The sequence below is a fragment of the Callospermophilus lateralis genome, chromosome 6 (assembly GCF_048772815.1).
Source record: "Callospermophilus lateralis isolate mCalLat2 chromosome 6, mCalLat2.hap1, whole genome shotgun sequence".
NCBI classification, from domain to species: Eukaryota; Metazoa; Chordata; class Mammalia; order Rodentia; family Sciuridae; genus Callospermophilus; species Callospermophilus lateralis.
Genome location: NC_135310.1, coordinates 40,849,347 through 41,137,704, shown reverse-complemented (window position 1 = coordinate 41,137,704; position 288,358 = coordinate 40,849,347). Strand labels below are relative to the sequence as shown.

General features: G+C 35.4%; 1 protein-coding gene across 1 annotated transcript; it reads left to right on the top strand.

The window, feature by feature from the left end:
- Nucleotides 1-115,161: 115,161 nt before the first annotated feature.
- Nucleotides 115,162-275,896, top strand: Nkain2 (sodium/potassium transporting ATPase interacting 2). Its single transcript, XM_076859771.1, has 3 exons — nt 115,162-115,329; nt 253,377-253,437; nt 275,811-275,896. The coding sequence occupies exons 1-3, from the start codon at nt 115,162-115,164 to the stop codon at nt 275,894-275,896; spliced, it is 315 nt and encodes a 104-aa protein (XP_076715886.1).
- Nucleotides 275,897-288,358: the final 12,462 nt, after the last annotated feature.

Below are 288,358 nucleotides of genomic sequence, written 5' to 3'. Positions count from 1 at the left end.
GCTGGTTATAGCTGCATAACTGTAGTCTCTGCCATTATCATAGGACCTTCTCTCTGTGCATCTGTCTCTCCCCATAGCATTCTCTCTGCCCCCTCTTCTTCCATTAAGAATATGTCAGTCATTTTGGATTAAGGGACCATTCTCCTTCATTATGAACTTATCTTCCCTAATTACAACTTAAGTGGCATGACTTTTAAATAATGTTTAAAAGTCATGTCATCTTTATAAAGTTAAAATCATTCAGAAGTCTGGAGGTTAGAGCTTCAGTATTTTTTTTGTGAGACACAATCCAACCGTAACAATCAGAGGAATGGGTAAGTAACACAAACCAAATAGGATTTCCAATCCTTGTATCCTACCAGCTGATAAGAATCACTAGCCAATCAGTTTGAAGGCATTTGCATTAATGACAAGGGTTAAGAATCAGAAAAATTTGCAGTTATGAATAAGAACTGAAAATGTTGGAGGAAAGATAGAATTTATAAAAGTCTGTGAAAAATTATAACTCTAGACAGAAAAAAGACAATGCCCATTATGTAATTGAGTAGTACACCATACCCATAACTGCTGAATATTGTTGTTTTGTTCTTCTAACATAATTAACAGAGTGCCTTAGTATAGGTCATTGTTAAGCTATTGTTAATTTTTTTTTCCTGTAGTTTGCCTTGATGATTAAAAATATTATTTTGTTCTACCACAATACTGCATTCCTGACCAAAAAAAAATCTTTTCTGAGCCCATGACTTGTCTGACCATCTGCCATTTACTCAGGAAATTACTATATTTACTCATATAACCATTCAGTATTTATGAGCAAGAAGCCATGGTGCTTGATTAAAGTAACTAATTTTTCACATCATCCATAAAATGAGCAAGATGCAGAGCCAAGAGGTTTGACTATTGTCTTACAAGTCTACCTTCACTGGTTTTGTTTATTTACTTGTGTGGTTGAACATGATTCTAAAAAAACAGCATTACAAAGGCTATATCATAAGAGATTAGGCTTTAAGTAGATATAACCATATAAAAATAGATTCCAGTTTTATGTTCATTTTAAAATGAATACCCAAGTAAATGGAGACTTGGAATTTGACATTGTTCTTTTCAATCAGAATAAATATTACCTAACTTCTTAGACATGCACAAAGGGACATTATTCTAAATCTACTCAAACCAAGATCCTCTTTAACACATGAAGAATTCACTTAATTTTTTTATTTTCTTGCTGTTCCCTAAATAGGGACAATATCCTCCTAGGAATAATCTCCATGATTATTGAAATTAAAAAAAAATCCTTTGTGCTTTGGTAAAAGAATTGACAATATTTATGTTTACACAGAGTGCTCTATTTCATAGAAACTTGGTAATGACTGAATCTAACATGCTTACTTTTTAAAATTATGGTACCAAATTCCTTCATTTTATCTTCAAAGTGGATTTTTATTTGTTATCTAGGAGAATTTTAATAGAATCTTATTTTCCATACTTTAAAAAATTGCTATGAACAAGTCATTTGAGTCTTTTATTGAGCCAAGACCTTTAAAACCACGATAGAATCTGCTGTATGACATTTTGACTTCTATGTGATTGATCAAGAGGTGTCCAGTGTAGTGCTTAAATACATGATTCTTCAAAAATGCTAGTAAGTGACTTAATTTTCCCAAAATGTTAGAGTCTGCATGTCATCTTTATAAAGTTAAAAGATTCATGCTGTCCTTTATACATTTGATATTTACAGTTGAAAGGCCTGTGTCGTAAGCAATCTGGTTCACAGTTAGGTGTTTAACTTGACATTTTATAAAGCATGGACATTTGAATCCTCAGTCCTTTCAAATTGTTTTGAGCTAATTGTGAATTAAATGGCGTTGGGGGCAGGGGAGCTATGCATGATGTTTTAATTAATAGCTAATCATTTAATTATTTTTATCTGGCTACAGAAAAATACACTTTATTAAAGAACATTTCTATTTTTGCCCACATATATACAATATTTTGGGTAATGCCTTCTCACAAAATATTAAGGAAGAAGCCTAAATTTATTTTTTATTGCATTAACTATTAGTAAACTTACAGAAGTGGTTTTCAAAATACACATTTTTGTTTGATGATAAAACAATAGCTTCAACTCAGTATATACTTAATGTGTTCCTAGAAGACCTGAAAGCAAATTGCTGCATATATTCTGATAACTGTGCTGTCAAGGACAGAATTGACAGTAGTATCTTCAATTGAGTCACAACCGGCACTAATAAGACTTAGAAACAGAGACCATTTATATACCCTAAGTCCTCAGCAAGAAAAATGTAGGTGACTTATGGGTTATTTCCAGAGATTGGTTTTAATCTGTAAATTTAATTTATATCTATTACATATATTGTGTATCTTGGTTCAAAGATTAAAAGTGCTATTTTAGATCAAATAAAGAGAAAAACAAGCCAAAGCCATTTTTCTTTTTCTTTTACTCTAAGCCTGGTAAACACATGATGTATTCTACCCTCGAGTTGTTCTAAGAGTTGCTGTGCCCTGAGTTCAGGATCTATTTCTTCAAATAGGAAGGAAAATCACAGGTCATTTTCTACCTTCTTCCAGACACTGCCCACACATGAGAATGCAAGGCAATTAAAACTAGAAAAAAAAATATTCCTCCTGTCCAATTTGTGCTCAGTTTACTCAAGTTCCCCTTCTTACACATTTCTAACCCTTCCCCAGTCAAACTTATCTTCATATTTTCACCTAGTTAGAATTTTCTTAAAAGCTGCCCTAAGAAAATATCTGACAAAAGTAATTTAAATTAATAGTAGATGCTTAATACTCATCATTTTTCTAGGTGGTACTTTAATAAGAATCAACCCTCTAAAGTCTTTCAGGCTTTAGTAATCCAAAGGAAAAAATATTTGGGGTTATTAAGGGCTGATCCACACTTGTGCTTCCCACATCCACTGGTCAACAACAAGGAACTGGTTGCCAATCTTGCATTGCAAGTCCCCTTTTCAAGCTACTGACTCTCCTAACTCAGCAACAAAGTACAACTAAAGGAAAGGTAAAAACTTATTTTTTTTTTCATTTGACAAATATGTGCACCTTTACTGACCCTCAAAAGGGCTCAGCACTTTTGAAGTGGTTCTACGGATGTATTTCTAAAACTGCTCATAAATTTGGAAAAAGCTATAGAGTTCAAAAATGATTTCCTTTTGCTCCCCTCACTGATTTTACTCTTGAATTCCCTACAGAGATGATTCATGCCAACTTGTACTTTAAATATGTGTGACCTAAGTGATCACTTGGCCAACACAGCTACATAAAAGCATTTTGTGTACAAGTCTGTAAGGTCATCTTTTGGAGAATAATGGAAAAGATATATATTTGAAAAATATACAAGACAAGGTCCAGGTTGCAGCTACAGAAAAAAATCAGAATTGCACTCAAACAAACGATGAGGTACAGATCTTCCTATTTCATCTCTGCACGAGGCTCTACTTCTTTACACAATTTTTCAAATCCTTGTCTCTTGTGGGGATCAGGGAACTTAGTCAAGAGTGGCTGTCACTTAGGTTCTACTAAAACTTAATGTAGATGGATGAATTTATATCAAATGACTCCAGTTACTTAAATATCTGAATTTTTGAATGTAGAAAGAAGTCACAAAGAATACAAAACCAACAAAGCACAAATGCAGTCATAGAGAAGTTGCCATGAAGAAAATTAAAATAGCTCTGAATTTAAAAACGCTAGATTGTTCTCCTATCAATAGTTACCAGGCACCTAAGAAATTAGCTGAGTTTGTCTGTTGTTGTATCACTGTTACTAAAAGTAGAGACAGTTAGTTGCAAGTACAGTGAAAACATAGTTCCACACTTGTAAATATACAAGATTTTTTTAATTAAGTTTTTTTAATTATATGAGAGCCAAGATATATATATATATATATATATATATATATATATATATATATATATATATATGGCATTCTGAAATTGGTTCATCATTTAAGAATGTAGCAATGTTCTCCAGGAGATAAATTCATTGGGGAAAAGTCCAGGACTGTTTATGGGACTGTGTTCTCTGCAAGGCATTGAAGATGAAAATGGTAGGCTATGTTCCAAACAGCTCAAAATTTCATAAGATGGATAAATACTAACTATGCTATATTTGTGAAGTGTATGAAGAAGCATTCATGAATCAAATTATTGAAACAGGACTAAGTTTTCCTCTAAGCAATAAGAAACATACCACAGAAAGTTGAAGACGCAACCCACATGTGCATGTAACTGACATGGGAATAGCTCTATGGTTTATATATAAGGAACTGTGAACTCTTCCAGGCTATAGATCTTTCAAAGCGTTTTCCAACCCCATCCTTGGAGGTTTTTGTCTCTTTTGCATTTGTAAAAATCAGTAGCTAAGGTTTAGAGATGATCCAGAAAAAGAAGGAAGTAAGGCTGAGACCATTGGATTTCCTTCAGGGATAACCCAACAAATCTGAAGAGGTGTACCTCCAAATTCCTCTTCTCTAAAGCAGCCACTCAGATTTTAGTTTGCAAACAAATCACCTAAAAGTTTAATAAATAGAAAAATTTCAGGCTCCATCCCAGACCTAATGAATTAGAAAGTCCAAGAAGGGGGCAAGGAGTCTACTTGTAAAATTCACCTTGTGTTTCTAAAGTATGGCAAAGTTAGAGACACACTGCTGATGCTTACTCATGCAGCCTTAGTTTTGGGTAGATAGATCCATAGCAGGTAATAATAAGCTGCTATGTCTGAAAGATTTGGGGGTAAAAGGAAAGTTTCAAAGATTGACAAACCTTGCAGTAAATCAGTCAATGTGGAATTTTCAAATTTGTCAAATTTCAGTATATTGGAATCAAAATAGGTACTTTTTTAAAATACCCAAGCCTGTGTCTCACCCACAGACTTCTCATTTAACTAGTCACACACTTTTAGAATCTCCACAGATCACTTCAATCTGCAGTCAAGTTTGAGATTACTCCATCAGAAAGTGGTTCACCAGTCTTTTCTTGCTAACAGCCAATGGGAGGTTAAAAAAAGGAAACAATTTTTGACAGCAAAATAAACAAATGGAAATATATTTTTTAAATATGTCAATCTTTATTCCTGGGCTTACTGGCATTGTTGAGACTTTATGTCTAGAATGATTGTTCTTAAAGAATCTTACTCTTTAATAACTGAGTATCATAGATGTTTCAGAGAGAGAGAGAGAGTTTAAGCCAGGATACAGGATCATTATTCACAGCATATTCAATAGTATTAAAACCTCGAGGCATCTAATTAAACTGCTCTCCTTTTTGCAAGGCAATCTTCATTTTTTTTTTTTTAAATTTCCCCGTCCTTTCTTAGTTGCCATTTTCCATCCCAAGATCATCTCTTCCTCCATATATAGTACTTGATAAACTTCTTCTGTCCCAAAATCTTCATTTTAGTGTCCTTGGTATCCAATTATTGCATTGTTAAATATTCACCAAGAAACTCTTTTGGAAGTTGTGACAGTTTTCATAGTTATGTAATGATCTCTTCCAATTATTTAAAAGAATTTATTCAGCTCCTGCTTTTTTTCTAGCACTGTTCTAGGTACATTGGGGGAACAAAATACAGAAAAATCTTGCCTTTAAAGGAATAAGAAACAAACAATATACAATATAGTAATGAGTGCCGGAAAGTACAGACTATGATAAGTGCTGTAGACAGAGAAAATAGCCAAGAGGAAGGGGAATTATACACAGCTGAGGAATGAAAATTTTACACCAGGTTTTGAAAGGCTTCATGAAGAAGGAAAAACTGGATTCAGTATTTGAAGTACAGTTATGTGGGAAAACCACATTAGGCCATACATTTTTGTGAACAATTGGACAACCAGCTTTTTTTTTATGATTTTGTTTTAACAATAAAAGGAAAAAAAAAATGGTTCTTAATTCAGACTGAACAGTTCTACCCTCACCTTTCAATCTGTTTCATGTCAATAGAATTTTAGCTGATGTTGAATTCCTGCTTTAGGGCATTCAATGTTCATTTTCCATTGAGATTATGAAATAACAAAGTTCACCTGGTTATCCTTGTGTCATTAGAGTAGAATATCAGTAGCCATTTACATTTGCCTTTCACCAACATACTTATGTTGCTCAGCATTCCAAGGTTGCTCCTGCATGTGCTTGTGTGTATGTTTTAGTCCTGCAGCCCATGGTATATCTTAATGAGACCTGTTTTGCAACCAATTAGACACCTGCAGTAGAATCACCCTGTGCCCTCAGGGCTCACTTCCTCTGCTCATTAAAGAGGTCAAACCAAATCCCCATACCTCAAGTTAATGCAGTTTTTTACTAGAATCTCAAGATAGCATGGAGATGTTACTCCTTGGCTCAAACCGATTTTATAAATGATTTTTGTACATAAATACTTTCAGTCTTAAACTCAGGAATGTGGTTCAGTTGGTAAAGCACTTGTGCAACATGTGTGGTCTGGGTTTGATCCCCAGCACTAAAAAGATGAAAACGTCTTATATCTTGACATTTAATTACTTAAATTATCAATCCCATGAATGTGAAATAATAGGGGCACATCATTAGATTTTGCTGACATCCAGCATAGGGTTTGAGTGAGAGTCACTGTATGAGTACTCTAATGATCAGCTCATACCCTCAGTTTCAGATGTCTTGGGAGGCTTATTGTGATTAGATTTTCACATTAGATTGTCATGGTAATTATGTCTTAAAGCCCTTAAGTTCAAGTGAAATTCAAAGAAGTCACAGGTGAGGAAACTAAATTATGGTTCACAAGTGAATATATACTATTCAAAGTAAATCTTGTAATGTCTGCAGTAATTAGAAGTGGTCCTCCAGAGAGTCCTTCCAAAACAGAAGAGGGAGCAATAACACAAAGCCATCTTGAGAGCAGAAGAATAGTTGAATTCATGGGTCTTTGTTATTTGATACAGTAACTGATGAGCGTGAAATCCCACATACAAAAAAACTCCGATCTTCATTCCTCTCATCAACTAGATTTTTGCTCCCCAGATTTATACTACGAATGTGATTTCCATAGAAATGCCTTCCATCAACAGTGCCATTCAGGTTTTTTGTTTGTTTTCTGGGGGGGGGGGGGGGTACAGGGGACTGAATTGAGAGGGACTTGACAACTGAGCCACATCTCCAGCCCTATTTTTTATTTTGTTTAGAGACAGGGTCTCACTGAATTCCTTAGCACCTTGTCCTTGCTGAGGTTGGTTTAACTTGTGATCCTCCTGTCTCAGCCTCCTGAGCTGCTGGGATTACAGGCATGTGCCACCACACCTGGTGCCATTCAGTTTTGTTTCGAAGATTTTGGTGGAGAATGGTAACAAAGTATATAGGAATAACAGCCCTGCCACTCTGCTCCTTTCCTTTTCCTCCTACACAGCCCCTAACCTGTCCTGTAATATTCACAATAGGTCGTGTAACTGCAAATTACTATATTATGTTTTTTAACTGAAGAAAGATGATCATATTATATTTGAGTCTGGATTTCAAAAATACTAATAGATATTAATAGGACTAATTTAAAAAGCAAATGTGAATGTGTATTGACACAAAATAAATATTAAATTACTACTGCTTTATTATTTTCTATTGCATTTCAAGTAGGGAAATAATGCCAATATTTACTCTTTCATTCTAAAAACTTTTTTTTTTTTTTTTTTTTTTTTTTTTTTTACAAAAAGCTTTCTTGGAGTTCCAAATAATACTTGATTTTAAATAAGTTAAAATGTCATGTTAAATGGACCACAATTTTATGGTGTTAAATATTTTAATTGAGGGATATGGAGATAACTCTATGAGACAAAACTTATTTTAGGTTTTCAATGAATGTGATCTAAAACACATACTGAATTTTTATGTCTTTAAAGAATTTTCATTGCATCATGAAAGCTAAGTTTTTCTTAAAGAAGCAGTTTATTTTATTATGCTATTACATTTATTATACAATCTGTAAAAGCAGGGAAAATTTCTTTCTACGTGTTTTGTTAAGATGGTCATATTTGTATAATTGACAATATATCAGAGTCCATAAAGCCAAGGCCATTATAGCAGTAATCAGTACAGACTCTAGTTTTTTTTAAAAAAAGCATAGTAGTACCAGTTATAATTATTTTCCCCAGTAGTGTTATTCATATATGTTTCTTTCTGCCTTTGATCATCTTCATGATATCCATTTACTTGAAGGAGGAGACAAAGACTGAGAAGACTTTGAAAGATATCACTTGACTTAACTGATATAGTTACATGTACAGCTTTCTGATTATAGAGGCTTTAAAATACACTCTTTATAAACTATAGGAATTCCAAAAAGAAAGCGAATTCTTTGCCAGATGCAATGGCACACATCAAAATCCCAGCGGCTCAGGAGGCTAAGGCAGGAGGGGCTGGAGTTCAAGGCCAGCCTCAGCAATAGCAAGGGACTAAGTAACTCAGAACTGTCTCTAAATAAAAAGATAAAATAGGTCTAGGAATGTGGCTCAGTGGTCAAGTGCCCCTGAGTTCTATCCTTGGTATTAAAAACAAACAAACAAACAAACAAAAACAACAGTGCATTCTTTGACCAAGAAGGAATAGAAGAACTGAGGCTGAGGGTAAGAGATCATCAATACAAATGTGAACAGACAATTAAGTGAAAATCAAGTTGGGAAATACAAAGCAAAGACTGAGTGAAGGAAAATCAGTTTGTGAAATCAGACAAAATCAGGAAACTAATTCAATTTCTGTCCATAATGAGCTAGGGATAGGTCTAATATGCAAAAAAAGAACAGTGAACAGGACAAGAATATGAGAGAAACAGAGCCGGGGAAGAAAGTAGGTATGATGAAGAACCAGAGTCATTTCTAGAGACATCCTCAGCTGGAGGCTGCAACAGCATTCAGAGAGGTGTGGTTACCAACTGGCAGTCAGGGGGACCAACCAGGAATTGATACAAATTTATGGAATTTAATAATTGTAATCAGGACTCCAGAGCAATGAAAACAGTACACATGATTTACATTATTAGAATTTGTGAATTTTGTAAGGCTGAAAAATATAAATCAGAAACTCACATTTAAGATGTAGAAATTATAACCTTACTTTTAACAGCACAGAGATCAAAGTTACTGTAGTTATGCAATTCAAAACATCCAAGAAGCATAGTCATTCTTGCAGATTTTGAAAACTGAATGCTATGTAAGCATCAATTAAATTAAAAGTGTTTATATTGTTGAAAAAATAATAAATACTTATATGGAAGGTGAACCTCATACTCACAAATAAGAGTGTTTAAGAATTTTAATTTAGATGAAAGTCAGCAATTCTATTTATAAAGACATGTAAGAACAGACCTACATTTATATCTTAATGTTGCATATTTTACTATTTGTGTGTTGACCATTAAAAGAGGAGATGTAGCATATAAAATATTGTGAGATTTTACTTTGTGTCCAGTATTGTACCAGGCTCTTTATGGATATGGTCTCATATCCATAAAGATATTTTCTGGGTCAACAACTTCTACCTATTTTAGAAATAAGAAAACTAATGCTAGCTGGCACTGTAGTTCAGTGGTACAGCACTTGTCTAGCATGCTCAAAGTCCTAGGTTCTATCTCCAGCACATGCGTGCATGCGTGTGTACACACACACACACACACACACACACACACACACAGCAAAAAGAGAAGAAAACTAACGGGAAAATGTTTGAGCAAGGCTATGTGCTCTCATGTGTCAAGGCACAGACCAACCTGTTAGTCTGGCTCTGGAGTGGAAACCTTTAATTATCATAGGAACACAGAAATTCCCTCATGAAAATTTATCTGTCCAAGGTATTCTTAAAATGTGGAATTTAGTTTCTAGGAAGGAATAGAAAAAGACAGAAAGGGAAGTAGAGCTTATTCTTGTTTTTGTTTATCTTTTCCCAGTAATACTTTTGATCTTTTTAATATCAGACTTAAGATATTTTTTCTAATATCAGTGAAAGATAAAATCCTCCAATTGAGGCCTCCAAAAGCACTGCATAAAAAATTTTTATTAAGAACTATGAAGAGAATATTAATTTTTAGTAATTATTATATTGTTCAACACTTATAACACTGATGATATCATTTTAAAATTGCAATACTTTTACCAACAAAAATGTCCACTTTTATAGTTATTTTTGAAAGATAAGTGTGGAAAGAAAAACCTAAAATGTATTGTGATTTGATTTATGTATCAGTTTATTTGTCACTATTTAAAGGGCCACAGGAGAAACAACATCTCAAGACAAACACGCAAAAGAAAAATCTATTCTAGGCTCTAGCACCAGTTTTGTTGGTTTGCTATATCACATTATCTCTCTGAATTTTTATTCATTTTTTACAAAATGGAAATCCCTTCCTCCACAAGTTTGCGTGACTTGATAATCATATTTCAACAAAAGGAACTGGAAATTACGCAGCGCAAATAATGAATATATATGAACATATAGAGCCTGCAAATAGTTTTATTTGTTCTTTCCAATATGTGTTTTTATTTCTTTTTCTTGCCTTATTGCACTAGCTAGAACTACTAAGATAGTGTTCAAATGGAAGTTGTGAATATTCTTAATTGTTCCTCTTATCCTTGCCCTTTTCTTCTTATTAAAAGAAAGTCATTGAGCATTTTACCATTAAGTATGATGTGGGCTGGAGGCATTTTCTAGATTATTTATTATGTTAAAGAAGTTCTTTTTTTTATTCCTAGTTTGTAATAAATTATTTTATGAAGAGATGTGAATTTTTTAATATTTTTCTCCTGCATTTATTGAAATGATAGGACTTTCCTTTTTATTAATCATATTATATTTTAATTATTTATTTGCATTCACCTCTCTAAATGTTCCTATGTCATTCAACCTGATATTTATTATAATGCCTGGACTACAGTACATAATTAGTAAATACCTATTCAGTGACCAATACATGAATGCTTTTCACACTGTTAGGTGTGAAATTTCCTAGAGTACATTTTACTTTCTTTCTCTACTAAGTACAATTATTATTGGTGTTGCAAAAACACAAAATGAATTATGCTCAAGATTAAATGATTGTATGATTTTATCCTTATAACCATGAATCAAGAGGAGGTAAAATTTTTTGTATGGGCACAATTATTCCTTCAATATGTTCAATTATAAGAGCTGAATTATGATACAGTATATGAGCCATACTAAAAAAGTATATAAGAATAAACATGTATCTTGTTTTTTTTAAAAAACAAATGAGTTTTTAGGCATGTGTGCATGTCAGTGTATATTTATATATCTTTCTCTCCCCAAATTAATTTTTCATTCATTCAGTGAATCGTCTTAAGCTTAGTTTTCTAATTACTAAAAAGAAAATAAAGATATATCTCACTGCAATAACCTTTTTGAATACTAACCCCACCCATTGAGTTTTTGAACTGCCTCTTGATCTTCTACTGTCTATATTTTCTCCTCTTCCTTCAAATTCAGGTGGTTGTGGTAGATTTTATTTGAAATAATGAATCATTTTGTAGTATTACTATAAACTATTAAATGAAATTTTTCTGGTCCAGAGTTCAATGCATAAAATCACTAACACATTTTATAAAGTTGTATTTTATTTTGTGGCAAGAAAGATGGTATATTAATATAACATTTCTTTCATATAATATAGAATGTTACCACTGAATGATATGTGTTCTTTGTTAAACACAACATGATATTTAGTGTAATTATAAGGAATTTCTATAAAATAATATGGTGAAATATATCTTGTGGAATGGTGAGCATTATTTTCATGAGTAGCTGTATTAGTAATACAAGTTTGGATGAAGCTGTGCATGGAAAGAAATATAAAATGCTTCAGTGAATGGAGTATTGCCATTGAATTTATTCTCCAGCTGAGTACTATGATTTTCTTGTCAGCTTATAGTGTCACCTGCTTAAGTGACAGACAACCTGTGGTTTCCTCTTATTTGCTACTACAAATAGAAACCCAGAAACACACAAACTGCCTACAGATTTTATCTCAAATATGATTTCCTGGTTCTGTGGAGTTCTACAGTTGATCCACATGCTGAGCTTCCTTAGTCTATTAGTTTAAAATAAATGCTTCTATTTAAATCAAGATGGAGGATCTAGATTGATATAACTCTATTGCTATAAATATTTCAGGAAACAAAAGGCATAAGATTCATGAAGTTTTTTGTAAGTTTACAAAATATTATCTTTAAACATACATTGTTTTGTTCTTACATTATCATAATCATCATATTTATTAATAGCCAGTTCTAAAAGCACAAAAATTATATTTCTAAGTTTTACCAATGGAAATGAATGAAATGTGTCCCTCCATATTTTCTTGGACATGAGAGTAATTGTTGTACTCTTTTGCTCTTGTTTACTAAAGCATAAATTTTTGGCCATGCATTGTCTTTAGAATGACATGTTGATTGAGAGTTTACTTCTCAGGGATTTTTCTACCATAGATGCAATTTTCACACTTTCCCCCCATAGATTCAATATTAAGAAACAAATGTGAGTCATAAAGGAAAGTGCATAGAAATAAGTATCACAGACCCATTGGAGTATTACCATGGAGTATTGCCAATGGAGTATTACCATTGCCAGACACTTTTGTCCCCTCTACACAACATGGCCAACTACTAAAGACCCAAAAGACAGGAAGGGAAGAGGGGGAAAGAGTATTCCTTTATTATCTGTGTCTAAAACATCCTAATGTAGTATAACTGTAACATTTCAAGCCATAAGCAATAAACTGGTTATAAAAGTAGATTAATTTTTTACTCAGTAACAACTCAGTCCAGGGTAAGTGTAACAAACAGAAGTCTATTAATTGAATGTCTGGGAATGGCATGCTTTACTTGGAAATATTGTATAAATGACTACTTAGTTAAAAGAGCTTAGTAACATTTCCACTCAGCAGTTACTACTTTTTTATCTGCTGCATGTAGAAAAACTGAAAGTCTGCTTGACAATGTGGTATTGATCTAGTTGAAACAACATCAATAGTTATTATAGTTACTTGGTGACTAGGCTATTATTGGAATGATAGCACTAGCAAATAAACAAAATTTTATAAGCAGTGCTCTAATTTATATGTTATCATTCATTCACAAATACAAATAATCCTTTCCTTACATTGTGACCTTTATCAATATTAGCATCATATATTAGTCTTAAGAAATAAATCAAGAATCCACAGATATTTTTGCATAATTCATCTTCTATACCTTAATATTGCTTAACATATTAAAATTCACTCTGTCATTTTAACATAAATAATAAAAATAGAAGTGTATTCATACTTCTTTCACATGTAAGGCTCAATGTACATACATGTCTATCTCTAAAAATATGGTTTTCCAATATTTCAAATTCAGTGTTGTATTTATACTACCTCCCGTCGCAAAAAAAAAAAAAAAAACTTAAAAAACAAGTAGGACATATGTTGTTAGTCATTTGAGAATGCATTTGGATGATGACAAATCAAGATAATTTCTCACAGTGATAGAGTAGTTGGTGACAAAGGTAGACACCTGATTCAATTTATTGAATTTGCATGTATCTCTCAGATTTATTAGCTCTAACGTTTTCCTTCTACCCACGATAATTTTCTGTGCTTAATTGAGTAAGTATATTTCCCCCCATAATGGTGATTACTGTAGACAAGTTTTATATTGTAACAGGTGCTCTGTAGATGTAAGATATGAAGACAGTAAGTTTGAGGTCTCAACTCTGAGGAACTTTCAAAGATATTATCCCTATCCCCAACTCATGCCTTCAATACCTGATGTCAGATAAAATCTGTAGGGAAGCAAAATGGCACTAGCAAATACCAGTGCAGTCAGCAAATGTTCCTGAGTGACATGTAAAGCTTTCTAGGCTTAGAACATGGGGAACTTCAGTTAAATGACACAATTGGTCTGAAGAAAAAGACTGGGCTGCTTTTCAGCTCTGTGGGTATCTTTTGTAAGCCAGTGAACCACTGACAGAAACTGAGATGATAGCTTAGAGAGAGAAAGGAAGGAGAATTGGAAGGGAATATCTGAAAGGTCAACAGCAGGACCTTGTGCACTGTAGGTGTGTCTCTCTCTGGAGGGAGATTGATTTTTCTATTAATTATAACTCTCTATCTCTTATATTCAGTGCAAGTTTAAACTTTTTCTTATACCATGTAAAAATTAGTCCCAATGAGGTATTTTCTGATAAAATTCTTATCTATTATTAATGGTAGAAAAATTTTATGAATGTAATGCTTGCTTATTTCATAGGAGAGTAAGCAAAACAAGACTCAGGCTCTTACAGCTTCATCTGAGTTACAATAATACAATGAGAGAAAGAATCAAGGACTGAAAGAAACTTTTAAAGCTCAAGATATTCTTCTTTAGTTATATAGTTTTTAAAAACATGGACAAAAGTTTTGTTCTTCATCATAATGTATAACCAATGTTTAATTTTAACTTATCCTCCATAATGCAAAGGTATAAAAGAAATATAACTCAGAGGAGTTTTTGTTGTTTTTTAAATTCATTTTATACATTAAATAACATATGCAGAACAAAATGGCTAAAAGTAAGGATTTATAAAACACCATAATATTATAAGTGCTCTGAGGACTACAGATGCTAAGGACTTAGAAGCTAGGACCCTAAAACTATTAAAACAAAACAAACCCCCCAAAAAGGTACATTGGGAAGATAAATAAATAGGAAATGACTTAAGAAGACTTACCAATTTCCATATCAGCAAGTGTACATCAACATAGCACAAAATGAGTTCCTGGATTGTCAGAGCATGCAGAGATATGGCAGGAGGAAAATGATTTTTGATGAGATGAATCAGGCTTTTCCAGGTAAATTTCAATTCAAGTTTTGGGGAAGGTTATCTATTTGAAGTAGAATGTGTAGTGAGTATATTCTAGGTATAAGAATAAATAATATGTGTAAAGGTGCAAAGGCAGAACATGGTAAGTAATGTGAATGAGATCAACAGGAGAAGCTGGGATGGAAAAGTGGTTCTGAGAAAGATATTAGAAATATACAAGGCAAGTGAATTTATTAGCAAGACTGGAGGTGAAAAAAAATAATCTTAGAGTACACATGACTTAGATAAGCAGATTACAGTTAATATGATATTCAAGAAGAAGCCCTATAAAAACAATTAAGTTACTAATTAAACAAAACAATTGCACATGTTACATATATCTTACAGATAAAAAAAATACACTGGGTAAACTGAAGACCACATGAGATTATTATTTTTTTCTGCCAAATGGAAATAATGACCATTCAGCATAATCACTATTGGTATACAAAGAATCCACAAAAAACAGAAAGAAATATATCTCAGAGGTAGTCCCAGAAAGAAAGATACAGAACCTAATATTGGGTTATTTCTAGTAAAGTCAAAGAAAATAGAAAAGTTAAAAAATGAATTCATGATTGCTGTGACCAATACAATAACCAAAACAATTTACCTCTGGGACCAGCCTTCTGATCTAGATTGTTTCCTCTTCCTAACCTCAATTATTGTAGGATTAGGTTTTATATACTTTATTCCTTGAGTTAAGCACTGAGCTACTTAACTAACTTGTTACCTAGAAACCTGAAAACTAACACCATACCATACCTTCCTTTAGGAAACTAGAAATAAGTACCCAACCCAGAGCTATCTATTGTATAACCTAAACTTTAATGTAATTAGAACAAACAAGCAAATCAATACAAGTTCTTGTATTTACAGAATTACAGGGTACATAGTCAATATGGTTCCTTATGGAGTAAGTACAAGCTACAAGAGCATTTTACTTGAATTTATTTTACCTAACTTAAATTATTATCCTTTTGTGCTTAGTCTGACAAAAACACCACATAACATTTAAAAATGTCAGAAAAATATGATTATTCTCCCTGCTATTATGTTCATATTCTAAGCCATTTTCAAAACAACTGCTCTGCTGATGAAGTGTCATTATTTCTACTTTTAGGAATAGGGTATTCTTCTTCTGAACTTCTCTAAATGGTAAATGTTTCTGAAGATGTATCAATACTAGAATTGTTTTTGACTTTTGTCTTGAATTATGTACTCTCTTATCGTGGGATGAAAACTATAGATTCCCATTTTTGTTCTTTGAACCATTTGTTAATATCAAATTACTCATTTATCCATAAGTTTAGATAATGATTGTTAAACACCTAAAGTAACTCATGTAATATACATAATATATAGTCATGTGCTCAAATCATGGAGGAAACCAAGAAAAGAATATGACAGAGCATGATAAATTTATGATTGAGGTCAGTATAAGGGAACACTAAAGATGCAAATCATCTGTTTGGGGCATTTCACATTGAAATATAATTGAGATTGTGATGCTACTAAGAGGTGGGACTTTTAAGAGTTTTGTAGGTCACAAGGACACCTCTTTTGTAAATGGATTAAAGTGGTTATTGTGGAATTAGTTATAAAGGCATGTGCACTTTTACCATGTGGTACCTTCTGTCACGTGGGGTGCAGTATGAAGCCTCTCACCAGATGCTGCTCTCTATTCTTGGACTTCCCAGCCTCCATAATCATAAGCCAAATAAATGTATGCTGTTTATTGATCACGCCATCTCAGGTATTCTGCTATGGCAGCCAAAAATGGATTAAGACAGCAGGATAAGTGGGAAATTTCCATCAAAAGCCACACACACGGTATTAGCCAACTTTTCACTGCTCTGACCAAAATACCTGACAAGAACAACTTAGAGGAGGAAGAATTTATTTTGGCTCATGTTTTCAGAGCTTTCATGGTCAGTGGGTTCATTCTTCTCAGCCTGAGGTGAGGCAGAACATCACGGCAGACAGATTATCAAAGGAAAGCTCTCTGCTCATGACAGTGGACAAGCAGAGTGAAAGAGAAAGGAAGGGGCATTGGAGAAAATAAGCCCTTCCAGGTTGTGCCCCCAGTGACCTACTTCCTCCAACTAGATTCCACCAAACAGTAGTTGATTCAGCTATCAGTCCACTGATGAGGTCAGAATTCTCATGATCCAGTCATTACCCCCAAACTCTCTCTCTCTGATTAGAGACTTTGGGCAACATTACAGATTAAAATCCTAACACTCCTAAACTGAGTCATACAGGATGAGCTGAGATTGCACAAGTGAAGAACTGGAAGAACTTTGCAGGCAGAAAGAGAAACATGCGTGAAAACTCTCAGTCTAGTTGGATAACAGGATTATTACTTTGGTATAGTTGTAACCTAAAACATAAGGCAGAGAGAGTGGCAAATAATGAAGTGAAGTTGGAGAGCTCACAGCCAATAGATTATTAGTACCTTGCCTCTCATGCAAAGGAGTTTAAACTGTACCCGAAGGGTGCTTGGTGATACGATTAGCTTCATGCTGGGGAAGATCAGGGGCAATGTGAGATGCACTTGGAGGGAATAAAGGCTGCAGTACTGGGATCCATTAACAGGCTATTAAAACAACCCATACAGTGATACTGAAAGCCTGCACAAAGTATCAATGGGATGGAGACAGAAAGATAAAAGCTGTAAAGAAATGAGAATAAAAGAAATCTACTTGTTTCTGCCTTGGAAAACCTTTTTTTTTTTTTTCATTTTACTTCAGCACCCTATTTTACCCTATATTCACCAGATGTTCTCTTATTTATACTAATAGACATTTTCTGCTTTCATTAAACAATGGGTCAAATATTGTAGCACATTATTTGGTTTCTTTATGTCAACATTCACAGAAGATTGAACCATGCACAAATGTGTTAAGTATTTACTCACCCAAAGAAATTCTTTAAATATAATTGACTGTCATTGGATCATTTTAGTTTTTGTTCTAAAATATCAACTTTTCTGTAATAGTTTCAATAACTGAGATTACCACATATAGAGAAGTATTATCAGGTTCTTCATGTAGAAATCTTCCCCAAAATCAGTGCCTAGAGACATATGAGACTATATAATTTTTGGAGGATTAGTAACATTCTCTTCAAAGAAACTAAGTATGCAGAAGTCATTAAAAGGAAACAATATTTTAAAAAATCCTTTCAACTTCATGTACTACTTAGTCAAGTAAAACAATAAGCTGGACCTCACTATGCATAACCTAGCAATTAATTCCACAGAGCCAGTATCAATTATTTTTAAAGTGATTAAGAGATGTTATACAGAAGAAATTAAGATTACAGATTCATAGAATTTTACAGCTAGAAGGGACTCTAAACACAAGGTTTCAGATGGAAACATTTTATTAGGAATCAAGCATGAGTTTATTTGAATTTAAAGGTCCAGGCAACTTGGAAAATATATACCCTCTATGCTCAAACAGGTAACTTGGGGCATATTTTACTATAAGTTATATTCTTGTTTAATTCAATATAGTAATTGATTACTATGGCAGTGGTCAATTGCAAGGTCCTTTTGGGAAAAGAAATTATCTCTTCTATTGTGGTACTAATTTTAATGCCTAGCATCATTTTCTGCCTTAATGCTGAATATTATTGTAGATATAACAGAAACCTAGCACAAACTAAGATGAGCTATAAAAAAGAACCAGAGGAAGGGGAATGGGAGGATTACTAATGTCATTAAAAAGTATAGGTCTTAAACTGATCTAGACTCAGTATCATCAAAGCTTCACTTCTCTTTATATCTCTGTATCACTTCCAGTCTGAAGCAGATTTTCCCTTCTGTCACTCAGCTCAAGAACCCAGCAAATAAAAGCCAGACTTTCTTTCTCAGTAGTTGTAGAAAGTACTGGTAATGTAGTCTCATTGGGGTAATAGTTGGTGTCCATTTAGCTTTACCCAATCCACCCAGTAAATGATGCCATTTATGTCCTGAACTTACTTCTGTGTCCTGAAGAAGGAAAAGCTCTAATTGACCATGTCTGGATCCCACACACACTCCTTATCAGCAGCCCAGAAACATTTAGGAGAAAGTACTTCTTCAGAAAAAGCAGTGGTGGTCTTACCAGAAAAAGAACGAATGCATGATGGACAGACAGGAACAGCAGATATTCTCTATACTACACTATAATTTTGTGGTTAACTTACTTTTGCATTACCTTTAACACTCATAATTTTTCTACTCATATTACACTTACAGAAACAGAGTCCCTGTACCAGTTCTTATCAAACTGCAATGAATAAATATTTGCATCCCCCTAAAAATCATATTGAAATCCTAATCCCAGTGTGTTGACATTTGGAGGTGGACATTTTGGATGTACTTAGATCAAAGTATTTAGCTCATAATTTCTCATGAATGAGATTAGTGCTCTTGCAAGTCTATATAGATATATGATATATATACATATATGTTTACACCTATCTATCATCTATCTACCTACCTATCTATATCTATATATATATATCTCCCAATTTAGCTATCATTCATATATATATATGAGAGAGAGAAAGAAAGAAAATTCATTATAAGAGTTGGCTCACACAATTAAGACTGACAAAACTCCAGCAATCTACTCACTGGAAAAACAAAAAAGCCAGTGGTATAATTGAGTCCTAGTTTGAAGGCTTGAAAACCAGGGAGAAACAAGTCTAACTCCTAGTTCAAGACTAAAGAACTTAGGGAAAAAGAGGAGAAGTTGCTTGTGAAGTTTTAGAGCTCAAATTTCTAAGAACTGAGCTGTGAGGTCTGAGGACAGGAGGAGGTACATGTCCTAGCTCCAAAAGGTATAGTGAATTTGCCCTTCCTCTGCCATTTTGTTCTGTCCAAGCCCTCTATGAATTACATGATGCCTGCCCACAGCAGCGTATAGTTGAGGTTTAATTTTGCATACACTGAACCACTTCATGTTTTTTCATTGGAGAATTTTAATCAGTTTGCATTCAAAGTAATTATTGATAGGTAAAATGTTACTATTATCACTTTGTTAACTGTTTACTAAATGCCCATTTAAAATGAATAGATAAAGAAAATGTGGTATATATACACATGGAATACTAGACAGCCTTAAATAGAAGGAAATTGTGTCATTGTGATAACATGAATGGAACTGGAGGACATTATGACAAGTGAAATAAACCAGGCACAGAAAAACAAATACTGTATGATCTCATATGTGGGATCCATAAAAGTTAATCTCATAAGTAAAGAGTAAAATGATGCAAAACAGGAGCTGGAGATGGGGAAAAGAATTAGTGGGGAAATGTAAAATGTTAACCCAAATGGACAAAATTTCAGTTAGACCAAAGGAATAAATTCTATTGAACTGCATGGTGACCACAGTTTGTAATAATGTATATATAATTCAAAATGGCTAAAAGAAGAGATTTTTAACATTCTCAACACACACACAAAATAATTTGGTGAGGTAATAAGTTTTAATTAGCTTGATAAACTCTTTGTATCACATATACAAAATATCACATTGTACATCCTCAATATGCACTATTATTATTTGTTAATTAAAATAAATTACCTCTTCAATGACCTGTCTTTAAGTTTGTCAGTCTTTTATTCTGCTCCATTTTGCTAATGCTTTCTTCTGCCTGACCTAGTCTTTGGTTGAACCCCTGGGTTGGATTTTTTAGTCCAATTGTTGGTCCCACTGCTCATTGATATTTTCTGTCTCTTTACTGAAGTTCTCACTTTTCTCATGGGTTACTCCCCTTACCTCAGGGAACACCTTTATGCCTGTCTTTTTAAATCCTGGGTCAGATAAATTATCTTTTCCTTTTCATTAGGCTTGGTTTTTGGAGATTTATTATGTTTGCTTATTTTGAATGTATTTTTCTGTTTCTTTCTTTTTCATTTCCCTTGACTTTCTCTGTTTTTCCATGCATGGATGAAAGAACCCCCTCTTCCAGTTTGATTGATTTCCTGTATGAAATATTCCTCCCCAATCAGTCTGGCCATAGATGCTAGGGGCCATTGAATGCTATGCTTGTCTATTTGACCATCTTTGTTTATACTGCCCCCGGCAAAAGTAGACATTATCAAGTCATGCTATCACCAAGAAAGAAGAAAGATAGAAGTCAGTCCCTTTTGGGTATACTTGGGGAGAGCTTGGTGTACTAGGGGTGTGTTCTATCTTCTTTCCTTACAAAGAAACTGAAAGCCATAGTTTTTACCACATAGTCTCCTGTACAGGAAGGTAAAGGTCTGAAGAAGTTGCCTGCATTCTTGATCCAATCTGCTCACTTTGAATCTGGGCACAGAGGTACTGAATGTTTGCAAGTTTAAAAGTTACCTTTCTATTCTTTGTGGTCTTAGAGGTTTACAAAAGTAAATCTCCATCCACTCCCACAACTTGGAGATTCAGGAGCCAGTTCCACGTGTGAAAACCTGCAAAACCTGTGATGCTGGCTATGTGCAGAAACAACTTCAAAGGAGAGACAGGACATCTGTAGTTATTAATTGCTGGAGCAAGCCAGGAACAATGTTGAGGGGTGTATCCAGTTTTCTGCTGGGCAAGGGTCTAGCAGTTTTCTGCTAAAGAGACTGTGCTCTGGAGTTGTGGCTAAAGCAAGCCAGGGAGAAAAGCACAGGAGTGCCCACTTCCACTTCCAAGCATATTGCTTCCTTCCAATGAGAGACTGTAGGACTTCATGCCTAGGAAAGCTGTGGAAGAGGGTTCAGGGAATGTTGTCTCTTCTGACTTTTATGGCAGAGGCTTGAAACCTCTTTCCATGGACAGATTGCAGTGCTGGGACTATGGCTGTAGCAAGGAGGGAAGGAGCCACAGAAGTGCCCGCTCTCCTGTTCAAGCCAGGAGAAGTCTTGGACCCTCTTTGCTGGGGGAGCCTTCTGGTATGTAGTTCCACCTGCAACAAACCAGAGAAGGAGGTACAGGAGTGCCTGTTTTGCCCTTCAAGCACAGAGAGGGTGCTAGCCTCCCTCTAATGAGGAATTGCAGAAATTTATCTCTGAAAAAAGGTGGGGGAGAGATGTGAAGAGTCCCATTCCTCCCATTCTTGTTGACAAAGACTTCGAACCCCTTCTCTCAGAGAAAATATAGAGCTGGAATTGTGGCCCAAGCAAGCCAGAGATAAAAGAAAGCAGGTGGAATGCTTCCGATGAGCTTCAGGGAGTTTATCGTTATTTACTAAATAGGCTCCCAGATACTCATTTGTTGGAGGTCAGAAGTCAAGGAGCTACTGGGAAAGCTAGTGACCAAACTGTTTCCAGAGTGTTGGAAGGTAGGCTGGCCCCAGGCCTGCAACTGCTGCAGTTGGGATTTCCTTTCTGATAGTAAACTGCTGTGCTCAGGGTGGGATTAGTGCATGAGTTTATCTCACTTCCCTTGTTTTTTGTTTGTTTGCTTGTTTGATTTTTTTTTTTTTTTTTTTGTACTGGGGATTTAGTCCAGGAGCACTCAATGACTGAGTCACATCCCCACTCAACCCTTTTTCTTAAAATTTTATTTAGAGACAGGGTCTTGCTAAATTGCTTAGTGCCTTGCTAAATTGCTGAGGCTGGCTTTGAACTTGCTCCTGCCTAGCCTCCAGACCCGTTGAGATTACATTCTCCACCATGCCTGGATCCCTATCTGTTTTGGTATGGGTGTTTTCTCAGTTGTCGGATGAGTTGGTGTCTTTTTACTGAATTAAAGTTCTCTCTTGGAGAGAACTGATCCACGTGTTTACTCCAGGTGTCTGAGGGAGGAGGATGCTTGGGGGGCCTCCTATCTCACCATGTGACTCATGTCACCCAAAAAAATCAGCTTAAAAGCTCCTGCTAATTAATTGATATTCCTTCAGGGAGCTGAGAGGTGGCTAAGATTTATATCCTTTTCCATTTCTCAGTGTCTGTGTGATACCAATTGGCACCTCAGGATTTTTGTCTGTAAGTGAAACTAATAAGAGTGCCTAACTCAGGGTGTAAAGTACAGATAATGGATATGAAGTACTGAGCCCAGAATTCACATAGATGCCCAGTATTTATTTACAGATTGTCTTATCTGTTCAGGCTGCCCTAACAAACTGCAATAGACAGTTACTCTTGGTTCTGAAGGCTAAAAAGCCGGAGATCAGGGTACAGGCAGATTCAGTGCCAGGTGAAGGCCCTCTTCTGGTTCATAGTAAGCTATCTTCTGTGTCCTCACATGGGGGAAGGGATGAGGAAGCTCTCTGGGTTCTCTTTTAAATATTTTAATCCCCCAGTACCTAATTACCTCTCAAAGACTCCTCTTCCTAAGACTAGCACCTCAAGGGCTAGGATTTCAACACATGCATTGGGGAGATGCAAACATTTCAATCCTTTGCAGGAGTCATTATAATTACCCTTGCATAAATAACGGTCAGTGCTCCTGGGGTGTATGCATGGTTTTGATTTCTCTAGTACTTTGACCAGTTGAAATCAGTCCAATGCTTTGTGGGTATCCATATGGTTTACTAGGTGCCTGTGATGTCAAATGTTGATAGATGTGTTTGGGAATGACAGTTGGTTTAGATTTCAGGACACCTTAGTATTTTGTCCAAGGATCCAAACTTTGGAATACATAAGACACATTCTTGGAAATCATTGACATTGCCACTTCAGCAGAGTCTTCTGCTTTCTCCCTTTGTCTCATTCCTTCCAATTGCTTCTTTATGGTCACCTTCCTCGTGGAACTTTCTCTTTTTGCCAAGCCCGGATAGATAGCTTTCAGGAAATGTTACCGTGACATTTGGCTTATTTTTTCTCTAAGGCTTTACCTGTACTAATTATCTCTTTCCAAATAGAATTTAAGCTGTCTTAGGGCAAGGATCACATCCAAACCATTCTTTATCTAGGACAGCAGTTAGCATACTGCTGGGTTTATAAGAGGCTCTGACAAAAGACTGGGTGGGTTGGTTCTCTAATGAAATCACATTGAAATTCTACATTTGTAGTTCAATTTACTTGTTTACTTGTAGTTCAGTACCCAAGTCAGTAGTTTTCTTTTTCAACTATACCACTGGCCTTTAAAACATGACAGTTATGTTTCGGAATGTCAGTTGCAGCGTGGAGTCTCTGAAACATTCCTTTACTGGGATGAAAGAGTAAACAAAGCCAATGACTTCCTTTAATTAGAAATCTTTTGAAATTACAGTACATGAATCACCAGGTTGCCCTTAAGAAATACTGGATTTTTGCGGTTTAAATGCTCCAAAACCAATACTTCATTAGCCTGACTGTCACTTCCATGTGTCTGTTTACACTGAAGAGTACAATGATAACACCAGTGACCTGAAATAATTGCCATGTAAGTTTGCTTCTGATGAAAGTTCAATTTTTGCTGGGAGCCGCCTGGAGCTCAACCCACTTCACTGACAGCAGCCAACAAGTTTCTCTTTTTCTGGCCTAGTAAAGAGGAATCCGGAGCAGTTCAGGCAGACAGCACTGTGAATTCCCTCCCTTCCTTCTGACTGCTTCCCTCAGGCATAAAGCAACGGTTCTGGTTTAAGAAAAAAATAAATCATTATTTTACTTTCCTGGTAAGGCATAAGATGCTGATGAGAAACTGCTGATGGGCTATGCTGGTCTCTGGTCATGGCTGGTCATGGCAGGTCAGGGAGCAGAACCGGGGAGACAGCCCTTCTGTGGAGAGATGCAGCAAGAGAGCAACACAGGACTTCACAAGCAGAAGAGAGCCACTGAACTAGAAATTGCTCAATAAAAAATTCAAACTCCCAAGTAATGACTATTGAATGCAAGAAACACATGGGAAACAGGGAAATGAAAAAGAATTGCAAAAATATACATACGACATGTTTTCTCTTGAGGGAGGCTTCTTTCTCTTCTGAAACTTTGCAACTGAGTCTTTCTCATGTGTGGCTTATTTGTTTGCACCTTCAGCAGGCCAGCCCTGGGCAAAATTCCTAAAGTAGAAATCACAGCCTCCAGTGTCCTTCCCAGCTCCCTTATCTGGGTTCATGTTAGGCTTCCTCAGTGACCTCCTGCTGCTAGCTGGACACCCAAGTGCTGCTGAGTCAGGATGCTTGCAGATGTGCTAGGTGTCTTGTGGCTTTGCCCTTGGCTACCTCCTGACCCTTTCAAACCATGTCTACCCCCATTCCCTTTTGTTCCTTTTGAACCTATCTAAATTAGTTAGAACTCTCCCAATTGCTACTATCAGAAAAATACATGAACTTGCTAACCCAAAAGGAGAATTCATCATAAGGATGCAGGGCTGTTTCATACACTTCAAGGGCTCAATGCTGCTTGGCTTCAAACACAGGCTGGAATTGCATATGATCACATCGCTTGCAGCTTTCTTTGCTGCTTTTCAGGATATTTGGTTTCTCCTTCTCCTTCTTCTCCTTCTCCTTCTCCTTCTCCTTCTCCTTCTCCTTCTCCTTCTCCTTCTCCTTCTCCTTCTCCTTCTCCTTCTCCTTCTCCTTCTCCTTCTCCTTCTCCTTCTCCTTCTCCTTCTCCTTCTCCTTCTCCTTCTCCTTCTCCTTCTCCTTCTCCTTCTCCTTCTCCTTCTCTTCTCCTTCTCCTTCTCCGCCCCCCTTTCTCTGTTTCAATACAATGTCTTCCTTTGTGGGGATCTATGTGGCAAAGAAACAAACAAAAAGAAAAAACAGAAGCAAGTAAGCATGACTCAAAGCAAAGTCCACATTAAACAGACAGAAATCTGGGGTGATATTTGTTGTCTTGACACTTCAACTTTATGAGAAAAATTGTGGCTTGGACAAGCCACCCCTGCTTCCACAACTGTTAACAGAGCTGCTACCTTGTGACAAGGCGGAAAGGCCAAGCGGCTCCTTCAATGTGAGAGAGAAGAAAAAAAAAACAGCAAGGAATCCACTTTTCAACCCTGTGCTATTCTCCCCATTCATGAACTGGCTGAGTGGACTGGGGCTTCCTTCCTGTCAATGTCTCAGAAGGTACTCAATGGAGATCAGAGCTGGTGGAAGAGGAAGCCCAGATCATGGAAATCATAACAAGTACTAGAGAGTTAGTCTGATGGCCTGGATTTAACTTGTTCTGCGCATAATATGGTTGATTTTAAGGAATTAATAGCCGCAAGCTCAAGTAGTCCTCTCCTTGGTCAAATTTGATTATTGGTGCCTCCAGTTATATAACCCCATAAGTGTTTCTTTTCTCCATGAACTCTGTTGCTATCTATTCATAATCTCTGCTTTCAAATGTGAGGCCTTAGTGAATGTTTTATTTATACTTATAAAAATATATATTTTTACTTGGCAGGGCACAGTGCACCTACAATATGTATATGTCTACCTCCCTAGGTGTTAACCAAATTTGTTATTCAAATCCATATGTTTTTCCTCTGTTGTGTGTGCTTAATTTATCAGTTTCTGACACTCTCACTATGAAAATAGCCAATTGGTTTGTCAAAACGGTTGGACTGTTCCTTCCTACTTTTTCTCTCCCACTCTCAGCCTCTCTCTTTCTCATCAATCTGTAGAGTTATATGCAAACTCTTCTATTATCATATGTCCCTGGTGAATATTTCCTTTTAATCCTGTATGGTGTGTCTTTTTATCTCCATTGGTACTTTTTGCTGAAATTCTGTATTAGTTGAGAATAACATGGCTTCATCTGGTCATTATATATTGTTGTTACTCTTAAGTATTTCTCTGGTAAATCTTTTTAGTTACTTTTGGTATTTTCTTATAGTTTTTTTAGATACGTATCTTCTAAACAGTATATGCAGAATAATATCTCACTTATTTATCTATTCACAATCTTTGCTTTCAAATGTGAGCCTAATCTGACCTTGTTTTTTGTCTTTATAGCTATATATTCACCTATTTCAAAAACTTATCTACTGTCATCTGTTTCCCATCACTTTACAGACAATAATTAATTTAATTTAGCAAATTGAGCTTGTATGTTCATCTTTTTATTAATATTTTTGTTTTTAGAAAGCATCTATAAGATAGTACTGCCTTTCTAAGGTTACCTTTATTTTGACTTTGTCTTAAGCAGAGTTTATATGGGTTACAAACATCTATATTTACTTAAAGAATGAAGGTATTACTGTTTTCTTCTAGCATCAGTTGTTGCATATGAAAAAAATTTCTGTTCTCAGTCTAATTATGGTCTCTGCAAACACTTTGTCCTTTCTATCTTAGAACATTTTTTTTTATTTAGTTAGTGACTTATTTATTTGTTTGTTTCAATCCAAAAGTCTTTATGCTATGTTTAGGTATAGCATCCACCTAATGCTTAAAAAACAATTGTCCATAGCCATTTGGAAGATTTTCAATTCCAGCTCTTCAGATATTATTTTCTCTACTGTGGCCTTCGTTATCTTCATGGGGAACTCACTTTTTGTCTTTGAAAAAACTGTTTCCCTTAATTGCTTTTTAGTGCAATGTTAATGATAGTATCTTTAGGCATTGCCTTCTGAATTAGTTCTTCAGTATGAGGTTTTGATATATTAATTTTCTCATCAGCTCAGTTAAACTAGACTTAATCCAAAATTAGTTCCCTTTTATTCAATGAGCATATTTTTCTCTTTCAAAAATATTTAATTGCATATTTTCATACTCAATTTTTCATATTTTATTTCTGCTTTTTTTATAGTATTTCCATTTTTTAAGGGAAGTCATTTCTTGTTTTATGGCATCAAGCTTAATAAAAATACTTGTACATAATCTGTGTCAGGCTTTTCCAGGAAATAAATTTCCCCTGGAATGAATGGTAAGTCAATGATCATATCTTAGGTTTCTACATTTTTTATTACGTAGCACATGTTGGGCACTTAGTAGAGATTCAGGAAAAAAAAAAAAGTATAGTAATTTAATATGTTATTGCTCAATTTTTGTCCAGTTAGAGATGTTAAATGTTCATTCAGAGTTTCAAGATTATGATGTTAGTACTACTCTTGTGCAATGAAGGGAGTACTGAGACTCAGAAACACTAGTACCACTTCTCCAAGTTAAACAAGGACTCCATGACCAAGCTATCACTGGCTCTCAGATTACACAGTGTCTGTCTTGTTGCCTTTATTCTATTCTGCTTCAAAATACCCATTTTTATTACATCCATTCATTTTATCCCTGAACATAAGTATCTCTCATTCATTTTTAGAATTTTTCTTTTACTTATGCTCAAATTAATCAAATTCGTCATCTAGAATAAATTTATAACCTGAATTAAATCTAGATAATGGTTTATTACCTTAAAATAAATATCTTGTTAAAATTCAGCAAGGATGATTTTAGTTAGGTTTTAATTAATCCACTCAATTATTTTAATAAATGTTTAATAGTGATTAAAGAAAGAAAACAGCAAGATCTATCATAGATTTTCAAGCTGTATTCTAGTTAACCTTAAAGATGTTATTTAAACACCAAGGTTTTAAAATATTTATGCATTAAATATGCTCAGTGTCTTCTGTAACAGAAAGGATGTGGATTTTACATTTGATTTCTAGGCAAATTAATGATGCAACCAGAAAGCATAGCAGGATATAGTAGGCTATAAAAAAACCAATTTAAGTAATTTGTGCAAATACTTAAAAGTTTTATGAATTAAATTTCAGACAAATTCCCCATGACAAGGCAACTTCCTCACAGAGCACAGCTCTAGTAATTTTGATGTACAGATAGGCAATTAAAAAAATCAAATTAAGAAATTAAGTCTCATGGGCCTAAATCAGCTGATTTTGTAATTTACTTTTTTTCTATTTAAAACCAGTTTCCTGAATTAAATATGCCAGCAGTTATAAAGCTTTCTTGCTCCCTGTCCTCCACAGCACATCTGTAATGATCCATGTTCTCCTTTTAAGGAAATACAGTTGACTAGGCTGGTTGAGAATAAAAGTACTGCAGACAAACAGATCCAGGTTTTAATGCCAGAATAGCTTGTAAAAGCTATGCAAAAGTGTGTAAGTGACACCACCCTCTAAGCCTTGGATTTTATATCTCTCAACTCAGGCTAAGAATATATACTTCATAATGTTATTATGAAGAGAAAAGGATATGATGTGTTGTAAAGCATTTATTTAGTACTCAACGAATGTTACTTTGCTCTTTCCAGCATTATTTCTTCTTTTAAACACACACGCACATGTACACACACATACCTTTGTATCAATTTGTATTTCTAAAATATTTTTACTGTTAGTAATGATTATTTACAATCTTTCATCTTATTGGCTCCTTATAAACTTATCCATAGAAGAACAATGCAGTGTTTTGACCTGGCAGTTTATATATGATAGAGTTTATAGTCTTGAGTGTTTCAGTTAGATTCACAGGATGAGATAGAGGATATCATGAGTAATTAACTTCTCTAAGCCCCAATTTGTTCATTCTTACATTGAAAGGGATAATGGAACCATATAAGTTGCTGAGTGAATGAAATGATATAAGCAGTCATTCCAGTGTATGCAACATAGTCAATACACAGTTAATATGACCTTCTATAATTGTGGCCGTTATTATACTTTGGAAAAATGTATACAGAAAGATGCATTTGAGAAAAGTGTACGCTTTCCTTGGTGTTAGAGTTAATACTTTGGCAAACGTCTTTAATGCTGTGACATTCAACTGTGAAAACCAATTATTACACAATTAGAAACCTCCTCAATTAGGGAAAGACTGGGTCATGTTTTTAAAACACCCACCAATATTTTCTGCCAATCCCATCTGTGACACAAATTAGAGAGACCCCAGTTAGCAGTTGTTGAAGTTGTTTTCTTAACACTGGTATCTGTCTCCTTGGAGACAACCATCAGAGACTTGTGTTAACATCTTTCAAGTTGCATCTGGATATGACCAATATGTGATCCGTTTATTGGTACATTTCATTTCTAGTCACTGTGGCATTTACATTCCATTCTAACTTTAAGCCTATTTGTAATATATAAATGCTTTTTGAGGTCTATGTCCATTTTTTAATATAACCACAAGGACAGAGTATGTTGGAAGGAAGTGAATAAAAAGAGGCTATTATGTATTTGGCAATTTATATTCAGTAAATTATTTTTTGACTTAAAAAATTGATCTAAAATTTAAATTTTAGGTATAAATAAAAGTGGCTATGGATTTCAAAAAATAAATATATAACTACTGTGATGTAAATTTTAGGTCAAAGGAAAATGAGAAGACATAAAAATTTTGTTATCTGTCTTTAAGGGACTGCTTTCTTTTCATACTTTAAAGATGAAGCAAGTTGTAGCCACAGCATTCATTTTGAGTGAAATAAAACTGAGATTTAAAAAGATCAAATACTCTAAATTTTCTTGTTATCTCTTAAAATATATTTAATAATAATGGGATTTATTTGGATGTATTCATAAATGCATCTGATATAACTTTCAATTTCAATCCCCAGTACTTGCCCTCTCCCTCTCCTCCTCCCTCCCCTGATCCCCTTGCTTGAATCCCCTTGTATTTATTTGCCATTTTATAGTTATACATAAAAGTGGGGTTCAAGGAAGATAGTATGGTGCTATGTGTTTGAGAGAAACAATAGATAACCTTGGTATACAATGGAGTTTTCTCAAAAATCACTTTATTTCTCTGAATGTTTGCTTTTTAGCCTCACCCAAAGAAACAGATATTCAGGTGTCAACCAACTTGCAAATGTCAGAGTGGAAACACAAACTTGGGTCACTTGATTGTATGTACTATTTGAAGACCTTCATAGCTACCTAAATAAAATGGAAAACAACATATAAACTTGGCTTAGATTAGTTAAAAGCGCTCTCTGTCTTACAATCCTCAGAGCAATAACAGAATTGCTTATGTATAGTGCTAAAAGCAGGAGACAATTTTGCATGACATTAAAATGGTCTTTACAGGGCTGAAGCTTGGTGGTGGAGCACTTGGCTAGCATCTGAGTTCAGCTCCAGTACTATAAAACAGATCTGTACAAGCCTAAAATCCAACATGATGCCCTTGGCTTTAGAATTGTTCATCATGAATTCATGCTCATTACTATAATGTAATCAATATTAAAATTCTTATCATGAATAATCAATGAACTAAAGAAAAAGCTAATGGATGATATTCATAATATTTCAAACTTTTAAAAGAATAAAAAAGCTGGGTACAGTGGTGCAGGCCTATGATCCCAGTGGCTTGGGAGACTGAGGCCGGAGGATTGTAAATTCTAAGCCAGCCTCAGCAATAGGGAGGTGCTAAGCAACTCAGTGAGATCCTGTCTCTAAATAAAATACAAAATAGGGCTGAGGATGTGGCCCAGTGTCTGAGTGCACCTGAGTTTAATCCCTGGTAGTCCTCTACCAAAAAAAAAAAAAAAAAAAAGAATAAAAAATTAACATAAAAACAAAGCTCAGTGTTCAGCAAACATTTTGCTGAATAGTATTCTGAATTTCTAAATACAATATTACTAGATTGGTCCCTTTAAACACTTTAAAACACTTGATAAACATTAAAATAGAGCTGTGCTCAGCATGGCTGCTTGGTGAATATTAAATAATAATAAAAACAATCAAAGCACCACTGAGAAGTCAAAGGAATATTTCTTTTTACTAGATATTTCCCTATATTTACAAAGTTAATAGAATTTAAATGGTATATACACTTAATATGAACCATTTAAAATTAAGTAATGTGATTGATGTTTTGTCATCTTAATCAAAGTTAGTGCTAAATTTTCATTGGGAAATTCTACATGCTGTTACTACAACTAATTCTTTCACTACCTAGCCAAATAATTAATACCTTTACAAGCACATCATAAAATATAGATTAGTAAGTAACTCATTATACACTTAATTTAAATACTAATTACTCACAGGCTTAATAAGTTCTTCATTATAATCAGAAAACTAATGTTTACTTTATTTGATATAACTTCAAAACAAAACACATTCTATGAATCTATGAACCAATTTGATGTTTAATAAAAATTCTTAGGGGAAAATGTTGCCATTGACCAGTATTACATGATTTAAATTAATATTGTTGTAATGGGGTGTTAAATTAGAAATGCTGCCTCATGCATCAATACATGAATTCTAGAATGGTGGGAGATTATGTGCTGAATTTATAAAGAAACTATGAAAAGCCTCTCATCTGCCCAAGTGGATAATAAGGACATAAAATGATGCAAGTTGAGACAAGAGAATGAAGGCAATTTGGGTAGCGACTGACTGTCAGGAGTGAAGTCCTTGAGGGGTGTGGCACTCCCAAAGACAAGAAGGACCTTCAACTGGGCTGCTTGGAGATCTTGAGCCCTGTACTCAGCAACCAGGGGGCACACTGAGCTCCAGCTGACTCCTGAATGGAATTGAAAGGCAGAGAGATAAGCAAGATGGTGCAGAGGAAAGAGTGAGGAGAGTTGCCTGACACTAAAATCAGCTTGTTTCCCCAGTATGTGTGGAAGCAAAATCCTTAGGAGCAGCTGCAGGCAAGCCACCAGAGAAAGCCAACTGAGGAGAAAGTTAGAACTTTATCAAATAAGGCCTCCTAGTGGTTAGCAATTCTTGATAGAAAATGAACTGCACATGGGTCATTAGATTCCTGCAATGGGATAGGATCCATTTACACTGATCATGTAAAACTCATAGAGACTCCCACCAGAAAGCTAGTCAGCTCCAAGTACCAGTCTGGCCCACAGTTCAGGAAGCCAGCCAGGGAGATTATAGCCTCCCTACTTCTCCCCCACCCCTCTACCACTTCCCAACCAGATGTCTGGCCATAGAGCAGCAGAACTCCCTGCAGGATGGCTGAGGAACTGTGAAGCAAGGACTATCCCGCCCCATGCCTCCACCTAACCAACCCCAGGTTCTATCCTGCAGCAGGAAACACTATGGAAAATGGAAACTACAGTAATTCTGAATAAAATATGAGGTTTTTGAAATTTATATGGAATTAGGCATTCTGATCATGGAATCGAGTTTGTGTTTTACCACTTAGAGTGAACTTTTTAGTAATTAACAGAGGGCAGAAATGTCACAGAATAGCCTGTGCTCTAATGCAGGGGCAGGGAATGGTTTCCCACCCTCGATAAATATTAAGTCAAAGTTAAGAGGAAAAAATAAATAAGTAGATGGTATCTAATTAAATACAGTGAGTATTTAATACTATTCAACATTTTAGGGGCAATTGTTATGTTTATATTTTTAAATAATAGATGCTGGTGATTGCAAGCTCCCTGAAACGCACTGTTCCCTTTAAGTTAAAGATAATGAGGAAATAGAACCAACATTTTCAACTGAACTTTAAAACTCTGTTTACCTTTCCAAAGTTCTTTTGTGTATCTCTAGATGGAGATAAAATAATCTGATGACAAAGAGTTGCTTGAGTAGATCCCTTTACATATGTAAATGGTAAATCAAGCAAAACCTAAAGGAGTCAATACTATTCTTTCTCCAGGCAGTGACTTAAAACACTTCTCCTATTATGAAACTATAAGGTTTCACTTCATTTAAAGGGAGAAGGAAAGTATTCAAATTTTACATCAACTGAATTGCCTCCAGTGGTCTGGGACTGAACGCAATTCACTCAAAGCACATTGTGTGTAAGCAGAATTGCTCCAGTGCCTGCCCTGCAAACCACTTAAATTTGAAGCACTTGCTCTTTAAGTGAAAGCTGAAAGCGGACTTGAAAATAATCTTACTAATGAAGGAAATCTAGGATCCATTCATAAGAAACAATGAAAAACTAATTTCAGAATGTCATCCTTTTCTGCTAAAATATACAAGTCCTTTGCCCATAAGACAAGCGGATTAAATTCAGACAAGAGCTAAGATCATTGGTAGGTTAGCAATAAATATATTTCACCAAGTTGGAGATTTATATTAATGAAATTTATGGTGAGGTTCTGTGGATAACTAAGACAATTCATATCATGGTTTATTTTTGTTTTTTCTAAGTATTTATTATTTGACCAATATGATGTTATATCAACTCATATAACATACTTTTCTCAGTTTCTCAAATATAAAGTAAATCATGTAAAATGAGTGTATCTCTGGTATATATACACACATATATATGCACACACACATATATACATATATATACACACACATATACAAAGATATGTGTGTATTTATATAATGTATTATTGTTATATTCTATTCTCTACCTTCATGTGTAGGCACCCATCAAATGCTAACTACTTTACTTGATGACAATGATATAGTTGTTTATGTGCAATGTACTAAATGATGGCAATATAATTGGTAAAATTGGCTTTCACTTACCCGCAATACAGCTACAAAATGAAATGACACAAACATTAGTCTCAGGAATTCTGCCATGAAATTTGATTATTTGATTCCATGTTAGTGACAGATAGTGTATACTCTAATGACACATTAGAAGTAAATAGCAACATTTAGAGACTGCTCTCTATTCTTCAATTTTTTTAATGTTCTATTTTTTACAAGAACTCCCGGGGGGGTGGGGGGGTGGGAAGTGAGAGTGCAGAAATCACCAGTTTCTGGATTCCTGATTGCTTTTTAATCCTTATTTCTGGTTAAAGTTTTAATGTTGTGTAGAAAAAGAAAAAATGGCATAAAGAATAATGTACCATCAAGGTGCAACTTATACCGTTTGTCTAACATTCACATCAAATTTCTGATTTTTTGAGCCAGAGACTATAGAACTTAGTACAAGCAAGATTGATAGAATGGGAGCAGAAGACCACAACACTGGTGTGGCTTTCTCAATTCCATTAGTTTGGTCCTTAAGTTCCCAAACATGGCAAGCAGTTACTGGTGATATGTTCTATGCAGGCAATATTCACCAAGAATTAAGAAAATTTCTGAATACTTACTTGATGAGTAACTGCTCTTTACATCACAATAAGGCCATGTCTTGAAGTTCTGCTCAAAGGTCCCTAAAGAAGGATCCCAAGTTCTCCAGGATGTAGAAAAAAAGAGATATCTCCCTCCCCATTCACCTCAGAGAATCATAGCATGAAACATGAACTAATAGCTACATCTTACATTACTGATAAAATCTGAACATGGTTTTTTTGAACCTGTTGGGAGACTACAAATATGAATGGGAGGTAGATATGGTTTCAACCCCCAAGGAATTTGTAGCCTAATAAAGTCTTATCAGAGAGGAGAAGGACTCACTGTGGCTCAAGAACTCAAGTAAGTCTGCCATGAACAGAAAGAATTAGAAGTAATGCTTTTGGTTGTGAAAGTGGGCATGGGGACACAGTTGGTAATAGTAAGAACACTTCAATGGAAGGGGTGAGCAAGCAGAAAGGAGATGGCTCAATTCAAAAGGATCTAAAAACATGTTATCAGCACCATGGTTCTGATATGTTAAACACTAAAATGTCTGAATGCACAGCCAACTTTCATTCCCTAATGGACAAGTTAGATAATGGAGCACATTGAATATCTGAATATCAATGAATCTCTAGCAAGTTGTCCATCTATTGTACATCAATGTCAAGATTTTGTTTCATATTTCCTTTTGGACTCAGACTAAATAATTCTTTTTAGAACTAATTATGAGAAGAAAACAATATTATTTTACATTTTAAAGTGAAATAAATTAAAAAATAGTTATTCATTGCAAATGGTATGAGAGAAAATCTAAATGTCTAAAAAGCATTTGAACAAGAGCACTATAATTCTGCCTTTACTGAAATTCTTGATTTATTAGTAGTTCAAGCAAAATACAAAAAGAAAATTCTATTGTTTTTTTTGATAATACTGTATAATATCTACACACTAATTGAATGATATGAAGTATGCAAGGTCTCCAAATTATGTTTTACTATAACATTTAAAATATGTAATAACATTAACAAGACTTGACCATTCAATTATAAATCCATACAGAAATTACTTTGAAGTCTGGAACATTAAAAAACAATTACTTTTTACATTTGTTCAACCAGCAGTTTAAGAACTTATTTAGAAAAGCTGGAACCTGAATCTGACATTTGTAATAGAGTGGTAGTAGTATAAGAATCAAACTTAGAGAAACACTGATTTTATACTATTTTTAATCAATTTTCCTGTTTTATGTTTTTATTTCCTAAAATGTTGTTCAAAATTTCTTCCATTTAAGAATCAAGTTAAAATGGCCAAACTCACTGAGTGATTCACCACAGGTGGTAAGAGCAATGTAATATATCTGTAGCATTTAGCTACCCCAGCCATTTTTTTAATAGTTCTACTAGTCTAATCCTAACATTATTGCCTGAATTAGAAACACAGTAGCTTAACAAATTATTATCCATTTCTTCTCATCCACCTCCCATATCAACCCAAAACAAATTGATAGCCGCTCAAGTCAATGCAAAATGAATTTTATTTGGATAACATCATCAGTCTGCACCTAATATTTCTTAGATTCGCTAATATCATGGTTGAATTTGCAATAAAATTGCAAAATGGAATCTGAATGGCCCATGTGTTTTACTCAGGTTTTTGGGTGCTATGACATAAAGACCTGACTAGAACAATTGTAGAGGAGGAAAAGTTTATTTGAGTATGCATGGTTTCAGAGGTCTCAGCCTATAAATGGCTGGCTCCATTCCTCAGGAATGGAGTTAAATTAGTTAAATTATTTTTTCAATTTTTCACTTACTTATTTTTATCAGAATAAAAGACATCATGGAGGAAGAGTGTGGCAGAGGGAAGCAGCTAGCATGATGATCAGGAAGCAGAGAGAGAGAGAGAGAGAGAGAGGGAGAAAGAGACAGAGAGAGACAGACCTCACTCTTCAGATACAAAATATATACCCCATAGCCACACTCTCAATGAACCATTTCTACCTGCTTTCTGTTACCACCCAGTTAATCCCACCAGGAATTAATTCTCTGACTGGGCCAAGGCTATAATCCAATCATTTCTTCTCAAAGCCTTCTTGTATTGTCTTACACATGAACTTTGGTGGGTACATCATATCCAAACCATAACACCATGTAGCATTTCTTCTTTCTTATGGAAGCAGGAGATTCTTTCTAAAGGGTTGGTTCCAGTACAGTCTATATTATATCTATCAATGATCACTTGGGTAATAAAATAAAAATGATCTCATCCTTAAAATACATACTCATTTGTATACAAATTTGTGCTTTTAGTAGGTTTGGATTCTAAATATATTAAGAAAGAATATATTTCTTTGAATTATAAATGCAGTGACAGGAAGCAATAATAGGATGTAGCGTGTGAAAGATCTATTGGATTTGGCAGATACTGTAATTAAGATTTCACAGTGGCTATGCACTCTAGAAAATGCTGGGAGAATCAGGTCAATCTTTCCTCTTCAACTAAAAGGCAACATGGTGCATATTGAAGAAATATAGTCACAAATCTCAGGTCCTCCTCTGTCCTTTTCCAATCCTCATTGCTGAAGAAGAAAAGCAGAATCCTCCCAGCAATCAGATTGTCACTGTCAGGTATGAAGAGGAAAGCTCAGGGCTGTGGCTATAAACACCTATATAGCTTTTAAAGTCCTGGGAATGAATATCTGAACGGTGAGAGCACGTACAGAGAGAACCAAAGACTAGATTTTTTGGAAACTCATATTTTACTGAGGAGAATGCATCACAGGAGAAGAAGAAGGGGCACAGAGTAGATCACACACAAAACCATGAATGTGTTTTGCAGGGAAAACAAGATAAGGTAATGTTTCAAGGAGAAGGGAGGTACCAACTTTGCAAACTACTGAAAGATGGAGGTAGATTAGGATAAGGAAGGAACCATCAGCTTTGCCAAATTGGAATTGATAATGACGGTTTTAGGGAAAGAGTGTATCCACAGCCATATGGAAATGCTGAGGAAAATGTAAGGTGAGGAATGTGAGGGAGAAGCCACAGACAACTTTCTCAAGAAGCTTTGCTACATAATAGCTAGAAGTAGAAAGGAGCTCAAGTGTTTTTTTGTTTGTTTGTTTGTTTGTCTTTTAACATTTTGAGATAATCTTCGATGTGCAGAAGAATTACAAAATTAGCTCACAGATTTTCTGTATTTCTCCTCCCATTTTCTCCCTATGCTAATATCTTATATAATCATAGAACATTTATCAAAATAAAAAAATTGATTTGGGTACAAGACTACTAACTAACTTATTTAAACATAGTAATTAACTTATTTTGTAGTTTCCACTCATTTTTTTTTTCTTTTGCTGTTCCAGGAATGAATTTAGAATCCCACATTTTATTTAGTTGTCATCAATCCTAATCTCCTCAAATCTGTGACAGTTCTTCAATCTTTCCTTGCCTTTCATAACTTTCACACTTTTGAAAATACAAAAGAGTTATTTGGTGGCGTATCTCTCAGGTTTGGTTTGTCTGATGATTTTTCTTGATTATACACAGGATATGTATTAACAAAAAGGGTACTGTAAATATGATCTGCCCTTCTTGGTGCTTCCTGTCAGGGGTCTATGATTAAAGATGTTGACCATGATTGCTGTCATGATTCTGCACTGTAAAATTACTATGGCTTCCATTGTAATTAATGTATGCTTTGAAGTCGATACTTTGAGATCATGTGAGGATACTGCTTCTCCTTATACTTTTGACCATAAATTTTAGCTTCCTTGGTGGATCTTGACTGGGAAAAAATATTCCTCTAGTATTCTAATGCTCATTTTTATTTCCCTCATTCATTCCACTTTTATTATTGACAATTCTTCCATAAAGAGAAGAGGTCACTTTTCCCTCATTTTTTTTAGTTTAATTATTTTTTTCAATTTTTCACTTATTTATTTTTATCAGAATAAATTTTGGGTTTCTCTTGTATTCTTTTATTTATAATGTATAGTATCATTGCTTATTCTCTTGCATAGTGTGTTTTACGTTTGGCATTGGAAGCTCTTTCAGTTGCCTCCTCTGACCTTGCAATTTTTCATTTATTTTTTCTGTGCATGTATATGGTACATTTTCTTACTTCTCAGCACCATACAGTTCTCAGCATATAATTTTCCTAACTCAACCCTGGAATCAATCTATTCTCTAAGAGGTCCTCTTTCTTTTAATTGAAAAACAGTATTTAGGAACTTACATCTAGCCTTAGCTATGCCCATTACTACTGTGGTTTGGTTGCTTCTAGCCACAAGAGGGGCTTTTCTGATGAAAAATAAGAATTCATGTATGTTATTGGTAATGATTTAAAAGTGGGTGAGATTTTTATACATAAATAGTAATTTTTTTAAAAACAAAATGCTAGAGAAAGAAGTGGTGGTAGGCTCTAGAAGTAGAAGTGTCAACCTTTGATAGGAACTGGAACACAACTCACTGTAAGAAAAAAGAAAGATACTGGTCCGTATGTAAATAGACTTTGATTTTGGTAGAAAATTACAAAGTTCCTATTTGTTTTGTTTGTGTTATTTTTGTGTTATTTAAGCATGTTAGCTGAGATCACTAGTTAAGTGTGAAGGGAAGGAGAGTGATGGAAGTTTGAGGAGAGAGAAGGTTTCAGAGAGATGAAACTAATATATTAGAGAATGAATTGTATCACTGAATTGTCATTTGGGGATTTTGAGTCAGCAATATGAATTATGACAGTGTGGTTTTCTGGAACAGTCATGGAATAGGCAGATAAATTTGACTAATCAAGAACTCAGATTTTAGCTGGTAACTATATTTGAGAAGGAAGATAAAGGTATTTCTAAGTCAATATTCCAAGATCATAATATTGAAATGATTTTGATTCATGTAATTTAGCAGACTAAAGGCAGAAATGTTGTTAATACTGTTTAGTGTCGTAAGAAAATAACTGAGTTTTATTTATAGTGATGGATTAATTTGTATAATATAATTTAGTACAGTGAAACTAAGACTAGAAAATTGAGAAGATAGATCATTTGTAAAGAGTTCTTCCATTTTCCTTTAAATTTAGTCAATACCTGCAGTGTTGCCATATTCTCTGGTTTTCCATCTCTTGACTTTGTCAGTTGACCTCCTATCTCATGTAAGTGGTGACCTGTAACATTCACCTTTCTTTTCTACCAATCCCAATAGCCATTTTTCAAGTGGAAACACAATCATTTCCTAAGTCTTTGAAGCAAGCAAAAGATACAACATTTCTGCTTTCCAAATCACAGACATCTCATCTTGTCCAGGAAACAGTGATCTAAAGCTTTTGAGATCATGGTGAACTTTCACAAGGTCACTAGAATAACAAATTTGAGACTCACTGATGGCATCATTGCCAGTCTTTCATCTGTAAATATTTCCTCTATCCCAGTAAAGGTCAGATAAATGGAGCCAGAAAAGTAAAAATAAAACCTATTCTGTAGAAGACTCCATTAGCTTATTTAAAAACAAATTGATGAAGGGATGTGGTTTAATTTTTCACTGGTTGGAGTCATTACTTTGTGAGACATGTTTGGTCACCTTTGATGTGTCAGCTAAATGGCTGTTTCTAAAATTACCATGACCATTATTCATGAGAGTGTTAGTAATTACTCAGTGGTTAATGAAGTTGGTTTCCAGTTGATGATCATTAGAAACTGAGCGTGACCCATTACACAACAGCATATTGAACAGAAGCCTCAGATTTATCCACCTTCTGTTCACTGGACGTGGGTCTAACCTGAAAACACTATTATCAGCTCTGAAAAGAGAATGCTCCCTTCCAGAAACTCTCCTTGACATGCAGAAACTCTAATTTTATTTACCTCCAGGTGAAAACCCTAATATGATTCTCAACTTCTTTCTGTGCTCTAACCAAATAATATACATACCTTAGGGTATTTATTAGTTTCATATCTGCCTCTCTCAACTATACAGCAAAGCCCATGAGGGTGAAGACTGCCTTGGATTCCTAGAGTTTGGCAAATGTTTGACACACATCACACATTTAAATCAGAGCAAGTAAGGCAAGCACTGCTCTGGTATTCAAAGTTTAGCCAAGTTGGAGCCATCTTCAATTCATGTCCTTTTCAATCTATGTTGGTTGCCAACTTAGACCACTTCTTTCAATACACAAGTCTATGGAGATTCACAAAATTTTAGATGTGGAAGAGACATTGAAGCCTATGTAATCTGGCATTTTGTTTTCTATAAAGAAAGGAATAAAAAAATGACCCAAAAAGACTAAATGAATTTGCCAATATCCACAGCTAGTGTAGCCAAGATAGTGATGTTACCGAGTTAAATATGTAAGTGGAAAAAATTTCTTGATTTTTTTGCCTGTTGGCAAAGAGGAGTAAAGAAGCCCAGATAATCAGAGTATCAGGGTTGAGCCATAAGCTTATAGAAAAAGCATTTCCTAGTCTACAGAGCAGAGCCTATACATCTGTGCTGGTTAAATGAAGGCATAAGAGTTAGCCCCCAAACATATTTATCTGACTAATAATCATATTAACTTATAAGAAATGCTACTCTGATACCATTATCTAAATTCTTTTATTGTTTTGTTGTCATTACTCCAAGCTGCTCAAATAAAGACTGGACTTTAGAGGGTAAACAGGATTAAGAAAAAATAAAATTGTTTTTCTGCTCTTCATTGAAAGAAAAAATAAAAATGCCCTCTTTAATTTTTTAAGGAAACATAAATGTCTATTATATGCAGAACTTAACACCCCCCCACACAAACACATTTTGTGCTCAATAATGTTTAATAATAAGTAGAGGAGAATTTTTGAAATTCAAAGCTCTTTGAAAAAATGTTTTTAATTTCAGCAATAAATCCTTGGTGGGCAGAAACTCAAAAAATTTCATATATGTTGTTAGAATTTTGACCAAGTACATCATAGTAGATAATGAGGACAGAATAGTATTTATTGATCATGTACTTCATGCCAAACACATAGTCATTTTATATATTTTTTTTCTGGCTTGATCTTTGCAAAACCCAATGAGGTATATGTTATTGGACCATTAACCCAATTTTATAGCTATATTTACATCAGAGAAATAAATTGACCAATGTCATGTGCAGGACTTAATTCAATTCCTAGTCTGTCCAACTCCAAAGCTTTGTATGCATATTACAGAAAGAATTTGTTTCTAAATATTGTTTACTTGCGAGAGGTGTGGGGAAATGAGTATATCTTGACAGACACTTCCTAAAACATTATTCCATTAAATCAAAATGAATCCATATTCTCTTTATCATACACTCATAACACTGAATGCTATAAGTCTAGCGCGATGTCTTATAACAGAAAAATGGGAAGAAAAGTGTTCTCCTTTACACCAGTGACAAAATTATGCTGCCATAAATCAAGTGCATCCCCTAGAGGTAGTTGGTCTTAGTGTATAGTTATAGACAGAAATAATACTACAACTTTAATTAATGCAAAACTAAGATGATTATCTTTGCTAAACTGTCTTCCAAAAGTAATTGGTCCATTCCAAATAACTCTTATCAATTGAGTGGACTCAATCTCTTTCCCAGGGAGATAGATGTTTCACAGCTACATGATCCTGGCAAGCACTCAGAGAATCAATGCTGCTCTAAATCTGACATTTGTAGAAACTCTCCTGCAGCATTTCTACTGCCAGTGTGGGGGACTGTTCTCCCAGAATGAAGTGTTTTTAAGCCAAAACCATTTCTACTGGGTTCTCTGCTGTAAATTTAGAGCTGCAATCAAATATGTATCTGAAAACCTAAACTGAGCTGAACTTTCTCCTGGAGAAGGACCCTAAGCTGCCTGTAAATGACCTGGTTAAATGCCCCAGCTGAGAGGGTGAAGAAGCCTGCCTGCCACTGGAATCCAGAAGCTGCTACTAGTCTTCTTGTGTTTGACTCTAAATATTATTTATACAACCCAGACATTGTAAGAAAAATGCAAGCTTGTTTTTATCCATAACTGATGCTAGCTTTTCTCCTGAGCCCCAGAACATAGTCCACCTGCTTCCACAGGAAGGGAAAATTCTTAATTTAAAATTGCCAATAAATGGTATCTTCTTTTGGTTAAAAGCAATTTAGATTTTGTCAAACTTTTGCCAATTCAAAGCTTGAGTTAGTGTCAGCCCTATTTCTTTTCATCTTTTTTTCCTGTCCTCAAGCAGGCTTTTAAGGGAGGCAAAATACAAGGGGGTCAGGTATGCTGCTAGGCAGCCGGGACCATGATTTTGTACTGGTCCTTGTGCTGGTCTCACTTACAAGGTGATGGTGAGGTCTTTCTCTGCATTCTGCCAGCATCTGTTCAATCTTGGCCTGATAGAATTCAAAGCCTTCAGGGACATCAGCCATTGGCCATCATCTCTTATTGCCTGCACTGCACATGCCCCTGGGCCTGACTTTCATGAGTGTCATATACAGACACAGTGAATCCTCCAGACACCTCTCAGATTCTTTCTAGACCCTTCTTGGGCTACATAGGAACTTCCATATCACTCCAATCCTATTCACAGTCTTTTGGTGGAGGACTATGCTAGGTGGAATGGCAGTGAATCCCTGAATGCCAAGCACAGAACATGACAAAAGTCCCCTGTCACTTAGTTTTCCATTGAGTCTATGAAATACTTATCTCCTCTAGGACTCTGGACATGACTGACAGACTCTCTCTGCTATGTCTCACAACCTCTAGTACTGAATAAGTGGACTTTAATCCCTCTAAGTTTCTCTGTGACAAGACTTAATGGTGTTCTTCCTACCTTTGCCATATAGTAAAACTCTATGATATATTTGACAAGAACTGGCTTTTAATATGGAGACAAACAACTAGAACAATCTGGAAAATCATGTCCTCTTTGTGTAAATCAAGTAGTTTAAAGCGATGTATTTCTGTGATCCAAAGGTTCCTCTTTCATATATACAAATCTTACAACTGACTTCTTGTTTCTCTTTGAATTTCTGCTTCAAGTTCCCTCATTTTCCAAAAGATAAATAAAAGATATTGACTAGTTAGGAGGAAATAAAGTTCAAAACAACAACAACAACAACAACAAAAAACCCTCAAATATATGTGGAGGCATTGCAAAATTAATACATTTACATTATCAAGACATCTAGTTTGATTTCCAAAGTATACAGATCAACATGTTCTCACTAAAGAACAAAAATTACCCTCTATTTAGCTCCTGTCAAAATCAGGCAGAGAAAGGACTCTTTGTTAAATCAAGCAAATGTCTGTGTCACCATAGCCTTGATGCTATGTCTGATGTGTTAAGTCAAAAGCAAGTTGAATCACACTCAGTTTGACCTTTACTGAGTTTTTAAAATGGAATCCTTAGCTTTTATCAATAGAAAAGTCATCTAAAAACTACTTCCAGTTTTGCCTCAATAATTTTTCCTATTCTACTATTCAGTTTGTTATGTGAAAATGTAGAATCTGCTAATAGGAAACATCTGTATGTTTCAAGAAATTGGCTTATGTTTAGCTTACTTCCATCTCACACTGTTATTATTCTATATGCTACTTAATTTTTCTTCCTAATACCATATGTATCCTGATTTGCAGAAAACTTAAAGACCAATGGGATTCCTAATCATTTACATCTTTCTTTGGAAAACCTATTAATGTTACTCCATGTATGTCTCTCAGCCACTGCAAACTCTTGAGGTATAGGTAGGGTATAATTAATGTAAAATTAAACTCCTTGAGTTTGCTATTATGTATTTTACAGATTAAAAACTGAAATTCATGATACTTTAGTTTTTTAGGGTCCTATATCTGGTAATTGGCAAGGCTGGTGTAAGAATCTAGCTTTCAGGCTGCATCATGTGTTCCTTCAACTCACCAAATATGATTTCATTTTAAAGCAAATTAAATCTCTATGTAATCAATCAAAATTTAGCTATCTAATTTGTAATTTAAAACTTTGGGCAAAGAATTACAGATTAAGTATTTTATATGCTGTAAACCTGTAGAAGGCAATGCTTTAGTACTAACAAATACTAGAAAAAAGATCTCACCTCTGCTGCTTCAGACATTAATACCACTCACATGTCACTGCACATGAGGTGCAGAAGATTCCCATATAACATTAACAATGGCAAATATCGATGACTTTTATTGTATTATTAAGCATTGTTTCTAGTAACTAATAATGAGAACATCTCATTGTGAGGAAATACCTTCACTCCTTGTTTAATCAAATAGCACATAGTAGAAATATAACTTAATGCTGAAAATTTTTATATTCAGGGCTCAAAGAATTATAGATTTTTCTAAAGATGGCTTTTCTTTTCCTAGGAAAAAATTCTGAGTTATGGATTTCTTTGAACCCCAAGCTAAAAAGGCACACTTCTTCTCTTTCAAGTTAATCTAACTTTTCTGACTGTGTTTATGGAAGAAGGCTCCCTTCTTGTTCAAGTGATTCTGCTGATTAAGAAAAACAAAACAAAGCCTCTAAGCTACTATAACTGAGTTTTTAACAAATTAGTGCTCTTTCTTTAAACAATACAGACTCTGATAGAAAAAGAAGGCAGAATTAAGCAGCATTATCAATGATTTTTTTTTTCCCAATCTTGGAAGGTTTTGCAGTCTTCTGTGTAATCTGTTTCTACTGTTTACTTTGCTTCTCCTCTGAGATAATCCTGCTTTATTTTGGGTCATACATGAAGCATACTTATGATGCCTGACTGCTGCTTTACGAAAACTAGAAGCTTCCTACATTATTCTTTTGTGTGTGATTCGTCTAAAGAAGAGGCTTCCTTATTAGAAAGTCTTCCCCCTCCTTATTAACTTTGACTTAGTACTATTAGACTTCTAAAGTAACTCATTCTAATGAAAAATGAAGGTGCTATGATTTAATATTATCCTAAAAATATGATTTTAAATATTAGTAATTATCCTAAATTTGCATGTAAGATAGTAACCCATGTTACAGAATGCATTGCTTTTTAGATCAAACAAAAGAGACAGTGTATTAAGCTTTGTGCCTCAAAATCCATTAACTCTTTTCTCCCAGGAGAACATAGTCTAAATCTGAACCTTTCTTTTTACAGTTTATGGTGGTGGTAGGGATTGTATGGTGGGGGCAGAGAGGGGAGGGAATAACAGGTGATAAAGCTATTTAAAGAAGGCCAGATATAATGCTTTTGTTTCCTTGTATTAGGTTTAAGTCATGATATATGTTTAGTGCCCATGGTTCCCATGCAGATATTAAGGATATTCCGGGGAGAAAATAAATAATCAAGACATATTGGGAGAACTTTGGTTGAATAGGATGATACATGCTGAGGCTTCCGGCAACATTTGTAGGTTCCAGATTAGTCATCCCACCTCCAACCTCATTTTTCTACTTCATGTTTTCTTTCATTGGTCTCCTCTTCCCTGTAAAAAGGCTACCTTTGACTTTCTAAGTCTCTATCCCTGTCCATCTAGAGAAGGTTTACTTTGGTTGTAATTCATGGTGATAAGTTAATTCTCCCAGATATTTGCATGCCTTTAAGATCTATTTGCAGAATGATAAATTTGATCTGTCTTTCAAGATGCCTTAAGAGTTTATAAACAGGGAGAAGGAACCTTCTCTTTGCCACAGAAATTATTCTAGACTTCAGAATGACTGAACAAGAGGAGGGGTCTGTTAATCTTTTAAGATACTAACAAGAAACTGGCTCAAAATATTCCCTAGCTTAGGGAGTATTTACTGAGTTAATAAGAATTTATTGGACTTATTTGAATCTTGAAGTATCAGGATGAGGTGAAAGATGTTTGAATGTAGCAATGGCCAATAAAACTTCATTCTCTGCCACCACGGAGCAGAGAATGAAGCCTTTGAAGGAAATTATAACCACACATATAATAGGTGAAATGAAAGAGGAAGCATGTGATTTGAGAATGTATATCAGAGCTGCTAACATAGTTTCAAGTGGTATTAAAAATTGTCCCAGTGAAGTTGAAGATATAAGACTCAGATGTCTTAGATCAATATATACATCCTTTGGTACACAACAGTCATTTGCCATCTCTTAGTCAAATTTCTACCACTGTGAGACACATGATATTAATCAACTTAAAAAGAGAAAATGTTTACCTGGACTCAGTTTTAAATGTTTTAGTCCGTGGTCTCTTTACTCCATTGCTTTGGGCCTATGGTATCACAGTACATCATGGTAAGAGTACATAGCAGAAGAAGCATTTTTGCCTCATGGCAAGTAGGAAGCAGAGAGAGGGAGAGAGAAAGAGGGGCAGGGGGAAGGGAGGAAGAGGAAGAAAGAAAGAGAAAGAAAGGTTCCAGGGTCCAATATTCCTTTATAGGCATATCCCCAATGACCTAACTCCTCTAACTAGGTTCTAACTCCAAAAGGTTCTAACAACTTTCAACAGCATCACTGGCTAAGGGCCAATTCTTCAACACATGGACCTTTGGGGGACACTTAATATCCAGACTGTCTCAACTACCATCTCCTCAACCTTGTGACTCAGCTGTGATAGTCCTTAGGACTTTAACCCAGATCCTAACTTTCTTTTCATTCTGGGCACAGAAGATAGAAATGCTATGCCCCCTCAAAGGTAGGTGGGATAATGTGATTGTCTTTGGCCATAAAAATGTGAAGGAAAATTTCATATATCAGCTTAACACAGAAGCTTTCGTAATTGCCAAGTGTTTTATAAAATTCTTTCTTTCTTCAATCACATTACATGGAGAAGGGCCAAGTCATAATCGATCCTGGGTTCTAATATCAGGACAATGGCAATGTGGAGCAAAGTCTCAACTAGCCTTTGTTAGACATAGACCATGAGTGTAAAACCAAACTTTTTATTTATTTTAAGCCATCAAGATAATTGAATTTTGCATAACTTATCCCATTCTGTTACATCTGATCACATTTCAGTTTGTACTAATCTCACATCCTTCAGTATAACATTATCATCCATTCAAACTTTTAGTTGAAAAAAATGAGAGTGGTGGCTGTATGTGGTATTACAAATATGAGCATATATTATTATTATATTATTTATTGGCAAGGAAGTACAACATTATAATTAAAAGCATGCATTCTGCCAACATGAATGTGAATCCTGGATCTTGTACTTATTAGTGTATGGCACTGTAAACTTACTTAACTTGTATGTTTCTCAGTTTCTTGATCTTTAAAATAAATATAATTATGAGGCTATCCTGAGCATATAAGGGTTAAATGGTAGCAATATCTGGCATATAGTAAGCAAGATATAAGAATTAACATTTATTGTCATAATATTAAATTCTGTATGAAAGTGTTCCACTTTCTTAGTTTGGTAAAATGTAGTGATTTTTGTTACTAATTACTTTCTCAGATGTAAAATTGAAGTAATTTATTTTGATTATTATCCTTTAAGTCAAAACTGAAAAATGAAAGAGATCCAGTGTATAATGTAGTGCCAGGATCACTTGACACTTTCACATCCTGATTGTGTCTTCTCTGCTTCTTGGAAGATGCTTTAGCCGTCAGCAGATGATTAAGGCATCAGATTTCTGGCCAAGTCCAGCAATCTTCCAGACCCAGAGGCGATAGGAAAGGAAGAATTTCTGAGCAGGTCACCTAGAAGAAAAGGCCAAGTTCTCAGCAGTGCCCTCATCTGCCCTGATGTGAGTCTTGGTCTTGCTTCAGGGCACACAGCAGCAGTGATGCAAACAGAATGATTATGGGGCAGAGGCAGGGGGTCGGGAGACCTGGCACAGGAGAAATGATGCCACCTCAGGAGACCTTAGGATCCCGGATGCCTTCATTACAAAAAGTCATTTTTGATCCAAATCTGTTAACTGAAATAATCAGTTTTAACAGATTTCCTTCAAGCAGTTTAGCCAACATATCTATACAGAGTATATAAATATCCCACAGCCATTCATCATCTCTTTCCCATGACATTTGCAATCTCATGTTTTACGCAGCCAGCTATTATGTTAAACCTGGCCAATTTCGCATTTAGGCTGCTTTGTGAAGTGTCATAGCATTTGATGGAATGGCAAGATTGTAAATTGCAATCTGGTCTATGGAAAAAAATATTTTAAAAACATTAAATTTGTTTTAGTTGGTCCCCCCCCCTCTTTCTCTCTCCCTCTCCCTCTCCCCCCTCCCTTCTTTATATATTAAAACTTAATGAAGGAAAGATCTTTTAGGTGTAATGTTTTCTATTTTTCTTTATCTTAAACAGTTGGGGCAGGATAGGGCAGGTGGGAAACAATTTTTTGTGTAATTCTATTATGTCATTTTAATGGTAAATATATCCTAAGAGGAGACAAGCTTTATACTATTTTCTGCTGAAATAGCCCATGTTTAAATAAAATATACAGGGTAGCTCTTTTGCACTTGTGGGCTATTAAGAGCAGGGAGATCCATCCGGCTGTCAGCTCTCTGGATGGCAGTCAACAAATGCATGGCCATGAAATCTCCACATAAGTCAGAGCAGGGAGTCCTGTGCCTTACATTCAGTGAACTGACTTCAATCTGGGCAGATCTCATATTTTATATCTGTGCTGTTTTACCGTCTGTCATTGTGGAGAAATTTACCATTAAGATTTAAGTCTCAGGGATCTGGAGCCTTGGGGCATTTTCTGAAAGCTCAGTTCTTAGTCATGTAAATGTGTAGTGACTTTTCAAGTTACTTCTGAGTCACAATCAACATAAATCCCTTCACATTTCAGCAGTTGGAATGTAGAATAGATGTTGGACATGCTATGTCATCAGAAAGAGAAATTTACCACTGTAGAAAGAGTACAAAGACTTTCTTCCCACGGACACTAGTGACATTAAGACACCACCTCATTCAAATAAAATGAAGTGCAAATTCCTTAGTATTTTCTGACCCTCTTAGATCAGCTGCTGGCCTGGAAGAGCTAAGGCACACATGTGAAACTGATTTTCCCCCCTTCTATGGTTTAATTTATATTAGGTAGAAGAAAATAAATGGATAGTGTCAAATATTGAAATCCCTATTTGACTGGGTCAGAAGTTCTCATCCTCTTTGTTCTCAAAATCTCTTAACTTCTTAGAAATTACTGAAAATGTCAAAGAGCTTTGGTTTATGTGGGTTATGCCTATTGATTACCATATTAAAATTAAAACTAAAAATGTTTAAAATTTCTATTTATCACTTCACCTAAGAACAGAAACACACCCATTACAGGTTACTATAGGCAACATGTTATTATGGAAAAATTACTATTTTCTAAAACAAAAAAACATTCATGAAAAGAACAGCATTTGTGTTACCTTTTGCAAATCTCTTCACTGTCTGGCTTAATAGAAAATAGCTCATTTTATTATCTGCTTCTGCATTCACTCTATTGCAATATTATGCATCATAGAGTTTCTGTAAAATTCTTCGTTATACTCAGGAGGGAACAAAAAAAGGCAAATGATATCTTAGTATTATTATGAAAATAGTTCTACCTAAAGAGACCTGGGCTTACACTTTGTGTCTTCTGCACTAGACTGTATAAATTTCTAAAATTTCTATTAAATTTGCTTCAATTGTTTAGCTGACACTTCTTTCTCTCCTTCTTCCTTCCCCTTCTTTATATATTAAGGTTTAATCAGAGAAAGATTATTATGATGTACTGTTTTGTTATTCCTCAACTGTAATGACTAAGAAATTACTCCACAAGCTGGGACAGGTGTGAGAGACAAATTTTGACATTATTATAAAAATAGTTTTGCATAAAAGACCTTGGCTCACACTCTGAGTCCATGAACAATTTGTGAACATTAGTAGTATTTTGATTAATTGTGAAATCAGATCTAGAATAATAGTAGTGCTAACAGGTCCTCTGAAACATTTTACTTCAATTCATTTTTTTTTTAAATCAATATGGATTTAAATGTTCTTTGCTACTCTCAGTTTACTTTTGTTTCTCTGAACTTTTCTCAGATTCTTTTTTCTCTAGTACATACCTTCCTTTGGCCTTTTACAGGATAACTCTGAGATTCCTTGGTGTTCATGAGATTTTTCCCAACTAAATGAAAGGAAGGTTGTTGTGTTTATAACTGACCAAATAATTGCAAAACAGTAAAACATGAATCTTTTTAGGCAATAAATATATGTAAAGAAAATAGGACTCATATACTTTCATACAAATGTTTCACTCACATATTTTCCTCCTCAATGTTCTCAGACTGAGTTTTATTGTTTAACAAACTACATAAACTTCTCACACTTCACCAACCAAATCCCCTAGTCTATGTAAAAGCTCCTACATTTCCCAATGTTTCAACTGTTGTCTCAGGGTTGAGGGTGAGCAGAGGATTGTCACTGAATTCAAGCAGAGTCTCACAGGGCAATGGAGGTTACATAACCAAGGTTCTGACCCTCAGCTTCGCATGTTCATAAACTTTTATTTTTCAGACTGAATTAACTAGAATCATTGAAATGTTTCATAGTAACCACCCCAAAGAGATTGGACATAAACCTGAATGTCAATACGTTACATTTTATTGAGCAATATGACCTCCAAAGTGACTTTAACCTTTGTTAACTGTTGAGGACATTTGCTCACCTCAATACAATTCAAATGAGAATCCAAAATATAAATCAAAGGAAGTCATAAGATAGTCTAAGTGAATTTTTTTTATCAAACTTTTATAACTTGATGTGTCTTTTGCCTTTCTGAAAAGATATTATATGTCCAAATATCAACAAGACCCACTTTGACATAGATAGTACTAGAGCCTTCATGGCTACCTGTTTCCATTCACTTCCACCTCCATTCTGTGTGAAACCACTGGAGTTCCCTGACTTTATAGTGCTGATTTATAAGGCTCTTAAAGATGCCACTGCAGTTTTACAGTTTATTACACATTGAGCCCCTGTGATTTGCCTAGCATAGGCTCTTGGAGGTAGACCAAGAAAGACGTCAGAGGTGAGTGAGATAAGACACAGGATTTCTATAGTAAGGTGTCACAAATTTGACTCCAAAGTGTAAACATTTCCATTCCCATGGAGAAAAATTTGGGAAATGTCTTTAACATGTTTCAACCAAACTTGAATAGATTAATTTCACTGAGAGCCTCTTTCTCATATTCCTCCTGATAAATAGGAATCACTAAATTCAGTAATAAAAATATATTTGCTATGCTAAGAAGTAGGGCTTATGACCTTGATAAAACATAGGTAACAGAAAACTTAGTAGCTACCTCTGAAGTGTACTCTTTTAAGAAAATAACCATCTCCAAAATGAGGATGCTTACCAAGGCTTATTCATCCAAAATTGAAACTTACACCCATCAGCAATTATTATTACCCTGGGTGTGTCCAGGCATTTTTAAACTAAATTATAGATATGCGACCCACTTGAAGTGTTATCACCTCTGCAAAGCATTTTCTTACATTTCATTTAGTCCCACCCTGTGCCAATCACCAAGTCTGATAGAGACTTAGTTCTCCTTGCTTGCAGAGAACTTTGTGTAGGCCCCTCCATGTAACTTTCCATTTTCTGTAGTAGATTTTTATTTTGTTTACTTCTGCCTCTTTCTCTTTAATAAGCCTGTGGATCCAAGCAGTACTGTGTTCTATTTTGTGTTCTATAATGAAGGACATATAGCAAGGGGCTCAGAAAACATTGAATACATGAACCAGTGAACAACTGCTCTGAAGATCCTCTTTTTGACTCCATGAGAAACCTTTTCCTCCTGTTGACACAGTTTCCTCTGATACTTTAATACAAATGATTAGCTATCATGATTGTATACTAAAATATTTACCTCTTTAGGATATTAGTTGGCATTAAACAATAAAAGTTTTTGGTAGTCATTCTGAGTTAAATTATGTTTGGTAAGACGTTTTAGACAGGACTTAAATATACATTGTAAACTAGGATGAACTCCTAGGGTGACAAAATTGAATATGAAGAAAGACATTATTTAGCCTTTCACCAACCCCCCAAAGTAAAGATCTTCCAAGAAATATATGTCCTCTAATGTTCAAAAAGAAAGGAGGTGGGGGGAAGGAAACAGGGAATAGGAGAGAAAAGGAGTGAGGGACAGAGGGAGAGGGGAGAGTGTCCATGAATAAGTTTCTAAAACGTATGTCCCACGAGTCATCAAACGTGCTTTGACAAACTCAGATTCTTTTGGCTTCATTGTGAGCCACACTTATTCATACTGTGTTCAAACTCTTTAGTATTTTTAAGTCACTGACCTTTTCACATATTCCCAAACCCTCTGTGCTTCACTTGGGACTCAGATTCCATTCTCATACCTGTAACTCTTGACAATACATTTAATTCCTGTACCTGCTGGTTCTGTTATCAGACCTTTGTTGTAAAACTCAGTCCTGGATGAAACCAATGATGCACTTCCATTCACCTACCCTCCCAGACCTTCCCATCCCCAGCTGACCACTATGGAGGAAGTAGGGCATGAAAGCAGGGGGTGGGGGGGGCTCTAAATTCACCATCACCAATGATTGGGCCTTCAATGCTGTCAAACAGTCCTACTGTACATTCTCATCATTTCCCTTTCCAATCACCTCAGTAAATGTTTTTTTTTTGTTGTTGTTGTTGTTTTAAATCCCATCTTCAACCTCAAATCTCCCAAGTCTCTGTTAACAGCATTTATCAAAATTTTAAATTTATATATTTGTATTTAGTAGCTCTTCATCTCCCCAACAGAAACATGAGCTCCACCAGGGTAAGGACCATATCTGTTTTCATACTGTATGCCTGGAACTTAGCTTTTGCCACAATAATGTGGCAAAACCATTAATTGTAGTGATGTACAACATCAGGCATTTACTCTTCTCATGACTTGAAGCTGGCCCGAGCAGCTCTGGTGATCTCAGGGGTCACTTACTGGTTTGTGGGTACTAGTGATTTAGACCAGGGCTTAGAGTACGTGTGAGGCTGTGTAAGACATCTATGGTCTATATCACACAGTCTTCTTTTTATAAATGACCCTTTAAAAATGTGAAAGCCATTCTTAAGTAGTGAGCCATACACAAACAATCCTTAGGCTGGATTTGATCTGTGGGCCACAGTTTGCTATTCCCTGATCTAGACTGTGTTGAACTGGCACCTCTGCCTCAAGCAGTGGGTCTAATTCAACTTGACTGCTGTGGGGCAGTTTGCGGGGGAGGTAGGGGTCTCAGATCTGCCTTATGGAAATGTATCTTGGGGTCCAGGGCATCCTCATCTTACGACTTTATTAAAAGCAGAAAAGAGCAAGTAAGAACATATGATGCTCTAAAGGCCTAGGATTGGAATTGGATCACAGACACTTCAGCCCACATTGTTAGCCAAACAAATCAATTGAATCCAAAGTCTGTATGGGGTGGTTCACTTTGTCTTTAGCAGAAAACTCAGAAAAACAGAAAGCAAAAAGATGAATAAAGAACATGGTAATGAATTGGAATCAATAGTTCATTCTACCACATCATTGTATATTAAGTATTAGAAGAGTAATTCACACATAATAGGTCCCTGAGTATTTAACAAATGAAGAAAGTAGTTCTACAATAACTACAAAATTAACAATGGGCATGATACAGAGAATGTGTACTCAGTTCCAGAAGCCAGGCTAAATATTTACATATATTATCTTTTTCTGATTCTTACAGTAGCCACTTAGGATAGTTCATATTATTCCCACTTACAACTGAGAAAATCGAGTCTCATAGAGGTTAAGTAACTTTCCTGGGGTCAATTATTATTAAGTTGGACCTCTATCAATTTTCAAAATCTGTGTTCAGATTATTCTAGTCCCTGATATACTGAATTTTTCAGTGTCATTACATGTCAGTTTCATTATTTCAAGCTGGCCACTATGAAGTCAATCAATACAGCACATTACAAATGCAGTGTGGTCATCTAGTGGTGAAAGAGGAATTCTGTAGGCTATTCACTAAAGAAAAAGTCAAAAGAAACAGAGAAAATGAGTCTTTGTTCAGTCTTTGTTTTCTAGCATTCTTGCTAGAAAAGAAGGAGAAAGAAGGAGAAATAGCTTGGAAAATCTTTATTAAAATAAACCCTTACATTTTTAAGCACTTTTAAATGGGCACATGAATAGTGAGCACTCTTTTTTTTTTTTTTTTTTTTTTTTTTTTGGTACCAGGGATTGAACCCAGGGGTGCTTAACCACTTAGCCACATCTTGGGTATTTTGCTTAGAGACAGGGTCTCACTAAGTTGCATAGTGCCTCACTTTTTGCTGAGGCTGCCTTTTAAACTCAGAATCCTCCTGCCTCAGTCTCCCAAGCCACTGGGATTACATTCATGCACCACTGCACCTGGCAGAGCACTCCTTTCTGCTCACAAGATGATAATCTTTTCACAACTTCCATTTCCTACCATTTACACAATTTCCCATTTTGGCATTGCTCCCATCTCTACATGGTATGGAATCCAGGCATGGCCCTGTCAACCCACCTTCACTTGCAGTCTAGATTCTCACATTCATTTGATCACCCACCAGTTCTTAACATATTATCCAGAATAACAACAACGTTGAATAATATCAAGAAATCATATCTGTGAGCACAGATAATTCACAAAACACCCAATCCCATCCCCAAAAGTCCAAACTAGACTTTGACTTCATTGGTAATGTATTGATATAAATGCCTTCTGATGCCATGTCTCACAGATTTTCTGCTAACAACCAAAAGAAAGTTTCTATTTTCCCATTTGCCTTAATTTTAGCTTTTTTTAAAAGTCTAATATTCTTTTCTATCACAATTATAATGTGCTACCTTCCCATCATCTGTGCACTCTCCCTGAACATTTGTTTAATCTTTTCTCCACTTCTCCAGAGCTTCCCATCAACTATCCATTCCTTGCACCCAGTCTCTCACTTTTGGCTCGTTTTATTTGTCTAAAAATATACAGAGGTATTCTTAACTTAGAAGAAAATCATTCTCAACCTCATAATTCCCACAAGGTACTGGCTCAGTATGACTTCTTGCCAATGCACTTTTCCAAGGGAGATAATTTGTTTCCTATTCCTCTTCCTATTTCTATTCCTCTCTTCTGCTCATTCTTCCCTTGCAATTTGGTCTTTCTTTTGTATTGAAAGTGATCCTTGACTCCCTCATCACCAAGTCTAGTGACATCTTCTGAGTCTTCCAGCTGATGATGTTTTCACATATGCCCTTTCTGCAGGTGGATGATCCCCTTCTACTTCATCACATTGTGACATCATATTGTTTGGAAACTCTGTCCACAAGAATTATGAGAAAAAATGAACATTTTTCATTTAAAGTACCCAGCCTCAAGCGTTTTGTTAAAGTAATGGGAATGCACTTAGACCCCTATCAAGTGTAATCCAATTACATTAAAAATTATTCACTTATGACTATATATGATTTACCCTAGGAACAAAAGAATAGGTGATCCATTTAAGAATATTTATAAAACATAATTAGATAATTTCATCAATTAATTATGCAAAATATTTGATAACCTTTAGTACTAGTTCTTTGAAACATTCTAAACTCTTTAACACTACGAGTAAAAAGCATATGTGTTTCAGTGGTACAAATTCAGAAAGGAATTGCTGCAAAGATGTGATGCAATATATTTGTGTATAGTTTCAAATGTATTTATATTATTTGGGATGCTCTGGCTGTAGTGTATACATTCCCTTCATTATTTCCTATGGCGTGGTGGAACCAAGAGCTGAAGACTAAGAATTCTTACTCAGTTTTATCTTCTGTATTCCATGCCCCAAGATCTGCTTATTATCTTTCTCCTGACTTTCTCCTGGTCACTATCCTCTTCTGCACCCTGGTTGAATGGTTGAAAGTAACACCTCATATTTTATCTCTTTTTTTGGGGGGTGGGCGGATTCTGAAGTGGTCTTCTGACCTCTAGTCTTATGTCCATTTAACTATGAAATCCTTGAAAATTCATCCTGTAATATGCAAATTTGCTCATATTTTTCTTCCTGTTTTTAATAGTTTTATAGATATGTGTTTAGAAAAAAAAAATTAAGATGCATAATAAGGTGAAATTACCTAGTTCAACCCCCCGCCTTTCAGATTGGAAGCTGAAGCCTGGCATAAGTGCAGGGCACTCAGCATAATATATAGGATAACATATGTTACATACGTGGGTGATAATATAGGGAGCCTGCTGCACTAGTGCTAGATTCTCCTTCTGAGTAAAACGCTCCACTCAAATCCTTTTGACAGTGCAACTAATTTTATTCAGAGTCAGGCTGGGTAGAAAAGCCACTTGTGTATCCCAGTTTGGATAACAAAGGAGAAGAGGCTTATATGCTAGGCTAATGCAGGCTTTGCCACTCGTGCGCAGTTAAAGCTACAAAAGATAGATATAACCAGAAGCAGTCCCTTCAGCCTGGGTATGATTTGGAAAAGCATCATGCATTGGCTCAAACAGTCTTAGACATCAGGGGCAATTTGAAAGAAAAGAAGCAAAAAAAGAAAGTAGCAGATGTTGGACTGGGGTAGCACATGGTGGAGGCAGCTGCAGGGCAGCTGTTTTCTATCTAAGGAGTCCTGTGGAAGTGCTTTTGTGGTTCTTCAAATAGTTGATTAGAATTTCATGGATGTTGCTGCTATATGAGGAACTTTTGCAACATTTTAGTGTTCTGCTTAAAGTTTTCTTGAAAAAAAAATTCACTAAAACAAACCAAAAAATGTTTTAAAATTCTGGCGAAAATGGAGAATCTGTGGCCTTTAGAGTCTGACAAATGGGTTTGATTCCAAGCTCCAATTGCAAGTACCATCTTGAGCTACTTAACTTCTCTAAGACTGAATTTCCTCATGTATGAAATTTAGAACTTATCTCATGGGATTATTGAAGTTAGTGAATTCTTTGAAGTATAGTAGTGCCCCTGCTAATCTATGCTCTCACTTTTGTGGCTTTGTTTACCCACAATCAACTGCACTCTGAAAATATTAAATGGAAAAATTTCAGAAATAAATAATTTAAAAGTTTTAATGCATACACCATTCTGAGTTGTGTGATGAAATCTCACTAAGTCCTCCCAAGGACATAGTTTTTGAGTGACATAAGTCACTGTGTCCTCCCAAGGACATAAAACACCCCTTTGTCCAGAGTATCCATGCTGTATACACTATCCACCTGCTAGTCAATTAGTAGAAATCTGAGTACCAGATCAACAGTCACAGTGTTTGTGTTCAAGTAACACTTATAATGCTTAATAATGGCTCCAGAGTGTGAAAGTAATCATGCTGACAATTCAGATATACCCATGAGAATCCAAAAAGCAGACTGTAAAGTGAAAAGGTGAAAGCTCTATACTTAGTTTGGAAATTTAAAAAAAAAATGTTTAATGGGATTTCTAAGGGTTCAGTTCAGTACAACCTATAGTTTTTGGCATCCTCTAATGATCTTAGAACATATCACTCATGGATGGGATGGGGAACAACTGTACATAAAATGCCCAGTACATAATGAACAGTGATTGATGTCAGTCTTTCCACTACTCCCTAACCTGTCACAATTGAAAGTCATACAGAGTCACACATTTATTTAGAATATCTCTCAAGGGAAAAAGGATTAGAATATCTTCTGTGACCACATTAAATTAGGATGCTCTGATATCAATGGATAAAAATCTGCCATAGGTTTATGTTTACAAGATTTAAATGCCAAAATATTTCTGCACTTAAATCACCTAGAGTTAAACTGAAAAGTTCCTTGATTCTGAAAAGAATGAAGGAAAACCACTTTCCACTATAATCTTTTTGTTTAAAACCAAACTCAAAAATCTTAGGGATCATAATTCCATTTAATTTGTCCTGGCCTCCATGACTGAGAGGTCGGTCACTTAATACTGGGAGAATCTCTACCCCATCCCTTCCATTACAGATTTTCTTAACAGTGTGAAAATTCTGTATTCTGCATGTTATTTCAAATGTGTACAATAATCATACTCTGTATAAAATAATAAATTTATCCAAGCAGAGTATCTTTTGTTCTTAGAGTGACATTTACATAATTGTTGCTCTGTTGCAACTTTTAAAACCAGTAAGGATAGAAGCTGAATCATTAGGTCATTTCTAAGATCTTTACCTTCCTTTCTGAAAACTGCACTTATGGTTTAGATTATCAGTGTCCCCCCAAAAGCTTATGTGTTGAATCATGAACTCAATGGAGCAAGGTTTGGAGGTGGAGCTTTTAGACAGTGATTAGGGCTCTGATCTCATTGGTGGATTAACCAGTTTGCTATATTAATCCAATGATAGCTGAATGAACTACTGATAATTAAAGATAGGATGTAGCTGAAGGAAGAAGGTCACTGGGAGTATGGCTTTGACTATATCTGCCCCTTACCTTTCCCTTTACTGTTTTTCTCTGCCTCCTGGCTGCCATGGGCTGAGCATCTTTTCTCTGCCATGCCCTTCTGCCTCACCTTCTGCCATGATGTTCTGCCTCACCTCAAGCCCAGAGCAATAGATTCTGCTGACCATGGGATGAGACCTCTGAAAACATGAGCCAAAACAGGTCTTTCTTCTTCCATGTTGTTCTTGTTATACATTTGGGTCATAGCAACAAAAAACTTACTAACACACTTACCTACTTTCACTTTTCCCTTTGAGACATGACTTCTAGCATTATGCTTTTCTGGTAAGTGTGTCACTCTTTCTAGTAACAACTCTGCCATCTCTTATGCACAAAGACATTTTCAGTTGGTGCCACCAGACCTGCCCCTGCTGGGGAATTGCTTGAGCCAGTGAAACTTGACTTCTAAAAAAGCTTCTTGCTTTGGCTATATGTGATTCAGTGGACTCCTGAAATGAAGCTTCAGTTGATGTTTCTAAAGCTGATGTGGATTCTCTCGTTTTTTTCTCTTTTTCAATATTCTAAGCCTGTACTTCTCAAAGTGTGATTCATGAGCACCAGCCATCTCTAAGGCTCTTTGTGGGGGTCCATGAGATAAAAAATATTTTCTCTTTAAAGCTAAAACATATTTGTCTTTTTCATGGTGTTGACATGTGTAGTGAAGGTGTGAAAGTAATGGAAAACTAAACTCACACCCTCGTGCAAATCAACACAGAGTCATTAAACTATAGCAGCAGAGTCCCTATTCTCTACCATCATGCATTCACAGAAAAGAAAAATATAGGCAGTTTCACTGAAGAATGTCCTTACTACACTGTAAAATGTATTAATTTCGTTAAATAGCAACCCTCTGATGATGCATTTTTTAAAAAGATAAACCATTGGGAAACACCAAGTACTTCTATTCCATACTTAATTGTAACAATTGTCTGAATAGAAAAGCTGTTGTGTGACTGAATTGTGAACTAAGATAGCTACTTTTTCCATAGAACATGATATTTACTTGAAAAAACAACTGACAAACTATGGTTGTGTGAACTTAGACATTTGACAGATATTTTCGTGTGAATGAACAAGAACATGTGTCATGTCAAGGTGAAAAACTCAAGTTTAATGCCAATAATAACTTTGAAATTTTCAAGCTAAAAAATAGAATTTTGGAAAACTTATATCAACCACAGTGAGCTTGGCATCCCTAAATATATAAAAATGCATTTTTTTCCAATTAAAATATGGTTTTTGATAATGTATAATGCAATATATAACATTTGGAAAATCTGCTAGCTCAATGAACTAGTATTTTTCCAAATGAGCAATATATGATTTCAAAAAATCATGCATGGGTTAAAAGATCCATGCAAAGTACAACATAGATCAAAATATTTTAATGAGACAATGAGAAGTTCATTAAAATTGAACATATTTGCCTATCATAAATAATCTTTAAAAAATTAGCACTTGTTGAATTTTGTGTAATTTCAAATAAGATGCGTGTTTCAAACCATACATAAAAAACAATCCAAAATGTCTTATAGACATAAATTTAAAATATAATGTCATCAAATTTCTAGAAGAAAACATAGGAGAAAATCTTCACAACCTTTAGATAAAGATTTCTTTAATAAGACATTTTTTAAAAACATGATAAATTGAACTTTGTCAAAACTTAAATGTCTGCTGTTCTCCAAACATGGGAAAGTGAACAAATGAGAAATATTTTCAAATTATCCAGACTATATCATGAATTCTCAAAACTCAAAAAGAATAGGACAAATGCCAAGATAAAAAGTGAACAAAAGATTTTATCAGACGCTTCATCAAAGAAAATATACATGGAACAAATAAGCATATGAAAGGTATACAAAATTATTAGTCATTAGGTAAATAAAAGTTAAAACAGCACCCTTATTAAATGGTTAAAGTTTTTCTAAAAAAGAAAAATCAATAATGCTAAGTACCAACAAATATAAAAAGGAAATGAAACTCAAACATCAGAATGTAAATTAGTATGTTCACTTTGAAACAATTTGGCAGTTTCTTATAAAGTTTAATATACTGTCACCATATGACCCAGCAATCCTATTTATAGGGTATTTACTTTAGTAAAACTAAAATCTTATGGTCACACAAAAGTCTATATGTAAATATTTATAAGAGCTTTGTTCGTAATCACCAAAAGCTGGAAACAACCCAAATTTACTTTGACTGATGACTGGATGAGCTGTATTACTTCCTTTCAATTGAATGTAACTCAGCAATAAAAAGGGACAAATAGCAACAATACAGATGACTCTCAAATGTATTATGCTTAGTGAAAGAAGCCATACTAAACATTCTGTGTTCCATTTTTATGATTTCACTTCTGTGAAATTCTGGAAAAGGCAAAACCACAGAGATGGAAAGCAGATCTATTATTTCCAGGAGGTAAAGGGGAAAGAAGAGTTGAAAGGGACAGAGAGAAATTTGAGGGGTAAATGGTACTTGTCTTTTTATTAACTTGAGTACTTCATGCACTTGTCAAAACCTACAGAACTATACAATAAAAAATAAAAAATTGGGGCTGGGCTTGTAGCTCAGTGGTAGAATGATTGTCTTGCATGCATAAGGCACTAGGTTCAATACTCAGCACCCCACAAAAATAGATTAATAATAAAGGTATTGTGTCCATTTACAAACTAAAAATATTTTTTAAAAAGAAAACAAAAAAAATTTGCTGCATGTAAATTATGCCTTAAGAATAATTTTGGAAAGGACAAAATATTTTGAAAGGAATGGATAAGACCCAAATTATTCTTTTATTACTGGTAAACCAGGTACCAGAGAGTTAAGTGTCCATCTGTGAGCAAGTTATTAAAGTCACAGGTTGTGCCCAGCCGGAGCAGGCCTCATGCTCAGAGCCAGGTCTCCCTCCATGCCTAAGCTCCCAGCATAATTGAGACCAGTCAGAACACATGCCCTCTGCAGGTAGACTACAAAGAGAAAGTAGCTGCATGTTCCCTGATCTTCTCCCAGTCCTCCAATAAGACAGCTTATTTCACCTCTATTAGAGGCATAGAGGTGAGTAAAGAGGATGGGTTGGTTTGTGGGGTGGGGGAGACCTCTCATGCAGAAAACAGAGATGGGAAGAAAACTCTGTTCCCATTGCCAATCAACTTTTCTTTTAGGAAAAAGGAAAGTTAAGCATATTAGAACCTAATAAGCATAAGTAGCAGGACCTTTAAAAAAAAAAGTGCATTTTTGCAGCAAGTGACTAATCCTTATAATAATACCACCTTTAGAAAACTCCTTTTCCTTTAAGAAATCACTAATAGAGCATGCTCCACTGCCTATAAATGTTCCAAATAAATTATGTAGGTTCTATTGCAGTACCCACTTGACTACATGTCATTTAAATTCCTATAATTTCTCATAGGTACAAATTATATAGCAGCCAAGCTGGATCAAGTCTGTTTAATTATTGATGCATGCTGTTTAACATAGCATCATGGAAAGATAATCAGTTAAAAATTACCTCTGATTAAAATGATGATGTGTACATATAGCTATAAGTATGAATTTCCTGTAACTTAGTTTTCTTACCCATCACTTCTCTCTGTTCTCAAGAATTTGCCTTTTCAAAGATTTTCATAATTTAAGAAAAACTCTTATTTAAAAAATATTCATGGACAATTAGAACCTGGGGAAATTAATATAAGAATGTAAAAATCTGAGGCTAATATTAGTAATTTGTATAGTGATTACATTGACTTATTCGCTGAACATATTTATGTTTTCTTTGAATTCACTATTTTTGAACTTGGGCCACCATTTTAAATGATATGTCAGGTTCTATAAATGATCCTGTAGGACAGGTCAGGTTGATAAATGAAATTCACTTTCAATTACATATACTAATAATTGGGTGAGCTATGGTAAGTTATTTGTGACTTTAGGCCCATATATTCTTCTTAAGAAAGTGAGCCCAGAGATACTCAGAGGTGCTACCAATTTGGGTTTGTAATGGAGCTCTTGATTCTATTACATGCATCACAGAGTTTCTGGTGTACCCCCAACTGAAAGCTCCTTTGAAATAAGCCTCAGGGACCATAGAGAGATTGATCATTTATCTGAAATAATGTTATTTCTGTGGTTTAGTCTGTTTGTGCAACCTCTGGAAAATATATCCTGTCTTAACTTAGAATAAAAAAAAATTGTTCACAATTGGGAGAATCTACATCAGGGACCTATTTTGGATACTTTCCCATTATGACAAATAATGTATTATACTTTTTAATATACTCTTTATAATGATGTTATTCTTTATTCATCTGTAATACAGAATAAATACATGTCTCTAGTATATTATCATTTAAAGCCAAAGGGCAAAATATAAACTCATGAGCCAGAGAAATATATATTTATGTAGTTAAATATAGCATGCTAATCTTTTTAAAGTCAATTTGAAAGGAACAGAAACTGTTGGTGCAAAAGACATATATGCATTATTAACAGAATATAGGTCGTTTTGCAGAGTGTTTCCTTTTCACTTGTTAAGGGAGAACAAACACAGAAGCACTAGGTTTTATTCAGAATCAAATTTCATTTTTCTGCTGCTGTTTGAGAATTCAATAAGTGAATTTTCCAGATAACTGAACTATAATTTCAACATTTTTCAAAGCCACTCGTTTGCCTCCTCCTCCCATAGTAAGTATTCTAATGTGTATTAAATATTGTATGATCTTCCTAAGTAAAAACTTTCAATACAATTTAAGCTTTTCTTGATTATTTGGGGTCATTGTTAATACCATGTTTTCTCAATTACAAGATTTCATAGTAGGAAGCACCACTATTCCAATAACAATTCTTCCAAGAAAAAAAATAGGGCAATTTTTAATATGCTAATCGATAAGATACGTACATCTCAATTGCAGAACTGTAAAGGTGGGTTGGGGAATTATATTGGAGAATATAGAAACCATGTTGATGAGTTCCTCAGGTGCAGCAATATGCCTTTGGGCCCTCTCCTTACTGTTTTCTGATTTTTAGTTGTCACTTTCACCCACATTACCTACAGTGTAAACTTCTGTCTATTCCCTTCCATTTTGCTGCTGCCCTGAGCTGCTAGCTGTGAGATGGGAAACCCAAATGGCAAACTAGTCAATAATTATGTGCTAAATAATAGCAGTCAGATTCCTCCCTGAGGCTCTAAGGCCATACCTCTGTGCTGAAGTTTTTTGACAACTGCTTCTGTGCTTAGAGGTTTTGCTTTACATCTAGTGTCAGAACTGTGTTCCCACAAACTAGAATTGCTAGGAACTTGCATTTGGGGTGAATGCTGTGCTACCTGCATTAGGAATTTTGAAATGTATTTCATGTATAGACAACTACCTGAAATTTCTACAATTCTGCATTCTTATAGCAGGAAAGAAATACATGAAATATTAAGACCTCTATGGCCTTGTTTCAGAATTGAGTCCATCAGGAAATATATTGGGATCTCTGGGACAGGGGCAGATGGGTATCAAGGCCTTGGGAGCAGGATGGACACCACCCTCATCTTGCCATCAAGGCCAGTGGTCTTGAGGCACCTGGCAATATGAGTGCCCCATGTCTGCAGCAAATGTTAATGGTGGTATTTCTGGAGGGATACGGAAGAGTGAGAAATTAAGTCAGAGGAAAAATTCATGTCTTGGGTGATTCTTAGTCATAAAGAGGCCACTGGCATGGAGTCAGGACTTCAGTCAGTGAAGAAAGAGGGAAACAACACTTGGCAGTCCAAGGAAAGTCCATAACAAAGCTGACCAGGATCTTAATACTCCAGAAAAGAGACTGAGTTTCAGAAGTGCCTGAAGGGAAACTTGCTAAGGGCCCAGGATTTCTAGGTGGATCTACAGGATAGGAGTAGAGACTAAAGTCACTCAAGAGGTATACAGTGCTGAGTTTCTCCCTTGTATCTCCCTTGTATCAACAACCATGATCAATTCCAGCCTTCACCAACAGGTGAGGCTTAGAAACCCTGATTTACTTTTCTGAGGGACTTGATAGAGATGAGCCTGATGATGAAGGACATTGAAGGCCAGCTTCCCTTGTGGGAATGTAGGAAATTCTAGAGAAGTCAAGCAGAGACAAACACATCTTGTTTTCAAAGTTCATCATCATGTCCCCAATTGGACTGTACCATCATTATAAGGAAAACCATGGATATAGACAAAGGTCTGTTTATAAGTCAATTGTTTGTAGCATTAGACTCTTCTGGCCTGGACTAAGGAACTCATAGAAGAAGGAAGACAGAAATATATATGTGATAGGAAAAGAACTCATCTGACCAAGTGCAAGGAGTAGAGAAAAAAAAATCCTGAAGCGTATAAAATATAATGTGGAAAAGATAACAAGAAGATGAAAGAGTGAGAATCTCTGACAGCAGCCCATCTGCTCTTCAGGATAGTCACCATGTCCACCAACCCCAGGCCTTTCCTTTCCCTGAGATTGGTTTATCTGTTCCCTTTCCATCTCAATGCTTGTTGCTGCCAGCTACTCATTGTTCCTACAATTGTCACCTTCTTTCTGTTACCAAATCCATTTAAAAGAGATTTTTTGATTCTGTTGGTTTTGATGCAGAAGTTAAAGAAAGGAATGGAGTAAGGGAAGAAAAAAATAGAAAACCAGATAGGTAATATATATTTCCCTCTTTTTTCCTATTCTCCATTATCATTATATATCCCATAGTTATTTCACATATTCTGTAAGGCACTCTGCCAAGCTCAGAGGCAAAAAAAAAAAAAAGGAAAATGATTGCAGTGTTCTCATAGAATTTACAATGTAGGAGAGACATGCATAGAATCAGGATGAGCACACAATAGTTGTTATCATTGAAGTACATTCCTGGTATGAGAGAAATCTAAAGAAAAAGCATTGGTCAGAGTTGGGAAATCAGTCACATGTTCTTCACAAAAAAGGAAGATCTTGGGTGAAAACCAAACCTTCAGACCCCACCACCATCACCACAAGCAACAGCAGGAGCTGCAATGTATCTTAGGTCAAGTTCCTTGAGAGTAGAGTCTATGAGAAGGATAGAATGCTGGGATTTGGAAGAAGGAGGGTACTTCAAGAAAGACCTTTCCTTGAGGGAACAAAGTAGAAGGATGAGACAATTACTGAGCAAGGATGGGGTCTCTGGTAAGGTTCTAATCACTGAGAAATTGCAGCTTGGAATTTTAGTGAACTCCCTGAGGTTGCATTGTTAGTAAAGATTAAAGCTAAGGTTAGGCCATGATGAATCAAAACTCCATACACTTTCTACCACACCACCCTTTATGCTACAGAAAATAGATGCAAGAAGCAAGACTGTCCTTCTCAACTTTGATGAGGATGGAAAAAGGCCACACTAATGAGAATGTCCTTGAATATAGAGTTAAACTAAACTTGGAGTCTAGTAGAGGTTATAGTCATTAGCCTCGAGGACAAAAGAAATAGCAGCAATAATATTTTAGGAGCTAGCCAATTTTCAGAATTTTAGATAATTGTTTTTATATGATCATGTACTCATACACATAGTATTTTCTTCACTAGTATCTTTTACAAGAAAGATAATGTTTCAGTGAAGGTTTTCATTAAAACTTGACTTGTGTCATTGGGAAAATGCAGGAATTGAGGAACTTTTAACCCTAGAAATATATAAGATAGTACTTAAACCATAGTAGAGTCAGTTTTGCATAATTATTTTGATTTCCCAACAATGAACTCTTGCAAGGGCATACACTAACTCTGAGGAAAACCAGAGTTTGTCAGAGCTGTAAAGCTTTGAGGACCTCTACTTTAAAGAATTTGAAAGAGATCTATCTCATTGTCTTTTTTCACTCAGAGCTAAGAACAACAGAGACAATGGAAATTCATCAATAATTGGACATAAATGATGCAACCCATATCCTCCCTTCACAATATGGTTCTCTTTTGATGCAGTGGTTTTAAGTGTATACCTGGAGCTTCCATATTACAGCTGTGTATATTTTGGTGTGTTGCTCTCCCTTGTGAAATGGGAGCATAATATTACAGGTAAAAGTGTTAGTCAAGACACTTTAAGGTCATGAGAGTAGTGAGAACTCAGAAACTGCTGATGTCACTTGCTCTGAAGTTTTGGTGAGGGATTTCTCTACCAAAGACCAAAAGGCAAGTCCCTCTAAAGATCTTCAATTCTTAAAAGCCTATCGGCAAACCATTAGAATTTTCCTTCTGCTAATATCCTCCCACAGTTGTGCATTCTCCACATCCCTGGCCTATTGGATGCCCAGTTAGGTATCAATACACAAGAGGCAGCAGCAAAATACTTTAACCTGGAGCTATGGATTGAAAGGTCTCCTGCAGTGAAAGTCATGAATTTAAGTTACAAAATCTATTTAAATGTAAATAGAGGCAAAATAATGTTAAGAACAAAGCCCAGAGTAAGTTGGCATTTGGAAAGGAGAAAGAGAAGAGTGTGGGGAGGATCTTAAGAATGGCAAATATAGGTAGACCAAAATTCAGATGGCAACCCTAGACATAAAGAGGAAAGACCTGAAAAGGGGAGGGAATATCAGCATGGTAAAATGGTGCGGAAAGTTCAATTAGAATGGAAATATGGATTAGGTCATACAGAGAATGTTAGTTAACGTATCTAGAAATAGTTCCATGTCCTAATAAGGTTTCATACCTGATTTAGCTATTGGGATCTGTGGAAAAGAGAAAATGAGAGCTCACTTTTTCCAAAGCTTGGTTGGGAAAGGGATGAGAGAGAAGAGGAGTGTACCTAGAGGAAAATGTGGATTTGAGTTTGTTGTTATTACTAACAGTAGTAATATTTTAATGAGTGGAGGAACTCAAGTATACTTATGCATAGATGAGGAAAAAGAGGAGCAAGAAAGAGGAGATGGAGTGGGCATAGGGATAGAGGAGAGGAGAGAGGGGACTGAATCTAAGGGCCTTTCAGAGGTGCTGCATGGTGGGCTTCAGAGAAAGAGGGAGGGGTTACATTAGGAAGGTGAGCAATTCCTCCCCAGGAGGGAGGGAAGGTGAACAGATAGGCACAAGGAATGATGTGAAGTTGTTGCTGGGAGAAAACTGAAGTCATTTCTCCTAAAGGGCTCACCGAATGGGGTCAGAATTATCTACTGAGAACAGGGGAAAGGTGGTTGTGCAGTTCGTTTGAAGAATAATCTAATAGTTTTAAGTTAAAGCAGAATAAAAGAGCTGTCTAGGTTTGTGTAAGATTCTTTGCCTGCCATAAGGACACTAGTAGGAATCGAAATTTGTGGTGGCTTCTTTAACATAGTTGGTTCTTGTACACTACGAATCTTTCTACTGCAGATGCCCTGGGGTGATTATTCAGATACCCTTCCTAGATTCTGACCTGGGGCTTTGCCACTTTGCCTGGACCTTTGATTAATCCCAGAAACATAGGTCTGCCTGGTCTTTAATAGTGCTTCAGTGGAGCTCTAGACCCGTTCTCTGGCCATGTACCCAGAATCTGGATGTTCTGTCTCCATTAGGCTCCTATCACAGGACCTGAGGTATAATGCACTTGACATTCTGATAACTGCTGAGTCCAAATCCAAAGTCAGGAGAACACGGATGTCTCAGATTGAAGAGAGTCAGACAGAGAGTGAACTTTCCTTCACATAGCCATTTTTCCTATCAGGCCTTCAACAGATTGGATGTGGCCCACCCTCCTTGGGAAGAGCAATGTACTTTTATTATGTTTTCTGATTCAAATGTCAATCTCATCTGGAAACAACCTCAAAGACACATCCAGAAATGTTTTATCTGGGCATCCTGTGACTTGGTCAAGTTGGCACATAAAATTCACTGTCAAACCATCCCAAAATTAGAAGGTAAAAATGAAAATAATTTATCTTCCTAATTAAAAAATTTTGCAGCTGGTGATGACTGAGCCTCATTTAATCAGACCAAGTGATTAAATTGCATGTTAAGGGAGCCCTGTGTTATTTGGGATATACCTACCATAAAATGCTATTTATTTTCTGAGATTCAAATATAAATGGGCATCTTCTATTTTGTTTCAAAAATCTTTTGTCCTCTGCTATACTAGAATAAGTTATAATTTGAGCTAGGAAATCAGACATACTGATTTCATTCTTTTGACAACTCATATATGAAAAATATACTGTTTATTTGTTTCAAAGGAAATAAATTGGGAAAAACAACCAATAATGAATATGTTAATGTATTAATATTTTAAAATGAGAGTATAAGATGATTTAATTCTCTACCTCTAAGCCGCCCCAAAAATTATAACGGATTTTGATAACCAGACTTATAGTTCAGAGTGAAATCACAGAACTCAAATTCCAGCTTCCTCTAACCCTGAACAAATGGTTCAAGCTCATAAAATCATAGGTTTTAGAGCTGTAAAGGATATTAGGGATCATCATTTGATTAAAACTCCTCTCTGCTTTTAAATGAAAAATTGCTGGTTTTAAAGAAGAGAAGTTATTTGGAGGATCTTTCAGTTCTGCTGCCTGACATTCAATAAAGCAGAACATCTAAGTCTTACTCTCAAACAGCCATAACCGTGCTGTCAAGTACGACTTTTTAAACCTGTCAAGCAGTCATTAGTTCTCCCTTCTTAAAACATCTAACTTTGAAGCTGTCTAACCTTTTCCTGAGAAAATTCAAAGCATACATTCATTTCATGAAAAATTACCTAGATAGAGTGATTTCTTTTTTAAACTGTACATCTGAGCAACCACAGTTGAAACCATTTTAATTATTACATTTCTAAGAAAAACTAGTTGTGGATCTGGCATATTAGAATGTCTGTGTATTAGTTAGAGTCCCCCAAATGAAGAATGTTTAAAATTATAATCATCAGCTTTCTCTTTCATAAAGGATTAAGAACATAAAGGTTTTTGGTTTTATCCTGAAGCATCAAAGTATCAGCTGTACATCACTTCCTGAATTAATAAATGACCAAAGTGCCTGTAAGTTTAAAAGTCAAGAGGCTAATTAATTGGCTTGATTGACATCTCTCTTGTTCTTGATTAGTACCCCCTTTTTGGGATATGAGGTTCTTGATGCAGTGGGAAAGGAGTAATGGCAGAAGGATGCACTAGGTCCTAAAGCTTCTGCTTGCATAAAAAAAGCACATACCACTTCTTTCACATTCCATTGCCCATAGCAATTCACAGGGAAGGCTTACATCACTGGGATTGGAAACATACTTCTTCCATGGGGAATGCACTGAAAAGGAGGCTGCAGGGAGGAGTCCAATAGAGAAGTCCAGTTCACATTTTGGAGGGAAAAAAATACACTATTTAACAGAGAAAACTAAAACCCTAAGCAATTAACATGTTAAACCATATGAACAACTTAAAAAAACTGCTAACAAAGCCTTGCTTAGCACACAGCCTCCTAACTATGCATTCACTGAATTTCTGTTTCTTATGGGTCTCCTCTTATGGATATGCCCTATGTATATATGTTCCTAAACACCATAACTTCTCAAATCCATTTTCTGAATTTCTTCCAACCTGGTCTATTAGTATAGGAAAAAAATGAATCAAATATTTCTAGAACCACTTTAAGGGGACTAATATTCAAATTCATGGATCATTAAAGGAAATGAGTTGCATTAATCCATTTTTACATACAATCCAATATCCCACTCTAGTTTTTTAAGAATCTAAAAATCTCATCACAGGAAGTGCAAACAACTTCTTGTCAAGTGATCTTGGCTTGGAAAATCTAAGGATTGCTTTATGTCTTTGGCTCCTCACCAAAACCCCTACAGTCATAGAAGTTTCATCTTTTTTTTTTTTTTTTCTAATCTCAGTGATGAAAAAAAAAATTGAGAGAAGGAAAGGAGATGGTGAAGAATGAGCAAAACTAAGGGTAAATCAAGTAAAATAGGTTTGTATGTGAATGATCACTGATTTTGAACCATGGAGATTATGAAAACAAAAATACGTTTACAACTGAAGTGATTGTGCATTTTGCAAAACATTTTACATTGGAGCAAGACATCATCATTGCATTAGTCTCTTCCCTGAGCCTCACTATGAGAAGCCACAGAAATCCCTTGCTGAAAAAGAGCACTTGGTACTGCAACTCTAAATAGAAAGTAGTTTCAAACTCTGTGTGTAGAGGGGAGAGACACAGCTATGAACTTTGTACTTATCGTACCTTTCAAGACTGAGCAACTATTAAGATGGTGGCTACTTCTTTGGGTGAGAGCTTAGAATAAGATAGAATATTTGAAGTGCCGTTTTTATAAAAAGTGCTCTTTGCTCTTCTTTGAACATCATTGAATTGCTAAGAAATGGCCCCCAATGTGTCAAGGAACTTTCTTTTATAACCCAGAGGAAGCCTTGTTGTGAATGGCAGAGCACATCTACCTCTCCTGTTCTTTCAGTCCTGTAGAACCAAGAATGGTGATAAGTGACATCCTTAGGGTATGAGGAAATAGAACAAAAGGCTCTGGAACTCTGAGGTGGGCTCTGTTTGTTTCAGAAGCTCTTTCTTTTTTCTTTTTTTTTTAAAGAGAGAGAGAGAGAGAGAGAGAGAGAGAGAGAGAGAGAGAGAGAGAGAATTTTAATATTTATTTATTTTAGTTTTCGGCAAACACAACATCTTTCTTTGTATGTGGTGCTGAGGATTGAAGACGGGTCGCACACATGCCAGGCTAGTGCACCACCGCTTGAGCCACATCCCCAGCCCCTCAGAAGCTCTTTCTAAATCAAAAGTTAGGCAGAGCATCACATAGCCTGTCAAAGGGTTTAGCAGCACAGTTTCTCCAATCTAAAGGCTTCCAGGGTTCACAAATGTACTTCATTATCTTTGGGAACTTATGTAAAAGCTGGCCTGGATGACTGCATAAGAACCATGTTACAGAGAGCAGAAAAGAGAGTTAACATTGACTTCAGAAAACCAATAGCTGCAATATGGCTGCACACCACCACTTTGATTATGGTTGTTGTAATAAGTGATTGCTTATGGACATTCATAAATATATTGAGCATTAAGAGATAAACATCCAGCTAGGGTTAGGGTTAGGCCCATATGCAGCTTTTTCAAGTGGAAATAACTATTTCCAGGGCAGCTCATAAAACCATCTGATACCAACAGCATATCCATGTGCACTTGTAAGCAGTTGATTTGATTAAACCAAATTTTATTTTTGCAAAAAAAAATTATTTTTTGATCAAAATTTATACCATATTAAACATTGTGTGACAGCTGTCCCAGAACCCTACTAAAAACATGTATAGTCAGGAATCTCTGTTTATGATTTATTATTTATATTTTCATTTTTGTTTTTTCCTTTAAAAGAATATCCTTTGCTTTGAAGGTATTTCAGTATTTAAGGAATCTATGAATAGCAACAGAAATAACTCAAAGGGTTAACTGTATCTGACACATATTTGGATTTTTTAATTGCAGAACATTTTGATTAACTCTATTATTATTTATCACAGAAAAAATGTCATGTAATCCTCCTGTAGATTATAACTCAATTATACTTTTTTGGAAAGCAAATATTTTTATGGTTAAAATTGCCTTAGGGTGGAAGAGTAGGAGGTATTATCTCTATTGTGACTGGAAATATTTAGTGTACAACAGCACAATGCACTTTAACAGGACATTTCTATTTTTTTTTTCTTAAATGAATCACTCAAGGAGAACCATCAGACAAAGTAATGATCTAAATAAAATATTCCAAATGCCATTACTACTGGCATATGAATCACACATTGAAAGCATTGACTTCCTACTGCAGATATTTTTTAAATCCCCACTGAGTTCCATTTTGAAGGACCAAGTCATTATCATATAGGTAGGAAGGATAATAGGTACTCAGTTTACATTAGAGGGAAGAGAAGAAATTTAAGTCGCTCTGATCAATTCAAGCTCTTTACAGAATACTCTGTCAATAGACACACCATGAGGCAGCTCTAGTTGCATGTTAATCCTTCCATTTTTAAAAGGTTACCTGGCATGTTAGCTTCATGACTTCCATTAAAGCCCTTAGGAGTTGTACCATTACCATGCTTTGGAAAGAATGCACTCTAATGCTATTGATTTTGATCTTTTGAACTCAAGCTCTGTTGCCCTTGTCCATGGACAACTACCCTGCCAAGTTCTTACAGGATTCTGTGTTACTGAAGTGCAGGATTAGTGTGTAAGCTTCTTTTTCAAATTAATCAGCTTGTCTGAGACAAATGTTTTATCTTAATACTATTAGGAATGTCCCATGTCAAGCTTATTTCCCATAATTAGTGTACATAGTTCAGAAATGCCAACCATAGGTTTTGCTAAAGTAAATGGAAAGCCAAACCCCCAAACAAGGGGGCCGTTGGGACATGGTCCAGTTTATTGCAGGAAGTTCAGTGTTTCTGAACAGCGGTGACTTGACTAGGACATGAGAGTGGCAGGGCAAGTCAGGAAGCCAAGGGACCACATAGAAGGTTGCTGCACAGACGAGGATATAGGCAACAGACATATAGGAAAAATTAAGGAGTTCAATTGATGCCTAGTTTGTAGAAATATCATAGAACAAGACTATAAAGCAAATAAGGGGAAATTGTGTCATTAACTCTCATATGACCCGCATTGATGGGCTATATAGCAAACTGGAGAACCCAACTAATGAGAACAGTGCCGCAGTCCGGCTGCAACAAAATAACCGGGGGGTGACGAACAACTTGTGTACATTGATACAGCAGGAGTGAGAGCCGTTTATTGTAGGACAGGAGGGGTATATATATCTTACACACAGCTTATCTTAATTAACATAAACTAGATACAGCAGTCAACCAATAAGGAATCTCCACACTTAATGGCTCGCTGGTGTTACTTCACAAACCACTCCCTCTGGCAAAATGCCAGGCACCATCTTGACTTGTTTACAGATCCTAACAGAACAGCAGTGACTTGAGTCCAGATACTTGTTCCTAAGCTGTGAGTCTTTCTAATTTTAAAAATGTACACTTGGGTATTTATATGAACTCTTCATTTTTAGGTACTAGTATCATTGTGTAGGCATCACAGGATATATCAAGGCTAAATCTGCCCTTAAATGATCCTTTAGAGTCCTCTACCTTGGAAACTAGCACATGATTGTAGCTTGAATGAATGTATGTATGCTGGAAGGATGAAGAGAATAAATGAGTGAATTAAGTACAGAGGCTCTAAGGTGTTATGTGGCCTCAATTATTTATAATTGTAAGCTGAGCTAATATTAGTACATGCTTCATGATAACTAAATTTGAGGAAAAAATTCCTATTTGATAGTATGAAGACTGAATAGTCTTGAAGCTTTATTTATATAAAAAACATGCTTTTTAAAAAATATTTTTATTCATGGTCTATTTAGTTGATTTTCTGTTTGCAACCTGTATAAGTGACGATTATTTAGCAGCTAACACCAGGGTTCTCGTAGAAATATTTTTTTTTTTTCATTCACAAGTTATTTTAGAAGGACTTTGTGCATTGAAACAAAAGAATAGTTAAATGAGTGTTCTGTATAAAAATTAACATGAATTAGGGATGGAAGGTCAAAAAAAGAGAAAGGAAGACAAGATAGTACAAAGTAGAAGGAAAGAAAGACTAACGAAGAGGCCAATTACTGTACCTGCAATAGAAAAGTTTTTTGTTGTTGTTTTGGTTTTTTGGTTGTTTGTTTATTTTTTGTTTTTATTTTCTTCTTTAATTATTTGTTTTTCTTTTAATCTTCTGTTTTGGAAACTTTTTATTGATCCAGATTTCTTTTTCTAATACGCCAGTTTAAAGTTAAAAATGTCCTTGTGTGCATTTCTTTATATACCTCACCCATGCATGTAGAACTTTTATTCTCTACACGCTCCATGAAAACATACTTCCCCACTTTACATGGCCTCTTCATGTATAATTTTACTGCTAATTGCCTGATCCAAAATCAGTAAAACTAAAAAGAATCTCCAACTGCCATCATACTTCATTGAAGCATCTCATCTAGTGACAAAAAAACAACCTGAACAATTGATATAATAGATCATGGATGTCTGTCATATAAGGGACATTGATGGGCTATATAGCTCAGGCTTTGAAATTGAAATTCATAGATTATTTATAATAGTGCTACTTTATTTTACAGTCATAATTTAGTCAATACATTGAACTTGTTAAGAGATGTTTCCCCATACACCTTGGAAGAAAAGGAGAGTCACAAAATTAAATAAGGAATCCAAACCCACATAGCTTTTGTTCCATAAGAATTAATAACCTCATGCATACTGATGTTTTTCCTCCTTATTGATACCGAAAATCAGTCTATATGGTGACAAGTCATGTCTGTCTTTACAGCCAAATAAAACTCTTAACAAAATATGAATATACTCATATTACTACTGTCATTTGAAACCATGTTGTTGATAGTCAACTTTTAATATTAATATTCTTTAAATTTCTGTATCTCTATTTTCATAATATTTAATTAATAATTTTTAATTCTCTTCAGAAAAATAAATTGAGAATTACTTGCTTCAACTGTCAGGATCTCATGTATGTAAAATTAAGGAATTACCTCATTCCTTTAACTCATATTCTGTATCTATATAGCAGCTCAAAAATATTAAAGTTATAAAATGATAGAATATTGGAATAATTAAACTACATTGCACTTTACTCTTCTTCATTGAACTGTGCTACAAACTAGAATTTTCCATTTCTCTTCCTCTCTGTTATGTTTAAATAGAGTAACCATTTAATTTAGTGTCCAAACTGATGCACTTTGAGAATGTAAAGAACAAGAAAATGGGACTACAGAGCTCGCCAGGTTGTCCTGGGAAAACACAGATTTCAGTCACATTAGACCACATGAGTGTGATCCTTTCCTGTAACCTATGCTGAAAAGGATCAATCCGAGTTACTTCTCAGTGATGCTAGTCTTGGGAGGTGAACTGTCACAAAACTGTAACATCACAGCTTAGTACTTTCTCAAAACTATCTCATCTATTTGGGTTTTGTTGCCATTGGAGAACAGCAATGTCACTATTATATCTCTGAGTTATAGCAAGTATGAAAGGACACATTTTTTCTTTGAGCATCAAGATGAAAACATCTCTCTGAGGCTAGAACAGAGCAAAGAGTTAAGCAGTACTTCCCATCATTCTCTCTAGCCAAAAACTGTTGTCTGATTCCCAAAATCCACTCCATAACCACTGAGTGCAAAACTCCAGGATAAGTCCTATGAACATGAAGTTTCAACCAAATCCATAAATGATTCATGCACATACTATATTTTGAGAGTCGGTGATTTACATTAAGTATAAATACTAACGTAATGTAATTTCTAACTGCTACTTTCTTAGCCCTTTCCTGGGCTCATTTGCTATTTTAACAGGTGCAAAAACCCTCTACTAATTCACATTTTATTTACAATTTTAGGCTAAATTAAAGCACTTTCAAGGCTTTAAAAAGTGTTTTCTTGGGCTGGGGTTGTGGCTCAGTGGTAGAGCACTTGCCCACCATATGTGAGGCACCAGGTTCAATCCTCAGCACCACATAAAAATAAAGAAATAAAATAAAGTATTGTGTCCATCTACTACTAAATACATATATATTTTAAAAATTATTTCTCTCCCAGTATCATTGGCTCTGTCTCTCCCTCCCTTCTGTTCTATCCCCCTTCTGTTTATTTTTCTTTCTCCTCTTAAGAAAAGATAAATTTACTAGCACTTTCCTTACATGCTTGATCATTTTTTCTCATTATCTCCACTAGAAAAATATAAAATGTGTTTTCAATAAATTGAACAGTGACAATACATACTCCTTTCACCAATTAAAAAGTTCTCCTCCAAGCATTTTATCTGAATTGAACATGCAAAATCCACACTCCCTCACTTACTTTATTCTTTGCATGCTGTGCTGTAAGAAATCTGTCGGTTACAGATTTCAGGGCTTCAGGCTCAATGGCCTTACCACCTGGCTTTGACAGAATTCCTTACAACAAAGCATCATAAGACTTGAGGGCAAGATCTCTGCTGATTCACCACTGTATTCCAAATAGCTCCTAGCAGAATGTCTCACATGGGGAAGACACCCATTAATATTTGTCAAATGAATGAACACGAAAAAAGAAAAACCTGAGCTTCTGCTTGTCACACTGGCTCATGAGTGAATCAAACAGATGAAGAAACCCTTTCATGGAATAAATGAGAAAAACAGCTTTGCTCTGTGTAGCAATATAACAATGTATTTAGGAACTAAGTTGGACTTTTGTAAGTGTTATGATTTTGAAAGTGGGAAAGTATGTTTTGTGGAAATCAATCATTTGAAATACTGCCAGGAAACTTTCTGTACTAGTTATTGTTACTTTTATTACCCAAATCCATGAGAAGTTAGGTGGTATACCTAGAGATATCTGAGGGACATGATTAGCAAGCATTTGTTGAACTTTTACTGTTTACATAGTGCTATTTGAAAATGGCATAACAAATTTAAAAGATATAAAATGCATAAGCATTTCCTTCCCCTGTAGCATACTACCTTGATGGAAGGCAAGATTCAGAGCACAATTAGAGAACAATTTAAGACTCTATACAACGAAGTGCTAAATTGAATGTAATTAAGCACATTTTCCATTAAAATTCCAAACAATGAGAAATCAGAGGGGAAAAGATTGATGTTGGCTGCCAGCAAAATGAAGCATGCCAAAATTAATTGAAGATGGAATACACAGGATTTCAAATTCTATTATGAGTGATATCATGGGGTATGTCCCCAATAGATTTTCAGCTTGAAATTTCCCTTGTAAAATGGTCATAATATATGATTTTATATCAGAATTTTTTTTGTAGGCCATTTTGAAGAACTCTTACTTTAAAAATTTAAGACAGACAACCACAGTTACTTCAAAAAGGAAAACAAAACAAAACAAAAATAACATTTTCTATTGTGCATCCTGATTTCCTTGAAAAATATTTGTTTGCTGACAATGTTTACATAGTATAGAAATTCAGTTTACAGACATTGGTTAATGGGGTTAATTGACAGCTATTAGAAAACAGGGACACAGTCTTTTTAAGGGAGTTGCTTCAGAAGGAGCACGTGGCCACTCATGACTCCAGTGGTTTTATTGCTGTGTTGTGTTTCTAATGTCAGTGTCTTTTCCTGAGAGGAACTCTTAGGAAATGAAGACTTTTGAAAGCTCAGGGTTTGTTCAAAGGTTAAGGATCATACATTTTATTTCATATGCTGAAGCTACAGAGGAAAAAACAGGAGAAGAAAGGAAGAGGGATCTCATGAAAGTCTGAGGGAGATCAGTAGAGGAAAGTGAACAAAGGTGAGAGGTGGGAAGGGAGGAGGGGAGTGCTGGGGAGTGATTTTAGCCAAATTACATTATTATATTGTGTGCACGTACAAATATGTAACATAAATCCTATCAGTATCTACACCTATAATGCACCAATAGAAAAATGTGGGGGGAAAAAAGGAAAAAAAAAAACAAAAAGATGCACCATGTTCTATATTTCTGAGGAAATAAATTCATGCTATCTTAAAGTTAAAAACAAAATTATAGAAAAAGATTTGTGTTTGGACTTTAGCAAAGAATTTTTTGAAGTAAGATCTCAAGTTTAGGTAAGTGCTACTTTTCAATTAGCTTATGTACATATTTAAATTTTCAATTTGGCCTCTATTTTAAATCCTCACAAAGTGATAATACCTCTTTGCACCTCCCAAAACTTTGTATTTATAAATACTTCTTGGAAATACCTTGATCTCAGAGCAAAGAAAAGCTTTTCATGTCTGACTTTTCCCAAGAGTCTTCAGTTTTTGTTTTGTTTTGTTTTTTGTTTTGTTTGTTTTTTAATGTGGATCACATTATCTTCCCAAAGGAGAACTGAATTTGACAGGTGAAAAGAGCAGAAATGAAAGTTTGAGTAAGTTGAGAATCACCCCTCTATTTGTGTTTGCCTTTAGTTACTAGAATGTCAGTGTCATAGTCCCTGACACTGCATATTTTTTAAAATGCAACTTTTGCTAGAGTTTTTCATTGAAGTATTAAATAGCTTCATAAAATTGATCAACATCCTCTTTTATTGTACATTCATTAGAGATATCCAAATGGAAGAGAGCTTTTCTCTAAAGGAAGCAAAGTCGATAATCTCTAACATTTAACCTAGTTGATAGTGCTTAATGATAATAATAGAAGTCATATTGACTTTTTAAAAATGCTTCTTTAAAAAGCAGACCTTAGAGACATGGAGAAGTAAAATGAAAAATAACTTGATAATTTCATCTTCACTAAGTAACATCCATGCTCACACAAAGATTTGGCGAATCAGTGAACCTGTCATGAAACACTCTGCTCACATCATTAGCCCCACTCTCGCTCCTTCCAAAGGAGGAGTTAGAATCCATGTTTATGATTTTGTACTACATTTCAAGGAAAGACCATAATCAGTCAGCTAATGGTTAAATATTTATGCAGTTGTACCACATAAATAGGAAATTAATACTTTCTAATGGTATTTTAAGGTCATTCATAAATGTAAGTTTGAACTCTGAGCAACAGAGAGAAGTGACATCATGGAGTGGAAAATTTAGGGTTTCTTGGACTTAGAGTTGATACTAGAAAACAAATTAAGTGGTATACAGAAGGAGAAATTGGAATTCTATAAAAACCTGTCATCAAGCTTATCATTTATATTGGTTTTGGAATAATTCAATTAGTCTATGTGAAGGCACCAGACTTAATGCTTGTTTGAAATACTGATGTAGTGTGATTTAACTATATATTATTGAAAAATTAGACAAATTTAACAGAGTTGATTTGAGCAAAGAAAAATTTATTAATCAAAAGTAAGGGGGACATTTTTGAAAAGAGGTTCAGAGAGCTTTTATAGGCTAAAAACAAAATCAAGTAGCAAAATCACTTGATTGGCTACAACTAGCATCTGCCTTGATTTGGGAATGGTGTTGTATGATGATTTAGTTACCAGTGATTGGCTGAAACCCAGCTACTTGTGATTGGCTGAAATCTGTTAGAACCTTAAGTGTTAAGTGAGAGTTTGTTCACATATAGTTAGGCTATAATTTCTCAAGTAGAAACTGAGAGCAAAGATACAGTCTCAGGCTAATGGACTCTTATTTAAAAATATTTACGATCTTTGGCTTAATACTACCCACTGGATTGAAGAACAATCTTTCTAATACATACACATGCATATATACATGTACATGTGCATATGTGTGCACATATGAAATATGCCTGTCTGGTATATATAAAGATAGATCTATTAATAGATACAGATCTCTTGCTAACAAACATAAACTAAAAAGAGATATTTGTGATATTTCCTTTTCCATATCAGATGAATCAACTTTGGACTTTCTTAGATCTCTTTCAATGCTGCAGATTTTCTTCTACAATTAGACTTTAAGAGATTTTATGTTTTGGATATAAGGTGTGCCCCTGAAGCTCAGGTGTGAGACAATGCAGGAATTTCAGAGGTGAAATAATTAGATTATGAGATCTGCAATCTAATCAGTAGATCAGATTAACCCATTTGATGGATTAATAATTATAAAGGATTACTGTACTGGGTGAAAACTGTAGGGCACATAGAGAATGGTTGGAGGAAGTAGATCACTGGGGGCATGCTCAGAGGCTCATATGCTGTCCCCTGGCTCCCCCTCCTCTCTCTCAGCTTCCCATCCTTAGTGAGTTGAGTCACTTGCTACATCCTTCCTCCATCATGTTCTGCCTCACCTCAGGCTCTGAAATATTGAACCAAAATAAATGTTTTTTCTCTTCTAGTTTGTCCTTGTCAGGTATTTTGGTCACAGTCATGAAAAGCTGTGCCTTGTTACACACATAAGGGTAAAGACTACTATTTATTCCTGGTAACTTCTACCCCCAGCACTTAATATATAATTGGCATAATCAGGGACTTCATAACTGGTTCATAAATTGGAAGATACTGTCTTCCACATCATACTCTTGATGAAGATGGAGATGATGGGTGTTAATGTATGTGCAGAGGAGGGAAGTATACCTGTATGGAGTAGAAAAAGCCCCTGAAGACAATAATTCAAATATCTGCTAAAACTAGACAAGTAGTGTGGTCATGAAGGGAGGATAGTGGTGAAAGTGGAGTGTGCCGTCCCACAAAGCACACAAATTATTACAACAATTTCCAATGGAATATGGGCTCGCTCTTCTTAAATCTTCCATTTCCAAAGCAAGAAATACAAATATTTATGAGGAAACTTCCAATTTTTAAATACTGGCAAACAATCTGGAATATGTTTTAAAGCACTGTACCTGACATTCACCCTACCCCCACCCCCTAAAAAAAAAAGTTTCCTGTAAATCACATCCAGCCCAGGGCTGACAGATTTTTAGACCTCACTCAGAGAAATGGAAAAGCTGACGAAGAGGGTCAAGATGTTAATTAGGCAGCATTGTTGGCCACAGGCAGGTTCCTATAGGGTTTAATTCTTCACCTCACTGTCACCTCAATACTGCGTGGTAGTTTTAATGACATTTGAGTGAGAAAATATGTGTCCATGCAGACTTGTCAATCTGTGGTAATTGATAACAATCTGCTACATCTAATCTGTTGTGGTTCTTTGGTTAAAACAATGGGCTTGGGAGTATTTGTTAGTGGTTTAAGAGCTTGGAAACCTCAATGTAAGTGAACATAGGAATTGTTCAGGAAAGGGATATACGGGTGAGACAGGAAACCAAAATGCCACCTCTGATTTCAGTTATTGTCTGGGATGCGAACTGTGCTCCTAGTTACCTGACCAATATTTCCTCTCAATTTAAATGATCTGATGAAAAATAAATAAACACTGTTTCTAACAGCTCTAAACCAACACAAAAATCCTCTTACAGCCATATTTGGAGAGTAAAATGAAAAAGAAAAGGGAAAGGAAGTCAGCCAAGATGCTCATTACAAAGCTTGAGGCTAAAGTCAGTTTTACTTTATTTTTTCATCACTCACTCTTGTATAGTTTTATAGGATGGTTTGAAAGAAGCTGGGAGGAAGAGAAACCAAAGCTTCTCCAGATGTTAGAAACTGTATAATAGAATATCTGTAAACTCATTCAGTTGTAGAATCCCTAGACGTCATGATATGTGGGAAATTTTAAAAGGCATCTAGAAGCTGTAGCATGGAGGAGTGGGTGGGATGCACGGAGATGATGAACATGTCCCCTGCTTGGTCCCCCACCTCTGCCCACCACCTCCTTTGTGCTTCTCACTAACATGCACACAGTATTCAGGAGGCTCACATTCTTTCTTTGCTTTTCTTTTTGTTTTTTGTTTTTTAATAAACATACCACACATCGTTTGAACCCACAGATTTTACATCCATGTTTATGAGGTCATTTTCCACCTGGAGAGTCTTTTATTCATCTTTAAAAATTCTTCTTCAAAATGAACTTAAAAGAGCCAGATATGGGGGTGGCCTAGAGCTTAGACGCTGAGACCAAGCCTCCTGTGTATGTCTCTATTTCCCATCTCTCACTACATGCATGACTCTGGGTCTCATTTTCCTTATCTCGCATTAAGGTAGTAATCTACCTTAAAGTAAGTAATCTACTTTAAAGATAGGTTTGAATTTTGAAATAATCAGTTGATACAGTGCATGGAAGGGTTCTAGTCATATAGTAACACAGTGTAATATTAACTGTTGTTATTATACCTCATGTTTTAACCACACCTCTGTGAATCTAGACATGAGCCTTAGGCCAATCCTAGCATTTTTTTTTTCATTTTTAAATATTTGTTCTAAATAGTTATACATGACAGTAGACTAAATTTTGACATATAATACATAATGGAGTATAATTTATTGTTCTTCTGGTTGTTCACTGGCCGTGTAATCCTATATGCACATAGGATCATATCTGATTAATTCTATTATCCTTCTTACCCCCACATCCCCACCCCTCCCTTCACTCCTCTCTAATTCAAAGTACCTCTATACTTCCCTAGCACCCCCATCATGAATTAGCATCCACATATCACAGAAAATTTGGGGTCTTAGTTTTTTTGGAATTGGTTTTATTTCACTTAGCATGATATTTTCTAGTTCCATTCATTTACTGGAAAATGCCATAATCTCATTCTTCCTTAAGGTGGAGTAACATTACATTGTGTATATATACCACATTTTCTTAATCAATCATCTGTTGAAGGACATCTAGGTTGGTTCCACAGTTTAGCTATTGTGAATTGAGCTGCTAGATACATTGATGTGTATAGTTTAGGAGTATGTGATCTGGATCATAGCATCTTTAGGCACCTGTTCTTTAAAACAAATTTCTATATTTGACTTTTTACTCACAAATGCCTGAGCACTGTATTATAATATATATTTACATATACTCCTAAGCTCTAGGATACTCAATGGTTCAAACAAGATCATACTCTTTTCTTGTATTATCTAGAACTTATTCTAATGCTACATGTTATTCTCAAAATATATCAATCTAATGGTTGAATGAACAAATATGTGTATGGGAAATTGGTTTTCCTACTACTTCGTACCTTGCATCTCAATTAAATATACATTAAATATTGACTTATTGTGGTTTGAACTTATTGTCATGGTAAAAGGTGAGCTAGTATCTTTCCAAGACTGATAGTTTATTCTGGGTAGATATTGTTTTTATGTTACCACTTCATATCACTTCTCTTAGTAAGCCCTGAGTTTTCTTATTTTAAATACAGCATTATCATATACTTTTCTCCGTATTCATAAAATTTCTGTTCGATGCTAGTTCTTTTGGATCTCCCAAGAACAATCTTGCCCTATTTGCTTTTATGTTCAGGAGGGATCAGATAATAACTTTACCAACTACGTTTCTGTGAGGTCTTTAAATTTGACCACAAATTTAAAATAAAGAATGAATAAGGGGCTGGGGTTGTGGCTCAGCCATAGAGTGCTTGCCTAGCACATGTGAGGTGCTGGGTTCGATCCTCAGCACCACATAAAAATAAATAAGTAAAAAAAGGTATTGTGTCCAACTACAACTAAATGAAAAAAAAAGAGAATGAATAAAATTCTAAGTGGCACTTCTACTGGCTTTTTTTAAGGCATTTGACCACAAAAAGAATATTTATAATTCAGAACAGCTGACTCACAACAAATTCTACTATAACCTTATTTGTCATCATAGTTCTATTTTAATAATGTAAGAATTGGGAATAGAATTTCCTTACCACTATTGAATTCCTAACTTCAATCTGAAAAACAAATCATGTATTCACAATAAATAAAAATTCATTTGGGAAAATTAAGGAAGCACTGTTTTGTGCTAGAAAAGTTTCAATTAAACACCTTTTATTATTATATGTTTTATCATTATTGCTATTGGAAATAGCTCATTTAAATATTATTCAACTTCTACTTCTTCTAAAATATGTTTCCTTGGTTTTTTATTGCCTTTATTAGTTTGGTCTTCTTTAGTGAGCCTAGAGCATCAGGATTAAAAGGCTGCAAATTCAGCCTAGAATATTAATTGAAGGAATGGGAATCATTTACCTGGGAAAAGAATAAGATTAAGAAAATTAATAGGGGCTAGGGAAGTAGATCAGTGGTAGAGCATTTTTGTAGTATACACAAGGCCCCTGGGTTCCATCTGCAACACTGGAAAAATAAGAATAAAAAAAAAAGTAAAAATTAAAAAGTTAATAAGATTAAAACAAAGTGAGAGTTAAACACTTACTTTAAATTGTAGACATATATAAGTAACATAGATTTACCTGGGTCTTTATAACATATGTACTTATTTCCAGATTGCTTGAATATGACTGTCCATTGAGGTAGGCATTCAGGTGAGCCCACACCTGCCACTCTCTCCTAACTAGGAAACTAGACTCATAATGTGACTAAGACTAAAGATGTAGATAATTTTGAACACTTTGCTGTCAGTACTATTTAGAAGATAAATTATTTCTTTTATCAACTTTAAATTCTACAGTGTGTGTAGGCATCCACTGAATTTCAATCTCACTTGTAGCTGGAGAAACAAATAGTGAAATTTCCACAGGGTTTCCAATTTCCTTCACTTCTTAGAATTACCATTCATTCTTAAGCTTCATATGAAGGTCATGCCATTTATATTTTTAAATATCCAACTGCTCCACATAGTGTGTATATATTTGGGTTTGATTACACAAATTGTGGTAAGTTTCATTTGAATTCCTGTGTTTGCAGTAGAAGGTGGTCTTAGTTGTATAATCAGAGTTTTCATGTCACAATTGCTAGAGAAATAAATCTAGAATCAGATAACACAGATTACTTTGTAATAATCAAAAGAGAAAGTCTCCATTTTTAGTATTTGTGATACAGCGGTAATTTATTTTAGATAAATTAAATTCACATATCAGTCATACTGACTAGCATTCACTTATTTATTTTTATATGCTTGCCTGATGGTAGAAGTAATAAAAACAGAAATACTCAAACGATGAAGTTACCAGCCCGAAAATTACAAAAGAATTTCATGTGAAGATTGAATTCTTGAAGTGTTGTACCCCTAAGGCAGCAGAGAATAGGGAAGGCTGAAAGTCAGTGGGCCCTGACTTTAGTTACCACTATGTATAAGTTACATATTGTATGGTTTAAAAATCTCTGGAGCAGCACTTTCTTCCCCTATGATACGAGGCTATTGAGTCAGATGATCTCTAAGGTCACTTTTAAGCTTTATGAATATATGGATTAAAATTGTAAAATACAAAGCCCAGGAAAGATAAAATGACAATACCCAAAAGTAAGTAGAAATCTTAAAGAGAGTAGAACTTCAAATCATTTCCAACCACGTGTCTCTAATGATGATTACTGATGTGATTATTATCTGTTATTTGCATGGGAGAGTCTGGACGAACATCTGACTTTTGGACACTCCAACTATGAAAGTAAGGATCATAAGATCACTGATGGGAATTACACTGTCAAACTGACATGTTCAAGAGCCAAGAACTGCAAAGACACCTAAAAAAAAAAAGCAGGTGGCTCTTATATCAGCAGAACTACAATGTACCTCTTTGAATGTTTCAACATATCCAAAGCATGAATGTGTTGAAAAGTAGTGGAATTCATCAATCTCAGAAGAATAGAAAAATGAGAGTTAGTTCCAGAATGGGGGCAGGACCCATGCAAGCATAGTCCAGTGGGAAGTGAGGCTGAGTGCTTTGGGTATTTCCATGTCAATAACAAGACCATTGTGAGATGAATACATCACAGTATCTTAACTGAGGCTATTAGACCTTTCATTCATCCAACTCCCCTTGTTCTGGCTTCCTGCTTACCAAGCTACCTTCTTATCATAATCTAGCATTTCATGCATGTCTGCCTACTGGGGGAAAGTGAACTTCAGCTATGCACTTTGAATATTTTCTGTCCTATCACACTGATTTCTTATGGAAAATTAAAATAGGTTTCTGATTATGAATTGGCTTCCCATAAGCCTGATCACAGGGAGATCATGCCACTGTGACTATTCTAGTCCATAAAGGTATTATTTTTTATTATAAATTAATAAATAAATACCCTGATCTCGTAGCCATTTCGTTAACATAAAACCACACTCAGGACATGAAAAGTCAAGGATGCCAAGAAATACCTGTTCTTCAAAGCAGAGGGATGAGGTGGTTAAGGCACTACCTGGTGAGGTCTTACCTTGTCCCATCTGGCTTATCTTCAAATGACATTGTGTTCCTCAACCTCTTTCAAAATATGCAGAGAAATTCGACCAAGTGAATCTTCTTTTGTAGGTTGAGACAGTTAATTTGGGAGTAGACGAATATCCAAATATGAAAGTACCTTGAATATCTTTCCATTGAACTGACCCAGCATGTATAAGGTCTTCAAGAAAAATTACTAAATAATGAATATTTAACTTCTGGTTCTTTTTCATTCCCCACAAAATGGAAGATTCAAAAAAACAAAGACTTGATTTTGCTCATCATTCTTTGTCCAGTGCTTAGTACACTGTCTTAAAAAGAAGATGACACTAAATACATGTTAAATAAATGGGCTTATTCATACTTACTATCACCTCAGTCGTTCACCACTGTAATTTTAAGCAGGTAACCACAATTTATATTCTATTAAAAAGATCAGGGATACTTCAGCTTGAGAAAATTTCTTCCCATTTTACTTTTTTTAAAAAAAAAAAATAATGATCTAACCATTTGCTTTATCATAGCTTCAGGACATACTTCATTACTCAACTATTTAACTTTACACCTTAAATTTCTCCATCTCTGCGTCTTGTCTCCTCTGGCTTATATATGCTCGCTCAAGTATCTTCCAAATTCTCAATGTAATTGCTTGCATATGGATATTAGTCTTTCTCTTTCAAACAAACTTTAGTTTCTCAAACCCAGCCACTCCCCAGGCCAGACTGCTGACCTTCTTCACTCTACACTCTCCTCTTTACTTACTGTTTTGATAAAAGGCCTGAGTTCATCTTTGCCCCTTCATTTCCACTAAAGTCAGACCTACATTTCTATTAGCTTCCTGGAAATCAGATGATACCATGCAGACAACTCCTGTACAACTAACTTGTCTATATTAGATAGTAGAACTTTTTTTTTAATCTTCTGTTTGTTACATTTCCCACTTTAGTAAACAATAGCAACATTTTATCATTTGCTTGGTTTAGAAAACTTGAATATTCCTCCTCCCTAAAGCACCTTGAAGGCATCTCAGAAGAATGGAAAAATGAGAGTTAGTTCCAGAATGGGGGCAGGACCCATGCAAGCATAGTCACTGTTACATATACCATGGTATTAAAAAGCACTTCTTCAATCTGTCTTCAAAGAATTGAACTGATCAGGTGGCCTTTTTCCTTTAGAATTCCATTTTAATTATCTATTGAATATTTACTTTTACCCCTTTACTAATTTTTTTAAAGTTTTCATTGTCTATATAAGTGTATTTGGCAATTTGCAGTGTAATACTTCACATGAAATCTTGGTATCTCACCACCCTGTAGATCTATTACCTATACACCATCCTTTATGAAACAGTTATCATGTATATTTTAATTACTTACATTATAAACTCCAAGGCACAATGATTACATTTTAACATTAAAGACATAAACAAATTAAAGAAATTAGGAGGAAAATATAGTATTTTACATTTACCCAGGTATTTATCATTTGAATGTTCTTAATTCCTTCCTAAAGATCTGAATTTCCATTTTTCTGTACTTAATTTCATCTTTAGAATCTTCCTGTGCTATTCCACATAGGTCATGTCTTCACTTCCCTTCTATTCTAGAAGAATGCTTTCACTGAATACAGAATTCTGAATTAATGGCTCTTTTCCTCTTAGTAATTTAAAAACATGATTCCAGTGTCTGTTGTCTCGACTGTTCTTGATTCAGTATGCCATGAGAAATGTCTTTAGGTTCACATTTTAGTTGCTTGTCTATAATGTCCTTTGGCTTGATTTTCCTCATATTTATCCTACTCAAATTTGTAAATTTATACCTGTCTTCAGATTTGGGGAAATTTTGGCCATTATTTCTGCAAATATTGTATCTGATCCAATCTCTCTTTTCTCTCATTTTATGATTATAATTACATAGATATTATACCTTTTGATATTGATTCCCAAGATTCTGGGTACTTTCTATTTTAATTCTTTCTGTTCTTCAGATTGAATACGTTGTTCTCTGTTCATGGGTACTGATTCATCTCTCTACCACCTTCAATCTGCTATTGAGCATATCCAGTGATATTATTCCAACTATTGAATTTTTTTAGTACTAGAATTATGATTTTGACCTTTTTTACCTCTCTGTAAAAATTTACTCTTTTCACTCATTAAGAGTATGAGTGTGTTTGTGTGTGTGATCATTCCCATGTTTTAATATGATAGGAGATGCTTTAAAATCCTGTTAGTTCGAAAATCTATTAACACATGGTTGATTGTTTTTCACTTGAGAGTATTCAAGTTTTCTTGACTCTTAATTGTCATGTCCCCTCGCCAGCAAGGAAGACACGACACAGGATTCTTCTTTCAGCAGTTTATTCAGGACCCTTGAAGCATGGCAAAAAAACTCTCTCTCTCCCAATCTGCACTAGCTTAAATCCCTCGCCCAGCCAACGCACTTGTGCCACGTGGGAAAAACTGATTGGTACACGAAAGCGGAAACAAGTCAGAGCTCAGCTCTACAGCCTTACAAGGAGTTGTTTACTTCAACAACTCCAACTGCCAAGAAAGCGGAAGAAGGAGACCGACGCCATTTTTAGGGTGTGGTCGCTGGCTCCCTACACTTAATATATGGTTTTGTTATGAGCTTTACCTGAACAACATCATTTTTATGTTATGACAACAGGATTCTGTTATTGTTCTCTGAAGAGTGTTTGCTTTTTATTTTTTTATCTGTTAGTTTTAGTAAGCATTGAATTTGGTTGAATTCAAACTACAAAACAAATTCTTAAATGGTAGTTCAAATCACCATTTGATTCTTTAATTTTTTTTTTTTTTTTTGGAGTCTTTCATATGTTTGTGTGGTTCAGGGGACATCCAGATATTTAGGAAGATTCATAAAGACAATTTGAGTTTCTTCCTCTCTATCTTCTTTGTTGCATTTGTGCTTACTTCCCAATACATGTTGTTGCCCTGAACTTTGTGCTCTTGTTCTTCTGGCCAGGAGCCTATGGGGTGTAATTAGAACTATATACACTACAAGCAGTATGCTACTTCCTCTAGTTGTTAGCTCCTCTCCACTTCCTGCCTGTGCTCCACTTCCTGCCTGTGCTCCTCTACCTTTGACTCTGCATTTCACTTAGATATAAGGTAGGTCATTATGTGCAGGAACATTAGTCTGACACTAGCTTACTTGATCATATAAGAAACTGGAATGTGTTTTCATTAATTGAATGTATTAAATACAGATGTCCTATTTTTTGTAGTACACACTCATTATTTCAATAATCTAGTCTTTGCTGTCACTTTCTGGGTAAAACTCTTCTTTTTTTGTATTTATTTAGGCATCTTCCTTCTCCTCCTGAAAAGCACTGACCAAGCTGTATTTAGTTGAGTATATTTGTCTACAGCTCTGATTATGCTACTTCCTAAAGAGAATGGCTTTATATTGATATGCTTTTTCTCACTAGAGTTCAACAGCTCTCCCTTTCTCAAAGAATAAAGTTCCAGAGTGTGGTGTCATGAAAGAACATGGTCTTGGGAGCCAGATAAATCTGAGTTTGAGCTCAAGATATGTCATGGACCACCTTTATAGCCTTAGGCAAGATATTTGTGGATAATAGGTTTGACACTTTTAAATAGGGAGAATAATATTTGTCTCAAAGAATCATTGGGTCAAACAACAACAAGTTCTGGCGAGGATGCAGGGGAAAAGGTACACTCATACATTGCTGGTGGGACTGCAAATTGGTGCAGCCAATTTGGAAAGCAGTGTGGAGATTCCTTAGAAAACTGGGAATGGAATCACCATTTGACCCAGCTATTCCTCTTCTCGGACTATAATCAAAAGACCTAAAAACGGCATACTATAGGAACACAGCCACATCAATGTTTATAGCAGCGCAATTCACAATAGCTAGACTGTAGAACCAACCTAGATGCCCTTCAATGGATGAATGGATAAAAAAAAAAAAATGTGGCATTTATACACAATGGAATATTACTCAACACTAAAAAAACAATATCATGGCATTTGCAGGGAAATGGATGGCATTAGAGCAGATTATGCTAAGTGAAGTTAGCCAATCCCTAAAAAACAAATGCGGAATGTCTTCTCTGATATAAGGGGGGTGACTCAAAATGTGGTAGGGAGGAAAAGCATGAGAAGAAAATTACCTTTAGATAGGGAAGAGAGGTGGGAGGGAAAGGGTGGTAGAATGGGAATTGTATGGAAGTGGAAGGGAGACCTCCTTCGAAAGAAGAAGTGGGTCATATTAGATTGGGTAGAGAGAAGTGATGGGAGGGGAGGGAGTGGAAGGGGGGAATGGAAGGACAGCAGAATAAAATAGACATTATTATTGCTATGGGTATATACATGACTGCATGACCAATGTAATTCTGCAACCTGTACACTCAGAAAAATGAGAAATTATATCCCATCTGATTCAAATGTATGATATGTTAAGATAATTGTACTGTCATGTGTAACTAATTAAAACAAATTTTAAAAAAAGAATCATTGGGGGAATTGATAGGTAAGTTACAAATGAAGTAGCTCTCCAGTACCTGGTAATTAATTAGTTAGTGCTCAGTAACTGGTTGTTATTTTAAAATATAAAAACAAAATCTTTTCCTCCCTTATTTAAGATCTTCCTTGATCTGGTTTCAAATTAATTTCTCATCTATTCTCATGTTTTTTCCTATTCATCCACACTATTCAAATCACTAAGTTTCATAAAAAACATGTCTCATGTTTGCCCAGTATGAAGGTGTTGTTTAAGCCTTCTCTCCTTCTCTCATTTATGCTTGATGAATTTCTAAATATCCTTCAAGGACATCTTAAATATCATATCTGCACTGAATCTTTCCAAGACCTTCTCGCCTTATAAGTCTCTTTAGCATAATTTGACCTAATCAGGTTCTAGTCCATATTATATTAGTTCATAAAGTTATGTTAACTTACTTATTTGCTGAATTGTCAACTTCTTCAGTGAACGTAATCATTCATTCCCAAGATATTTGCTACATTGAAAGAACAGGATATATACTGTAAAAATCATAACTGGAATTATGAGTCTAAAACCTTAGTGTGGTCATACAGATAGTTACTGTGATAGAACTATACAATTCAAGTATCATAAATTAGATGATTGATTAGAAATGGCATACTAATAAAAATGGATTTGACAAAAGATTAATTTTTGGCACGTTCACAATTACCTGTGGATGATTTAAATAATAAGTTGAATCAGACATTCAACTGGTGGAATTCTGAGAGATACTAAGGCACGCATAAGGAACAGTTAAAGACAACTTCACAGTGTAGGAGGCAGAGGGTGAAACATATTTCTCAGAGTTGCACAATTGTATACAAAAGTAGTATTTTATTAAAATAATTAATGTAGTGAATAATAGAGCACAATTCTGTGCAAATTTATATCAGCAATAGCATCAATTTTAAAATCACTAATTTCTCCCTAATTTTAATTTAAAGGTTCTGGTACTAAGATCATTAGTATCTTATTTTAGATTGTTTAAGTAAAAACAGATTCTTTTTGAAAAATGTCCTATAGGGTCTGGGATTGTGGCTTAGTGGTAGAGCACTTTCCTAGTATGTGTGAGGCACTGGGTTTGAATCGAGAACCACATAAAAACAAACAAAGGTATTTAAAAAAGGTTCTATAAATTACTCTCTCATAACCATATTTAAATACTTAGAGGTTTCTGCCTATTTATTTTGCTTTATTAGGTTGTTCTTCAATAAAAGAAACAAGGCATTAAATCTGAAATCCTTTTAGTAATGTATCTAAATCTTGAAAAGAACAATATATATAACAGTTCCAAAAGACAAATATATTCATCAGGAAAAATGTGGTGGCTATGAAGAACAAATTCATAAATTATTTTAATGCCTTGAGGGATAGGGAAAAGAAACCATTAATGGAAAACATGTTTTGAGACAATGGCATGTAGGTCCATTAAATATGGCAACAGAGATAAAAGGGGTTCATGTGTTATCTTCATAAACTACTTCTTCTCTATAGTGTGCCTTGATATAGTTGATATCTTAATTATGTTCTGGACCAGGTATTTCTATGCAAATGAGTGTTTGAAACAAGATACTGGTTTCTTTTAAATGAATTTAATAAAAAGACAACCTATCTAAGTTTTTTTACAAAAATTTTTTTAAAAAAGAAAAACTTGGGGCTGGTGATGTGGCTCAAGCAGTAGTGTGCTCCCATGGCATGCGTAAAAAAAAAAAAAAAAAGAAAAAGAAAAAGAAAAGAAAAAAAAAAGAAAAACTATTCTCCTAAATGTTCCTGGAAAGGTTTTCACTTTAATCATCACATTTAAGAAAGAGAATTACATAACATAATTAGAACATGTCATGAAAACCAAATTATTTTCAATTTTGATTCATTATTAGAGAATCAAAGAAACATACTTGTGCACAGAGGAAAACACACATTTGAACAGTGCACACCCACATTGCCTGAGTTTTGCAAGGATCCTCAGCCTGAGCCATGTTAGCATTATAATTCCATTTCTGTTAAAAAGGAAGAGGGAGTTTTCTACCAATATTTTTTTTCTTCTTTAGATGTAGGTAAAGAAATGGTGATATTTAAAGACTGTGAGTAAAGAAATGGTTTTAACTACTTCTGAAAAATAATTGCTACAAATGAGGTATCATATTCTTAAAGCTTCAAGTATTGTTGTCATGAAACTATGAAATAATTTTAACAGATGTTTTCTAAATCAAATTTGATAGATATGAAAATCATTCAGTTCTTACAAATACTAATTGCACTTCAATTGTGAAGGGAAAAATCCAAAATTCTTAAAGGAAGTGATTGTATGCTAAAACTTGAATGCATCTATGTTTGGCAAATCCTGTCCTTTTACTGAGGCCAGTTCTCGAAAAAGTGCTACTACTTTGGTGATGAAAGTATCAGAGGTTCTAAGATGACAAACTAAAATCTGACAAATGGCCTGGCTAGGGAAACAGTCTGTACCAGCACATTTCCTGCATTGAATTGTACCTTACAAACTTACAGTGTGAAAACTAATTGGTATGGAAAATGTGTAATGATTGGCAGTACATATTCTTTTTTACAAGAAAAAAAAAATTGTCTTTCTGCCAGAACTAGGAATCAGTGTGACATCATTGAGAACACATGGCTATAGAGGTAGAATTTATTTAAAATTCTACTTGTGCCATTTATTTGCAACATAGTTTTACATTTCTTTAAAACACTGGGCCCAGGATCCTCACTGGCTTATTGTGAGGGTTAATAAGACAGTGCCTGGTTCCAATCAGGCACTCAAATAATGTTAAATTAGAAAATGGTATTTTAAGACTGTGTGGTTCATTATAGATGCCTACAAATATTGGAATTCTTTTCCTCTGATGTGACTTTGTGGAAAGGAATACATAATACCAGAGAACCATATGATTCTCCAGGCTTCTGATTTTTCTGTGATACATGAGAGACACCTTTTGGATAAGTGTTACTTTAAAGTTTGTTGAATTATCTTTCTTCTTCAAATCATTCATGCAAAACTCACGTATATATAATCCATTTTTTTAAAAAATCTAACGTTTCATCTTTATCTTTGGTTTATAAACTTCATCTAGGCTAAAATTATTTATTTATCCTCTAAGTTTTACAGCTGAAACATTACTATTCTCATTTACAAATGAGAAAAAAACTGAAACTTTCAATGATGAACTCATCTCTTAAGTGATAGAAATGCTTGTTTTATGGCTCTAAATCCAGTTTTTCTTTTTCTACCACCTACTAACACCAAATTCTCAGTATTCTAGGAGTTTTTATGGATCACTACTGTATGCTCATAGAGCCTGGGAAGCAAAAGTTGGAAACTAATAAATCCATAATTTGTACACAATTTCACATTGGCTATTGCTATTAATGTAACACTAATACCTTTCATAAACTAAGCTGGAGGTTTTAAAGATACCACTGCCTATAGCCTGCCTCATATGGAACACTAAGTCTTTTAGCAGTTGTGTATGATCGAGTTAAATTTATTAGTCCCTAATAAAATAACAAGCTCAAATGCTTGGAGGGGTTTTCACAGAATAAAAATAAATCAGCATAGCCTACTGAGGCTAGAAAGATATTCTCTTAACTCCTGCTAAAGAAAACTAGCAACAATTTGCCAGAGGGAACAAAAACAAGATTAGAAGCTGTCTCCACAGAGGTAGTGAACTTCAAAATCTTGACACAATAAATAGGCAATACTTAGGGTTGCTATTTAAAGTAAAAGCCATCTTTATTTTCTCTCTCTCTAGAAATTCTGTTTGTGAGTTAGCCATAAAACAGTGGTTCTCACCTTTGGCTGCACATTGGAATAAACAAGGGGAGCTCTAAGAACATAGTAAATCCCAAGTCTTTCTTACTCCCAGAGACTGTGATTTAATTGGTATGGAGTGCCACTGGACAGAGGAAGGTTTCAAAAGCTGTTGCTGGGCAGGTGATTATAATGTGCAGCCAAGGTTAAAAATCTACTGATCTAAGGCAATTTCTTCAGCATACATTGATAGAATTTTAGCCTAACAGGATACTAATGTTTATAAAGTATACACTACATTTCAGGAATTATGTTATTGCTGTACACAGTATATCAGCAGTTGGTGGATTAAGCACCTTGGACAAAATGAAATTTATTGACTCTTACAAGTAAAAAAATTGGGGATATATAACACTGCTAAATTCAAAACTTTAAATCATGCAATTAATGTCTCACTTTTCTACTACTCTTAGCTTGAATTTTTCTGTTAGACTCTATCGAAGATATACATCAGACTTGGAGGTGAAGTTCAGCAGGGGAGCACTTACCTAGCATGTGAAAGACCTGAAGTTTGGCCACCCCCCACTCAGCATTGCGAGCAAACAAAAAAAAAAAAAAAAGAAAGAAAGAAAGAAATAATAAAAAGATGGTCCCTTCAGAGTCAGAAGATAAACTGTAAACTCTAGCCTAATGTTCTTCTCACATTCAAATCCATAAAAGAAGAGCAAGGGTTTCTCTCTTAATCTCAGATTAGAAATCTCTATTATGTCAAAGACTGTTCCACATCCCTGAGCTAGGGCTGAAGCTATAATTTGCACTCAAGTCTTTCTAATTACAGGTTTCTTGCACCTTTTACTATCTATCTCTGTCTCTAAGATCCCTAACTTTACTCAAATAAAATGTATGTCTCTCAATGAAGAATTTGAGAAATAAAGACTTTTAGATAAGACTTTGCTTGCCTTTCAAGAACTCTCCCAACTCAATTTGCCCTTCTCCCTTTCTTGCTACAGACTGAGATCTGTCCAAGGCATCCCAAGGGCTGTGTCCCAGGCTGGAGACATCAGCAACAGAAATAACAATTTGAACATTCGTTGATTCTGAATGTGAATAATTGATAATTTTTGTCTTATAATATCTGCATTACTTTCATGTAGCTGCTCTAACAAATTACCATGAACTTTGTTGTTCCCAATAATGTAAACTTGTTCTCTCACAGTTACAAAGGCCAGAGTTCAAAATCAAAATATGAGCAGGGACAAGCTCCCTCTGGGTGTTCTAGGGAAGAATCCTTCCTTGCCTCTTCCAGCTATGGTATCTGGAGGCATCTCTTGGTTTTTGGCATAACTCCAACTTTGGCAAAATTCCAATTTCTGCTTTCATCTTTGTATGGACTATTCATTTGGCTCCTATAAGAACTTTAATGACTGTGTATAGAGCCTCCTTAAATATTCCAGCATGATCTCATCTCTATATCCTTAATTAAATCTACAAAGCTTTTTTTTTTTTTCAAAATTAAGTCATATTCACAGGTTCCTAGGATTCAGTCAGTGGTATATTGGGGCAGGGTGGAGACTTTAAACCCAGGAAAATGCTCATTGTCCTTTAGCTTCTGGCCATTTTATCCTAAACATATTTTAAATGGTATTGATTACTTCTAGAACTGTTTTTGGCATGATTCGACTGTAAGGGAAGAACTACCAGGGACATTTCATCTATAATGAAAGGGAACACTCAGCTGTTAAGATAGGAAGCTCCTCAGCATTTATGACGTTTCAGTAGAAGACTAAACTTAGCTCTTCAGAGCACAACACATATTGTTGAACTTAAAAATATAAGTTGAAAATGAAACAAGAGAAAATGCATAGTACCTTAGATCTTCTGGTCACAGAGAAGGATGTGCAGGTGATAAACAAGTACAATTGGCTGTAGAAAATTTGAGGATCCAAGTTAAGGATAAATTTTATTGAACTCTTTAAATTCAAGTGATAGAAACACAACTTAATCAATGATAAGAACTCAGTGTGGTTCATACACTAGGCATCTAATGAGGGGCTGTTAAATTCAGGATCAGTAAAATTTGAAGATATAAATAATATATATATATCCATCTGGAATTTCTTTAGAACTTCTATCAGAAGGATCTTCCCAGACATGCTCCCTAGTGTGGTGGAAGAGTTGACACTACGCTTTTTCAGGTTTTTCTCAGTCTGTTACTATCAATTCCAAAAAGAGGAACCTTCTCTCCTCTGAGCCTCATTTTCGTCTCTAGAAGTGGACTCTGATGGACACAGGATCTTTCCCTTTTACAAATCTAAGTTTAAGAGGTTGATATACTATGATTGGTCAATTTGATAATCGTGTGAAAAGATAGATCCTAAAACAGAGATAATATTCTTGTTATGGTTGGGGAAGGGTCAAAGGGCTAATAGTAAGCTGTGCCTAGTTACAAACTCTGAAGAAGGGGAAACATTCAGGATCCTATGTTAAGTAAAGAAAAGATTCTATGTGTTCAATAGAAGTAATTAGTGAGCATGTTCACAGGTAGCAAATTCCACATGGAGAAGAAAGAAGAGAAAAGAGGCGGGACATTTTCCTTGGATGAGATTGTCTCTGAGATCCACAGGATAATAATGCATAATTTGTTCACTCTAGAAGAATAAGAGCTAAAAGGAAACATTGGAATGAGATTTTGGAGACTGAGGGACTCCATGGGGTTCTGTGACTTATGGCAAATATTCTAATTTCTGAGGTCTAAGGATTATATAAGTTGGAGAGATAAAAAGTCAGCTCACTTGTAATGCCAAAATACCAATTTCCTCATGCCATCATGAAGTGGTAGGACATGAAATGAAGTAGAATTAGCAGGAGATCTTTTCGTAGATGTCTCATAGACACCTTTTACTTTATTTCATCCAAAATTTACAACCTGAATATGATTTATTTTCTGCACCTTGCCAAAAGCAGGAAACAGAACTGTAACTTCTTAAGATAGGACTTTTCATTTTGGCAACATGTTGTCTTCAAGGTCTTTAACTCTATTTGTGATATGTGTCTATTTGTCTTTATTCAGGGTATGTACCTATTAAAATTAGAGGTTTGAATTTGAAAATATCCTTTAAGCAAATGGTTATATGATGTAAATAAAAAATAATATGCATCACTGAATTTTCTCACAGTTTTTTTTTTTATTCCAGAGGCTCATTTGTGTTGTTTCATTTCTTAAAATTTTCAATCTCAACTTCTATCCCAAATCTAGTTCATATAGGTTTCTTCTGTTTTACAGTAAGATAATTAAATCTCTGAGAAGCATCATTCATGGAACAAAAATACCAAGTAAGAAGGGAAACTCATCTCCTTGAGCATCCTCAATATCGATCTCTTTGCCCGTCCATCTGCCTGACACTTGTGTTGCTTTTGCTCCTCTTCAGCTCTAAATACAATCATCAAAGAGTCTAAACGTGAATCATGAAGTGAGAGTCGAGCATAATTTCTTTCTTTCCCTGGTACATATTTTTTGGAAATCTAATTTTTAAACCACACAGACACCAACCGAGTGAGAGACTTCTCTATACATGTTTCTTAAACAAGGTTTTGCTCACTGACATTGCAGAGCAGTCAGGAACCTTGGTAGATAATGCTCTTCACTCAACCTGTGACCTTACTAACCAAAGGAAGAAAATGCTAGGTCTTGTGATTTAGTAATGGCAGATGATTCCTTTGCTTCATTTTCATTTTGGGAAAACTGATTGCTTACAATGCTGGTGAGCAGGACATATCAGTTTCGTTTGATAATACTAAATAGCTGGATAAGAACCCACAGTGCATTGAAACCATATTTCAAATTCTTGAATAGCTAATCTCACTTCACCCTTTATAATTTAAATTTATGTTGAAAGGGAGGGAGAAATGATCTTTATGAACGCTGACTTGTGTTGCAGATGCTTTATATATTTTTGTCCCATAGAAAAATGTACAAGTATTATCCACATTTTAAACAGGAAGATAATAAGGTTAATTAACTCAGCTAAGGCCACACAGTGAGATATTATTAAATGCCAAATTCAAATAGGGTATCTCTTTCCAAAACCATTGCTCTTTGTCCTGTAACACATTGCAGTTTTTTAAAAGTATACTTATAACTAAATTGAATTTATTTGTGTTACTCTTTAAAATAGAAAAATGAGTCTTTGTTTCTTGTGTCAATATCCAAAGAGGAAGTCATCGCCAGGGTCTGAACTATGGGAATATAGTAAATGAGGTAAAAACAGAGGTGAAGGGCCAGATTCCAAAGGTTCCATTCAAAGGCCGCTCACCTAAGTTTGTAGGAGTGTTGAGATCAGCTTTGAATTAGTGAAATCCTGGAACTTCTGACAAAATATCGAGTAAATAAATCACAGAGACATAGAACAATCTTTTCAAGGGGCAGGTCCTATGATACCTGAGCTTTTTATCATCAATTCAGATTCATGAACCAAAGAAGCAGCATTTACATACCCAAGTGTATAAATCCATCTATTTAATGCACATTTAAAGATGCATTAAACATCCAGGAAATCTATTCTGTGAAATGACTCATGCCTCATTAAATGCTTCCCATACGCAAGCAATAGTCTAAAAGGGAAATTTTACAGACATCAAGATGGCTGATGGACCCTATTATTCTGTGAAGTGCAGCATTTCCAAACTGTACTAGGTGATGTCAGGAGGTACACTGGCAGATTTTTGTTGTTGTTGTTTCAATTTGATAGCTATATTTAGGGTGACTACACACACATATGCAGGTTGTACTCTGCCTCAAAGCAGGATACTAAAGGATTAAATGGAGGCTGAAATACAGTTTAACTCACCAAATTCTTCTTCATTCAGAGCTAAGGCAAGCCAGAGCACTTCCAGAGGGGTAGAGGCCCCTTTTCTTCCATGTAATATGAGGATATTTAGTATGTATTAGAAAAACATAACCAGCATATTAAATAATGATGTGAACTTCCTCTCTTGAAATAAATTATTTTAATTATAACTGAGAGTTAATTACAAAAAAAAAGTTTAAAAAGGCTAGTACAAGTGGTGATAAAGCAAATCCAGAAAGAAAATATGCAAACAAATTAAATTTTAAAATTACTGGTGTTGCAGAAAGATCACACACTTTGGAGTAAGACAAATGATTTTGATCCGATTCTTAGTTGTTCCTTAGCAAGCCATTTACTTGGTCAGCCTTATTTTTCTTTCATTCTACTTAAGAATGTTATTTTCAAAGAACTATAGTGAAGATGAAATGAGACAAAGTCTGTAAAGCCAACAGATCTTAAGTTTTTATCCTTTACCATTTTTATGCAATCCAACTCTAAATTATGAGCCATTCAAAACGGTTCCCAAATTGTGTAAACTCACAGCCCTGAGGACTTGTCGGTATTATAATGGATGATGCCACATCTATCCCAAGGCACTTCATAAACACAATTGTTTTGTTTTGTTACTCCATGATTCTCACCTTTCCTATAGCATACCCCACTCATAGCCTCACTGCCTTCGCTGTATCCCAGCCTTTATATTGCATCAGGTATTATTGTAGAGATGATTTAAAGTATATGGTGCCACAGTCCAGCTGCAGCAAAATAACCGGGGGGGGGGGGGGGGGGGGAGCGGGAGGGGGTGACGAACAACTTGTACACGTTGATACAGCAGGAGAGGGAGCCCTTTATTGTAGGACAGGAGCGGTATTTATACATTCCACACAGCTTATCTAATTAGCATAAACTAGATACAGCAGTCAACCAATCAGGAATCTCCACACTTAATGGCTCACTGGCGTTACTTCACAAACCACTCCCTCTGGCATTTTGCCAGGCGCCATCCAGGCTTGTTTACAGACTCTCTAACATTTCTCTGGCAAAATGCCAGGCGCCATCCTGACTTGTTTACAGACTCTAACAATATGGGAGGATGTACATAGGCATATGAAAACACTATGCCATTTTATATAAGAAACTTCAGCATCCTTTAATGGTGGTTATCAACATTAAAGGGATCCTGGAACCAATCTCCCATAGATGCCCTGGAAAAACTGTCAGCATGTCTTATTTATCATTCACCCTTCACATTAATTACTTTTATTATGGTATAGAACTATAACCTTAACTAATTTCCATGAACTAGACTTGCAAGTTTGAAGAAATATAAATGTATTTAGAATACCTTAGATAACTTAAGGATGAATACTTCAATATTATACAGCTTCTTTTATCTGAATTTACATTATTCTTTGGTAAAAGGCAGCATCTAACTAAATTCATTGATCTTTCTGATGTAAGTTTACATTCATAATTGAATTATCTGTTATTTGGAGGCCCAAATTTACCTTTCTTCACAAATAGATATGGCAGATCCTTTGACTATCACAAGTCCTGTGATACTTTCCATGAAACTCCTGTTTCTGTGTATTATGTTCAGTTCATTATTGCTCAGCTTCCAGGCATAAGTTCAGTTGAGCTGCATATTTTGTAAAGGATAGAAATAAAAATCATGAACATATGTTATAAACTATCCATACAAACATTAGTATAAAAAACATATACCATGTTGTTCCATCCCTCTCCCCTTGACATGTGTGCATTGTACTGATTAGCTGGCTGTGAGGGGAAAGGCATGGCCCTGCTGAACATGCACAGCCCCTTTTCCAAACTTGTCTATCAGAGAAGTCAATCATTCTGCTGGCAGTGGTGCTAAGTGGTAGAAAAGTGAGAAACAGGTATGTTTCTACCATCTTTTTTCCCTGAGGAGGAACGAAATGAAATTCTTTCTCATCTCTGAAAATCTGATGTATGGGAAATAAGTACTTTTAAAAAAATTTTCTCCTCATCTATTGAGTTGAAGAATTGGGCCCCAGGGATATAATAATCCCTCGGAAGGGAGAGGAGCAAACCTCAACCCTTCTTCCACTTTCAGAGGATTGTTGCCCCAAAACTAACTTTTGCAATTCTAGGTATTTTCTCCAGACCCTGATAAGCAAGTTGCTCTTGCCTCTTGTATCCTCAGAAATTATTTATATCAGATTCTACTAGCCCCCCAATTTATACTCAATTATATTTCTCATCCCTATTCCTTTTGGCCTCTGAGGAATAAGAATTTACTTGTGTGCACATTTATATTAAGGAAGAAAATAAGCTCCCTAGAGCTTAAGAGAAATAAAACTACACTTACTTAAAGTCATTAGTCAAATACAAGTTACTTATTCAATTCTGTTTGCATGTATGTTTGTAGTTTAAATATAATAGATTCCAAACCATTATCCAACATGAAGATATTGTTTAAAATAATAGATATTCAGACTTCTCTTAGTATCCAAGGAGAATTGGTTCCACAACCCTCTGTGGATACCACAATCCGCTAATAATCAACTCCCTTATACAAATGGCACCGTGTTTGCATGTATCCTACATACATACCCTGAAATATTTTAAACCACCCTATAATACCCAATACAATGTAAATGCTATGTAAATAATTATTATATTGCTTAAGGAATAAAGACAAGGAAAAATGTTTATGCATTTTCAGTACTGATGCAACTTTCATTCTTTTGTATATTTTTGATCCATTGATTGTTGAATCTGTGAATTAATATGTAATTGGATATGTAGTTAAAAAGAAATGTTAGATCAAATTATGAAGAGACAAAACTCATAAGACAATATTTTCATAATAAATACATGAAAACTTTTCCAATAAGTGTTAATTAAGAAACCATGCTAGACATTTGTCATATCCAGAAGATACTTAAGCTAGTATTTAGTTTTTGAACATATGTAAACTCTGGGTTCTATATTAGTATGTGTTGAACCATAGAAACTGGTTGGGTAGAGAAGGAGTGGAGGGCTGAGGATCTAAAGAGGTAGCATGAAGGAAAGAAGTTGCAGGAACACAGCTAGCATAGGAATGGGTATCAACTCCATGCATAGTCTGAGTCCTTGGAGTGGAAAGAAGGCTTAGAGTAGAGTAGATGAGCCACTGTGGGCATTTAGAAACACAGGCAAATGCAGACTCTTTGCACCTGGGTGGAGATCAAGCTTGAGGGGTGAGAAGGAAACTCAGTGCAAAGTGACACGGTAGGATGGCCAGGAGAGAGAATCTGAGCAGTAATGCTAGTAAGAGTGTGCCAATACTGTCCCTTGGCTGTAGGGTTCTCAGCTGTGTGCTTATCCTTAGCCAAAGGGGAGATTCTTCAGATGAAAATGGTTAATTATTATAAATTGTCGGAAATCTCATTATTTTAAGATCATTCAGAGCTTCCCCTCAAAGACCAAATTCATCCTTATTAAAGGTAACAATTCCCATTCTACTTTTCTGGTACTCAATTACTGGAAAGAAGATGGTCATTATCCCCTCTATGTTACAGAATAAGAAAGCAGGATAGTGAATGATGCCCAGGGTCATGTGCTCAAGTCTTCTCACTCACAGTCCTTTACCTTTCTCACCACCCTTTTCTTACTGTCAAACAGAGCAGAAAAATTATATGATTACCTGGATAATTTGGACAAGGGGGAAAAAGTGATTGCTATGAGTTACATAAGTTCTTTTAAAATTTCCCAAACATAAAATATTTTTATTCTTTTCTTATTCTCAGTGAACTCAGATGGACTCATACATCTCTCTTTATGAAGAATGATTAACACAGACTCAACAAGGGAGAAATCAAATTATACAGTTAATAAAAACTAAAGCTTCCATCCATGCTAAGTGACAATGTAGAACCAGGGAAAATTAATTACTGCATTTTACAGTGAAAGGAGTAAGATATGTTAGGTTTGAATTTAGCCTTAGGATCTACAATAAATTCCAGTTCTTTTGTGACTGAATTTCTTAAAATGCAAAATTCCTCAAAATTATGTGGCCATATTCTATAATAGTAAGTAACCTTTTTTATTAAATTCTTAAACTGCTTGAATTGTTCATAGGAATCTGGTGTCATTTGGATCTTGAATGTCCCCTAAAGGCCCACAGGTTAAAAGCTTGGTAACACTGTTGGTGGAACCTTTAAGAGGGGTGACATTTTGGGTGGACTCTAGGTAATTGGGGACATGCTCTATAGGGAGACTGTGACAGCCTGGACTACCCTCTCTTTTTCACTTTGTTGGCCATGAGGCACGCAGTCTCCTTCACCAAACATACCCTATCTTTGCCATCAGCACCTTCAGTGGCCCAAAACAATGGGTCCACCTCTTCTTGGACTGGAACCTACAAAACCAAGACAAGCCTTTCCTTTTTATAAGGTAAATATCTCAGACATTTGGACATAGTAATGGAAAGCTGATAACTGAATCTTTTCATTGTGCAAATTTGAATTTTTCCTTTGATTATAGCTGTGAATAATCACTGACTGATGGAAAAATTATCAAAATTTCTCCTTTTTCACTACAGTGTTTAAGTAAATGTAAAATTCCTAAAGAGATTCTCAAAGTGCCCAAATTTATATGTAATCATTGTTAAATACAGCATCATGTAGTATTTAAGAACTAATAGTGAGTAGTTGCCAATGAAGGCATATTACTAACAATTGGGAATAAATACTCATTTTATAAGACTTGAAATTATAGAACATTTTTCTAAATTAATTTGTATAAACTAGTTTGACTGATATCCTCAGTAATTCATATTTCTCTGTTCAGTTAAGTGGAAAGAAATAAACCTAGACAACAGAAAATAATATACTGTAACACTGGATCATTAGTCCCTCTCTACTCTTATAATCACAGAACCCTCTTGCAGGAAGAGATTATACCTGTCTTTGAGCAGTTTTCCATCTTATAGGACCAGCCAAACTTTGCCACAGGCATTAATTATTCAGCACACTACCCATTCCATCAAGAGCACATCGAATACCTGGGACTGGCCTGCCTTCCCTTCTAGACATATTCATCAGCTTGAATCTGTGCTAACTTCCTGGAGTTAACTATTAAAAAGTGAGGTGTGGCAGTGCACACCTGTAATCTAGCTACTCAAAAGGACCATCACAAGTCCGAGGTCATCTGGTCAACCTAATAAGACCCTGTCTCAAAATAAAATTAAGGGTTGGGGATGTAGCTTAGAGAGGTGGAGCACTTGCCTAGCATGTGCAAGACTCTGGGATCAGTTCCCAGTACTACAAAAGAAAAACCCCAACAGTCTAATCAGAGAATTATAAAAAAAATACTAAATGTATGATACAGAATTCCTTATTTCTATTGTAGGAAAATAAGTGGTTACTTCATATTCCTTCATTGAGGTAACTTAAATAAATACATATGTAAATTTAAAATCATACCACTTTATTTTTCTATATGTGATTTCCCATTTCATACTTTACATGCTAACACGTAAATTTAAATGGCTGCCTTACTCAGACCTGTGAACAATAATTTTGATAGGGAATTATTAGGCTCCATTTTTTTCTACGATTTCTCAAGTTACTTTTGGTAGTCAAAGCAAGAATTATCAAAACACAGGGAGAGGAAAGTTGATAATTATACTTTTTGTGTGTGTTAGCTTTCTATCACCAAAAAATAAAAATTAACAAAAAAGGAGAAAATATTTATGTTGGCTCTTGGTTTCAGGGCTTCAGTTCACAATCATTTGGACCCATTCTTTTGGTGCCTGTGATGAGGCAGACATCATGATGCCAGGGTTTGGTAGAGGAAAGTTGCTCACCTCATGACAAGCTAAGCAACAGAGAATGAGAAGAAGTGTCCAGTGACAAAATGTACTCTTCAGGTACAGACCCCTAAGTGACTCTTTCCCCTGAGCTAGTCTCCACCTTCTGAAGTTTCATCACCTCCCAGTTCTATCACAAGTTGCCAACCAAGTCTTTAGACATTTTAGATCCAAACCATCACATTTTGCAAAAATGAAGAAAGAAAGAGTTGGAAGGAAGTATATTTTTTAAATGTAAAATATCAATTGTGACTAATGCTGTTGATATGTAGGAACTCTTACAAGAAAAAACTATCATGCCCAACAGTCTTATTCCTATCCTCTTTCTACTATTGAAAAAAAAAAAATGACCAAATTGTTTGTTTTATTACACAAATTTGTGCCCCCAATTTCTATGTCTCTCCTCTTGGCAGAATACCCCCTCTTACTAAAGGAGGTTAAGAAATTAAGTGCTCCTTTAAATGGATGATGAGTAGTATTTTTTAAAAATGATTTTTTAACATTTTCTTTTGGATAGTGACCTTTCCACCAGTAGTCTCTTGGCTTTATGTGGTACAAAAGCTGCAAAGAGCTCTTTGGAAGTAATCCAAATGAAATAAGTACATGTGCTTAAAGGTGTTTTATTTAGACTTAGAGGTTTATTTATATTTGTCTCCACGAATTCTAAGCAGTATTGATCTATGTACTTGCCAGGATAAAACAAGACAAGATACAAATCTTACCACTTAAAAAATTCTCTCATGAGAATAAAGTACAACTAAAATATCTTTAAAAGCTTCTTCATCCAAATGCATGACAAATATAACTCTACTCTAAATGGAGGGTGCAATGAATTGCAGATTAGAGTTGGCCAACTACCTAAGAGGACATTTCAAGGTTACTTATAGTACTGGGGTGGGTTTCTGAAGAGCATTTAGAAATTTTTAAAATTATTTGTGTGTATATTTTCAAAAATTTTAATGTATCCTCTTAAAAAAAAAAAAAAAAAAAACCTGTAGGATAATGAAACTGGTTTGGTAATGACTGGTAGAGTGACCAAGACAATAAGGTGGGAAGACATGAAGTGAAACAAAAAGTGGTTTGCAATTTAGTTCTATCCTTAAAAAAGAGAACTTGATGCAGGTTTATATGCACTCTGAGCCTCATTTACTTCTTCTGGTAAGTGAAGGCAGTAATCCTTACCTCTAAATGCTGTTGCAGAACAGGACAAGGTTATTACTGCATAAATTTGATTTCATTTCTTTTCTGTAGTACACATTGCCTGAAATTCAACAAGTTACATAATTTATAAAGAACCAGGAGATCACCTGTCATCTTCAAAATCAAAAGATTCATAGAGAATGTACGGAGATATTTTGTGTTAATGTTTCATTTTGCCTGCAACTATTTTCATTCTTAATAACTGGAAAATGAACTATGAAGTTCATCATCAAAAACGTTAACACTTGGTTTATCTCTAGCTTCCTACCATTTATTGTTGATTTTTCCATGAATTGTTCTCTTCCAGAGAATGAAATAAACAAAGAAAATGACATAAAACTTTATTAGCCTCTGTGGCAACAAATTTAACAAGGGAACAACCTAAACTATGGATCAAAATGAGTTCAGGCTCCTAATGATTTAACATCCTTGAAGCCAAGCACAGATTCTATGGAAATCAGAGTTTTAGGCTTTAGGCAAATGACAGGGACAACACTGGTTCCTTCAGGTGAGAAATAATTGGAGTCATGGTGGGGAGCTATTTAGAAAAAATGAATTGTAGATGTACAAAATATCTTTCTTTTTATTTATGTCTTATGTGGTGCTGAGGATCAAACCCAGAGCCTCACCTGTGCAAGGCAAGTGCTCTGCCACTGAGCTACAACCCCAGCCCAGTGGGGAGCTATTGAGAAGGAGATTTAGTATTCCTTAAATGTCTCTAAGTTTTCAATATCGTCAGCACCTCTGTGCCTCCATGCTGGTTAAAAATCCACATAAATGTGCTTTAAAAACTGACAAAAGGGTAGCCTTCAGGTGAGTACTTGGATGGCAGGAACATCTCTGGAAATAGCTCACTGTTCTTTGCCTAACCATGCCTCTAGAGTGAGGGCAGATCATTTTCAAAGCTTTTAGATAGGAAAAGGAACACTCACAAAATGGGAAAAGATACTTGTGGGGAAGGAAAACACTGGAATGTGAGAAAACAGCAGAAAGCTCCCTTGAGAGGGTTTATTTAGTACATTGAAAACCATAATGTCAAGAAGAAGTTGATCTTTCATTCTTGTAACCAGCTGAGGAAATTCTGCCTCTAAGCCTCTCCTAGTTTTAAGTTTAGGAAAGAAGAAAGACTTATTTTGCCAAACTGTGATCCCATTCATAGCTGATGATTTATAACTTTAGAGGTTAAAATAGCACTGAGTCCTTTGAGCCTGGGGGTTCTTTTGAAATTAGCATGGTGTGGACACTTCCTTATTGAATTATTTTATTTTGCTCCATTTGTAATCCCCCTTGATTTCTCCTTTATCCCTGCCTTCTTTCCCTTCTTGCCTTGCTTCTCTAGATAAGAGTTAATTTGTATTTCTTGAGCAGGAACCATGCCCATATTGGACTTACCATATTTCTTTACCCCTAAGAAAAAAGTAAAAGACCAAGATACATCACTACTGACTTACATATAGAAATACCAGGTATAACCATGTGAGGTTGAAAAAAAAAAGAATGGAATTATCAGGGCATTTTAGAAGGGGTAAACTGAAGTATTAATTCAAGTAAAGAGAGACACACAGGATATTAATAAGAGGTAGTGAGAAGAATTTCATAAAATGTAATTTTTTTACAGCAAGGCTTAAGATACTGAAGATTCAGACCAGTTGTGGGATAGCATAAAATATGTGGGGGAAAAGGCACACTCATACATTGCTGGTGGGACTGCAAATTGGTGCAACCACTATGGAAAGGAGTATGGAGATTCCTCAGGAAACTTGTAATAGAACCACCATTTGACTGGCTATCCCACTCCTCAGTTTATACCCAAAGGACTTAAAATCAGCAAACTACAGTGAGTCAGCCATATCAATGTTTATACCAGCTCAATTCACAATAGCTAAACTGTAACCTAGGCACATTTCAAAAGATGAATTGATAAAGAAAGTGTGGTGTATATACATAATGGAATATTACTCATCCTTAAAGAAGAATGAAATTATGGCATTTGCTGGTAAGGGGATGGAACTGGAGAATATCATGCTAAGTGAAATATACCAATCCCAAAGAACCTAAGGCCAAACATTTTCTGTGACATGCAGATGCTAATTCATGATAAGGGTGGAGTAGGGAAGAATTGAGGTGCTTTGGATTAGACATAGGGGAGTGAAGGGGAGTGGTGTTTGAGGTTATGAAGGATAATAGAATGAATTAGACATTACCCTATGTGCCTATATGATTGCCTGACCAGTGTCACTCTACATCAATTACAACCAGAAGAATGAGAAGTTATAACCCATTTATGTATGATGTGTCAAATGCATCCTACTATCATGTATAACTAATTAGAGCACAAATTTTAATTAATTTAAAAAAAATTTAGAGACTAAGAAAGAAGTTGAGATATGATTTAGAAAAGAGAAGTAACTATCTTTATTGGAACATGGATACAAGATCCCTATTTTCTGGGGAAAAAAATCATGAAAACCTAACAGCATTGATTTTTAAATATTTTATATTAAACTTTTAGTGAATCTTTCCACACAGTGAAGGATCACATTTTGTTTGTTAAAACTCTAGGTTTTAAAAGTCCAAAGAACATTGGACTTTCCTCATGTATTTTTTTTTTTTAAAGAAAGAGTGAGAGAGAATGAGAGAGAGGGAGAGAGAGATATTTTTTTAATATTTTTTTTTTAGTATTTGGCGGACACAACATCTTTGTCTGTATGTGGTGCTGAGGATTGAACCCAGGCCACACGCATGCCGGGTGAGCGCGCTACCGCTTGAGCCACATCCCCAGCCCTCCTCATGTATTTTTAGAGCAATGTTTTTTAATGTTTTCAATACTCATAGACATAGTTTTTAAAACCACTTCTGGAATAAGTCATGAGAGGAAGTGGGAGCTGGAGTTAGTATTAGCTATGGTGTCATGATGAATTATGATACCTAATCAGTCAACCTTCAAGTTATGCATGGTCAGAGAGTCTAGAACCAAGTAAGAGAACAAATATATAAGTGATGTTTCATTAGCTTTTCTTCAGATCATCACGTAGAAAAATTATTTCCATCTTTGGATTTGGGAGTTTGGTAGGCATCACGTCCTTGTGCTCTGGGCTGCATGCTTTCATAAGTAAAATTCATTCAATTTGTTAAAGAAAGTATACTTGTAATTTTATTTATCTTCTCAATCTTAATTTTTCAGTTTTTTTCTTCCTGGCATGTTTTGCAATGTGATTTGTTTTTACTAATTTTCCTGTTACCAAAATAACCTACGCATTGGGGTTTTTATATATAGAAGCAGGTTTGCATATATTTACACAAGTATCACCAGAAAAAAATTCTATATTTAGAGTTAAAATAAATTCACCAGCAGGAAATGATCCATGAATAATAATAATTTTAAGGAAAATTTTTAGGACTTCCTAGAATTAGTATCCATATGTTGGTGTTGGCTATGAGATACAGTACACATCCTTCTGATGATACTTTTAATATCTTAGTTAAGAGTTTATGGGGGGGAAAGTGATTCTTGGTTTCAAATATAGCCTCTGTTTCTATTCCAATTTTTTCATTCTCAGCTAGTGAAAAATTGTATTCATCTTGGGCTTTCCTGAACTACTTCTCACAATCCTAAAGATTAAATGTACATATTTTTATTAATAAAAACACTTTAACCTCCCAGGGTGTTTCTTGTTTGTTAAAATATGCTACAATACATTAAATGCATGTGCTTGGATTCCTTTAATATCATTACCAGAATAGTGTTTTAAGGTGAGAATACAGACTTGTCCCACTTTCACCCTAGGAGTGCAAAAAGCCATTTAGTACTGGTCCTTCCTAGGGGACTCCTTTGTTACCCAAGACAATGTTTTGTGGCAGTGGAGGTCAAACACTCAGAATTCAAAGCATCCGTGTAATCACCTGCATCATGCTTTTCATTTGTGCGGGTCTCCCTGTGTCTTCTACAGGGTCCACCCCAGACGTTGTGATTTTTACTGTAATACCTGTGGTTTCATGTTTGATAGTGCCCATGGCCTGTCACTGATCAAAAATCTTTCAAAAACTCATGGCCTTTTGAACTTGCCTCTAAATCCTCCCCATTCTAAGCCCATCTCTTCTTTCCAAAGCTATTTTACTTTTAGAAACTCCCCTCTCACAATTATAAAGCCACCTATTAGTACTTAAACATACAAGTTATTGTAGGTCTACAGTATCCTGGCACCATCGTCTGAATTCATAGTATGGATTGTCCACTTACCACTTATTAGGTACTTACCAAATGCTTTCTTATATTGTTACATTTTAGCTTATATCTAATCTCCCAAAAGAGATAATAAACCTCACAATGTGATGTTCTACAAGATAATACCATTTTTGCAGAACTTCACATCATTATGGTCTGGTAGAATGTTTTTTGCATATGGTTTATGAATCATTTCTATGTTTAATAACTATGATGATAACTATAAACCATTGCAATTTAGTACTAAAAGCAGTTCCAAGCCTTTATAATAGTAACCAAATAGTCTACAAATGGGAAAATATAAATTTTCAATACTATTCCAAAAGAAGGTAATAGAAAACTCCAGAAATCTGACAATTATTTCATGTTTTTAAAATATAAATCAAAACTTCTCTTTTCTCTCGCTCCACTTTCTCATCTCGGCAATGTAGCCTTTGTTGCTTACTAGTGCAATAGTCATGTGTGTTCTTCTTCAAATGCCAGAAACTGGGAAAGTAAATGTTCGCTTTCTATTGAAATTCTGAAATGTCACTAGTATCATTTTCTCATTTACTTGTCAACTTTTTTTTTTTATCAAATGCTTATTATTTGTTGGGCAATTAGGCTTCTTTCATTGACCTGAATACACACAAGCCCTGTCAGAAACAAATTTTTAGCGCTAATCACAGCTTTCATGTAACACATCAGACCCTGTTATTTTGAAAATGACATGACCAATAATGAGGTCCTTTAATCTGAACTTTTTAAAGACTACTTAGAGAGATGAATAAATATATTGATACAAAGATTTTTTTGTCATTATACGGATCTGAATATATAATTATTATACTGTTCTTTAAATTTGAAAGTTTTAGTATCTTACAATTCTGAGCTGATTTTCTTTTAAGTTTTTTTTTGTGTGTGTGTGTGTGTGTGTGAATCCATAAAGAATGTAAAAGATTAGTTGGTGATTTTGATGTATTTTGTGCTCTCAGGTCATTTTCATTATATCAAAAGTTATGATTTTTGAGCTCAAAATTTACAAAATATACAGGAATTAAATAACCTATTGATTACGCTTGGAGTAGATAAAGCTCAGGAATTCCTATTGCATTTAAAACATATTTAAGACAAGCCATAGACAGTTGAAAATATTTGTGAGAGTCTTAACTGATAAAGGACTATTATTCAAAATATACCAAGAGCCTGTACAGCTCAATAATAAGTAGAAAACTACTGGATAATAAGTGTGTCAAACACCTTAACAGACACCTCACCAAAGAATACATGCAGATGGCATGTAAATATGGGAACAGAGGCTCACTGTCAATATCACTGAGGAAATGTGAGTTAGACAACAATGAACTATCACCATGCACCTATTACAATGGCCAAAATCCAGAACGTGACACCACCAAATTCTGTCAAGGATGCCAAGTCACAGGAATCCCTACTCATTACTGGTGGAAATGCAAAATGGCATAACCAATAGGGAGAGAGTTTGGGAGTTTCTTATAGAACTATACATACCCTTAACATACAATCCAGACATTGTAATCCTCATTATATACCCAAATGAATTGAAAACTTATGTCCACACAAAACCTGCACGGGGATGTTTATAACAGCTTTATTTGCCATTGCCCAAACTTGGACACAACCAAGTTGTCCTTGGGTAGGTGAATGGGTCAAAGACTGATTTAGCCAGACAATGGAACACTATTTAGTGCTAAAAACAAGATATGGAGAATGAAAAGACACTAAAGGAACTTAAAATAGGTCAATCTAAAAGCCTTCATACTATGTCATTCCAACTATGTGGAATTCTGGGAAAGAAAAACTGTGATGACAGCCAGAGGAACATGGTAACCAGTGTTTTGGGGGTGAAAGGAATGAATATGTAGAGCACAGAGGATTTTTAAGGCAGTGAAATGATTCCAAATGCTATGATAATGTGGGCACATGTCATATATTTGCCAAAACCCACGGAATGTATATTACAAAGAGCAAACACTAAGGTGAACTGTGGACTTCAGGTGATAATGATTCTCTATAGAGGCCTTCCTCTATAACCTCATCACCAGAAGTAAGGAGAATACCAACTGGGTCCCACTCTTACCCTGAAGAGTACTGAAAGCAATGGTCATAGTCCTGCCTCCTTGAACTTATGCCATTCAGGAGAAGTACATGCTGAAGATCAAGTTCTCTAAAGCACTCCAGTGTCTTGTCCAGTTTTGGGCAACAAAACATTAAGTGGCTAAGATTGTAAGGAAAAAATAGAAAACATTGGTCTGTTCTCATAATTGCCCCTGCAAATCTACCTATGGACCTAGTTCTTCTGCCACTGGAAAAAAAAATAAACAGCACACCTATTCTTGTGGTGACCCTCAAATAGTAAAAGCTATCTGTTGTCACTATTGTTCCCCAAATAGTTTCTGTTCAGAAAGGATTATGTCCTTCTGAATAAAAAGTCCTTGGAATAAAAAGCCCAATTTTTTTCTCAAAATTAAGCTTTTCCCTTTCTACATGGAAAAGTAGTAGGCTCAGTGTTTTACTTTAGTAATGGCCCCTGGGTTTTTTTCTGTTTTTTTTTTTTTTTCAGAGACACTTGACTTCATTAATTTCTCCTTGTATGTATGACTTAATGGGTGTATCTTCTCTGTTCACTGTATTACAATTCTTCCCTCAGACCATGGGAATGTGTGTCAGTACTCTCAGCCATTATCCCCCACCAATAGTTCTTCTGGGAAAGCACTAATAAAAAGGCCATCTAGCTCTCTATTTTGATGGCCCTCTTCTTCTCTTAAAACCATCAAATGTAGCAATTCAGTTTGCTTCCAAACATCGCCTACTTTTTGTTTGACCACTAAGCAGATAGCTCCAACACCAGGCTTTATTTTGAGACTTATTAAACCTGAACCAGATACAAGTTGCTGTTTCTCTCAGGTGCCAAGGGATGCTTAAAGCCTTTCTCAATGGTCTCAAAAAGAAGCAAAAATATCCCCTCCCTCCCCCAGTCACCACTGTGAAGTTGGTGACACTTAGCACCTCAAACAGAATCCTCCTTATAGTCTCCAAGTTCCTTGGCCATTCCAGCTCAACCCTTACATATTCTCAACGTCAGTAATAGTCTCAAGCTCACTAATCATGATTTAAGACATTTTTCTATCTAGAGTCTACCTAGTCACTCTAGCGCTTCACTCTCAGTTTTGAGTGAGAGTAGTTGGCTCCTGTTATCATGTGGCCTCAACTGTCATCGAGGCTAAAAGAGTTCAAGTTCCACCATTGGCTCACTCTTAGGGATGTGAATAAAAATCATAACTTGCAGAGTGATAGAACATGTTTGATACATTCCTTTTAACCATTATCTTTGCAGAATATGACATTTTTTTCCATATTCTATTGATAGTTTCTTGGTGTATGTGACTGTAAGCTCTCTGAGTTCAGAAATTGTACCTTTTATTCTAGTTATAGCTGTGAATCACCTACATAGTGAAATTCATCTAAAGAGTTATTGATGTATTATCTCCAATATCATAAGCAAGAATCTGCTTATGATATTCCATGAAAAAAAAATACTATGACTAAATTCACAGAAGTTGATGAGATTGAAGAGACACTGATTTCCCAAAACACAGTCTGCCTCTATATCCACAGATTCTGCATCCAGACTCAACCAACTGACATTTTATATAAAGGAATTTGAGCATCCTTGGATTTTGGTATCTGCAGGGATTGAGAGTTTTGAAACCAATTCCCTATGGATACAGAGGGACAACTAGAATAAAAAGGAGGAAAATAAGCTATATTTTCTTTTACTACATAAAGATTTTATAAATATGAGCATTAGCTACAAGTGAAATGTTGCCACATTGAAATACAACTTTGAGATTTAAAATGTATGATAAGTAAATATTCTGACAAGGAGAAAATATACAGCAGATTTATAATATAAGACTTTCACCTGATGATAGTTTAAATCATTCCCTTTTTAATATTCACAAGCCCCTAATGGTAAAGACATTTCAGTATTACAATTAATGCGCAAATAGAAAACAATTCAGTCCCAAATAAGCTGACATTTATGAAGTAATTCTCATCCTTATAAATTGCCTTCTTGCAGGAAACAGACCTTATCCTGACTTTTAATATTTCAATGCACCGATCTTGGTGGATGGAGAATGGACCAGGATGTATGGTGACGTCAGTGACACCCGCCCCAGACTGGGCCCCAGAAGACCATCGCTACATCACGGTCTCAGGGTGTTTTCTGGAGTACCAGTACATAGAAGTGGCTCATAGTTCCCTCCAGATTATCCTCGCAGTAAGTGTTGACAGTCAACCACTTCCTCTAGTGCCTCTGGAATTCGTTTTACTTCTGGGCAAACTCAGTGCACACAAAGGGAATGTGTGTGTGTGTGTGTGTGTGTGTGTGTGTGTGTGTGTGTGTGTGTTCCTCCTAATTAATGCCACTTTTATTAAGAATATGTTAAACCAAGCCATCCTCTGGACTATGCATGCTGATTTTCTTCATCAATCATTAAATGGCTTTTAACATCATCAGCATTTTTCATAGGAAATCCAACCAGTCAAGATTGGATTATCTGATTTGGGTAGACTTTTCCAAAGATCTAGAGGAATATCAGAGAGTTTTCACAGCTAACATTGAACTTACCTAAACAAATGAGATTTCAATGTACCTTCTCCCTCAGTGTTTCTTCTGGAAGTGCCAGCACAGGATTTCTTTCTTCCTCTGCCCTATGCCATACTTCCTTCTTCCTAGATTTCCCCTGGGCACTGTCCATCACTTATTAACCACACTCCTTTCTGAACAAGTCATCCTTCCTTGAAATTCTATCTAGACTTTCATGCTGCCATGTTTCATAGGATTGTACCAAAAAAAAAGAGTCCTCCCATCAGGAGAAAGTAGGAGAATAAATAACAAATTCATATAATGTATGCTTATGTTATATAAAATAAGTTATGTTAGATTGCATTATTATGAAAAATATAAATAAAGACATCTCTTTCTCAAGAAGAACTATCACTAAGGTTAACTGCATAATATTGTAGGACTTACATTGCTAAGGCAACTTTGTTTTATATGAAACCATTTAATCATTTCAGATTCTAGAACCACACATATTTTTTTAGATTCCTTATAGATCTGCAGTTGAGGTTCATAGTCTTACAATTGTTATCCAAAAATAATGCAAGTGCAATCTGCTTTTTACCTCTTTCTTCAATTAATTATTTTGCGGGTGATATGGCCTCCCGGTTGAATAACAAGAGATAATAAGTTCTGCATAGAAAGGCACTAATCATTTTATATAAAATTCTTTAAGAGTTAAGACCATTTAATATTATATATATATATATACATATATAGTATATATATATATATATATATATATATAAAATATATATATATATCTCATATGCATGTTATGATAGACTACATGTATGCTGTGCTACTAAACATTTCCTAAGTCTTTGTGACTAAATATCATACAGGTTTATTCCCTGTGTCAGCAGGAGGCTGTATACTCATTGTCAATAAGGATACAAGCCTAGTGTAACAACCACAGACCCAATTATCATTAGGTTGCCATGCCCAAGATCACAGAAAGATATGAATGATCCATATTGGTACATGCATGGTACTTCCAGGGAGAAGCAGCTCATTCTTCACAGTTTATTGTCTAGCACTATAGTCATACAATCCTATCAATCACAAAATAGCCAAAAAGGAATAACTCGAAATATTTCAAGATCAAAATGAATAAATTCCAGAAAATTTGAATTATGTTCTTAACTAAAGTACTAAGTGATCTTTCCCTAATATGTCCAACCTGAGACAATTCTTCAAATAAACAAAATCTTCTGTATTCATGTTAAAATCTAAAATGGTTCATTTTGCTTATCTTAAAGACAAGTTAGATTTGGTGACATGAAAGTAGTTATTTAATTTTTAAAAATCCATTTAAATAGTGTTAAATCTCACATGAGAAAAGTGAAACATTTCTGAGACTCTGAGACAAATTAAATGTCAATACAAATGTTTTAGAGTAGGGTTTTAAACAAAATTTTATTTTAATTATCCCTCCCTCCCTTTTTTTACAACATCTTCAACATTTTGGCAAACTTTCACCTATATTTTAAGGATGATGTGAAGATGCAGTTTACTTGTAAGGACAGTTATATATGACTCTTTAATAGGGTTATTGGGTTTTTTTTTTTTGTGTGTGTGTGTGTGTGTGTATAACTATATTCACATAAAATTTTGGCAAAGGGAATTTGCAAAGAAGTGCATTTGGATATGAAAGCATATGTTGAGTCTGTCAAACTGCCCAGAGAAAAACACTTTTACATAAGTAAAATTAATCTGTAAAGGCAAGGTGACTAGAATGTGAAGGTGAATGAAAGTCCCTAAGAACAGATGGGGAAAATAATTCAGATGGCTTTCCCTTCTGTCTATACCGTCCCCCAGTGGAGTGAAAAATTTATTTTAACCAAGTATCAATGGCTGTGGCACCTTTATCTCTTTCTCTTCACCAGGTCTTCCTTCTGGCAGGGAGGGGTTCTTTTGTGATGCTGATTCAGGAATACCAGAGACTAAGTTAGCAACTTACTTACCTAAGAAACTACCCAGCTCTTTAGGCCTTTAGGCTTGCTTGTCTAGCTTAGTCAATCTGAGTTGATAATGCAAACCCACCTAAAGGTCTTATCTTAAAATATTCGCTCTGCCTATTTATTGGAAACAGTTCAAAGACTTTTTCCTGTACTCATCCTGATCTCTTCTGCTGTAATGATTAACTAATTAAATAGTGTCTGGATTCTCTGCTCCTCCCCTTTTGTATTATCCGGATCATCCTTCTGACAATCAAATATTCAGTTCAATCCAATATAGGGAACACTCCTGAGTGCTTGTCCCCTAGGATATCTAGAAAAGCAAAGACAACAGTATCCCTGACATTAAGGGTGTTATAGTTAAAAATGGAGCAGAGTTCCTCAGGGCACAAACCAGGTGCAAACGGGCACATTTCAGGGACATAAGGATGCAGCAGTTGATGCAGTTTGGGGCATAGTCTTGGCTTCTTAGTTTCATCCCACTTTTTGTAATGTCAGCTAAACTCTCACTTTTATTGTTTTCGTCAGTTTCCCTTCTGGGATATCTGGCTTAAACTTGCTTTCATAAACTGCTGCTTTCCCAACTAATGCTCTTGATTAACTCCAAATCTCTCCAGCTCTTTTTTTCTCTACTCTCACTCAGCCTTTCTTTCACAGATTTCTGACCCCCAGAATGCCTAACACAGCGTTGTTCAGTTTTCTGCCAATCAACTTTTGGCTGATTTTGAAATTAGCATTCATAGAGCCCACATTTGCATCTCACATACATAGATATCTCCCATTTACAGCCAAAGGAAGATGAGTATAATATCCTCATAATTGAGAAGAGGGGCTATTAATCACACAGCATCCAGCCAAGCAAAAAAGTCTGCCAGAGCATCATAATGATGAGCCAGGAGTAAGGTTTCCAGATTTCTCCTCCTCCACCAGTCTTTTTCTCCAGTTAGTATCAGATAACAACACTCAAAAGGCATACAGGTGTGCACAGTTTTAATAAAACCATTAAAAAAACACACACACACACTTACCAAGTGGATAAAATGTGTGTAGGGAAAACACAGAGATCATCTAGGGAGATGGTGTTGTTTACATTACAAGATAATTGATTGGATTTCTTAATGCATGATTGGTTAGAAAGTATGTTCACGTGAATTCAATCTTATGACCGTGTAACTGTCCTATGAGTGCAGCATAACAGGTTAGAAACCCTTCCTAAGATGTTTAGCTAGTAAAGAGGGATTATGGACGTGCTCTTTCTTGTAACAAGGCTGAGAAATAGTCTTCAACCTGAATGCTATAACAGCTAATGGATAATGGATTACTGAAGTCTAAATGTTCAGAGTTTCTCAGTGGCAAAGAATGCTGTGATTGATTAGCTACATCTGCCATGGGTGAGGAGAATGGATATGTATGTACCTCATATTTATTATGCACATATTAGACTTACCTCTCTGTAACCAACACAATGAAAAACGAATATGTTTTGCAAACAAATATACATAAATGGTATTTTAAGGGAGAACATTTATTGCAATACCTGAAGTAACTATATTTGTTAAAATATATGTTAAAATTCCCAATAATTCATTGGTAAATAAAGACTTTATTCTCTCTTTTCTTTAGCCACATCCAGAGAATCAATATTTCTAAATTTTATATAAACCTCTCCAACCAAAATTGCTTGGTCTTGTTTTCCTTTATTTCCTTTATTATTTCCTTTACTTCAGACATACTTCTAAATTCATGGCAGGTTGACTATTAAATTTTTTTAGGAGACTAGAAGATATTGATAAAAATGTAAATAAGCTTACTGCTTCCCAAAGCCATTAGATGTGGCTTAGAAATTATATACAAATTATCAAGGAAGTCATTGAGGAGTTTAGAAAACATTCCTTTTCTTTTCTTTTCTTTTTTTTTTTTTTTTTTGGTGCCAGGGACTGAACCCAGGGAGCCTTAACCACTGAGCCACATCCTCATCCATTTTTATTTATTTATTTTTTTAATTTGAGACAAGTTCTTGCTAAATTTCTTAGGTCCTCCCTGAGTTACTGAGGCTGGCTTTGAACTTGGGATCCTCCTGCCTCAGATTCCCAAGCTGCTAGGATTACAACAGTACATTACAACACCCAGCTAGAAAAAGTTCTAATACCCCTTGCACAGCTCATAGCTAAATCCAAGTATTCAAGTTCAACCTTCAGTTATATCTCGTCCCTATTTGGAAAACTTTGTATAGTGCATGAAATCATGATTTTCATGTCAACTTGGCATTGCTATTAGTAATATAAGCTTTATATCTAAGTTAAGAGCTTGTGTAGTTCTAAAGCGAAAAGTGGAGAAATAGTATTTGCTGCTACTCAGCTACAGCTATATTCGGAAGTCATATGGTTGCCATGGGGATACCCTGTGTTCTATGTATTTAAATTGAAAAATTAAAACAGAATTTTAAGATAAAAAGTAAGTTTGATCTGGTTGACTTTATGAACTAAATTATCCAGATCTGCAGCTACATAGCTTAAGTAAAAATATACTCAAAGCACATGATTTTTAATTAAGAAAAATCATTATATCAAAAAACATATATTTGAAATTATATAATATTTCAATATTTCTAAAGTTTTTATATATATAAAATTAGGCTAGGTGCCTTTAAGAGGTGGCTATAATTAATAGCTATTTATTATGTCTTGATAGTGTTTTTGGTATACTTCCCAGAAATTGTTGTTGCAAATTGAGCAATTTCCAATTCTTTGCTTTCATTAAAATTGAAAGAAAACCCTAATAAATTTGTAACTTGATACATTATTTGAAATAATTTTTGTGATAGATAATTATGGAAATTGTGCTATACAACTTAGGATAAGTTGTAGAAATTGGTCATTATAAAAATTGCATCTACTATTTAGGAAAAAGATTTTTCAGTACTTAAACCTAAAAAAAAAAATGTTAGAAATTGAATCTTGCTTAACTCTGTCCCATTCTAATATAAATAACAAATAGATTTCAAGTACAAATTTATTTTCATACATAATAATTTTGATCAGTTTGTACAGACTACTTTGTTTTAAATCAAGTGTGTAAAATAATAATTATGAGAATAGTATTATTATTAATATTCAGAAATGAGAATTTTTTTTAACACTTTCTGCCTCATGGACCTGAGAAAAATATGAAATCTAAATGCATACATATTCAATGAATACACACACTTATACATCTAAATTTGTTACAAAGTAGTATGAGAGACTGAGAAATTATACAACTTTCAAGTAAATAAACATATTTAATTAGAACAAAATTCTGTGAAAGCAGTGTAGAAGCAGTGCAAATTCAAAGAAAATGAACTACATAAAATTTATAATCCTTAAGTATGTGTATGTGTGTTAGGGTAAATTTCAAATCACAGTGATATTCTAATTTAATTGGATATATTTAAATGGATGACACTATAGATCTCTTTAAAATATACTAATATTTATAATATATCAAAATAAATACATCTTTTGCAGCTAAACTAGTTCATATTACTCAGAATGATGTATAGAATAAATAAAATCCTTATACAATTCTCAATAGCATTTTTTTTTACAGAAACAGTAAAAAAAAAGAAAAGCAGTCCTAAACCTCATCTGAAACCACAAAAATACTCTGAATAACCAAAACAGTTTTAAAAACCACAATGTTGGAAGTATCATTCTTCTCAATTTTAAAAGAATTACAAAGCCACAGTAATTAAAACAGCATGGTCCTGACATAAAGACAAACATAGACCAGTGGAACAGAATGGAGCCCCCAAATAAATCCACACATATTTGGTCAACTGATCTTTTACAAGGATGTCATTAAAACTAATAAAAAATTATCAAGCATACATTTCAAATATACATAATTTTCAGGTAAAATTTTTAAAAATTCTCTCAGAATGTACAGCAACAGAAATGAGAACTACTCTAAAACAATAAATTCAACTTGACTGAGAATAGAAATTTCTTTAGTTTTTTTTTTTTTTTTTTTTTTTTTTTTTAAAGGATTGCCATGCCATAACTCCTAAAAATTCTGTTTCCTTAGACCTCAGGTAGAGTCTTTGGTGAATGTGATTTTTAAAATTTTTACTGAAAATATTAGTGCCTTCCCTTTCTCTTCACTGTTGATCCTTCTTACTTCCTGAATTTCTTAGAACCACGTGGAGTCTGGTCAGGGAAGGTAACTCTAATTCCAAAGGGCATCAGGGCTCTGGCTGCCTCATCAAATTCTTCCTGGGTCTTGAAAATCATTTCCTTTTCTGGACATCAGGGTCAGGCCCTTCAAATAATGAGCTTCTTATCAAATAATGAATCTGTGCATCTATACCGTGAGTTCTGTATTTCCACCAAAAGAGTGAGTTGGTATTCTTCTAGAACTGTAAACTGAATCTTCTGATTACTAGTCCAGTGTTGAAGGTGATGCAATCATTTTCTTATTAAGACAAAACTGCTTGCTAACTGCAGTACACAAGGGTTGGAATGAAGACTAGGGCTCTTTCCCTACTCCCAGGTGGGCTTTGCAGCTTGAGGCTTGGCTTGATTGTTGGACTTGCTACTCCAGCTGTGATGCAGGTTTTCAGAAGCACAGACCTCCCTGTCAAAAGTTAGTGGCCCAAGAAACAAAATGAAAGTGACATGTCCTTCTGTAGCATCAGAACAGTTTATGCAAATTTCAAAATATGAGGAAAAGAACAAAGTATTAGTGTAAATAGGGAGTTTTTGCAAGGATACTTACTGAAATAGGAGAATGGCAAATTGAATCCAGAAAGGATATTTCTTGATGCAATTGAGTGTAACAAAACTTATAAATAAATAAAAAAGTTTTACACCTTATTTGAAAACTCCAACTGGATCTATCCCTGAAGAGTAAGATTGTTATTGTTATTGAATGAATACTATTTAATAGATATTAAAGTATGTTATTGAATGAATTGTTAATTGTTATTGAATGAATACTATTTAATAGATATTAAAGTATGCAGTTTTCATGATTATTTTAACCAAAAGTTGGTTGACATATATAAGACATCAGGGCATTATCCTTTAAAAGGACATTGTTCAAAGGAATTTATTGAATAAGCTTATTTATTGTTCCTCTGAACCATAATAAATTTCTTTGAACAATATCGCTTTAAAGGGTAAAACCCTGATGTCTTATCTACAGATGACAATCAACTTTTGGGTATAGTAATCACAAAACAGTTAACAGGTTCTTGACTTTATTTTCCTTTATTACTGAAAAGTGCCCTTGTAAATTGGTATGTAGTTCTGTGAACACATGAAAAAGCAGAGTGCCAGAATTTAACCAGCCTCTGAGGTCAAATTAAATGTAAATTTTTTTAATATTCTCTGGTATTCCCTACATGCAAATTTAGAATTATAAGGTAAAATATTCACAGTCTGGGAGTAACAATCCTTAAATCTTATACCCAGTTGTATAATAAACTATTTTGTAATTATGAACTAAATGAGATAACATTAAATAAATTGCCTTGAAAAACAATAAAGGTAGAATTATTTATTTTCTTCTTAGCTCAGTTTCTTTCACTGCTCATTGAGAATACTTTAATCCTTTCAGAATAACTCACAATGACGTGCAAAAAATGAACTAAATCCTACTAAGTTTACTTACTCCCCAGATATTACCATGATTCTAAAAACCAATATAATACTATTTAGTGTACTGCACCACTAGCCTATGTGCACAGTCCCTTACCAATTATTGTAATCAGCAATATCTATCTGTTCTGTATGTCATGTTTAAAGGACTTGCTTACCTCCTAAGCACTTCACTGTACCTATGGGAATGTTAGGAAACACCACCGAATAAACACATTAGTACAGTCAAATGGCAGTGATGATTAAAGACACAACCAATCACCAATAATTTTATTTTCTTAATAATAGGAGATTTAAATTGAATAAAGTATTGTGCATAAAGTATGGTACAATGAACTGTGTACAATACTATTTTTATATTTAGTTGTACGATCATAAATTTGTTTCAGAATTAAATAAATTGTATTAAGTCACAAATTATTTTGTAAACAAGTGAAGTATATTAAAATACACTAAATATAGTATATTAAAATACACTAAATATATATAAAATATTACAAGTTATTGGCCTGAGAACTGAAGGTTGACATCTTCCTTTGAAATGTACAATACCATTGTCTTTTGGGATGTTTTTCCAGTTGTGATCAATTACTGTGATACAAAATTCTTAAGAAATACATCTTTGGTAGCAATTTCCTTCTCACTGGAAATTAAACACAGTGATAGAACAATAGTAGTAAGATCTGCTAGCGTTTCTAAGTAGGAGCATGGCATTCTCAAAGGAGGGATATAAATATGATTTATACTGACAGCTATAATATGAGGGATAATTTATTGTTTAGCATGTTACACTTGAATGGAAAAGAATAAAAATATGGGCAAACACACTTAGGCTAAATAGTGTTTACACAGTGGAAGAAGAGCCATCTGTGATATTTTCTCTGTACCTTTTGCTTTTACCAATCTTACAAACAGGATTTAAAATTCTTCTATTCTCAACCCACACACCCTTCCACATGACAAGGTTTGCCATTCCTAATCTGGATCCTCTCTTTCTCTCCCTTTCCTTAGCATCATGGCTGCCTTCTCCCTGACTCCGCCATTTGTCCTCTCCGCCACCCATCATGCTAAATCCCTCTCATGCAAGAACCTGAGAGTCAAGACCACAACTTTTCACACACATATGTTTATCACTTTTAGTCCTCCTAACATAATTCATGATGATACTTTTATTATACTTAATGAGGTAGTTGCCACATGATTATTTTTGTTAATGCTAATTGGAAACATGATTCCAGAGTCATGGAATTAAGTGGAGAATGCTATGGCTCTAAAGTATTATGAGTTTCTTTCTGTCTTCTTATATTCTGAAATATATGAGTTGCTCTGTTCTTTTATATTGATTCTTAATAGCTCCACCTCTAAAGCTTGGGCTGCTTATTATTAGCAACTTTATAAATACAAATCATTCCTTTTCACTCTCACTATCAAATGTCTTCTAATCATTCATCTTCACTTTCTCTACTTCTCTTTCTACAACTTTATTGATTTCTTCATCACAGAATTATGGGTAGGTTCTCTTTTTGTTTTTAATTTCTAAATTTTACAGCTCACCTGTGCTGTAATTTCATGTTATCCTTTTAGTTGAATGTCATATTTACATTGATTTAGTCCTAATATACTATGTATTTACTATGAAAACTAATTTTAACTGAAATTATTCTGTGAAGTACAGAAAAAATTAAAGTTAGTGACTCAAAGTTGGTCAGGTATTCATTTTCAGCAATCACTTATTTCACAAACTTAGAAAAGTTTATGTTGCTTATAATTAAAAGATTTAGACAAGTTGTCAAAGAAAGCTTGATATTTATAATGTCATAAAGAAGAGGGCAAACCATATGGAAAAAAATACATTGTCCTTATTGTCCTTTAATCATGAGCCTGTGATATGAGTTGAAATTACATAGATGTATTGCCCACATTTTCTTTGGTTCACACTTATAGACTTAAAGTTCCAAAGTGCTGTAACAATTATCCTGGAACTGAGTTGGAAGACCCCCACTGAAGCAATGCTATAAATTTGTGTCCTGGGTAATAATATATCTCAGCTATCCAGTTCAGTCCGCATGACAATGTATCACCAGCATAAGATTTGGAATAATGGATCATACACTGCTGTCTGCTAATACATTCAGGAGCTTCATCAGTATCTAGACTGACTAGTAGTCCACAGCAAGACCAAACAGCTTATCACCCTACACTTTTATACTTTTCCTGGTGGATAAAACTGAGCTCTGTGCAGAAGACACATTTTCTTCATTTATTAGCTGCACAGATTTCACTTATATGGAATTGATACATAGACTCTTATTCAGAGAGAAAGATGATTTTTTTCCAGATTCAATTTATCCTGTATTGAGCTTTATATTTCAGGATAAAGAGCTTTCCCAGGCTTCTTGCTCCTGGAGAGAGGTCAAATTGAAATGCCACAAAGCTATGTTCAAGTTTCAATTAAAAGTTGCAATCAGTTAAGTATGAGACACTACAACTTTCAGTGGGTATGGATTTTCAGTTTTCAAATGGTGGTTTAAAGTTGTGTAGATTTAATCTAAATATTCAAATTAAAAAGTTGATTCCTCCATATTCTTCAACTGCTTGGAGCTTGAAACTACTTTATATACATTCTGCCGGTTAACAAATATTTACTGAGTGTATTGGTATTCTCATTGGAGATGCAAGGGTGAGTCAAAGCCTCTGCTCCCATGCAATGTATGTTCTAATGAGAAGAGGCATGCATATAGTGTGTGTATGTACATACATATATATATTCTATACATATAGGTATAGAATATATATAGTACGTCCAATATGTAAATGCTCTGCTGATGAATAAAGCTGGGTAAGATAAAAGAGAGCCACTGGAGAATAGCCAGAGAAGGCCACTTAGATAGGTGATGTTTTACCTAAATTCTGACTGTGTGAGTGTGAGGAATGAGCTATGTGGAGATGCAGCATTAAAGGTAGGACTATGGCCTCTACATGAGAGCACACGGGGAGTTGTGACCAGGTATGCAATCTGCAGTCAGCAAAAACAGTTCACATACTCAAAAGTAAGTTCAGTTATTGAACTCTATTTCATATCATCTACTTTCTATTTAAATTCTGCTCTCTTTAAATGATTCGTGACTTTCCTTCAGAATCTGGTCATCCTTTCCACCCTCTATTTCTCATATTGGAATTAGCCTCAGACTTACTTGTTCAACTTTTTCTATTCCCCTTGCCTTCTTCCATTTCTCTGTTCCTGTCTGCCTGATGAGCCTGACATTGAGTCACTATTTCCCATCTCAAGTCTTTACTTTCCTGTCCTTCTCTACATCACTCTCAGTGGAAACAACATCATCCCTATTTCTGAAGGTTAGAATCATGTCCTCATCTTTACTCTGCTGTGTTCTTTCCTCCTGTGTTAATAATCCAAAGGCATTTACAAATCACTAAATTTTAGGAGAATATTAGTGATTTCTTCACCAGAAGCCAACTTCTTTCAAAATATCTCTAGAAAATGTTTATAGTTTTACATTTTACTTATTTAACCATTATAAAACTTATTTATCAGCATCCCATTGATGTTATATAAAATTTCTGTAGAAAAGAGTGACTTGCCAAATATTGATAGGCATGACTCATTATTATTATTCTTTCTAATGCAGCAATAGTTCTTATAAAATTTTTAATATTGGGAAAGGTTTTTTTATATGTTTGTTTTTTGGTACCAACGATGGAATGCAAGACCTCACATATACTACAAAAGTACTATATCACTGAACTGCACCCCCCCACACCTGGGAGGTGTTTTTCTAGGATTCATTCAATGAGAATGAAATTTTCCCCTTCAGAGTAAGAAATAGTAATATTAACTTTGTGTATCATTATATTAAGCATAGTTTAAAAAATGTTTTACATGTAAATTATTATACTGCACTCTGCCAGTGTGAACAGAAAAACTATTTGGTCATATAAATTATAAATTTTAAAAAAAATCATTAAAATCTCTATTTGAATATATCTACATAAATATATAACTGATATTAGTCTTTGCTTTTATTATTTTTGTGATGTGTTATTGATTTTTTTTCCTTTTACATCCCATATGCTTATAGATGTTAATCTCCTGAGTAGCACAATTATTCTCCCAACAAAGGCAGTTTTTGCTTGGCTTTGCTTCAATGAAATCCAGTCTCTGATGACAGATAGTCTGCTTGTCAGCTTTGCTTCATGAATCCAGAGAAAATGGAACTTATCAGAAGCTGAACCTAAATCACTACCTGTGCCTCTTATTTGGGCCTTTTCATGCTAGGTTTGGCAGAGGTCTTAGTCTTTCATCATGCGGTTCACTGACAGAAAGAGAAGGGAGCAGTTGCACATTTAGGTACCACTCTGCAGACGGCTATATTGCAAAATAAACAAACAATATATTTTTAGGGCACCACCTGCAGCAAGCAGCTGTACCAAACAGAGCAGAACTACGAAGGATGTGATTTGTCCCATTTAACATGAAGCCTTGAGGTTTGAGAAGAGAGGGAGGAGAAGGTTCTATGTATACAACCCACACGTTGCAATTTAAACTGAAGCTGATTTTCTTTCTTTTTTAGATTGGAATTGAGGTATCATTACATCTCTCCTCCTTTCCCACCCCACAATCGCTGGTTGAAAACAATTCTATTATTGGGGCATAACTGTTAACAGGAAAGATCATTTTTCCTTGCCAGTAAACTTCCTTTCTCATTCAAGGGCAATTTTCTCTCATAGCAACCTATAGTTAAATGCCAACATCTGCTATGTTTAAGCTGTATATAAGATGATGTCTGGCATTTACATGATGCCAATGACATGGTTAGAGAAAACTCATACAATTGGCTTACATTAAGATTTTCTTCTTATCTATAGCTTCATCTATTTCTGTTCTTCAGGATCTGTCTGCCTCTGTAAATGTGCCACACAAGTTCACAGTTCTCTGAAAAACTAAACCTTCAGCTCTTATTCTAATTGACAATCTGTTCTTACCCTAACCCATACCTTTCCAGGCATAAAAGCTATGTAGAGCATCGTGATAAAAATTCCACCATACCTGTACTGTCTGGGTACTAGAGTTTTGAGGCTGATGCAATGGATATTTTAAGTACTTGCTTTTTTCCCCTAGATTTAAAAATCTCCTCATTCTCTAATGGCTATTGATTCTAGCCTCAGAAACCAAAGTCACCATTTCATTTTGAGCTCTTCTAGGTGAGCTAGGATACAGATAATTAAATTATAGATGACTCTGGAGGCAATCCAGGTAGTTACAAATTGAGGTCATTTAAACACAGAGAGGGACAGTTAGCTTTAATATTAAATTGGCAACCAAATACTATATAATAGTTTTTTTCCTTGACAATGAATAATTTTTTAAAGAGAGAGAAGATTGTTCTACATATTTATGAAGTGTACTAGAATGCCATTCTTAACTCCTGTACTACTGGCTAGATTCTTACTCTGAAGGGGAAAATTACATTGACCATGTTTTTGTGCCTCATTAACACCCTTTCATAGTACTTACAGATATTACTTTGAGATTCAGAGAAGTGAGATCAAAGAGTTACAAGTCTGCAATGATGCATGCCTCCAACTAATAGACAAAATCAAATTCTGTGAGCCAGGGAACTAAATTGCATTCATTATCTTTACCTTCAAGATTTTTAGGAATATCAGACATGAAATACATCCCTACCAAAGTTGTCTATGTGAGTGTTTAATGTGGGAACTTCTATCCCTGTCACCTTTCTAATATATCAGCAGGGATTTTCTAGAATAAACTCTCAGATTGGATTTTGCTAAATTATGTCTTTTTCTAAATGTTTGTCAATCAATCAAGTTTTTACTTTTTTACTATAGACAGTGTTTTTAACTCGGTGTGGTTGAAACTTTGAATAAGGAAAGGAAATATATCCAGTTTCAAAGAGTAAAAGATGACCTTTAGTCAGACTATCTATACGTTCCATAAAAGCAAGAGTCAGTGAGACTTATCTTTAATAAGCACTTACAACATACCTACCAAATATTCTTTGGGGTTCTCTGAAGTCTCTTAAACTTTCATTCACTTTCTTAATCATTCTTTTTGTTCCTCGTACTTGATAATTTCAAATGACTTATCTTTTAATTCTCTGATTTCTTCTGCATAATCAAGTTTTCTTTTGAAAACTTCTAGTGAATTTTTCAATTCACTTATTGTATTCTTTGCTCTAATTTTTGTTTCTTTTTCACACAATTTTTATTTCTTTTTAAATTTTCTCATTTTGTTGACATGTCATTTTTCTAAGATGTTGAACATTGTTACTACAGTTATTTTGAAGTAATTGCCAGATATTTCGTATGCTTCCATTTCTTTAGAGTCAATTTCTGGAGATTTATGGTGTTCTTTGTATCATGGTTCCTTGTTTCTTTGTGTGCCTTTCAACTCTTCCTTGAGACTCACATTTGGAAAAAAAAAAAAAAAAAAAGCAACCTTTCCCAAACATCACAAACCGGTTTTGCCTGATAAGATCTTCACCAATCATCTTGGATACAGATTCTGGGAGTTCTTCAAAACTTTTTTGTGGATGCATCCTCTACATGTGAGCTTTTAAATTCCCAATCAGAAATTTGACAATTGCTTTTATCAGAAGCTATGTACCTTTGCTCACTTTGCTCATGTCTGCATTAATGCACGTTCTCTGGCAGTGCCACAAACTTTCCAACTCTCTTTTATTTTCAATGCCCCACAGATTTCTAGGGTATGCCAAGTCCTACAAACACTAAAAGATGGGCAAAATAGAAGTCAATCTCTTGGGCAGAACTCCACCAAATCCTGAATATTTGACACATACCTCAAATATTTCTCTCTCCTGGGGAATACTGAGACTTGGAACTTTTCTCCAACTTATTTTTATTGGGCTAGAAGGAGGGACTACTTTGAACTAATGTGTACTACTACAAAACACCACTATTGTTTTCAATGACTTTCAACCCAGTGCCCTTTACTATCCTCCTGAGCTTCAGACAAGACAGAAATCAGTCCCTTCAGCAAGTCTCCAAAAAGTCTGAATGTTGGACATGTTTGAGTCTTCTCCTTCCTTCCCAAGGAGAAGCTAGGAGCTGGGAGTTTTTTTCCCCAGTGATACCACATACACACAAAACTGAGCCAAGGAGGGAACTGTGATGAATGAGGTTCAGGAATTCTCCTACTGATTTCAGTGCAGCTAGATTTGTACTCAGCTGCATTGTAGGAGTCTCTTACCTGGTTTCTGGATTCCTCATAAAGTAATTGTTCCATTTATTAATGCTGATTTTTGTCTCCAGGGGTAAAACAAGGATCTAGGACTTCCACCTTCTTGACGATGTCACTTCCTCTAATTCACTGGGTTTTTGTGTGTAAGAATTAAATAATGAAGATTTTTTAAAAAAATATTTATTTCACAGAACAAGTACTCAGATAATGTTAGTTGTTATTGTTGTTATTGATATGTGGCAGGAGGAAGACAGGATCATTTGGAAAAAGCAAAACAAAGTCCCTTTGGAATTTTCACAAGAGAGGAAATTCAAAGTGTGGGTTGAAAGACAAATTTGAAATTTAGCCACACTACTTAGACATAATTTAAAAGATAGTAGAAATCGCTGCAAGCTCCTGAATACAGAAGGAAGCAAGAGATATTTTTTATTTGTTAATCACAGCTACCAAGTGTTTCTTATTATTCTCTCACTTTATCTTCTATTAGGTAATAATAAGTATTTGTACCTTCTATTATACTGAAGTTTCCTCCACAAAAATCTGGTTATAATGTGTCCAAAGTAAGAACCAAAACTTGATGGTTATATAAAGTTGGAAATTGAGAAAAGGATGTCAATGATAACATTCATTTATAGAATGTGTTTCTACTTAAAGATTTACAGCTGACCTCCCAATGAGTATTGTTTTCTCAACCTTGTAAAAAGAGAAGCAACAGATGCTATGCCAATTGAAGGCCACTTAACAAGAGTCAAAGAAAGAATTGGTATATATATCAGAGAATGAAATTTCCATCTACTTTTAATGGCAAATAATTAATGTGTTCTCATTCACTCATTTAAAGCTGTTGAGAGCCTTTCAATACAGAGCACTCAACATTATAAAATGTTCACTTCAGAATGAATTTTTCACATTTGTCTTTAGAGTCCATATAATATACTGGCATAAATGTCAGTTACTACCAAAGTCTTAGATTTTACTTCTTGGTAGTAGTTGGCTAGAAAGTGGCTTTCCCTGAACAAATACAAATTTTAAATGTTTATTAGCTCAATTTTACTGAAAGCATGCATACAGACAAGTAGAAAAGGAAATTTAAAAAACAATTGAGGACTTAGTATATTTATTTTTCTTGTTTTTACTTAACACTTCCAAGAAGTGTTAAGATATATGAGTTTTAATAGAACAAATTGATTGACAACTGTAAATAATACTGTGTTAAGACAGAACTGTAAATAAATTTTAAAGTAGTAGCTCTTCCCTTAGAATATCTCTAATTTTAATAATATTAATAAAATGAGAAAGAAAACTAATGAGCAGGTATATTTAGAAAATGCTTTCATTTTATACTTTCAGTATAATATGAATAGAGAATAAGCCAAAATATGTGTAGTTAGATAGCAGTGTGGGGTGATTGTTCTAGTTAATCTCTTCCTAAACTTGGTTTTCAAGAGTCAGGAATCTTGAAGAAGCCATTAGAGATCATTTGTGGAATCTCTCTGTTTTGTAGATGAGAACACTGGGTACACAGCTAAGTCATTTCAGGGTCAGGATTAACAGCATGGTCTCCTGAGCACCTTGCCTCAGTCCTTACTTTGAATTTCCAAATGTTACTAACTTAATCAACAACATTTTTTATCCATCACATAGAAAGAAAAATATATCTTTTAAAAAATTTTTAAGTCTTTTCTTTAAAAAAATGATAATAAAACTCATGTTAACTGTAGGAAAAGTTGGAAAAAAAGTTGGAAAGTGCACAAAACCTCCTTCAGGTTTCTTTTTACCCCAACACCCCAGTGACCATTCTTCCTCTTGTTTCCTTCCGGATGAGATGATGGCAGAATATCTTTATAGCCCTCAAATCTAATCTACTGTTTAGAGCTTATTAGTGTCTAATAACACTTGTTTTAACAGAGAGAGTACGATTAGCCAGGAGTTACATTTAGAAGTATAAGCTAACGAATAGAGAGGTTTGATTTATTACCCCTAACAGAGGTAAACAATTTTCAAATGAATATGGGATTCTGGAATATATAAACTTCTTTGGAACTCAGAAGAATTAATATTAACAGTAGAATTGAATTGTTGTGGCAGAAAGTGAGGATGTTGTTTCTGTCAAGGGGAGAGTGTTCAGGGTGTTCTCCAATCCATTCCCTGTGACGAGCTATCTTTGGCCCACAATCAGAAATCTGATAACATTGAAAATTTTTATCTCCACCTTTCATTGAAATTTCATGGAGCCAAAGTCTTTTCAAAGACCTTAACATTAAGTATATCCTCATTGATTAAAATGAGAATAACAGGGGCTGGGGGTGTGGCTCAGTGGTGGACCGCTTGCCTAGCATGCATGAGGCACTGTGTTCAATTCTCAGAACCACATACAAATAAATAAAATAAAGGTCCATCAACAACTAAATTTTTTTTTTAAAAAATGAGAATAACAGCAGAATTTATATCATGAGATTATTGTGAGGCTTCGATGACTCAATATGTGTAAAGGGTGTGAAACAGTTGTGACTGGTAGAGAACATCCAGTGGATGTGAGCTGCTGGTGGTATCATGACACCTTCTTCCTCTTTACCTTTCTACCAAGTTGCTATTCTGCAGAATAAGTGTCCTTCATTCATTAGCTATAGCTGAGATGTGGTTTTGGCCTTCATTATTATAGAGTCTTGTGTCCATAAAGTCAGCAATTTAAAAATAATGGCTTTGTCCAAAAATAAACACAACTTTGGAAGTGTTGTCCAACTAACTGGCTTACAGTTTGCTGACCTTGGAAAGGCCTGTCTTCTCTCAACTAAACAGCAGTTGGATTATTTAACTGCAAATAAGTGAACACTTCGCCTCACCAAAAGATAACTCTGGCTGAAAAGTTTGACACATTCAGTGTTTACTCTTCACTCACATATCCTTCACACCTTGGGCTAAAGTTGGGGAATCTCAAATTGGTCGAACAGTTTATTTCTGTGCTGGGAAGACAACAGTGTTCACATGGTGGCTGAAGGTTAGATGCAGTAAGACCGTCATAGACTTAAACCCCTGTCCAGCTTGTTTGTTCAGACTCCAGTCCAACAAAAGGGAAGCCAGCCATTCTAACACTTGGTAGATTCTTTCTGGGGTTCAATTGCAGATGATTGATGCAATTTTCATTTTTATTTCATTGTACCTAATTTTTTAAACCAAGGAGTAAGTCTTAAGCAGTTTCCCCAACAGCATAAACCGTCTTAGTAAACAGATCACTTCTTCCTGGTAAATAACATTTGTTCTCCATTACCTCCAAGATCTCTGCTACTTTAGTTTCTATTAATTGCCTTGACTTTAAGATCCTGTGTATTTTTTTCACTTCTCTTGAAACTTCCTTTTCTTTTAAACTCATATATCATTTTTATTTCATTTTACTTGGGGGCTTTTCTATATATGTTCCTTTCACCATATTAACTAGAAACCTCTTATAAGTTGCTATAATGATTTTGATGGGACTTGTTCTTAAACAGGTTATATATTTTTATGATTCATTAAACAGAATAAAATGAGTAGAAAACATTGTTATTTTTTAAAGAATTGTTTTCAATCCAGATATAGAAAGAGTGATGTTTTTTAGAGAACATTAGGTCTAGCTTTGCCACTTGGCTCTTACCACTTGAGCAAATAATTGCACAGTTCCCAGTTTTTTCTATCTTTAAAATTAGCATTATAATAGAAATATTCTAAATAACGTTTGTAAATTACTGTGTATAATGTATATGTAAGATTTTTTAAATTGGTTTAAAAACTGAAAGTATCACCTATTAATCAAGTAACATACCACATAATAAAACTTCAATAAATATTTCTGGTATGTAATAAAACCAGTTTGAAATTTATCAGTTCTTTCAGGCCTGTTGAGAATGTGTTTGAATGTTCTTATTAAATTATTGTGGCCATAGACTTTCATGTTCTTATATATGCTATTTACATTGTTTGTTCTTTTTTTGTGAGTTGATCATCAGTCATCAGTCATTGTTCATCATTTGAGCTATGCCTGACTCATTTGATCTAAATTATCTTTTTTTTTTCTTCTCCAGTTTTATGTTTTCCATTTCTAGTCTTCTAGGACATAAAACCTGAGATTACTAGAATTATAATATAGCAACAATAATTCATTTTTGAATAAAAAAATGGAGGACCTATCCTATAAAGTGCATGAATTGGTGAAATGTTTTAGATGCTTAGAGTATTCTCACACATTTCTTGGCTTGTGACCATATTATAATTAATGGCTTTGGTTAAGAAGCAATTCACAGGTAGGGGAAGCATTACTCTCTGCATCTAAATAAAACCTTGAAAATGCGCATTTCCCTGTTATATCCCATGAAAACCCTCATTTTGTAGGCTTATCAATTATGTGATGGCTGTGGCTAGGTTAGTATCCAATTCTGTATTACCATACTATATTTTTTCTAGATCATTTTACTGACTCTAGTATCCACACTATTTTTTGTAACATTATAAGAAATGTAACTTAAAGTTCCATTTGCATGTTTGTTTATTTTCTGGGACACTTATAAAACAATACAAGTTTGTTTTAACATCCTTTTGTCCTTTTTATTCCACTAAGATATCATCTTCTTTGTGATAAATCATGTCTTCTGCCTTCCACTTCATTAGAGGTAAAATTTTATTTAAAAAAGTCATCTGATTAAGTATAGATTATATGCTGTTCAAATCCTCTTAATTTATAGAATAACAGTTTGATGAATTATGCTGGTGTTCCATTAATATTGCTATTTTCAGATAAGTGTTTTTGACTTATGCTTTCTGTAAAATGTTTTCAGAAGGGATAATGTTTAATTATTGTTGTGCCATTCTAGTTATTTGCTTATTGCCTAAAATATGCATAGTATATGTGCTCTGCTGCTATGGATGAAATGAATGTTAGATATTGAGATATGAGATAGGGAAAATGGAATATTTGGAAAAAATCTATAATTTGATATCATTTAGAATTCTATAGATTTCTTTCCCATGTGAGAAGATCTTCTATGTTTCTGGTAATTCTATCCTAAGCACCCTCACTTATAAACAGGTAGGAAAATGGAAATAGAAATAAAGGTTTCAGAGATCATTTAAATTCAGAATTGATACCTTAAGCCCCAGTGAAGCAGACAAACCTGCAGGAATAGAAACACAGTGAAAGCAGAGGGAGAAACGTAGCATAGGAAAGGCAAGAGAAATGTCAGAAAAATGTAAGAGAAAAACAAACAGTGGAAGAGAATACAATGTGCACATTTTTAAAAGAAGCTAGGATTTCAAGTTTCGAAGCACTTATATACATATATTAATCCAAACTTTTCATTTAGGAATAAAAGTTATTGGTAACACACTCATGTGTAATGGTGAACAGATTTAGAGGACAAATTATCGCAAAATGATGAATCATTAAAAGCCCAGAGAACTCTGATCAGAGAAATGCCAAATTTTAATGACTAGTATCCAGTGCGGGAAGAAGGACCTTGCAGTCATAAGTTAGAAATCTTCAAAAGCCTATTTGAAAGAGATGCTGACACTATATACTTGAAAGTGGTCACAGTATTAATCCATTAAAACATTTATGATCTATAAAAAGGGTCACAATGTTTGACTAGGGGCATAAACATTAAAAATCTTTCATTAGCTGAAATTTTAACTTTTGGATTATGTGACATGCAGCTCTTACAGAAAAGGCCAATATCTTTGTAAAGCTCACCACCATAGGATATCATTATGTCAACTCAGTGTTAAGTCTGAAAAAGAATTGTGCAAATACCATAGTATTTAAAGTCACTGCAGTCTAGAGGGGAAAAATACTCCCAATATTTGTGATCAAAATACAAACAGAATTTGCTAGATTTTAATATTTTTCCCTTGATCTGCATTTCTGGACAGTATAAAATCAATGTTCTTTAATATGAAGATTGATGTCTCCTGACTTAAGTCATGATCAAATTTTATCCAAGAATTATAAGCTCTGTAAAACAGTGCTTTTAAAAAACATTTCACAAGAGATTAATGAAATCTCTTCCACCACTCCATGAATGCAGAGCCCAGCTAAAAGGATTACTTTTTGCTTTTCTCAGGTCCTGCACTTGACATATCAAACCTCATCTGTTGAGGAAGCAGCTCCCACAGAGCTATCCTGTCGTGCTTCCAACATTGTGGGCGGTGATAAGTTTTGACTGTGCAGCCAGCATATGTCATGATAAATTTTCAACTCTCTAAGAGAATACACACTGTTCTCCGATCAAGATTAGCTTGATTTCCCACCCACCCTCTTCTTCAAACACATTGTGAAACAAATATAAGTAAATACCTGACAAGTGAAATATTACCTGTGCCATTCACCAAAACAAGATGAACCTTAAGTGAAAAGTGTTAATTCACCATGGCAGTAACATCCCATTAGCAGAAAAGGGATCACGGATTCCTGCTCCTTTTTATATACCCACGGAGAACTGAAACTTCTGTCCCTGTGGGCGACAAGATAAACCTATGTGGGCCCACTGGGGACTTCATAATGAGACTTCTTTACACCCCCATGTGTTGTCAATTTTCTATGTTTATCTAAATAATCTTTAGGGCCAGATTTGAATCCCTTTGCTATTCCTGTCCTTCCCATATGTCAGTGTTTCTTCCACTCAGAGAAGCTGCTCTCTCTGCTTGGAGTTTACTGAAGGAAGGAGGTTGACAGTACACCCACCCAGTTGATTCAGAGGGGACCTCATCTGGAGGGCACATTCTGAGGGGTGGAGCAGCACATCACACCTTCTAACCAGCCTCGTGAGCCTGACCAGGTGCCAGCTCCAGATTTCACTCGTGCTCATACATTCACATGTACACATGCACACAGTCCTGCTTTAGCACAAGAAGAGCCAATAGCAGCCTGGAACTGATCACTCAAGCATATGCACTGGCTTCAAAAGCAGAACAAAAGCGGGTAGTTCTGATTCACAGCAAGTGGGGAAACAGTTACTAGGCAGAGATAATTGGGGCTTGGCTGCAACTGATGGAACCCACGTGGTTCTGGCTAGTCTATAAGGGATTTGGAGAATAGTGTAGAAAGTTGGGGCTTCATGCAATCTAGTAAAAATGACTGCATTTTTCCCAGTTTTTCATGGGTGCATGATAGTTGTACATAATGGTGGGATTTGTTGTTACGTGTTCATACATGCACATAAATAACACTATAATTTGACAAATATCATTCCCTAGTATTTTCCCTTTTCCTCTTAGTCCTCTCCCTGGTCCCTTTATTGACTCTATGGATCTCCCTTTGATTTTCATGAAAAATTCACTGCATTTTTTAAGGAAAACCAATTTATTACAGATAAGTCCCCACATCAGAAAATAACATGTTTCAAAACAGTTCCCATAAACCAGTAAATTTGGGATAAGCATTTACATCATAAAATAATAGTTCTCTTTTGAGGATTCAACTAATGATTTGTTTCCTTAGTAAAATAAAATGGAATTTAACATATGAATAAAGTTTCAAGCATTTGTATTTGTGTCCATTCCACAAAATTGGTTACACCTGCAATCTGATCTCTTCAAAGGCAATAAGAAAAAATAACCACATGTCTGCTTTATGTTTGCATGAATATCTTGAAAATATTTTACATTTTTTAAAAAGAGAGCAGAACATTTAGGAGCCTAATGATTTGTAATAGATATTTCTGAACACTGCTTTGTCACAGGTAGTTAGTCCTTGGACCAGGAGCATCAGAAAAACCTAGGACGTCGTTAAAAGTTCAGATTCTCAGGCCCAACACCAGATTCCTGCCTATAACCTTCTGATGATGCCCAGAAATTGTTTTAAACAAATTCTTTGATACAAATGAAAACCAGACAGCCATTCTCTTAGCAAAAGCAAAATATGAATAAATATTTCTAGTATATTTTATTGTGGAACATTGTAGGCATCATTAGTGAATAAAGAGAAACCTCACAAAAAATACAAGCAACCCATCATAGAATTGCAATGAAAATTCAAGAAGCTTAATTATTCCAATGGATTTCTTCTAACCAAGACGATGAAAATATGTTTCAAGTTTATTTCAACACATAACCTCTTCACAATATATTTCCCATCTATGCCTTGTGCTTTATTCATAAGTTCAGTCACTAGCCAGTCACTAATTGATATTAGTGAATGTCTGCTCCATTTGACAGCAAACAAGTAAATATGGATGGACAAATAATTCTCTGCAATCACCACAACCCCCAGGGTACCTAACACACAGCTCCACACATCCCATTTATTGCTCTTTAGAAATTCTCAAATTAAAACATCAATTTTTTTATTCTAAAACACTACACTGGTCCATAGTTCCCTCTTGTTTTTCCATCAGAAAGTCTCATCCGTACTTTAAGATTCAGCTCAAATGGATCAAGTCCTACCTGACTTCCCACGTAAGGGTGGACACTTCTTATTCTGTGTCTTCATAGAAATACATTCATCCTACTCTATTTGCACTTATCACATGTAGTAGAGGTCATCTGTTTACACATTTAAAACCTATTACATTGGGAAGATCAGAGAATAGAAAATTAAGCAGGTAGGTAGGTATTTGAGATATTATATGTCTCAGAAATCACTTTAAGTGAACATGTAGAAGGCTATTAAAGGGAGCTGAACAACATAAAAACTTTGGCCTATTTAGTCCCTGTAGAAAAATGAACAATTTCACCTTAAACTAAAAGTGGTACATACAATTAGCAATAAAAGATACATTAAATTGCTGAATGCAGTGACTTCTGATCCATTTATCATTGTTCAAACCCAACCACAGAAAAATTGGCAACCATATTATGTACATTATTTGGAAGAAAGTAGAAAAAGCAAATAAGCCTAAATGTGACACAAACTTAAAACACTGGACTCTGCATGACATTTTAGGATTTTTTTTTCTGATCAACTCAGGAAATTGAGGTCCTCCAGAGTGAGATGACTCCAACAAAGGCTGCCTTTTCCTCCTCCCCTAAAAATATCCAAATTAAGGTGAACAAACTGTAAATATACATGATATTAAGAGTTATTAGATTCCTGACCAGCAAAAGTAAAGACTGGTACATGATTCTTAAATTTTAGTCCTTAGAAAAGAGTTCAATTTTCACATTGGTTGCATGTCAACCTCATAGACTTTTATTTGGACCAGGAAAAGACCAACTTCTATTCCAAACTATCCTTTAGTCATCATATCTTTCCATGGAGTGGATCTTTTAGGAGCATGAGCTTTGTAACCAAGCAGAATTAGAAGCAAGTTAAAACTTCCACATTCACCATTTCTGTGTGTTTTTTCAATAGTGGAATAAGCTTAGCATTCTTCTAAACTTGTCATTCTCATTATTTTTTAAAATGGGCATAATGAGAAAGAATTTTGAAATATAAAAGTAAAACTGTATGAAAGATATAAAGACCCAGTGGAAAAAAATCTGCATTGACTATATATGAAAATTTATCTTGAGGACCATTTATTTAGATCAAATTAGGGCAAAAAAAAAAAAAAAGATATGAGATATACTCTAGTCCATCTTCCTGATTTTATGGATCAATCAAACCAAGACTCAGAAAGGCAATGTTTTTTGGACTACTGAAAAGCTATTCTGTTTTCACTGGGATAGAAACAACTTCATAGTACCTCAGTTATCTATAATAGTTATCTCTTCCTGCTATACCAATTCACAGAAATCTAGCAACTTAAAACAACAAACATTATTATCACACTTTCTATAAGAAAGAATTTGAGGCCCAATATAGTAGGATACTCAGCTGCAGTTTTTATTCACAAGGTGACAATCAAAACTTGGGGCAAGGCTGTGGTCCCAGCCGTGTCTTGGCTGGTAAAGATTCACTTTCAAGCTCCTTCAGGTTGTTGTCAGAACGCAGTTCTGTGTGGATGTAGGACTGAGGGCTCCAGTTCCTTGGCTGTCAGGCAGAGACTTCTCTCAGCTCCTGTGTTTGCTGTCTTGTGGCCTCCTTAATACAAGTAGCCCATAGCAGGTGAGCTTGCTTCTCAAAGTCTGCCAGCAAGGAAGAGACTCCCTCAAGACAGGCCTTACCATCCTATGCAGGGAATGTGTACGTGAAATCACAAACATTTCATCTCTTGATGCAGTCAGTTGTTAGAAGCAAGTAATGTGGCCATACCACTATCCCTCCACAGATTTTGTGTTTTTATCTTCTAAATGTATCTTTAGATATATTTAAAATCTAAATGTGTCTTTTATAGCCATGCTTTCTGCTGATTCTCTCAAGCTGTTTCCTCCCTAATTACTTAAATTTATAAAGCAGTATGTTCTCATCAAAACTGAGAACAAAGTATGGGTTTCCCATGTACACTTTCCCCCACACTATGTAGCCTTATCTTATCAACATCCATCGTAAAGTTGGTAAATATGTTTCAGTGGAACTTATATCAACCCATATTATCACTCTAAGTCTATAGTTTACATTAGGACTCACTCTTAGCATTATACATTCTATGGGTTTTGCCAAATAAGCAATGACAGGTATCCACATTTTAGTATCATACATATAGTATCTTCACTACCCTAAAAATTTTCTGTGCTCCTATTCATCCTTCCTACTCACTATCCCCTAGTAATGATTGATCATTTTATTTTTTCCATAGCTTTATATTTTTCAGAATGTTATGTAGTTGGAATCATAAGCATGTAATTTTTTCAAAACTTCTTCCTTCACATAAAAATATGTATTTAAGTTTCCTCTATGTCTTTTCTTGGCTTGATAGCTCCTTTGTTTCTGGCACTAAAGAGTATTCCATTTTCTGGATGTACCACAATTATTTATCCACTTACCTATAAAGGACCACATAGTTAAGAAAAAAGCTGCTATGAATCCTTGCGCAGGTTTTAATGGACATAAGTTTTCAACTTAATTGAGTAAATACAAATGAGCACAGTTGCTGGATTGTATGTTAAGAGTATGTTTAGTTTTGTGAGATGCCGAGGTGTCCTTCATAGTGGTTATACCATTTTGCATTTCCACCATCAATGAATGACAGCTCCGGTTGCTCCACATCCTTGCCAGCCAGTATTTAATGTGATAATTGTTCTGAATTTTAGCCATTTTAATACATGTGTAGTAATATCTCATGTTGTTTTAAAATTTATATCTCATAAGATATATGATGTTGAGCATCTTTTCTTATACTTATCATGGTGAGGAATTGCTAAGGTCTTTGACACAAGTTTTATCAGAATTTTTGTTTTATTATCATTGAGATTTAAGAGTTCTTTTTATATTTTGCATAAAACATATTTTATCAGATATTTTCTCCCATACTGAGGTTTATTTTCATTCTGTGACTTGGTATTTACAGGACTAAAATTTTTAATTTTAAAGGTAGGTTTTGAAATTCTTTTTTAAAATGGCTTATTGCTTTATTTATCAGATCTACAAAGTCATCTAAGCTTTCTATATCATATTGTAGGAATTTTGCATTTTCAAATTTTATGTTAATTTGCTTAATTTTTGTAAAGGGTACAAGTCTGTGTCTAGGTTTTATTTTATATTTTTGTTGTATATTTTTTGTAAGTGGATGCCCAGGCATTCCAACTCCATTTGTCAAAAAGGCTCTCCTCTACATTTTATCGTCTCACTCTTTTCCCTCAAATTAGTTGACTGTATTTATGTAGGTGTACTTCTGGACTATCTGTTCCATTGATTTATTTGTCTATTCTTTCATAATGCCACAGTTTTTTATTAATATATGTCATAATAAATCTTGAATTCAGGTAGAGTATGTCCTTTAACTTTGTTCCTTTCTTCAATATTACGCTGTCTGTTCTGAGTCTTTTAACTCTCTACATAAAGATTAGAATCAGGGGCTGGGGATGTGGCTCGAGTGGTAGCGCGCTCGCCTGGCATGCGTGCGGCCCGGGTTCGATTCTCAGCACCACGTACAAACAAAGATGTTGTGTCCGCCGAGAACTAAAAAATAAATATTAAAAAATTCTCTCTCTTTCTCTCTCTCTCTCCTCTCTCACTCTCTCTTTAAAAAAAAAAAGATTAGAATCAGTTTCTCAATATGCACAAAATAATCTATTAGAACTTTGGGACTGAATTGACTCTATAGATCATATTGGGAAGAACTCACATCTTGAAAATATTAACTCTTCTCATCCATGAACATGATATATCTCTCCATTTATTAATTGATTTGTTTAAAAGAGATTTGTATGTTCCTTATATAGATCTTGTACATATTTTTGGCTTATTCCTACCTATTTTATTTATTGTGGTACTATTGTGAATAACATTGTGTTTTAATGTCAAAATTCACTTCTTAATTGCTGACACATAATAACCTTATATTCTGAAAACTTGATATAATTTCTATGTGTTTCAGGAGTGTTTTTGTTGATTCAGATTCTCTATGTAGAAAATTATGTCATCTGCAAACAAAGTTTTATTTGTCCCTCATGAATCACTATTCTTTTTTCCCCTTCCCTTTTTTTGTCTCATCACATTAGCTAGGACTTCCAGTAAAATGTTGAAAAAGAGTGGTGAGAAGGGAAATCCTAACTTTGAGCTTAGTGGGAAAACTTTTAGTTTTTCAACATTAAATATGATCAAGTTGAAGAAATTCCCTGCTAGCCAGATGCAGGGGCACATGCCTGCAATTCCAGCAACTCATGAGGCTTAGGTAGGAAGATGGTGAATTTGAGGCCAGTCTCAGTGACTTAGCCAAGGCTCTAAGCAACTTCCTGAGACCCTGTCTCAAAATAAAAAATAAAAAAGGGCTACAGATATATCTTAGTAGTAATGATGCACCCTTGGGTTCAGTGAGGAAGGAGAAGGAGAAGGAGAAGAAGGAGGAGGAGGAGAAGGAGGAGGAAGAGGAATAATTCTCTACTCTTCCTAATTTACTGTCACAGGCTTTTAAAACCTTAAGAAAAATTTTTTGTTGTGTTTTATTTTTACAGTTGGGCTCTTCCTACCTATTCTTTCTCTATGGTGCATCTCAGATCAACTCTTCCTCCCTATTGACCCATTGCTCTCTCATCACATCTCACTTGAGTGGTATAACTGCTTCCTCCTCAGTCATACTGAACCATTTCCTCTCTCTTCTATTCTGGTGATATATATATTAATCACACTTTCTCCCCAGAGCACTGTGTTCATATTGTCACATGGCTTTCCTTTGCCCATCATATCAGAATCATATTAAAAGCATATTCATTAAATTCTCAATTAATCTCTCAACTTTTCACTGTGCCTGGATTGGGTGCTCAAGAGGAAAGGAGGGAAAGAAAGGGAACAAAATGTGCAAAAAAGGCAGTAAGTTTGGCTGTTACTTTTCATGCTTCTGCTTAAATCCTCCCATGTTTTACAAATTGTGCTATAGGAAATATTACTTTCATTCTAAGTATGGCATTAAACATGTCTTTACCTCTGAATTTTCTTATTCTATATTCAGATTGTTAAAAAATTCTTGATCACTTCTACCAAGAAGTCTTTTAAAATTACTCCTTCGTACTTATTGACCAGATGGTGATCTCTGCTCTAATCAGTACACTCCTGGACCACTTCAACTTAATTTCCATTTAACCTCACTGCTCTTGGTCTATCTCATTTCCAATCAGCACAAAGTACTGCTGCCAAAACCAGCTATATTGCCTGCCAGTACTCAAGCCCTGTGTTTGCTCCCTGTCACTACTATATAAAATTCAAATTCTTTAGAATTGATTTTATGGCTCTTCACATGAGTGTCATTGCTGGGAGTTCAAGCAAATTAAGGTCTGTGAACCTTTATGTTGTCTCCACCTCTGTACGGTATTGTCAGGTCTTATAGCCACTGGTACCCACAGCAATTCACAAATTTATATTTCCCTGTTTTATTCTGAATTATATGAGTTTACTTTGATTTATGCCTCTCTAGGAAGTCTACTCTGACCAAACAAGGCTGGGGAAAAGTCATACATGCAATGTTTTCTTTAGAAAAGTTTGACCTATTTGATTTTTCCTCTCCAAGATTATCATCTCACTGGTAACAGATGAGGCCCCTAATCATACCATTTCTTTCTACAACACCTAACAAGCACAGTCAGAAAATAAACTATGAAACAAACCACATGGTAACAAATTCAAATAGATGTACATTGTGGTATAATTTATTTATATAGATCTTAATGGAATTACTTCTTTCCAGCTCCTTCCCTCTATCTGATATACTGTGATTGCTCCATAGTTATCAAAAGGTCCAAGTGCAATTAGTTATATTTTGTTACTTAAAGGTACAGGGTTACACACCTTGTATAAAACTACTTGTCTATCTTTTTTATTAAAAGCATCTAAAACATCTTTATTATAAATTGTATTTTATATTTATTAATAAATTTTCCTTTGACACACTACTTTAACTTCTATTTTAATTAGGAAGTTATAATTCACCAGCACATCAGAGAAGTAATATTCCATTACTAACATTTAAAAACTATTTTCATGAATGATGAAAGTAGGGTGGAAGCAATAAACAAAAATATTTTGCTATTTTTCTTAGATCTTTATATAAGTAAATTTAGGGTATGTAGATCATACAATGGTTAGCCACTGAGTTGAAGTATTCCCATAAAAGAACTATATTCTTCCCTCATCCATATCATAATTTAAAAGTAGTTAAATTATGTGAATAAGTGGGCATACAATTCAGTTGATCCTTATCATTTAGTAGCTAAAAGGTTTTGTGATTATGATGTAGACTGCTGTGTCTACACATATAATCATCATTATTAAAAAGTCAGGAATATGTTGTAGACTCCAGTATTAGCACAATACACTGGGGGGGGTAATTTTTTTAATTTTAATTTGTAATGTATAACAGAATGTATTACAATTCATATTACACAGATAGAGCACAATTTTTTATTTCTCTGGTTGTACACAAAGTAGAGTCACATCCTTCGTGTCTTCATAAATGTACTTAGGGTCATGATGACCATCACATTCCACTATCTTTTCAATCCCTAAACTGCCACCATTTCCTCCCTCCCTGTGCCCTATCTAGACTTCATTTAATCTTCCCATTCCTGCCTCCTGCAGCATATTTTGAATAAGCATCCTTAAATCAGAGAATTCATTCAGCATTTGGTTTATTGGGACTGGCTAATTTTACTTAGCTTTATATTCTTCAGCTCCATCCAATTACCTGCAAATGCCATGATTTTATTCTCTTTTAATGCTATATATTATTCCATTGCATATATGTACCACCACATTTTCTTTATCCATTCATCTACTGAAGGGCATCTAGGTTGGTTCTACAGTTTAGCTATGGTAAATTATGCTGCTATAAACATTTGTGGCTGTGTCCCTGTAGTATGCTCTTTTAAATTCTTTTGGGTATAGACTGAGGAATGGAATGGCTGCGTCAAATGGTGGTTCCATTCCCAGTTTTCCAAGGATTCTCCATACTGCTTCCCATATTGGCTGCACCGATTTGCAGTCCCACCACAATGTATGAGTGTGCCTTTTTCCCCAAATCCTCACCAACACTTATTGTTGTTTGTATTCTTAATAGCTGCCATTCTGACTGGAATGAGATGAAATCTTAGAGTAGTTTTGATTTGCATTTTGCTAATTGCTAGAGATGTTGAACATTTTTTCATATATTTGTTGATTGATTATATATCTTCTTCTGAGAAGTGTCTCTTCAGTTCCTTGGCCCATTTATTGATTGGGTTATTTGATTTTTTGGTGTTAAGATTTTTGAGTTCTTGGGACTGGGGTTGTGGCTCAGTGGTAGAGTGCTCATCTAGCATGCACGAGGCACAAGGCACTGGGTTCGATTCTCAGAATCCCATGAAAATAAAGATTATTGTGTCCACTTACAACTAAAACATAAATATTTTTTAAAAAAGTTTTTTGAGTCCCTTATATATTCTAAAAAGTAGTGCTCTATCTGATGTGTGAGTGGTAAGAATTTGTTCCCAATTAGTAGACTCTCTGTTCACATCACTGATTGTTTCTTTTGCTGAGAAGAAGCTTATTAGTTTGAATCCATCCCATTTATTGATTGATATTAATTCTTGTGCTATAGGAGTATTATTAAGGAAGTTGGGGTCTAATTCCACATGCTAGAGATTTGGGCTTACTTTTTCTTCTAATAGATACAGTGTCTTTAGGATTAATTCTGAGGTCCTTGATCCACTTTGAGTTGAGTTTTATATATGGTAAGATATAGAGGTTTAATTTTATTTTGTTGCATATGGATTTTCAATTTTCCCAGCACCATTTGTTGAAGAGGCTATCTTTCTCCAAGGCACATTTTTTGGTACCTTTTTCAAATAGAAGTGTAATAATGTGGATTACTGTGTCCTCTCTTCTGTATCATTGGTCTATTTTGGTGCCAATACCATGCTGTCTTTAATACCATTGCTCTGTAGTATAGTGTGAAGTCTGATATAGTGATTCCACTCTTCTTGCTAAGGATTGCTTTAGCTATTCTGGGTCTCTTATTTTTCCTGAAGAATTTTATTTTTTTCTATTTCTATGAAGGATGTCATTGGGATTTTTGATTGCAATTACATTAAACCTGTATAGTGCTTTTGGTAGTATGGTAATTTTGACAATATTAATTCTGCCTATCCAAGATCAAGGGGTATCTTTCCATCTTCTAAGGTCGTCTTTAATTTCTTTCTTTAGCATTCTGTAGTTTTCATTGTAGAAGTCATTCAGGGTTACTATTGAGACATGATTTGTATTCACAGCCATTTTTGTTTATTTTTGCTTTTTAACGTGACGTGGTTTCTCCTTTGATTAGATTTTCCTTTAGTGTAATACCTCTTTCTGCTGATTTTCATCATTGTTTTTAATTTCCTCTTCTTGGAATATTTTGCTAAGGATGTTCTGTAGTGCAAACTTTCTAGTTGTAAATTCTTTTAACTTTTGTTTATCATGGGAGGTTTTTATTTCACCATCAAATCTAAAACTTAGTTTTGCTGGATATAAGATTCTTGGTTGGCATCCATTTTCTTTCAGAGCTAGGTATATGTTGTTCCACCATCTCCTGGCTTTGAGGGTCTGGGTTGAAAAATCTGCTGAGATATGAATTGGTCTCCCCCTATATGTGATCAGATTCCTCTCTCTTGCAGCTTTTAAGATTCTATCCTTATTCTGTATGCTAGTAATTTTCATTATAATGTGCCTTTGTGTAGATTTGTTGTAATTATGTATATTTGGTGTCCTATAAGCCTCTTATATTTTGTTTTCTAATTCATGCTTCATGCTTGGCAAATTTTTTGTTATTATCTCATTGAAGAGATTGTGAATTCCTTTGGTTTGAAATGCTGTGCCTTCCCCAATCCCAAAACCTCTTAGATTTGGCCTTTAGATGCTATGCCATAATTCTTAGATGTTCTGTTCATGGTTTCTTACTATCTTCACTGTGTGATCAACTTTATTTTCCAGATTGTATACTTTGTCTTCATTATCTGACATTCTTTCTTCCAAGTGATGTAGTCTGTTGGTTATGCTTTCTCTTGAGTTTTTTATTGGTTTGTGTATTGGTTTATTGTATCATTGCAAGGATTTCTGACTTTTTTTCAGAGTCTCTATCTCCTTTTGAAGTAATATTTTGCTACCTTTATTTGCTCTCTTATCTCTGTTGGAGTGACCAATTTGTGCCTGTATTTGCTCATTTAGGTCATTCTTTAATTCACAGATCATTTTAATTATGAACTTTCTGAACTCCTTCTCTGACATTTCATCAACTTCAGTGCATGGGTTCTTTTATTGTAGTATCCTGGTTTGTTTGGGGCACTTTCCTCTCTTGTTTTTTCATGGTGTCTATGTGTCTTCCTTTCTTGCAGTGTGGATCTGAGATATTACGGTTTCTTCCCTATATTCTTGTAGTAGCCATGCAGATTGTCTGTACCTCACCTTCATGTTGGGCTTCCATACCCTGCTGGTATTCCTCAATGTATGCTACTGCAACTAAGGGTGGTGCCGACAATAGCCAAGGCAACTCAAGATAATAGTGGAAGTGTCCCAAGATGCATTCAACATCTTACCGAGATGGGGCCAAAAGGGTGGGCCTTATACTGTATTTGGAATGCCTGCTCTGAGATGCAGATGCTTCTAGGCCCTATCTGTTGTCAAAAGGTAGGGGCTACTGCCAGGGGAAGGCTATGGTTATATCTATAGTGTCCCAAGATGGAAACGGATTAGACCAGGGCTTCCAGGTTGGGGGGTTTGGCAAACTCAGACCTACCCTGGGCCTAGGTCCCGCATATGTTGGTGTAGGCAGATCTGGGCTGGGCCCAGTGGTCTGCTGGTCAGAAGAGATGGTCTCAGGCTCCAGCAGGTATCTTCTGGTGGTGGAATGGACCCAGGTCTACTCTGAGCCTGGATCCCACACAGGTTGGTGTAGGAGGATCTGGGCCAGCACCATTTGTGTTTAATATGGCAAACATTTTTACAGTTCTGTATACCCAACCTATCTGTTGGAGCATTTAGTATAATTTGAACTCACCGTGATGAGTGTTCCACATGGTAATGCAAGTGTTAAGAAACCCAGATCTATAGGCTTCACACTGGGCTTCAATCTCAGATCATGTTCTTATAAAAGTAACATTTGAAAGGTACTAAGTACAGGGTCTTTTTATACACAAATGCCCTGACCTCAGGAGTATATTCCTGGTTGTAAAGAGGAGAGTAAACCAAGTATCACAAGGTGGCAAAATAGGTAATATTATAGGGGGGGGAAAAAACAGCTATTGAGGAACTTAGACAAGGAGCACTTAGCCCACCTTGGGGAGTTCAGGGAAGGGAGAGCTCCAAATGAGGTAATCCTGGTTGAGTCCAGAATGATTAAAATGAATTAACCAGGATAGTAGGTAAAAAGAAAAAGGAAAGTCTAGGTATTTCTGGCAGCAAAAGGATTGCATTTGTGTGACTGGGGCATGAGGCCTATGAAACTAGGAGAAGCCAGTGAGGCCCAGGATGTTGGATATGTAGTGCTATCACAACATTTCTTACATCCCCAGTTAATTATACACTTTCTGCCTAAGAGCCATGAAGTATACCCAGAAAACCTAAGGAGTCCTGGAATGAGAAGTCTTCTAAATTGCATTTATTCTAATTGTATGTACTTGCTTATAAAATGTAAGAAAAACAAATGTCCACTTCTAGAACACATTTAAAACAATAAACCATTACCATAAAAATTAGTAACCCAACGCAATTACCATAAGTCTACATCTCATATACACCATTTTGCCACTTGGCACAGTTCTGCCAAATGTTGTACGCATTTGTTTAAAAGTATGTATGTCTGCCCACATGATTATTTAATATATGACATGTAATTAAAAATCCACATCTATATCTACATATCTGTACTGAACATTATCTTTAACGAAAAATAGTGGAATGTTCTGAACCCTGGCATTCATGACTCTCTGTCTTGGCACATAGGGCAAGTATGAATAGTGGTTTAGGCTCACTCATGCAATCATTGTGATGAAACCATCACAATCAGGCACTCTGCAAACCAGAGTTCTATTCTTCTGTCCATTAAATATACCCCCCATCCCTTTCAACTCTGCATAAATTGCATAGGCAGTGTTATTTACCAATTGGAACTGGCAGCCGTAAATTAGCACCAGCTGATTACAAGACTTTCCCCTAGTGAACTTTATGTTCTCCTATTGAATCTGTTTATTGTTGCTGTTCCTGCTTTGGAACATGACTTCCCTAGAAAGCGTTTCTTCATTCAGTCTCTGTGCTGCAAACAGACAACAGCTTGAAGCCAGCAGCTGCTCTTGAACAAAGCAGGTAGAGAGGCAAGAAAGGCTGCTGAATCCATAACAATAAGCACGTCATGACATAATTACAGTAAGTCTCCAGAGTGACCTACACACATTCAGTGCCATATGGTTATTTTTGGTGCTGGAAACGTGTAGCCTGGAGCCATGGTTTAATCTAGCCGCTTTCCACTGTATTCCTGCTAGCATGAAATTGATTTTTTATCCAGAAAATTAACATAAATATTTATTGACAGAAGTGAAGGCTATATTTGTACAGTCAACTAAGTGCCCCAGTGTATTTAGCAAAAATGTTTGAATTTTGTTTTACCTAAAAATATACAAATAGGTGAATAGAAGATTTTGTTATGGGAATGTTAGAGCTGTTTGTGTTTTAGTTTGCTTTTATTTTAATGCTAGTAGTTCTTTTATAATACATAATATATAACTCTCAACCTAATCCATGCCCCTGCCCCCTTATTTTCAATTGAATGGTGTCTCCCCACCCCAATGGTGCTTAGAAGGGCTATTCTGTGTTTCTTTTAAGTCTTCATTTGGCTTTGACCAGGTTAATAGGATTTACTGCTACTGTAGCTTTCTCAGGAAAAAAATAAATAAATGAAGCAGATTTTCAACATGGACAGTACTTTGTGGTTCATCAGGGATTAATAAACTTCCTTCTCTGCCTTTGCTTAGAGAAATTATTTAGACTACAAAAGATTTAAATACAAACATATATGTCAGAGAGTTGGATCATCCCAAAATCCCAGCTTTCTAAATTCACTAAGGGTTTCTTGAGGCAGGTCTAACATTACTAGGACAATAGAATAAATTTCAGGTGAATATAAAAAAAAATACACCACATTTTTGCAAATATTTTTATGAAATCCACTTATTGACTTGGTTTCTAGAACTCTAAGATGGTTGAGTCTTGTTCTGTGTGCTCACAGAATGCAGTAGTCTCATTTTGACAGCAGGGAAAAAAAACAAACAAACCCTAGACTAAGTCTAATTTAAGCCAAGAGTCCTTGAGGATGCTAGGAAAGCTGCCTTGGACTTCAGAGGACTTTTATTTCTAGAAGACTATGTTGCAATAAAAAGAAACAATTTTAGTGTCACCTCAAGTGAAGAAGAATGGAAAGCAAGCTGCCAAAATGGTAGAAATCAAATACCAAGATTCATATAGGAACAGGAGGTGGGGACATGTATATAGTGGGCTTGCAAAGTTTCTCCCTGCTACAAGCCACCTGCAGTACCCTAAGGCCTATGGGATTGAAAATGTGCTTCCAGCCTTCCTTCCTGGTAGATCACTTCTGCTGTTATTCATCAGGCTTTTCATCATCACTTGATAGGTGGATAGATATGTAGGTAGTTAGGTAGGTAGGTAGAAAGACAGATAGATTCCCCCAGAATAGAAGTACTTAACTCTCTCACTTGACAAGCTAAATTTCTAAAACCTTATCTACGTTGAAGTCCCTTCTTGAGAATGGCAGGCAATTGACACATTGCTTCATGTGCTTGATTACATATATGAACCAAAAGTTAAAATGATCTATTTTATATAGGAAAATAACTAGCAGAAGCAGTATAGGTCAAAAAGATCGAGATCAAACAGTTTAGAGCATTTTTCAGTAAGGACCAAGACTTATTTAAGACACTGTTATTTGTTGTCCCTTTTTTGAATGTGGGTTCCAAATAAGCTCTCCTGAGATTTAGTAAGTGCCTCAATAAAACTTAAAAATGGAATCACTCTATTGACTCACTGCATGACCTTCACTGAATTATTTTCATATCACCTCTGTCACTTCCATTATAAACCAGAAATAATATTACCAATTGTTTTTTTTTTCCCAAGGTTTTCTTTACGACTTGAAAAACGTTTTAAAATTAAAATGCAGTATAATTGCTGAAGGTCTAAGAGAACACATAACCTGAGCCACTGCAGAATCCAAAGGTCTTAAAGTAGCCAAGACAAATAAACTGGACTTTTAGAATGTAAAGGTAATAAATATGACAAAAAGAGTGTCAGAGATGTGGGAATCAGAAGAAAAATAAGAAAATAAATGTCTTACCTCAAAAAAAACATAATTAAATTAGTTAGATGATAGTGTTCCTAGTTGAATCTTTGTCTAGTTACTAAATGGATTTTTAATCTACTGGCTCATTACCCATCTAATATTTAAAGTATTTCCCAAGTTTACAATTCATAATTTATTTCATCACATAAAATATCTATTACTTTTTCATGTTTCAGTTTTAAGTACCCTTTCTATGTGCCCTTATCATATCAGAATGCTCCTAAGTGATAAGTGTTATGACAATTCAATACATACTTTATATAAGCAATGCTTTTATGAACATAAAAGCATGCAGAATTTCAGGCCCACAAAATAAATGTAGGTTGATAGGCATTTGTTCTTTATTTATAAACTAACTTTTCAAACCTATATTGTTTCTTCCCCAAATTGCTAAATTTTATTACTCTCTAAAGCAAACAGCAATATTTCTACTGTGTACTTACAGAGATCAGTAAAAAACGTATTTCCTAAAACACTTCTAGGAAGAACCCAGGCTTCCATTTACTCCTGCCCTTAAAGCCCTTTCTGTATGTCACACACCAACTGAGTTGACATAACCCGCCCCACCCCCATGCAGCTGGTCTAGCTAAATAATCCAGTGATGAAATGCATGTATCCTCCACTTAAAAGTCTGTTTGGTGGGATTGTGCTCTCATTGACTTGGTTAAAAGTACACCCATGACTGAGCAGGTGACCAGACGTGGAGCCAGTATACAGAGACAGATGGATTAGGACTGTCATAACTGTAGTTTGACTCAATTATAATTTTCATGGGCTCCAGGTGATTGCTATTTTTTTTTAATCACTCATCTCTGAAAGTCCCAGTGGACCTTGAAGCAGAAGAGAAAGATGCAGCCTGGATTTTGTCTAGGCCAGTTTGCAGTGTGGGCACTTCAGGGAGTTGTGTGATGAAAAAGCAATTAGCTTCTTGAGTCTGGGGTGCCATTTAGAATATCTAAGCTACTGTGCTTCATCATAAAATTGACCTTTTTAATTTTTTATGTAGGAAATTTCCACTAAAAGTGTTCACATAAAAAAAGTACGGCTCCTGGGAAAATATGAAAGGTTTGAGAAGGAGCCATGAATGACTGTAGTGCCCTGAAGGAAAGCTGAAATCAGCTCCACTCTAATGTAATAAATACCATGTCATAAAATAGCCTGTGCTTAATTTTTAAATAATTGGTATCATTAAATAACATAACAATGACATAGCAACACCAGTTCTGTGGGAGAAATAGGCAGGCAGTGAATCTTAAATTTACAACTAACTTACATTCTTGCAGGATAATTGCTTTGCTCTCTAGAAAAGAGGTCCTTTTCTCATTACCTTTGACTGTCATTCCTATGCTGTAATCATCTTAATGTGATCGTAATTTATGTACTGTATTTTTCAACGCTGTATCAGATTTGCCATTTTAATTTCCCTGTCCAACTCAAATGTTCCAGTAGGGGAAAAAAATGTCATTGTCAATAGGAAAAAGGAGGGGAAGTTATTTAGGAACAGGAGAATCGCCACAGAAGGTCATCATACTCATTTATGCAGTCTGTAGTGCTGTCACTGCCAGGATAAGGCAGAATGTTTTCTAGAAGGGCAGAGGGGATAGTGTAGGGTAAAGGTTGGAAATTGAATTATCTATTTTCCAATATTGACAACTGTATTTTTAACAGTGGGACCTTGGACAAATTATTTAATCATCCCTAGCTGTAAAATGAGAATGCGGTCTCCTTATTTCATGGTTGTGTGTCCATCCCAAAGTTCAGTGGCTTAAGGCAATAATCGATAATTATCCCTTTTGGTTTCTGTGTTTCCACAAGGCTCATTTATATGGTTCTGGGAAGGGAGACTTGGTCAGTTGATGGCTGAGCCTGCAGCTCATTCCTATGGCAGGGTTGGGGACAGGATAACCCTAACTGCTGCTGAGGGTTCAACTGGGCTGTGAACCAGAGAGCTTATGTGTGGACTGTATTCCTTGGGCTTCTCATAGCATGGTAGCTCAATTTGGAGAAGGAAGCATCCCAGAAAAGTGTTTTACTAGTGATGTAAGAGCAAGCTCCCCAGCTTTGGAAGTTTCATATTCATGGGGTAAAGAATTAGATTTTATATTCTGATGGAGGAGCTGCAAGATCACACTGTAGAAGAGCATGTTAGAGGAACGAGGTCATTAGAACCCTACTTGGAAAATAAAATCTGCCATAGTCTTAACAGTTAAAGCATCTACTTCACAGGGTTTGGGGAAGGATTATTAAAGCTAGCAATACTAGACAAATATTGAAAATACACCTTGAACATTCAACATAGTGGCTATTAATACTGTCCTCCAGAGTTTAGAATATTCTGTGCTGTATCCTTATCTCTTTATCCTCTCTTCTATCCATTATTTTTAACACTTTAAATTAGCATTTTCAAACTGTACTGGCTACTATAGATGGAGAAAAAGAAAAATTTACTGAGTTTTCAGGTTTGAGTGAGTATGTAGTTATTTGCTCTGTTGATATTATTCCATTTATAGATTGTAGAAAATTATCATCTTGAAAAGTGACTTTAGTGTATCCTAATACACTCCCTGTATCCTTTTATCAGTGCTCCACTGCCCCTACCTGGATGACTGCTTATGATATGTGGAAACTTCCTGTAGTGGCTTGAGTTCAACCATGTATAAAATCTTACTTAAGTGATGAAAAGATCTTTAAAAGTTAAAACATCACTCAGGCCAAAACATAGAATTTTTATCTTGAACTTCATATTCCTCAAAAAGTATATTTAATATGCAAAATTTTATTCTTTTTTTAAATATTGTTTTAGTTGTTGATAGACCTTTATTTATTTGTATGTGGTGCTGAGAATCAAACCCAGTGCTTCAGACATGCCAGGCAAGTACGCTACCACTGAGCCACAGCCCCCAGAAAATTTTATGCTTATAGCCAAAATTTTGCCAAAAAAATGGTATAACAAAGTTGATGAAATCCAATTTTATTGGCATTATAACTATCAAAAAATAAAGAGGAGAATATGTCTTTTTTCCTTTTCCTCTATTGTGCTATTTTAGCAATATTTAGAATCTAATAGAATTCTTTGCTCATAAAAAATAGTGTACATTTGTAAAGATGATTCGTTGATATATTTTTAATTTCACATTTTGATGACTTCCAACATACCTCATTACTAATATTCAAAATAACCTATCTCTACTCTTGAAGTGAATCTAATCATTGTTGCACAGATGAACATTATGAGAATTAGATGAAAAATCAGCCAAAATCATGGAAGTTACAAGAGAAAATAACCCATGCATTGAATATTTTAATGTGCTCTCACCAAAATGTGGGAAAGAACATTTAAAAATATACTTCTCTCCGAACTGATTAGTATTACATCTCTTCACTTAGAATCTCATTAATAAACCCCCAAGGTGTTGAATTACATCAACAACTTTTTGCCAAAAGCAAGAGGTTCATCACCACTGAGAAGTTAATTATAGTCAAGGGGTGAAGAGCTTTTCTATCCTAAACATAGTTCAGCCAAAACACAGTTTGTAAATGTCAGGTACTTGGGCCTCAGTTTACAAATGGATGACCTAATTTTATTTTTACTAGTCTTCATCAAAGATGCACTAATAATCAACATAAATGAGAAAAGATATCTTTTTTGACCAAAGATTAAAGATGTGCCCCCCAAAACAACTTGAAACCAACTTAATGACCTTTACATAGAGGCTGGCTTAAACACATTTAAAGAAGGCAAAGCATAAAGTCTCTAACAGAAATTAAACTAAGAGAGAAAACTACCAAAAAAAAAAAAAAAAAACTGGATTCCCTAACGTAGAAGCTCATTTTCCAACCTCAACGGAGTATGGTGCTTTCATTAAACTTCAAATAAAGGAACCCATTAGATGAGTCTCTTCCTGCAGAAATGGTCTCTTACCTGATGCAGAAATACTGAAACTAGAAAGTTTTTTAAATAATGTTTTTGAATTTTGAAACTCTGGAAACTAAGCCATATATAGCTTTTAGAACTAAGCTTATATAATATTTTATTTACTCAGGATACTATCATTTAAAAACTTTTAGCATAGAATAAAGACCTTCACTGATAAAATTAAGGATATATAAATATACACACTGGGCCATATACAATTTTAAAAATGGGTCGTTGCTGGAAGTATAGCTCAGTAGTAGAACCTTGCCTGGTGTGTGTGAGGCCCTGAGCTTAGTCCCCAGCACACTCACGTGAAAACACACACACACACACACACACACACACACGCACACACACACACACAAAGCTGAAGTTCAGAATTTCATTTCTCTTTTGCATTGTTTTCTCTTTTCTTTGCATTGTTTGATAATCTCTGTTGTAATGCGGTAAGAAAGGACATTAAACTCTGGGATCTTATAAAGCCTTTCAAGGACAACTCAATGACAGTGACTTTCTGTGTTTGATCTACTCAACTCAAGCATCTGTTTGTTTGAGTTTTTACACATTGTTGAAAAATATTGAAAATGTTATTTATGAAGATATTTTTCATGATTTGTTTTCTGTCAACTAAAGATTCAGTATAGCTTTATAAAAATGAAATATCACCACATAGCCCAAGAAAAAATAAACTAAGGAACAGCTAAAGGACTTGAGAAGTAAGTGGATGTAATTAGTTAACTGAAATCTATTACTCATTTCCTATTGATTTAATAATCAATAGGAAATAATCAGAGGAAATAGACACATAACAGTAGATATAAACAAAATTTTCTTTATCTAACCAAGATGATCATAAATACCTTTATCTATACTGCTCTTCTTTGTGTCATTACCAAAAATTTTGTCTTGTTTCTTTTTTCCTTTAAGAGTTTAGTTAATTTTAAATATTTCTTTTGCCCATCACCAGTTCTGCCATGAGAATCAATCACTTGGTTCTTATATTTATGGTATTATTGCATAGCCAAATGGAATATGTCTTAATAAGGATGCCATACATTTTTAGGATATTGTGGAATAGGATTAGCTTTGTCCTGCCATCCCAGGTTGGGTTGGGTGTTTGTACTGGGCTCCAGAACTACAGGAAGCCCACATAGGACAGAGATGGATATACCGAGACCTTGCACATGGCTACAATTTAAACATTGTTATTTTCAAAACGTTCCTCCTTAGAGAATGAGATCTAAATTGGGTAACACTTAACTGACAGGTATGAATAAATTCAAGTACTGCTATATGCACATATTTGCCTATACATCAAATATAAATGATCAGAATGACAAAATATCAAAATCAGACATAGGAAGCATTCTAAAATGCATTTGAATCCTTTTTGAATATTTAATGTGCATTTTCTGTAAGAAAAATATAGATTGAATTTCATGAAAATACCAACCTTATAAATCATAGATATGAAGGTTGAACTTTTTGGAATGTGATGTATTTGCACTTAAGATGTATAAGGGCAAGGACAAAAAGACATTGGTGTTGACTTGAATGTTTAGAGAGCATTGTGAACTGCCTTCATGAATCCCATACCTGGCTAAAGTTAACAGTCAGCAAGTTCTTGCCAACACCGTTTTCATTTTCTTTCACAATGGGGCTTCTTTAGATACAATATGGGGTGTAAGTATAGCATCAGAAAAAGGCAATTTGTAGCCAAAAAAATGTGGAGGAGGGAGAGAAAATGATGTCTGTTCCAACTCGTGTATTCATCATATTCCCCATGTCCCTGCCTGATGCTAGTACTGTCCTTTTCCCATTAAATCAGCAATGCTTGTTAACTTTCTGGAAGTTGCAGAATGTGAGATTTCAGAAACTAAGCTGACAGCACAAATGCCTTTACATTGGTCATCATTTCTCTGTGCCCTAGAGACAGAGTCTCTTTAGTCACTAAAAATGCAAACATGACATCGAGAAGACAGGGAAATTATTTCAAAGCTATGTGGGTAATTTTCCAAATCGAACATAGTCCTTAAATGTATGGCTTCATAAAGTTAAACTTGGCTCAGTACTTTACTTACATGATAACATTTTTATTTGAAAACGAATTAAAATAAGCTCTGTGGGCTTAGGAGTCATCTTGAGCTCATGTTCTGGGTAAAGTAAATGTTGCATGTGTGAAAGGATATTGCCCCTTGTTTCCGTCATCCTACTGGGTGTATTTAAATTCGGATTCAGCCCGTAGTGTTTGTTAGGAAAGACATAAACCTTTCATAAATGTACTGTCACCAAAAGACAAAAACTACAACCTAGAACAAATCAATGATCCTTCAAGACCACTTCTGAATGGCTTAACTATGGGAATCTTCAGAAGTACATACAATGCACCCTTTAAAGTGAGATATATATATATAGAGAGAGAGATAAATATATATATATATATATATATATATATATATATATATATATATATATATATATATATTTCGGCATGGGAAAATTTCATTCAAACCCAAGACTCTGCATAGTCATTGAGCCATGAATGCTGATTACCCCTTCCCCTCTTTCTTTACTTGGGCTACTTGAAAATTGTATGCCTATGATGACTTTGCATAACAGAAATTTCTGCTATTTTATTGAATTATCTAATCCAAATACTTCTTGGTTTTCATATGAAGCTTTAATAACCACATAAATCTATGTACCCAACTATACTTTAATCTGTGGTACCCTAGACAGGAGGGAAAAAATTTCTAGAAGATTATGCCACCTACACACTAGCAGCTCTGACAAATGTGAGGAAAACAGTTATTAGTCCCAGAAGCACAAGACTAGTTAGAAGGCTTAATGCCTTTAGCTGAGGAGTAGGAAGTGACTCTGCATTGGGATGACATGTCTGTTAGGAGATAAGCTATCTTCCCAGAATACAAATGTGGGACATAATTGGGAACCTGCTAAGAAATGACAAAATTCACCAATAGCTAGATGCTTGCACTATTTTGAGGGTGAACCTGAAATATAGCAGAAGATCTGGAATGTGTATTTAGTAAATGCAATATCAAAAGACACAGAAAGACCTTTTTTTTTCTTCCTGTAACACCTGAAATCTGTTTCTCTGGATAAAATAAATAAATAAATAGATGAGGAGAGATCAAAACCTCACTATCTCTGTGGTGCTGGAGAGCGGTATTTGTTTTCTGGGATACCAGAACTACAGATACCAAAATGGCTGTTCTAGAAAAGTATTGATGTAGATCCATGAGAATGGCTCAAAGGACATGTCACAATGACACAATGAGTGTGAGAAGACACTCACTAAAGCATTGAAGAGAATTTGATGTGAGAGAGAAAAATGAATCCCCTCTTTTATTGTTTGGTGAAGAGGTGTTCCCCTAAATTTCCTGTTAATGCAGGAATGCTCAGAGGTGAAATGATTGTGTTCTGAGAGCTGTGACCTAATCAGTCCATCCTACTTTGAATGGACCTGGTGGTAATGGTAGGCAAGGGAGGTGTGACTGAAGAAGATAGGTCACTGGGGATGGGTCCAGTAGGGGTCCTTCCCTACTCCCTCTCTGTCCTTCTTGGCTGCCATGAAAGGAGCAGCCTCCCTCCATCATGCCCTCTACCATTGTACGCTGCCTGCTTCAGGCCCAGAGTAACAGATTGGCTGTCTGTGGACTGAGACCTCTGAAACTGTGAGCCCCCAATAAACGTTTCGTCCTCTCAGTCTTTTTATGTGTGTGTGTGGCAGGGGGAAGGGGGTGAGTAATTTGGTCACAATAACAAAATGTTAACTAAAACACTCTCCCTGAAATAAAACCAATTAAAAATGTGTCAGAGATTGAAGAACAAAAATTACTATAACCATTAAACATTTATTGAAACAATACTATATTGCAGACCTTATTAGGAACTTTCTAGAAAAATAGAAAAAAAATCAGAGAATACCATAGAAAAGAAATAAGGAGAACTTATCATAAATGGTGTGACTATAATATCTATATTTCAATTTGTAAGAATTTAATAAAAATAAAAATTGAAATGTAAATACAAGGTTACAAGTATAACCCCAAAGGTGTATCCAAGACTGACTAGAATAGCTTATGTTTAATGTATAAAGCTAACTTGTTCCCAAAAGTCCAAATGGAGAAGTTAAGATTGTTAAATCATAAAAATCTCTATAAGGACAAAAACATAATCTCACTGTGGGAGAATAATGGGCAGTGTTGATTGAGAACAAATTGGTGTATGCTTGTGGTAGGAGTGACCCCATGATGGAAATAAGCTGCAGTTCTCCTGATTGGCATTAGATTCTCCCTAATGCTAATTAAGGAAAGATATTGCTAAAAGACTTACATTAAATTCGACAGCAGTATGATTTATATCTGGTAAAAACAGCACATCTGATAAATTCTCTATGCATCCTCCTAATGACTTTACCTGTCTTCAGTTACCATCCAAGAATCAGTAACAGTAGAAAAATAGAAATATTGAACTTTCTATGATAATATTGCATTAATGCTTACAATAGCTATGGAAAGAGATTCTCACTTAGTTACAAATATATCTGTTACTCTTTGAAAAGTTTCCACTAAAAGACTGATAGGATCCAGTGGCTGAAAGCTCTTCAGAGAGAGAAGGTTAGAAAGAAGCTATATGCTTCCCTGGAACAAAATCATGATCACACAGAGAAATTTGATAAAAATACTAGAAAGAGTTGAGTAAATAGATAAATGAACTATATGCACAGAGTTTTCTGTGAACACTCATTGAAAAGTAACACATATTAAAGATTGGAAATCCTTCAGTTCTATTAACTAGAGCAACTTAAGCCCTATGACTTTTAGGATAATACATATATAATTAAAATAATAATAATGCTTTTGTATATTCAGAACAAGCCACAGATAAGAGAGGAATAATATGCTGTTGAAATAGTTGACAAAATGGTATCAGATGACTCAGAAAAATGCAGAAAACCCCAGCTGCTTTGTTGTTATCTTCTTTGTCATGGACTGATGTGGGAAGAGAGGACAATGATAATAAAAAATTAAACCCTCAGTGGAGAAGCGTATCTAGCAACTCTATGTAAATTAAACTCTCTTGCTTCATAAAAGTTGCATGTGGGGTTATTGAAAAAGTTTGTGAGTAAGATGGCTGAGATACTCTCAGTAACATTTGGGAGACTATGAAAATGCAGGCATGGGGAGATTAGAAACAGGAAAATTGTGTCCTGATTTTAAAAGACTATAAAAGGAAGACGTCTGAAGGGAAAGAAGACAAATATGCTTTTTATAGCATCACAGTAAAATCATAAGACATACTATTAAGCCCAGAATTTTAAATACCTAATGGATATGGCAATCATTAAGGCTCAAAATAGTAAGGGCTAAAAAAGTTTTGATGGAAGTAAACATATACTATGTATAAAACAGAGAAAAAAGTCCAAGAAATAGTATTAAAAGCTGTGAGGCAGCAGAGGCAAACATAGAATGCAGACACTAAACTGAGAGACCAACCCACAGATCCCCCCTTTCATACTCTTGGCAGCATGGTGCCTTTGAGAGATTGATGATGGCGATGACAGAGGAGGCAGTGAGGACTGTGGCAGCCATGAGGAGGAGGAGGAGGAAGATGGTGGTGGTGACAGTGGGGTCACTGGCCTGTGAGCTCCAGAAAGCAAGAATCATGTTTTGTTTGTTTTGTACACTGGTGTGGTTTCATTACCCCCGTCCCCAAGGGGATACCAATATGCTTTCATTGAATTGAATTACAGCTAATATCAACTCTGCCCAAGAATTGTCTAAACTTCTTAAAATGCTTTATTTCACTTCATCACCATTGCAAGCCTATAACATCTAGGTAACACTGGTACTCTTACTTTACAGATAAAGACATGAGGCTTGGGCAGATCCTTAGTCAAGGTCACCCCTAATAAGTGGGAAAGTTCTATTTCAAATCCAAGGCTGTCTGAGTCCAAGGCTTATACTCTAACCACTGTTGTTATAACTTGAATAACAATAAGCAAAATTCCATTCTGGCTGGAAACTGAGTCAATGGTAGCCAAGATAATTTCCTTTCTCCATTGTATTTTCTAAGACAAAAGAGTGAATTGCAAAGAATCTAGGTAAAGTTATCCGAAAATCTGAAAAATCTACAGAACAATGTAGAACTTGTCAGAATAAACTGACAAGTTTGGAAGAATCCAGACTCAGATAGCTAGAAACAAGAAAGACTGGGGAAAACATCTCCCTACAAATAAATGCTCAGAGAATGGCAAAATGCTTAGAATACGGGTATAATCATGTGGCACCAGGTCTTCATTTAACCCTGTTTACCTGGTACATAATGAGTGCCCAGCTAAAAAAATAATAATGATAAAGTAGACGTAAAATAGACTTTAAAGGCCTTTTTTATTTTTTCTCACCTGATTTTAAGAATTTCTACATTTTAAGCAGAATAACACTGTAGTACCTATATGGGAAATATCAGATTTCATAATACACAGAGAAAAAAAAGATTTAGATCATAAATTATAGTGGTTTTTGGAGATCTGAGTTATAGTTGACATATTCATCTTTACCTTATATAAAGAAATAGAAATAGATGGATAAAAAACAATGTGTTGAATGAAAGAATGAACATTTAAAATACTAACAGTGTAAATTTTTTGAGTGCTTCCTAAGTATCAAGCACTATGAAAAAAATAATTTATAGAACTCCTTCTTCACAGCAATCTTAACGATATGGGTGTTATTATGATCCTTGTCATGCAGATGAGAAAATTGAGACTCAGCAAGATTTAATTCCTTGTATCTTGTCATAGATATCAAAAAGAGGTGCAACCATTCAAATCCAGGAAATGCTTCCTTTTAGCCACCATAATAAACAGGCAGTGTACTTGATTCCTTCCTAAGAAAGCGTGTAAGAATAGTTTCAAAGATAGTACTGATTAATAGAGATCACAAGAAAAAGACTCAACTATTTTTAGTTGGCAGAAATCCTATAATGAGTCTACAAGAAACTGAAGCTTTCAAATAAAGAGAAACATTGCATTCAAAGATTTAATACTTCCAAACAACAGAGGAAGTTGCAGCTACTTCCTTCATGTTTTGGAGCATTGTGGTTACTTCCAATGGTGAAGCAATAGGAAATGGAAACACATCCCACAAATGGGGACAGGAAAGAGCTTGTGGACCTCTTGAGCATGCAAGTCAGTGCTTTTAATCCCAAAGAACCAAAGTCAAATGTTTTCTCTGATATGTGGATACGAATTCACAGTAAGGCTGGGTTCAGGGTCTAGGGAAGAATAGAGTTACTTTGTATTAGGCAGAGGGGAGTGAAGGCAGGGGAGGGAGTATGGAGGTAGGAATGATAGTGGAATGAATTGGTCATTATTACCCTATGTGCATATGAGATTACATGACCTGTGTAAGTCTATATCATGGACAACCAGAAAAATGAGACATTATACTCCCTTTATGTATAATACATGAAAATGCATTCTACTGCCATGTATAACTAATTAGAACAAATTTTTTAAAAATTAAATAATAAAACAAAAGTCAGAGCTTTGTGTGCAGTAAGCTCAGGAGACCAGGAAGACTGTCTTCAAATATTAGAAATGCTATCCCAGGAAGAGATGAAAGGTTTGCTCTGTGGAGTTCCAGGAGGGGGAGGATAAAAGTCACAGGCAAAATTTTACTCTGAATAAGAAATAATTTCAGTAAGCACAAGCAATTCAAAATATAACAGGCAAGCACTCTATCAATATAAGAATTCAAGGAGATAATGTCTTTTTGGTCATTGATGAGATCCTGTAGGGGAAATAGTTAAAGCAACCTTGAGTGGTCTTTATCTCCAACAGCTTATTTGCTCACCCAGCAACTTTCAAATTGGCTTGGACAAGGTCTAGCTGTTCCTGAGACCCAGCTGCATTGTCTGGAAGACATTTTCCTGAGCGTGTCCTTTCTGTCGATGTAATTTCTCTTCCTGTGGAATGAATACCTCACCCTAACATGTTGTTCCCAACCTTGTAAACTTCTTCTTTGCGAAGCCTTCCTCTTCTCTCACTTCAAGAGGGGAAGATGCAATCTATTCAAATACTAAAACTGAGGGGTCTGAATTAGGCAAAAACCTCTTGGGTTCCTCTTCAAACAGACAACTTTTTGGAGTAGAGCCATAAGAACAGCTATGAGTTGTTCAACCAAAGGAAGCTATTTGATTGATAAATCAATTTGCAGGAATATATTCAATGATTAATGAATCTGTCATATCAACTAGGACACTTGCTAATTGTTTTCAAGGTTCCAATAAATGTAATGGCAATTAATCGCACCTGCTATAATCCACGCGTGCTTGGAGCTGACATGGAAGTTTAGCTTTCATTTTTCACTGGTGAAAAGCCTTTTGTCTGTTCTTGGGCTTTCTCCACACCTGCCTGATATAGGAAAACAATATTTGTGTTAGGCAGAATCCTGCTTATTAATGGCTATAAATTTAAAGCCCTTTCAGCTCTCCCAATAAATGAAGGTGAGAGAAGTTTTGCAAGCTGCCTAGAGAAGAAAGTGGTGTACTTACAAATCTAATTTTCATCTGAGTATAGTAGATCGTGGTTCCCTGAGGCAGCCCTTGATATCACAAAAGCAATTTTGGGCAGATTGGAAGGGTCATTCCCTTCTGGGTTTCCAGCATCTGACAGGAGATCAGTGTGGAGGTCCTGCTCTCAGGGGACTGGCAGCTTCATGAAGCAGATGGGACCTGACAGGCTATTTCCAAGAATCGGGGGCTCTGAAGCAGGACACAGGTATGCCTGACTGAGTAATGGGAGGCTCCTTATTTAAATTGGAGGACCCAGAGCCCAGTGATGGCAAGCACATTCATTCACGTCACGGGACTATTGCCGGCTGTCCCAGGAATCAGGAGAAGATGGAATTATTCAGAGAGTGCTGAGTATCAGGCAACCAAAGTCATTAGAATTTGACCCTAAGTGCCATCTACTCCCTGAACCTCATAAAAAAAAAAAAAAAAAAAGGTGAATTTCATTCCATTAACCCTTTGGTACTTTATCCCCAGAGCCCTCCAGAAGACAGACTTTCCATTTTCTCTTCTAGTCATATTTCACTTACTACTTCCCTAATTTGCATCTGTAGAACCTCTCTCCACACTCCAGAACAAAATGGGGCATAACATAGGGTGGGGTGTATCATGGCCTGCCAACCCAAACTTGGTGTTTGACCATGGAGTGGAAGATGAAGTTGAAAGGGCTAACCAAGTACCTAGCTTCCCACTTTCACTCTGTTTGCTATCTCCGTCTCTCCTTCTTCTTGCTTTCCTTGTGCTACCAAGGTAGGAAGGTCAATGTCTAGCTCTGATCACCTTCTATTGCAATGAGCAGAGCACCCTACCTCACTCTGCCCATCATTTTGTAGGTAGATCTAGAAAATTCCAAGAAGAGGCTGGCCTGACTCTGCCCCTTGTGAAGAAACCAAGCTATTGACACAATAAGCCAGTCCCATTCAGAGCAGCCAGCAACATCCCCAGGTAAGAGCCATTGAGGTGCATGGGTTGAGTAGGGGGCTGTGATGTGCATTCCCAGTGGCTGCTACAGACCACAGCCCACCTATCAGTTCCTTCACCTTCGCTGCTTCTGCCAAACTTCACAAGCTACCACCCAGTTTCCCCCACCTTTCTTTATTTTGCTTTTATTTCTCTGCTTTCCCCCCACAACATATACAAACCAAAGGAACAATACAGCATCTAGATTCTGACTCAAACTAATATCCTAATACCATGTATTGAAGTGTTGGAGGAGGTGTGCCCTGAAACCATTGCACTGCACATTTCTCCCCCAGAATAAGGCAAAGTTTAAAAGTCTTTCCTTTTCTTCTTTTTTAAACCTATCCCTTGATACTTTTCTATCAGTTTGATAGAGGTGCTTTTTGTTCCTTCTTTTCACGGAAATTGACTCTAAAACCAGGGATTCAAGGTCTACTGACAACAAATGGTACTTGTTAAAACAAAGAGATTATATAAATGTTAAAAGAATCTGGAGACCTATATAATTAAGAAGATTGCATCTTGCTTTGTGATCAGAGTTCCAGGGTCAGGACACAAGTTTTAGTTGATGGATATGTCTCTGAGTTCCACCCATGTTCTGCTGTACCCTGAGATAGGAATTACAGGGTAGTTCCTCCTTGGGCTCTTTAGGTGCCTGTACAATCTTTAATATATGTTCTGCAGCAGCACTCAGGGAATCTGAGACATTTATAAGAAACGTGGGAGAGATCTATGTCCAAGATGTAACATGAGGGAGCACAAAGAATGGCTGGAGTCTGAGAATATCAGTTGAGATCACAGAGGAGATAATTAGGAAAGATGTCCTAGTTCTGTGTCAGCTAAACTCAGTGCCACAGTGATTTTTTGTTAATTTGTTTTTGTCTCTGTTTGTTGTACTAGGGATTGATTCCAGGGTGTTTTGAGACAGAGTCTCATTAAGCTACTCAGGCTGGCCTTGACCACCTGCTTCAGGCTTCTATGTCCCTGGGATTACAGGCGTGTGTCACTGAGCCCCACCACTCTTATGCTTTTCTCTCCTTTAAGGTCTACGATGGCTCCCCGTGTCACAGAGTTAAGACACATTCAGTGTGCTGTCAGAATCCCTGTCATCTTCTAACCCTTCTTCCCTCTTTTTACTTCTAGAACAGGCCAAGGATGCTCCTGTCTTCAGCTCAGCATCTGCTCGTACCTCTGCCTAGAACCCCCATGACCCACTTGAAATATCCCACACGGCTTTCTCTCTCCTCTTGCTCTGTTTTTCTTCCTAGCCCTCAACACCATTTGACAGTGATACATGTCACTAATTTGCATCTTCGGTGGTTGTCTTCCTTGCTGGGGAACAACTTCCTGAGGGCAGAGACTCTTGTGTTATTGTTCTCTACTGAATCCCCAATATCTAAGACAGTGTCTGGCATATAATGGTCCTTCAAAAAGTATTTGTTGAACGAATGAATGAATGATGAGTCTCATCATATAAAAGTAGTATTTCTCAGCAAGTGTAGTATTGAGTATTGGATCAGACCCTATCCCAAGTAGAAACAAAAGGTCTAGACCTATTGTGTACACCTCCAGCTTTGAGCCCCATTCTACCACTTTCTCATTATCTGTACAAGTGAGCCTCATGTTCATTTAAAATGGGATTTAAAAAAAACACAAACCTATGGAGTTCTCATTTTTGAGGTAACTTTTGGGGAGTTCTTTTATAAATTGTAATGCTGGAAAATGTTACTCTCTCTTCCCTTCATTGATACCACTTTTTATACTAATACATTTTCCCAGGGACTAAGATAATAAAAATAGGTAAAATATCAAATGCATTGCACAGCTTTTACTCAAAATAATTTGAAATTTGTCTTTGGGAGAAGCCAGATAGATATCAATCTTTGAACTCCATTGGCTTAACTCAATGTGATTATCGGTCATGTTCATTTGCTTTGAGTTCATATAACTTCTGGCATAACTCAGAAATAGTATTCAGGCTCAAAGAACTTTACCACTATTCAAGAGAAAGTGTTAAAACTTTTAAAAATAATTCCACGATGAAAATAACAATAGTTGTGATAATAATAATAATAATAGTAAGCACTTAAATAAATAGACCTATTCTTAGAGTATGTATAAACCCTTCCTTGGTAACTACTTTCAAAGGAAGAACCCTAGTTCAGCTACATTATATTAAACATCAAATCTCCCTCACTACTATGATAAGAATTCCACCAATAAAGGACTAGTTAATGAACTTGCATGTTGAAGGGAATCGTAAGCTTGAGGGTTTCATGCATTCCTGATCTATTCACTAGTGGGACATTCTGCCTGTTCTCCTGGATACAAATGAGAATCAAGAGAGAAAAGGCAATTGAGCAAAGATGCTCCTTTTTGAGAATTCTGGAAGAGATGTGATTCCCAGGCATATTCACAAATGATCTCTGAATTACATGATTTTGTATCTGAGGGCTTATTTACTTAATATAGTAAAAGGAAGAAAAAACAGAATCACTGTGGCATTTAATAATGGCTGACCCATTTCACACTGTCTTCTGAAAATATCTAGTTAAGAAATAATTCACACAGTATAAAATCCATCCATTTAAAAGGATACAATTCATTACTTGAAATATGATCACATTTGTTCAACCTTCAAAACAATCTGAGTTTAGAATATTTTACCACCCCTGAAAGAAGCCTCATACCTATTACAGTCACTCCTAATCACTCCTTCCCCTCAATCCCTAAAAACTGCAAATCTACATTCTATCTCTACAGATTTTCTTATTCTGGACATCCCATACAAGTGTAATTATATAGTACATGGTCTTTTGTGACTAGCTTATTTTCTTAGCATAATACTTTTGAGATTCCTTCATTTATAGCATTCATTAGTATGATATCCCCCCTTCTTCTCTTTATTGCAGTATAGGTTCCATTGTATAAGCCACACTTTGTTTAACCCTTCACCAGTTGATGAACAAATGGGTGATTCCCACTTTTTGGCTATTACGAATATTGCATCTATGAACATCTAGGTGCAACATTTTGCTCATTGTCTTTTAATATTTCTAAGAATACCATTCCCCAAATAATTCCTTACAAGGAAATTCCACAAACTTTGCAACCACACGGTCTAACACAAAACCCTAGCATCACCATACTTGCTGTGAGATTTTTCACATGTTTAACTTCTCTGGGATCTGTTTTCTAATTTGCAAAATATTCAGGCAAACCTAATGTTCAAAGATGATGTTTATACAGGAAACTCAAAAAACTTCAGGTCTTCTCCCCTGTGTCTGTCTTCACAATACCTAGGGATGACTGAAAGTAGACCTTCTCTGAGCCAGTCTCAATAAACTAAACAATACAGGTAAAATTTGAGTAATAAAAAGTAATAAACTTCAATCCATAATATTTGTTAAGAGTAAAAATTCAATTTAACATGCCATTTTTGACAAATGAAAGCTACTGATAAGTAAAGAAGATTTAAATAATACTTATGAGTTCAAATGTAATTTTTATTGAATTTTTGTGTATGGTAACATATCTATCTAGAAAAAATAAAGGAGAAATGGTGGTGTGTTTTATCATCTATCATTAGTCAAACAGGCTAGTTTTTTCAATGACATTCTTAGAAAAATTGCTGATCTCCATTTTGTGTAAAAATCAATTTTTGTGTAACAGTCTTGTTTTCAAACTATTCCATAAAATTGACACTCAAGTGTTGATAATGGTTCAGACTTTACTAGGCGAATGTACGGGAAATGTTTCTCTCTCTTTTTCTCTGTCTCTCCCTTTTTTCCCGACTATGGTACATTAAGTCTCCAGAGGGGGCAAATGTTTAGCAACATATTACTTATCACTCTGTGACTGTGTAAGAATCTAACTCAGAATGTCTTTTGCAATCAGCAATGGCTTCTTCCTGAATTGCTCCTACTAGGCAGTTATTAGCAAATTCGGTACCTTTAGAAACAGTCTGTAGATAGACAGTTTTCTCTATTTATGGAATTCATTGGCAGCATAGAATGAGTCTCAGAGGAGTTTTATTTCTTTCCCAAAGACATCATCACTTTCTTTTTCTCTTCTGTTTCTTAAAAAGCTTTCTTTTCCTAGAAAGTAAACATGCTGGTTGACCTATAAACCAGATATTTCTCTTCATTACACCAATCCTGTTAATCAAGGGAAACAGGGAAGTACTATGCATGGGCATAGTACTGATGGTGTGACTTATTTCTGCTTGTTCGTTTTGTAATGAAATTTTTCCCCTAAGGTTCATTCATCACTTTAAAAAATTAAGCCAATTTAGAAATATAATTTGAATGTATAATTGAATTTGTCAGTTGATCTTAGCTTTTACATGTTAATCAAATAGCAGAGACTTAAGGAAGTTTCCCTACACATGCTCCCATTTGTGGGCAGCCAATCATCCCCTAAAGAGAATGTCAGATTCTAGCAAGATTTTTTCTTGATTAGATCCTCATTCTTTCTTTAGAGGACTGAATCATTTTTTCCCCTAGCAATCAAGATTCATGCTATCAGTCAAACTGAAGGGAAGAAAATGGCATAATTTTAGCTAATATATTAGAAATGACAAATAAGTGAAATATGTTAACTGAAGTGGAAAAGAAATGTGTAATTAAGCAGCACAAGGACCATATGTCAGATTATTCTCTAGTAATAAATGGGAGGAGAGTTTAGACTTTTTTTGCAGAGACCAACATAGCTGTCAGGAAATTTCAGTCCTCTTTTTGATTCACTGGACTCACTGGGGACGTCTCACCTCAACTGACAATTGACAGGCTTGACGATGGTTGTTTTCTTTGCCTGTAAGTATGGGAATTAGATCAATTAATTTTAAGCTATGGAAAATTAAGTGGAGTAAATTGCAATGGGAAAAAAAATACTTGCCTAGTTTAAATGATTCGAATACATGCCAAAATAAGCTTACTTAGAATCTTGAAATATCTGAATTGCTACCTTTCAAATATTGCTCAGCTCTGTGTCAAGCATGTTCTGAAATCTTTAGTGGAAATGTGTGCCACCTTAAAATAGCATCTATCTTTCAAAGTTCCAATAGTGCTCTAGGCACGGAGCCCTCTTAGATTTTCTTTATCTAAAATAGTCCAGACATTCAGATTACAAAATGAATGTTTTCCTCCTACATGGAGGGGTGGAGATGGGCCTGAGCACTGTATGATCTCACCTATGCAAAGCTCCAAGAAGCCCCAGGGGCTGAATTGTTTCATTTGAAGAAAAGAATGGCAGGATCTGTAAGTTTCCATAAGAAAACGTTTCTAAGCTCTGAAAGAGATATAACTAAATCTAGGTCCCACTATTGGAATTCATATTCTTTATCCCCAGCAGCATAGAGGGATTGCCACAATTATTATGTTTTGAAATGCTAGTTGCCATTTCAGTAATAGAATCAATGTCCTTTACTCATTTGTTAAATAGGAGTCTGCAGTAAAAGAACAATGAGGTGAGCCTCTTTCTATATTTGGCATTTCTATAAGTTCTAAGAAAGCATTCAGTATTCCAATCCTTGCATGGGTCTCATCAGATAAATAAGAAGGACTTCGGACCCTGATAACCTACCCACCATTATTGATTGTCTTAGAAATATGGTCCTCTAGTGCCCCTCAGACATTTCATCGCATCTTCTTTCTGATGTAAAGTGTACATTGAAGGATTAAGGATATTAAAAGTCTACTGTATACCCTATTTAAATTGTAAATCACAACTATATTTTACATATTTTATATTATATTTAAATGCCTCACATTATCATCAATCGTTCCTTTCCATCGACTTCTCGCCTTCAGTTCAAGTTTCCTAAAAGAACACGATTTTCATCTTTGTTCTTCAAGTTGCTGCCCTCCACTGCCTTTTCTTCTCAGTCAACATCTTTGAGAGAACATGACCTTGGATGGCCTGTATGTCATCAATGGCATTGGAAACAGCAGCTGTTTTTTTTTTTTTTTAATGTTTTTAGTTATACGTGACATTAGAATCCATTTTGATATACAATCATGGAATATATCTTATTCTGGTTAGGATTCCCATTCTTACGGATGTACATGATGCTAGGATTCACTGTGATGCTTTTGTATATGTACATAGGAAAATTATGTCAGAATTAGAGTCATCTCACTGTCTTTCCCTTCCTACCCACCCCTCTTCATTCTTCATTGTTTAATCTACTGAACTTTTATTCTCCCTGTTACTGCCTCCCTTATCATGGTTTAGCTTTCACATATCAGAGAGAACAGTTGACCTTTGGATTTGGAGGACTGGCTTATTTCACTTAGCATCAGAGTCCTCAGATCCATCCATTTGCTGTCAAATGTCATAAAATCATTCTTTTTTATGGCTGAGTAATACTCCATTGTGTATATATACCACATTTTCTTTATTTATTCATCTTTTGAGAGTACCTAGGTTGATTCCATAGATTAGTGATTGTAAATTGAGCTGCTATTAATTTTTATGTCACTGTGTCTCTGTAATATGCTGATTTTAAATCCTTTGGATGTATACTGAGGAGTGAGGTAGCTGGGTCATATGGTGGTTTCATTCATAGTTTTTAAAGGCATCTCCATTCTGCTTTCCATAGTTATTGCACCAATTTGAAGTCCTACCAGAAATGTATAAGTATACCTTTGTCCGCACATCCTCAACAACATTTATTGTTATCAGTTATTCTTGATATTGCCATTCTGACAGGGTGAAATGGAATCTCAGTGCAGTTTTACTTTGCATTTCTCTAATTGCTAGAGATGATGAATGTTTTTATTTTCATATACTTGTTGGCCATTTGCATTTCTCCTGTGAAGTGCCTATTCAGTTCCTTTGCCCGTTGATTGATTGGGTTACTTGGGGTTGGTTTGTTTATTTTTTATTATTTTCTTTTCTCTCTCTCTCTCTCTCTCTCTCTCTCTCTCTCTCTCTCTCTCTCTCTCTGTCTCTCTCCCCCCTCTCGTTTTTTCTTTTTTTTTTTCTTCAGTTCTTTATATATCCTGTAGATTTACGCTCTATCTAAGGTACAGGTGGCAAAGATTTTCTCCCATTCTGCAGTCTCTCTCTTCATGCTCTTGATTGTTTCCTTTACTATGAAGAAGCTTTTTAGTTGATACCACCCCCATTTATTGATTCTTAATTTTACTTCTTATGCTTTAGAAGTCTTGTTGAGGAAGTCAGTTCCTAGGCCAACATGATGAAGAGCTGGACCTACATTTTCTTCTAATAGGCAGAGGGTCTATGCTCTAATGCCCAGGTCCATGATCTACTTTGAGTTGAGTTTTGTGTAAGGTGAGGAGAGGGTTCAATTTCATTCTGTTACATATGGATTTCCAGTTTTCCCAGCACCATTTGTTAAGAGGATATATTTTCTCAAATGTATGTTTTTGGTGCTTTTGTCTAGTATGATATAACTATATTTTTGTGGATTTTTCTGTGTCTTCTATTCTGCTGCATTGGTCTTCTTGTCTGTTTTGGAACTTATACCATTCTATTTTTCTTACTATAGCTTGGTAATATAATTTAAACCTTGTATATTTAAATTTATTAATTTAAATATAATTTAAACCTTGTATTGTCTGACTTTCTTTTCTCTCTAAGGAGTATTTTGGCTATTCTGGGTTTCTTATTTTTCCAAATGAATTTCATGACTGCTTTTTCTATTTCCTTGAAGAACTTCATTGGAATTTTAATGGGAATTGCATTGAATCTGTATAGCACTTTTGGTAGTATGGCCATTTTGACAATATTAATTCTGCCCATCCAAGAACCTGGGAGGTCTTTTCATTTTCTAAGGACTTCCTCAATTTCTTTCTTTAGTATTCTGTAGTTTTCATTGAAAAGATCTTTAATCTCTTTTGTTAGGTTGATTCCTACCTTTTTTTAAGGATATTATGAATTGGAATGGTGTTCCTAATTTCTCTTTCAGCTGACTCATCTTTGGGTCTAGGAATGTAATTGATTTATGTGTATTAATTTTGTATCATGCTATTTTGTCTAATTCATTATGAGTTCTAGAAGTTATCTGGTGGAGTTTTTTTGGGCCATCTAAATATAGAATCCTGTTGTTTAAAAACACAGATAGCTTTAGCTCTACTTTCCTACTTATATCCCTTTAATTTCTTTATTTTGCCTAATTGCTCTAACTAAAGATTCAAGGACTATGTTGAATAGAAGTGGTAAAAGTTCACATCTCTTTCTAGTTTTTTTTTTTTTTTTTTTTGCTTGTTTGTAGCAAAATACATATAACACCATCTTAACTATTTCTAAGAGTACAGCTCAATGTCCTTTGGTATGTTCACATTGTTATGCAACCACTCTCAGAACTATTTTTACCAGTAAAAACAAATCTCTGTATCCATTAAACTACAAATCTCCATTCCCCTACCTGCCATACAATCCTGGAAACCCCCACTCTGCTTTCTAACTGTATGAACCTGAGCTACTCTAGGTGCCTCAAATAAATTATATCATACAGTACTTGTCTTTTTGTGAATTACTTATTTCCTTAATATAATGTCCCCAAGTTTCAGCCAAGCTATAGAATATGCCAGAATTTCCTTAATTTTTAAGGCTAAATAATATTCCCGTTTTAGTCAGCTTTTTCACTGCTGTGACTAAAGAACCTGACCAGAACAATTGTAGAGGAGAAAAAGGTTGTTTAAGGGCCAAAAGTTTCAGAGGACTCAGTGTATATATAGCCAACTCCATCATGGCAGAAGAGTGTGGCAGAGGAAAGCAGTTCATATGATGATCAGAAGCAGAGAGAGAAACTCTTCTCTCCACATGCAAAATATACAACCCCAATAAACCACTTCCTCCAGCCACACCCCACCTGCCTCCAGTTATATTCAGTTAATCCCATCAGTGATTAATTAACTGATGGAGGTAAGGCTATAACCCAATCATTTCTCCTCCAAACCTTCTTGCATTGTCTCACATGTGAGCTTTTGAGGACACCACATCTAAACCATAAAAATTCCACTATATGCAAAAGCCACACACTTTCTTTATCCATTCATCTGTTGATGGACACTAAAGTTGCTTCCACTTTTTTTCTGTGTGATTAATGCTGATACAAATATGGTTTTACAAATATAACTTTGAGATCCTTCTTTCAATTCCTCTGGGCATATGCTCAAAACTTGAATTGCTGGATGACATGTAATTTCTAATTTTTATTTTTAAAGGAATAACCATACTGTTTCCCATAGTTGTCCTGTTTGACCTTCTCACCAATATTGCACAAAGGTACCCATTTTCCTACATCTTTGCCAACACTGGTTATTTTTTGTTTCCTTTTTATATATAGTAGTCATTATGATAAGAGTGAAGTAGCAGCTCATTTTAGACCTACTATTTTAGACAGTTCTTGAAACTATGATATCCAGATATAGTGCATTTTAATCCCTTCATAACCACATTGTAAACATCCTGAGTCAAAATCCCTGTGAATTGAACCCAAATAATACTTAACAATTTTCTCAGGTGATTCTTTTAATGATGTATGATATGCATATTGGACAGATGTAATGCAAAAGTACCTCAAAATGAGAAAGAAAATATCAGCCAATAGCACAGATAACCTACAGAATAGAATGTCTGCTGTAAAACTTGCACTTTTATCTCAACATATAAATTTTGACTGCACAGAAACGCCTAACAATTTGTCACCTCTAGATGTGTATAATTTGACAAATATAACTGAAGTCCTCAAGCCACACAGTGACAGTTTCCATCATGGTGCTGAATGTTACTATTGTCATCACAGAATTGATAGCAAACCATAAGCACTCTCCTTATGCTCATTTGGGGAGTGGATATTACATATATAATATTTGACTCACTGCTAGACTGCAAAGATTTTTGTTTTTATCTATTCCCCTTCTTTTGAGCAGTAGAAGTCAGGGTTGACATTTTAGTTCTTTTATGATTATTTTAGTCTTTTGACCTCGGTTCTGTGCTAGGCACTGTTTGTTTTCTACAGAGTAGACCTTAGCTATTTGTGAAGGAACTTGCTTATTGTAAGAGAAGACCTTAGGGACCAAAATGAAATTGTGTCAAGAATGACAGAGAGTAGGGATATTGGCTGAACAGGACTAAAGTCAGTCTTCACTATAAGTGAGAAATAAGTTAACAGGCGCTTAATGTCAAGATTTGAATTAAAAAGCTTTAGTTCATACCAAAGAGTTTTTTAAAAATTTAAACTCCTCTTGCTGATTTTTTGCATCAGCAAAATGACTTTTATAAAATCATGTATAGGAAGATCCTTTTCTTCCAAAATAGTGAGCATCTCTCCAATCCTAGTCTTCTTGTATTTTATATTTCTATAGCTCTGTGCTAGTATTTTTGTACTGATGAAACCCTGTCTGCTTTCAGCAATTAATAAAAATGTTATGGGTTTCGATTTGCATCACTGCAGCATGTGAACTAAATTACTTTTCATCTGCAGGTTTAAAGCAGAATAAAACTCTTTGTGATAAAGTTTCATACTGTTCAAATATGAGTCACTGAACCGTGGAATCCAATGAGCCAACACCAAGGCAGCCAGGAAGAGTGGCTGCCTTTTGTTCCAGTTTATATCATTCCAGATGAACAGTCTGCTGTTCTATGAGGTTTTAAATACCAAAGCCCTTATGTGGCTTTCAGAGACTGATGAATAATTTTTCTGACCAACAGCAAGCACTGAGCTAAACCAGAGCACAGCACGGGTTGGCCCCCCAACTTATCCATCGTGGCTTAACAACTGAAGTTGCCAATTCAGTTCAGAGAAGTTTGCTTTCAAAGGTATTTTTAAATAGCTATTATAGGTTATCATCATATCCTCGCTGCATTATATTTAACATACACCATGCAGTGCCTTCACCCACAGGTGACAGCAAAGGCAGATTGCTCTGTGCGCCTCTGCTTTTCTTCCTCACTTCTTTCTTCATGTTGTTCTAGTCAGCCCACTGCAGTGCAACTCACAGAGATAAGGTTCTCCTCTACTTTCCACTACAGTTTAAAGGACCGTGTGTACACTAAAATGTCTCCTAGAATAAATTTTGTGAGTTTTGCTTACAGAATGACTATAAAACACTTACAAAGATAAGAAGTTGTTTGTTAATAATGTAAGAATTAAGAATAGGAATAATCTTTTCCTTATAAAATGTACATCCCTGCTCATTGTTAGGCACAATTTATTATATATAAAAAGACCTGAGCTCTAAATGCACGAATGCGTGAGATACAACTTTATAGATTATTTTTGTCTAGGTTGAAATATTCCCCTTTGGTCCATGAACATTTCACCAACCTTAGTTTTAGCTTTTTTATTCTTCCAGAAAATCTACCTTAAGTTCCTCCAGTCTCATGAGTTGCTCCCTTTGAATCACCCTTTAATTTTCTCAGGGTCAGGAGTCTTTTGTAAAACTTCAGTGATGCTTTTTGTTCATTTCTTAGACTAAATTAATTCATTTTGCTTGGGGTTGATTAGGGAATTTTGTTCCTTATTTTTTTCTTTAGCTTTAACTTACACCAATTTGTCAATGTAAATTTTTTTCTTTATTTTTTCCTTTTTTAGTTTATACGTGGACACAATATCTTTTATTTTTATTTTTATGTGGTGCTGAGGATCAAACGTGGTGTCTCACGCATAGTAGGTGAGCGCTCTACCTCTGAGTCACAACCCCAGCCTCCCTCCCTTTTATTTTTCAAATAAAATTCATGTCAAGTAACTTTCTTGAACTAGTCATTGTCTCCTAAACTCCCTACCACACAACCCCATTCTTAGGTTATAGTTTGGGTACTGGAAAGTGGCTTTAGACTTTGGCCTTATGCTGTTCTTGAGGGCTTTGATTTGGTAGCCTCTATTGTACTGGAACAGTTCTAGGTCCTATTCTATTTCTAGTTTTCTTTTAAGAAAGTATTTTTATTTTTCCTACCTTCCCCTGAATTTCATATCACAAGTCTTTTTTTCCTTCATTACCCAAACCAGTCTATTACATTTCCTTTAAAGCAAGAATTTTCCAAATTTTACAATAGGATTATACTCCGAAAAGTGCCATCAGTTGTTTAATCTCCACAACACCATTCCTCATAAAAACTAAGATGGAAGCTTCATTAACATTAATAGAGACTCCTTTTATTTATTTTATTATAGCTATTACTAATCATCTGCTTATTTTTCTCCAAAGAAGCAATCTCGAATCAATCATTTTACTCTTTATATAACAATAAATATCAACAGACAGTGTCTGTATAACTGCATTGTCTCACAACAGTATCTACATAGTTCTGGTTCAATTTTGATGTAACAATGAGTACACAGTGAGTACTAAATTAACATTTGTTGTTAAAATAAATGATTCTCTGGATAAAAGCACCATCTACTTTATTTAGCCCACATGTGAATTTATTGTCATTGAGATAGCATGGTATCATGTGATATAACTTCCATATAGTAAAGCATTTCTTGGGCTGGGGATGTGGCTCAAGCAGTAGCGCGCTCGCCTGGCATGCGTGCGGCCCAGGTTCGATCCTCAGCACCACATACAAACAAAGATGTTGTGTCCGCCAAAAACTAAAAAGTAAATATTAAAAATTCTCTCTGTCTGTCTCTCTCTCTCTCTTCTCTCTCTCTCACCTCTCTCTTTAAAAAAAAAAAGTAAAGCATTTCTTCTGAAATTCTATAGAATTTCAAAATTGGAAATGAGAGGAAAGCATCTTTCCCTGCTACAACTTCAACAGAATGAGGACCCATCTCTCTTGCCTTCTGTTTACCAGTCCTGGTTTATTTCTAGGGATTCCAGATAAGAAGGAACCATTGGGGCATATTAGTTACCATAGAAGACGAATAAGGAGTAGGTATGAGAGCTTTTAAGGGCAGATGAGGAATAGGACAGAGTGATGAAATGAAAAGTTAGGGGTAAGACTTGGAGGCAAATAATAAGAATTGAGTCTCAGTGATGCATGGAACAGGGAATATATCATCACTGTGTGCCAAGAAACTATGGTTAACATGCTACATGACTTCTGATTTAACCTTTGTGAGAGCCTAGCAAGATCTGCATCATTATTTTCCATTCTATAGATGAAATGCATTCAAAAATTTAATTTTTCAGTAGTGACCCACTTTAAAAAGAAAGACACAAATAAGTACAAATAAAACTGGTGAAATCTGAATGAATGCTTTTGCATGTACTCTAATCAATATCCTCGTTGTGGTACTTTACTATTTTTTGCAATGTCACCTTCAGAGGAAACTCTGTAAAGGACACATCCTCAATTTTGAAGAACACATTTCTTTTCTAAATATTAGTTCCTTGTCTGTTGTATGTGTTATTAATATTTCCATTCAGTTTTTCCATTGTCTTTCTCTTTGTTTATGTTGTTTTTTGGTTATGGTAAAAATTAAATTTAATTTAGACAATGTTATTAATCATTTTTTATAATTATATCTGGAACTTTGAAACACAGGAAGCCTTTCCTTCCAACTGGGTTAAAAAATAAGCTATTCGGGCTGGGGATGTGGCTCAAGTGGTAGCACGCTCTCCTGGCATGCGTGCGGCTCGGGTTCGATTCTCAGCACCACGTACAAACAAAGATGTTGTGTCCGCCGATAACTAAAAAATAAATATTAAAAAAAAAATTCTCTCTCTCTTTCTCCTCTCTCACTCTCTCTTTAAAAAAAAATAAGCTATTCATGTTTTCTTCTAGTACCTGTATAGTTACATTTTTACATGAGATACCAAAATCCATTCTTCGGTTATAGGGCAAGTTTGACGTCTCAGAAAAAGTGTGGAATGAATTCAAGATGACATTTTTTACTCATTAATCATGAAAGGTTTTCTTGCATATTGATCTCTCACATTTTTTCCCTGCATGGAAAGTACCAGATAACTAGTGGCATATGATTCTTGCTCCTGCAGTCCTACAGAAAGAATGCACTCAGGAACAAACTTTCAATGAGCAGTGAAAGTGTAATGAGTTCTGTAGACTTGGAAGATCATTGTTAAAACTATCCACGTTGGAATGTGGCTTTAAATTCTCATGAATTTCTAATGCAGACTAAGAGTTTATCATCGAGGTCCATTTTGTTTTTTAACACTTGAGGAATTTCTATATTTTTGGAAGCAAGGGTTTTAGTAGTTGCTGGCTGTTTATAGGGCTTGGTGTGGGAATAGGAAGGAGACAAAAGTCACGGTGAAGCAGACCACAATGTCAATAGTCTTGTGATTGGACTCCCAGTAATTGTGAAGCTCCCCTTGAATGAGAAGTCAGCTTTTGGTGCACTAGTTCCCACACAAATTACTGATTCTCACTCTCTATATATTATTGCACTATGTATGGCATTTATGTTTTAAGTTATTTGACTTCTGCATGCTGAAAAACAAAACTTAGTGGTTAGAGCAATAGTAACAAACTGCCATTATTGAAATTATGCCTCCCCAGAAAGATCAGCCATATAATAGGAGCGATAAGGGAATAAGCTGAGGAAAGTGAAGTGAGCTGAAATAAAACTCCACAAATAAAAACATAGAATAGGTTAAAATCATTGTAATCTTACTATGTCATCTTGGAATCTAGTTGTCTTTTTCAAATGACTAGAGCTAAATACAATGAAATAATATTCATAACATTTTTCTGTTGTATTTGGATTTTATACTTAAGGACAATAAAATTTTTGCATCAGAAATCATTTTATTCTCATAGAAACATATCATATACATAAAATACTCAATAAAATATTAAATTTTTCCATCCTAAATGGTAAGAATATAGTCATGATGATACTGAATTAATGTCAAATTACTTCCATCATCAAATGGGACTGAGAGTGTATTAAAGAATTACATCCATCATAAAGAGAGAAAACCCTTAAAAGTCATGAATACGTTTGCACAATAGGAATTTAATTTCTTTCTTTTTTTTTTAAAGAGAGAGTGAGAGTGAGAAAGAGAGAGAGAGAATTTTTTTAATATTTATTTTATTTTAGTTATCGGCGTACACAACATCTTTGTTTGTATGTGGTGCTGAGGATCGAACCCGGGCCGCACGCATGCCAGGCGAGCGTGCTACCGCTTGAGCCACATCCCCAGCCCCAGGAATTTAATTTCTTTAGCATCTAGTTCAGTTTTAGTTTTTTAGTAGTGTGTTTATATATGAAATACTTTCTAACCAGCCTTTACATCTTGAACATTGTAATATCTTGGAAGTCTAATCCAAAGTAGTTCCTGTGACCTCACACCTCAGTCAGTACCCCATATCATTCTGTTTGTTGATATGTAGAAATAACTATTTTAATCTTGCTTGAACTTAAAATTACATAGATGCAAAATTAGCAAGTTAAAGATAAAATTAGTAATTTAAATTGGAGAAATCATATGAACTAATTATAAGGGATTTAAAACTCAAATAAAAATTGTACTCCTTCTCATATTGTTTTGGTAAATTAATGGTAAATTTGCCATGGAAAAACAAATCATAAAATGCATTTGAAAGCCAAGTACAATTTGTATTTTCTTACACTACTGGTCCCATAAATAAGTATGTTTAATCATATTTTAGATAAAATTTAAAGTGATATCAATTTAAGTATATTGATGCTGATTTTCAACTTGGAAAATAATCATACATCTGAATGACTGGGATAGAAAGATTTACATACACGTTTTCTGTTTTGAGTTAGCATAGCTATTATTTTTAAAGTTAATTCTATAAACTTCAGAATAGATTTTTTTAAGAAAAGAATAATATTGATGCTAACATGGGTATGAAGAAACAAGAACACTTACTTATCACTTGTAGGATTGCAAACCAGTACAACAGCCACTCTGGAAGACCATTAGAAGCTTCTTAACAATGCTGTACAGAGTTTTGCCACATTTCAGCAGTCTTTCTACTATTTGCCTAACTGATTTGAAACCTTATAGCTACATGAAAACCTGCACACTAAGGTTTAGAGATGCTTTATTCATAATTGCTAAAAATTGAAAGAGCAAAGATGTCCTGCAATAGGTGAATGGATAAACTATGATGCATCCATACAATAAAATATTATTCAGAAGTATAAGGAAATGAACCACAAAGAAACAGGGAGAGATCTCAAATGCATACTCCAAATAAAAGATGCCAGTCAGATAAGTTTATATATTATATGATTCCCAGTATACGACATTCTAGAAAAGGCAAAACTATAGCAACAGTAACGTTATCCATGGTTATCAAGAGGCAGGACTGGGAGGATTGAGTAGGTGAAGCATAGGGAAGGTTTTAAGATAGCTAACTGTTCTAAATGATCCTGTAATGGTGGAAACATAAAATTACACGTTTTCTAAAACCCATAGAATATTAAAGAACAATGTAGTTAGCCTTACCATGTGGAAATATTTCAGCAAATCAGTTGGGAGAATAGAAGAGTTCCATTAAAAAAAATTAGGCTGTGACAAGATAATCTAATTTAATTATAAATGTATGAAAGAACTTCGCAGATGTAGGTAAACAGAAAGGGTTCTGACCTAAATAACTTTGGAAATGAGTAGTCTGTAGGGTAAAAACATAATTTGCACATAAGCACTGTGCTCTAGTTGATGAGGATTTTCCCCATGAGGTCACAGGTTAACAATTCTAATACTTCTCTCTGCACATATACTGGAATCAAACAATTAAGGAAGTGTGGGGAGCCGGGTTTCTCATTGTAGAAGTGGTAGGATACAGATGAGCAAGTCTAGAGAGATCCATGTGGTGATGTATTAGAGTTGGAGAATTGATATGAACTCATGTTTATCTCAAGGTATATACAGAATTACAGATAGAAATATATATTTACATGTAGAAATGTATACATATATGCATATGTACCACATTTAAATATATAAATATACCTATAGATGCATGTATAGCACATATATGTAGTTTTAATATATGCACATATATTTATATATTCACATATATTGTTAGCAGAGAGAGCTTAAAGCAATGACACCTGAGTAGTAATGAGAACAAATAAACACTCAGATCTTGATTTCTAATATTATCCACCAATAAAAGGAACCAGGGATTCATGGGGAAAAGACTGATTCTAAGGCTGAAGTAGAAAGTATATAAGATGAACATGAAATATCTTATACTACTAGAACTTGAGGAAACATTAAAAATTCATGTTCATATGCAATTATGGGGGATGTCAAAAAGTACAGGAACAAATAGACCTCCCAGAGGCTGAAGTGGAAACAATTTGTGGAATAAATAAATAAAGCAGGAAGATTTTAAACTCTTACTTTCCACATCCAATGTATATGTCAGTTTTGCTTAAAACATCTCTTAGATCTTGAGCCTATTTGTTATTATCACTGTTGGGCTTTGAATTATTTCCCCTAATTATTACAGCCTCAGAACGGGGTCTTCTATTCTACAACGTGACCCACACATACCTATTTAAATATAGTTCTCACTATGTTTGTCCTTTGCTTAAAATTCTGAAATGTTCCTTTGCCTAGACAAACAATAGACACTGCCTAGTTTAAGGCACAGATATCATTCAATAAATGCTCATTGAACAGAACTGAACTTGGTCCCACAAGGCAGATAACAGTTACAAGGCCATTAACTGTTCATGGCACCATATATAGAAAAAAGAAGAGGAATAATGTATTTTTACATATGCCCCATGTTTAAAACATTTTTCTCTGAAGTTTTCTTCTAGAATTTTGAAATGCTCCACATTATGTATTAGGAATCTCTGCAGAGTGTCTGCCCTTCTTATTCCTCAGACCTTGTCTACTCCTCTAGAAAGGCCGACTGGCATGAGCATTGGCTTGTGGACTCTGTTGGCCTTTTCTCATAGTTGGTTTTGGTCAGCACACTGTTTAATAGTTCAGGCAACATTTAAAAAATGGAGAACTCACAATAAAATGTGAACATCTGGCTCCTCTTGAAAAGTGATAAGACCAGTAAATTTAGTGCTTTCATCTCTTACAATATTCAGTGAGAACAGAGTGTCACTTCCAGCTGGCTAAAACCACTCAGCTAATTCCCACTCCTGCTTCTCTGGCATTTGATTACTTTTCTTTTGAGTCTTGGCTCTGCCAAATACTGGGTAGACCTGTGCATGCTATATCAATTCTCTGTACTTACCCTGGTACCCTCAGCTATAAAGTGACAATTATTATAATCACTTCACTCTGGGTTTATTAAGACTAGTGAATTAATTTGTGCAAAGTTTTTTTCAGTACATGGTATTCATTTTAGAAATATTACCTATGTAAAACAAATGCTTTTATTAATATTAATATTAATAATGTAAAAATTAAAGAAAAAATGTTACACTGGGAGAAATAAATAGTTTTTCTAGGGAGTGGTTATTCTGTTAATAGCAGATGTACCTTCGGTATAAATGATTAAAAGCCTAAACTTTCCTCTTCCTTATTATTTCATCCATTATAATCCACTTCTCTGTTTTCCTAATACCTGTCCACCTTCTTCCTTGATGGTTCCACTTTTTATGCTTGTACCCTAAAAATGGATAACCCCCAAGAGTAGTGTGCTGGAATCAGCTCTTACAAGCTCACAAGAGCCAACTACTAAATTTTTATGAATCTTCCCAGATAGACATCATGTGGTCACTAGTTTAAAATTGGCTATAGGGGAAGAATTTGTACTGTGGAAATTGGAAAATGCTTCAAATCAGGGCTTTTAAAATTTTTTTATTGAAGAGCTCTGTTAAGCACTTGTCAGGACAGCACTGACCAAATTTTAACTCTTTTTTTTTTTTCTGTGCTTTCCTCCCTCTAGGAACGCTTCATGATTTCAAATTTCACTTAAACTCCTATTTATTTCATATCTCAAACTTAGCTTTAAAACTACCTCCTGACTTCATTATTGTTTCTAATTGCCTGGTCAATATCCATTATTGTCTCTAATTGCCTGTTATGGTCTTAGGCTCAGTATTATGGTTATTGTGTCTTAGGGATGCCATAACTAAGTACCACAAACTGTGATGACTTAAAAGAAATCAACATACAAAAGAATGATTCCTTTAGAGTTTTGCATATTAGAATCCTGAAATCAAAATTTCGGCAAGGCCAGACTCCCCTTCTGATACTCCTAGGGAAGAATCCTTCCTGGCCTCTTCCCAGCTTCTCCTGGTGGCCACCAATTCCTATATGACTTGGCTTGCAGCTACATGTTTCCGTCTCTGCATCCAAGTTCCCTTCTTTTTAGGATATACTAGTTTCAGACCCACCTAATGATCTCATCTTAACTTCAATGTATATACAAAGACCCTATTTCCAATTCAGGTCCTATCCAGAGTTACTTCAGGAGTTTAATATATCTTCTAGGGAGAGACAGTCCAACCCATCAAAAAATATTGAAACCAAATTTTCATTCAAATTATTTCCTTTTTCAGACACAGTTATTTCATTCAGAATCTTTGGTGGCATTTCTAAAATATTCATGTTCCTGGTTCTCCACTGCCCTCATCCATTTATAAGGCTCTATCATTTTTTCTTTATAATATGCACTTTATATTCATGTTTAACTATTGTAACAATTTCCTAAAGGTCTTACCACTTACTGAATTCCATTTTTCTTTCCAAAGAAAACTTTGCCTTGTGTTTTTACCACCATGTTTGAAAAGCCTTAATGCCTTCCCATTACCTAGAGAATAAAACTTCAATTCCACAGCCTGTTTTTAAAATACTCTCCAAACAAAGATTATGGTTTATGTTTACATCCTAAAAGTTTCCAAGATTCACTAAAAACCTCCTACCCTTATCAGTAGAAAGAATTGAACTTCTTCCACTGAGCTTTACCAATAGCTGCAAACCTCTTTTCTCTAAATATAGGTAGCACTTGTTTCCCCAGCTCATTCACTTGGCCCATGTGACAGAACAATTTGATTACTTGTTTTTCATTATAATCCCCTTCCTTACACAAAACTGTAAGAGTGTTAAGGAAAGGACTTTGTTCTTCCACTCTCACATATTTCCTTATTCTTTATTAGTATGACATAGCTGATTATTGATTTGGGTATTAAGAATGTGATACAATGAGGAAGTTAGTAGGGGATTGAACTGGAGTTATTAAGATTAAATTTTACATGACAATATGGATTATTGTAATGAGTTTAAAATGACAAGGTTGAGTATTCCTAAAATGCTATAAGGTAATGATTTTTAGAGATAAATTTAAGTAGTTGATCATAGCTAGTCATTAGTTATTTAGTCACAAAAAATTATCTTTCTTACTCTGTGTCTACTATGTTAAATAATAGGAATGATACACATACTTCCCTCAATCTTCTCTCTAGCAAGAGAGAAGCTCAGAATTTGCATTCACAAAAACTATATATATGTGTGTGTGTGTGTGTGTGTGTGTGTGTGTGTGTGTTCCTATTTGCATATATATATATTTATGTGTGCATATGTATGTGTAGGTTTGTATATAAAGAAAGAGGGATAAAAGAGATTTTGTTATTATTTTTTAAAGGAAGGAAGAACAGATATACTTCTTTCCCATACATAATCAATGCAGTTGCTACATTGTACTCTTTGAAATATATGCAAATAAAATTTTACAGAGTCAAATCAGATAAAAGCTGAACTGTTCTATGGTATTGCAATTTATAAGAGAAAAGACTCATGAGATTCATATTCTATTTTCCCCCATATAGGAAGAATATACAAACATTTTATTGTGCTTTACAGAAAAATATCCCATTCAAGTTGAAAATGGTCCAAATTCACAAGCAAAATGATAGTAAAGCATGAGATTCCTTTGTAATGGGCCAAGAAAAACCCTTAAAGCACAATAGGAGCATATTTTTGAAGGCATAATTCAGAATAGAACTGCAGAGAGGTTATTAAAAGTGAACAAAAAGATTATAAAAGTGCAAATGTGCTGTACAGGGAGTAGTCACAAAGCATAAAATATACATTGCTATAGAAACTTAACAACTGTGTAAATGTGGGGGTTATGTAGGACATTATATTAAAGAAAGATCATAGAACAGCAAAGTCAAAACAGAAAAGAGATCTGTAACACACAGGTTTTCACCATTGGCTCCATCCATAAATTCAATGAGAGAGCTCACGAATACCTGTGAGGAACACTATGCTAGGAGCCAAGTTCATATTCTTATCACCAACCAACATACATTGACCTCACAAGGACAATTTTCTGAAACCCCTGTAGTGAAATTCTTATTTTTTTATAATGTTCACATTTTGAAAGAGACTAGATTAATAGATTACTATTTCCTTTTCTTTCTCAGAAAGAGAGGAAAAAAACTTTATACATATGAAGAAACTGGCAGGTCTAATTTAATTGTATTATAATAAAAACAGGGAAATTGAGGCATAGGAAATTCAGGCTTAAAATCACAGGCGCATTAGTGACATAGCTGGAGTGACATGATGGCTGATTGCACTCTGCAATTACAGAGGGAGGGAAGGAAGGAAATAAGGTTTAGGTATCTTTGTTTGCATGTAGGTATATATATACATACATACCTATATATAGGGAGAGAAATAGAGAGCAAACATGTCAGCAAATATATGTAAATATCCCAAAATGGAATTAATATAGAATTATACACTTATATAATGTAGTGACTTATGCATTTTATTTATTAAATGGTGAGTATGTACATTGTTCTAATTTTTTAGAATCATCCTAGTTCTTTCTTTTTGTCTTGCTTGTTCTATAATTCATCTGTGTATATACTCTCATGCACTAAAATAATTGCTTTTTTAAAACTAGCATCTTATTTTAATTGCCAAATATTTTCTGTCCTTCCTGCAATTGCTCGCAGTTGGAAGCTCTGCTGGTTCTTCCCCAACCATATCTCAATAATTCGCTTTATCCCCTCCCATTGATTAATGTCAAGCCTTCTGCAGATGCTTGTCCGTGCAGAGTGTACTCTGCAAAATGTCTGGCATCTTTTTAGTCTGGAGAGGATTCTTGGATTGTTTGCATCTGCTTTTTCTGTTCTTTCATCTGCATTCAGTCTTGTTCTAGTCTTCAAAAGAAACCAGTTATCTAATTTGCAGAGCCTAGTGCCAAATGCAAATACAGAGCTCCTTGTTAAAAAATTCTTAAGATTTTCAAAAGAACAACAGTGTCACGTTAAGCCAAGTGTGGGTCCTTATGAGCATGAGGTCCTGCACAATTGCATATTGTATAGCCATGATGCCAGCACTGCCTGCAAGGGTGAATGGAAGGATTTGAGTGTTATTATGGCTTTTGGCAGGAATAGAACAGTTTCCAAGCTAAGTACAGCCAACTGTGCAAGAAGTCATTGACTGAACGATGCTTCTTGTCTTGCTATTTCACAGCCCCCCTGTCTGCCCTGCCATCTGGGGTATTATTCTTTAACTGTTTCCTGAACTTTTCCTCACAAGCTTCCCTGGGTCCAGAACTGAGATTGCCTGAGTAATTCCATGTGGTTTTTAACTTTATTATCTTTCTTGTGAGTTTTGTTGATCTTAAGATAAGGTCTGTGAAAGTATCAACCATAGTTGTCAGCATAGAAGAAATACTTCATGCAATATTTTTATTAAAATATTACCAGAACCATAGGTAAAATTCAAGGGGGTCTAAACCAACCTCCTGATTTTATAGAGGGAAAAACAGAGTTGAATACACACATAAAGTTGCTTAAGATCACAGAGTTGCTCATACAGGTCCCCCAAATTACCTTTCCTTTAGCCAAATTCCAACATTTCAAAAATTCTGTCCCTCTTTGATGTTATTCTAGCAGGTTTCTTATCCATGATTTAAGCTCATTGTATTTAGAAGAATAACATCCTTATTTTCTTTTCTATTGTTACTCGACTATCTTAGACACAAAGAGAAGCAAACACTATAATTTAATTTACACAACAGGTGGTAACTGAAAACCTACTAAACATTATACTCAGGGATGACATGGGTACATGAAAAATAGAAGGACTCATGATCTCGAGAAGCATAATCCAGATATGAAACAGCTAAGTAACCCTGAAAGGTCAGATATAATTGCATGCCAAATGCTTGTAAGACAAAATCACAGGGTCCAGTGATGGGGGCAGAATGAGGTGAGAATGACTAGAGAGGACCTAGACTTCCAAGCACATCAAGCATATGATGGACTTGGCCATTAGTTGACTAAGAGCAAGGAGACCAGAATTAGCGTGATTTTTCCAGTGACTATGAAGCTAGACAGTACCCTATTAGGCTTAAAACTACTTTACAAGCTAGTATAGTAAAATATTGAAATAAATCAAAATCCTTTGAAGAAAGCAGAACTTTAAAACATTAAAAGATAAAAGGATTCTATAATATGCATTTCTAATTTCTGAGTTGTCTAAGAAATCGCTACCTTCCAGTCTTGGTGGAAGTTAGCCAAACACATCATTAAACTTGGTAAGAATCATTTGAAATGGTATAAAAACACTTTCACAACTACTTTCTTCAAAAATTCTAAAATTGTTAGAACTGTGGAAAATGTACAAGGAAGATCAGGTAAGAAGAGCCCTCTTGAGGATAAAATTCTTATTTTCCCACAGTTGTAACAACAGCAAACGAATTGTTTGAGACTCAGAGTTTCCATTCTCCATTACAGCTATCCATACCCATCAGCCAATGAGAGTTTCACTGTTAGATAGTATCTTTCAACCTAGATTAGCTAGAAAGTGATTATTATGTGCCATTGTGTCATGGTTAAAAATAAACCCTTCCAACTTAGAACTTCACAGTCTGTGTCAGACCTATTTAATTGAGTTAAAGAAATCATTCCACAGATCAAATCTCAATGGCATTATGATAACATAATAAGCAACAGTGTACCTGAACATAAAGGAAGTGCTGAGTAATGGATATGTATGAGGTAATAAATACTTCAATGGAAATAGGAACAATATAATAAAATGAGATTTAAGGTTCAGATGGTCTACGAGGGATGATGAATATTAAACAAAAGTGGTCTAACCTTGAATGTAGATCCTGTAGAAAATGATCCTGGTTCCATACATGTGTCCACCCATATTCTATTACATACCTGCATTAAATCAATTAGCATCAAACCTTGAATATTTAAAAGTAATAATAATATCAATTATATTGAACAGCCTGCCCAATTTTTAAAATATTTTTTGCTATGTTTGTCAAAGTGTCTGCAATTTAAAAAAAAAATTTTATAAGCAATTTAATTAAATAGGCCAAGATAATATGAACATAGTTTGCTCTTTTAGAGAATAAAATACAACATAAAGAATGCAAATAAATTTTAAAATAAAATAATCTTTAATATTCTAGAAGTGGCTCAATAATTCATAATTTATAAAAATGCATTCCTTTTTTTATTCCACAAAGCAAAATTATAACTTTGACTTGTAAATATGATTTTTCTCTCTCTTTAAAGGAGGAAAAACAATGGAAATTATTGCTATATCATTTAGCAAATTTTTATATTGTTCTTAATTATGAGGCTTGAATTTTTAACTATGCATTCGACTTCTCTTCACCTAAATGGTCTGTCTATGAAGAGCAGTTACCAGGAGACCTCAGTTGGGGTCCTGGTTTTGAGAGTTATTTTGGGAAATTCACTTAATCTCTTTTGATCTTACTTTTTTCAACATAAAATTAAAGTCACAATCTATGTTACATATTTTTTCCAAGAACTAAAATGATATGTTACATGATAAAATGATTTGCAGCCTGCAATGTATTGCATACATTAGCAATTATTCATTTCTCTGTTATCATGGAGTATTTTCCCCCATGATTCCCATGTATTTTAACTCAAAGCTATACTCTTAAACTCTGATTCATTTTAAGTTTATTTAATAAATTCTCTTAAATTTCTATTCTTATATACTTCAGATGACTACCAAAAATAATTATGAAACAATTTATAAAGAACTATCATCATCTTATCAGATTTTGATTTTTGAAGCATTGGCAGTCAAGGTCAACATAAAGAAAATTGAATCATAAACAGTTTAAAGACTTGGATTTAGTCCCTATATGTTAGTCTATGGGAATCCTCCACATCTAATTAGGAAGGGACATACCGGGATGGCTTATGGCACCTACAACTGAGTCTGAAAATATTAGCTTGTGACCAGCAGCCCTTCCACACTGTAATCATTGAAAGACTTTACTGGTAAATGTGGGAGCCAGTTCAGGACTACCCAGGCTGGTAACACCATGCTAGCATGCCTATGGGGTGTGGAGGCATGTGGATGAGTACCTGGTTTGAGAACTTGAAAGGGAAGAAGAGGCACCATATACATCTTGAAGGTGGAACAAGCTGACAGTATCTTTTGCTGGTAAAGATACTCATAAGTGGTATCAAAGTATGATCACTATAAACACCTCTTACTTGGCCAGTAGAAATACAAAACACTTCAGCCTTCAAAAATAGTCTGTGTATTCCTGCTGCCTTTATATCAAATGGTTGGGTCACCTAAAGAGTCACAATTATGTTCAGTGTGTTCTGGCAGAGGGAAGGTAGATAAGGGATAGACAGGGCAGATGGTGACCAAAGCAAAAGATATAAATGTCCTGTAGTCTTGGGAACACTCTTCAACTTTGCTTAATCTGAGACAAAAAGACTTGGAAAAGTTTATGGCTGGTGCTTCAACTTGCACAGAAGTCAGTTGTTTTTGTTCCAGTCTTCACACAAGCCTTTTCATCCAAAATAACCAAAGGCCAGTTGTCCCTTACTTTTCCTAGGAAAAGAAGAGTAATGGTGAAAAGCCAGTAGGGAGGATAGGTTAATTTATTGCCCACAAAATCTACATTCAGAGAATCATAAATATATGTTTATACTTCAATAAATACTTCCTGAATACCAAATATTGAGTGCCAATGATTGTTTAAAGTTTACACATTTACACATTTTCTGATTGTTTAAACATCAGAAAATAAGACAAAGATGACACCCTCATGGGCGTTCACATTCTAATAAAAGAGACAGAAATGAAATGAGCATATGTATGATATAATGTTAGATAGTGATAGCTGCAATGAAAGAAAATAGGGTAAAGTGCAGAAACAGAAGAAACACAGTGGGAAGGGTAAATTAGATCTGGCAAAGCAGGGATGACACCTCTAATGAGATGATATTTGTGCAGGGACCTAAGTGACGTGATATCTGCTGACACTGATGGACAGAAAACTCCAAACAAAGAGAAGAGCAACTGTAAAGTCCTGAGATGACAATGAGTCTGCCATTCTCAGAAAGTACAGAATAGCCAGTGTCTGTGAATAACACTGAATGAGAAAGGGAAGAACAAAGGATAAATTCAGTCCAGAAGCCAAATCAAGTAACAATGGGAATTGGAATTGATACAATTATACAATAAGAAGGTTTTTTTAAAAAAAGAATTTTGAACCACTGTGCAAAGAACTAATTGTAGGAAATCAGGAGTGTAATTCCATGGAGACCAGTTTGGAAGCTGCTATGATAACTTAGCTAAGAAAAAGAAAAAAATAATATGCTAAACCAAGATACAGAACACAGGAAGGGGTGAAAAAAGTTCATATTCTGTATACACTTTGGGATCTGCTAAAAAATTGCACATAAGGAGAGGAAATCAGGGATAACTCCTAAATAGACAATATTTGAATAGTCATGCTATTTACTAAGATGGGACAATGTGAAGGAGAAGAGTTGCAAGATACTAATAATTCTGTGTTGAGCATATTGAGATGGATGTCTACTATACAGCCAAGTAGAGATGCTGAGCCAGGCAGGTGGATATATTAATCTGAGCTTGGGGAGTTCAGCACTGGAGATGGAAATTGGAGATTCATCGGTGTTTAGATATTACTACGAATGATGACATTGAACAGCAATATTGAATGAAAATGATTCAATTTTTTTTCAATTAATATTCATTTGAAATGAATGTAGAAACCTAGTAAAAAATTGTTCCTTGATTTTACAGGATTTATATGTATTGGAGATGAAATCTTAAAATAATACCAATGTGAGTCACAAATACAGGATCTGGCTAATCCACTATCAAAATATGAGGTCCCTCAGATATAAACACAGTGTGTGTTTGTCTCTGACTAGAAACATGAAGTCAGGTGAGAATAGAAAATGAGGCGCTGAACTTCCCCTGAACCTCAGGCAAAAACAGCTGAAGGCAGCTATTATTATTTATTATGATGATTCTGTGTTGTACCCACATATTGCAATTTGTGAAGGTAAACCATTTTATAATTGATTTTACTAATCCATCATCGCCTACTCTCTTTATTTGCCTCTTGGTCTTTTTTATTGTCTTAATTCATGTGTATTTTAACATGTAAGCCACTTTGATCCTCCTCAGAATACAAATCATAAATACGAACATTTTGTAATAAAGCAACATGAGTGCATATATAGGAAAATGATATTGGTTGAACTTTTATTAGTGACGAGTAGAGACCCAGGGAGATTCTTTCTTTTTTGTAATCCAGCAAGCCAATAACAAAAGAATGAATTGTCCATATTCTAAATGGATCACTGTTAAGACTGGGATGTTGTCCTTATCGATCCTCAGCTCTCATGCCCTGAGTCGTAGTAACCACATAAAATGCAGCAAACAATACCTTCTCTGGATCACTAGGGTCCCTCTCTGATTTTGTCATGTAATTCTAGGTACTGTAATGGTTTATTCTATGTTTCAGTTTGATCAGATTAAGGAATGCCCAGATAGCTAATAGAAACATCATTTGGGGGTATGTCTGTAGGGGTGGTTCTGGAGGTAAGCATTAGAATAAATAAACTAGGTAATGAAGATTAACCCTTATTGGCAAGGGCCAGCATTAGTCAATCCTTTAGAGATCCAAATAGAACAAAAAGGCAAAGAAAGGGAAAATTCTTTCTTGTGGAGCCAGGACATCCATCTTCTTCTCCTCCTTGTGCATCAGAGCTTCTAGTTTTCAGGCATCCAAACCCTGGGACTCAAACCAGCAGCCCTGTTGCCTCTAACCCCAAACATTCAGGCCTCAGGCTCAGAATGAATGATATTACTTCCTTTCCTGGTTCTCCAACTTGCAGATGGCACATGTTAGGATTTCTTGACCTCCATAACTGTGTGAGCCAATTCCCATAGTCAATATTGGTTATTTTTTTCTGAAGAATCTGACTAATAGAGATATGTTGCCTTGACCCTGGTCCCTGTTATAAACTTCCATGTCTTCAGGGAATATCCACTCCCTAGCAAGTGACACTGCAGATTCCTGATGAGCACCTTTTCACTTCCTGTCCTCACATCCTCACCTCAGACACCATCCCAGCCCTGGGACTGTGTGGGCCCTGGAGTTCTACTTCCTGAATGGTGATCAGATTTTAGAAGAATATATTTTTCCTTTAGATGAAAAAAATGTTTGCCGTCCCTAGCAATCAGAGAAATGCAAATCAAAACTACAGTGAAATGTCATTTATTCTGATTGAAGAATCAGAATAGAGATTATCAAGAATATAAATAATAATAAATGCTGGTGAGGATGTGAAGGGAAAGATAAACTCATAAATTGTTGGTAGGACTGTAAATTAGTGCAACCGCTCTGAAAATCAGTATGAAAATCCATTAAAAAATTAGGAATGAAACTACTATCCCATTCCTCTGTATTTATTCAAAACAACTAAAATTAGCATACTATAGCGAAATAAGAACATCAATATTTACAGCAGTGAAACACATAATAGCCAAGTTATGGAACCAGTCCAGGGGCACAGGAATAGATGAATGAATAAAGAAAATGTGGTATATATACACCATGATGTCTTAATCAGAAATAAAGAAAAATAAAATTATGGCATTTGCTGATGAATGGATGGCACTAGAGAGCATCATGCTAAGTGAAATAAGCCAGACTCAGAAAATCAAGAGTCTAATTTCTTCTCTCATATGCAGAAACTAGATCAAAACAAGGGTGAAAAGGACCAGGGTAATCCCATGAAAATAGGAGGGAGATTAGTGGAGTAGAGGAAGGGATAGAGGAGAAAGGAAGAGGGACAATAAAAGGAAAGAAAGATGAAATGGAATTGACCAAACTATTCTGTGTACATATATGAATATACCACAGTGAATTTCACCATTATGTATATCAATAAAATACTCATTAAAAAATAAATAAATAGAAGGAATACCAGTAGAGAAATGGGAAGAGGGAGAGGGAAGAGAAGAGGGAAACAGGAAGTACGAGGGACTGAAAATAGAGCAAATTATATTCCATGCTACTATGATCATATCTGAATGAATCATTAATGTACATATTAGACAAGTTTAAGGATAAAAAGTAAAATACTCTTTTCATCTAAATAAAGTTATTTTATTGTAAAAAATGATGGAGATCTTAATCTTGGGGCACTTCCAGTGCTATCTCAAGTTACCTGCACTATTGCCGCCACCACCTTTAGTTGCAGTATCATACATCATGGTACACCAGCAGGACATGGAATTCCAACACCAGGGTGAGGTACAGATAATCTGCACGGATACTACAAGATTATAGGGTAGAAACTGTAATACCTCAGATCTACAATGCAAGAAAGGAAGACATAGACAACATGAAAAATACAAGGGAGGAAAGTGCCCCCAAACAAACCAGGATACTACAATAGCAAAACCCATGGATAGTGCCATTGATGAAATGTCAGAGAAGGAGTTCAAAATGTTCATAATTAAAAAATGATGAAGATTTTATAATAAAACAGGACCCAAACTTTAAAATTATTATTCACTCAAAGAAAATTCCTTCAGAATTCAGAAATATTGACCTGAGACCCATAAGGACAGTGATCTTGTTGGTCTTGTTTGTGGCTTTCTGCTCAGCATCTGACTTTATACATAGTACTTTATAGGCAACCAATAAATGGACACTATGGCATCAGGAGACATAATGGTTGAAAGTAAAGACTCTGGTGTGAGATCCCCAGGGACAACACCATTCTGCCCCTCACTAGCTGTGTGACCTCAGCAAATTACCTAATGGCTCTATAAATCAATGTTCTGCACTCTAAGAGTTGATGATGTCTGCCTCAGAAGATCTTGTGAGATTCAATAAGCCACTACACAAAATAAAAGTGAGAATGTAGTAATTTCTCAATGTGCTTTGGATATTTGATGATGAATTATTTAAGAATTTGGAATAAGACATGTGTGATACATTAGAATTCCAGACTCCTCTTCTATTTTATCATTAATTTGATTCATATGCAAAGGCTCAGGCAGCTGTTTCTACTTTTTTTCTTGTTCTCTCCTTTTATGAATTCCATGACCTGTAGAGGCATTGTTGAAATTAGCAAAGTTAAAATAGAGGTGTTGCTAAATCCATTCCTCTCTACTCCCAATGAAGGAGATGCTGGCCATATTTACAGTATACCCTTTCCTTTACAGGTTTGCAGGTTCTCAGGTATTTAAGTTTGCCAGAGGAAATCAGGGACAGGAGATTCACTAAATTCATTGGTATGGACCAAAGTCAGACAACCTTGATATAGAATAAATGGTAATTTATTCATTTACAAAATTGTTAATAATAACCAACGTATTCATTTCTAATAAATCAAATAAAAATCTATGAGAAGACAAAATAATTGTAATCATTGGGTTTTCAATGTTAGAAAAATCTACATTAAAAAGCAAGGTATAGTAAGAAGAGTTTTGTTTCATTATTTTTCCTGGGTTTTGTTTGTTTGTTTGTTTGGTTTGGTTTGGTTTTTGGTGGGAAGGGATAGGTTTGGAAACCAGCTTAATATTTACTTTGATTAACGGTTGATAACATTAAGACGGAGTAGCCTGATATGTCCATTGCTAACCTAGGGATAGACCAGAATAATATTTTTTATTTCACAGCATACACATCACCCTAGAAAATCACAGACAAATTCTTATCTATGATCTTTGATTTGTATTTGCGGGAGGTGGGAGGGGACTGGTGCTTGTTTTACAATAAGATCATCTGACTCACTTGTGACTGATTATGTATAACTTTTCCGGTTACTTGCATTTCAGCAATTGCTCCTTCATATTTCATCCAAATGACTTTGATTGAACTTGTGACTTCTCAAATATCCTCTGCTATTTCGTTTAAAATAAAAATCAGTATGTCTGCATCTATTTATTTTTTTCCATTTTCTCTCAAACATTGGGGGTCAGGAGAGATCTTACTCTTATCCCCAAAGTAGTGACCATCAGACATTTCCAGAAAGCTTATAATTTAAAAATTAATTCCCAATCCCTTTGAAAGCAAGCAACATAACATCTATTCTATTTAGTGCATTTGGGGTCATGTGCAGACCCCATCCATTGATTAAATAAATGATGAAGCATATCCCTCCTACTAAGTTATCGAGGGTCATGAATGTGGAATACGCAGATTTTAGCAGCTACATTTACCAACACATCCTTCTATCAGCACTTTTCTATCAGCATTGAAGAGATGCATGCTGTACATTTTGAAGCATGAAACTAAAGTGTTTTCCAAGAAATGTCCTTAGGATGGTAAAGTCCAGACAGGCAAGATGTCATCTTTGGCTTCATGGTAACTGCATTTTCCAGTAAAGGGCAAATGTCTCACACAATTAACAAAGATTCCATCAGCCCATAAAATGCCTGGGTTGAATGCCAGCCACTTTCAAATTGCCGGGAGATCTTCAGATCCTCTTCTGGTTTTTTTTCCCCATTTAATTTTCTTCAGACACCCTAATACTATATTGGAGAAGCTAAATCAGTCTAATGCAGGATACTGTAAAAATGTTCAATTACTGCAAAAAGATATGGTCAGTTCCCAAAGGAAGGAATTTAATCGAAACTAGATCAAAAAGAGGAAGTGAATGACAGAATATGTAAATATTCTCACATATTTAAAATTAAAGAAAGTTAAAGATGACTTTACAAAAAGGCTTAAAAAATGAATATATCAGAGTAGATGTACAAACACTTAGAGGCATTTAATTTGTTCATCACCTGGTGGGATCTTAATGTTCATATTTTACCATCTAACATGACAGGATCTTTGCAAGTTAAATTTCACTTGAGGACGAATCTACTATTTAGGATACTTAACATTAGTGGAAATATTGTAGATATCACAATTTTTCTAAAACATTCTTCTATTTTGAAATATGACTCTGTAATTGTTTTTTTAAATGTCTTTATTGTCTATAAACAAAAAGAATAATGAAATAAAAATAGGAAATATTATAAATGTCCAAGTTATTTTACAGTCCTTTATTTAAATATTATTTTTAAAATCATTCACTGAGCTTTATATCTAAATATCAATTTTACATAGAGAAAAGGAAATAAGGAAAACATTCACATGTCCAAAAGTATATCAATGGTACTCATATTTCTCATTTGTGTTTCTGTATATTCTTTAGCTTGACATGTTGTGTTCACAAGACCAGACAAACCCTTGATACATAAGGATATCCACAATTCATGTGAATATTCTCTTTCTATATGAATGCATAATTATCAAAACTAACAGTAATAATAATAAACATGTTATTAAGTTTTTCATTAATCTTAACACACCCTGTGGCTTAAATAGAAAAAAAGGCTAAATTAATAAGTGAATACCAGTGGGGGATGGTTCCAGTACAAGGAATCAAAGAGAATCAAAATGAAAAGTAAAAGATATAGGATACTGATTTAGAGTCACCTCTTGTCAGAATAGTTTACTTGACAAACTGTAAAACTTACAGCTGTCTAGCAATTTGTCTAGTAACAAATTTAAAGATCTCAGCTTTATAGAAAAGCTGTATGATGAAATAAGAAAGAGCCAGATTTGGGGATGACTGGCCTGCTTTTAAATAAGGTGTATCTCTTACAGTTGTGTAATATTGGACTTAACCCATAATAAAGCTCATGCTGATTCTCTGTTAATGAAAGTGGAAGAAGAGAGAATTAGTGTCTTTAATATGTAAGGAACATTTATAAATCACTAAGAAAGAATGATATGATCAAAAATAGGAAAAATTGTGTAACAGAAAGGAACAGACTAGTTTATAAAGAAACGCAAAGACGGGCTGTGGATGTGGCTCAAGTGGTAGCGCGCTTGCCTGGCATGCGTGCGGCCCGGGTTCGATCCTCAGCACCAGATACAAACAAAGACGTTGTGTCCGCCGAAAACTAAAAATAAATAAATAAATAAATAAATAAATAAATAAATAAATAAATAAATGCAAAAACCTGTCTTCACTTTCACCATTGACCAAAGATATTTAGACTGTCTGAACCAACTCAACACCAGATATTATTTGTTTATTTAAAACCTAGCCTAGATGAGTTTGACATATTAATCTTGAATTAAAAAGGGTACCAAACTATTCATGAAATAAGATGCCAGTTTCATTGGAAAAACTTACCTGTATCTATATTAGGATCTGTATCCATTTCCTAGTAGGATATCATCAAGAATGCTGATCTGAATTATAGAATTATGTGTGATTTTAATTTTTTTATAACTTTAGTGTGTCCTCAATTTTATACCATGATTCTTTATTACTTTTATACTCACACAAAGAACATATTCAAGGCCAAAAAATGTAAAACTTCAGACTTAGTTGTACACTGAATAAGCTAAGTAACCTAGAACAAGTCACTTAATCTCCTAGAGTCTCAGCATTTATATCCATAAAATGAGAAAATTAAACCAGATTACCTTCTAGGGTCACTTTCACTTGTCTAAGTCTATGAATCTATAATGTACTACCAACAGTATGCTATCCAAAGAATAAATGCTGAAGTATTAATGGTGAAAAAAATTATCACATTTCTGTTGGGCCTAATAGGCATTTTTAACCAAATGTAACTTACTAGCAATTTCCTTTTATGAATAATACCTTATATCTACTTATGATGTTAAATGTTCAGATCCATTTAAAATGTAATAGCATTTCATAACAATATTATTATTATTATTGTTATTATTATTATTATTATTATTATTATTTGGTACCAGGGATTGAACCCAGGAGTGCTTAACCACTGAGCCACATTCCCAGCCCCCCCTTTTTTAATTTTTTTTTTTTTTTTGAGATGGGAAATATTGCTAAGTTTCTCAGGGTCTCACTAAGTTGCTGAGGCTGGCCTTGAAATTGAGATCCTCCTGCCTCAAACTCCCAAGCTGTTGGGATTACAGGCATCCACCACCATGTCTATACAATATTCAAAATGTCTGTAATCATAGCCCTGCAAGGACATAGGCTACCAAGGGGAGGGAAGCTATATGAGGCCAGAGCTGGTAGCACAGTCCTTTCCTGGTCCCTGGCCTCCTGCAGGTCTTTTCTCACTCTATGATGCTCTCTTGGGGCGTCCTTCTCCCTTCTTAGAATCACATCAGATGTGCATTACATTATCATTGTGCCATTTTCAGAACCAATTAATCAGAAAACACTGTTTTTCCGTGATTTGGAGGATTTTTCCAGTCATGACTTTGCAGTCATAATTGAGAAATATGTTAAGCCTTCTGTCAATTAACTTAACTGATGTGAAAACCTGACTGGTCCAGAGAGCGATGGATTTCCCCAGCTGCACCTTATCAGCGAACAGCTTACTGTGAAGGAGAGAAGTTATGCAGAAGCCAGAGCTGTAAAAGTGCCAGGGAAATTAGTACAAGCTCCAGGAAAACAGACTTAGCCAGTGTGGGATTGTTGCTTATACAGGAATTATTTTAAAATCTTTAATTGATGAGATGGATAGTCACATACTTTTTTTGCCATCTGAAAGTTTTTCTAAGGAATGGGGCCAGCCAAAAAAAAGGGAGAAGGGGACTTGCATAGACAGAGGAGGAAAATTTGCTTTTGCAAACATGAATTCCTTATATTTTCCATAATATGGCTTCATTAAAACATAAAAATTCTGGACAAAGCCAAAGTTGAAACAGGAAACCCCTGACTTCCCTTCCTTTCTTCTATTTCCACCTCATCTAGTCTTGGTGCCTCTTTTAAATAGTAAACTAGTGTTTCAAACTGCATGTATTTTTCTTTATTTCCCAATATATCATAATTGGTGTTTTTGTAAAACATAGTAAAAACAAATTAATATTAAAAAGAAGTAAAAACAAAAGGTTAGGTCCACTTTTAAAATGATATTCAACAACAACCAAAAAAAAAATGACCGTCAATTTGCTATAATAGTTCCTTATCATTTAACTCTGAACATATACTTTTGCAGACCAATAATGCACAACTCACAAATAAGCACTTTTGAAGAGCAGGGTACCAACAATTACCCTGTGAAAACTTATTTCAGCATTTTCCACACTGCAACTATTTCTGTACCTCCATGAGACTGGGAGTTCTGTAAGGGGATAGCCCACATTTAACACTTGGAGGTGCTCAATAAGTATTTATTGAATGAATGGATGACTAAATGGGGCACATGAGAACTTAAGCTTTCCTACTAACACCTACAAGCATTCCTCTTATACCTAGAGTAGCTCAGGGTAATCTCCTGATTCCTTTTGTCAAAGTCCAAGGAGGCAGCCACTTTCTCACCTTGGTAACTGCTGCCAATTACTTGGCCCAATGGATCAACCTATAGAACAGAATGTAGCTGCCTCAGGTTCCCACAAAGGTGAGCACAAAGGGTGTCAGTGCCAAACACTTTTTGAAAACAAACAAGATAACACACGATAAGCAGACACAGGGGGAATTATTACAAAATTTCAGAAACATAGACTCAAACTTTCATTCCCTACTGTTTGGAGATCATGAAAACAATGGGGTCCTGTACCTATATTCCTGATTTTCTCTATTTTTCCTACTTGATTTATTGGGTTCCTGTGAAAATATTTATTAATTTTTTTAATCATTTGTTGCCTTCCTCAGCTCTGGTATTAACTTATATTTTTTTTAAAAAAGAAATTAAATATATAAATGTATTAGTTTTATATTATTGCTGTAAAAAATTATCATAAACAATTGTTTAAAACATAAAAAATTGGTTATCTCACAACTTCTGTAAGTCAGAAGTCTAACACGATCTTCCTGAGATGAAACTATGTATTGCATTTTTTCTGAGCTCAAGAGAAAAAATGTTTCTTTAATTATTCAGGTAGTTGGGAAAATTCAGTTCTTTGAGGTTTTGTCATCAGGTCTCTGAGAGCTGTGTCCATCTTCTACTGGCCATCAGACTTTGGGCTCTGTCTTCCATCTTAAAAGCCACCAATGGCTGGTAACATACTCATTTTATATCTCTCTGACCCTAGCTGGGAAAGAGTCTCAGCTTTTAAAGATCCCTGTAGTTGAGTAGGGCCCACCTGCATCATAGAAGCTAATTTCCCCATCTCAAAATCACATCTGCAAATTGCCTTCAGATATACAATGTGACATGATCACAGGTTCTGGGGAAGAGGAGGTGGACAAAATACACAAATCTATTGTCTGTGACAAAGATGATTGAAGGATGTGTATTAACTTTCATATTCAGATAATCTTTTAATCATATATGAAGACTCTGAGTAAGGTTGTCAGGGCCTTTGTAGTGAGGCCTATGTTGTGTTCACCTTTATACGCCTGGATTATTGGATTGTCCCCCACAAATTCTTGAATGCAACCTCCAGATAACTACCATAGTTGACTCAGGCTCTACTCTTTGCTTTAAGCAGAGGTTTAACCTCTGAAAAGGTTGATCCAAATTTCACACTACAATAATTCATCCTGTTTTGTCTGGTAAATCTATTTCTTCCTGATTTGGTCTCACTTTATTCTGCAGTCCAATTTTCAACTATTTCTCACTCATTGCCTACAACATACTAAATCACTCCTAAAATTTGGTGCCATTTTGTGCTTATCTTTGCACGTGGTCTTCTCTCCATTTGGATGGAACTTCCTCTGTCCCTTCTCTTTAGGAATATTTGGTATAATAAAAGCAACATGAGCTTTAAAACCACTTTCATTTTAATTTAAACGTCACCCCGCCACTTGCAAGGTCTGACTATCAAAGCCCCCTCACCTAAAGAGCAAAATGGGATTATTAAAAACTACTTTGCAGGAATGTTTTGAAGCTTTAAAATAATATATAGAGGTGTATAACAGTGCCTGATATTTAACAGATATTAACTCTATGTTAGTGATTCCTTTGCTCTAATGAACCTCAATTTTCCTTCAGACTTCAAGTCACCACCTGTTCTGCAAGCTGTTCCTAACCTCTTAGTTATAATGAGACTGGCCTTAGCTCTCCTACAACTCTGTGTATTTAGCACTATCACACTTCAGTGGTCAATATCTGTACTTCTCTGTGTTCTCTAGTACATTACGAACCTGAGATGAAGAATATCCTATTAATAATTGTTTCCATAGCACGTAGTAAAAGATACAAGTTAGTCATATATACACGTGTGCATGGTTGGATGGATGGATGGATGGGTGGGTGGATGGATGGATGCAAGAATGATCATAGAGCCTAGAATAGTAACTAACCCATAGAACATTATTAAATATATAGTTACCCTAAATCAAAAAAATCTACCTTATAAATATACTATTCTGACTTTGATACATTTTGCTTTTTTACCTCTTTAGCTGCTTTCCTTACTCAATGGCAATGTCTTATGTTGACACTTTTATCCCTGTCAACATGTTAAGCCCCTGAAAGGTCTTATCTTTCATTTCTTTGTTGCCTTCACTCCAGGGAGGCTTAGGCTCTGCACTCTATGTATAATGAGTGTTGCATGCAGTTTGACACAATAATCAAAAAAGGATACTACAATTTTTTTTTGTTGGGGGGGGCATGCTTTGGGTTTCTGGATAGAGCTGATCCCTAAGAAGCTAACTGCTTACACAGGGAAGTTTAAACAGCTGACCTAAACAAATAAGAAACATCTGGAGACTTAGTGTCACAGCAATCTGTGTTTGTTAATTGGCCTTTCCCAAAGGAAAAACAAACTAGGTATCTTCAAGAATAGAGGTTTTTCACAACCTTTAGCAGGGCAAGAAGCCTCCAAGGAAGGGAAGCACTGATTGGTCCACAGAAATTGGGAGATTGGGGCAATGTTAAACATTTCAAAGGATAACTTCCAGGTACTTGAGAAAGATAACCTGGGATGTAAAACTTGCAAGAAGACTTTAAGAAGATTTACATCTCAAAGAAGTAAAGAAACAATCTACATATAAATGTTTTCTAAAGTAAATGTTCCAGGAAAAGGGAGGTCTGGAGCCTAGAGTCAGGAAGACAGCAGACGGGACTAGGGAGGCCATCAGGGTCACTAGGAACCCAAATTTGTATTTCTGGATCAGGAGGGCTGAGTTAGAGATGTTTGATGCTTGAAAAAGTTGGATAGGCATGGAAGAGTAAGTTCCTTAATGGGATCTATTTATCACCTAGCAGCTCAGCTTGTCTATTGACACGCAAATTGAACGGAGCCATTCCTTGGCTGAGGTAGAGTGGATACATGCCAAATCCTTATGTGTAAAAGAAACAGGTTTAAAAATAGCCCTATGCAAATCTGGCTTCATGTAGACATATGAATAGAAGTATTCATATTTAAGAAAATGATATTGTTTTAGAAAATGCTGCATAGCTTCACTTTTCATTTTACAGTTTTCCAACAATTTGAAGGCAATGGAGGTCCCAACTCCACAAACTGGTCTGTGTCCTCACTTCCTTAGTATTCTTCTAGTTGCAAAAGCACTGATATAGAAGAGAAGCCTGAGATATTGCTCATGGGAGATCATTGTGATTAACCTCAGGCATCTTCCAGAATAATTCTCAAATCCTGTTTCATGTTGTTGTTGTTGTTGTTGTTTCACCATTTATTCTTCATTTTTATCCAAATTCCTTGATTCTGCATTTTCCTAAAACATATTATAGGCATTACATAAAGAGTAGGAAGTTATGACAATAAAATCATTGCTTCTCTTCTACCCAGTTTCCCTTTTATTTTCTTTTGTTTTCTCTTCATTCTTGTTCCCAGACCTCTTTGTGATTTCCTATCTTCTTAACATGACCAAACTTGTAGTATATTGGTGTGTGTGGGCATGTACATATGCTGGCGGGTGGGGAGGGGGTACATGGGGCTTATAATAATCAGCCAGTTTTATAGGACCACAACCCACAATTACCTAGCTACTACTTAACAACTGCATGGCAGTACTTAGCAAGAGCTCTGATTCTACCAGCAGAGTTCACATACATATATCTATACTTCAGATATGTTAAAAAAAAAAAAAGAATGTATACCTAAGCATGCAACCTTTATGGGAAGAAGTATATTCTGCTTTTGAAATAAATTAACTCTATTTATAAAATGTAATTTATTTATAAAATTGTACTTGGAAAATTAATTTTGACACATATGCTGAAAATACTCCAAGTGCCTCACTGTTGATGTGTACATCAACAAAATGAACTAGAAAAATACAAATTTTGGATTGTTCTTCCCTCTCTTTCTTGTCCCCTTGGCTCTTAATACCCACGTAAAAAGTATAATTTCTCAATACATTTTTTTTAAGCCAGTTTTCTCTGAAGAGGTCAGGTGAGGTTAGGGCCTTTACAGTAAGTCACACTTTATCAGTGTGAAATTCTCTGGGACTCGTCATTTCTCAGTTAATTAAGCTGGCTATCTCCCTAGAGATCTTTCTTGTATGAAATTGGAAACTGGCTTCATGTTCATGATTGTACCAAAATGGGCTTTAAGATGTAAAAGTCTCTAATCCGCTTTTAGAAGGGCAAGTGTTTTATGTCACCTTGTCTGTAGAACAAAATCTCTTTCTGAATGAAAGATGCAGCTTTGCTAAACTGCACACTCTGATTATAAATCAAGGAGTACAATAACAGCACCACAGACAAAACCCCCAAAGATAATCTCTTTAGCACAAAATTGTATTCAGCAAGATGAAAATCCTAACAAGAATGTGATTTCTGTCGGTTTAGCTTTTCATGCATGCCATTTACACTGATTTTTTTTTTCATACTCCTATTACCAGTTCAACCTGGAGAAAAAAAATTGCTTCTGATATGATCAGGATTTATATGCATGGACCACAATGGGCATAAAGCATAGGAGGATTTGTATCAGGAATCAAACATCCTTACAGATTGAAGAATGTTCAAAAAAAAAAAATGATTAGAAGGCCATGAGTGGCTCATGGACACAGAATAAGGGAACTCAGGTGCACAGCTGAGCTACATATATCATGCCAGAAAGGAATGAATGATCTCTGAAGAGTGTAACTTCAGAGGAGAAGTTGGTATTCTTTAATGTTGGCCCAAGGGAGGTGTAATTGGGGTTAATGGCATGAAATTGGCAAAGACAATTCAGGATGCATATCAAGAAAGACTTCCTAATAATGAGGTCTATTATAATATTGTCCCAATGGAAGTATTAGACGCCCTTTTGTTTAAGCCATTCAAACTTCAAGTAGAAAATATATGGAAAAAGTAAGCTGTAAAACACAATCACAATCCAGTCCTCAAGGGATGAACTATATAGCATAATCAGATCTTTCTTAGCTCTAATTTCCATGACTCTATTTCAGTAAGTTCCTCAAAGGCTCAATTTTCAAAGTGCTTGTTCAACTGCTTTTGTGATACACCTGCATGAGTAGCAGGTTCCAATAAACTGAGTTCGCAATCGTGTACTGAAGCCATTGAGACCTTTGCCTGAGAAACTTGGAGACCTGAAGTCATTTGCGATAATCCTGATCTGGATCTATGCTTGTAAATGCAGTTCATATAAAACTCAATATAATAAACAAAGTTCTAAAGAATGCCACCAGCAAACTGAACTAATTGGTACACTAAATTCCTTGTCTCATCTGATTTCTCATCACATCCTTTAAGTCATTAAATTTGAATTTACTGAGAATCCTTTACTTGTTCTGGTCACTGAATAGAGCTGGGAATTTAAAAAAATGATAAAATGTTAAATGAAGCACAAGATTCCATCCCCTTTGCAATGCACTCTGGGTAAAGGTTGTGTCTTTTCTTCCATTTCATGGCCATTACCTACCCCACTATCTGGCACATATGTATTTATTCAGTTAAAAGATGAATGTCCACCCTCAAATCTACCAATGTGGTAGGTTACCTTGGTTTCCATAAACTCATCTTGTGCCTTTTTTTTTTTTCATGTACTCGTTGCAAAGGATATGTTTTTAAATAAACAGAAGGAGGGAAGGAAGGAATGAACGGACAAAGGGAGGGAAGGAGGGAGAAAGAAAGAGATGGATTAGGTGTGCTGCCCACAATGTTGCATCTTGTTTTATTTTGAAATTTCTGGATAAAAAGTCCAGAATTCCAGGGTCGGCAGCCTTAAGCTCTTCCCTCTTTCTTAAGCGTGAGGGTCAAATGAAGTTTGAGGAGAGCTTTGTTTTCAACAATGGGTTTTTAACAGACACTAGAGTAAACACGTCTGCATTTTCATAGGAAGGAGATTATTTTATTATTTTATAAAGATTAAGTTCTTTATAAAATATTCCCTGTTTCTGCACTGTCACCAACCTCTGCAAATGCCCCAAAACACCACTGCTACTGCTCCATATCCTTGGAGACTGAAAGAATAGTTAAATGGGGAAAGACAATATGGAGTAAGAAAACCAAGAAGAATGAGAGAATTCATGACATAATAGAGAGACTACATTGACTTGAGCCATGAACTCTGATGATTTTCAAACTATTGAAAGTCCTTCCTTCATGTTATACAATATAGATGTTATTTATTCATTTATTTATTTAATACAAGGGATTGACCCAGGGGGTTTTACCACTGAGCCACACCCTCTCTTCTATTTATTTATTTGTTTAATAAGTATATTCATTTATCTGTTTATTTTAATTTTGAGACAGTGTCTCAGTAAGTTGCTTAGAGTCTCCTTAAGTTGCTGAGGTTGGCCTCAGACTTATAGTGCTCTTGCCTCAGCCTCCCAAGTCACTGGGATTACAAGTATGCACCACCATGCCCAGCTGTACCCTATTTATTTTTTTAACCTACAAAACATGTTTAAATGTATTAAAATAGTTATTTTAATTTTAGTATTTAATATCTATGGCATTCAGATAGTTTTCAATCTGTTTCCACAGATGTTCCAAAATAAAATATTTGCTTTGTTTTTGGTTTTTCAACTTTGCATCTATGTTTTGTGTAAAACCTGTAGGAAGAAATTTTTGTGACATTTTTAGAACTCTATATATTTATTTGTAGATTATTTCTCTGTTCCTTCCACTCTCCTCTTGTTTGCTAGCAAGGAACCACACTTGAAATTATGATAGAGGTTATTTTATCACTGATATGTATTTGAAATGATTTACTTCTCTGGAATCTTCTCTGGAATCTGAAGCCATCTTCCTTTCGTTTTTTCACCTTTGTTTTTCCTGCATTTTCATTTGGTAAACAGATATGTTTGGTCATTGAGAAACCTCAGTTTCATTGCAATTATTTTATTCTGCATGTGTCAACATTCCTGACACTATCATGTATTTATTTATTATTATTTGCTAGATCCCTGTTGACATTTTTTCCCGAAATTCCCAAGATGCATGTAGTTTGTAAAAGACTCCTATGATACCATTTATTTTTTTCAGAAAACATGATCAGAAGTCAAGCCACATATATTCACTTACAAAATCTTAGGTCATCTGTGAGAAGAGCAAGGATGACAGTGATAAGATGCTTCGTCTAAGTTTAGGGCAACCTATAGATTGATGCATGTCTGCAGAATTAAAACTGGCTTCTCTCAGATACATGTTACATTTTCGAAAGCAGTAAAGCATGACAGGCTCTAGTCATTAAAAGGCAATTGTTCCTGTGGATATGGAGCATCCTGGGGCATACACACTCATGTAACACTGTCTAGAAATGAGCTCATCTAATGAGGAGTGACTTGTTATCTTCAAAATATAAAATATGCCAGCACACTAAATTAAATAGACATACATAGTCTCAAACAACATGGGCCCAAATGTAAATGTTATAGGAAAGTCAATGTTATTGAGAGTAAGAATAAAATAACTCACACTTGAATGACTGTCAGTATCATATTTATTGACTGTTCAACCAACAAGGTATTCTTGCTCTGTGAAATTCTTTTCATTAAGGGAAGATGGAAAAATATAAAAGAGGACCATGAATAAAGTTTGTCTCTGAATTCCTTATTATCCCAGGCAGTCCAGTTCAGTAAATTATAAACTGGCAAAAGATCATTAGGCTAATATCCTGAGATTTCATGTGTTGTGTTACCAGTATGTTATGTAAGCCTCGATTATTTTTTAATGTTTTGAAGGAAAACTCAGCTTTAGACTAAACTTTTACCTGCCAATTATCCAAAATGCTCTCAGCAGCCCCACCACAGGCCCCTCCCTCCACTCTGCAGGTGCCTGCCTCTGACTTGCTGTTACCAGCAGCTAAGACTGTTGCTTGTGTCCTCTGAGAACTCACATATTGAAATGCTAACTCCAGTGTGATGGCATTAGGAAGCCGGGTCTTCAGTAAGGGAGCAGTCCATGATGTTTTTTAATACCATCCTGGATGGACCAAGAGACCGGCGACTGTATCTAGAAGCCATCCTTCAGGTGGGCTGTAGTCCTGCTTCACTGCCACATCAAGAATCATGTGGATTAATCTCTGTCTCCTGTACCATCCATCCTGCCAGGCAATTTTGCTTAAAGTTACAGCTATGCTTGGAGTATTTTTCTCTCTTTTTCAAAACATTCAATGGCTCTTCCTTGCCTTTGAATTAATTACAAACACCTCAACCCAGTATTTAAACAGTAACTAATAAGGCTCCAACATCTCTCTCTGGCATCATGACTGCCCACCTACCCTCTGACCCCGACCCTATAGTCCAGAAAAAATTGAAATCTCATATTTCCTCACATTGTATGGTACTTTCTCACTTCTAGAGAATTTTTTTCCCTTTTTCCTTTGTCAGGAGCCTATCCCTCAATATGATTTTAAATATTATCTCCTGTTAAAAATAATGTTTCCAGTTTTTAATTGTGTATTATATTCCATTTCTTAAACCCTTTTCCACTTTTGCCTCTGGTAGTGTGCCTTGTCTTATGTCCCTGGCATTCACCCTTTTGCCTAGAGAGCAGGCACAGCATCAGAATCCTGAGCTACCAGACAGCCCTGGCACATGGTGGTGGATCACCTCTGCCTGTATCCCACAAAGACTGATCAAGTCATCAATGTGTGGAAAGCACAATGCTACTGGCTTTACAAAGGAATTTCACAAGTAAAGTCAAAAACTTCTTCAATCTCATTCTAACTTGCTTTGGACATAACATACCGCTAAAATGGTCTGAATATAGCTCTCAAAATTCATGAGTTGGAAACTTAATTCCCAACACAACAGTGTTGGCAGATAGGGCCTAATTAAAAGCATTCAAAGCCCTAACAAATGGATTATGCCACTACTGAAAGTGTTTGTGGAAATAACTTCAGTTTTTTGCTCCTCTGTCATGGAAGGAAATAGCAAGAAGGTTCTCATCCAATGCTGGTGTCTTTTCCTTGGACTTTCCAGTTTCCAGAACTCTAAGCAATAATTTCTGTTCTTCTGTTCTTTACCCAGTCTCCAACATTTTTATAGCAGCACAAAACAGATACAGTCTAAATACTTTATTTATATTTTTATTTCTAGAATAGAAATTCCATGCAAGAGATGGCATGTAAACACCATGTATATATTGTATACAAACAGTGCATCACAGTAAAAGTAAAGCAATAGCTATTGGAGAAAAGGCAAGCAGAGAATGGCTACAGTGCACTCATGATCCCATATGCCTCATCAGCCCAGAGACCAGCGTGTTTAGGCAAAGTTGGAATGGAAGCACTGGACTAAATAGGACACTGTGCTTTTGCCATTTTATGTACTCCAAGAAGTGGCAGTGGGAACAGGGAACATGTAGATGGCTCTGTAACAATGAGAGTTTCCTGGCCAGAGAACAGCCTTGCTAGAAATGAGCAGCTTCCTTCCTGCTGATCTATTGAAAAGGAGTAGTCTCCTGTACAACCCAAATCCAAATTTTCTCAGTTCACCCTGGATCTATAGGTGTCATTGGATATGCCTGTTAATTATTTGTGACTAAAACTTCTGTTCTTTAGGAGTTGGGCATCAATAAGTGTCCCCTATATCTGGGTTAGGTAAAGAATGACAAAATCTTGTATTATAATTAGTTCATATTAAGAGCCATTGCTTGGGGCTAGCTTTCAAAGCCATTTGAGGCTGTCTGTCCACATCCACAATAGAAATGGATAATGCTAAGTGAAGTTAGCCAATCCCCGCCCCACAAAAAATGCCGAATGTTTTCTCTGATATAAGGAGACTGATTCATAGTGGGGTATGGAGGGGTAGCATGGGAGGATTAGATAACTTCTAGATAGGGCAGAAGGATGGGATATTGGGTTAGAAATGATGGTGGAATATGGTGGACATTCTGAATATGGTGGAGTATGGAGCACATGTATGAAGACACGAATTGGTGTGAATATACTTTGTATACAACCAGAGGTATGAAAAAATGTGCTCTATATGTGTACTAAGAATTGTAATGCATTCTGTTGTCATATATAAGTAAAATAATAGTAAAAAAGAAAGAAAGGAGTTATTCAAACTGCTCCCTTCACATGGAGATTTTCATCTGCTTCTTAAGTTTGTACAAGTTTGCATCCAATCAAATGAGGACTAATACCATGCCATGGGAAGAGACAAGTATTTTTATCTTCTTTCTTTGCTATTGTGCTCAGGTCCTTAGAATGGTGCCTGGCACATAGTAGCATTCAATAAATTATGAACAAATTAATGAAACAATTAATGAAAAACTGACAATTGACAGTGTCCTGTGCTTGGTTGTTTCTCTCATGTCTGTATCATCAGTAAAGATAGAAAAGTTATATAGTTCAATACAAGAGTTTATCACATGATAGAAAGCTTGACTAGAATATATGAGGCTCTGGGTTCTATCCTCAGCTCTGAACAAAGAAGTGTTTATTGAAAATTCAACCAGTTATGTAATTCTAGCCATGAGAATGATTTGATAATAATAGCAAAATGCCTTATAATAACCAACTTTCAAAACTCCTTTTTATGGATCATAATATGAATCATGTTACCATGCTAATGCTCCATTACTTTCCTGCTGCAGATTCAGAGAGGGTAGCTACTGCACATGCTGGGCTAGCTAGATGCTGGTCTTCATACTGCTGGGCTCTACCTGACCTTGTGCAACCCCATTTATAATCAAATGAGTCCATTACTTCATCTGGAGCTTGTCCTTCACTTCTTGTTATCTCAAAAGCACTCTGCCACTATGAGAAAGATGCCACTCATCCATCCTCTGATGACCTCTTTCTGACCCTCATCAATAGGCTTTCACCCAGCAGGTCTTTCAGATGTTTCCTTTGTTCCTCTTATTGCATAACATTACCTTTTTCTACACCATGTCTCTCTTACCTTGCCAAATACAATAATACCAAATGGCCCCTCAATGTTCCTCAAGATTACCTTCTGAGAATATTTTTCAGACATTGTATTATTTCCTTGCTTTGTTTTCTTTGACATTCCCTTAACACAATTTTCTCTTTTAATTATAGTATTATTATTTATAAATATAATACATTTTATTAAACTGGTCAATTGCAATGTTCATCATTATCCTGACAACCATGCAAGGTCTATTAGAAATCTTTTTTTTCTTGTTTAATAAATTTACTTTTTAAATTTGTTCTGATTAGTTATACATAACAGTAGAATGTGTTTTACATGTCATACATAAATGAAGTATAATTTCTCATTCATCTGTTTGTACATGATGTATAATCACACTGGTCAGTAGTCATGTAGTGTACGTAGGGTGATAATGTCAGATTCATTCTACTTTCCCCATACCCCCTGCCCTCCATTCACTCCCCTCTGCCTAATCCAAAGTAACTCTATTCTTCCCTAGCTGCCCCACCACCGTCGCCTTATTGTGAATTAACATCCACATATCAAAGAAAACATTTGGCCTTTGTTTTTTGGGGATTGGCTTATTTCACTTAGCATGATATTCTCCAATTCGAGCCATTTACAAATGGCTGATTTCATTCTTCTTTAAGGCTGAGTAATATTTCATTTTGTATATATACCACATTTTCTGTATCTATTCATCTGTTGAAGGACACCTATGGGGAAAAATACAGTTAAAATCTTATACAGATAACTGATTCTGCAACATTTCTCATTATAAATACCTTTGACTAAGGCATCTTGAATTCTGGAGACACAGAAATAGGAATGCGAAATGTGTATCCAAATGTGCAGATACATATCTCCCAATTTCAATTTCCAGGTCTTTCAACTTCTCGTTTTCCTCTCTTTCTCTCCGCACCCCATTCCTCTTTTCTTACCTCCCTTTTCCCCCTTCTATCCCACTCCTTCCTATCTCTGTTTTCATGTGAAGAATCATCATGCATTCTGTATATAATAGTTCATAATTTACGTTAGTAACTTATTAATTTACTAGCTGATATAGCAAAATAACATAGAATGGCTGATTTGAACAAAAGAGGTCTATTTTCTCATAGTTCTGGAGGCCAGTAGTCCAAGATCAAGATATTGGCAGATTCTGTTTCTTCTGAGATCACTTCTTGATTTGTGAATGGCCATCTCCTGGGTATAGTCATGTTGCTGTCTCTTTGTCCAAATTTCTTCCTCTTATCAGGATACCTCTCAGATTGGACAAGCCCACTGGGTGGACTTCTGTTCAACTTAACCACATCCTTAAAGGCCTTTACCATGAAGCCAGTCACGTTCTAAGGCATTGGGGCTTTAGGTTTCAACATATGATTTTGAGGAGCAGGGACACAATCATTTCATAACAAAGCTCATGGGAAAGAAAAATATAGTCATAAAAGTACATAATTTAAAGTAAGTCATGACAAAATGGTGAATTCTGAGGATTAGTCTATCATAAATATGGTGCATTTTTGCTTTAGATATTTGATAGTTATTAGTGTATGAAAGAAATATGATGTGAGCTAGACCACAGGAGGGTAAAATTTAAGGACTTGTGCAATAAATTGGGGGGAAAAGGTGAAGGGAATAAATTGCCTACACCCCTAATGGAATGAAAATAAAGGACTGAACACCAGAGAATTGAGTTGACTGGAAATTTAACTACTGGAGAATGATGGTTTGCAATAGCAGGAGCAGTTGTGCCCCTTGGGTGAGAAGCACAGAGGGATTTGAGACTAGAAAAGCTGAACTTTACTCTGTCAGTTACAAGAAAGGATGACAGTCAAAGTGTGCTCGATGGTTCTATTTTTTACATATACTGTTCTTTTTTTTTTTTTTTTTTTTTTTTGAAACAAGGATACAGCTGGAGGACATTATGTTAAGTGAAATAAGCTAGACACAGATCTGGTTTATATGTGGAATCTAAAAAAGTTAAACCTATAGATGCAGAGAGTAAAACAGTGGTTACCAGGCTGGGGCTGAGGGAAGCAAAACTCAGGTCACATTTTCAGTTAGGCAGGAGAAGAATGTTCATGGGATCTACTGTGTAGCATGATGACTATAGTTAACAACAAAGTATTGTATGTTGATAATTGCTAAGAGAAGGTTTTTAAATGTTCTCACCACACACAAAATAAGTATGTGATGCAAAGGGTATGTTAGCATTTCTCAAAGCATTTCAAAACATCAAGTTGCACACCATTAACACTTGCAACTTTATTTTTCAGTTAAAAATAATGACAATAAAGAAGACTATGTTAATAGCAGTCTGAATTATAAAGCATTTGGCATCTCTCAAATGTTTGAACATTTCCTATTTCAAACTCAGTTACACTCTTTATATACTAATCCTGATGTGCCCAAACCAGAGTTCCTTTGTTCTCACTATCGCCCTTCACAAACGCTAACACCCCTGGATCCTTTATGTCTGTCTTTCTGAAAGTATAGTCTGTTTCTCTAGATGTCCTTGGATTTATTCTCAGGAGTTTAAAAAAAAAACAGTTTTCTTTAACTTATAAGTTCTTTTGTATGTTTAATTAACTTATTTTATTAGTATTTATTTTTTCTTAATTAACTCTTTGAATTTTCATTGATTTTTAATTAACAAACAATAATGTTCTACATTAGTGGGGTACAGTGTTCATTATACACAGATTAAATCAAAGTAATTAATACATCCATCACCTCACCAACTTATTTTTTGTGGTGAGCATATTGTATGTAATACCTTTTATTAATTGCAGTTACCATGCAGTACATAGTTGCACACCTGAAACACTCCTCTAGTCTAAGAAAAACTTTGCACACTTTGATAAAAATCTGCCCTTTCCCTATCCCTCTCTCTCCCTTCTCAGCCTCTGATAACCTCTCTTCTCACCTTTGCTGCCATGAGTTCGATGTTTTTAGTTTCCACATATAAGTGATATTGTATAGCATTCATCTTTCTGGGGCTAGTTTACTTCAGGTAACTGTCAAAAGTGAGAGAACTTCATCCTCGTTCCTGAAGGCTGCAGAGCCCTCTGTGTATGCATATCACGTCTCTTTTATCTATTCATCCCTTGATGAACACTTATCTTGGCTAATGTAAATGATGCTGAAATAAGCATGAAAGTACGAATATCTCAACATATTGATTCCCATTCCTTTGGATATATACCCAGAAGTGAAATTACTGGGTCATGTGGAAATTCTATTTTTAGTTTTATGAGGAAACGCCAAGCTATTTTTCATAATGGCTATACTAATTCACATTCCTGCCAACAATGCCCAAAGGCTCTCTCTCCTCTACCTCCAGGATACTTGTTCCTGATAATAGTCTTTCTAAGGGATACGAAGTGATCTCCTTGTGATTTAAATTTGTATTTCCCTGATCCTTGGAGGTGTTGAGCATTCTTATACCTCTGTTGGCTCTTTGTGGCTTTTAAGAATTGTGTGTTCAGAAGATTTGCGTGTATTTTAATGGGGTTATTAGTTTTCCTGTGATTGTGTTGTTTAAGTACCTTACATATATTGGATGCTTAGTCTTTATCAAATGTGCAGTTGGCAAATGTTTTCCCTCAGCTTCTGGGTTGTCTCTTCCTTTGCTGAGCAGAAGCTCTTTATTTTGATGCAGTTCTAAATTTTTGCTTTTGTTACCTGTGCTTTCAAAATTCTAAGAAATTATTGCCCAGACCAACCTTGTAGAGATTTTTCCATTTTCTTTTAGTAACTTTACAGTTCCCAGGCCTTACATTGAAGTCTCTAATCCACTTAGACTTGGTTTTCAAATATGGCATGAAATTATTTAAGTTTCATTTTTCTGCATATAGATATTCAGTTTTCCTTGCCCTGTTTATTGAAGAGACTGTTTTTTCCCTGTAGTGGGTTCTTGGTACCTTTGTCAGAAATCAATTGACCATAAATACTGGGGTTTATTTTTGGAATTTGCATCCTGTTCTGGTCAATGTGTCTGTTTATATGCCAGTAACATGCTGTTTTAATTATAATAGCTTTATAATGCCTCTTGAAACCTGGTAATGTGATGCTCTTGGCTTTGTTCTTTTTGCTTAAGATCACTTTTCCTAATGGGAGCCTTTTCTGGTTTCAGATGAATTTTAGGATTATTTTGTCTATTTTTGCAAAACAAAAAATGCCATTAAAATTTTGATAGAAATCTCAGTGAATTTGTTGATTGCTTTGGGATGGTAATGGACATTTTAACAATGTTAATGTTTCCAGTCCATGAATATGTAATATCTTTCCATTTATTTGTGACTTCTTCATTTTTTTATCAACTATAGTTTTCAGTGTACAGCCTTTTGCACATTCTTGGATAAATTTACTCCTGAATATTTTTATTTTTTATTGATGTTATTATAAATGGGATTATTTCTTAATTTATTTTCAGACAAGTTGTTAGTGTATAGAAATGCTACTTATTTTTTTATGTTGATTTTGTATCCTACAACTATACTAAACTTGTTTATCAGCTCTAATGGGCTTTTTGTGGTGTCTTTACAATTTCCTATATATTAGATTGAGTTATCAACAAACATACATATTATAGTTTGATCTGAAATATCCCCCTAAAGGCTCATGTATTGAATGCTTGGTCCTCAATTCAACAACGTATACAGGTGGGGCTTCAGGAATGTGATAAGATCATGAGTACTCTGATCTCATCAATGTGTTAATTCATGGATGGATTTGTGGCTTATTGAACTTTTGGAAGGTGCTGAAAAATGTAGGAGGTGGGACCTAGTTGAAAGGAGTGGTCCCTTGAGGGTAGGCCCTTGGGGACTATATCTTGTTCCCACCCCTCCCTGCACCCTGCTTCCTGGCTTCCATGTGGTTATTGGCAGCCTGGCTCCAACACTACAAGCCCACAGCAATGAAGCCAAGCAACTATGAACTGAAACCTCTGTATCCATGAGTCAAAACAAATCGTTCTTCCCTTAAGTTGAGTTTCTCAGGTATTTTGTCACAGCAACAAAAAGCAGAGATACACAGAGATAATTTTACTTCTACCTTTCCTATATAGATTTACTCTCTTTTACTTGCCTACTTGTTCTGGCTAAGACTTTTAGTATTATTTTGAATAGAGGTGTCAAGGGTGGGCATAATTTTAGAGAAAAAGCTTTTAATCTTTCACCATTCAGTAGGATGTTACCTGTGAGCTTGTTATATATGGCCTTTATTATGTGGAGGTACATTCCTTCTATACTTGTTTTGTGGTTGTTGTTGTTGTTGTTTAGTTTTTTAACATAAAAAGATGCTGAATTCTGTCAAATGCTTCTTCTGATCATGCAGATTTTGTCCTCTATTTTGTTAAAATTGTTTTATCAGCCATGAATCCATGTTAAAATTGTGTATCACAATTATTAATTTATATATATTGGACCATCCTTGCTTGTGTGGGATTCCCACTTGCTCATGGTGAATGAGCTTTTAATATGATCTTAAATTCAGTTTGTCAGTGTTTTGTTCACAATTTTTTTTTTATCTGTGTTCATCAGGAAATTTGCCTATAGTTTTCTTGTAGTGTCCTTGTCTGGCTTTGGTATCAGGTTGATGCTGGCCTTCTAAAAAATTCCTAAGTATTACCTTCAATTATTCCTTCAATTTTTTTGAAAGAGTGTGAGAAGGATTAGTAAAATTAGTTTGTTTTTAAAAGTTTGGTAGAATTTAGTACTAAAATTCTTACATCCTGGGCTTCTCTTGAATTTTGAGACTTTATAGTACTGATTCAATTTCCTTACTAATTATTGGTCTGCTCAGATTTCCTACTTCTTTCTCAATCAGTCCTGATTGGGTGCTTATTTCTAGGAATTAATCCTTTATTTATTCTAGGTTATCCAATTTGTTAAACACAAATTTGCAAACACAATAGGGTTCACTATTCTTTGTATTTCTGTGCTACCAATTTTTGTGCTTCCACTTTTATTTCTGACTTTATTTGATCCCTCTTTCTCAGACATTTGTTATTTTATATTTTTTTCTTTTCCAAGAATGGAATTTTAGTTTTATCAATTTTTCCTTTTCTTTTCTATTCTATGTTTTATTTCTTCTCTAATCTTTGTTCCTTTTACTAAAATATGACATTTTTTCTAAAATGAATATTGACCAAAAAAAATAAGCAAAAATTTTATATAGGATATTATAATTATTGTGAAAAATTGAATGTTTATTATTCTCATCCCTAATTCAAAATTATAGGAGCTATAAAACCTGGTGCTACATTTTATCATTTATTGTATTAATAAAATTAATCCCTACTAATATACTATAATTTTTCAGTGTTTTGATTACTGTAATTCTGTATAATTATTTGAGTTTAGTTTTATGTATTTAAAAAATGTTATTCTAAGAAGCAGTTCATGAGCTACAAGAGAAAGGAAAAAGAGTCTATGGGACAAAAATGGTTAAGAATCTATGTTTTAGAAGGTATCTCTGTATTACTGTAGTCGTGGAGCGGGCAGGGGAGAGTCCTTATATTATCACTCTTCCTTGCTGTAAGAAACCTGTTTTTAGGTTTTTACTTTGACTACTAACCCATCTATTTCTGTATTTATCATAGCTCTTTGAGTCAATACCTCTGAGCCTTCCTAGATAGCTTCTTATCACTTGAAAGTTGGCTGAAAATGGATTCTTTTATTTAGGTTGCCCTGGAGTCAGAGCAGGCAGGAGGAAATCAGGTTGAGAGAAGTAAAGCATATGAAAGAAAATTCTATCAATTAAATGTTAATGCATAAGCTTATTTATTCTCTTGATTTGTATTACTTTAAGGTGAAATTCAGTATATTGAATGGATTTATCACCAGGATGCCTAAATGCTTGCAACTTTTTAGCAACATCCTTTAACTAAGTTCCACTAGGGATAAAATTTAAATGTAGTTCTCTCTTAACCAACTTCCAGATCATATTTTTAAAGGTAATGAAATAATGTCTGGGGCCTTCAGATAGAAACTTCCATATTAAGTACAAACTAAGATCATTATTATTTTCGTAAGCATTTGAATATCTGGATCTCATGGAAACATATAGCATTCTTTTCAAAGGACCTGTGCATAGGAAAATGCAATCAAAGCATGTTGCAGAGGAAAGACTTGCTCTTCTTTCTTTCAGAGAGAATAGAGTCCCCATGAATAGAATGCTGACATTCCAATGGCTTTATCACATGAGACCTGGACCCATTTTTCCAACAATATTTAAAGCCTCCCTTAGTGACTTCACTGCATTTACAGGCAGACCTCAACAATCCAGAAGGAAATGTGTGTTTTGCTCTTTCTTGGCTCAGTTCAGCGCCTGGTTTTATCAAGCTGCTGCACAGCACTTCTGTCCTGAAAGACGCCTGTGTGACTTGGATACCATTTCACAGAGTCGCACTGGATCCTCTTATGTCTCGCCAATTAAATTATCTTCTCCCGCTTTTATTCCTGCCAAAGAGGTTCAGACAGAGATAAAGTCACACTCCTCTTAAGTTGTTTTTGAAATAGTGTGGAAGACCTCATGGAGAATATGAGCATACAGCAGCACTAATGCCTGTCTTCCCCACCTCCCTGGGAGACTTACGAATTTCTTTGTACAAGTCTCTCCAATTGTGTTCCACCTTCCTGAATCTCTGAAAACTGAAGATTCCTCTTTAATGTCATTACATTACATTATAGCACCACCTGAACCATGTAGTGAATGTGGGATTCTGTTGTCACTATGCCCATTGTACAACATATCTGACAGTATAGGAGCTAAGGGGGTTTCTTAAATTGGTCCTGTTAGGGTACTTTGGGGACCAATAATTGACTCTATCCTATAGTTTTATAAAATTGTCTTTATCTTGCTATACATCTAAAACAAAATTTAATTTTTGTAAGTTATTTAGACATTTGCTGTTTTCATGTTTTGTATCTTAGAGGCTTTGCCTCAGCTTCTTCTTTCCCTATCAGAATGTTTCATTTGACACAAATAAGATAATTGCATTTATTTTAAAGAAAACATAAAATTAATTTCATATTGGCACTAATGTTCTAGGTTTTGATAAAAGTCCAGTAAACCTAAACTCTAATTTTATGGGAAACTATAGAGTTTCTTTAAAACACTGATTTAAAGTGTCTCTTAGAATGGTGGAGATTGTCAGGATGAGTTGCATTTTGGCAGCTTCCAATCAGAGGAAGAGGACTCATGGTTCACTTGTAAGAGCAGGTACAAGAACAAAGAGCTCTGGGGGCATGACACTCGGTCCCACTCGCAATCCCTTCTGAAACCTAATTATTCTAAGCCACTTGTTCCTCCCACACATTCTCCCCACTTCCCTCTAACAAAATTGTTGCCCTGTGTTGTATGAGAGCCTGCATCATTGTGACTTCCAGTTTCTGCTGCAAGAGGTTTTCTAACCCCCTAATACTCCAGGTCCCCTGCAATTGATGTCACACTCAGAGAACACATTGTCCAGATGGGACAGACTGCAAAAGTACATGTGGACATGAGCAGGCCACTACTTACTTCCATGTTTGCTGACACAATTTCTGTCATGGTAAAATATTAACATGAGGATAAGATAGGGTCTGGATGATGCACTTTTCCAAAACCGGCTCTCTTTATGAAAACTTCTCCGTCCAAGGAATCACTTAACAGATTTCACAGAAAGAGGATTTAAAATTTTGAAGCAAAGGATATGAAATCAGAGATGATGGAGAAGTCGTGTTCATCTTTGGTATCTTTCTTTGAGCTGTCTCTTTAAGATATAGATGTCCACATGTCCCAAGCTGTGCCTCATGCCACCTTCCTATGGTACTTAAGGTGTTAAGGAGGGAGAAGGAAAGCAACACTGATTATTTTCCTGTTTTTGAACAATGCTGCTCCAAAACACTTCTCAGAGTAAAAAAAATATTTTGCTTTACAATTTCATAAGGTCTTTCCCACCAATCGCATTCGTAGCAAGAAGGCAGATGAATGCACAGTTGCTTTCCTGGGTAAGGAGCTTCCTACATTCAAGTTTCACATGAATATTCTGTTTTGCTTTACTTTTGAATATTTTAGGAGGGATATCTGGGATGTTTCCTGTTCCCCTTTGCCACTTGCCTGCCCTACCCCTCCCACACATACACACACACACTCACACCACTTGTGTAAGGTGCTTCAGTGCCTCCCATCCCACCCAGTCCTGCCCAGACCCCATCTCTGTCCTTTGCCCTCCCTTCTTTGCCTCTTCCATCTTTTTTGCAATTCTAACTAACTAAACAGCTTTACAAAATACCTCTTCATATCGTATCAAAGGGAGTAAATTACTAGCTTATTTCATGATACTACATAAAAACAAATTAGGAGAAAATTTATATGTGTTCAGATATGTAAAAATTATATTGTCAATCATTGCAACAACTGATTATTAATGTCCTTCTCTAGAGTTAAATTAACATTTTAAATTCATATTATTCTATAAGTCTTGAGATATATAATTTTTTTTTTTTTTCTAAATTCCCCACTGGTCCGTGCCTTCAATTCTTACCTCCCATCATCCTACACTGGCTTAAGAAATGCTAACTCCAAGCCAGGTTTCCTGGCACATGCCTATAATCCTTGCTGCTAGGGAGGCTGAGGCAGGAAGATTGTGAGTTCAAAGCCAGACTCAGCAAAAGTGAGGCACTAAGTAACACAGTAAGACCCTGTCTCTAAATAAAATACAAAATAGGACTGGGGATGTGGCTCAGTGGTTGAGTGCAATTCCTGGTAACAAAGAAACAAAAACAAACAAACAAAAAAAGAAACAAAGAAATGCTAACTCCACTGATTTTTTCTCTCTGGTGTCCAGACTTTTCCCTGCCTTAGGGACTTTGCACTTACTGGGCACTGAACCTAGAAACCCCTGTCACCATATTTCACATTTGCATGTTCCTTGTCACCAGTTAGGTCTTGGTTCAAATGCTGCTTCTTCTGGAACATCTTTAATGACACTCCATCCAAATCTAATTTTTCCCATCAGTCAACCTTTATCAGACCACCTTTTATATTTTTCACAATATTTATTACTATATTCTATTTAGTTTTTAAATTGAAGTATCATTTTCATAAAATAAAATGGGCATATCTGGGGCACCCTCTAGTCAATACTAGCTGCCTCGCCACCACCAGAAGCAACCACTGTTTTTCCGTCTATCAACAAAACTGAGCTTTCTGATGATAATACTTAGAGAATCACACAACATATACTTTAATGTCTGCTTCTTCCACTCAGCACAATGTTATATTAATTTTCCAACTGTGTTTCTGAAGGAATTTGTTCCTTTTAAGTTGTCAAATTTATTAGCATAATATTCCCTTATTAACCTGTCAAAATGTGCTTACCTAGTGATGTTTCTTCTATCATTTGTGATTTTGGCAGAATTTTTTAAAGTTTGCCTTGTGTAGGCTTTTCCTAAGGGCACATCAAATCTATAAATAAACATCGGATTAAGCTTTCTGGCCAACACTTGACTTTCTCAAGTTTCTCTATTTTAAAATATTTTCATCTTCATTGAATATTGGTATTATTGATATTACTTTCTTTGAGGTTCATTTGTTCTTCTTTTTGAAAAATTTTAGTGAAAACCTAGATAACTGATTTTAAGCCTCTTTTCTTCTACTACTACAAGCTTTCCTTCAATCACAAGCTTACTTGCATTCCATAAATTTAATATTTTGTGACTTCTTAAACATCCAGTTTGCAATATTTTCTAGTGTACCTTGTGGTTTCTTCTCTAGCCCATGGGCTATTTGGAAGTATAGTACTTAATTTTTAAAGACTGTGTGATTCCCTGAATGTTTTTTTTTTAACTACTAATTCTTAATACAAATATGTTGTTGTCAGAGAACATGTTTAATATGATTCTAGAACTAAAGAATTTAACGCATATTTTGCTTTTCCATTTTATGTCTAATATAGCCTTTTTAGATATACCATTTTGTATTATTTAGGAGTTATTTTAAATGTTACAATAAACATCCTCTACTTACCAAAGCTTACCATTAATTAATATTTTAACAATTCACATATAAGTATCTTTAAATATATATAATCCCTTTAAATCATTCCTGTTATGTGTATGCTACTGGCATATATTTTTCTTCTATATGTTATTACTTATACAATATATATTATTTAAATTTTTTAAATTGTAGATAAATACAATATCCTTATTTTTATATGATGTTGAGAGTTGAACCCAATGCTTCACATGTGCTAGGCAAGCGCTCTACCAATGAACTACAACCTCAGCCCTCCACAATATATTTTTATCATATTTAAAATCAATTGCCAGGTATGGTGGTGCACGCCAGTAATCTCAGCCACTCAGGAGACTGAGGCAAGAGGATCGTGAGTTCAAACCAGCCTCAGCAAAAGCGAAGTACTAAGCAACTCAATAGTGAGATCCTATCTTTAAATAAAATACAAAATAGGGCAGGGGATGAGGCTCAGTGGTCAAGTGGCCCTGGGTTCAATCCCTGGTATTCCCCTCACAGCCCCCCCAAAATTTACAATACATTGTTTTTTAAAGGATGAAAGAAAAAAGAAAAATAGCATTTTATATCTATTTATGTTTAACATTTCAAATGTCCTTCCTTCTTTACTGCATATAACATTTGAGTATCCGTCTTTCTTTAATGCCTACTTAAACTTTCAGTTAGTATTATTTTCTTCAACTAAAATAATGTTAATTAACATTATTAATAACGCTGATTTTCTAGCAACAATTTTATCTAGCTTCAATTTATCACTTTTTTATTAGGGAAAAAGGTAAACATTTTCTCTGAATATAAAATTCTGGGTTAACAGCTTACTTTGTTTTGTTTTGTTTTCGTCAGTAGTTTAAAAATTGTTATTGTCTTCTAACCTCTATTATTTCTGAGAAAAGTAAGTAGATTCACTTATCATTTATCCCCAGCCTGCTTTTAAATCTTTTATTTTCAAAAGTTGGACTACAGTATGTGTTTCATTTTGCATTTCTTTGCATTTGTTTAGTATTCATTGCATCCATTTGATTTGTGAGTTCCTATTGTAAAAATAAAATTTCAAAATATATAAACAATATTTCTTCAAATTTCATCCTGAAGCATCTTCTATTTCCCATCTTTCTAAAACTCCAAAAATATCTAGGTAAGACAGCTTGGTATTGTCCCAAACATCTCTGTGTCTCTCTCAATTCTTTTTCTTTTCTTTTCCTCCAGTCTATGCTTCAATTTTCATAATATATAAATTGACTTATCTACAAATACAATGATCTTTCTTCTGTTGTTGCATACAAATATTTGGTTTCAAATATTGTACTTTTTGGTTCCAAGGTTTCTATTCGTTCCAGTCACAGAAATTCTATAAAATTCCCCATCTCTTCATCTATTGTAGTAATTTTTCTATTGATTCTTTAACACATTAATTTTATGTATTTTTAATTAAATTTAAATTTTACAAATTCTACAACTGGATCATTTTTTATTCTGTTTCTATTTTTCTCTTTCTCACCTTTTTTGTTTCTTCCTATGCTTAGTAATTTCTGATCTGTGCTAGACATTGTGAACAAGATGTTGTGGAATCTTGGGATTTTGTTAATTTCTCCTGAAAATTGTTAAGTTCTTTTCTCCCGGGCTTTAAACAACTATCAGATAACCTGGTATTTGTAGAGGTTTGGTTTTATGCTGTGTAGTTGGGGGAGAGAGCAATTTCAGTTTGTCTCCTAATCCTGAGGATATCACTTAGTCCAGGACATTGACTTTGCTCCTCAGATGTGGAAAATCTGAATATTTACTAAACCCTTTTGACTTGATAGGCCTTGAACTCCAAATATTCTTGACAACTCGACTCAACTCTTTTATGACCCCAGCATTTCTTTTTTCTCTGGACACTTTGGAGCCTCATATCCACATATATAATTCAGAGTGCAGCCAAAACTTGTGTGAGAATTTTTTTGGCATAATTTGGTATCCTTAATATTATTCTTTTTTTTTCTGACACTCTAATGGTCCTGAACCTGTCCTCTGAGCCCTGAGACCAATAAGGCCATGATTTTCTGCTTCATTTAGCTGATCGATACTGTGCTTGCCCATTCATTTATTATCCATTTGCACCTTACTTGTATTATTTTCTGGCTTCTCTCACCAAAGTATAATCTCTAGAAGAGCAGAATCTTACCTAACATTGCTGTATTTCCACACATGATGCCTTGCACAGCACTTAGTAGTTTCTCAACAGATAATTACCTGATTATTAATATTTTGCATAAGACCATGTGACAATGGCTTTATTTTAATTAAAATTATAATCTCCTTAGTCCTTGAAACATCAGTAAAAAAAAGTGAAATAAACAGAATATTTGTGTCCCCATTATATGGATAGAAAATAACACAAGACTTTTAAAAAAAATGCTAATCATTTAGATCCAACAGGGTATTTTTTTTAAAAAGGAATTACATAAAAATATTATTTTTAGATGTTCTATTTGTACAACGTCTGAAAATATTAAAACAACAGATCAGGATGGAGTTAATTAACACTTTATTAGTTTTCTGGATCCAACCTATCACAAAGAAAAGCACATACGCGCTCAACATTTGTATCAGTGTGGAAATACAATGAATTTCTCCTCTGAGGGTGCTCAACAGCCATCTCAGCTAAGTTCTTTCCTCTAAAGCAAGACATCAATCTAATCTGTCATCTAAGCAGCATTCACTGGCCATCCTGTGAAACATCTTCCTGCTGTTTGAGAGCCCAGATTCCTAGCTCTCATTATCAGGAAAATAACAAATTACACCATCCTGATCCTACAGTGCTTCTTAAGCTAAAAAAGCAATATTATAACCTTCATGCACAACCCTTTTGATGTTGCTTAAATAGATGTCAATCATCGAATGCATCTTCTCAAGCATTTCCTAGATGTAGGAATTTTCTAATTACTCATGCTTCAACATTTTCCCACCTAGAAAAAGCCTTCTGTTTGATCTTTTCTGCCTACCGGTGCTATTTTAATAATTGGCATGGTAGATGAAAAAAAATGTATACTTGGTCTGTTCCTAGGTTGTGCTTTCTCCTAAGGACAGAAATATTGATGCAAAATTACATTTAAATACCAATTTTATAGTGTCACATTTACAAAGTTGTTTGGGATCACCACAATTGTTGATAAGCCTCACCCTTCAGAAAATATTTCTTTCTGGTCATAACATCACATTTTTTTCTCTCATGCAAAACGAACAATCCATAGTCATATGTTGTTTCTTTCTTTAAGCCACAGTTTCTAAATTGAGAGTCTAGCATTTATAATCAACTGCTTCATTTAATTCAGGTCGATTTTAAATGCTAGGCATTCATTTGGTGGTCTGTGAGCAGTCTGTGGTTTTGTTAGATCTACAGCATAAAGAAACAATTTTTCTTATCCTGATCCTATAGCTGTCTGGGAAAGGTGACACAGGGAGAGACATAATGATAAGAAAGGCTACAGCTGCCCTAGGCAGTGGGATACCAAAGCCAGATGATTAAACCATTCTGTAGCATTCCCCAAAGACAAAGCAGGAAAAAAAAAATGTTTTGAATGCTTAGTGCTAAAAAAAAAAAAAAAAAAAAAAAAAAAAAAAATCTCTCTCCAGGACAGGACTCACTCTCTTTTGTGTGTGTTTTGTGTGTGTTTTGTCTCTCCAGCCCTCACTCTCTGCTTGTGTTGTTCCTCCTAATAATGAAGAATTCTGAAAGGAAAAGATGATACTTTTTAAAATGTCTGTTTACTGGGAATTATTTTCTTCATCTGCTGGGTGGGAATATTAACTAGATTAACTTTGAAAGATTATAAAATGACTCAGAATTTTCCATGTCTTCCTATCATGAGGATATGTTTCCCCTGTTTCAAACAATGCATCTAGAAGTCAAATTCATTTTACTGATTGTTCTCAATAAATTGTTCTAATTGAGACATATTAATCAGTAAAGAGATTGAAATGTGTTCAGAACAGTTGAGCCGACTAGATTAATTACCAGTGATTGATGGGTTTGCCTGGCAATTGTAAGACCTATTTGCTTTTCAAAATCAAACCCTTAATCCTAAACCTAACATGAAGATGTGTGACTTGAGAAGACCCTGCGCAGATCCCTGTAGCAGGCTCCACATTGACATTCTTGTTTTAGTTAGAGGAGTGGGGGAAAAGGAAGAACAGTATGGATAGTCCTAAACTCCACCTTCTGGAAATTCAGGAGTTAACTCCTCTCCCTTTATTATCTTCAGCTGGGTTGAAGGCAGGTAGCAGCAGCCTTCCCTAGAGACAGCTCCTGTCAGCCCTTCAATAGCTCCCTCAAATGAGAGCAGTCACATTCAATAGAAGTTGAAGAAAATAGAGTACATATTTGCTTTAATAGTAGAAGAGGAAACCATTAACAAACTAAACATGTGCTTTTAAAATATGAAGGCATTGAGTCTTAAATTTAAAAATGACTGTTACATCTCGCAGTATAATATTTGGGCTGCCAGTATATAGGCACAACTCCTGCCCTTCCTCCAGACTTTGCTTCCCTGGGGACACACAGTCTTTCCCTTGGGAATTTTCAGTTTCCTGTCTTTTGGTCTCCATTCACAGCCTCGAATTCATTTTAGTCTTTTTGAGAAAAGAGATGTTAAAACTTCACTCATCTCTTAGCAAAATTCTTGCTGTGTGTCTGGGAACAATGTGCTGATAAACCTCTTTAAAACTCATCCCCATTTCCCTACAGAATTTGACCTCCTAGAGAGAGATATTACAGGAGTTGACTTCTATTCTTCAAGAAGACAATATCTTCTTTAACTGGCTCTGCATGGCCTATTTCAGGACTTCATTGCATAATTTACGCATTTTAATTTCTTCTCTTTAAAAAAAAAAATTCTCCTTTTCTGTTTACTGCCTAAAGCCTGCCTTCTCTTATTAACCGTTCTCTGATTCATTATTTTAGCTCTATGATCTGACTGTTCTAAATCCACCAAAGGGTACTTAAAAGACTGTTAAACCTGCAGAGGACTGATTGGCACTTGCCCGTTAGCCCAGAGAGTCTCTCTGGCTTCCAATTTGATGCCATAATTAGGGTTTTCTTTCCCAGCATGCACTATGGCATCCCTATTACTAAAATAATACAAAATACAAATAAGTGAATTGTGGAGAAAAGAGAACAAGAGGAAATCTAGGAAGGGCCATGCTCAGCATTAGTTAACTGCTACTATCAATGCCAAATATGAGTTTCTATTTTTAAAATTTCTTGGACGCTCCCAGACTCCCCTGAAGAGTCTCACCTCATGAGCATCTTGGTCATTCCAAAGGCCTTCGCTCCTAATTTCAACAAGAATGAACATAAAAATACTTATGGTTGAAGGCTGTTTCTTCAGTATAGAAAATATAGAGAATCTGTAACTTTAAAAAATTCCAGAAGTGTTTTGATGTTTCATTTAATTTAGGCAGTGTTTAAAATATGACTTGCTATTTTTGCAGAAAATAAAATGAAATTTTGCAATTGTGTAAAATTCATTAAAGTATCTATGAGTCAGAAATCCCATTCTGTATAATATATCCCAACAAATTATTTGATAGCTGAAATAATATGTATATTTAATAGGATAATCTTTAAGAGGAGAACTTTTGAAGCTGCCTAAAACTAGCAGGGAATTGAATGAATGATGCTGCCTCTGTGTGATTGAATGTGCATGTCCATTACAAAATGTAATAATAACCTAGAGTTCTGTTTACTGTCAATGAAAGACAATAGTGTTTTGCTGAAGAGAAAGACAGGATTTATACAGCATTTAATAAGATGGCATTTAACACTTTAGCAAAACTGTCTTTATATGTAGAATGTGTCCACATTTTACCATGGATTAAACAGGAAAGGTGAGAATTATGAATTTGTCTATCTTTCTACTTTTTCTAGAGTGAGCATAAGTTAATTTTGAAATAATAACCCTTAAATCCAAATTTTAAAAATAAGCCTTATCTCTTAGAGTGAGGAAAGCCCACGAAGACAAAGCAGGGGACTTCTCAGAAACAGGAAGAGCTCAGATGAGTGTCACAGAGCCCTCTCAGGCAACAGTACAGGGAAGGGCTATAGATGGCAGAGGAGTTGTTAGAGAGAATGGCACTCATAAGCAGCCAGAAGTACAGTACCGCTATGATGCACCACGCCATGGAAATCAAGTTGGTGTGACAGGCAGGAGGCAAATTTTGAAATACCACATATGCCGGGTAAAAGAGTTCGACTTTTAGCCTGAAGGAATATGGAAGATTTTTTTCAAAAAAGAACTGGTGTGATAGGATTGCATTTTGAGAAAGATCACCCTGGCAGGGCTGAGGAAAATGAAATGACAGCCTATTACACTACACTCTTTAAGAAATGGTGAGGTCCCAGACTATGACAATGGCAACAAGTTGAAAGAAAAAAAAAAAAAAAGAGAGAACTGAGTTTATATATAGATCTCAGAATGTAGAAATTAGTGGCTTGGCAGGATAGAGGTATGGGTACAGGTGTTGTCAACAACTAGGATTCTGACTAATGTGATAGAATACATATTGGTGCCACTCTCTGAGACAGGAGCAAGAGAAATGGCCAAGGTTGAGAGCAAGGAAGACTCAGTGGTTAATAGGATGAGTTCAAGGTGCTCCCATATCACCCAAGTAATGATGCTCAGTGGACAACTGCACATTAGAGTCTGGCACATTCGAGGGAGATCCCAGCTGCAGATGTAAATTTGAAAATCATCTTTCCAGTTGCAATTGGATTTGTGAAGTACTATTCTGCACTGGCTCTTTGTGTACCTTTCATTCCACAACTCAGAGCAATCAGGGCTCCACCTCATCTGTATTGAAACTTCTCACATTTTAGTCACATTTAGTCATTGGTCTTCAGGATGCTAAATCTATATTCAAGGAAAGTTGCAAAGTGAATACAGAAATATGTGAAGTGAGAACTGGAATCACAATTGGTTAATGTTCTATTAAAAGAAGAAAAACCCAAACAGAGACCAAAATTTGTAATTAGGAGGAAAAAAGAACCAAAAAGACTATTGTTGCTAAAACTCATGTGTTTGAACATTTCAAGATGCTGAGATTTTTTTCAATGCTATTGAAACTAAACCAGCCAAGTGATGTAAGGTCTGAGTCCTTTTTGTGGACTTAGCATCTTGAAAGTCATTGGTTATCATCCTAGGAAGAACAGTTTTAATATAGAGGGGGAAGTGGAAGCCTGATTGCTCTAGATTGTGGAATAAAAGAAACATGAAGAGCAAATGTAGAATAACCCTTAAAAGAACCTGCCTGAGAGAGAAGAGAGACAGAGGGAGAGAGAGGGAGAAAGCTTTTTTTTTTTTTTAAGATTTGAATTTTTTTTTCTCTGAGGGGAAAAGAACCATAAAAATGTAACAATTGAGGTAATTGATAAACGAACAGAGGAAATCAGCTCTGGCCCGAGGGTGAAGACTCCACTTGAAAAGGGATCATAGGCCTTTAGGCAGGATAGGGATGGAGGTAATTCATTCGAAATTTAGAGGAAATTTCTCTAAGTAGAATACCAAGACCAAATTTCAATTTGTATTCAGTTTCCCCAAGAGGAACCAGACCAGCAATTTCTGTTCAGATTATCAGTGCCAAAATAATTCATATCACCTACACAATTAAGCTTAGAAACAGAATAAAAAGGCCTGGTTCATGCATCTGATTAAATTACTATTGAAAAATAATGGAGCAGGGATGGAGATATTTGAAACAAAAGTGCAATTTAAAAGTAGGTTGATTGAGGTAAGCCTTACTGAGAAGGAGACATTTGAAAACAGATTGAAATCCAGCACCTAAAAACTGTGTCTACAAGGAATATCAAGGAATTTCACAGCTAGAAAAGACTGAGCAAAGGGAACTAGAAGATAAGATCAGGTCAGAGAAGTAATAGCAGGACAGATTATGTCACATTTGGAAGCCATTGTAATGATGTCACCCTTTACTCTGACTAGACTGGGGAGCCAGGCAAGATTCTCAGCAAAGAACAGAACCTTACATTTTCAAATGGACAGCCTGGCTATGTGTTGCAAGTAGACTCAGAGGGAGGCAAATGGATTGCAGGATCCAGGTGTGATAAATGGCACCTTGAATCTGGGAGACAGCAGGGTTAAGACTGGTCAGGTTCTGCATATACTCTGAAAGCAAAACCTAAGGTATTTCCGCACCGATTGGTTCTATGGTGTGAGAAAAAGAAGAGTCAAGGATGAATGTGCAGGCTTGGGATTTAAGTCTGGAAGGATGACATTATCATCATCTAAAGAAGAAACCTTGTGGGTACAGTCGGTACAGTCAGGTAGTATGGAGAAGAGCACAAGTTTAGTTGGGAAATTGGACTTCAGATGTCAGGTACCATATGGGCAGCTGGACACACCATTATGGAGCTCCAACAATCCTACCCAGGAATTTTCTGATTTTTTTTTTTTAATAAATTTCCTAGGGCTGGGGTGGTGGCTCAGTGGTAGAGTGCTTGCCTAACTAGACATGTGAGGCACTGAGTTCAATTCTCAGCACCACATATAAATAAATGAATAAAATAAAGATCCATCAACAACTAAAAATATATGTTAAATAAATAAATAAATAAACTTTCTAATTCTAAAGATAACAGAAGAGAAAGGTTTTTATTTCTTCACCCCTCAACCCTTTGTGCTCCTATAACATCTGGGAATAGTAATGTAGAAGGGGCAGAGTCAATATTCAATAATCAAATAATTCCAGAATATTCTTTACTTCCATGAAGGGAAAATACTCCAACTCTAGAAAAGACAGGCTCTTGGAATATTGAGTAGTCAACAGATTTGAGAATAAAGCAAAAGTAGACATTTGATCGATTTTTTTGCAACAGGCAGAAATGGATCTCGGAAGTGAATTCTGCATCTGCCACTTTCCCAGGAGGCTGATGTGGCCAAGCTATTCTGAGTCTTCTTTTGCAGCTGCCTTGAGATGAAGACAGCCTTTAATCTCCTCAGAGGAACTTCTTTTTTCACTCATTGGATTAATGATTTTACCTAAGAAGTTGATATGGGGCCACTTTAGAAAAAAAAAACAAACAAACAGAATCCTACATTACATGTTAAGATCATCTCCAAATAATATATTCAAATTCTGAGTCATTTAGGAAATTTTCATACCTCTCCCTCCCCAGAACACACCATTATTTTTGCTTACTTAATTCCTTATCATTTTCCCCTCCCAACTCTTTGAATGGGGTGTAGTTGCACACAGGTAAGACTTTGCAATTATCATGAAAAAAAATTATTATTAGCTCATGTAAGTGAAAGGAAACATTATCTGTTAAATGGGAAAATGCCCATCAATCTTGCATTCCCTTTGAGCAGTAACCCTACCATCTTAGCTATGATAACCCTCAGAGGAGCCAATGTATTAGTCAGGGTTATTGCACTGGGCAACCTCAAAACCATTTCAACATTGGTTTAATTGAAATAAAAATGTTTTTCTTTTACTATCTCGGACATTTCTGTTTGTAAGTAATACTGATATTATCCAAAGAATCAATTCAAAACAGATCAAGAAAAGAAGCTTAAAGTGGTCTAGCATACGAAGATTCAGGAATGTGAAAATATCCCTCTTCTGTGCCAGCATTAACACTCTGCTCCTTTTAACTGAGGCTGGCTTCTTTAGCAGAAAAAGAAAGCCCAACTTTATCCCCCCAAGTCCACTTGCATTTTGGGTTTGGGGGATCTTATGTTCTGAAACAGTAGGCAGAAACCTCTATTTCTTCTCAGTCCATCTTGTGAGAAATGATTAAACCTAATACATCTTAGTAGCTTGTCAAACCTCCATATGTATTTTTTTTCTAGCTATGGACATTATATTTCTTTTTTAAAATATTTTATTTGTTCTTTTTAGTTATACATGACAGTAGAATTATTTTGACATATCATACATACATGAAGTATAGTGTCCCATTTTGGTGACTGTACAGATGTGGGGTTACACTGGTTATGTGTTCATATAAGAACATAGGAAAGTTATGTGTAATTCATTTCATTGTCTTTCCTATCCCTCCTCCCTTCTGTTCATTGCCCTTTGTTCAATCCACTAAACTTCTGTTGTTCCCTTCCCTCTCTTATTGTGGGTTAGCATCTGCATGTCATAGAGAACATTCAGTCTTTGGAGTTAGGGATTGGCTTATTTCACTTAGCATAATTGTCTCCAATTCCATCCATTTACCAGCAAATGCTATATTTTTGCTCTTCCTTATGGATGAGTAATATTTCATTGTGTATAAATGTCACAACTTCTTTATCCATTCATCGTTGAAGGGCACCTACCTTGAATTGAGCAGCTATAAACATTGATGTGCAGGCATCACTTTAGTATACTGACTTTAAATCCTTTGGCTATATACTGAAGAGTGGAATGACTGGGTCAAATGGCATATCCATCCCAAGTGTTCTGAGGAATTGCCATACTACTTTCCAAAGCGGTTGCACAAATTTGCAGTCCTCCAGTAATATATAAGTGCACCTTTCCCCCAACATCTTTGCCAACATTTATTGTTACTTGTATTCTTGATAATTGCCATTCTGACTAGAGTGAGATGGAATCTCAGTGTAGTTTTAATTTTGCATTTATCAATCAGCAGAATTTCTCTAATTAATAAAGATGATGAACCTTTTTTCATATATTTGTTGCACATTCATATTTCTTCAGAGAAGTTTCTGTTCAGTTCCTTAGCCTATTTATTGATTGGGTTATTTGTGGGGATTTTGGTGTTAAGTTTTTTTAGTTCTTTATATATCCTGGAAATTAGTGCTATATTTGAGGTGCAGGTGGCAAAGATTCTCTCCCATTCTCCAGGCTCTCTCTCTTTACATTTTTGATTGTTTCCTTTTCTTTGCTGTGAAGAAGCTTTTTAACGTCTTTAAGCCCCCATTTCCACACCTCTAAGGAGGATATATTAACAATGCCCTCTCATAAGGTAACTGTGAGACCTTGGATGAACAGAATGAGTATTACGAAAATGTTAATTATTCACCAATACTCTCAGATTGGAAACAGTCATCAGAGCAGCAAAGTGTTCCTGCTTTTTGTGAAACTGCTAAGGCTAAACATGGCCTAGACAGGGGAAAGTGATGTTATAAGTAGCGGGAATCGTAGCAGCTCTCTGAAGGAAGTGATCTAGAAGGAATCACACTTAGTCACAAATTCTAAATGTGGACTTTTGGAGTGAAGGGGAAAAGTGAGGTATAAAAAAAATATCTCTTAAACTGTCTGATTTTAGAAAATTGATCTGCAGAAGCAGACAGGGACTAATTTTAGAAGATCTCAGTCATCCTTCATAAAAATCATGAAAATCAGCAGAATTTCATTTTTCCCCAGTATTTTTTGCTCTATTAAAACACACACACACACACGTACACGTACACACACACACACACACACACACACACACACAGCAATGACATTCAGTAATGAGGTTTCAACAATTCTGAAGTCATTAAGGTAAAGTGAGGAGCTAGATTGTCATCAAGACTCACTTTTCTGGGAGAACAACCAATAATGACAGCATCTTCAAAAGCAAGAAAAAATGCAGACAGCTCTCTGTCCCTGAGCATTCTGATCCTGTGGTTATAAAGAGCTTGTTCCTTTGTATCGTTTCAAATGTAATTAGAAACATAATGGAATGGAAAACATGCTTTCCTGGAATTCATAGAGGAAAACCATAAGTCAGCGTAGATACTAATAAGCTACATTAAAAGAATGAAAACATGGTCTTACGGCATCTTGACTGTAATTTTTAAATATTGTTTTTTAAATCCCTGCACAGGGATCATTCTCAGCAGTGTCAGTGTCTCTGTCTCTCATATCTCTACAAATTATCAGGTCCTTTTCTTTCTGGTTTGCTCTCCTCTTTTCTTTCTTTAATGGAATTGGTCCATATGTACTCTCCCTGATATTTTTGACTAGTATATCATGAGAAAACTTTAGTGACATTATAAATAGGAGGAGAAAAATAGAAATGATCATCTAGATGAAATTAGTCTGAAATAAACATAGGAAAAAATAGGGCTTGAACATATGAACATTACATTCTATTAAAGAATAGCTAAATATTTTTAAAGGACTTTTAAAATTGGAGGAGGTAAGAGAAACAATGCCAATGCTTACATTTAAACTTCTCTTTTAGAAAGTGTTTTTATTTTTAAAAAATGCTAAATGAACTAGCATTTCTCAACTTCTGTATAGTTAATGGAAAACAGCAACAGAAACTGTCTGAACCAACCAATACACACTGGGAAATAAAAATCTATGTACCTTTCTTCTTGAGGGGAGAGCTGAACAGAGTAAGAATGTGACAAACATGTAGCGGTGAGGAAAAGGAGTACCTGGTGATTTTTCCTAGGAGTTTAAAGTGCCTATATAGTTTTGATTCCTTTTATCTTCACTGTAGGATTACATGAGATCTATCTTTCCATCACAATTTAATCATGAAATCCTAAAGCATGATGATTTAAATTAGAGAGTCCAGGATACATTGTTGGAACTAACTGGACTTAGGAACTAATTAATGCTTGAGAGCCTAACCCATAAATTCCACTAGTAAGTATTCAAGAGCAGTGAAAATATAATTTCACAAAAAGATCCATAAAATAATGTTCAGAGGAAACATTAGAGCTACTTTATTCATTGTAACTCAAACATATCTTAATGTCCTTCAACAAAGAATAGAGAGATAAATAAATAAATAAACAAACTATGGCATCATGGGATATTTTTGCTAAAACAGCCCCCAATTGATTTTGACATTGGGATGATAGCAAACATAATTCAGAGACTTGAAAAGTGCAGCCTATACTATTGCTGTTCCTTGAACCTGCCACATCAAGGTGAGCAAACGCAGATTGTGCTGATGGAGGATTAATGTCTGAGATGACAAAGTTGTGGTTCACTTAGCCTCATAACCTTACCTAACGATCCACCAACCCCTAGAAAAAGTGCTGCCTAGCTGATTCATTGTCAACCAACAAAGGCTATCAAAAGAACTGTCCAACTGAACTCAGCCCACAGGACAATGAGAAAAAAAAATGAATGGCTATTGTTTCAAATCACTAGGTTTTAGTGTGGTGTGGTATGTAGAAAAAGTTCATTGATACATTTATATTCATAATATGGAATGCTAGTTGAAATAAAGCAATGCATTACTGATATAGGCACTCTTGTGGATTAATTTCAAAAATATATTCCAGGCAAAAGATGCCAGACACAGAGAAATAATATTTATTTGTATAGACTTCAAGAGCCAATTAAGTCATTCCATGGTTATCAAAGTGGAAGTGGATGCCTGGTGACTGGTGTGGGGATTAGGGGAATGGTGGCAAGAGGGGGTCAACAGGGAATTTTCTGAGATAAAAGAAATATTTGGGGGTAGGTACTCAAGCATGCTTATGGTCCAATTTAAGAACTGATATATAAAAATGAATTGCAATAAAATGAATTAAGTTGTATGAGAATAGGGTACTATGTGAGCACAGAGTGGGTAGTACAAATCTATATACCTTTTGGCATTTAGGAGGTGCCTCCTTGATAAGTAGCTTGCAAATAGCCCATATTTCATGAAGGGATTCACTGAGTGACAGGAAAACACCTTATTAAAACTTGGGTAGGAAAACACCATATTAAAAATATGAATGTATTAAAGCAGTATGGCATGTTAATTGGGAAAACTGCTAAAGATTCAGTATGGAATAGCAAAGGGGACCCACCAGTGTTGGGACTGAAAGGGTAGTATTGAGCCCAATTATGTGGGTCCTTGAGTACTTTGTTATCAGTTCTTTATATTACTAGCAAAGACAGGAATCTATAAGATTTTCAGGCTCTACAAACCATACCACCGCCATATGACTACCGACCTGATGGGAGGCTCACTTTGCTCACCAGCAGTAAACTGGATGTAATTTGTGGCTCACCAATATATTTCTAGCATAAGAAGCCCACTCTGGTGCACAGAAGCATGTGTAAAAACTCAGAGGAGGGCTATAAAATCATAATGAGTCAGAACCACGGAAAGAGGTCTGAAATGGTAATTAAACGAGTGGGAGGATCACTCTAGTCCTCCTATATTCCCAGGTTTCCCACAAGTGGCATTAAACGCCTCTGTGGTTTGTCTGGTCATGGACCAAGTTGTTTCTTACGGATTTCTTTTGTAATTTTTATTATTATTATTTACAAACACTGGGTGTAAAGATTAATGGGATTCACTGTGATATTTCCATTTCCATTTACCCTTCTTCTACCTTCTTCCTCCTTCCCCTCTCTCCCACCTCTCTCAGACCCCTTTCTCAATCACTATTATCCTAACAGTCCCTCTTCTACTTTCAGATCATCTTTTTTCTTTTTTCTTCTTGGTTTCCACATATCAAAGAAAGCATGCATATTGTTTCCAGGTCTGGTATATTTTGCTTAATATGATGTCCTTCAGTTTTATCCATTTCCTACAAATAACATTCCTCTTTATGACTGAACAATACTCTATTGTGTATATGTACCATATTTTCTTTATCTATTGTCTGTTGATGGGCATATAGTCTGATTTCGTATCTTAGCTATGGGAACAATGCTGCAATAAACATCTGTATTCAGGTTTCTTTTTTGTATGCTGACTTCATTTCCTTCAGATATATATACAGCAGTGGCATTGCTGGATCATATGATACTTTCAATTTTTTTTTTTTTTTTGAGGAACCACCAGGATGGTTTCCTAGTTGAAACCTAGTGTTCTAATTTACATTCCCACCAACAGTTTTATAAGGGTGTCATTTTTCTACATTCTCATAAGCATTTGTTATTTTTTTGGCTTTTTTGAAACAGCCATTCTAACTGGGGTGAGATGGAATCTCATTGCTGTTTTCATTTACATTTCCCTGATGGCTAATGACAGCAAACTTTTTTCATATGCTTACTGGCCACTTGTATTTCTTCTTTTGAAAAATGTCTATTCAGATCATTTGCTCATATTTGCTGGATGGCTTTTTTATTAATTTCTTGAGCTATTTATATATTCTGCATACTTGTTCTGTTAGAAGAATAACTGGCAGATATTTTCTTCCATTCTGTAGATTGTACCTTAACCCTGCTGTTTTCTTGCTGTGTGGAAGCTTTTTAATTCTTTTGATCCATGTTGAGCCTATTTTAATATCAAGTGAGAGATAGGTTTCCAGTTTTTTACCTTCTACATGTGGATATCCAGTTTTCCCAGAATCATTTGTTGAAGAGGTGATCCTTTCTCCAATGTATATTTGTGGCACCTTTTTTTGAGAATCAGTTAATTGAGAATGCAGGAGCTTATTTTTGGCTCTTCTATTCTGTTCCATTAGTCATTTACATATTTTTAATGCCAATACGCTGTTGTTTTTGATACTATGAGTCTGTAGTATGTTTTGAAATCAGAATCATGGTGTTTGCTCTTTTTGTTCAAGTTGTTTTGGGTACTCAGGTATTTTGTTCTTCCATATGAACTTTAAGATTGTTCTATTTTGTGAAGAATGTCATAGGTACTTTGGTGAGGACTGCATTGAATCTATAGTTTGTTTTGGAAAATACAACCATTTTAACCATATTAATTCTTATGTTCCATGAACACAGACACTCTTCCCATCTTTTAGTGTTTTCTGCAATTTCTTTTCAGTGCTTTGTAATTTTCATTGCACAGGACTTTCCCATACTTGGTTGGGTTTATTCTCTGATAGTTTGTTCTTTTAGTGGCTATTATGAATGGGATTGCACTCCTAATTTTGCTCAGTCATTATTAGTGGATAGAAATTTGTTGGGTTTGTATCCTACTACAAATTTTACTGGTTTCTAAACTCTGCTAATCCAAAGCTCAACACTCATTTCGAAATTCAAGTTTCCAAGATGGAAAACTAGGGAAATGTAATTTTAGTGTCTTAAAGACTCTAATGTAAATTCACTTTGATTTTTATAATCTTATATACCCTTCCCTTGAGTATACCATCAGTTTCACCTGTTGGATAAGTTAACAATGCTGTGTAAGAGTGAAAAACATAGTGCTTTGGATCTGTAGACATGGGTTCAAGTCTTCTTATTATCTTGAGATAGTACATCATTTTTCTGTGCCTCAGATTATTCATAAATCATGAATAATGACAGGTGCTCTCTTTTTAGTTTTAGAATGAATTCATAAGCCAGTAGTTGTAAAGATATTATTAGTACATCCCAGAATACAGTGAGCATTTCAATAATGGAGCTTTTTTAAAATTTTATTGATTTTATTTTTTTTAAATGCGTGACAGTGGAATGCATTACAATTCTTATTACACATATAGAGTACAATTTTTCATATCTTTGTATATATAGTATGTTCACACCAATTCATGCCTTTATACATGTACTTTGGGTTTTTTGCATTATAATTCTTATTACAGATAAATACCATAATTTTCATATCTCTGTTTGTATATAAAGTATGTTGACATGCAATTCGAGTCTTCATACATGTACTTTGGATAATGATGTCCATCAATAGTAATAATTTTCCTATTGCTTTCTACCTCCCATCTGTAACCAGGATATGAATGATTGACAACATCATTGGCTGGTTTTGAAATTTAAACATAAAAAAACATGGTGGTACAACACTTTCCAAGCATGCTCAATATCCTGGTTCAATCACCAGCACCACTAACTAGATGAATAAATAAGTATAAAACACAAAAATAAGTTGCAGCTTTTTGTAGTTTACATTTTCCTAAATGATATTAGTCATGTCTTATGTCACCAGCAATTATTGAAATCCTTTTATTCTGAGGCATTTTGCCCAATTTCTTTCACCCTCATATTGGCAATAGTTTATGAAGAAAGAAGATAATCTAAGATGTATATGACGGCGGAGGAAACTCAGATGAGAACGAGACAGTGAAGAAAACCAATCGTAGCCAAGCTCCATCTCCAAAATTATTCAGTCCAATCTAGATTATACTGCTACACATGGGCGATGTTGACAGGGTTTGTAAGTGGCCTTCTGATTCAGTATTGTGCCTCTTAAAATTTCTTTGGGAAAATAAAACTGGTCTTGAAATATATGTCTTCCCAAATTCACATCTTATTCCCTCTGGGAGTTCTTACTTCTGTTACCACCTTCACTCCCGTGGCCACAAATTGCAGCAAGTGGTTTGCTTCAGAAGCAAGCTTTACTGAGTGCCACATAAAAGACCTTTTCATAGCTCAAAAAGCTTATTCCCACAGATGTCATGGCAAAGGAACCAATTGCTGTAAGCTTGCTTCTTAACTATATTTTCAAAACCCTAATAATATTGTAACATTTTAAAGCAACTTTTCTCTCTAGCTGATTTCTCTGGTATTTCCTTTTTACTTTGTGTTTTGTTCAGTGAGAGCGTTATTCATATTGGCACCATTTTCATATAATTAATAATGTACATTTTTTAACTGACAAATTATTTTTCATAAACCATAAACATAAATACTGTCCTATAGAATTTCTGGACAAAATCAGTACATAACTCCTTTGAGTTATGATGTGCTGTCTCAAGATAATAAGAAGACTTGAACCCATGTCTAAGATCCAAAGCACTATTTTTCACTCTTACACAGTATTGTTAACTTATCCAACAGGTGAAACTGATGGTACACTCAAGGGAAGGGTACATAAGATTATCATTTAACACCTCTTATGACACTCATTATCTTGCCAAAAGAAGAAATGCCTTATGAAGATTCACTCAGGTGGGATAACAATGTTTTCTTACATTCCACCATAAAACCAATCAGCCTAGGTCAAGATACTGGGCTATGAGAGTTTGGAATGAGCTTCCAAGCCACAGGAACATCCTAGCTGACCATGCCCAAGCAACAACAGAGTTAGCAAGAATGTCTGAGGTCAGATGTATAGTTTGCCTAATAAAATTTTTAATTTGCAAGCTCATTTCTTGACTTAGCTCCTGTTTTGAACAAATGCTTAAATGGAAGTCAACTTCTAGTCTGGAAGATAACAACAGAATAACAGGCCTATTCCGAGGATAGGTTTCTAAGGGTTTGTAGCCTCCTTGGTGTCCTTGGATCAAATTGGAAGGAACAACTTGTGCTTACACACAGCCTTATAGCCACATATATGCATCTGTCTTATTCTAGGGATACTATATGGTTCCCAGAGGTGTTGGATCTTAGACACCAAGTCAATGTCCTATTTATCATCACCCAAATACAAAATAAGCTATTGCATTTTATCACAGTTACTGTAACATGGACAAATGGAAGTATATTTAATTATCATGGAGGGATGTTCACTTTTTCCTTTTAAAAATATTAGTTTAACATTTTATTTGCATAGAAAATATCTGAACAGACTTGTGATTTCCAAATTTTTATTACTCAACAATGATAATTTACTCTTATTATTAAAATCTCCATGAGGAAGTGAACAGAGCGGTAATTTGGTTTTTAATCTTGTTCCCAAGAAGCAGTCAACCAAAAACTGGCACTGGAAAATTCACCACCCAGTGTTTGTTGAGAACACTCTGTGAGCCAGGAACTAAACTCATAACAGTACGTTCCCCTAGCTTCTTTCATAGTGTGGTCACAATTCTGTTTAGTGTCTCTTCAGTTGCAGTACCAGGATTGAGCACATTTCTGCCAGCTAAGACTGGCAAGTCTGGAAGAAAGTGAGGCAATTCACCTCCCATCTTCTACATAAAGTAATTATTTTTTTCAGGACTACATTGCTTGTTTAGTATCCTTCATACTATTACAAAATTTTATCATCAGATCACTGTAATTCTTCAAGAACTTTTAAATGTCATAAAGGACAGGACTTAAGGTGAGATATCTAAGCATTCCTGTGGAAACTGCCTTCCCCTTTCTGCATTAGTGCTCTTTTCAGAGCCTCTGTATTTAATCAAGTAGAGATCCAGTATATAGTCTCTGCACTATATTCTCATGAAGTCATCTCGTTTAGTTTCTTGAAATATACCTGTGTAATACACGTTGAAGTCCCAAGTGCATTATGTATTCTACATTTTCCTTATGCCCAACTCTAGCATCTCTAAAAAATTTTTTTAAATTTTTTTTAAAAAGTTGATTCATTTTAGTATCTTTTGCCTATCCAAGGAACATACTTAATGCATTATTTCTATAACTTGAATTATAATACAAGTAATCTACTCTCCTGATCCCTCCTGATTCCTTAGGAGGAATTTGGCCTAATACCCCAATTGTCATCACTAGAACAGCACACTCATGCCAATGAAATGTTCTGATCATTTTTAGCCTTATCTATTAATGTTAGCATAGCAACTTGTGCTAATGTATTTTTGTAAATGTCTTATTTTTTATCCAACTAATTTTGCTATAGTTTTATTATTAACTCTGAGGAAAAAAAATAATGTTTCTTGTACCATTTGCTTCTAAAGGAGTTGTGTACTGATTTTGTCCAGGAATTCTACAGGACAGTATTAATTGTTTTACATTTCATAGAAGATTTTGAAATTGTGCTTTCTGCTTCAAATGATTCATCATAAGTAAATCAGGATTCCCCTTGCATATTACTGAAATAAAATAAAAACTTAGCTTTACTATTAAAATAATAGGTGTTGTGACTAGTTGATTTTTATGTTTCCCAATTATTTTCAATTAAGAGTTTTGATCAAGACTCCCTTTTGTCCCCTACCACTAAAACTAAAGGCATATTGTGGCAGAGTCATTTCTTTGACTACCTACCAATGGGCGCATGTATAGAATATTTAACTACCACTTGATAGTTTTTAAAATTAATCTGATATTTCATATCTGAAAGAAGTGATAGCCATGATGACATTTGAATTTTATTAGCCATCATTCACCTTTCCTGAATATTTTCTGCTCTGCCAACTGTATTAATATGTTAGATTCATTTGAAATTGAGTAACTTTTTGGTAAGTTTGAAGAAAGAAGAAATCTACCAGTCTCTAGAGATCAAGTTATAATGGGAGTGGTTGGTTAAGCCAGTGTTAGCATTTGGTTCAGTCCATTTCCCAATCTTAAGTAGATAATAAAAGTCTGCATGTACGTCTAGTTGTATTTAATGTTTCAAAAGGTGTTGAATACAGTCATGCTTGGTGATGCAACACAGTACCTAAAGGCTGGTATTAAGATATGTTTCTTATCCTCTGAAAAGCTTTTCTGACCCAGTAGGCTGTGAACATTCACAATAGCCCTAAAGGCAATCTGCCATGAGTTATTGTAAATTGATAGCTGCACCTGGATTATTTGTAGCAAAGAAAATTTGCAACATGCTCCACAGTAGTTCAGCCAGTGAAATAGAATGGGATAAGAATCATTTGATGGACAACCAAGATGATATACAAGTCTCATAATAAAATATTTCATAAAAAAAAGAATTTCATTAATAATATTGATATGATCACAATAAAATCCCCTTGCTGAAGCAATCTCAAATTATGTAAATGGAATAAGATGAAAAACAGCAAGTAAAAATTATCTGCAACTTAAAAGTGTACTTTGTGAGTGCATAATATCCTTCTGTTCAAATTCCTTCTACAAAAAGCATGGGCTCAGAGCAGATGAATTATGAATTTAGAACAAAAATGGATTATTTAATTTAAATGAAACATAGAACTAATTTATTTAGAATATGAGATAAGTGTAGAAAAAAGAAGTAGTGTTTGCCAGGTCCTCTCTCCAGCCTCACTCAAAAAAGAAAGTTGAATAATGATTCCATACTGTATCAACATCAAAATTATTATAGACCTCAACACAGGTTTAAAGGTTCAAACTTAAAATAAGTCTTTGTACTTAAAAAAAAACAAGTATATCTACTCTATTTAAATATATTTATAATTTAGAAATTAAGTTACTGAAAATGTTAACAAAAATAATCATACCCTAAAATATAGTATTTTCTATTACACCTTTTTTTATGTGAGATAATTGCATATCATGTGCAACTATATGAAATAATACAAGGTATCTTGTGTACCCTTTACCTGGTTTCCCCAAATAGTAACAAACTGCAAAACAAAATACTATCACTATTGGGATATTGATATTGATATGATTCAGTCAAGATACAGAACAGTTCTATCACTGCAAGGATCCTGCATTTTGCCCTTTTATGGCCACATCCACTCCCTTCTAACTCTTATCTCTCCATAGTCCCTAGCAACCATTAATCATGTTCTCCATATCTATAATTTTATAATATCAAGAATATCATATAATTGAAATTAAATGATATACAAAACTTTAGGATTGGCTTTTTCCATTTACTACAACTCTATGGAAACTCGTTCAAGTTGTTACCTATATCAGCAGTCCCTTCCATATTATTGCTAAGTAGTTTTATGAATGTACCACAGTTTTTTAAATTACTTACACATTGGTTGTGTCCATTTCTGTCTATTGTTAATAAAGCTGTTATAAACATTAGTGAACAAATTTTATGTGCACATGCCATCATTTCTCTCAGATGAATGCCCAGGACTGCAATTATTGGATCATGTGGTAGTTAAGTTTAGTTTCTTAAGAAACTTTCCATTTTGCAGAATAGCTATACATAAATGTTTCCATTTCTGCTTTCAAGAGTTTTATCCTTGGCTTTCCAAAGCTTGACTATAATGTATCTTGGTGTAAATTTATTTAGGTTATTCCTGTTTGGAATCACTCAGTGTCTTGAATTCATGAGCTTATGTCTTTTTCAAATAAGGAGGTGTTTAGATACTATTTCATAGAGCACCTTTTTTAAGCATCAGAATCTATTTTCCTCTATCTCCCCCATTTATTAGTGGAATTTTAAAATTTTGATCATTATTTTTTTTATTTTTTTAGAGAGACACACACACACACAGACACAGAGAGAGAGAGAGAGAGAGAGAGAGAGAGAGAGAGAGAGAATTTTTTAATATTTATTGTTTAGTTTGCAGCAGACACAGCATCTTTATTTTATTTGTATGTGGTGCTAAGGATTTAAAACCCAGGGCCGCGCACATGCCAGGCGAGCACATAACTGCTTGAGCCACATCCCCAGCCCCCATTACATTTTTTTTTAAATTCTAGATTTTCAGTTTTGTTCTTCCTTATACCTTCTATTTATTTGCTGAGACAGTTTTTTCATTCATTTCAAGTGTCTTTATAATTACTTGTTGAAGCATTTTTATGATAGCCAATTTAAAATATTTGTCTTATAATTCAAATATCTCTGTCACCACTGTGTTAGTTTCTATTGATTATATTTCATTCAATTTGAGATTCTTCTTATTCTCATATTGGTAGGTAATTTTTCATTGAGACATGGGGATTTGGGAGAGAATGTTATGAGACTTTTGATCTTAATTAAACCTTCTGCTTTAGATGATTTCTCTGCTACTGCTTTGGCAGGAGAAGGAGAGATATTGACTCCTTCTTGACAGGTAGAGAGAGAAGTTGAGGCTCCTCAGTTAGCCTCCATTGAGTCTCAAGGCAGGAAATTCTTTTCATTAAGGCTGAGAAACAATGATGTTCCTCCTTTACACAAATCCCTCACTGATATCAACATAGCTGGATGGGATAAGAGTACCTTGTTATTGCTTCCAGGTGGCTTTCACTGATGCTACAGGGAAAGAAGATTGGTCTCATTACAGCATTGCTCTCATTATGGAATTGGTGAAAGTTGTGACTCTTTACCAAGCTCCACTGACACCACCTGGGTAGGGACAAGAAGGATGCCTCATCACTCCTGGGTGAAGCTAGAAGTCTAGATCCCCTATGGGTTTTTGCTGACCCTGGGGTGTGGAGATGAGGAGGTGACTAAATTTGGAGTACCTATTCCTACTCAGTACTGTTCATAAATAACCAAGCAGTTCTGGGAGTAAGCAGGAAATTTGATTCAGTGGACAATGAGTGGAGATGGGAAGTTCATGCTGTAAATACACCTTCTCTCTGAGCAGGTCTAGGATCTGTGTTTGTACTATAACCGGATTATAAAGGGATGAAAAGTACATACAAGCTGTCCTCAGAGCTTTTCACAGGAAGGAAAAGAGATTTCCAGTGACCAGGTGCTGCCTCTTTTCTTCCCTGATTTGGGCGTGGCTGGATATGTCATAGCACTGGTGGGCATGTTTTATTTACCATTATAATGAGCTAAAGTTCATTTGGTAACATGGTATCTGCACCAGATGGAGCCAGTCTGGACTCCCTCACCCTTCAGATATTGGGAATATATAATAAATGGATTCGAGAGGTGGGAGCATGAGGTCGTCCACACACAGCCTTTAACTTATTACAGCAAGCAATACAGCTAGCAGAACAACAGACTATTGGTAATTTGGGGATTCAGGCTGGTGAAAAGGGAATCTTCCTGCTCCCTAACTGGAATGAAAGTCCAATATTCCTGTGTGAGTTCACAGAAACCACAAAAACCTGACCCAAAAGGATGTTTTAGTGTCCTACTCTTCATTGTAGCTGAGCAAAGGAACCATAATTTTGCTTGGTTTTCCAGTGGTACTGGCTAAAGAAGAGGTAAAGTTGTTTTGTTTTGTTTTGTTTTGTTTTGTTTTAATTTTCTGTCTTTCTAGGCTGCCTCTTTCCTGATATTTTGGATAGACAGAACAGGCTTTGGTTGAAACTTAAAAAAGCTCTGCCAAGGAATAATACAAGTGGAATATTTTGTTTTTCATTTATTGAATAATTATTTGTTTGCGTAGTATTATGCCACGTGTACCTTCCATAATTTTTCTAGTTATGTTTAAAATAAAAGCAAAATTAAAATCATTTCACTTTAATTGTAGGAGTTCAGACCCCCAATGACCATACTATTACATTATCTCAATAGTTACTATTCTCTGCCTTGTACCCATTACTTTCTTAAATAGCCTTGCCTAAACAAATCTATATCTTACAGCTCTTTCTGGAGCTCTTCTTAGACAATATCCTGTCCACCTCCCCTTTGCCCTCTCTGTTCCATCTCAAAGACTTACTATCTCTTGGGATCTATCTCAAAAGTACCAACTTACAATCTACTCTGTGAAAGGACTGCTGGTTCTTGGAGAGAACAACACTCAAATTCATTAATTCATTAAAGATTGACTTAGTATTACTCAAGGTACTAGACTGAGAGGGGCCAGGAAGGAGGAAGTGCAGGGGACTAGCATCCTTTGTTGGCAGCGAGAGGAAATGAGTGAAGAAACGGGGGAGAGAAACCACCTTGTATTTGTCAACAAACTATCAACAACTCATTACTGGCACCAGTTCTGACTAGGAGTGGTGGGAAATGGGGAATTAAAAGAAGCTGAGCATCACTTCAGGAAGAATTTGTATTCTGTGAAAAATATGCTTTTTCAGGGAGTGCTCATTGAAAATATTATGGAGGAAAATGGCATACTTAGATTTGCAATTCAATACACATTCAGAGCTCACTGATGATGGGCCTAATCTGCTTTCATAGGTTCAATTTCCAGTTTTCTAACATGAAATCCACAAACTTTCGTTAGAAACTTTCATTAGAGACTTTCATTCTTTCCTGAACATAGCCCACAACTTTCCTGCTTGATGATCTTACTCTGGAAAAGCAAGTTCCAGTTTACCTCGTCTGAAAAAACACACATAACATTCTTCCAAGGGCAGTGACAGGATTAATGAACCGACTCCTGAACCCATCCAGTTTATCTTTTGTCACTTGGTAGACATACAATCTTTTCCTTTTCTCCTAATAACTTACCTAAGTCTGGAACTATGTGTGGCCCTGATTCAAGATGGCAAATTCCTTAAGACTAGAACTGAATCTAAAGAAGTGACTCCAGTGGGGGGCATTTTTGTCCATTAAGGGACATATGGTGATATGTGGAGATATTTTTTATCATCTCTGTCTTGATCATATGGTGTTACAGGCTATACATACTAAAACACAGCAGCCTCTTCAAAGAACTGCCCAACCCAAAGTGCCAATGGTGCCAAGGCTTAGAAATCTTAGTTTATTTCATCTTTGTCACTCAGCTAGCAATTAGAATCGCACATTACAGAAAGCATTCAGATTTTTTAGAAATGAAATTGCTTTGTATTGGTAGATTTTATAAGTTACTGTTGGGAAGTTGAAACTAAATTAGAAATGCACATGGTGTAGGAAAAAACATAAGATAGAAGAGTTTATGAATCTTGATTAATTTGGGGAACACAAATTTCCACTTCTATTTAGAGGTGACCAATTTAAAAGCTAAAGTTCTCTTAATCAGCAAGCTTTTGTAATGAAATGCAGCGGGACTTACTTTTATATCAAAGGAACTCCCCTGGTAGTTAAAGAATGCAACTGAATACAATTAAAAGATCACTGATAAGCAGAGTGCAGTTCCTTAGCTGTATTCAGGGAGAGAACACTTAATAATCTAGAGACTAGCGACACTTTAATGAGGAGTTTAAACTTATTGGCCCTGCATCTCAGAATTTATCAATACTTATTACCTAGATTTTCATTTCAAAGTAATGAGTAAGAATCAAAAGAAAAGTTTGTGATTAGGGAAAAATTACAAATAATCCAACAAGTACTTAAAACTGAAAAGAAGAAAGAACCTATTGATTAACTGGTAACACTAAACCACATATAGTAAGAATTTAATGTGGAGAAAGGAGCAGAGTACTCAAGGGATTCAACCAAATCCATAGCCTGTTTACCAAACCACAGCCAGATCCAAGAACCAATGACAAAGTACCCATGAGACTGTTCACTGAATGTATTGGGCAGTGGTAGATAAAAGATTAAGAAATATTCGTGGGGGCTGGGGATGTGGCTCAAGTGGTAGCGCGCTCGCCTGGCATGCGTTAGGCCCGGGTTCGAACCTCAGCACCACGTACAAACAAAGATGAGTCCGCCAAGTACTAAAAAATAAATATTAAAAAATTCTCTCTCTCTCTCTCCCTCTCACTCTTTCTTTAAAAAAAAAAAAAGAAATATCAGTGTAGTCTCTGAAAATGTTCAAAAATCACTGGGAAATTTTGATTAGCGCAACTAAAATCTTTACTAAAGCAAAAATAGAAGACCCTACTTTCAACTAGTATCCTGTATTCTAAAAATAAATCCCATAAAAATGAAGATTCTAATTATTCTATTATATAAAGCAGTAGTTCTTGCCTTTACCATGTTATTGCCAATAGCAATACATAATTTACAAAAAAAAAATGCAATGAGATAAACTTTCTAATGTATTTTTTTAAAAGAATGCTAATTCTGCTCATATAGCATCACTGGTTTTCTTCTTTAGATCACTATTTTGTGTGCTGGTTCTGACATCCCATGAGGGGTATCAGGACAGGAGGCATACATGCCCTCTCATCCAAAATCCAAAAATAAAGGAAAGACATGTTGTAGAAGGCCTTCTTCTCCAGCTGTTTCTCCCAAGCATAGTCAAAGTTGCTTCCTCTTCTCTCCCAGGATGACCACCTCTATTTTATCCCACACCAGTTCCCTTCCGGTAGACAGTTATAATCTTCCAAAACATGCTTTCTCTCTCAAATCCAAATTGAAGATTTTTCGAACATACTTTTAATGACCCTGTTTGGCTCCAAATATTTCTAAACACTTGCTTTAAAAGTTCTTCTCACATCCTGCAGATCATCTCTGTCAGCTAATGTAAAACATCTTCATTAAGCTTATCATGACAGCTACTTTTCCCCCTGTGCTTGAACTCCCTGATTGAAGACTGCAGCCTTTCCTAATGTCCTATTCTCCACACTAAATGTGATCATGTAGGGTCAGTACTCAGCAGATAATACCTAGCTAAAATGTCATCATAAATAATCATCACCTCTGAAGATATTTCTTTAAGGATTTGCCCTTGGGTTGGGGATGTGGCTCAAGCAGTAGTGCGCTCGCCTGGCATGCGTGCGCCCCGGGTTTGATCCTTAGCACCACATACAAACAAAGATGTTGTGTCCACCAAAAGCTAAAAAATAAATATTAAAATTCTCTCTCTCTCACTCTCTCTTTAAAAAAAAAAGAAGAAGAATTTGCCCAAACTGAATCACTTTTCTTTAAAACTGTTTTCTTCCTTTCTTTTTACTTATTAGAAAATTATATCCATTCGTTTATTTCTATTGGAGCTCAGAATTAGATTAAAGATATTCCTCATATGATAGAATATGTGTTTGAGTCAGATTTCTCACTGCTGCAACTAAAGGTCCTGACCAGAACAATTTTAGGGAAGAAAAGTTTATTTGGGGGCTCATGGTTTCAGAGGACTTAGTCCATAGAAGGCTAGCTCCATTCCTCAGGGCTCAGGTTGAGGCAGAACATCATGATGGAAGAGTGTGGCAGAGGGACGTGGCTCACATGATGGTTAGGAAGCAGAGACAGAGGTCTTCACTTGCCAGACATACCTGATAGCCACGCCCCTAATGAAGCACTTCTTCCAGCCACACCCCACCTGCCTCCAGTTACCATCCAGTTAATCCCATCAAGGATTGATTCACTGACTGGGTTAAGGCTATAACCCAAACATTTCTCCTCCAAACCTTGAATTGTCTCACATTTAAGCTTTCAGGGTCACCTCACATCCAAACCACAATATATCTGTCCCTTACCCAAAACGTCACACTCATCTGACAATGAAAAATATATTTAGCCCATTCCCAAGAGTCCTTATAGTATCAAAAGTTCTGAGAGTTCTTAAAGTTTAAATACAAAGTCCTCTCTGAGGCTCAAGACAATCTCATATTGTAAGCTCTTGTAAAAATTAAAAGCAGTTCACAAGTTTCCAATATATAATGGTAAAGAGTAAACATTTCCATTGACAAAATTAGGGGCACAGAAAAAAGGGATGGGACCCAAGCAAGACCAAAATCCAACTGGGTGAACAAGTCCTGTAGCTCCATATCCAGCATCTGAGGCACATGGCATCCTAATGTTCCCTCCAAAGGACTTGTGGAGCTCCTCCCCTGTGGGCTTGTTTGTTACAACCCAAGTGGCCTTTCTTTTGGTGTCTCTCTGCATGACTTCTACAGCTTTCCTAAGACCATGTCCCAAATAACTGGCATTTCTTACTCTTCAGGTCTCCACTGCTGCTTCAGCTTCCTCCTCACATCTTCACACCTTGACTTCCCAGGGGGTGCCTACACAAACTCTGACCCTGCTGCACTTTGCCTGGCCTCTCAGGTCGTCCTTTGAAATCTTGGTGGAAGCTTCCATGGGCCCCTAAATCCAGCATTTCTGCAAAACTAGCACCATGTGGTTGATGCCAAGGTCTGCTGCCATCTTTAGCAGTAGCCAAACCTCCAGGAGCCCTGGATGTAGCAGCCTCTGAGTATCCGGGTGGCTGAGCATGTTGAAAAAACTTTGTAGGCCCCCTTGTGCAAGAAGTGTGTCCTGCTGGTTTTTTTCACCTTTACTCCCTTGAGCTTAAGATGGAGGTGGCCTTGCCCTCAAGCCATCTTTCTTATTATCTTCAGGAAAAATCTTAAGGATTTCTTTAGTGGCTGTAATGTCTTTAACAATGGCAACTTCCCTAGGCCCCAGTTTTACTCCTGGCTTTCAAGTGTAGTTTTTCAAATCTTTCTGCTCTGCTTTCTGCTTCTGAATATCACAATAAACTTTGCTAAAAGCTTCCAGCAATACCCATGGCATTTCCTGAATGTTATGTTGCCTATACATTTCTTCTACCAGATTAAAATCGGCTCCACAGAAAGTCTCAGGACAAGGGCAAAATTCAGACAACTTCTCAGTCAGAACATAACATAAATGGCCTCTAGTCCAAATTCCAATAGAGTCCTCCTTTTCTGAACTCTCTTGAGTCCTGTCTTCACTGTCCACAGTCCTGTTGGCATTCTGGTCTTCTGAGCTCCCGCTAGAATTGGCCATTAAGCAACCCTTACAACAATCTAAAGCATTTCCAGCTTGTAATGCAAAGCATCTCAAAATTCCTCCCACCAATTCCAAAATGCTCCAAAAGTTTCTGAACCACATGGTCAAGTCAGTCATAGCAACAACCCCACTCCTTGTACCAATTTCTGTTTTAGTTAGCTTTTCTCACTGCTGTGACTAAAGAACCTAACTAGAACAATTTAGGGAAGAAAAGTTTATGTGGGGGCTCATGGTTTCAGAGATCTTTGTCCATAGAAGGCTGTCTCCATTCCTTAGGGCTCTGGTGAGACAGAACATCATGGGTGAAAAGTGTGGCAGAGGGATATAGCTCGATTTATGGTCAGGTAGCAGAGAGAGAGGTCTCCATTTGCGATATACAAATATATATACCCCATAGCCATGCACCCCATGAACCACTTCCTCCTGTCACACCCACCTGCATCCAGTTACCAGTTAATTCTATCAGAGATTAATTTGCTGATTAGGTAAAGGCTATAACTCAATCATTTCTCCCCAAACCTTCCTGTATTGTCTCACATGTGAGCTTTTTTTTGGGGGGGACACCACATTCAAACCATAACAATATGAAACAACTCTATTTGATGGGATAGATACCAAATGACATTGTTGCACTCCCTTAAGAAACCAATGTCAGTGAGCAAGGGCTTTTCTGACCTCTGGGGTCTTTTTACAACATATTTTGGAAGGGATTATGACATACATGCAATCCCAAATTCAGTGCACTGTTATGATACTCATTCCTTACAGGTATCCATCTCACCCCTTTAACATATCATCTTCATTATGTTCAATATGCCCTGGTTCCTGTTACAGGTCTAAATAAGAGTTTTTCTTGCTTACAAAAAGTATATGCAACATACCATGGAATCTCCTTAATATTTTTCTCTTAAGTATTTTTCTGGTGGTCAGGAGGAAAGATCAGTTTTAGAATCTTGGGCCCTGACCTAAAGAAAAGTAAAGCAGAAACTAACTGGCACAAATGTACATGTTAAATCAATTAATGAATGGACATATTTTTTTTCACTTGAAGCTTTAGATTGCCTGGAAATTAACAAATCTTAAACATAAACACCAATGGAAAAATAAAGCAATATATTTATTTGTAAGGCAGATGGACATCCCTGGAATCAAGAATTCACACTGGATTCAAGATTCAGTCTGATGAACCATTTTGGAACCCTGAATGTGGTTGTTAATTGCTGGTCATTGACCCATTCCCCCAGTGCTGTGGTCCTGTCTGATGCTTTTGCCTGATGTCTAAAGCATGTCTGTTTTGTTTCAGCTGGCAGGGTTCATCTACGCCTGCTATGTTGTGAAATGTATAACTGAAGAGGAGGACAGCTGTAAGTACCAAAGCTCTATTCTGTTTCTTTCAAGTTCAAAGCTACTTTACTGCTTCTGACCTAGCCTTCCTGCTCTTGAGATAATACCCCTCAACACACCATTAGAAAAGGGAATGAGCTTTTGGTGCCTTTTGGCTAAAATATTTTTATAAAGAAATCAGCATATTGAACAAATGGAAAATTTCTCATTTTGCAAACATAGGTTTTTCTTTTCATTGAAAGGTATTTAAAAATCTATTCTTGGGCTGGGGTTGTAACTCAGTGGTAGAGAATTTGCCTAGCATGTATGAGGCACTTGGTTTGATTCTCAGCACCATATATAAATAGATAGATAGATAGATAGAGTCCATCAACAACTACAAAATAATTTTTTAAAATCTATTCTTATAACAATTCTAAAGGGAGTATAGAAGGGAGACTGGGAATGGAAGTGAACTTTAATATGGTTAATTTGTCTTCTGTTTAATAAACCACTTATTAGATATTAATAACTTGCTAGTTTCACCCAGGACTACAGTTCTCAACAATCAACGATTTTCAATAGTTACTAAAATTCTTAGGAGAATTGACTTCAGATTAATTTAGAGAATTATCTCTGGGAATTCTAATGTTCAAATATCCTTTTCATTTCTACAATTTGATACAAATGACTAGAACCTTATGTCAGAATCTCATCATTGAACCTGATTGCTTAATCCAGAGTTAAGGTAGTAGTCTGCTCACACAAGCCTCATAGTGGCTCCACTGTTCTCTCCTCTTCCAAACATGGTAAGTGGTAAGTAACTCTAAGGATTTGAATTAGAAGGACATGAGAAAGGTATTTCTAGGCTCTCTGAGTCCTATCATGGGGAATTGCTAATGCAGCCATATTCATTCTGAGGAAAAATCAGAGTTGGGAGTGGGAAAGGCAGGGAGGTGGGAAGATGAGAATCCACTTCTTTCTTAAATGATGATTTGAGGAAAAACATCCAAAGAGAATTTACTTCTTCTTCACTTTCCAATCATACTGAAAGGAAGAGGGAGTATGAGATGATTAACTTATGGGAGGCAATTTTCAATCATTCTCAGATAGGATTTTTATACTGTACATAGTTTATAATATTTTGTGTGCAAAAGGAAATGATGGTCCTTTCATTAAATAAGCACTTGTAAAATTATCCTTGATATAATAAGAGTTACCTAAAATCGTAGGAGATTTTAAGATGGGTAACAATCTCTTACCTCTAAGAACTTGCCATTTAGTGGGAAAAGCAAACCTGTGAACAAATAGATATAATAAAACTCCCGATGGTAGGGGAAGAAAGGAAAGATACCAAGATTTTTTTTTTCCATAAATGAGGAACACTCTTGAATTTCATCTTGAAAGAGAGTTATATGTTGGGTAGTGATGTATGAATAAGGTTGCCCAGGAAAATGTTGGAAAAGCACTTAGGTACATCACAGAGAAAATAATGTGAACAAATTGTATCCTGTGCTAGATGTGGACACCAGAGAAAATTAGAAAGCAAACATGGATGGGATAATAGAAAAGCAATTATGAAAGATTAAGGAATTTGAACTTTGCTTCATATAGTACAATGGCAAATCTATCAGCATGGATAAGAGAGTGGGAGGGAGAAATATTAAGAAAAGGAAAACTTCTTAAGACATAATTAAATTGATTGAGATGAAGAGATGATGATGATCTGAACTAAAACAAATATTGAAGATGGAGAGGAGCTACATGATGATACAAATGACACAAGCTAAGATGTTGTTATTGGTAGGGTATGGTAGGAGAATATGGTACGGGAAAACAAGGAGAGTGGTAGATTCTTAGATGGGTGTCTGGTGTGAATGAATGGGTAGATGGAAATGTCACTTGCAGGAAGTTGAGTGGGGATAAGACAATTAGTTCAACGTGGGCAGGTTGTATTTGCAGTGCCTAAGAGAAGCCATCTAGTTTGCTTAAAGATTAGAAAGAGTAAAAGATACATGGATTTTAAAATATATGGGCTCCACAAACTATGTTAAGTTCATTCAGATTTTATTCTTCAGTGTCTATATACCAAATCCTAAGAGAAGGAAAAGTCTGCAGGTCAGTGTTCAGCTGGAAATTGAGCTTTTCCCTGGAGTATAATGTTTAACTACATTTCACAATGATGTGGTTCATTTCTTTGGAAAACAATTACTGACTCACCATGTTCCCCCCATACAGATAATCAGCATCTCTCCAGAATTACTGACCAGAACCTCTCAAAGGGGATCCCAGAAATTCCAGTTGCACAAGATATATTCCCCCACCAAAAAAAAAAAAAAATTCCAATGCCCAAGTACGATTGATGCTAAAAATTTAGAAGGTTCATTTATTTCATTTATTTATATACATTTGTGAGAGTAGTGCATTAAAGAAATCTTCCAGGGGCTGGGGTTATGGCTCAGCGGTAGAATACTCACTAGCATGTGTGAGACTCTGGGTTCAATTGTCAGCACCATATAAAAATAAATAAATAAAATAATGGTATTGTGTCCAACTAGGACTAAAAATATATATATTTTAAAAAGGACAGAAGAAGTCTTCCAGCTGGGCCTGGTGGAACATACCTGTAATCCCAGAGACTCTGGAGGCTGAAGCAGGAGGATCATAAGTTCAAAGCCAGCCTCAGCAATTTAGCAAGGTCCTAAGTAACTTGTGAGACCTTGTCTCAAAATTAAAAAAAATAAAAACGAATGGAATGTTGCTCAGTGGTTAAGCAACCCTGGGTTCAATCCCTGGTACTAAAAAAAAGAAAAAAAAAGTTAGACTATTTTCTAATTCAGTTTTGTTTTAACTGTTCGTTATTACTTTAGTTATTACTTTAGGTGAGGCAGAGGAGTAGGATAGACTCAGATAAAAGAGAGAAACCAGAAGGAGTTTCATGGTTTTATTATACCTACAGTTACCTGGAGAGAACACAGATAGGGCCACCCAGGGGAAGCAGCAAGGTCAGCCCCGACTCAGAGAGTGAGAGTGGAACTTTTATCTTGGTTCCTGCACGAAGGGATGGGCACAGCATGGTAGGCAGATGAAGGATCCACCAACTGTTTTTGAAAGTGGTGGCCCTGTGAAATTCATGTTCCCTGTGACTATTAAAGCATAGAGTTTAGAGCTGTCTAAAGTCTCCAGATGATTTAGAGCAAGCCAGGGATACTTGGAAATAGTAGTTATCTTTTCGTAGATGTTACAGCTTCAATTTACAGAAATTAAAAGCCTGGTGAATACAAGTCTCCCCAGTATTTAAACACAGAGCCCTTTCATTAAAAATCTTAATATTCCACAAAATTAGAATTCCTGGGAATGCATCTTAGAGGATTTTTCCCTGGGTTAAATTTTAGCCCAAACCATGTAAATCCAGGGAGATAAGACACCATCAATATATTTTGTAATATCAATTTTATTGCTCAAGTACCTAAGAAACTTTGCAAAAATTTCCAAAAAGTAATGTGTATGTCTTTTTACATATTTTGGCAATAATCGCTTATCTCTCTTTACTAATCAGAAACAACAACAACAACAAAAAAAAAACTTCACATAGACAAGTTTTCCAATGTTAATCTTACTGATTTGTGGGCAAGATATAAAGTCATTTTGTTGTTTGTCTGTTTGTTAATTTTTATATTCAAGTAGACTAACACACATTTTCCATGTTCATGGGACTAGTGAACAACCTGGAAGAGATGCTCAATTAGGGCTGTTCTATGTCCTCTAACTTTCGATGACTAATAGTATGTTAATTTATTTGTAGTCATTCATAAAGGGACAGACAATCAGGAGTATTTGTTGCGTACCCTGCTTTAGGTTATATTTACCATATATTGTTCTGGTCAAGTTCTCTATTCTGTGTTCACCTCCAGACATTGCCTAGACATCTGACTTCTGATGCTCTAAAAAAGTTTGAAATTTCTTTCTAACTTTTGGTAGTTACACTACCTTGACCCATAAAATTCTTAGTGAAAGTAAAAAAATAGAATAGCAACTTCTGCAGTATGAGAGATGTTTCATATATGTGTAAATGCTCAGGGACCTTATTCTCTGTGTCTATTCTTATCTGCTGTGCTTTTGCAATGAGGCATCCTGATAGGAGTGTACTGGCAAGAGTAGGTGCCAGCTACCTGCTCTCTAAAGGAGTTAAGTTTCCCTTCCTAAGCACCTCATGAGGAGCAGAGGGTAGCTTGGGTTCTGTGCCTTGTGCTGAAAGTGGGCTGCAGAGATAAGGGCCAGTTATGACAGCTGTATGAATAATAGCCTTGAAGCCAGTCTGAGGCTAACCTGCTTTGTTCTTAGTTCTGATATCCAGGCTCACAGCAGAAAATGCACCCAGGAAGCCTCAGAGAAAGAGAAAACTTCAAGGAGCCATGGAGCAAAGATTCAAGTTTAGACTTGAAATAGCAATAAATCACTGTTGAAATAGGAAGAGTTAGACCACAGACACACAGATGCCTGAGAATACTTACTTCTCCTTTTAAACAGTGTCTCATTTAATTTCCTAGATCCCAGTTTAATTTCTGTTGATGTAGATACTATATTAGTCCACATGGGCTACTATAATAAAATACTGTGAACAGGATGGCTAATAAACAAAAGAAACTTTTTGCTCACAGTTCTGGAGACTGAAGTCCAAGATCAAGGTGCCTGCACATTTGGTGGGGTCTGGTGAGGTCTTGTTTTCTGGATCACAGATCACACTTCCTTGGCATGTGCTCACATTTTGGAAGGGGAGCTCTCTGGGGCCTCTTTTCTGAAGACACTAAACCTTTTCATGAGCCCTTATGACCTAATCGCCTCCCAAAGCACCATCACATTGCGGATTAGGCTTCAACATATGAATTTTAGGGAAACTGCAAACATTTAGTAGACACTTTAAGGTAATTTCTTTTTCCCATGAAAAGGACTGGACCTTGACATTTTCATCTTTGACCCTTTAGTTATCTAAACTAGAGCTGCAGCCTGGCAAGCCAGTTGAGTGTGCAAAATCACGGAACACCACTGCCATCTGCTGTGCCTGCCAGAATACCACACCCACCCTCACAGCACAGATTCCAAATAGAAAGATAGGGATAGCACCTCCACCACTGCCTGGCTAGTGATCAGTAGAGCTGCCATAACTGCACACTCCAGTCTGAGGAATTTGAACAACAGCAACTCAGTTTTCTTTCAGCTCTGGAAGCTGAAATTTCAAGATCAAGGTCTTGGCAGGTTTGCTTTTCCTGAGTCTCTTTCCTGGGCTTGTAGACTGCATTCTCTCACTGCCTGTGTCCTCACATGGTCTTTTTCTGTGTGTCTCTTCTTTATCTTATAAGGACTTCAATCCTATTGGAATGGAGTCCTAGCCTTGTGAACTTATGTAATTTTAATCACCTCCCCAAAGTTGTTTCAATCTTTAAATATAGTCTTACCAGAAACTAGGTCTTCAATTTATGAATTGAGGCAGGGGATACATACTGCAGTTCATAAAACCACATCCAAGCACATAGCCCACCCCTACATGCATACCATGTGCTTCCTGGACATTTGAAAATATCTATAGACCTAGCCTCCCCTTGCTGATGTATCAAATGCCAATGGGTCAGGGCTTCAGAGCTGTAATGCTGTCTCAGTGCCTGCATGCCCACTGCCCACTGAGAATACTTACTTACAGGAGCCCCCAGCTAACACCTCCTGCTATGGGGTGCTCTGCCTTCAGATGAGTAGTTATTCACCAGAAAGAGACCCCTGCTCTGGCAGGGGTGCCGTAACCAGTGAACCTTATTTGATCAGGGCAACCCTGCAACACACTTTTATATATTTGTTCATGACAAGACAGCAATCGATCTTGGGAGGAAAAGCTTACTCCAAGACACCAGGCAGCCATGCTCTGCTGTGTTTGTGGCAGAGATCTTCACTGCACCAATCTGTCACTAGGCATGATGAGTTTTCCTTGTAGCTCCCAATCTTTTCTATTCCCCTCTACTTATTCTCTTTTACAGTATTTGAAAAAAAAGAAATTTTCAGAGATTCCTGGTCTGGTATGTTTTTTATCATATATGTAATTCTTCTGTCTCACTTCATCCCCAGCTCTTCTGTGCACCAGTGGGATATCCACTTCAGTGACAGAATTGAGAATTTGTCTTTATGCTTTGTTAGCATTGTTAACAATTAAAACAAATCCATACAGCCATGGAAAATGTCCCTAATTCATGAAAGGAAAAAAATTCATTGTCATATTATTTCTCGACTTTTGTTATGTTTCCTTAGCAAATTTGTTCTTAATAGTTAAACTCAACATTGGTCCTCTTGCAAATGAATTCAGTTTTCTAAGTACAGTCTGTCTTCCATATCCATGGTTGCAACCAACCAGAGATCAGAAATATTTGGGAAAAATTTTCCATTTCTGCTGCATTCCCCAAATAACACAGAATAAAAAGCATTTATGTAGTATTTAAATTTTATTAGATATTATAAGTAATCTAGAGATGACAAAGTATACAGAAGGTTATTGTAGGTTATATACAAATACTGTCACATTTTATTTAAGGGACTTGAGCATTCATGGATTTTGGCATTCACAGGAGGGTCCTGGAGCCAATGTTCCAGAGCTACTGAGAGGGGACTGTAATCACTATCTTTTCTAAAAAGATTCAACATATTTGCAAATGTTACTAACTATTGAAATCATCTAGGAAAAGACATGAAATTTCATTTAAAAATATATACTCAGGGAATAATTTTCAAGCAATATTTTAAAAAAAATGAATTCCGGATGTTTAGACTTAGAATTAGACATGTACATGTAACCACAAACCAAGCACAAATAAATGAAAACCTGTCCTGGGTTACCTGAAATCAAGTGGCCTAGGGATCAAAGTCCAAAGCAATTTATAGAATCTCTCATTTGGGAAAAAAAAAAAAAAACAGAAAATTATTCACTTCTCTTGGGATAAGAATTTTATGTTACTTTTGACTGATTTTTCTTCTGAAACCTGCTGGCCAACCCATCTACTTATTGAACTATGTTCTGTATGTTTTGATCATTTCTCCAGTTTCAGAAATACTAAATTTGAATGCTATTCTTTGAACAGTCACTCACCACTGCCTATGGAAAGGGTGAACAGGGGATCAAGGAGATATGTACCTCCCTGTAAAAATAATCTTTCTTCCTGGTTACAGAGTAATGTAGGTTTAATGCAGAAAGTACAGAAAATAAAGATAAAACAAGGGGGAGGAAAGAAAATGAAGATGACCCAGTTGAGTCCTGATTCTCAGTTAACACATTAGCGTATGTCTCCTGGTTTTGATTAGCTGCCTTCCTTGTTGCCTCCCTATTTATCACCTGTCATTCCTCCTATCAGGTTATTAGGACTACTGCATTCTGTTTGGTAACCCGAGCTTGCTTTCTGGTTATTTATAAATCACTCTTCATTCTCACGGCCCTGTCAACAGGTAGATTGTAAGAATCATGTGTTTATTTCACTTGTTGAGTCTCATACTAGTCTTATACTCAAACAACCAAATGAAAGAGTAACATGTATTGTTTTTAGGTTATTGTTTTATATCTCTTTAAAACAACTATTTTAGGAATTTCAAGGTAACTGAGTGAAACAGTTTCATCCATATCCACTAGTTTCCCATCAAACTCAAACTTGCCATTTCTTTCCTCATCTCTGAACAAGATCACATAGTGGTCCAGACTTTGAATGCCACTAACATCTAGCTACTCTCTGCAGAAACCTAGTGGGATCACAATGCAAGGAGATGTCACCTTTTCCACTCCCCTATCACAAGGATTGAAGTTCTGCATTTAACTTTATATCCTTTGATTCTGCATAACATTTCTTTTGAACTATGAATTCTTCAGGGTTTAAAATGATAGAAAACTATGGCCTTCTACTCTTGTTTCAAAGCCTTAATTTTATAGACCCATGAAGATTAAGTCACTTTCCCAAAGTCACTGAGCTTATTTGTGAACTTCTGACATCCCATAGTGTATCTGACTCCCTCAGAATAAATGAGTATTAGAGGTGCCATTAGGATCCACACTTGCCATTTGCCGCTGTATCTTCAGTATCGGGCACATCTCAACCTGGAGGAAGACACAGTAAGATTCTGGGCCACATGTGAATTAATCACTTGGCTCTTCACAAACATTTCTTGGACTGTATGGAAACTGACAAGAAAATGTGATTTCTCCTTAGATCTCAGCTTATTCTAAACTAAATGAACAACCTATTAAAACAAAGCACCTTTTTTTTCATTTTCTGAATAAATGGAAGAGGGAGAAATATGTGCTGTAGATGGCTACATATGCATATGCCTGCTGCCAATCACATGCAAGTTTCTATCAGTGATAATGGTGTTCTCTAAAGCGAACCATCATTTTTATATTGTCTCCAAAATTAGCTAGCACTGGTCTCTTTTTCAGCCTTCTATCAAATTGCTCCCTCTTGTGGTCCCTTAAAACACATGAGTTCTATGTCTAAATTTGTCCATTCAATTTGAGGGTGGTTCTTCAACAATCATTTCTTGTTTTCTTTTTTCTCACAATATCTCCTCCATGATACTATATTGATTTCACTCACACAAACGCACACATAAACATACGCGTGCATACCATGTTCATCTTTTAATAAATCTAATCCTTCCAAGTCAAAAATATTAAGGAAAAGAAACTGATTTATTCTCTGTTGACTTAGAATAATCAGGGATTGGCTTCTAAAGCATTGGTGCCGAGGTGACACTATTCAGATAAACCAAGAAGGACTCTTAAATGGGCTGTATAAAAGAGGTATTTTATGCAGAAAATACCTGTCAGGGTGAACTGAAATTATCCGGTAGATGCGAAATATTCACCATGTTTTGATCAGCCTCAATAGAAAAGAAAGAGTCTGTGATGGAAAGAGAAGCGGTGCCATTTACAGAAATGATTGATAGAAAAATCTTCCATTTTGATCATTTTACTTCTTCCAATTGTGCAGACACCACCCACCGTGGTGGCTGTTCTGTGCTTGTCACCTCACCAACTCCCTCTACACTCACAGAGATAACGACACAAGGAAGAAAGTAGCCAAGTTACAGAAAAATAGGACTTTTTTTTTTAGCACCAAAATGTTGATAAACATGCTCACAAAAGAAAGTCACTGAGATCTCCTCTCCAAAGAAAAAAATGCAAACAAGACAAAGGTAGCCCAGGAAACAGAATGCTCTCTAAAAGCCCTCCAGATAAGAAACATGCTGAGAAGATGACATCAGTCTTTTGATGAATGATGTTGGTTGGTGTCCACTTCATTACACCAGGTGTGTTTAGTTTGGGATTTGGCATCCAAGAGAAAAGAAAGCTGGGCTTGGCTATCTCCTTCTCAATACCTGGAGGACAGAGAAACACAATCTCCAAATACTGCCCTCGGTAGGCAGAATGAAAACACCTTAGCCTTACATGCAGGCACTGAAAGGGAGATTTGTCAACAGGAAGCCAGCGCAAACCCTCAATCCTGTGTGACATTTAAATGAGGTCACTCCAGCAGAGGATACACAGGAAGGCCTCTGCTATGATTGGTTGGCGTCCTGTGGCAGGGAATGAAAGAGAAACAAACTTAAAACTCACAGGAGGTGTGATTTGTTTAAATAATAGAAAGTAATTAGGCTGAAGACAAAAATCAGTGATGGCATTTTATAATTACGATTAATTTAAAGGTTAATTTCCTTTGGTGCGAAAATCTTATTTAAAACATTTACCAGGAAAGGAAATTAGGATGTTACTATCAAGAGGCATACAGCACTTCTGGGAATCCATGCCTATTATCACATGAAAATTAGGTTAGGTCCAGAGTAGGAATTTCAATTCATTTTTATGTATAATAGGTGGTAGCCAGACCTCAGAGCCAGCAGGATTGGCTGGGGCAGGCAGTGTAAAATTTGCATTTGTTTGTTTGTTTGTTTATAGGATTAATTGCAAATGTTCCCAACAAAGGAGCCTAGTTTATACATGAACAATCCTGACACAAGAAGAAAATTGGATATGGATTGCTGCCTTTGTAACTAATGAAGTTGATGTCAAAGGAATCCCCAAGAGTGGGGCTGCAAAGGGAAGCACCCAGGCCCACATTCATACTCCATCATCACTGAGTTAAATTGGATGGGGGACAGTACTTCTGAGGGCCCCAACCCTGTCATATCCTACTCTCTCTTCCCAGTCTGACATTTTATTCAATTACTCTTTTCCCACTGGGAATTGTCATGCCTCAGGTTCCAAATGTCATATGCACTCATTCATGTGTATCCATACAGGGTTGCTTTCAGGACACCCCTGGCCCCAGGGCTACCAAAGTCTATGGATGTTCAAGTCCCTTATACAAAATGGCATAGCATTTGCCTATAACCTACACAATCCTCTAGTATATTTTAAATAATCTTAGAATACTTATAATACCTAATAAAATGTAAATGCTATGTAAATTGTTGCTGTATTATATTATTTAGCAAATAATGACCAAAAAAAAAAAAAAAAACAAATCTTGGGGGCTGGAGTTGTGGCTCAGTGCTAGAGTGCTCGCCTAGCATGCATGAGGCACTGGGTTCGATCCTCAGCACCACATAAAAACAAAATAATGTGTCCACCTAAAACTAAAGATACATAAATAAATAAATATTTTGAAAAATCTCTACATGTTAAGTATAGACACAGCTTTTTCTCCCCTAGTTTTCAGTCCATGATTGGTAATATCCATGAATGTAGAACTCTTGGATCTGGAGGACTGACTGTATACATATCTTCTATTCAGCAGCTCAACTCCCAGAAAATTTGCATAGTAAAATCAATGCATGATAGTAACAGCCAGATGGAAATAACTCCTTTGCACGATTTTTCCCCATTCACTATGTTTTTACAGATATGCTCATTTTAAACAGTTTATTGCTACCATTGATATGTAAACCAATCCTAGAAATATAGAATTTGCAGAATCATAGATCTATGAACAATCTTAGCAATCTCTTATTTTTTTTTTGTTGATGATCAGGAAACTTGAGTTGTCTTGCAGAAAGTCAAACAACCATTAGAGGCAGAAGTGGCCTGAATTATTATAAGCCTCCCAATTATTAGTATATTTTCCTGTGTACTTTGCTTGAATATCCAGATAGATTCTTCCAACAAATATTTATTGAGCAGCTACTCTGTGGCAGTCATCAGGGATGAAGCAGAGAACCAAATAGATACACTCTTTGCCTTAATAATGACTGTGGTGTAGCACACAATTCCAATAGAAAGAGGAATGAAAAAAAAAAAAAAAACACAGAAATGCAGACAAAGAAAGTAGGGTACCATTAAGAATGCACTGCAAGAGAATCTCATGTAGTTTAGAAGAAAAGGACATTCCTTCCTGAGGAAGTGACACTTCAGATAAAACTGAAGGACAAGTCAGAAATATATATAGGTTTTTAAAAAACTATGCACATCTTTTTAAGAGAAAACTACGTTTTTACTGTTTGTTCCCATGTTGACTAGATGTACACCATATTTCACACAAGTACAATTTTAAATGTTTTTAATGAGCTCAAAGTAACAAATCTAGTTGCAATCTGCTCATGTATCAATAAAATGCTAAGAGTAATCACAGGACATTCTCGTTCCTGAAACTGCTACTCTTGTTCTACTAAGATGATTATGATTAATTTAGGCTCAGGCGTTTTGTGATTTTTCCTACTCTGGAGGCTGAAAAAATGATAAAAAGATAATGTCAGCAAAAATTACAAGGTGAGGAATACTTCTCTAATGAGTGATTATAGCATGCATGTTTATATTTTTATTTCCCTAAATATACATATGTTAATGCGTCCATGATCTTAACTGAAACTGCTACATTTAAATGGTCTGTGCGTTCTAAATATATCCTGGATGTCAGCTGAGAAGACATGCCAAGTCCTGTCTAACTAGCTCACCTATAACTGTAATAACTACTGTTCCCTCCAATTTTGTCTGAAAGGCATGTCATATATAATTGGAAGCAATTCTACCAGGGTAGAGCAATACAGAGAATCCAATCCATCCCAGTTGTGTGACACAAAGTGAGCCCAGACCTATTGAAGGTGAAGTTGACTTAGTTACTTCATCCTGTTCTGCATGCTTCTCCACATTTGTGGAAAGTATCAAAGATATCTGGATATGCAATCTTCCAACTCTTGCTTTACAATTTCTTCAGCATCATACCACTCACTTCATCCACCCGCTTCATTTTTTTCATCATGGAAGGATATACTGGGATCACCTTCAGTATGGTGATAGAAGGTTTGTCTAAGACCACCTGTTCTTGAAATTCTCCAACCAGCTTCTGCCTCCTTCCTGGAAGAGGTGTCTTCACTGCTATTTGGGAGCTTCCCTGCACTAGAACCCCGGGCTTTCTCATGCTTCCCATCTTCCTACCCTTCATCTGTCCCCAGGGTTGGCAAAAGTGGTGGTACTCCCATAACCCTACCTCCATGCTTGGCTTGTCAACATCCGTGCCTGAGGAGGCTCAGATTCCATTTCTCCACTTCTCATCCTGGGTAGTTTCCCAATGCTGGAGAGTCACTATGCCCCGCTGCCTATGTGTACTTGCTTCACCTGACTGGACGCTGGTCCTGCTTAACAGTGCTTTCTACTCTTCAGCCCACAGTGTGCCACACTCTCTATGGGACCTGTTCCTAACCTTTCCAGCCTCCTTAAACCAAAGACTCAAATCTGAGAAAGTCAGTGCTATCAAAAAAAAACCTCCTTGGATTTCCCCTCCAGAACTCAATACTTCTCTACACTGATGATTATTCTTTTGCCTCTTTAAAACTGTGCCCAAATCTGAGAAGAACAGGTAAGATTTTCCCCTGCAAAGTAATTCATCCACTGAACTTGACCTTCTGCCTGCCTAATCCAGCATACAGGTCTTTCCTTGTCCTTATTCTCAACCACTCCTTTGGACAGCTTCCTTTGCTTATGTATTTGTTAGACTTCAAGGATCCAAACACCAGATCGGTCCTGCCTCTCTCAGTCCTTTCTGATAATGTGCAAGGTGATTTCCAAAAATATTAAAAAATGGAAACTCAGTTCTATGTATTTGGGTTTTAGTATAAAATATCTTTCTGTTTTTTTTTGTTTGTTTGTTTGTTTGTTTTTGATTTTACATTAGACCACATGGGGTATTTTATTGCTTGTCAGACTATATAGTTAACCAACTAAGTAGTGTCTAAAGGGTCTCCATAGACCTGCTCAGTTCTCCTCAGCTTCTGTTGATGGCTTCCTCTCTTAATTTCCTAGTAGTACAGAGTTCTTTTATTTAAGTTTTTTTTTTCTCCATCTAGTCTCCTGGACTACATAATTCTAATCACATTAGTAAATAGCCTAAATATACATTTTAAAGCATAATTCCAATCAATCCTCTTGTATAAATCCTTTTTCCAAAAAGGATGGGACCTTGAATCTAAACATAATGTTTTTTTAAAATATTTTTCAGTTGTTGCTAGACCTTTATTTTATTTATACATGGTGCTGAGAATTGAACTCAGTGCCTCACTCATGCCAGGCAAGTACACTGCCACTGAGCAACAACCTCAGCCCCCATAATATGTTTTTATTAGTTCTTTGTATATACATATGACAATAGAGTGTAATTTGATTTATTATACATATATGGAGTATAACTTATTCTAATTACGATTCCATTCTTCCAGTTGTACATGATGGGGAATTTCCCTGGTTGTGTATTCATATATGAGCATTGAACGTTATGTCTGATTCACTCTACTGTCTATTCCCATCCCTCCTCCCTTCCCTTCATTCCCCTTTGTCTAATCCAATGAACTTCTATTCTTCCCTCCCAACTCCTTATTGTGTGTTAGCATCCATATATCAGAGAGAACATTTGGCCTTTGGCTTTTGGTGATTGGCTTATTTCACTTATCATGATAGTCTTCAGATCCATCCATTTACCAGCAAATACCATAATTTCATTTTTCTTTATGGATGAGTGATATTTCTTTGTACATATATACCACATTTTCTCTATTCATTTAGTGGCTCCATAGCTTAGCTATTGTGAGTTGAGCTGCTACAAATACTGATGGCTGTATCACTGTAATATGCTGATTTTAAGTCCTTTGGGTTTAAACCAAAGAGTGGGATAGCTGGGTCAAATAGTGCTTCCATTCCAAGTTTTCTGAGGAATCTCCATACTGCTTTCCATAATGGTTTTACCAATTTGCAGTCCCACCAATAATGTATGAGTGAAATTTTTCCCCACGTTCTTGCCAACATTTATTGTTACATATATTCTTGATAACTGACTCCAAAGCCTCCAATTTTTTGCTACCTCATAGCTTCCCTGTGATGTATCCAATGATAGCATTCTATTATTAGAACACAATTTAATATCAAGATTCTGTCCTTGGCAAAAAACTCTCATGTATTTCTTACAATCCCTAGGTATTGCTTTTCCTGAGAATTGGCAGAGACAAGAACAACCTGACAAAATCTTTTTTTTTTTTTTAAATCTGGTGGAAATTATATTTCCTTTTTTACTAGGTCTTTGGAACTAAAAGCTTAAAGCATTTTTTCAAAGATATTTTAACTAAATAAATATTTTATTTACTATGACACCTTGGTACTGCTTTGGGCCTTCATTTTTTCAACATGTGCATATGCATTACCAAGTTTACAATAATAAGGATCTGATTCTGAGACAACTAAGAGGGAAACATGGAAAATAGGATCCTAAGACCTTGAAAAAACATATCTGACAAGATGGTTAGGAAGTGAAGCTTCTGCCAGATTTAGCTAATCAGACGCATTTCATTCAACGTGTACTTTATCTGCTAGAAACCCTTAGTAGCCTCACACTTTAGTGATCTTTCAGACAACTACAAGATTAAGTGCTCCTACAAAGGACTGTGTTTTCCTAATGGTGGGGGTAGGGAGAACTCACTCTCCTGTGGGAGATTTTAGCCCAGACTGAAAACCCCAAGCTCACACAGCTTGAATTGCTGCCACCACGTCTGTGTGGGAAGAAGGCTATTCTTTTCCATTTGGCCTATGGTTAGTTGTATTTTAAATTCCTTTTGTGCAAGTTGAGTAAGTACCATTAAAATTCATACCTGCAGAGGTAATGGATAGACACTCTATTTTCATAGGCCCACACAAATTCTTTAACGTCCTTCAATGAGTTCTAAATATTTAGGCTTAGTTTTCTGTGAACTGCCTTTTAAATTTTTCCCTCGTGGTTTTTTTCAGCCCTGTCTCTAAAAGAGTGTTGACTAGTGGCTTTGTCATTAATAACCAAGGGACAATTTTATACTACAATACCTCACTGCCAACATGTATTTAAAAAGGCAGCTTTAGGTTTGCTGAATTCTGTGTTCATGATTTAAAGGTTTAAATAAAACAGAGATTCACCACAGGGAATATATTTTATTAAAGAATATTTATCCATGAAACATTTTTTCTCTTATTCTATTATTTCTAAATTCTACTATTACTAACATGATTAAGTCATAGCAATTTAACTGATATGGCATTTTACTAATTTAAAATAATTGGATTTCCCTGTGCCTCCATAGGTCAGTAGATATGAATATACCCAGATTGCAGACAGGAAAACTAAGGCTAAGAGAAAACCCTGTAGCCACACTTGCAAAGAAAATGATAACATTCCTGAGTTGTCTTTTGTAGATGATTGATATGTCTGATACCTTGATTGTGGTGATGGTTTCATAGGTATGCAAATACCAAATTCCTCAGACTGTATATATAAAGTATGTGTGGATTTTGTATACCAACTACACCTCAACAAAGCTAATTTTTAAAAATCCTGAGTTGTCTTTGAAGGGTCAAAGATAAACTCCTCCAATGAAGCAATGATTGAACAAATGCAAGCTCTATTATTTTGTCACTCTCTGCCTAGTTGTGAGTCTCTGCTTAGGATGCCACAAACTATTCAGAAAGAGAATCATGTATTTCCTACCAATGATATTTGTGATGTTGTATGGCATTCATTAATGAATGACCCTCTCAACCTAGTCATGTTAATGCTAAAGCACATCCTAGCCTCTTTTCTTCCACCGTCCTTGACCAGAAAAGTTGCAGAGGTGGCTTCTTACCATTGATATCCAAAAAGATTCTTTCTTTTATCTCAAAGCACCTAACTGACAACTAACACTCCAAATCTTCTATGAAATATTTTCACTTTTCTTACATCACTCAAGACCTTGTGGAAGAAAGGATAAAAACACTCAATCCAATTTCATCTGGAAATTTTGCTAGCATCTTCCATGCACTGATCAAGTGCCTTATTTTCCTTTGCAGCATAAAGGGTCTATGGAGTTCATTCAGTAAATATGAATTGAGTGTCACCCATGAGCCAAATATTGTTCTGAGTTCCCAGGCTATTGTCGTAAACAATAAACAACAAAGAACAGTAAATCACGTGCAGCTTACATCATAGTGGCAGAGGCAATCGACAAACAAATAGATTTATAATATGTCAGGTAGAGATAGGTTGCAATGAAGCAAATAAAGCTGAGTGAGAAAAACAGAAATTCATCTCTAAAATCTCAGCAAGTCCCCAATTCACCTTGCACCAATTACATTTATTTTTTTCCCTTTTCCTGGACCTTGCCATTTTGGGTGCCACTTATAACTTAAAAACTGCATTTCCAAAAGGAAGCCAGACACCAGCTTCTTCCTGATATTCTTTTTTGTTATGTTGAAAGAGGCAACATTACCCTAACAAAAAAACCTTCTGAGAATCAACCTTGACTCTTTCCTTCCCCTGCCCTTCCTCATGTTCAAACACTATATGTTTCATGTGTTCTACCTCGTTGTCTATTTATTTTGCATTCATTGACATCTTTCCTTTCTCATCCTCCTAATTCTAACTCAGGACTTCAGCAACTCCCCTTTCACATTTTCTATTGAGCATTGAAGTGTAACACAGACAATATGACACATTGAAATAAAGAAAACATCCCTTATTACTTTGCAAAAACCTCACTATAATAAGAGTGATGCAAGATGGTGCTGATAATACAATTTTCAGAAGGAAGAACTGCTTAAGTGCTTATGTGGTGGCTTGCATCATTTACTAGACAAAAGCCAATGAACTAAGCCTTGGGTTTCACCTGCCTCATCGCCTTGCAAGACATTTTGCAGAACTCACAACACGTCATTGGTAACTGTCACTGGTGGATACACCCCAGTGGCAACTGTGTCAGTCACTGTTCACATCACAATATTTCTAGAATATTAGATTGGAGATAAGGAGGAGACAAAAAAAGCAAAAATTTCCAGGAACACAAATAATGATGCTGGAGAATAAATAATAAAAGAAGACCCTATAATCTGTAGAGAACACAAAAGAAATACTCAAAACTTTTGGCAAATAATGTGGAAAGAAAATAAAATTCTAAAGATTTTAGATTTAATCCAACGTGTGACTTGAAACCTTTGATCACCTTTGAAAAGTTTCCAGGAATTTACTAGAATGGCAAGAGTGAAAGCTTGGAAGGAAAGAAAATACCTGACTTCTAGTCCTGTCCTCTGCTGTTTACTACCTCCAAGCAATAAACATGTATTCATTTGTAAAATGAAAAGAATTATTCCTACCCACCTGATAATAATATTGTAAAGATAAAAGATATCTCCTGAAAGAGCTTTAGGCACTATTAAACACTTCATAATTGTTGGGAATGCATTTTATTTTTATTTTCAGGAATTAAAGAGATCTTTATTGATAAAAGATACTCTTTTTCAAAATAATGCAGAGGTGGGCTATGACCCCACATGTAACTCTTATCATAATTACCTGGAGAAGGATCTATCAGCTGTTTCATAATCACTATTGCTCAGAAAAATTTTACAGTAAGCAGTATCTCCTATAAAGCCTGAAGAAACATTTAAAAGAAATTGAGAACAGATCAAAGTGGTATTAAAGATATCTTTAAAACGTAAGCCAACCCCAGTATTTCAATTTTTTGAGAGTAATAAGGCCATTTCATTCACCTCTGCTCACCACCCATGTGGCATCCTAAAGCATTCCATAAAGCACTGAAAGACCCTTTGTAAAAGGTTTAGAGATCAGGTTTACCTAGCTGATTCACTTTGGTCTTAATGGTGGTCAACTGGTTACAGCTGTTTTCTATTCCTCCCTAAAGTCACTTAGAAAGACATCCAAACAATTACTGAGAACCAAATGCACATGGAAATTGGTCATGCACAATTTCCTAGGCTATGAACTCTGGCATGTATTTCATGTAAACTATAGAAAATATGCCCTGGCTTAAATTTGAATGTCCCCTCCTGGGATAAATAGTGAAAATCACCCTGGTTATATATTCAGAGCCTCTTCTTTTTCTCATCTTCATCATGGATCTCTGACTGTTGGAACATTTTCCATGACCCAGTCCAACTGAACACTCAGAAGAATCTGGAAAATTGGGCTCCTTCCTTTGGAGTTTGTGTTCTCCTCACCAGTTGGGTAGCTATGAACCACTTCTACCCACACTCCCAACATACAGATCATGGCAAATAAAGAGCAAGCCCCAGAGGATTCAAACTACATTAAAGTTTAGGCACTAATAGTGTTCAGGATATTCATGTTCAGGACACACCATACGTACTTCCTGGCCTCTCCCGGTGTCTTAGGGAGGTCTGCATTGTGCCTTACTCAACTTTAGTCCCCACTTTTGGTCCTACTTCCATCTTTTGAATTTGAAGACTTGTCTTATTTCCTCAGGTATTCCATCCCTAGGTGTACTCCAAAATCTTTGGTTCATAATCACAGTCTGGCTTATCTGAAGTCTCTGGAAACGAGCTAATGAAATATCTCAAAACAACAACAATAACAATAACACAATAAATCTGGATGTCAATTTCATTGAGACCTTATTGCTTATTTCTGTCCTCCATCTACTGTGGCCCACTCTATGTTCTAGCACCAAAGTCATGAAGCTCTAACCCTGCGAATAATTCTCAGGAAACTTGTTCATAATTAATTCCATTGTTGGCAAGAGCTCACCCTAAAAATGGGAATTTAGGCACTAAAGTACTAGCCTTAAAAAAATAATTTCTCAAAGTACAAACTGTTAAAAGTGTTGCCATTTAATTATTGTACAGCTCTTCTGGTATTGTCTATATTAGCTATGATACAAATGCGAACAATGTAGAAAACAATAGAAATTCACTTTAAAAATTTTTCTTCTATAAAATTAAATACATGGTAAAGTTCCAAAGCTGTCACCAGTTTAGAATTTGTAACCTGCCTAAGATAACACAGCCATCAGGTAGACCAAGTAGTACTTAAACTCATGTCCCCCTAATATCAGGAGCTCTGCTTGGTCACTACAACTCTCCACTTCTGATAAGGAAAAAGACGCTATCTACCTCACAAAACGTGTTTCTCACCACTTCCTCGCCAACACTTATTGTTGCTTGTATTCTTAATAGCTGCCACTCTGACTGGAGAGGTAGGACTGCAAATTGGTGCAGCCAATCTGGAAAGCAGTATGGAGATTCCTTGGAAAACTGGAAATGGAACCTCCATTTGACCCAGCTATCTCACTCCTCGGTTTATACCCAGAGGACTTAAAAACAGCATAGTACAGGGACGCAGCCACATCAATGTTTATAGCAGCATAATTCACCATAGCTAAATTATGGAACCAACCCAGATGCCCTTCGGTAGATGAATGGATAGGGAAACTTTGGTATATATACACAACATTACTCAGCACTAAAAGAGAGTAAAATCATGCATTTGCAGGTAAATGGATGAAGTTGGAAAATATAATGCTAAGTGAAGCAAGCCAATTCCAGAAAAACAAAGGCCAAATGTTTTCTTTGATATGCAGACGTGTAATAGCAATTGTGGGGGAGGGGGCGGGTCATGGGATGAATGGAGGAACTTCAGATAGAACAAACACAAACGGAAGAGGGAAAGAAGGGGACAAGGGGGTAGGAATGATGGTGGAATGAGTTAGATATCATTACCCTAAGTACATGTATAAGACATGAATGGTGTGAAAATACTTTATATACAATCAGTGTCTTGAAAAATTGGGCTCTATATGTATAATGTGAAATAAATTGCATTCTGCCATCGTGTTTTACAAATCAGAATAAATTTTTTTTTAAAAAGTATTTCTCATGATTAAAAGAAGCCAGCTACATGTCACTAAAAGACATGGAGTAGCCAGGTACAGTGACTCATGGCTGTAATCCCAGCAACTCAGGAGACTGAGGCAGGAGAATTCCAAGTTTGAGGTCAGTCTCAGCAACTTAGTAAGGCCCTCAGCAACTTAGAGAGACTCTGTCTCAAAAGTTAAAAAAACAAAAGGCTAGGGATATGGCTCAGTGGTAAAAACACCTCTGGGTTCAATCACCAGTACCAAAAAATATAAAAATAAAAAAAAAAAAAACTTACCATGTGATATATATATATATATATATGTGTGTGTGTGTGTGTGTGTGTGTGTATACACACATATATATGCATATACATATGTAATATGCATATATATATATATATATATATATATATATATAATTTCAACTCTATGACACTTGTGAAAGATAAAATTATGGAGACAATGAAAAATAGTGATTACCAAATGATGATGGGGAGGGAGACATGGTTAGATGGAACACAGAGTATTTTTAAGGCAGGAAGTCTATTTTGATAGTATAATAGTGGATACATGCCACACACTTGCCAAAACCAATAGAATTTGCAACACCAAGAGTGAAGACCAATGTCAGCAATGGGGTTGGGGTGATAATCATGTGTCAACATATGTTCATCACTTGTAACTCCACCTCTGATAGAGATGTTGATAGTGACAGAGGCCATGCATATACAAGGCAGGGCCTTGAGGAATCTCTGTATTTTTGCTAAATTTTGCAAAAGCACAAATTAAATTAACCTAAAATGCTCTAAAAATTATGATCTTTTTTTTAATGGGAAAGGGCTTCCTCAATGTACAGATATCATAGACTATATGTTATATTGCCCCTTGCTTTAGTTTCCATATGGAGCACCCTAGGGTATTGACAAGAGAACACAAACTAGACAAAGTAATCCAATAGAATACAATACTAGAAAAAGTCGAGGTGTCTTAGTGCATCCTAATTCAACCTCTATTTCCCTGTGCCTTTCTTTCCTGTAATCTAGCTCATCAGCCTCCAGTTGTTTTGCCTTTTGTCTTCACATAAACCTCTATATCCAGAAATAAAAATGAAAAAAATAAACTTTTTCATGTCACTATTACTATTTACTGTCTCCATTACCATTTCTGTCAAAACTTTGAGGTATAAGACAATCACTTATTATGCTCATAGATTCTGTATGTTAATAACTCAGGCCCAGAAGAATGGATTATCTCTCTTCAATGATGTCAGGAACCTGAGCTGGGAAGACTTCAAAACAGAACTGACTCAACATTTGGGGTCTGGAATCACTTAGAGGCATTTTCTCTCATATGTCCGGATATTGATGCTGGCTACGGGCTGGAACCTCACTAGCCTGTCGGCTTAAGCACCTATGGATGGTTCTCCATTGCTCTGTCCATGTGGGCTAGTTTGCCTTTCCTCATGCAATGGTAGCTGTGTAGCCCAAAAGAACGAGAGGAGTGTATGACACCTTTATATATCTGCCCCTGGAAGTCACATAGTATCATTTCTACTATTTCAAATGAACACAAAGTTGTGCCCATGTTCAAGAGGAAAGGACACAAGCTCAAACCACTGGATGGGAGGGGTTTAAAGATCAGGCTGTGAAAACATGTGGGATAGGAGATACTGTTGCAGCCATTTTGTAAAACATCATGTACCACAGTAACTCTGGTTATATCTTATTGTATCTTAAATATCTGGGTCTGTATGGCCTTTGAATACTTCACTCTTATTGTTTCAGATTGTAAAACACATGATGGCAGGGAAATCCATGTTGAGTTAACTTCCATGAACTCCACCATAGCACCTTGTACTCAACAATCAGAGTACATATTATTGCTCATGTGCAACTAATGATACATACCCTTGGGCAATCATTATTTTTATGATATAACATTTATAACATGATAAGAAAATCTCCATATTAGCCAAAAAGGCATATGGCATTTTAAAATTGCTAGAAAAAAAAGTATATAATTTCTTCTCCCAAGTGAATACAGTCTTATAAGACAATAATTGCATTTCACCATTGGAGGAGTGGAAATAACTACCTAGAAGAATTTTTTTTTTCACTTTTTGTCCACAATTATTTTTAGTTTAACAGATTATTAAAAGACTTAAGTTGTAATCTGTGTGAACCTTAACCAGGAGTGGGTTCTTCTGTGAAATTAACTAATGAAGGAAATTGTTCCTTTTCAGTTGATTTCATAGGTGGCTTTGACTCTTATGGCTACCAAGGGCCTCAGAAGACGTCTCACTTACAACTTCAGCCTATGTACATGTAAGTACCTTGATTTGGAGGTATTTTTCTGGGATACCAAAAGATGGTCCACAAAATGTATCATGGCACAAAACAGATGGCATGAAGCTCTTCTTCAGTTATATATTTTCACGATTAATATTGTTTTGAATGGAATAATTCTGATATTTTATTTATATATATATATTTTTAATTTAACTTAACAAAAATGCCATCTCTGCCATTAGTCCTACATAAATATCACCTACACGACTCAAAATCCTGTATATTATATTCCAAGAATTGAATTACCACAAAGTTATATATTCTGAAAATGATATAACATTGTACACTATTGTATTAAAAACTATATATAAACCATATTTTCTGCTTTTCCCAGGTTAGTCCCAGTTTACGTTGGTTGTCCTGGTATAATTATCAGCTTTCCATATTACTCTCAAAAGAGTTCTCATTTAAATGCTTAATTATAATTCACCATGGTGATTCATAGTATTCAAAAAGAAATTTTAAAAACAGAGCAATGCTCCTTCTCTATCATTTTTCTAATGTGAGAGTGCAAATGAAACTAGGACAATAACACTAAAACTTATCAAACCCTGAACTCTAGCACTCAAGAGAGCAGACATATAATCAGAGCCTGATTTTTATATCTGTGTTTAGGCAAATTCCCTTGGATAACAACTGATAACAAATTCTATATATCAGCATCAAGTGATATGCTGAATTGCAAGCGAAGATCAAAATAGAAAGTAAGATTCCAATTCATTTTAAAATGTGAACTTCTCTCTTTGAAGATATGTGTTTGTTGTCCTTGTCCTCCACCATTAAATCATTTACCTTTTAATATCTTTAGTGTATAGGATAATCAATGGATTTGGGGAGTATTTCTCCTCCAAAGAGATTAATCTGTAGACAATCCTTTTAAGCTTCTCTTTAAAAAGAGAATGATCCATACATTGTGCGTGCCTTTTTTATTTGTGTCCTGGTAGCTCTCTGCAAGCATTTGCTATCATCACTTATAGAAGAGACTTTATTGGTTCAGAAGTTAGCGGATACTATATGTCATTCAAAGCATTGCGTCTCTAAGCCTTTCTTTACATGCCCACCACCACTGCCCTAACTTCAGCTTCTTCCTTATTTCAGAACCTCCATCCCATCCTCCACATGGCTGCCAAATTAATCTTCACAAAGTACTATTCTGAGAATTTCACCTCTCTGCCCAAAAGCCATCAGTGACTCCCTGTTACCTACTGAACAGAATCCAAACTTCTTGCCATAGCCTACAAGTCTAACCCTGACCTGGCCTCAATATTTTATTGAAATATCTTCTCTTCAAGTTCTAATAATGTTTGAATCCCAACCACCTGCAGATGATGCGAGGAGATGGTAGGGGAAATGTTATGGTGAATGAAAACTGGCCTAGCCTCCTTATGCTCTGTATCCAGTGAATTCATAAATAGACTGGTATCTTCTTTCAAGTCATTTTTTCCCAACCAAATTCAATTCTTGCCTTCTCAAAAAAAAAAAAAAAAAAAAGACATAGTTATTTCCAATAGTCCTGCTGTTATTTTGACACCAGATATTATATTTTTCCCAAATTTTGCTCTTTGAAAACTCGCTGTCTTTAAATCTTATTTTAAAATATACTTCCTATATAAATTATTTCTTAACATTATTTTCCTCTAATACTCTCCTTTTTTTATTTTTTTGCAATATACTCTTTATACTGTATCTACCCAAACCTCTCAGAAAAATCTGATAGCTACAACAAAAAATAAAATTAAGCCAGGTGAGGTTGTGTATACCTGTGATCCCAGAAACTTGAAAGGCTGAAACAGGAGTATTGTAAATTCAAGGCCAGCCTTGAAATCTTAGAGAGACCCTGTCTCAAAATAAAAAATAAAATGGACTAGGGATGTTGCCCTATGGTAAAGCACCCCTCCAGGAAATTCCAAGAACAAAAATACAAAATTATACATCTTTTGAATTTTTTGCCATTCTTCTCAATATTTTAGAGTAAACATCTGTAGGGTGTGCTATTTTAAAAGGGCAAAGCAATCAGGAGTAGTATACTGCCTGAGATTAAATTCATTATAACCTTGATCGTATAACTTTGTTTGAAAAACTTTAATCTCACCAAGCCTAAGTTTCCTCACCTGAAAAATAGAAATGACAACACATGTACTTCATTTAATTGTTCGGAAATTATATGAAAAAATCCAGGTAAAACATAGAAGACATAAGATATGTCTCATAGTAAGTGCTTAATAAACAGTATTTATTAACAGTGAAAATAATTCTTATGTCAACCAACATCATCATGAAAAGCCTTGTCAAGTCAGATATCTCATTTTCCAAAGGATATCCTCTGTATATGACATATGACATATAATATTAGCTCATGTAACAATATATTTGAACTTAAAAGAGTAGATCAAATATCTACAAGGCATGCAATTGCTTGATATTGACTATATTATATAACATTGCATTGTGTTGGTCAATAAAAATGATCAGTAAAGATCACCAAGCCATAATAAATTAGATGTAACCCTCATCCTCATCTAACTTTAAGCTATAATATTAACATGAGAAGGCTAATTATACATAATGCTAATTATACATAATCAGCATATTGTTTCAAACCAGGCATTTATAATTCTAATGTTGATATTTAAACAGGGACTTTACAAAAATGAATATCTTTGTCAATGATTAAATTCCTTGAAGACAAAACTTCTCATGATTTTGTTAAATAAAGTAGTTTAAAAGCCAAGTGGAAGTAATAAAAATACTGCCCATGAATAGTAAAATTATATGAGATCCTTCAAATTTTGTTGCTTAGGAAGTAATTTACATGTTTGATGGAATTCAAATCTAAGAAGTCAGGAATACTTAAGGTACATAAAATATTAAAGTCAAAATCCTACTATCACCCCTTCCACAAAACATCCCATAGGAAACCTTGGATCCTAGAATACAAAGATTTTATTTTACAGATGAGGAAACTGAATCAAGAGAAAGGAAAACAACCGTCACACAACTTGTTGGTGGTACAGCCAGGATTATCAACCTCTTTTCCTATCCCCTTAATTCAGTCCTCAACAAATTTTAAGGTGGGCTGTGAGTTCGACTTCATGTTACATTCCCTGATTTTATTTTCTTGTTAGTGTAGCTTACACTGACTTAACGGCCATAAATCCATAAAAGTCTGCACCTTCCCCTTTCTGTACATTCCCTCTATTCCCTTTTGATTTTACACTATGCTATGTCGAATGAAGGGCCTTTTAAACTTTGTAACCCTCAAAACCATTCATCTGAGAGCAACTGCCTATTCAAATACTGTGAAAAATCAAAACTGATTCACCTACAAACCTTGTTCCCTGCTGAGTGGCAGAGACCTGAGCATCTCCTCTGTCTTTGTCATTTGGAGTGTGCCTTCTCCTGTCAACTTGCCATAAATATGTCTTGTAAAGTAAGAGTAATTTAACATCATGGGCCAGTTCGTGCACCCTAACAATATTATAGAGCAACTGGAAATAAAAGCTGTTCTTTTGAAAGAAAGCAAATGCTAAAAAGTAATGTGAAGTGTTAGCTATGGGATTTTCATTCTACCCCACAAACCTTCTGTGGCCAGGACCCTGGACAAAGCTGTGAAGTCACTGCCAATACTGACTGCTGGTCACAGCCCTGTTTCAGTCCCCATAGCCAATGAATACAGGGTCCTTGTTTTTTTAGTTAGGTTTTGTGAATGTTCTTGCTTTGTAATTTTTCAGATTATCTATAATCCATTTAAAAGGAAAGGTTTTTATGTTTTCCCTTACACTTTGATAAATCTTTTTGAAACCAATTGGTAACTATGAAATTACAGCAAAAAGAATTTCCATGTCCACAGATCAATTTTCTAGCATTGTAACTGCATGGACTGCCACAGAAGCAAGCATAGATCTGATCCTGCTCCCGCCCAGTGAGATGATCCTGTGGAGTATTAGGCAGCATGTGAAAACAGTGCATTATATTGGGCAGCCCAATTGTACAGTAATACATCTTCATTTCATTCGTCCCCAGAAATAGATTTTTGAATGACCACAAGTGGGTCTCTCTATCCAGGCAGTTGCACTAAGGAAAAAGAAAAGGAGAAGAAATTTATCTAGCTAAAACCCAATTGGGGCTTCTTCTCTTTTCTTTCCTTCTTTTTTGTTTGCACTTGTGCTTGGAGAGGTGAGAAAAGGTGGTGAGGGACAGGCACCTAGCACTCTCCCCTTTGATTAAAAACATCTTTTCTCTCTCTTAGGTCAAAATAATACAGATGACTTCAGTTTGTCAGCCCATGGATCTCTCAAAGAACTTGTGTCGCAATGGCCTCCTGCATTTGATGAAGAACAAGAAGCAGATGAATTTAAATATATATACATATTACAGGACACACACACACACACACACACACACACACACAAAACCACACACAAACCAATTCCACTTGACCTCCTTTCTAAATGAAACAGACAAATATGCAGGACACGCCCATCCTGGATTTCCTGAAAGCAGGCTCCTTTCTCCCAGGCCTTTAAAGTTCAAAAGGAGACGCGTTGGTGCCCCCTGCTGGCCTTTACTAACTCCTAGGCAGCCCAGCCAGTCAACCTCTGTGAGCTGCGAAGTCATGGGGCACATTAGTTTGAGAGCCCCGTTTTCTGCACTCCATACATCTTGATAGCACCACAGCTACTTAGGCAATGTAATTGCAAAAAAGACAAACAAAAACATGCCACGATGACCTTGTAACCGAAGTTTGAAATGGCAGGTCGTTTGCCCTAAAGGCTGTACCGTACATACTTGCCTTAACCCACCTGCGTTGTGTGCCCGAGAATCTCAGTGCAGACATCCCTGAGTCAATTCCTTTAGGCTAACACACTGCTATTCATTCCGAATGAGTTCGAGTCTGTGTGTTTCGTGTCGAGAAACAAGACTGAATAACTCAGCAGCTCCAGTGTGTCTGTGTAAGAAAACTGCCAGCTGTCAGCAAAGTGCATTATGTAACGTTGAGCCTCCCTGATGGCCAAAAAGAGACAAGTACCAATAACAACAACAATAATAGTCATCTTTATAATTATTAGGTATGGTCTTCTGATGGGGTTGGGGTGGGACAAAGTAAAATTTATTAATCTACTAACTCATTAATCTATTGGGAGCAGAAAGCAAAAATGGCTTAACTCACTGATTTTATTTATTGCACTCTAGGTGCTTTTATAAGTATCTACAAATGTCTTTTACTAACACAGAAAACAGCTGTGGATTTCTATCAACCAAGGCCAACTGACTATGTATTAGCTATGTTTACTCTTTTATATCTAATTCAAACGGAAGACCCGATGTAGGTGAACTTTCTTTTCTAACTTCGGCATACAAGATTATTTTTTGGGTGGGTGGGGGGGAGCAATAGTTACCTTGGTGAAATATTTGAGATCTCTTTGTGGTATTTGGGGGATCTGTTGTGTGTTAGAGTGTATTTCAATCCTCCTGTATTATCGTGGCAGAAAAACTGTGCTGTTACGTAGTTGGCAAACAAGATGCCTTTGGAAACTTAATAGTAGGTCAATGTGTCTATGGAATATTCTGAACTCCTAGGAAATTTTGTTTTATATTATCAAGCATTATTTGGTTTTCATTAGTGGAAAACATAATTAGCTCAGGCTTATCAGTAACTCAGATGAGTCATGATTTTCTGGGATCCACTTGAGAAACTAAAATCAAATTTTGTTGAACTAACGCCATCTTTAAGTACGGTGAAATTCAGACTGGGAAATTTATAAATTGTCATGGAGCAACTTTTCTCTTTGATTTTTATGAAGTTTCAGTTATTGGGTAAACCTCCTTTGGACCTTAGCTCATTCCGATAAAAATGGTCCCATAACTGTGTTGCATGAATGTTTGTAATGTACACAGGCATATACATTTGAAAATAATAAAGGAACAAAAGTTTACCATTGGAACATAAACCACAAACATACATTCCAGCACATGTGCTTGGATTTTTCTCAGTGGCTTGCATATGTTTGTCCATACGTACATGTATAAAATATACAATTGCAAATATGTCAGTGAAACCTCATATAATGCTTTTATAGTGACATGCATGTTTAATGTACAAGAAAAATATTTACCAATGTACTGTCTTTTGACTCCTAAAATATACATACTATACATGCCAGAAACTATTCTAATGTGACTATTGATGTAACTATTAAAACGAGGTTTCACTGTACATTCATGCTGTGAAGAGATTCAACCTTATAGTACATGTATATGGATACAGACAATGAGCCCTCATATTCCCGTTTTAAGTTACAGCCAGCTTACCACCAAATCACTACCATCACCACCACCAAAATTTTCAAAAACAGTTGTTGACTACTAAAAAGTAATCAGTGGACAGGCCTTTTTTTAGGAGCAGTAAGCACAGTGGTGTGATTCTATCTGGGAAAACATCTAAGTTGTACAGCTGTATCCTCCTCAAAATCCGGTGAAGAATGCTATTTTTCTAGGCTGAGCTTTTGTTATAAACCTAATATTCTGAAGGCAAGAGTTACAATCCTGATGTGTCTTTTTTTTTTTTCATTTGTTAATTCTGAATGTATTTTTAACAGAGTGATTTTTTTGACTTACTAGTGTAATTTGCATTTTAAAAATAAATGGAAAAACAATGAAGTTTCTGAGCCATCCCTGAAAACCCCTGCTGCTTCTCACAGTGTATTTGATTATGTCATTGACAGGGAAACCCTGTCAAATTTACATGAAGGCACTGTCATCTCTGCAGTGCACGGATGTGTCAGCAATGAAAAGAAACTGCCTGGTTGGGGCACCGTCCAGCTCAGTCACAGGGGACACGTACTTGCATTACCTCCTGACCCTCAGGCCTTGACTTTGAAAGACGGTCTGCAATGGACCTACTGTCTTTTGGAAACCTTCCAGATTTAGAGTTAGTATCAAACTAATAATTGATAAAGGTGTTAAGACCCTGTGTTAAAAAAACCTTTGGTTAAATTATAGGTAGAGTTTTTTTTTTTTTTTTGGGGGGGGGGTTATTAAATATATTTTATTTTCAGTAAAATAATTTCAGCTACTTATTTATTGCCCCTTCTATGACATAATCAATTGTGTTATTAGAAAATTGATATTCCCCTCAACATAAAACAAATGTAATGCCATGTTATGGGGTAGGAGAGACAAATAGAAAAGATGAAGCCCTGGCAACGGATTATGTAGCCCTTCATCTCAGCCAAGGTTCACTCTAGGCACTAAAAGGAGAGAGAGCCACTGGCTCACCTGCTTCAGGCTTAGGGGCCACTGAGGCGGTGGGGGTCCAGTGCAGACATACTGCAGCCCCTAAAAGTCAAAATACTCAAGTGGGTTCAAAACAAGGACAGCTTTGAGGCAGTATGTCAAGGAGCTGAAGATCAACTCTCAATCCTTGATTTGTCAGTTGCATGGGGAGAGCCTTGTAAATGATCAAGCCTGATCTTACTTTTGTTCCCTGTGTGAAAAGTCTGCTGTGATGGTGTTCATTGAAGTTGATGTGGATGACTGCTATGCCGTCAAAGGCACACAACATCTCAGTTGCCTAAAAAAAGACAAAATCAATAGGTCAATCATGAATATACATATGTATTTACCTTAAATAAAAGATTCCTTCTTCGGCAGGTCTCAGTTAAATAAATCATGAGCTTGGTACATAACAGGCAGAACTAAGGTATGCATTTGGTAAGTACTGAAAAAAAAAAAAAAGAAAGAAAGGAAGGAAGGAAGGAAGGAAGAAAGACTCTCTGATACAGTGAAGCCAATACCCTTCATTTCACTATGATATCAAGAATGAATGGGCCCTTTTCTTTCAGAATTATAAACCCATTTTTAAAAATAGGTCATTTTTAGAACAAACCTTTGAGATCCAAAATCTATTCATTATACAGACAGTAAGATAAGGCCTGGAGACATTAAGAAATTCCACAAAGTGAGCATGTATTCTAAAAATGCAAATTAACTCACATTCCACAGCAAATTCTTGTGTGCAATCTGATCAGAATAGAATAAATCAAATCCCAGACACTATCAATTGACCCTGGACTTTGTAAATTGAAACAAACCTTGAAAAGGATTTTTGTCCAATTCTCTTTTCATTTTATTACATCTACCTTTCACCCACAACCAAAAAACAAAACAAAACAAAAAAGAACAAAATCCATAATAGACCTTATATGTAATTTACAACAAATTAGAATATTGAAACAATTGTTCTTTTGATAGCGATGGGAGAAAAATATCAGATACATTTGTCAATTCTACACCTTTTTATTCAGCAAAAATTTAAACTAGATTAATACTTTCAATGATTATATTTGCAACTGAAATCTGCGTCAAGTATTATGAGTTATGGTTGCCAGTGACAACACAGAAAATAAAGGTGAGTCTGTATTAAAATGGATGAAAGCAGATATTTTTATATTCTCTAGAATGAGAACAAAGATCATTTTTAAAAAATCTTTAAACATTATGGAATTTAGAAGCAATGAGAAAATTTTGATGGGGGATAATGAAAAGTCATATTGGTAAGTTAAATTCATAGAGGAAAGAAACCCCTTTACAAGCCACAGGTTGATGCTCTTGCACAGGCTAAATTGTTACTAAAATTAATGTCAAGCTTTTCTTTAAGAGTGCCTTAATAATGTGGCACCTTAATAATGAAACAGTTATATTTTTAACTACTTCTTCTACCCTCATATGAATTGAAGCTATAACAACAAAGGAATTAAACAACTCCCCCAAAAAGATGGCAAATTGATGCTGTCACCCCAAGAATGATGGATTGATTCAATTAATCAGTAAGTCATTCCTAAGAGTCCTTCAGGGAGTTATTTACCAGAGGCATACCCCGTTTATTCCCTTCCAGGAGCCTGTCATTTTTCTTCATTACTCTTCTAGCTTTACTCGTTATATCTTTGGGGGATATGCTGATCTCCATGTGCAGAAGGTTTTGCACGCAGCTGTCCAAACATAAATCTTCCAAACTTCAAAATAGAGGCCACCGGAACACCTGAGCCTCTTGTCATTGTTATTTCAAGCTGACCAAGACCATCTCAGGCTGGAGTCAGACAAATGGACACTGACTTACAAGTAGTAATCGATGGGGAAGTATCAAATTGACTAAAGGCTGGAAAAAAAAATCGTTCATTCATAAAGATGTCACTACCTTGTGCTCCATTCTGTGGAACCAGCCTCACTATGGATGACCTCCCATTTCCAAAAATAGACAGGTACAGATGGACACTCTGAGAAGCTGGGACCTATGCTCACAGCTCATGGAAAAACAGGACACATTCAGGGATCATGTAGTTTTAGCTACCAACAGAAATTCTCCAACATGAAATGTTTCTACTTGTAATGGGCCAAATCATCTGTCAGTTTAGTTCATAGACACAAAGGATTCTACCACACACCTGTTAGAATGACTATTATCAAAAAAAAAGAAAAAGAAAACAAGATTGGTGAGGTATGTGCCAAAAAATGGAAACCTTGTACACTGGTGGTGGGAATCTAGATGATGAGTACAACCATTATGGGAACCTTTTAAATTAAAAATAGAGCTAATATGTGATCCAGTGATGCCACTTCTGGGTACATATGCAAAGGAAAAGAAATCAGTGTGTTAAACTGTACTCCCATTTGTAATATAGACTAGATGTGGAATCAAAGTGTCCATCAAACAGAAGTATGAAGAAAATGTAATAGGTAGATAGATATAGATATATGAATAATATTGAGCTTTAAAAGAAAAGGAAATCCTGTCATTTGTGACAACATGGACAAATCTGAAGGACATTATGTTAACTGAAATAAGCCATGCAAAGCAAAGATAAATACTGCAAAATCTCACATGTAAAACCTAAAAAAGAAGTTATAAAATCAGAGAGTGGAATGGAGGTTATCAGGGTCTGGGAGGTAGGGAGGATTTACAGATATTGGTTAAAATATACAAAATTCCAGCTAGGAGGAATACATTCAGGAGATCTGTGAGATAACATGGTGACTGCAGTCACCTAATAACTATAATATCAATGACTATAATAATAGTGTGCTCTACTTAAAAATTGCTAATAAATTTTAAATGTTCTTACTGCATAAATATAATAAGTATGTGTGATAATGGATATGTTAATTGTTTTGAATTAGCCATTGAATAATACCTACAGTAAAAAATTATATTGCTGTATACCATAAATATACACAATTCTTGTCAATTAAAAGACCTCACCATGCACAAAAATCAACTCAAAGTGGATCAAGGACTTAGGCACTAGAATAGAGACCCTGCACTCACTAGAAGAAAAAGTAGGCCCAAATCTTCACCATGCTGACTTAGGAACTAACTTCCTTAACAAACTCCTAAAGCACAAAATGTGAACCCAAGGATCAATAAATAGGATGGAATCAAACTGAAAAGCTTCTTCACAGCAATAACATGAAACAATCAATAACATGTAGAGAGAGCCTACAGAAAGGGAGAAAATCATTATCACACACACCACAGATAGAGCATTAATCTCCAAGATGTATAAAGAACTCAAAGAACTTAATACACACACAAAAATACCCCCAAATAACCCAATCAATAAATGGGCTAAGGAACAGAAGAGACACTTCACGGAAGAAAAAATGTGATTGATTAACAAATATATGAAAAAATGTTCAACAAATCTAGCAATTAGATAAATGCAAATCAAAATTACACTGAGATTCCATCTCACTCTAGTAAGAATGACAATTATCATAAATACAAGCAACAATAAGTGTTGATGAGGATTCGAGGAAAAGGATACACTCATTCATTGCTGATGGAACTACAAATTGGTGCATCCACTCTGGAAAGCAGTATGGATATCCCTTAGAAAACTTGAAATTAAACCATCATTTGACCCAGCTCAGCTATCCCACTCCTTGCTCTATATCCAAAGGACTTAAAATTAGCATACTACAGTGATACAGCCACATCAATGTATATACCAGCTCAATTCACAATAGCTAAACTATATAACCAACCTAGGTTTCCTTCGACAGTTGAATGGATAAAGAAGTTGTGATATATATATATATATATATAATGGAATATTACTCAGCCATAAAGAAGAATGAAATTATAGCTCTGCTAGTAAATGGAGGAATCTGGAGAATATCATGCTAAGTAAAATAAGCCAATCCCAAAGAACCAAAGGCCAAATGTTTTCTATGACATGCAAATGCCAATTCACAATAAGGGCTGGGGTTTGGGGGATAAATAGAGGTACTATGGATTAGACAGAGTGGAGTGAAGGGAGGGGAGGGGTTATGGTGGTAGGAATGATAATAGAATGAAATAAGCATAATTACCCTATGTGCATATATGATTACATGACCTGTGTAACTCTACATCCTGTACAACTGGAAGAATGAGAAGTTATACTCCATTTATGAATGATGCATTCTACTGTCATGTATAACTATTTAGAACAAATAAAAAATTAAAATCAATTAATTTTAAATAATAATATTCAAGAAGAAAATAACTGGAGAGGAAATCCATTGATAAATCTTGCTATCAAGGATGGTTACAGAGTTTACTTGACTCAGTGAAAAATAAAAATGTGAGTTTCCCTCATTCAAAAATTAAGAAAAAGTACTGGTAAATGTGGTCAAATACAACACATTTCTCTTTAACAATATTTTATTACTTATAAAGTATAATTATGGTATAATACTAATACATGAATCACAACATAGAATTATAAATTATAAAAAGAATGTTTAAGTGTAATAATTTTGTATAATACAATGAATATAATACTTTATTAATAGAATATCTTGATTGATCATAAGAATTTTTTCTGATTTATTTTTCTAAAACTTTATTAATAAGTCATCAAAATGTATACTTTTAGCAAGTTAATTTTCAATAAGTGTAACAGAAGTTGATTTAAATCACTCCTGGCAAATGCACCACAATTAATTTTTTTATTATTTTGAATTTTGAGGAGTATCTTTCTGTGGATGTAACTATTACTGGAGTTGTTAAAATGTTTTATAGACTTTGACAATATTGGGACATATTTCTAGTAAATTATTTTGAAAATGATTATGTAGATAATTTTGAATATAAATTTTAGTCATCTATACCTGAAGATTCATGGCACAGTTCTCCTAAAAGGATTTAATTTTTCATAAATATCAGTCATTAAAATTCAAATTAAAAAATTGCTTTTTAAATATCACTACTTTGTATTTGTATTAAGCCACTTAAAATTAAAGTTAAAATTTTAATTTTCAATATTTAAATTATTTTTAAGTTTTTAATCATCTGTATTTTAATGAAATTTCATTAGAATTCTGATTTTAAATTTAAATTTAATTTCAAATAAAAACCTTTTCTGTGGTATATTAGTGTTTTTCCTGACATTTCTCATAA

What these genes read in the sequence shown, in the direction of transcription:
- Nkain2 (XM_076859771.1), top strand. Translation starts at nt 115,162, where the DNA reads ATGCACCGATCTTGGTGGATGGAGAATGGACCAGGATGTATGGTGACG. An exon ending in CCCTCCAGATTATCCTCGCA is followed by an intron (nt 115,330 to 253,376) that starts GTAAGTGTTGAC and finishes GTTTTGTTTCAG; the next exon opens with CTGGCAGGGTTCATCTACGC. An exon ending in AACTGAAGAGGAGGACAGCT is followed by an intron (nt 253,438 to 275,810) that starts GTAAGTACCAAA and finishes GTTCCTTTTCAG; the next exon opens with TTGATTTCATAGGTGGCTTT.